The sequence below is a fragment of the Bemisia tabaci genome, chromosome 5 (assembly GCF_918797505.1).
Source record: "Bemisia tabaci chromosome 5, PGI_BMITA_v3".
NCBI classification, from domain to species: domain Eukaryota; kingdom Metazoa; phylum Arthropoda; class Insecta; order Hemiptera; family Aleyrodidae; genus Bemisia; species Bemisia tabaci.
The window spans coordinates 29,431,878-29,720,235 of NC_092797.1; the positions used below are offsets into that span (position 1 = coordinate 29,431,878).

General features: G+C 39.9%; 9 protein-coding genes and 1 long non-coding RNA gene across 24 annotated transcripts in view; 4 read left to right on the plus strand and 6 right to left on the minus strand.

Annotated features, from left to right (window-relative positions):
* Positions 1–5,781: 5,781 nt before the first annotated feature.
* LOC109037881 (fringe glycosyltransferase) lies at positions 5,782–93,767 on the minus strand. 2 transcript variants are annotated; one of them, XM_072300516.1, is made up of 10 exons: positions 93,480–93,767; positions 88,989–89,267; positions 66,076–66,124; positions 57,102–57,204; positions 30,403–30,565; positions 18,618–18,703; positions 14,223–14,293; positions 12,733–12,827; positions 11,972–12,057; positions 5,782–10,875 (listed from the first exon to the last, which is right to left on the minus strand). In XM_072300516.1, the coding sequence occupies exons 1-10, from the start codon at positions 93,594–93,596 to the stop codon at positions 10,821–10,823; spliced, it is 1,104 nt and encodes a 367-aa protein (XP_072156617.1). In that variant the 5' UTR covers positions 93,597–93,767; the 3' UTR covers positions 5,782–10,820. The 2 variants fall into 2 exon arrangements, with proteins under 2 accessions (XP_072156617.1, XP_072156618.1); XM_072300517.1 differs by lacking the exons at positions 66,076–66,124; positions 88,989–89,267; positions 93,480–93,767 and adding an exon at positions 58,105–58,579.
* A 212-nt stretch (positions 93,768–93,979) lies between these two features.
* LOC109037459 (mpv17-like protein) lies at positions 93,980–103,230 on the plus strand. Its single transcript, XM_072300520.1, has 4 exons — positions 93,980–94,538; positions 95,514–95,645; positions 96,855–97,088; positions 98,048–103,230. Exons 1-3 carry the CDS (start codon positions 94,269–94,271, stop codon positions 97,032–97,034), a joined length of 582 nt encoding a protein of 193 aa, XP_072156621.1. The 5' UTR covers positions 93,980–94,268; the 3' UTR covers positions 97,035–97,088; positions 98,048–103,230.
* Positions 103,231–104,387: 1,157 nt separating this feature from the next.
* On the minus strand, positions 104,388–186,290 carry LOC109037416 (tribbles homolog 2). Of its 2 annotated transcripts, none has more exons than XM_019052075.2 (5): positions 185,970–186,290; positions 178,508–178,950; positions 166,535–166,824; positions 110,089–110,280; positions 104,388–109,372 (listed from the first exon to the last, which is right to left on the minus strand). In XM_019052075.2, the coding sequence occupies exons 2-5, from the start codon at positions 178,889–178,891 to the stop codon at positions 109,135–109,137; spliced, it is 1,104 nt and encodes a 367-aa protein (XP_018907620.2). In that variant the 5' UTR covers positions 178,892–178,950; positions 185,970–186,290; the 3' UTR covers positions 104,388–109,134. The 2 variants fall into 2 exon arrangements, with proteins under 2 accessions (XP_018907620.2, XP_072156619.1); XM_072300518.1 differs by lacking the exon at positions 185,970–186,290 and adding an exon at positions 181,376–181,458.
* Positions 186,291–197,152: 10,862 nt separating this feature from the next.
* Ctf4 (Chromosome transmission fidelity 4) lies at positions 197,153–209,726 on the minus strand. The gene is made up of 8 exons (XM_019052023.2): positions 209,304–209,726; positions 207,226–207,337; positions 206,427–206,578; positions 205,355–205,463; positions 204,565–204,810; positions 203,206–203,787; positions 202,133–202,317; positions 197,153–200,761 (listed from the first exon to the last, which is right to left on the minus strand). The coding sequence occupies exons 1-8, from the start codon at positions 209,378–209,380 to the stop codon at positions 199,117–199,119; spliced, it is 3,108 nt and encodes a 1,035-aa protein (XP_018907568.2). The 5' UTR covers positions 209,381–209,726; the 3' UTR covers positions 197,153–199,116.
* A 152-nt stretch (positions 209,727–209,878) lies between these two features.
* mRpL23 (mitochondrial ribosomal protein L23) lies at positions 209,879–210,635 on the plus strand. The gene has a single exon (XM_019052024.2). It carries the CDS (start codon positions 210,062–210,064, stop codon positions 210,521–210,523), a length of 462 nt encoding a protein of 153 aa, XP_018907569.2. The 5' UTR covers positions 209,879–210,061; the 3' UTR covers positions 210,524–210,635.
* Positions 210,636–211,836: 1,201 nt separating this feature from the next.
* LOC109037390 (uncharacterized) lies at positions 211,837–243,110 on the minus strand. 2 transcript variants are annotated; one of them, XM_072300522.1, is made up of 26 exons: positions 242,927–243,110; positions 240,985–241,046; positions 240,372–240,519; positions 239,867–240,086; positions 239,093–239,216; positions 237,996–238,185; positions 236,837–236,978; positions 235,590–235,741; positions 234,680–234,899; positions 233,963–234,092; positions 233,082–233,161; positions 231,681–232,245; positions 230,148–230,302; positions 229,214–229,343; positions 228,681–228,765; positions 227,288–227,618; positions 226,425–226,650; positions 225,199–225,398; positions 222,418–224,121; positions 221,758–221,881; positions 221,157–221,409; positions 220,432–220,621; positions 219,075–219,263; positions 217,699–217,851; positions 216,863–216,958; positions 211,837–214,330 (listed from the first exon to the last, which is right to left on the minus strand). In XM_072300522.1, the coding sequence occupies exons 1-26, from the start codon at positions 242,966–242,968 to the stop codon at positions 214,128–214,130; spliced, it is 6,114 nt and encodes a 2,037-aa protein (XP_072156623.1). In that variant the 5' UTR covers positions 242,969–243,110; the 3' UTR covers positions 211,837–214,127. The 2 variants fall into 2 exon arrangements, with proteins under 2 accessions (XP_072156623.1, XP_018907566.2); XM_019052021.2 differs by having other exon boundaries at positions 227,279–227,618.
* Positions 243,111–244,446: 1,336 nt separating this feature from the next.
* Positions 244,447–281,450, minus strand: LOC109037399 (interferon-inducible double-stranded RNA-dependent protein kinase activator A homolog). 7 transcript variants are annotated; one of them, XM_019052035.2, is made up of 10 exons: positions 281,198–281,450; positions 259,313–259,371; positions 256,638–256,842; positions 253,743–253,919; positions 252,667–252,828; positions 251,460–251,560; positions 248,947–249,079; positions 247,160–247,286; positions 245,776–245,957; positions 244,447–245,084 (listed from the first exon to the last, which is right to left on the minus strand). In XM_019052035.2, exons 2-10 carry the CDS (start codon positions 259,349–259,351, stop codon positions 245,005–245,007), a joined length of 1,206 nt encoding a protein of 401 aa, XP_018907580.2. In that variant the 5' UTR covers positions 259,352–259,371; positions 281,198–281,450; the 3' UTR covers positions 244,447–245,004. The 7 variants fall into 7 exon arrangements, with proteins under 7 accessions (XP_018907580.2, XP_018907584.2, XP_018907582.2 ...); XM_019052039.2 differs by lacking the exon at positions 259,313–259,371 and adding an exon at positions 275,546–276,182; XM_019052037.2 differs by lacking the exon at positions 259,313–259,371.
* LOC109037402 (troponin C, isoallergen Bla g 6.0101) lies at positions 261,119–273,775 on the plus strand. Of its 3 annotated transcripts, XR_002009474.2 has the most exons (7): positions 261,121–261,399; positions 265,162–265,186; positions 267,709–267,852; positions 269,803–269,934; positions 270,877–271,008; positions 272,852–272,936; positions 273,593–273,775. XR_002009474.2 is itself a non-coding variant. In XM_019052050.2 (6 exons), exons 1-6 carry the CDS (start codon positions 261,391–261,393, stop codon positions 273,625–273,627), a joined length of 477 nt encoding a protein of 158 aa, XP_018907595.1. In that variant the 5' UTR covers positions 261,119–261,390; the 3' UTR covers positions 273,628–273,775. The 3 variants fall into 3 exon arrangements, 2 of the variants coding, with proteins under 2 accessions (XP_018907595.1, XP_018907596.1); XM_019052050.2 differs by lacking the exon at positions 272,852–272,936 and having other exon boundaries at positions 261,119–261,399; XM_019052051.2 differs by lacking the exon at positions 273,593–273,775 and having other exon boundaries at positions 261,122–261,399; positions 272,852–273,569.
* LOC140224624 (uncharacterized) lies at positions 262,547–264,044 on the minus strand. The gene is made up of 2 exons (XR_011899898.1): positions 263,882–264,044; positions 262,547–263,263 (listed from the first exon to the last, which is right to left on the minus strand). It is a non-coding gene; the product is annotated as an uncharacterized lncRNA (long non-coding RNA).
* LOC109037400 (troponin C, isoallergen Bla g 6.0101) overlaps positions 280,418–288,358 on the plus strand; it is a 10,999-nt gene continuing 3,058 nt past the window's right edge. Inside the window, exons 1-5 of one of the 4 annotated variants that reach the window (XM_072300524.1) lie at positions 280,615–280,754; positions 283,301–283,489; positions 285,386–285,413; positions 287,047–287,190; positions 288,227–288,355. In XM_072300524.1, coding sequence (XP_072156625.1) covers positions 283,454–283,489; positions 285,386–285,413; positions 287,047–287,190; positions 288,227–288,355 — 337 coding nt within the window. In that variant the 5' untranslated portion in view covers positions 280,615–280,754; positions 283,301–283,453. The other 3 variants (XM_019052047.2, XM_019052048.2, XM_019052046.2) reach the window with 3 other exon arrangements.

Sequence of the window (288,358 nt, forward strand, 5' to 3'; positions counted from 1 at the left end):
AGAGTAACTGAACACTATAATGTGTATTTTCGCTCCAATATATCAGCTCAAAGTTAATTTTTTTCATAGAGACAATTCTTTAACTTTCAATACGTTCTTCTTGCGATCGCAAAAATTTTATTTCAACTCTTCCATACGTGAGGCTCTCAAGTTACACCGGTAAAATTTGAGGGTGGTCATTTCACGAACCGAGCTTAAGTTTGCAAAACAGTGGATGCCCTCTAGTCAACAAAAGTAAGCTATAATTATTTCTCGTCGGTAGTGTTAATGTAGGGAAAGGAGAAATGTGCAGAGTAAGGGTTCGGAGTTACGTGGCATCACACTGAATGCGCTCCTTTTTGAAGCTAAAAAAAACGAAGTGGAGCCTTTAGAGCTGATGGGTGAGAGCCGCTGCAATGGCATTTGCAACTTTTTACAGTTCAACTCGTCGTTTCCCGAATGAAGGAACGTAACTCCATTCCAAGGTTGCAAAATTGACTCAGATAATTCAATTTTTTACGACAATGTACCTGTGCAATTTTTGTCCAAAGTAAGTGATTTTTTCATGACACCAGAAGAAAAATCGGTGAAATTTTTAGTTAAAATATTTAAGTCTCTCCTGGTAAAAGTTCAATTTGCGAGAAAAAATTGAAATGTAGCTGCGCTCTTTCGTGGAGAGAACGACGAACTGACGATTCATTATCTTATTCATTAAAGAGTGCGTATTCTATTCTCAAGAAGAGGAGATTGTTGCTCGATCACGAAGATTACTAAAAATGTTATAGGAAAATGTTTAACAGGTATTAAATAGATATGGCCATCTACAAATCCCCTACCAGGGTGTCTACTAAAACAGGCTGGCCAAAAATCAGTGCTTTTACAGTACTTTTCCAGTCCATTCCTAAGAAATTCAGTAGGTACCTCCTCATAAGATTTCAGTACTTTTTCAGTACCTTCTATTGACGAAATTCGAAAATTTTCAAAAATTTGAATTTCTCGTTCGAATTGCGACAAAAATGACAAAAATTCCGAACCTCCTCGCGAAATTCCACACTTTTTCAGCACTTCGGGACCGCCCTTAAAAAATCAGTACTATATCCGGACTTTCCGGAAATTCTGGACTTGTAGGCACCCTGGACGGTCCAGCAACCCGCGGCTCATCTATTTATTGAATTCCTTGAATTTGAAAGTTGTTGAGCCTTAAAAATTCCAAATTGAGCCCACGCTGCGGTGTTGTATGCGTGGTCGATGAGTCAGAAGATGTTCCGCGTAGCTTGACCAAAACTCATGAATTTGTAATGAAACCGGGTGGTGGTGATTTTTAGTCAGGGCTGAAGCGCGTAGGTAAATTATGCGAGGGGGTCGATGAACGGAGTCCGATGGACAAATATTAACACGTTACCGAGAGATATTAAAAACCCATCAAACTTATCGATTTATCTAACCGGGTGAATGGTCAGTAGTTAAATTGACAAAAAGAGGCACACCCTCCTTCATAATCGAGTCAATGGCCGCAAGACTATCGCCTAAGCCACGCAAGGAACGCATCTGCGTACAGTGACAAGTCTAGATAGTACACTAGAGCTTCCCTTATTTTACACCCCCCCCCACCCCTCCTTCCGTTCTGCCCATACATTTTTGAGCGTCACATTGTTCCTTTATTGAACCGATTATTTTCCAAGCACATAAGCGCCAACCTCTATTTTAGTGGTAGAGGGGCTGTTTTTTCTTCGTTTTCTCTGGTATAATCAATCATGTCTGATTTCAACATAGCAAAAAAACATACATTTTTTGGAATTCGAAGATTGTCGACAAAGCAAATAAAACGGGGCTCCTTGTTTTTCTCGCGATTGAAATTTTGGCGCTTTGGTGATTTGGAAAATAATTGGTACAATTATATTGCCATATAATTCAGGAATTAAGGGATTGCAGGCGAACTACTTAATATTCACGGTGAAATTTCCGCGTTCAATGTTAACCTTTGGATGCCACAGACTTTTTTGTACGCGAAGTCCTATGACGGGTCAAATTGACCCCTACATACATACAAATACATCGGTATGGACAATTTTTGACTGTTGACGATAAGAAATACTTTTTTTTTTTTTTTTTTTTTTTTTTTTTTTTTTTTTTTTTTTTTTTTTGAATTTTCATATTTTTGGTAACACAGCGGCGCTCTTTCACAGGGCCGGATTTACCTACTTGCCACCCATGGGCCGCCTATATTTTGCCGCCCCCTTCTCATTAGTTTTGAAACATCAATAAAAACCATCAAGTGAACGTGCCGGAGGGCAGGGGTGCATACTGCATAAGACGCGTTTACTCGTGTAATACACATTTTTTGCGAAAGCCCTGTCAACATTACCAGCAAAAGTTCACGGAATTTTGCGCGAGAGTTAAGTTCCGTAAACCTATTAGCTCTGTGTGGACAAGGTCTTCTATTTATGATAAATGAACGAAAAAAGAAAGAAAGAACAAACATAAATAGGGTTTAATAAATTTAACTTCCGCTGCCGCGCCGCGCTGACAGCACTGTGTTTGGCGGAATGCGTGAAGTATTCTTACAGTCTTGTAGAGCCGACCGCTGCTGAACGCACTGTGTTTGACGCAATGCGTGAAGTATTCATGCAGTCTCGTAGGCGCCATGAGTTTCACGCCGACCGCTGCTGTTGCCGTTGCTGCTGACCACTGTATTAGACGCAATGCATGAAGTATTCATGCAGTCTTGTAGGCGCTAATATGTGTTCCATGCTGACCGCCGCGCCGAGGGCCATTCCTTTCATCTCAAGTTCTCATCATCATTGCTCTCTGCGTTGCGCCGTTGGAGCAGCCCGATTGTTGAAATTTATGTCGGCACGACAAGAATCGAAAATCGATACATTACACGGCGCAGATAGGGCTACGTCTTTTCTTATCGTGCCGACATAGCCAGTTAAAGTTTCAACAATTCGGCTGCAGGCCAAATTGCGTGTTTGGTTTCTCTTTTAGGTCGACTAATTAAAGGTGCTATCTCTTGTATCACAGAAAGACGACAAAATTAGAAATTACTATACTCTCAGGAAATGAGAGATTTATCTCGTTTTCTCGTTTGTAATTTTTTTTCTGAATCCAAGTTTTTTTAATACCTACCTACATTTAAAGAAAATTTCAAAATTTGCCGCCCCCTAAATTTGCCGCTATGGGCCGCGGCCCATGTGGCCACTCCCTAAATCCGGCCCTGCTCTCTCACCCTCACCGCAAACGCCATGAGTGCGAAACCATGTATCTCTATTGCGGTGTCTCAAATCTCCGTTCCTGGTTTATTTTTGCAGAGAGAAACAAGGCGACTTTGTTGCTTGAAATTGGCGACGTATTTCTACCAAATGGAATTAAGTGCATTAAAACATGAGCCCTGAGACCCATAAGAATATATGCATATCAGGGATTAAGCCATAATGTATGTACATAATTCCGTTTGGCAGAAATACGTCCAATTAATATAGAATATTCTGCTAACAGAGAAAGAAAAATCAAGGAAGTTTTCAAGAAATTACGTTAACTGTTTTCCAAGGGAAAAATAAAGTATGACAGAGAGTCTGCAACGTCGCAAACGGAAGTACGTGGTCCCGCACCATAAGCATCGATATGTAACTCCCTCAAGAGGTAATCGGGTCAATTTGACCCGATGTAAAAATGTAATAGTTGTCAAAAAAAAATTCCCTAACACGACTCACCTCTCGTAAAAGTACCGATTTTTAAAAGATGTGCACCCTATAAGGTGCTTGAAAGACCTCAGGACAGGTTTTTTCCCTTTCCCCCCCCCCCTCCCCTCCAAAATGACTATTAATTTGGACACATCATAGCATATTAAGTATTAACCTTAACTTTTCTTAAATTACAGAGACCAGAGACACCTCAACGCGCGTTGATGACGGCGCAAAGACGCAACTATTCGTGCTTGATGGATGTCCGTGTTGCAACTGCAAAATTGTAGGCGCGATGGCGCGATGGCGCGATGGCGCGAGGCGTGAACTTGCAATGCTCCGCTCTTTGGGCGACACTCTTAAATTGGTGATAGTTTTTGAAGTAGTAACATTAAAATTAAATTCAACCCGAATTAAAATTCATTAACTGTCGAGTAAGATTTTATATTATTATGAATCATGAAGTTTCAAAAATAATTATTTGTCAAGTCAGATCGGTGTAATAATATATGTATTCTTCTCGGGAATGTATGTATGTTTCTTCAGTGGGACATCAGGAGAAGGTATTAAGATTGGTTCTGATCAAGTTTCTACAAATAGTAAATTTCTTCTGATGGCAGATTTTTCATATTAAACAGACAATTCATCCAATTATAAAGATTCACTGTTAACAAAAAAAGGGGCCACACACTCGTTGTACACAGCGATAGAATTTTCAGAGGAGTAATTTTTGTTAAATTTAATCAAAATATCAGATTTTTAATATTTTAATGGTAAGCAATTCCCTGGTGTCTCATATAATAAATTGCTGCAAACCATTTGGTTGCAATTTCACATTGATCGAGGGCATAATGTTGCAATGTAATCTGACGATTTCGTGCCCTGGACATAGCAGGTTAAAATTTGAATGAGTTTTCGTCAAAAATACGATTCTTGACTACAAACCTTACATTGTCACAACTTCCGTTTGTTTGAATATGTTGGTGCTTTTTGTCCCGAAACGTTTGAGAAACCCTCCAATATGCTCTGGTGTCAGTAGGTAACTCAATTTTGAGTTTTTGAGGACTAACGCCGATTTTCTAGATTAGATTCTTATAATCAATAATTTCTATTTTATGTGGCGACAAATGATTTTAATTTCTTGTAAACATTTGTTTTCGAAGTTATGCTGTTGAATTTAATCAGCGGTTTGAGGTTGGAGAAATTTTCCAATTTTTCTAAAAATATAATATTCTTTTTTCAAGATTCTACAGTGATGAAGGCCTTCTTAATTCGCCATAAACAATGATGTAAACCATATGAGGCAAGACCAATCCACACAGGTCAGTCATTGCGCAGCTTTTTTGAAATCCACTCCCCCGCCCGGCCCTAACTCGCAGCACTCAATGCTACGTCACAATGGGTGCTCCCATAAGAAATACATTGCAGGCACTCAATACTATACATCACTGCGCAGTAGAATTCTAAAACTCGTCCTCCGAAATGACTGACCTGAGTGGATTGGTCTTGATACGAGGCCTTAAAAAGTAGGCCTTTAGGAGGCTGTTTAAAGTATTACAATACAGCGGCCCCTAGTCCTGATTGATGCATAGCAAGGATTTTGTTTTGAAGGGAGAGATTCCCTTTAATTGTCATGTAACTGATAAGGGAAGGAAGGGATGAAATTTATGATTATCTCGGTTTACATTCCCTTACTTCTTGTAATGCTGTAGGACTTATCACAATATATTTTGAGAAGTTCAAATAAATGCACACATTTCTTGATGCTCACGCAGCCTTTGTCAGCTAATACCTCAAACCGGAGTGACATAAAAAGTGAAATTGAGGTGCTGGATGCAAGAGGGGCACTTTTTGGTTGTGCTGTTTCGATCTCATGCAGCTATTATCCCATTAACTGTGGGAAAGTGGATGGATGTATTTCATTGACATTTTTATTTGATATTCCTCATGATTTTCCAATGTTTGACAGAAAATTTTTGGAAAAATCACCTGTAAGATAGTCTTCTTAGTCATAAATTAGCTATTAAGATTCTAAAACACCACAACTGAAAAGCATCTGGCACCTCAATTGTGAAAAAATGGAAATTGCGAGTTACGTTGAATAAATAGCCTTCATATATACGAATTCAAATCAACTTTATGATAAAATTGCAACAAAATTGACACAAGAAAATATTAATTACAAAACAATATAAATATAAAAAAACTGACTTACACTTAAAGTAGAAGAGGGCAATAAATGTACAAGAACATAAAACCTGTGACATAGCACTTGGACCAATTAAAATAAAATACTGATGATGTTAAAACAACTGCACCTATGCTAAAAATTGTGAGCAAATTGAAAATAATGACAAACAATGCCTGACTATATCATTTTTTAAAACCATAGATCATTTACTTCCACCATCACTCCTTTATTAAGAGGGAATAATCAATTTTAAGAAAGGGTGTGTAAAGCACTTTGATTTAGACTTCTACAGGAAAACTTGTAAAATCTAGAAAGGTAATTCATACTAATAAAGCGATCTCTCTCAAAAATTTCAAATTTTATCTGCTAGGGAGGTCGTAAGGGAACATGAGGGACTTGACTTTAAGAATTCAGTGGTCAAAGTCGAAAATAAGTGACAGTTTACAAGATGAAAAATGAAAGGGGTAAATGAGGGTAAATATTTCTTTAACTATGTGGGATAAAAGATATTCACTTCAATATTCTAGATGATTCTCTCCTACTATTTTCATTTGTATACATAAATTTCGACGTTGCTAAAAAGTATTGAAATTTTTAAAACTATGAAAATAGAGAATTTTAGTTTGGTAAAGGATAAGTAAAATTGAGAAATTTGTTCATGTTGGCTTTTGTTGTTTTACATTCAATTTGTTTTGTTTGATTTGTAAATTTAAAGAAAAACCAAACAGAATCACTAACACGAAGTGAATTTACCTTTTCCCTCTAGTGGATCACTGGAGAAAGTAAAAGTTTAAAGCATTAGAACACATGTTTCCTTGTCAAAATTTCACACTATAAAGTGTTGAACATGTTTTACATATTTAGTACCAACTTGTAATCGGATAATTGGTGTTAAAAGTTACAGTTTGAATTGATGATTACAGAAGACGCTTATTTCTAATTTATGAATTGAAGGAATTAGAAAAAATTGATGTGATCACTGCAATCCGTTTTAGTGAGCAAACATTCACTGCGATGCTTAACATTTACCCCCATCTGGTTGTCCATTATGAATGATACACACGAGCATGAATGCCCATTGCTTACATGTATATTAGACAGCAAGAATTTGACAAAAGCAATGGATAAGGACAAGTGATCTGGATAAAGAAAAAAAAAAAACAGATGCCACTGTAATAATTTAGGTTTTTTTTCTTTTTTTTACTACCACTTCAAATAACCCACGAGAGCTAATCCTTGCGCTTCATTCCCGCCCCCCCTCGGCCCCTACAACCAGTCTCAGGCAACCATTGTTTGAGACCATCAAACTCGGGTCGCCTGGCCGGGAATCGAACCCAGGACCTCCAGATCATAGAGCTAGCGCTACAACCACTTCACCGTAGGAGGCCGAATAACATACCTAGCGGAAGGATCTCATTGACAGCATTGTTATACTGAACATATTTCTGCATTAACCCATGACTTGATGAACGAAAACCTTAAAATACCTTCACAATAAATTGGGGATGTCCTCAAAATAAAAATTCATTTCTTAGTAATTTCAAGTAAATCAAAAAAATATTAAAATAATTTGAAAAATAACAAATCATAAAAACATCAATTAAAATCTGAATGTAAATAATTTGTAACACATATTCTTAGAAAGCTTTTTTATGATCAACTGCTGAGGACCGAACCTGATACATTAATTAAGGCACTAATGTTTCAGTCATGAGATGATAAGATATATAGTCAAGTATGAATAGTAAAAATATGAAAATACAACGAAAGAGTAGAGGAATGAAAGGTACTACAGACAAATGTAAACAAATGAGATGGCACAGTCAGTCTTAAAGCCCTGAATGCCATAAGAAAACTTTCAGTAGAATTTGTTTCAGGTCCAATTTTACAGTCTATATTAAATAAAGCACTGGATGCGAAAAGTACACTTCTCGGTTGCAGTGTTTCAGAGTCACCTCTAATATTTAATTCATTGTAAGGAAAAGGAATGCATCCATTTCATTAAAAATTTTACTGAATACTCCTTATGATTCTACAATTTTCTAGGAAAAGAATTCTGGAAAAATCGTCCATTCAACTTTTCTCCATGGTATTAATTAGAAACAGAGATTCTGAGAGACCGCCATCAAGAAGTGCCCTTTTCGCAGCCAGTGCCTCAAATTATCTATCTCTGATGTTCCTGGAAAATCTTTGAGGTTAATTTTTTGAAACAGAATGCACCTAATTAAAGTCCATTTTAGTCAATAGAAATACAAATACTTTAAAACTTAAAAAAAGAAAAAGATCGATTTAGAACATTTCAGTGTTTTATACATATAATTTGATAGCAAACTTGAGGGTTTCCTTGATCATTTTGGTTGAGCATGTTTCAGAGAAAACTCTGATGCAAAAAGACTAAAGAAAAATATTCTGATCTCTTGAACAAGCTCACTGTTGCTTGACACAGCTACAACATTTGCACCTTTAATTGGGTGCCTTCGACAGATGTTACTTAGATGCTTGTTTCATTAAATTGAAATGGTTCGATAATACTTACTGTTCTTCTGTTATTACATTGTCACAATTATAGAATCAATAATAATCTTACAATTTTCGTTATTATTTAAGCAGCATGGACTTTGTAAGCATATAAATGTGAGTACAAAGGATATGAGGCGCTGCATTGTTAGCTTTATAACCGCACAAATTTACAGTTAAATTAGTACAACAGGCGGTATCCCAGAACTTTCCCTTCATTAGAACTAATGAAAGCTTAAGAATACAGAGTAATTTCTGGAAAATAAAATAAATCCTAAAAATCTTTGCATCAGAGAATTCTTGAACATGACTTGAGTTTCGCACTTCAGAATAAATTAGAAATTAATTTATTCAACTGCATCCTAAACTAACACTGAGAAAATTGGAAATCATTCCTAAACAGCATAAAATTGACATCAGTTGACAAGAGGAATAGGAAGGTGTTGCTTCCAGAATTACAAAATATACAACTACAAATGATACGAGCAAGAGTTTGGGTTGATCATCAATTATATTAGAGAAAATGATTTACTATGAAGATAATGGGAGTGTAGTCAGCTATTATAAAAGGAGAAATTTTACATGTTAGCCCTCTAAAAACTTACACTATCACAGCCAAAATAATATTAATGAAGAAAAAACAAACATACGAAGTGTCAATAAGGAATTTGGCACCCTTACTAATTTCATAATGATCAAATGCTTCTGAGTCAACACAAAGGCAAATTCGAAGCAAAAGAGTTTCAGGAAGGATATACATGTTTTTTCCTCGAGCTTAACATAAGAAGGAGAACAAGAGAAAAAAGGCCACATATTATGTTGCTGAGCATTAAAATGAAATCTCAATCTAGAGACAAGTAACAAATTAAAGTGAAAGGTTCTTCAACCAAGGAAAATATGGAGGACCAAACAAAGCAAAAGGATAAAAATTCACCTTTCAAAAATACAATTTTTCACTAAATAAAGAATGAGATAGTACCTACATGGATATGTGGCATCATAAATATTTTTATTGCAACTCACTAATCTGATGTATTACCTTATAATTTCATTAATAATTAAACTTGTGCAACATTTTCTTCGATCAAAACAGGATAAATTAAATACTTGACACTTTGAGGATTGTAAGGGTGCAAAATGACGTATAGGACACTTCATATGGTAAATATTTAAAATTTCCTTATAATTACGCATATACATACTACAAATTATTTCATAAAATCCACAATGGATGAAAAACTCAACAAAATTCCTAAAAATTGCAACACAAATTAGAGTATTTCATGGATCCTGAGTCTTTACTAATTTTTGCAATGTTTAAATATTGGAAAAGTTATTCTTGCATAAGTAGTAAGAGATTAAGCAAGATTGATACTAGGGGAAACCCGCCAAAATGAGATAATGAACAGCTAATTAGAAAATGTGAAGGCATTAAAAACCAACTTCTTAATTTGTCCTCGGGAGTCTGTCAAAGAGTATTTCTTTCAAACAAGGATCAATTTCATTCACATTCTCTTTCATAATAATAATATTTACAAAAGTGACTGTCGAGAACAATTTTGATGTAATTATGAGAAAATCAAATCGATTGATAATAAGAAATCAGAAACATAATTACTGTGAGCATTTGAAACAAAGTACATGTATTTTTTTTTTTAACTGTGCTCCAGTTTTTGGACGCTTAATTTTGGCTAAATTTCCCCCAAAAATTACAATCATGATCATTTTAAGTGATATGAATACCACCCATTGGAACAGCATTGCTAGCCTAAGAATACAAAACTAAGAAAATATCAGTTCTTCTGGATTTTTAAACTTTTCTAATTGGTGAGGATTTCCACAAGAGGAGCCCATAAAACATGGACTAGTTTGTTTCAATGATCTGTCTGATCAAGATAAATAAATTGCAAGGGTCTCAGCTACGTTGCCGTTTGTCCAGTTAGTTAGCCACTGCTTGACAATATCAGTACAGACCATTATGGGCCCTCCTTCCGGAACCCTCCTCAATTGAACTTTCCCTAGGCTGCAAAACTGAACTCTTAAAGCAGACAAGTTAAGATGTAGAACATCGGAAATTAGTCCTATCTAAAGGCACCAGTAACTTTGTTTTAACAATTCAATGTTAATGAGCACTGTTGTCAATGCAAATGGAGAAACCTTTGGGCAACTTCAAAGGTTATGTTTAAAAAACAAAATTAACTCTCTACTTCCTCATCAGTTACCTGAGGTTCTGTCATCATGCTAATAAAATAGTTCACACATTATTATTCTTTGACAAGAATGATCAAAAGAAATTATTTGACATCCTACATCTTTTACTTCATCTCGTTGAAGTATGCATATCGATAACATCATGAGAAGGAGGAAAGACTTCATCCATGAATTCTTCTGAATGACTAGAGCTGTATCAACTGACATGTCCTAGGGATAACTCATTTCTTCATCAAAAGTCACCTTGGACAAAATGTGAAATATGGAAATAGATAGCAGTGCAATGACAAGAACCTGAAATTAAAGAAAAAATCACAATTACTCTTAGCTGCAGTACAATGTACAAGTAGAAATGAACTAGCAAAGCAGCAAAAAATAAAACAAAAACCTCCTCTCAGATATTTCTCACTTTTTGAAACAGAATAAAAATCACAGGCTGAATATAAAATGATCATTCAACACACTTCAAGTTTCCAGGAGAGTAAAAAAGTTAGCTGAAAATTAAGAATATATTTGCCGCAAAAATATTTTTCTTTAGGAAAGAGAAAAGTAGAGAATGAAACTCATAAACTAAATAAGTATCAGGAAATATTGATAATTTTTTCGCTTTTACAACAACAACAACTCCTGACTCTTGACTTGATATCTATTGACTAAAACATCTTAGCTATTTAAAAAAAGGAATTTAATCAATATGAGCTGGCCAGCCCCTTGCGTTCTTTTTTCTACTTGATCTTCTCTAGATTAGTTGTCGAGGTCACCTGGCTTTGAGAATCTTAGGCTAAAACCAAACACAACCACCATGAATCAACTCTAAAAACTGTTTTGAATTCGCAAGAGCGTATTCCACTTGCAAACCCAATAACTAGATGAAATCACGGCTTTAGATTGCATTACAAACATGGAGAAAACAAACCAAAACATCAGGTAGGGGCGATCTGTGTAGTTTTTTCACTGAGGACAGGATTCTGTATCTAAATAATCTTTTCTGGCAGCTTTGATATTAAAATTAATAAAGGCTACAAGACAGATATTATTGGGTTTTTTTTTTGTTTTTCTTCTTCTTCTTCTTCTTCTTCTTCTTTTTTTTTTGTGGAAATAATGAGTTTTAAAAATGTTTTAAGTTTGTAAGAAGGAATTTTAAAAAAACTTTGGAAAAATATTTTTACATCAAATGGCTCCCCTGATCACCTAAATTTTTGGCACCATCCATCAACTTTTTTCGAGGAGAAAAAAGTATAACAAAAGTCTACCATACTTTTCTCGATTTTAAACATAGATCATCACACTTTGGTAACAATGTACAGATGGGCTAAGAAGATAGAGCAGGCCAAGCTGAGATATGAAAATACAACAAAACTTAGGTAAACAATAAAAATAGAGACTGTACCTGGTACGGTCTATCCTTGGGGCAAAGCCATCAATTTTAACAACATTCCAATCATCTTTGCCATACTGTGAATAGCTAAAAGTTATCTGGAAAAAAAGATATGTAAAATGTTTAGGATGTCAGTAAAATACACCAAAAATTCAAAATCTCGTTTGGCATATTTTTGGAGAAAGAGAAAATGTATTGAAACAGAAGTAAAGTCCATGTTAGAAAAAAGGCAGGTTACTATGTTCCTTTCAGATTGAACCTTTAGTTTTTCATTTAACTCGTTTCCATAATTTGTGATGCTTTAACAATTTTACATTACTATGATATAATTGATATATTGCTTCCAATGAGTCCTGCTTTTTTCATCAATGCATTCTACTTTACTTGATAGTGTTTTGAAAATGTATTGGCTGCACAGTGCTCATAATATTTGCTGTGCTGACTTTTGTTTTAGCAGCCATGTGATTTGTGATATTCAATCCTTACAGTGAGTCAGCTTTTTGCTCTGACAATGTCTATTAGTCCAAAACAAGTTTCTAAAATGACAATGTCCAAAAGTTCAAAACACATTTCTAAAATCAAAATGAATATGTCAAGGTTTGATTTTATTGTGCTCAATTTCAAATTATTCATAAAGGGATGTTTGAACTCTAAAGTGGCCTGTGATACACTGTGAGTCAACATACCCGGTCCCTGAACCCTGCAAAAATCACTAAGCAAATGAATGCACAAATGCATGAACGAATGACTGAAGGAATGAATAAGATGCTCACCTGGTCTTGGAAGGTGTCTTGTCCTAAAAATTTCATGGGCTCTAGATGTGAATGAAACTCATCAACCATAGTTAACGATTTACCCAACATGTGCTCTGTAACAGAAGGGGTGAAGAATAAAATTGAGATTAAATACATAAAAAGCACAAATGTATTTAATGGAAAAATGGACCTGCATCTTTTCAAAATAATAAGACGAACATTAAAATTGCTATAAGAGTGCTGTTGCTGTTTACCGTCTGACAATGTAGATGTCATTCAAATATAGACACTTTTGGTTAAGTTCATTGAGTTTCATGTTTGCCAGTCTTAGAAAATTGAGCTACAAGAAGCAAAGCAATTGTAGAACATGATCAAATAATATGAATATAGATTTTTAAAGAAATGCAATACAAATGGTACCAAATTGATCAAAATGTTTTTTGAATAGAGTGGTTGGACAAATCTGGATTCTCCTTTGGTTTTTTCTATGACTGTCGAATGAATTTGATGTAAAAAAACAAAAACAAAAAACAGATTTCAATGGCAAAAAATTCTGTGGGTACTATGACTCATTTCACCCACTGCCAAAGAAAGCAGAAGTAATGATAGTATGGATGTGATTTTTACATTTTATTAGTTAATAATTTATTTCATAATCTCTTATATATTTTGAGAAAATCTAATGTTTTCCCAGGTACCAAGTACCTATTTAGGTTTTACTGAACTGCTCACACCCTTCGATACATTAATGAACATGCAGCTTGGATATAGCAATGCTTTCTTTTGTTTTTTCATTTGGTCTAATTTCAGAGCAAGCCATATTTCTTGTCGACTGAAAAAAAAGAAGAAGAAAAAAAACACCAAGAAGTGGCCCAAACTGTATGTGGCGAGGTGGAGAAATTGTGCTGGGTCCACACCATTTCGCGGGGAAAACAAAGCCAAGAAGTTCCAAAAATTATAATTAGAGTCAAATGTGATCTGCTGATGAGGTCTAATAAGGCCCATACCGGTATAGATCTCTCGGCGTGACTCCAACTTGCAAACTGCCTGAGCTGAACACTCTCCCCCCTCAGTTTCGTACTGGTTCGTATTTGAGCTCAAAAAATGTAATTTTGACTCTAATTATAATTTTTGAAACTTCTTGGCTTTGTTTTCCCTGTGAAATGGTGTAGACCCAGCACCATCTCTCCACCTTGTTTCTTGTCAACTATGTGATTAAAATAGGCTAAAAAACACGGAACAAACTGCATTCAACATAAAAAGTTCCAACGAAGTTGAACTCATACAGGTAAGAGTAATTTTTTCAACTATTGCTCATGAGGATTTTTAAAGTTATGATGTTGATAAGAGTTCACAAAAGTGATCTTTCCAATGATGTCTTCATTTTTAAGCATATCAAGGATGAATTGAGCACAAGAACTTATACTATGTAATTTTGCAGGAGGAAAGAAACAAAAACTTTGCTTTTCTCCACTTCATTCGGAATAATTTTTTGATTGAAATATTACCGATAATGTATCCCATTGTCACATCGTCAGGAAGCCGGATCCTCTCGCCAATGCTTATGAATTTGCCACTCCTGAAACACATGTAAATAGTATTGTGTCAATTAAATCAATTAGCTGATGGACACTGACAAAATGAAATGAGATCTTGATGTTGGAGGTGTCCCTCGGAAGTTTACAAATGAGGCTAGGTATGTACCAGCACTAATTTTTAATACTTACCCCATTAATTTTCTCAGTTACTTCTAATTATTTATTTTTCTCCCCCTTTGCGATTGGAATATAAAGGGCAAGGCCGGATTAAGGGGGTGGCCACATGGGCCGCGGCCCATGGCGGCAAATTTTGCGTTTTTTTAAATTTATAGGTATAAAAATAAAATTGCAAACGGGAAAAGGCGACAAAATCTTGCATTTCCTGTGAGTATCGTAATTTCTAATTTTGTCGTTTTGCGGTGATACAAAAGACAGCACCTTTAATTAGTCGAGTTATATGAGAGAAACCAAACGCGCGATTTTGCCAGAACGCTCGTTTATGAACATTCTTGGCCGTTTTGGTCTGACATCAGAATCTGAAATTGTCAGTGACATTTTTGTGTCAGAAGGTTGGCTGCCCTTTCATTAGTCTTAGTTGAGAGAGAAACCAAACACGCAATTTGGCCTGGAGCGGCGCGGCGCGGAGAGCAATGATGACGAGGACTTGAGATGAAAAGGAGAGGCCCTCGGCGCGGCGGTCGGCATGTAACACATATTAGCGCCTACAAGAATGCATGAATACTTCACGCATAGCGTCAACCATAGTGCGGTCAGCAGCGGTGGCCGTGTAACACATAGCGCCTACAAGACTGCATGAATACTTCACGCATTGCGTCAAACACAGTGCGTTCAGCAGTGGTCGGCATGAAAGGCATAGCGCCTACAAGAGTGTAGGAATACTTCACGCATTACGCCAAACAAAGTGCGATCAGCACGGCGCGGCGGTGGAGGTTAAAATTATTGAACCACATTTATGATTGTTCTTTAATGATTTTTTCGTTCATTTCTTATTAATGGAGGGCATTGTCCACACAGAGATAGGTTTACAAAACTTAACTCTCGCGCCAAGTTCCATGAATTTTTGCTAGTAGTGTAGACAGGGCTTCCGCAAAAAATGTATCAAACACGAGTAGACGCGTCTTAAGCATCCCTCTCCTTCCGGCACGTTCACTTGACGGTTTTTATTGACGTTTCAAAACGAATGAGATGGAGGCGGCAAAATACAGACGGCCCATGGGCGGCAATTTGGTAAATCCGGCCCTGATAAAGGGAGGAGCCTTGTCAAACGTTCTTACTTTCAAAGGCAACACGGCTTTTTATCAAATCTTTGAATTGGTATCCAAAAAATTGTTTTCAGAAACAAAATGAGATACTAAATACAATTCAAGATTCTTCATTTTGTACTATCAAAAAACACCTTTAGTGTGAGGATTTGTACCGAGAATACAGCCTTGATTCGAATCATCATATACACTCCTGAAATTCTTTTCTATATGTCTTTTACCACAGACCTTGAAAACTGCGAAAAGTATTTATTGCTTCTAAGATCAGGGAAAGGAATCTGAGGGTTTCAATCATTCTGCCCAGTTCTTCACCGCACCAAAATTAAGAGAAAATGGGGAAACAGAAAGAACGAAAACTTGGAAACCTGCAATCAAGATACGAGTTCTTCTGGTTCCAACATCTATATTCCGATACATTACATTAGTTCGACTTTCAACACTCGGGTCCAGCAGAAGCAGCCGATCGGAATCTGATTTCTCTTATTCAAATCTCGATAGGATTATTCACTCTGATAGAGCCCGTTCTCAACTGGGTATTCAGCGACTTAAAGATAAAAGGCTTATGCGAGAATCTCGTTAAAGATGCGTCTTCGGTCGGTCTCCAGTCTTATGTCTTTCATAGACCCAGTTCCAAGTCACAGTTAATTAATCCCATAAATTTGAAATTGTTAATTAACTGAGACACTGAGAGTGGCCCGAGGGAGAGGGGGAAGGGGACATTAGCCGGCCGCATCTAGAATCAAAACGCATCGACACCACAAGAAACCCAGAGAGGAGTTGTAGATGCTCATGCAGAAATCGCTACTCAATCGCTACTTGATTGGCACGATATTTTTTTTGGTTTTACATTGAATCAAACATCCTTTCTTGTAGAAAAAAGTTGGAAGATATTTACACATGTGCAAATTATAAGGTCGCTTCCAGGTTGCAAACATTGAAAATTGGAAATAATTCCGTTTGATCGTTCCCGATAGTTTCCAACTCAGGGATTGGGTTTCAGAGACGAAGAATCTGATATTCGACGAAAATGCATTTATTTTCCTCATTTTGGCATTTTGCTCCTGTTTATATTGTGAGCCTTCCAATCTACGTTTTCTTTCTATCAAAACAATTATGAGGACTTCTAAAAAATGGTCAGCTCCTTGATTGTTAAATCGTTATCGAATGACCTTGATCGATATATATAGCATTGTTAAGATAGGGATTTATCGATCAGAAGCATTCGATAACGATTCAACAATCGACCCGCTGGACTTGTTAGCTGTTTGAGTTGCTTAACGCAATCGAGTTCCGACTGAAAATAGACCACCTTTGATCAAAGTTCTATGGCTCTGTATTTTCTATCCTTTAAATTTGTTTCAATGGACTAGAAAAAAACTTGGGGGAAATTTCAGTTGAATAGAAACACGTTAATCTGACTGCCTCGGAAGTTTTGGTGGCATAGCAAAAATAATGAGAAAAAATCGATGGAGAAAGTGTATTGACGGAAAAAAATTAAAAATAGAATGAATAATAAAATAACTGAAAATTTTGAAAAATTGAAGTAAGAATGAATTACGAGTAAGACGAACATATTAAATTATTTATCGAATTTTCTTTTCATAAATTTTTAATAGCAATTTAATATATTTTGGAAAAGTTTCAGGAGCGTACGTTTTCTCATAAGTTGTTGTGCGATGCGTCCAGTTTAGATGAAACATTTTTAATTATAGAAATGTTTAAAAGAATACATTTCTTCTCGCCTTCTTTTTCTTTCCTTTTTAACCAGAATTGCAACCAACAATTATCGGCCAATTAGCCAACGATAATCAGCGATAATTCCATCGACCCTCACCCCTAAGAGGACGCCAATTATACGGAGGAACAAAGAGGCCAAAATACACGGAGATGACGACAGCTAGAATTTGAAAGAAAACACAGAAAAAGGAATACCTCCGAGGTGTGTAAGCCTGTAAGCTTGGCTGAAGAGGGGGAAGGGGACTGAATTAACCGGCCTCGACTTGACCAAATTAGGAGGAATAATTAAGGATTTTCCCACGCGGGAGATGGAGTTATAAAATAGTTGAGATTTCGTAAAATTAACAAATCGATCGGAAACTAAGGGGAGGCGAAAATACCTCGAGAGACGAGCAAGGAGCGACGCGACACGCCGCGCTCGGACAGGTGTGGGAGCGAGACACCCTCAGATCGGCAAGTGCTACGATGAGAGGAGGGGGAGCTTCGTTAAAATACCGAAGTAAATTCTTCCCTACAATTGTTTATAAAAGAAAAAAAGGGAGGAGGGAGGGAGGGAGAGAGAGAGACAGAAAGTTAATGATACAATTTGATAGGAACTGTCAATTAGGGCGAGCATTGGACTGCTGAGCAAATCCACCTTGTCGCACTGGGGGCTCAGGTAGTGGATTTCTGGACAACCCGACTAAAAAAAAAATATCTCGATGAAAGGATATAAATATCTCTTCAACTATAATCCTTAAATTAAGTGACGTGCACAAAAAGAGGGTGGATGCCTTAGTCATTGTAGTATAGGGCTAATACCAATTTATGGCTGAAAAAAAAAAGGAAAAAGGCAACCTTCAAGAATCACCGGAGGGAAAAAACTGTGTAGTCTGGGTGTGAATTTCTTTCAATTAGCTGTTGAATAAAAAGTCTCCCTAGTGGAAAATGAAGTCAAGTCAACTTTCCCCTTTCCTCTAAAATAACCTCTTCTTCGGTTCTAAACAATATCCCTCTGAGTTTCAGGATATTTCGCATGTACGGATAAGAAAATTTCAAGTGGAAAAATCAATTCATTCCTCATTAGTGAAAACGCTCTCTTGCAAAACTAATTTCCAAACGCTGAATCTGATTCATCTTTATGTGCTATACAAATAGCAGTAGAAGCGAAAGTAAGCATGACATCACTTTAACCACCCCATCTTAAACCTGCAACATTATTGCACCTAAAATGATCATCGAGTGATGTTTTTCAATTTCAAAAATTCCATTAAAAGATTTAACGAGAAAATTATCTCTCTTGAGAAGTCATAAAAATCATCAACGATGTGAAAATGTAAAAAGAGAGATCTACTGAGGTACTTACCCTGCGATAGGTTTCATTTTCAGGGCTAAAGCTCTACTCAAACAAAATCCAGCACCACCGGTCGCAAACCAGAATGTGACATTTTGCTGCAACAAAAATTGAATTTCTCATATAATAATTTAAAAACGAACCTGAAAGAAAGGGCGCTGTTTCAGGTTGGCAACACTGTTTTTCCCCATTTACATCCAGTAAAAATATCGATATTAGGTGAGGAAATCTACCTCGCCAAGAATCGATTATTTTGCATACATTTACATGAAGGAAAAATAGTGTTGCCAAGAATCGCCACTAGAGAAGTGTGCCTGTGACCTTTGTTAGGGGTTTCTCACTATTAGGTGAGGTTATACGGAGTTAAACAGAAAGGAACCAAGCCACATCAGGATCGAACCGAGAAAAAGAGGTTTAAAAGCTTGGCTCCTACATAAGACTCAATGTAAAAGATAAACTTCAAGTTCAATTTCTGCAAAACTTCCTCCGACAAAAACTTTGAATTTTTGGTGATAGATACTGGAGCAGTGGTTGAGTTCAAAACCACTCATAACTCAATTTTTTCCAAAATGTCGGTTGGTTCCTTTCTGCTTAACTCAGTCCAATATAGGAGTGTATATTATATAGGAGGAGGTTATATAAAAGGTGATGCAAGCTGCCTCACCAAGAATCGATAATTATGTATACATTTAAATGAAGGAAAAACAATGCTGCCAACTTTCGATATTCGCCTTTGGAGAGGTGCGCCCTCTGTTAGGTGTTTCTCAAAAAATAGTGTCGATGAGAAAGGACGAGGATGGGAGTTGAGGCGCTTTCATTAGCGCTCAACTATTTTCCACCTCCCTTTCTATTCTGATGCAGATGAATTCTGGATCCGGGACTTGGGCTGACCTATCCACGGACCAGAGTTAGTGTTGCGGTGAAAAAAGCGGAGCTGCAGTTCGTTAGCGCGGAGCGCTACTCGTCTCATTGTTAGGCAGGACGCGAATGTGAAAACTCCTGCCGCTAATTGACTGATAAGAGTCCGATACAAAACGACGCTAGTGGGTCAAAATGATGCATTCGGAGACGATGGCCGCGGCTGCACCGGTGTCCCATTTTGCATAATGCATCGCTAATCGCAAGCAAACGATCCCAATAATTGGGTGCACCCTAAACTCAATGCACCGCGATGCACCGCTGCCAGGAGAATCGCTTCCGTCCAGAAATCTGCCATGGCAGTGTTCCCGTGAGCCATGCGGTGCGTTAACATCCTCAGCCTTAACCGACCTGTACGTTCAGTATACATTGGAGCAAAACCTCTTTCTCGACAGAGGAGAAAACATCATACAGCTTCTGCATTTGGGCATTTGAGTGTTCCTGATAGATGTTATCCATGCCCCTTGTTTTGGCGATATCAGGGAAAAGCTCCATAGGGGAATGGACGGTTTTCCCGGGAAGATCCCTCCAAGATGGAAAACTGTTGAATCCTCGAGGAACGGGGGCTCTCTCCGTGACTTCAGAAATTGCGTTCAGGCATGTAAGTGTTCCTGGTAAATGTTATCGATGACCCTTGTTTTGGCGATAGCAGGGAAAGACTCCACAGGGGAAATGGGCGAATATCCCGGAAAGATCCCTTCGAGATGGAAAACCGTTGGGTCTTCAAGAAAAATGGAGGCTACCTCCGTGTATTCAGAAATTTACAGTGCTTGAATATCACTCTGTCTCGTTAGTGAGATTAGCGGTCCAAGTTTCCTCCGCGTCGGAAATTTAGTGGCCTGAGAATGAAAATTTTGTCACGAAATTAAGAGCATTTGAAAAAATGTCCCCATGTAAAGTCCGTGAAGCAAAGAGGTTCAGGCTCCTCTACATTGAGGAAGACCATTCACAACCTTTGCAACACCCGATGGCGCGTAGCAAGTTTCGCATTTCCACTCTCGAAATGTCAGACGAGTCGAGCTCCAGCGGGCCGATCATTGAAACTGATAGACAAAACTATAGACAAAGACGACAAAAGGGATGTGGAGGGATTCTATTGGTGAAAGCGGGCGGTGGCAATGGACATAGGAGGTAGGTAATGGACTAACTAACGGCAACCCACCAAAGACCCGACAGTTAGTCCATCATTTTCTTCCTTAGTCTACAGGAAGCAATCAAGTCAACCAATAGGATCGCTCCATACTCCCCATGTCTTCTTTGTCTATCGCTTTGCCTATTAGTTTCAATAATCGGCCCGCTGGAGGCTGCACCGTGGGCGAGGCCGGATCAAAGCTCCGAGACTGAAGAGCGACAGTCCTCGATATGAGCCACCGTCTTTCACGTCGGGAGCGTAACCGAGCCAAGAGCGGCGGGGCGGAGGGGGGGGGGGGGGGGGTTAGACAAAACCCCCGGGAGGTGATAAATTGAGGGGAGACACGTCTGAGCCCCGGGTCGGGTTAATTAAGAGTTGGTCGGTGGGTGCTGTTGCCGCTGTTGTTGAGGTGCGCGGACCATCACGTCTCGGCGGCCGTGGCGCGCGGCACGAGGGTGGGTCGGCCCCGCCGTGACCCGTGACCCGGGGCGTAGCGGGGGCAGTGGGCACCCGACGCCGCGCCGCGCGGCACCCGAGCCGGGCGATCCTGATGAGGTTACGCCCGAGCCTCGACCACTACTGCCGTGCTAAGGAAAAACGCCGTATGAGCCTTCAGGCGTTGCCAAGTTTCATTCATTAAAAACCGAATTTACAGGGAAAATTTTGAAGAAATTTTTTCCAACATTTTCAGACAATTTTGTACGCAATATACTCTAAAATATCTGAAAATTTCAAAGAAAAATGTGCATAAATTTCGTCAAAAATACATGTTTTACCGAAGGAAATTTGGCAACTCTCGAATGTTCATACGGCGCTCTTCCTTAGCACGGCAGACTACCTTCACCACTGCCACTCCCGAGCTAAATGAAAGGTAAATACGCTCTTTCGAGGGCGACTCCGCGTTAATGAAATTGGACCGCGTCGGGCAGAAAGGAACCAAGCCACATCAGCCATTGTCGAATTTAACCGGGAGATTTCATTTTTTACAAGAGAACTTTGTGCGGATTCCTTTGAATATTTTGAGGGATTTGCCTCGCACTATGTTGAAAATTCACTGAAATTTGCACAAAAATCCGCACGACTGTTTTTGTGTAAAAAATTAAATTGCCCGGTTAAATTTGGCAATAGCTGATGTGGCTTGGTTCCTTTCTGCTTAACGCGGTCCAATTGCATGGGACTCGCCGCGCTATTTCAATGTGGACAAAGGCACCCGGGGGAAAACAAACATTGCGCCTTGGACAACATTCAACATTCCTCGCTAGGATCATACCATTCTTGTGAGTTTCGTCCAGGGACCCAGCCAGAAATTTTTTATTGGTGTAGGGAGGGTCAGTAGTCAAATATTTCTAACCTGGGCGGAGAGGGGCGCAGAAATGTTTGGACAGAAAAAGGATGAGTACTTTGCGACCGAGAATGATGCTGATCAATTATATCATCATCGACAAACATTTCGACTAAGGAAGGGCATTTTTCTTCATCCAGATTCATTCAGTCAATCGATTCGATATAATCGGATTTTTGCTTGAATCGAGAACCACGCCTCTTAACTTAACCGGATTTCCTTTCGATGCAAGCAAAAATCCGATCAAATCAAGAGTATTTTATCTTGTCAAATTTTTTAAGAGTCTGGACTCAGGTCCTAGGAGACTTTTTTTCATACGTACACGGAGCACTTGTGAAAATTTTTAAAAATTGGCAACCCTGTTTGTACATAAACTTGAGTGCGCTCGCCATCGATCAAGAGCAGTTTTGGGTGGAAATCAGATGAATTCGACGCGACTAAGCAAAGTTGAGCCGCGAGTCATCCGCAGTTGCGCGTGTGCGCGCGCGCTCCGGTTTAGATTAATTTAAGAAAAATAAGAAACCGGTCGAAGAATTTGAGCCAATTAAAATGAGCTCGTCGCCGGTTGGCTTGGACAGGAAAAGCTGGACCGCCGGTTGTAAAAATTGCTCTCGGGTATAATAGTATTTTTTCCCACTTTTTTCTCTTTGCCCTTTATTCTAATTAGATGGGCCGTGCAGCCATGCCTCGACGCACAGGTTCTAGATTCCGATGTCTCTGCGATTATACGGAGAGCACATTTTGCAATCCTAGTATCGTTAACCTGGTTTATGACTTTGGTTAGGTTCTAAAAATGAATGCTCAAAAATTAATTCCTCCTTAAAATAGAAGCATCTGAAATATTTCTAATGGACGAAAACGACCAAAAAAGTGTCGCGCGGAGGAATAATACCTAATTGCTTTAATGCTCAGAGAAAATCCCAAGTTCAACCTGCTCTTATGATCGTATTCATGATGTTACTTTTTTTGTAACGATGATTTTGATCCCGATTACGATACAATATCGTCCTCGAAGATCAGAAAAGAAAGTTGGACTTGAAATCTACTTTGAGCTTTATGGAAGCGACGGTTCCTTATATTATTCTCCGAATAATTTTTGTAAGCCACTAAAAAGTTTAGAAAGGATGATGGCAATAATAGTAAAAGGCATGCCACATGTATGATAAAGTGCTAACTGTTTTATTTATTTTTTGTAAATTTTCGGGAAATGAATGACACCATTTTTTATCCAGGCTATGAATTGAAAATAAAATCAGATCGACCACTTTAAGTCTTACTTCAGCATGTAATTTTTTTACTACACTTTTTCTTTACACCACATATTTAGTGGAATTTTGCTCCAGATTTTGGATGGCATATAATTGAAAAAAAATTTCGTCAAAAAGGGGGGAAAATGTGCGATTTTCAATCTTATAACTATACGATACTTTCTGTGCGATTTTCAATCTTATAACTATACAATGCTTTCTATGTGCCTCGGCGCTTGATAATGTGTCCGCTTTTACTATTATCCTGCGACACCAATACCCACCACCCGGTGATAGGTCAAAATGTCCAAAACAAAATGTCCAAAAGTCAAAATGTCCAACCCCTGAATGCCCAAAAATTTAAAAAGGCCAAATATTAGTAATGTCCAGCAGACAAATAAGTCCAAAAGTAGGCAAATGTCCAAATGTGAGATTAGGCATAGGTTGAGTTGTCATTGGATTTTTTGGACCAAAAAGTTGCTACTTATGACCGAGGAACATTGCCAAAGTTTCAAACTTCTATCTCAATTAGGAAAAAAGATACAGGGGTGGTAGGTGACTTTTGGATAACCCTGTACATTGACGTTGCTTAGAGCGATCGACTTGTGCTGCTGACACTGATTCTGACGAAGACGTCTGAAATCAGTCAGTATATATTTACTCTTTCCATTAATTTGGACATTCGCCTACTTTTGGACTTATTTATCTGGTGGACATTACTGATATTTGGCCTTTTCAGATTTTTGGGCATTCAGGGTTTGGACATTCTGACTTTTGGACATTTTATTTTGGACATTTTGACCTATTGCCCACCACCCCGGTACTCCCAGCTAGGAACTCAAAGGAATTCCCCTCTCTCTCTCTTTATTTTAAACTCCGAATATTCTGTCTTTCATAAAAATAGAGAATTTGCAGGTGTCTTAAATTTTGTGAATTTCATCTTTAAAATGACCAGGAAAACTGAGTGCGAGAATATCCTTGGTTTCTAAATTGGAAAATTATCTAAGAAAATATGACAAAATAACCTAATCTGCTAAAACACATGTGTTTAAGGGGAAATGCCGCCAGATGACGTCATAAGGCGGCACATTTTCTCACTTTTACATCTATTTTTCTCCAATTTCCAATTTCGAAAAAAAATTATGAAAAATACAGCGAACTCAGCTCACTAAGCACTCTCAGATAAAGCAATAAAAGTTGTGTTTGCAAATTCTCCAATCATAGAGCTAATGGAAATAGGTAAGTCATTCGTTGATTCGCGGTGTTAATGGGTCCACTGTGCGGCGTACGGTACGATTACAAGAAGAGGTCTACCTGCTGGTATCTACACCGTAGTCGGTCAACCCGCGGCAACGGGCATCGTCTTGGTTGTCGTTGCCTGTCGTTGCTGCACTTGCAACGGACTCGGACGAAGCAAGCGGAAAACTTGATCGAGCGCGGGTCTCGACAGAGATAGGGATCGCCTCGCACCGGTCTAGGGATCAACTTGTTAATGAGTGATGAATCATGAGAGGCGAAATATTATTTTTTCTATTTATTCATGCCCGTAATTGGACGCTTTTAAGTCGAAAGGAACTACATCCATTCTAGCATGAGCCCTGAGACCCATAAGAATACATGCATGACAGGGCTTGTATCATAATGGATATATTTCTTTTTGATTTTGATGTGTCCATTTGGTTGGAGAAAGGGGACGAAAGGCTCAGTTGCACTTGTCGACGAGAGTAAGATTTTATACGTTGTGGGCAGTTATCCGCAGCAAAACTCACATTTTTCACGACGAAATTAATTAGGATATTGTCTTTTTAAAAAGCAAGATACATGAATGACGTTATCCAGCGCGGCAGAGGAAATGACACTGGAAAAACACTCTCCTCAGAGTCTGGGTTCTTGAAAAATTTAACAGGAAAAAATACCCTTAAATCAATAGGAGTTTCGCTTAAATCAAAAAGAAAACCGCTTAAGTTAAGAGCCTTAATTGGCTCTTAATTCAAGCAAAAATCCGATTGAATCAAGAGTACTTTTTCCTGTCCAATTTTTCAAGAGTCTGTATTCTGGATCCAAGAGGCTGTTTAAGGATGTTTTCCATATCAATATCTTCAATAACTATCAGGTATCAGCACTCTAGAGCCAAAAGATACCTAACTTACATTTTTACACTTGGCAAAGTTACTTAAGGATACGGTTGGATGTCACTATCATCGGTTTCAATTTCGTCCTACGGGCAATCTAATTGCGAGGAAATGCTACCAACGTCCGGCAAATCAACAAAACGGTCTACAAATTTATCTGCATTTACAAATTGACGGTGGTGGATCCGAGTTGTGCCTCGTGGATCATGTATCCCCGATCACACTGATATCGAAAACCCTCAGGTGTCCCGCGCGGATCCTAGTTTGCATTGCAAAGCAAAGCAGCAGTGCGATCGTGCCGGGGAAAAACGCCAATGAGCCTTCAGGCGTTGTCAAACTTCCTTCGATAAAAACCAAACTTACTCGGAAAATTGAGACTATTTTTCTCCAGATTTTTGAGAGAATTTTCTTCGCACTTCAAACTAAAATATCTAAAAATTTCATGGAAAAATATGCATGACATTCCTTAAAAATAAGCATTTTATCTGTGGATATTTGGCAACATTTGAAGGTTCATACGTCGTTCTTCTTGAGTACGGCGGAGTGCCATTAAAAGTACCTTCCAAGCAGCCACGATTACCTGCTACGGCTATCTATGCTTCGAGCCAGGAACACATGCATTACCGATCGGCGTAACTACCTCGATCTTCGACTTCTAACACATGAATACGGGCACGATTGAAATGATAAAAACATTTCGGATGGGAGAGGTCTCCTAAGGGAGGGAGGGGAGTGAGGCTATTCCAGGGTTGGGCTTGTAAACGGCGGCAGCTACTTCGAGCCAAATCGTTGCCTCCTGAACGAAAGGACGTAACTACGATTCAACGTTGCAAAATTTCCACTCATTACATGTATTTTACAGGGTGTCTACTAAAACAGGCTGGTCAAAAATAAGTACTTTTACAGTACTTTTTCAGTACATTCTCGAGAAATTCAGTATCTCCCCAATAGAAAAAGTCCGTACTTTTTCAATACCTCCATTTGACAAAATTAGAAAAATTTCAAAAATTTGAAATTGCGACAAAAATGACAAAAAATTTACAAAAAAATCCGAACCTTTTATCGGAATTTCCGCACTTTTTCAGTACTTCCGGACCTCTCTTAAAAAACCAGTACTATTTCTGGACTTGTAGACACCCTGATTTTATGAATAAAAACTGTAGGGCATTTAAATGAGAAAATTCTGCTGATTTTCCTTCCAATTGCGCGCGAAAATCATTGAAAGTTTGGACAGAAATCGCACAGTCATGTTCTTGTAAGACAATTACATTGAGTTCCGTTCTCCCGTCAGGGCACTTACGAAAAACACGAGACTCAGACACGTGTTTTTTTCACCTTGCCATCTTCGATTGATCTTTGGATATTTAAAACCGCAAGAAGATAAACAGAGGGAGAGAAAAAGTTCGAACCATTGGAAATGGCGCGGCGCGGTGCGGCGGCACTCCAGAGACTTGAACGCAAGGATAGAAAAGTATTTCATTGATTTCTCAGGCGATCCTGGGAGGATATAGATGCAATTTTGACGGATAGAAGGTTAGGACATTGGAAACGGCGCGGCGCGGTGCGGCGGCACTCCAGAGACTTGAACGCAAGGATAGAAAAGTATTTCATTGATTTCTCAGGCGATTCTGGGAGGATATGGATGCAATTTTGACGGATAGAAGGTTATGACCTAGGATCTTTAGCATTTTCCGGAACTTTCTCGGAACTTTTGAAAACATCTGAAGAGAATCCCGGAACTTCCCGAAATTCCTGGTCATGGAGTGGGAGAAATTGGAAGAGAAAAGTTCCGAATCCCGGAACTCTCGACGGACACGGCATGGAAGCACTGATAAGCTTATTCCACCCATTGAGTTACTGCATGGTGGTTTCAGGAGCGTTTTACGCGACGCGAAAGTTCGAATCGCGAGCAACTTTGGACACAGGAGCGACGACTGCGTAGACCACGCCCAGAAGTTATATCAACATTGAAATTATCGCTCCCACCGCCGCCGCGGCGGCCGTGCGCTCCCTGCCGAGCGGCTACTGAATTAAAGTAATAATGGCGTCTCGTCGCTGTCCAATTTCCCGAGCGCTTTTTCTCGGATTTAGAGAGGGAAGCGGGAGATACGCTTGTAATTAGAATGTAGACGCTCCAGCTCCTGCTCGGTGCTCCCTGCATGTCATGGCCGGAGCCGAGCCTTGCACATACGACCGTGGTCAAGTGCTTCGGCGAGCCCGATCCTCGGTTGCACTGCCTACCGCCATTCATGTCAGAGTTGTTCGTGTACGTAATAAGATGAGATGCCTGTTCCTTTAAAACTCCTCCGACCTCCCTTCCATCATCCCTCTGCCGATTTCTTACGCTCATTGCCGATCGGAGCAACGTCTCTGCAGCGATTTGATGTGCGCCGCACAGCGCATCGAGTTGCTAAGACCTGGGATGCGAAAACTGTACCTTCATTAATCTGTGTATGCAATACGGGCAGTCATCTGGGCTGAATTCGCGCTCAAAGGCCCAGAGAGGTGACCTTTAGGGGCCCCAAATCCTAAAATTTAAGGGCCCTATGACATCCAGAATGGAGATGTTGCATGTGTGAGGAATTTACGATTTGACAATTGATTCTTATGTAAAAGTTCGTGAAAAACACGATGGTGCCACTGGTTTTCTCTAAAATCAACTCCTAAGCTCAAAAAAAGCTCTCAAGTTGAGGGAAAATGGAGGGAATATCCCACGCTATCCTGAGAGTCCACCTCTACATCAAGACAAACTCTCCATCCAAAGATAAGGAGCAAATACATTGACAGGGCTGCCACTTTATTAGGGGACCCTAAAACTGAAAGCCCGGCAGCCCTGCTGATGTATTTGCTCCCTATCTTTGCATGAAGAGTTTGTCTTGATGGAGAGATGGACTGTCAGGATAGCGTGGGATATCCCCTCCATTACGCCCTCAACTTTGAGCGCTTTTTTTGAGTTTGGGAGTTGATTTCTGGGAAAACCAGCGGCACTATCGTGTTTCTCGCGAACTTTTACATAAGAATCAATTGTCAAATCGCAAATTCCTCACACATGCAACATCTCCATTCCAGTCTTAAGGTCTCTGTAAATTCGTTTTAAGACTGCAAAGAGGCCTGGAAGTTCTGAAATAAAAACGAATCGCCCACGGGGGCCCGGAGTGCTACCAGCCACAGAATATATAGGCTGGCGTCAGCCTACAGATTCTGTGATGCTGCAGCACTCCGGCACCCCGGCTAATTCGGCCCTAGCGGTCATTCAATGCAAATATTTGCGCACGGGTACATACAGGACGAAGAGGGTTAAAACTGGAACTCACTATCTATTCAAGGTTTTATCCCTAACCATTATTCAGCTTGAATATTCAGAGGTACAAAATGCAAAGATATTTGCAATCATGGAGGAAAAAGTTCATGGGCTGTGCAAACTTTGAATGAAAAAAGTGTCCGGAGGGGATACTTAGAGGCCGCAAAGTTGTGGATGGACTCTTTTGCGCACTTTCCAAAGGCCTTCCTTCAATTAAGTTTTCCTTTGATTTATTTCAAGTCTCCCTCTTGTTGAATTTCATTTTTGAATGGGTAACTCTACACTGGAAAAAAAAACAAAAAAAACACACTGGATCTCGAGTCCAGACTCTTGAAAACATTGACAAGAAAAAATACTCTTGATTCAAGCAGATTTAAGCTTAAATTAGAAGGAAATCCGCTCAAATTAAAAGGCTGGGTTCTTGATTTAAGCTTAAATCTGATTGAATCAGAGTATTTTTTCTTGTCAATGTTTTCAGGAGTCTGGACTCTAGATCCAATGTGTTTTTTTTTTTCCAGTGTACGCGTGCGTCTTACATAGCATCAACAGAGGAGTTACAGGAACCACAAAATTCGAACTCCTATTGAGTACACCCAGCTTTGCCTTCTCTCCATCCAGTTCATAAATCGCTCTCAGCATGAATTTGTAACTTCATTTTTAAATGAGCGGTATCCTCGCGCTGGTATGACCCCACGTTTCCCATAGTTCTTTTTAAAAAAGGATTTAAAGTTTTATCAACCGCAGCACGACATTTAGCGGCCGCGGGAGAATTTCAGGTGCCATTCAGCAACAATGGGCGCGAGTCACCCAGGTCACCGACAGAGACAGACAACGGAGAGTGAAAAATTTAAGGAGGATTGCTCTTGCTCATGGTCTGCAGCCCACACCTCTGTAGGACGTCCAATAGCCGGCTGCCCGCTGTTCCCAGTCTTCCCCCGCTGCATACATTAAATGAGTCGGAGAATTTGATCACTCGGGAGGTGGCACAAACTGAGCTCATGGTGAGAAGCTATTTGAAATTTAGACGGATTCGAAGGAGGGAAAACGGAATGAATAGTGGGAGCTGAAACTGTATCTGCAGTACGCTAGAGTACCTGTGTAGGGAGAGTATGGACAGATCTGAAACTCCGAAAGTCCATCAGGCCTTCACCGATGTCTCCGCGAATAAAGTTAGGGCCCAAAAGGGCAGCCAACTTATGAATTTCGAAAGTCCAGAGCGATTTACAAATACAATTGTTACGAACCGTCGTTTAGAAAGCATGTATTTGGCTTACTTTTTGCATAAATTTACTTATTTTTGCGAAAGAACGCTCATTTATGTACATTCTTAGCCATCTTGGTTAGAATTGAAATCTGTAGGCTGGCAGTGCAATTTTGTGTGTTAGAAGTTGCTCAGAAGGGTGGCTGCACTTTTGGGCCCTAAGCCCTCCATGAACCGATCTGTCCATACTCTCCCTATACGGTACTCTACAGTACGCATACTCGGATGCATCTCTGAAATTAGACTGCGAGGAAAGTTGTGAGGAGCTCCGATATTTTCATCTCCGTTACCTACTGGACGTGAATGACTTGCAACTCGATGCAAGTTCTATGAAGGCCTGGCGGGCGGGCGCGCAACTGATGGAAAACTAGAACTACGAGAAAATAAATCGACGGTGGAATTCTAGATTTGGACTATTGATGACTATTTGACATGGAATTAGACTATTGATGTTTAGTACTTACCCTGTTCTTGCTGAAATTCTTATCCTCCCGATTTAAAATGACTAAAGGGGCTCGGATGCTCGGTTTTCCGAGATACCAGTCTTCTTGTGGACTATAGTTGGCAAGCAGTGTAGCCAGCCGAGGTACATTCACGTAATTGTCATCGTCGAAGTGACAAAACCATCTGGAACAAAAGAGAGAGAAAAAGTTAATTAAAATGTCTTCAAATAGTGGTCACACGTCTACGAATTTGGTATCTCAATTAAAGAGTGATATAATATTATTGTAGGCGTAACTACAATATTTGCGCTTAAGATACGACAAGTTCCCTCACGAAAAAACGTAAATACATTTACAATGTTGCCACATTTCTTCTAGCAAAATGGCATTTTAATCCGGAGAATCTTAGGAATGTCTAACTAAAAATTTCACTGATTTTTCATCAGATATAACGAAAAAATCAGAAAAAAATTTGCACAGAAACGGCACAGATGCCCTCTTGTAAGAAACTCAGTTCATTCAGTCAATTTTGCAACCTTGGAATGGAGTTACGTTCTTTTGTCCGAGAAACGAAGAAGTGGACGCAGGGTTAGCTTCGCGCTACTCCAAGATGCCTAGCTAATGGCAGGGCCAGAGGACCTAAACTTGCAGCCTCTCCTAAATTAGACTCGGCTCTTCATTGTTGGTTGTTGGTGTTGTTGGACAATAATCAATCGCCTCATGCCTCGAATGAATCGACCGCTGAACGCTGATTAAATAAAAATTCTATGACGCATTGTTGGTTTAGGTAATGGGCGCACACGATTCTCCACGCTCTTTCACAGCGGAGTCATTATCGGTATCATGCCTATTTTGTCGCTTTCGACATGGATGTTTTCATATTTTCATATTTTTTGAGTCGCGCTCGCGCCAAGCCTATACACTGCTCGGGAAGCCTATACCGTCGTGCTAAGGAAGAACGCCGTATGAGCTTTTTGGCATTGCCAAATTTCCTCTGATAAAACACGGATTTTCTGGTAAACTTGTGAATATTTTCTTTCCAATTTTTAAGATGATTTTGTTCGTTATTTCACCCAAAATTCCTGCAAATTTCGAGGAAAAATATTCATAACCTTCCTCAAAAATAAACATTTCATCGAAGGAAATTTGGCAACCCTCGAATGTTCATACGGCGTTCTTCCTTGGAGCAATAGTATAGTAGAATATCGGCACTATGGGGGAAAAATCACGCTCGGCTGCACTGGGTTGGCTACCGATCGTGTTGGTGATAATTGAATTTTCCACGTCGTAAGTTGTGCTGTGCTCTATTGCTCTTCGCTGATGTCTACTTGAATCGGTTCATATTGACACCTGACAAGTCTGTTTTTTGATGAGCCCTAGCATACAGGCATTCTAATGGAGCTCCGGTTGGAGTACATATACATTCTTGTTGATTCCATTATTTGATGGACTCTGGAATATGGGCATTTTTATGGAGCCCGGAGCCCATGAGAAAACGATCTAGTTAGATTGCAACATCGACCGATCCGTATGCACATAGCCTGGAGTTACAGGCTTTGGGCAAGAGATATCTGATGCAAAATTCTAGCAATGCTAAAAGAGCGCACGATTGCGGTTGAAAGCGTAGGAAAGTTTTGACGAAATTGAAAAATTGGACGTATGCATACTAAATGGAACTATTTACAAATTAACTGAGTCTGATGGACCTATGAAAAACGCAAATCTCATGCACAAGGTTTCTATTTATTTAATTGATTCACACAGTTTCATGTTGCAACAAGAAACTGTGTGAATGCACATGTGCATAAAAATATAAAATTCAAGGTTTGAAAACACAATTTTCTGCCTTTAGAAAGTTGAATACAATTGTGAGGCTTTCCCAGATTTCTTCACGAACTTGCCAATTCAAACATTCAATCACGCTGATGAAAATATGAATTTTTTCGGGAAAATCCCTGCATTCCCTTTGATATTTCCAGGTCCCTGAACCGATGCGTATAAACCCCACCGGGAGAAGCAGTCTTGACAACCGAGTTGATGATGATCATTATTAAGAGGAGTCTCTTGGTAGCCTGTAACATCAACTGATTGAGAAGATGCGGGCAAAAGCGGGGGGGGGGGGTCGGGGGGCGGGATGATCGGTGGCCCATCCGCCGTCCGCGCCTGCTGCCGCCGCCGCGGTCTGGGCGCGAAGCGGAGGCCCGCAGTTTGCAGAGTGCTGTAGGCGGCGGGGGGAGGGGGGTCTGGGGGGGGAGCGAAGCGTTAATTAGAGCGAAATGCAGATTACTGCGGGCTCGCGAGACGATTGGTATTCGCGGATTCTCGTTGCTGAGCCCGGCCGGGGCCGGCGGCGAGGCTGTCCTGTCCCGTACTCCCGTATCCCGCATGCCCCGCGCCTGTCGTCTGCGCAGCGACGGGCGCAAGACGCAAGACCGCCGCCAGTGCTGCCATTTTATTTCGTCAAAAGATTCCGAAATGATTCCGATTTCCGGAAACATATTCCGATTTGCGAAACTTTCGCAACTTTCTCGGAACTTTCGCGGCAAAAGTTCCGAGAAAGATTCCGATTTTTTTTTTTAAAAAAAAAATGGGGAAAAATTCCGAAATACGCCCGGATTTAGTTCCGAAGATCGTCAGATTTGATCTTAAAGTCCCTAAATTTCACCACATAAATGCGCAAACTGGCGAAAAACCACAAATTTCCAAGGAATTCCGCAATTAGCTGAAAATTCCGGGGATTCAGAAGATTCCTGGAAAAGTTCCGATTATTCGAAAAGTTCCGAATTTCGGGATTAATTCCGGGAAATGGCAGCACTGACTGCCGCCTCAAAACCCCGGACCGCCGCGTTGCCCGACGACCGCCGAATCGGGGGCTATTTCATGCAGGCGCTTTTTATATTCTTCTTCTTTCGAATAAGTCCTTTGATCCGTGTTTATTAATTAAAAAACGCTTAACGGGACTCATCGGAGGGGAGCCGGGTCCTTCAAATTTAGCGCGAGAGAGATGATGACGAAGAGTAATATGTGGCTAAGCTAGCAGTGCTAGGGATGCAGAAAGTTCTTCGGCCTGCGCGGTTTTGAGGGACCAGGGATTCAGTCTACGAACATGATGTTGTGCGTCCGTAGTAATTTCACCGAAGAATAGCGCGATCGTAGAATTTTTCTAAAAATTAAACGCGGTCGCACTAATTTTTTCGGTTTGTTCGGTTACACGAATTGAAAGTTGGGTTTGACGAACCGAAAAGTTGGGATGCTTTAGAACACCGTGTTCTTCTTCGTTTTGTAGGTGTGCAATTTTATCTTCTTGGAAGTCGACGTATATGTATCACGTGTTTCGCTCCAACTTTATATACGCTGCGTTAAAGTCTCTGAGTCGGCCGAAACGAGTTCACCCTCTCCATCGTTTTGTAAATATGCAATCTTATCTTATATTGGTAGTCAAAGTAGTTGTATCACGTGTCCTTGCCCCCAAGTTGTGTTGATTCATAACAGTGACCGAATCTCTGAGCAAGGACACCATCTTCCGGAGGAAAATATTCAAAACTTTGAACTTTACGCGAAAAACGATCGCGGTGAGCGCCTGCAAACCTGTAAGCATACTTCAAGCATCGCGTCGTTGCCCCAAACCCGCGGCGGAAACCGATCTCTCCAGTCTCGTTCTCCACTTTTAACTCGCGAATCTTGCTGAGCTCCGAGGTGCGTGCGCTATTTAGAAATTCGTAAGGACGTGTTCATAACTTCAGAAGGTGCAGGCAAAAAACTATTGAGCACATTTTTATCAAAATGTAATGAATTAAATATCATCCCTTATTTTAGGTCGTAACCTGCACTTTTCCCATTGCCAACGCATTTCACGAACGACCGATCGGTCATGCGTTGTTCGTGAACATTCTACACCGTGAAGTCCTTCAGGGCAAACTTTAGCCGAAATCTCAGCCCTATTTACTCGATCCGCGATGACGTTAAAATTACGATCTAATTACAATCATGTTCAATTATTACCTTAATTCCGATTAAATACTCGATTTTTCCCAATTTATCTTCCCACATAAACTTGTCGAAAAAGTGTAAAAGCCCCGTCCCTTGGAGACGGTATGTGCGAAAAATCCCCTGAGTACCGTTCCCGAGATTCGACCAGAGTATGGACAACTCGAATTACGTAGCTCTCAGGGCCTAAAAGGGTAGGTAACCTTTGAAAACGAAAAATGTCACTGTCAATCTTTAGACTCTAATATCAAACAGAAATGGACAAGAAAATTCATACGTAAGTAATCTTCCGTAAAAATGAGTAAGTTTCTGCAAGAACCAAGTCAAATGCGTGCTTTACCAACGACAGTTTCCAAATTGTGATTATAAATCACTCTGGATAATTTGAATTCATAGATTGCCTACCCTTTTGGAGTCTAAGAGCTCCATCACCTAACCTCAAAATTTTCGACATGTCCGTACTCTCCCTTCTTGGTACTCTACCCGGAGACAAATCTCATGAAAACGTCCCGTGAGACAAGGTCTAAGACAATTTCTGGACTCTCCTTCAAGATCCCTGCTTTTCCTCGAGAACTTGACCCGTGAAGCGCTATGTAAACTGCAATTTCCTGCACGAGCAGGCGTGGAGGCGCAAGACTCCTGTAGTCCTGATTACTCCGGCGCTTAAAGAGGGGGGCGGGGGTAGAAGATGCATTTCTCCCCGCCGGATGCTGCCGACTCCGATCCTGATCATAGCGCAGTGAATAATTACGCACATCATTTAACGAATACCTACTCCTCGTGCTTCGCTGTTCCGCCGCGCCGCGCCGCCCCGGCGTGGCGTTCGCGAGTCTGACATTTCCACCGCGGCTCGTTGGCATTACTGAAGCGCGCCACACCTGCTCGTCCTTCGCGGCGGATTCAAATGTTCTGGATGCTGGATCTTGATCGGCTCAAGGATGGCGGAAATATCTGGGCACCGCGTATCATAAATTACTCGGATAGCTATTCGAGCTATGCGAATGACGATGGGCGGAGATTTGCTTTTTCTGGAGCGATTACCGCTAACCGAAAAGGATGATGGGCAGGTTTCGGAGGTGGTCCGTTTCGTTGTCACCCGAGCCTGTGTCCTGTGATTGGTGACAACTTTTTTCTAGCTGGGCCTGTCGTCTCGCCCCTCCACAACTTTCTCACGCTGTTTGGTGGGGCGATAGCTACATGTGACTTCTGTGCTCGTCATGGTAGCTTTCCACACCAATCATTGACTTCCTCATCATTTTTTGAACGGTGGGGATATCGGGTAGGACTAGGAAAAGAGAGATATTATATATATATATATATATAACAGTTTGCCGATTGAGATGTATCATTCAATAATCGCGGATGTATTGCCACATGGCAAAGGTAAGTGAAACGCAGATTTGCTCGGCCGCCATTCATTTTGAGGGGGAAGGGGGAGGTCAGGAACGAAAACTAAGGGCTGAGCAAAGGTGAGCAAATGATCCTGCGTCGTTTGACACCAATTTCAGCTCAATCGGACAAAGTGGGGGTGCTGCCTTTGATGTCCCCCAAAATGCCGCCATTCATTTTGAGGGGGAAGGGGGAGGTCAGGAACGAAAACTAAGGGCTGAGCAAAGGTGAGCAAATGATCCTGCGTCGTTTGACACCAATTTCAGCTCAATCGGACAAAGTGGGGGTGCTGCCTTTGATGTCCCCCAAAATGCCGCCTTCCATTTTGGGGGGGATGGAGGGTCGAGCAACGAAAACTAAGGGCTGAGCAAAGGTGAGCAAATGATTCTGCGTCGTTTGAGACCATTTTCAGGTCAATCGGACAAAGTGGGGGTGCTAGGGTCAATGACCTCTCTGAAAGTTCAAGTTCGATTTTTGGGGGGTACATGCCTGAGCAAAAAAAATGAAAGCGATTTTCGAGGTGAGCAAATGATGAGCAATGATGAGCAAAAGAGAAAATTTTAAATTTCAAAAGTCGGGGTGCTAACTTCACAGACATTTCCTGACCCCTTAAGCCGAAACGCAGATTTTCGTTCCCGCCGCTAAAGCCGTGTCGCAAGATTTGAATTTCAACAACTTTGCAGTCTTGGCCGAGAGCAAATATGATCGTCTGCTATTGATCAAAAAGAACAAAGAGCCATCTCTCTAAAAGCACATAAATTATCATTCTTAACGAATATTTTGCACTGCATGTGCTCATTTCTATCAACAGCAGATGGTATATTTGTTATCGGCCTGCAAAGTTGTTGAAATTCAAATTTCGCGCCACGGCTCTGTTGGTGGGAGCAAAAAGCTGCGTTCCGGTCAAAGGAGTCAAGAAGACCATACTTGAGTCCCTTTATACTCAGAGTTAAGACAACCTCCCCCCCCCCCCCCTCATGGAGTTACAAACGGGAATAAAGATTACACAAATTGAAAGTTTTTCGTAATCTTTAATCGGCCCATTCTCAAAGTCGTTTTTCCGTTCCTTCTCTCATTCCGTTTGTTCCTTGCCGAACTCGTAATTCCCTGGTCCATTCCAGATTATAATCTTTGCAATTGGTAAAAATGTAATCTTCATCCCCGTTTGTGACACTGTGGAGGCCTAAAATACGGGAACCAATCAGACATGGATTCACATTGTCTTAACTCTCAGTATAAAGGGACTTTAGACCATACCTACGTTCCACAAACCTTATCCCAAGGCGGTGTCAATGTACACTCAGGTGTCTTAAACTATTAAGATATCAAATTTTACGTGATAAAGTTCTCAAATTGTAAATTTTGTAACCAACTAGGGTGACAAACAAGAAAAAAGATCATTTAATTGTCTAGCTTCCTCTGGCTGTTTCCACTTTTGAACATGGTAATGAGTGGAGGATCACTGGAAAACAGGAGGCTCATTAAGTTGAGAAGGGTTCTTCGGGGGTGCTGACCGAGTCTGGCAAGTGGCAACGACGAAGCGGCAGTGGCGTGGCGTGAATGATCGATTATCGATATTTCCTCATTTGTAGCTATGGTAAAGAATCGATTATTAAGGTGTTCGCTGCGAACATCCTGTTAATCGATCCTTTTCCATAGGTTTAAATGGCGCATCAAGCGATATATCGCAAAGCACGCCACGCCACTGGAAGCGAGTGGAGTATCCTGCTGGGAGCCGAGAATTCTGGGCCAGGCATGCGACTCATCGTCGCCCCCCTTGAATAACCACGTAACTAAACCACGCGATGCACCTTGTCGCCCATTTAACTCAATGCTTCCCCGGGCTCAACAATATAGTTCAGTTACGCCGTTTTGTCAGGCGAGCGACGACATGATGCGGGCGGAGGCCTCATTATTTTCCGTGACACTCAAGATCAAGATCGCATCTGAAAATCAAATCCAAACGAGCACGGAGCCCTGGCTACACACCCCGCCATTACGCGTCCTGCCCCGGCCTGGCCCTGTCAACCATTTAGACGGCTAAACTTTCGGCAACCGCACGTTTCCCGCCTGTCAGCAGACGTCAAACTCCAAAAACGCCCCTCGCCCGGGCTCGTCTCATCATTACAATCAAAACTTAGGGCCAAAAAAAAAACAATAAAGATTCCGACGGGAGAGATAGGGTTGAGCCCGGCTTCATTGAGAAAAATTTCTATGTCAATAGAGCGAAACCAATTGAACGTTCCCCGAAAAGAATTCCGGTGGATTTGAAAGTGAATGGCCGAGTGTCCAGTTGCTTTGAAAGCTGGTTGATTCAAAGAAAATTCTTTTTCAAACGACCAGGGTGATTAGTTCTTTTTTATTTCAAAATTTCCTGACTTTTCTACGAATTCCTATGACAATAATTCTCCGACTTCTCAATGTTATAAATTGGGTATAATTTTTCATGAAAATGCTACCCAAGACAAATTACATTGCTGCGTGTAGAAAGAGCACTTCTCGGTTGCGGCTTGCGGTATCTCAAAATCTCTACTAACGTTTCATCCATTACGATTAAAAGAAATTTATGTATTTAATGTGTGTAACTTGTTAAAAATTTTACTAAATATTCTCTAAAATTTTAAAAAGAAAGCTCTAAACCAAAAATTTAGAAAGAACCACCTGATTAGTCTGTTACTTTGTCTCTAAAATATAAATTAACAGAGAAGATTCTGAAGGGTACTCAATGGCCTCTTAATCCGCTTGGAAAGAAACCAGTAAAATTTGAAATAAATCAATAACCAATCTGAATTTAATACTATGATAATAATAGGTGGGTAGGTTCACCTGTCAGCACTACCCATAATAGCTACCTGGCTTGTTTGAGTTGGATCCCTGGTTTGTTTATTCATTTTTAGTCTCTTAGTCGATTTAGCGATTGAGAACGCCCCGAAACGCCCTGGATACAAAGTTTGCGGTTCACTTTGGTAGGGTGCGGATGGTTAGAGCTGTCGGCAAAAGTATCAGCTCTTTGAGCGGCTGATTCCACTTTCACGACTATGTTTACACGATTTGCGGGCGACTGTTTATCAAATTTGGGCCTGAGACATTTAATTTTACCTGTAGACTTTCTTTTTACATGTATTCTTTCCCTAAGTTGTTGGGGCTCACTAACTTGAATATTATGCAGAGCCACAACGAAGTACGGTTACTATGAAGGGAGGGGGGCGGGGAGTTGTCATATCAACCGAACGCTCAATGGTCTTTACTGCCAACATTAATGGCTTTTATCAAAGCAGATATTTGGATAGTGTAAACATACAGTTTTTCAAAAAAAAGATATGTTTCAGGCCTGTCCAGGCAAATTTTGGGATACATGAATTATTCGGGCACTAAGGAAGAGCTCCCTTTGGTACATGGTAACGTTTTTTCCTCCGTCTGGTTGAGCTACATGATCCTCAGGGACTAATCACAGCCGGATCTTAAAATTTCTGGGATTTTTCTTATCTGAGCGAAGCAAATTCTGAAAAACTTAAAGGAATGATGTTCATTTGTCCTCCTTCAAAAAAGCTAAACAGGAGAAGAATTTTTCAAACACCGCAATTGGGAGTTTCACCGCCGATATTGTATCTCCTTTCAACATTCCATCCATATCTATGCTGTAGATAGACATGTGTTAATTTTTAAAAAGCGACTGAACATTCGGCAACAATGAGCTGGAAGACTACGTTGCTCATGACTGTTTTGCCCCTAATAATTAATGCTCCTACTGCGGACTCGGCATGGCCGCAACTTGACCGCTCTTTGGCATTTTGGTGCTACGTGCTACGTGCGGCTCATTAAAGCCCGCCACTCTTCATACGACAATGTTCCTTAAACCGTAACTCACCGCACGAACAACAGTCGCGCGGCTAAATTGGATTTTATTCGGGTCGGACTCCGAAATATATGTAAATGCTCGCAGCATGGTGCAAGCCCCCCAGCCCCCCTCCCCTCTTCGGGAACGGTTTTAATCATGATCTGAACAAACAAGCCAGTCACTCTGGGAGACTGAGAAACTTAAACGCCGTTTCTGAGCGTGCATCTGCGCGGAGATAATCATTTTTAGCTCGCAGACTTGCGAATATGATGGCTATCCAGGTACAAATGAACCTCTGTCGAGAGACGCCCTTCGAATAAAGTTATGCTGAGACCTTTCAGACAATCGGATTCGTAATAAATTTTCGTGGAAAATTTCGTGACGGGATGGTGATTTCCCGAAATTAAAATTTGATTGAAACAATCATTGGCCTGAAACTGATATTGTGGATGCCATTCAAATTCAACGTCAAGAAGAGAGCACAGGTTCAAGAATCGCGAGATACGGCGGGGATCATGAATTTTTGAGTACGATTAATTGGGATCGTGTCGAAAAAGTTGGTGTAACCTCGGAGACAGGTTTTAGATGTTGGTGTTACACCCTCTTGGCGAAATTTCTGCGGCCGATTTTTTGGCTCGGCCCGGTTCGTGAACTGGGCGACCAGACCGCGGACTGGCTGGTCAAAAGTCTATATCCTACGGGACTTCATTCGTTAATTTTACTTGCAATCCGTACGCTAGTCAACGGAGCTTTAGCTACTAAAGGATTTCCAACTAACATTTCGCGAGATTTTTATCGAATTTTAGACGTATCAAAATAAAAACATAAATAATTAATAAAATTTAAAATTTTGTGCTTACATCAATTTTACAAATTTTTTATTCTTTCCTACTTTTCTCAAAAGTTTTCAATACAAATTTACGAGTTTCTTTTTGGATATTGCTGTTAATTTCAGTAACTTGGATATCGGTGGTGCATCTTCAAAAATTGAAGGCGCTACCGCTTTACAAGGCCTAGACTGCAGATTGTGAGTTGATCATAGGCGCATGATGCAACTATTCGTGTTCCAAGGACGTGCGTGTTGCATATTCAAAAATTAAAGGCGCTTCCGCTTCGCTCACTTCTTCAGAGGACTTGCAAGTTATAGCACCCGAATAAAAGAGCAGGGTGTCTGATAGGCTGGCCAAAAATCAGTACTTTTTCAGTACACTCCTGAGAAATTCAGTACCTTTTTAACAGAAACATTCAGTACTTTTCCAGTAAGTCCAATTGAAGAAATTCGAAGAATTTCATAGATTTGAATGTCTCACTTAAAATGCGACAAAAATGACAAAAAATGAAAAGAATTCCGGACCTTCTTGCGGAATTTCCGCACTTTTTCAGGACCTTCGGACCACCCTTAAAAAATCAGTACTATTTCCGGACTTATAGACACCTTAAGAGCAGATATCGCACTTTCAGAGAGCATTTTCAGTTGGTGACACGAGGTCAGTGTACCACTCTAAAGGCATACACACGGCGATTAATCGCCGCGATTGAAAGACGAAAGCCAATGGAGAGCCTTGATTTCGACCCATTGACGTCGATATATCGAAATCAAGGCTCTCCGTTGGCTTTCGTCTTTCAATCGTGTATCTAGGCCTTAAGGGTGCATAGGCGCTTTTCACGCTCTCATCGACGTCAGAGCATGACGTGCGCTGACAAATGAATCATATGAACGAAGCCCGTCTCTTGCAGCGTCCTTCTTGTGCGGCCCAGCTGTAGGGCGCGCCACTGGGGAAGCTCTGGACGGAGATAAACCACAGCGGCGATGAAATTGACACGGGTCACAAATTGAAATGGATAGACCTGAGTGAAATAAACTCGAGGGTCTTGAGTAAATAAAGGTAATGAGAAAATGATGAGGCGGGGATGGCAGCGACAAGGTGCGCTGATGAAGAAGAGACAGCTTTGAAAACACCGCATCGCGTCGGTGATATTATATCAAGACGGTCGAGCACGACCTTAGATGTTGTGATACCGACGCCTCGGCTTCTCTCAGGGTGATTCGATCGCTCGGGTCGGGATGCTGAGGCCTCACTGGGCTCAGGTGAACAGCACGGGTCCGAGGGGTCAATAAAATGCTTAATCTCATCATCATCCTGGAAATTGTTTCCTAATGACGGAGCTTTTAATCCACGCTCTAATTACCTTATCATTTTATTTATTTATTTTTTTCCCCCCAAAGAAAAACGGTAATTTAGGGGCAGTTCTTTTCCTTGTATGCTTGCGTCACTTCCTTCCGTTGCGGTAGAGGAAAGAAGCCCAATAGTTGAGGGAATTCGCTAAGCAGGACTTTTTCTGAAGGGCAGTAGTTTCTTGTCGGTGACGGCAAAGGCGAATGCGTGGTGGGTGTATAAAGGTCCCACTTCGCCCTAAAAAAATGAGAAAGGAAAAGGGAAGAAAGAAAGACGGGAGGAACGGAGGAAAGGAAAAGGAATTTCCATCTTGGCACAATGAAACAGCCACTAAACTATATGCAAGCCTGCTGCTTCCCTGTCGAAAGTTCGAAACTTACAATCTAAACCCAAATAATTGATAAGCGGAACAAGGGTTAGGCTGATTGATTCGGACTTCAAATCTCTTCTCATTAGTTTCAACTACACGGAGAAAAACACCTCGTGCGTGGGACCCGAAGTTTAGGTCATATGTATAGATCTCTGAAGTTTTCGGATTGAGCATCTGAACACTTTAAGTATAGCTGTCGAGGTTCGGATCACACATCTGAAACTCCAGTTCTTACATCTGAAGTACTTCGGTTTTCAAATCCAAACAACCTCGGTTTTCACATCTGAAGTACTTCAGATGTAAGAACTGAAGTTTCAGATGTGTGATCCAAACTTCAGCAGCTGGACCTAAAGTGTTCAGATGCTCAATCCGAAAACTTCAGAGATCCATATGACCTAAGCTTCGAGTCCCACGCACGAAGTTTTTTTCTCCTCGTAGATAGTACCGTCTGCGGTTCATTAGGACAGGATCCTGTTAGAAAAAAACGCGCTTACGTTTTGCTCGAAACGCCATTCAAAGCCGCAGGAAAGAAAACTGCCCGATGGCACGAAGCCGGTGTTCGGAAGTCCGAGTTTGATGTAAAGTCCGGCGGTTTGAACAACGACCCTTAACGCTAAATTAGAAAAACCGATTTTCTGCGCGGAGTAAACACGGGGGCGGTCCCGGGCAACGATGCCCCCGGGTCCCGGGTCGGGGGGAAAACTAATGGACACCACATGCTCGGCGTAGGCGCGGTCCCTATGCGCGCGCTAATTATTGGAAGTGCATCCCGGCCGACCCACCGACCGAGGCCGCGGCTGAAATTGGCCTGGCCGTCGACCGACGAGTGCGTACTGCAACTCCCGTAACTCAGCAGTCCGGCCCAAATGTCAAGTGCACAGCAGGCGTTCGATAGCTCGATCTTCGATAGTTTCACCCTTGACGATAGGGGCGTTGTCGACTCTCGAACGGGCTGCCGCGGCGGGTTGAGTAGTAATTTTCCCCGCTGCCGCGCTGCCTTGGCGAGCGCTTCTAATCATTGAATTTTTTTTTATTAGTTGGCTCCGGCTGCAAGAAGTATAAAATTATTACTCGTGCGTCTCCATCCCCGCGCATCTCTACGCGCCGCCCGGCATCGCCTGCGTCTCCACTCCAGTTTTAATTCCACGCTGCGCCGCCGCCGCCGCCGCCGCCGCGCCGCGACGCCATGTTGCGCATCGCGGAACCGACTTACGTAGCTTGTGCCGTTTACTACTGGGTGCAAAAAATTCACTGTGTATCACGGGTCAAAAATTAGGTTTCAAAGCTGAAAGAGATCGCGAGACCTCAAAAAAATGAGCACTATCCTTCCAGATTGAAGGACGCATGCACTGAGGAAAAACTATGGTTATAATTACCATATTAGTGGTGTTCAATATACACTCTTAGTTGGATTACATTTTGCAATAAGGAACCACTATTTCTGACCCATTTTAGAAACAAAACATTTGCCATTTGTTTCCTTGTGCAGATATGTGTTTTTATGGGAGGACCAGAGATAGTGGTTCCTTATTGTAAATTGTGATCCAATTAGTAGTGGCCATAACCAATAATAGTGATATTTTTACTGGAGCAATCGTAATTTTACAAGTGTGCGGTTGTAAAATTACCATTTAATGGTAAAATATCTCTATTATTGGTTATGGCAACTACTAATTAAGAGTTCGTATTGAACACTACTAATATGGTAATTACAACCATAATTTTTTCTCAGTGTGAGATTTCATGCTGCTCTCCGAGGGCGGTTAAAAATTAGGAAGTGTTAAAGTTATTACGAAAGAAGGGTGTCTCGGGGGGTTTTTGGATGATAAGTACATTTCCAATTAATCGTGGTACGGTGCCGGGTGCCCCAATTGATTGTGGTAGTGCCTCAATAAAATAGTTCATTGACCCAAATGTTGCGGTACTACCCCCACTTGAGATGCAGTGCTACTACAATTAATTGGAAATGTCCACAATATTAGAGGATAACCCCAAACACTTTTTCCCGTGATTCTCTCAGAGGTGTAACCAAGGGACTATGAGTACGACTCTAAAAAGGTTCAGACATCTCTCTCTCTCCATTTCGATAATTTTCCCGCTAATAATACAAGGATTTTAAGCCTTTGGAATTTCCCTCTTCCCGTGGGTATTTTAGGTATAAACTGGCCAATGAAAAGTCTATGGTGACACTTCCGCTTCCACTACGCTATCAAATTCAAAAAAGGTTAGAAATCGCCCCCTCTCCCTGCCAGTGGATATATTTATATCTGTGACCTAATGTTTCCATCAGAATTTCATGATACGTATCCCTTGAAAAGAATGAGATCATTGAAACAGGAAAATTTAACTTTTTGAGCCCACTCCTTCTCCACCACCCCTTTACTCCCCTCCCCTAGAAATGACAAAGTGGGGAAGGGACGACAAATTTTTTTCCTTGTAATCCTCACATCACAAAAAGGACTTTTCCCATGTTTTGTCCGAAGCCAGTAGATTGAACATGTACAGAAAATGCACCCTGACATGTTCTCTAATATGTTCTGAACCGTGGGTACTCACCCTCAAATCTAGACCTCGGGTAAATATTCACAGTTATTCCTCTAATTCATAAAGGTCTTATAAACAGGGTGTCTACTAAAATAGGCTGGCCAAAAATCAGTACTTTTATAGTACTTTTTCAGTACATTCCCAAGAAATTCAGTACCTCCTCAACAGAAAAATTCAGTACTTTTTCAGTTCCTCTATTTGGCAAAATTCGAAAATTTTCAAAAATTTGAATTTCTCGCTCTAACTGCGACAAAAATGACAACAAAGTGAAAAAAAATCCGGACCTTCTTGCGGAATTTCCGCATTTTTTCAGTACTTCCGGACCGCCCTTGAAAATTCAGTACTATTTCCGGACTTTCCGGAAATTCCGGACTGGTAGACACCCTGTATTAAGCTATACATGAAACTACAGTTAAAGGCGTCTTTAAATAATACAGTTTATGGTAATATGATGTATATGTACTTAGGCGATTTTCGCTAAAAATGACGGAGACCACAACTGCCCTCTCCGACAACACTGGCTACCACCGCCGACCGCCGCGCCTGCAGAAACGTGGCTTTAAATTGAGAGTTATGATATCTGCTTGGACTTCGTAATTAAATCTTTACATTTTAATAGCTCCTTCTTTTTATTGAACCTTTAATACGCACTGCTGCCAACAACTGCCGCCGCTCCAGCGGTGAGTTAAACATTGGTCCCTCGCCCGGTCGGTCCAGTGGCGTGGCGTGCTTTGCGATATATCGATTGCTCTACCATTTAAACCTATGGAAATGAATCGAGAAATAGGGTGTTCGCAGCGAACACCTTGATAATCGATTCTTTACCATATCTTCAAATGGGGAAATATCGATAATCGATCATTCACGCCACGCCACTGGGTCGGTCGCTGATTGTCCCGCTTCCGAGCAGGAGCACTGCCATTCTAAGGAAGAACACCCTATGAGCCTTTAGCTGTTCCCAAATTTCCTCCGTTAAAACACGAATTTTCAGGAAAATCTGTGAGAATCTTTCCTCCAATTTTTCACAGAATTTTACTCACGATCAGCTCTAAATCATCTGCAAATTTCAAGAGAAAATAATCATGACTCGTCTTGAAATTCACTTTTTTCCTGGAGGAAATTTGGCAACTCTGGAATGTTCATACGGCGCTTTTCCTTAGCACGACAGAGCAGGGCTGACCATCGACCAGCTCGCATCCCATCTCGTCAAGACTAAATTAGTCCATGTTTCTCTTCTTCCAGACACACCCTCTCGACTTTCCTGCTTCCCCTCCCCTCACAACTTGCAGAAAATAATCTACTATCATGCACATGTAATAATTTTTTCCATAAACATCATTATCTCTCTCCCGACGCGAAATGCATGCGTAATGAATCGTTTTTCGGGGTCAATGAAAAGGCCTGTAGATACGTGATTTTTCAGTCAAGTTTCCTCGAGCACACGAAGAGGTAGGATTCCTTGCCTTTACGATGCTCATGCTAGATTCCAGATACCTAGATTGCTAGATTCAACCTGCTTTTCTGCAGGTCGTACTAGGTTACTTTTGTGGTAACGGATACATTTGCCTTGTAACGATGCTGCAATGTTACCAAGATCACAATAATAGTAACCCCCACCACAAAAGTAACATTGTAACTTCAACTATAGAAGTAAGATGGGATTTGTAACGATGCTGAAATGTTACCAAAACCAAAGTAATTGTTACAAAACCACAAAAAAAACAATGTAACTACGACTATAGGAGTAAGTTGGGCCTGCAAACTATTCTGATCATTGTTTAAGAGCAACGAGTATGTCTCTCCACGAACAAGATACGTTCGATGCAAGATGCCCGTGTTACAGGTTCTAAATTTGATGGCCGAATATTTTAGGTTAAGCAAAGATAGTTAGGAGTGGCAAAGTTGAAAACGTCTACTTTAAATTGGAATGACGTCTTTCAAAATCACATTGTGAAAACTACATTCGGGTACTCCATAATCACCACCCAGTGATAAAATAGGTTCCACTAGAGAACATAAACACTGATTGTTGGGCACCATTGATTCTTCGGAAAATAGTATGAAAGGTACAAATTAACGAGGAGAAGCAGCCCTGTTTTTAGGACAGCCCTTTAGTCTCGCATTCTCAGCCCTCGTCGTGTGGATGACTATACATGACTATGTATGAGATTTGTCAAGAGTTATTAATAGCATATTTATTTACTACTGACCCTTACGAGTGTTTTGTTGGAACCTGTTTAGACGTTTGGGGTTCCTTGGAGGAGGGGCTATGGGCTGGAAAGGAGGCTGAGAGTTGGGCCGGTATCTGATCTGCGGACATAGAGGTGCGGTAGCGTAACACCTGGCACCTGGCGCGGCACCCAGGGAAAAATGCGGTCAAAATTTGAACTCTTCGGGAAGATTAAAATCCTCACGAGAGGATATTCAAAACCGATTTGAAGAAATACGGCAATTCATTGCCTGTTAGCAAACCTCCTTTCACGGATCATGAAAGTACGAATATGGAACTATTACAGTAGAGACCCTAAGGGCGTTGGTTCTCCGTGGAGGTTTTTATTTTCAGCCCAATTTTGTCCAATTGTGCGGCGGTGGCACCTGCTCCCCTACGGCAGTAATCACTGGGTCTCGAACCAGCGTGCACAGCCACTACCTTCCTTGTCCCGTGTTGTTTCTCCTCCGCCTCAAATACTTGGGATTCGAGATTGGCAATTTGTAAAACTTTCGCCTGCATGGAGCATTGGAGCACGGTGCTCCGCGGAGAACAATGATTCGAAGGATGTAAGAAATACGCGGTATGCAAGCACTTCTCGCCCGATCGATAGTTATCTTCATCGTGCGGAACAAGCTCAGCAGAAATGGACCAGGTGCAGGGGCATGGTGATAAAAAGCACCTATTTGTGTTTAAAAAACCAGTGACAGATACGTTGTTGTTTCAAACGCAGTCTACAAGAGGCCTGACGCATGGGAGGACTTCTGCCTTTAAAAAGAAGTGTAATCGTTAGAGCTTGGTACACTTTCAGCGGTGGAAGGAGTCCCTTCAGTAGACGTACTTGCATTCACAAGCACATCACTTGGTATAAAAATTAAAAATTATTTTTTCTTCTTCTTTTTTTGTTTTTTATGGGTTTTTTTGGTTTTTCTATGTTTTTTTGTGTTTTTTGTTTTTTTTTGTTTTTTGTTTTTTTTTTTGTATTTTTTTTTTTTTTTTTTTTTTTTTTTTTTTTTTTTTTTTTTTTTGGTTTTTCTATGTTTTTTTTGTTTTTTTTTGTTTTTTGTTTTTTTTTTTTTTTGTTTTTTTTTTTTTTTTTTTTTTTTTTTTTTTTTTTTTTTTTTTTTTTTTTTGTTTTTTTTTTTTTTTGTTTTTTTGTTTTTTTTTTGTTTTTTTTTTTGTTTTTGTTGTTGTTGATGATGTTGTTGTTGTTGTTTTCTGTTTTTTTTTGTTTGTTTGTTTTTTTTTTCTTTCTTTCAGATTGAAGGTGGCTAATTAATGCTACTAACGAGGAGAAAAAGTTGTCACGAAAAAGGCACCGTTTTGATTTGCATTGAATACCAAACATCCAAAACTACCGACTGGACGAGTCTTACTCCAAAGTCCCACACGATGGACTTGACCTAATTCTGTAGAAAGTTCAAATGGGACTATCTTCCTAAACCGCCCGTCTTAATTTAAAACTGAGGCAGATCATCTTTGCGGTTGGATACTTGAAACCAACGAGGAGGTTGAAGATGCGGTCAATAGCTGACAGAGCGATCAGGCGGAGCGTTCCCTGAGGAATAAAGAGAAAAGTGCCCTGGAAATTCTGCCCTCGTGGTGCTTTAACATTCTGTGCGTATAAATTACTTTTGAGATCGACACTATTAGCTTTGTCTAATGATGACTAACAAGGGAATGAGCACGTCCAGCAGTCTTTGTAATGATAATGAGTTTCATTGAGGCCTTTTACAGTTGAAAAATCAAGCGCTTTTACAATGATGAAATTTTGAGCAGTCGCTGAGCATTTTCTTCTGTATCTTTTTGAGAAGACAAGGTGAAATGTAACTTGTTGCATAACGTCTGAGCAAGATCGTAAACTTGATGCGATTTTTCGAACGACTAGTACCGTTTAAGGTTGACTGACAAATGTGAATAAAATAAGCTCAAATATTACACAGAAAAATGAGATTGTATTTAGAGTTCTGAAGCACGACTACGCATCGTTAGAAATTGGCGCTTGACGAAAATTCAAGCATCTCCTGGACGTTGAAGAATATTTGGACTGAATTTTGCAATTTGGAACTATTAATTCTGGCTCTTCTGGAAAAAACCACTTTCGTGCATTGGGAAACTAATGGCACATACGTCGTTTTTAAACCGGGCTTGAATGTATGGTTCCAAATTGCAAAATGTAGTCCATTTAAGAATCAAATACCCAGAGGCCGTGGGATTTATTAACCATACGAAGACTTCAACTGAAAACCTGCTCAAAAAGTAACTTCACTAAAAACGAAAGTCGTCGCCAAATGAAAACCAGCGCTCAGTCTGCAGAAAGCAACCATTCCCAACATTCAGTTCTTAAAAGCCAGTGAAGTGAGCCTCAATGCTCGCAGATATTTTGCAGTTACTGCTGAAAGCGCTAGAATTCGTGGAATGACAGAAGCTATTCGACGCAGCAACGATAACTGTACAGTTCATTCCACCGAATTTTCTTCTTATGCAACCTAAAGGTTTTGTCCACACAAGCGCAATTCAAGGAACTTCGGGCGAACTTGTTCCAGGAACATGTTATAACTTAACTATAACTTGATCCTGGAATCCCCAGTTTCTTCGGGCGAACCTGTTTCGGGAACTTATGATAACTTAACTATAACTTGATCCTGGAACCCCCAGTTTGTGGAACTATTTAGCTGCGCTTATGTAGACAAGGCCTAAAGAATGACCATTGAAGTTTCAAGTTTCGAGGTTACAATTGTATTCCCAGCATATGAGGCCAGTCATCGAAACGACACTAGGACGTGGTGCCGACACAATAGGATTTCTAGCGAACAAGCCCTCATGGGAACATAGCCCCCCGGCCAGGAGGGGGTGGGGGATTGAATAGAAACGAGGGGATCAGGGTGCAAGTGCCTCCATGAGCGAGACAGGAAGGAGTTAATAAATACGGAGCAAGCAGGCACATTAGTTTGCCATCATGCCAACATGCCGTCACGCCACCGGATCTCGGCAGTGTACTGCCGCGCTAAGGAAAAACGCCGTATGAGCCTTCAAGCGTCGCAAAATTTCCTCCGATAAAAACGAATTTTCAAGGAGACTGTTGGATATTTTTCTTCAATTTTTTCACAAGATTTTGTACACAATTAAATCTAAAATATCTGAAAATTTTGAGGGAAAAATCCGCATAGCAAAACTCAAAAATACATGTTTTGTTCGGGGAAATTTAGCAACTCTCGAATGTTCATACGGCGTTTTTCCTTAGCGCGGCAGTGTAACACTTTGACGCACTCGGACGAGTTCTTTCGCTGGGAATACTTTAATTAAAGCGCTAGGAAATCTGGGGATCTGGCGGAGCTTGAGGCCTACCCATAAAATGAGTAGGAAAAAGTGCTTTAGTGTCCGAGGCATTGTGCTTACAGCACGTGAGTCCTTCGGACAGCCTTTCATTTTTTTGAAACCGTGGTTCGAAGTTGCTTCTGCGTTCTTGTGATGTTTAAGGGAACATGTGACACAGTTAAAAATCGAGGAATGAAATTCGGTGCCGGAGTCTACATAGCGCCCATAACCCCGAATGATATGCATGCGAAGTGAAATTAGCACCAGAAAAGCGGATGACACTCCATAGAAAGAGTATAGAATCCGCTCCGTAATAGAATAAGTCACTCTGTAGTAGTGTAAGTCACTCTGTAATAGTATAAGTCACTCTGTAATAGTGTAAGTCACTCCGTAATAGTGTTAGTCACTCTATAAGGATGACAGATTCCGCTTCGCGTTCAGATCACTCGGGGTTCTTGGGCGCTATGATAGACTCTGGCACAAAATTTGACAGCAAAATTTTTAACACAGTAGAAGTGGCTGAAGTCATCGACGATTTTCTCTGGATTAAAATATTTTAAAACGTCACGCAAAAAACGGGAGCCACACTTCTTTGCCTAGTAAATATGCAATACACTCTTTTTTGGCTAGGTAAGCCATTCTCCTGGCAACTAACAATAAGCCATTCTTCCTCTGCCGAGAGTACTGCTGACTTGACCTTTCAATTGTCAGAACTAGCTGAGTTGCGAATCAGCATTTGATGCTCTAGAGAATCAGTGTTCCGTTCGAAACTCACAGGCGCCATTGCGCCTAAAAAATTGGCCATGGCGCCTAATAGATGAAGGCTCTGCGCCAACGTGGCCGCTAAAAAGTGCCCCCCCCCCCCAAAAAAAAAAAAAATCCTAATTTTTTTGTCTGATGATATTTCGAAAGTTACAAGTTACAGCTGCCAGTTCTGTGACTGAAACATCTTGCGTCTGACTTTTCACAAAATGCGCCGTGATATATAAACAAAAAGTCAATTTGGCCCCCAAAAAATATTCAATGGCCCCTAAAAATTGAGCTTTAATGGGCCGCATGGCTCCTGAAACTCTAAAGTGAGTTTCGAATACTGCTAGAGATGGACTTTTTTAACTCCATTTCGTTCCTAACTTCCAGATATATTTGCCAAAAAGCTGCCAAATGCGGAAGAAGGAAAGGAAGAAAGCGCAAATATATTGAGCACAGAACAACATTCCGATTATTTTCGTGTTTCCCACTGCCTATGGTCGTATTATGGCAAAAATTGAGCACTTATAAGACCAAACGACTCAATTCATCATTATCAAAATTCGTCGTTAAGAGAAGGATTTCGTTTCACTACATTCGTGTAAGTCTTGAACACCAAATCGAACACTTCATTATGATGAGGCTTAGAGAGAAGTAAGATAGTCTCCAGACAAAACAGTCGTCAATAAGAGCTGAGACTATTGCCATGTCATCCAGAGAACGGGATAAGGAGTATGGGAAGAGAAAAAACGCGCCAGACAGCCCTTACAATGTTGTCATTCGGTAAAATCAGTTCTCGCGTGCTGGTTCTGCAACAGTACTGCCTGCCATTCATAATTGGGCCCTGATTGGCCTTCAAAACGAGTATTGAGTAGCATTTCATTAAGTCGCCCATTGATTCTACGAAGAAGCTACTTCTATGTGATGAGGGATCCGCGGGGAGGGGGAAGATTTGTTTTGGAATGAGTGAAAACATTGAAAAAATCCAAAATAAACCTGGGGTCATTTTTAGAGAAAAACCTGTTTTGACCTATAAAATGGACTGCTGAGAAGAAAGGAACCGAGATACATCAGCTATTGCAAATGTTAATGGGCAATTTAGTTTTTTCCATGAAACGATTGTACGGATTTTAGTGCAAATTTCAGTGAATTTTCTGCAAAGTGCGAAGCAAATTCTTCAAAATTTTCAAAGGAATCCGCACAGGCGTTCTCTTGTAAAAAATTAAAATGCCCGGTTAAATTCGGCAATAGGTGATGTGGCTTAGTTCCTTTCTGCTAAACGTGGTCCACATACGCTCCTGCAGTCCGACGGTTCAACCCTGGTACACCTCTATATGTAAAGAGAGGGGAAAAAAACTACTGAACTGGTTAAACTGAGCCACATGCAGTGGATCTTGTCTCCAAGACCGGGACTCCTAAAAACGAGGTTTTATTGTAGCGTGAATATCTTGCCGGGACCAAGTGGGCAGGGTCACTTGTCATGCGCCAGGATGGCCAGGGGCCAGGGTGTTCTGTTTTTTGAACGATGGTCATATTTTGGTCTGATTAGGAGTTTGCTGCCCGGTTCCGTGGGTCCTGGGTCACGCCCTCGATCCAATTAGCTTCCTACTTACTCCAACCGGGCCCGACCAGGCCCAGCCCCCCAATAATCCCCAACCGGTTGCGCCCCGCGTCTCCAAATGAAGCTATTAATAAACGTATCGCTTTTGCCACCGGTGCTCCAAATACGATTGATACTCCGAGCTATCGTGAGCGCCACACTGGAGTAATGTCCATTAACAACGCACCAAACAGGCCACTCGTACGTGGGTATTAAGTATGTTTTTATACGGTGCCATTGACTGAGCTAACATTGCATTTATTTAAAATTCTTCATTGAAATTGAGTTTAAAAAAAAAAAAAAAAAAAAAAAAAAAAAAAAAAGAATTCTCTTGACTTAATTTATTAAATAATTGTAAAAAAACTGAATTTTATAAAATTTACCAAACTTTAATATTTCATTTAAAATAGTGATAATTTTCAATTTAGTAAATTTTACTTCAAGATAATGTGGTGCAAGATGATGTACTTAATTCAGTCCACAAAACTGAATTTCCATGGCAAACTTGAATATATAGATGGCTAAAAAGCAAAGTCACGAATCTCCGTTGCAGCGTTTCAAAATCTCTGCTCATAATTTACATTTCCAAGGAGAAAACAAGCAGGAAGCTCCAACGCATTCGCGTCGGAAAGCGGCTCTGGCGACGGTAGGTAGTTGTTACGCGTTTACGGTTTCCTTGGTAACCTTTGTTTGATATCAGCTGATGTCGAGTAGTATGACTAGGAAGCTCCAACCACGGCATTCTTCGAAAAAAGCGCGAAAACTTATAGATTTGAATTTTCAAATTTTAAACGTAAAGTACATTTTTTCCAGTGCGAGATTAAAGCACAGACCCGTTTTGAATTATTGACAGTATCACCATGATTCCAAAAATACACTACACAACATAGCATTCGCTCACAGGAAAAAGATATCAATTAAAATAAAATCAGTCCCCCCTAAACAGCAGAAAATGGCGCCGATTCCCATCAACCAACACGCGGTCTCTCCAATGTAACATGGTCCGTTGATACTCCCCAGCTGGGACCGTCCGGAATAGCAGCTCTAGTGCAAGCACCAGAGCCGCTAAAAGTCCGTCAGAGTAGCTTGAAATTTATACAAAATATGCTGCTAACAGAGATGAAAAATCAATCAAGTTTTCGATGGATCAGGTTTAATATTTTTCCAAAGAAAAAATTAAGTATGACCGGAAGTTCGTAACGTCGCAAATGGAGATACGTGGTTTCGCACTATAGCCATCGAGCATCGACATATTTTTGAAATCTCAAAACCCTGGTAAAAATTGGCAGTAGAATGTGTGTTCCAAAATACTATAGACCTAAAGCCGGCTGTACAATTTCTTATAGCCTTTTATAGCCGATGGCGCGACTAAGCAACAGCCAGACGATAAAGTTTATGCTAAACGTTACTAAATACGGATACTAGGACTTAGTTAGTTTTTGGACTACCGCTCTCTTTTTGTGCCGTAGTATCTTGATTTATTTTGCGAGGAAAGCTCCGTACTTTTGAAGGATGCCTGTCATTCTTAATATGTTGGAGCGCCTTCAATTTCTTATGATACTGTGCAATACCTCTGGTGTGAAATCGTTGCTTCAGACGACGTGGCACGCCGCCCGCTGGCGCCTACAAACCTAACAGGGATACTTCACGCATTGCGCAATGCGTGAAGTATCCCTGTTAGGTTTGTAGGCGCCAATGCATCGCCGCTCCGCTTTGTGTTGGGCTCTAATATTTAGTCTCGCGGAGTCAGCGTTTTTCAACTCATGATTTTGAAATGTTTGCACACTCTGTATGGACCATCTCATTTTAATTGATGAAAAAAAAATATGTTTTAAACGAAAAAAAATATGTTTTAAACGAAAATATAATGTATGTTTTGTAAATATTAAGGTAGTTCCGTATCAAACTTAACGATTTCCAAAGCACACGAATTTCTACACAATTTCTAATAGCCTTTTATAGCCAATGGCGATAAAGTGTAAAGCCCGGCGATAGGAACTATAGCCCGACTGTATACTTTTTCATAGCTTCGTAAAGCCCGGCTATATGATTTGCTCCGCTTTCTACAGCCAGCTATATGATTTTCAATAGCCTTCTTTAGTCGGCTATAAGAACTCCTATGGTATTTTGAAACGAAGCTCGTATCGCCAATTTTTACCAGGGAACTGATTGCGAAAAAGGATAAAAAGTAAAAATATTTGTACGGTGTCAACATCATGCGTGATTTCACTATTTCAACACCAATTAATCTCCACAGTTTTCTATGCTCTCTAACGCGGAAGTAACTGCATTTGCCCATTACACTTATGAGCAAACAGTGTGCACAATTGGACACAGCGTGGAGCAGGTGCCTTGGAGGTGGATCTAAGAAAAAGATTGTGAAAACGGCTAGCATATCACTGAGAATACTGGAAAGCACGGGTCTAAAGGGCATGTGCCTCTCGTTTTCTAGAGCCACTCCTTGTTAACGAGCAACGGTTTTTAAACGACTTCGGTGCATCCATTTTTCACACGAACCTCATCATCGGCTACACGTTACACTTAACCAGTTATGAATTAACCATGGTTTCTCCATTCGCATCGTGTTCGGACTTCACTTTTAAAATGTAAATTACTTTAAGATTAAAACACCGCTGCCCATTACGGACGGCATAAAAGGCAAGGCTCTCGGGAAGTATTCATATACAATTGGAGATGCTTATAATAATTGCTTTTAAGAATTGAAAAAAAAAGTGTTAGTTTTTAAAATTCAATGTAAAAGAGGACTAGTTCTTAGGAAAAATCGACGGAATCAAGAAACCGTCAATGAATGTACAATTAATTTAGGCTACAAGAAAAGGATACAAACATATTGAGTAGATGGGAGCATTTTAAATTTCAAGTCAACTTTCGTGAATGGTACGCGGAAGGATTCTAGTGACAATTCAGCGAGTGCTTACGAAAACTAAATCTTAATTATTTTGTAACAAAACTTTGTAAAAATGTTAAGTCTGAGCGCCCAGACGAAACCCGTCGAAAGAGGGGTAAAAGACTTTTAAATTTTTCCGATTGTGGGAAGCCTTGAAACGACGTTCGGCATTCAATATAGTTAAAAACAGCCAGCGATTTGTTTCGTCTTCATCCAATACTTCTTTCAAAAGAGTTTGAATTTTAAATGTTAAAGACATGTACAGCCTCTTTACAATGTAATCTATTTTTTTATTTTTAAAGAGATATGGAAAAGTTTGAGAAATGTTTTGTCAGAGTTTTACCTTTTGTTCGGGGAGACAGAGTTTCAAAATGATTCCCCGTTGAGAACAAATTTTTTGAATACGAAAAAATGTGAGAAATTTTTGCCATTTTTCAGAATGACTGTGCGTTTAAGCCAAAATTATTTATTTTATTTTTATATTATATTAATTATTATTTATTATTTTTATACATTGTTTTATATTTTTTATTATTTATTTATTTTTATTTTTTTTCTGCAGAAGAGAGGTTCCGATTTGAACAAATGGACGAAAAAAGTCGCTTCGTCTTGCCAGCCGTTCGGTTAAGTCAATGACAGATTTCAACTTTCAACATGCAGCTGGAGGATTCTCAGATTTCTCGGTGGAAATTCAGGGGTCCTGGGACCTTTGGGTCACCCTGTAGGTATTAAATGTGCGCGACTATGCTGGAAACACCCAGTCCGATTGCAAGTGAGGATTTAATTACAGTCGTCTGAGCATTTGCAGTGCGTGAGTGATACTTTTAAATGACCGAGCAAGAATGCGCACTGCGCTGGGTGGACACCGGACAAAGACGCGGGTGATTGGATTCCTTGTGCATGTACTCCTTCATGCGTCGGGAATTTCGTTCGGCGCAATGTTCTACTCGCCGCTCGACGAAAATATTTGCCACCTTGAAATGCCTGTTCAGCATAACGAAGAGCGAAAATAAAGAGATTCCCCGGATGCGCGAGAATAAGGGCAAAAATTTCACTCGCTTTGTACGCTGATGCTACGTGGACGTAAATATTGTCCCCGTCGAAAATTTGAAATATTGCTGTTTCTGAATTTCGGAGGATTGGCTGACTGACGCAAAATGTATTTCTGGGAAACGCTTTCGCCAGTCGCCAGGAGGAATTTCCCTGAATGTGCGTGATTTGTAGGAAAATAATGATCGGAACTCACGTATAGTAAATATTTCCCTGGATGTGCATGCTTTGCAGGAAAATAATGATCGGAACTCACAAAATATGAGGAGAGTTTGCGGAGGTCTCTAAAAATTAACCTCTCCATATGATCTAAAGTACACTTTTATACTTTTCTTTTCCGGTGGCCCTTTCACACTGATTGCGTGTACAATTCTGCAAAAGTATATTTGAAAAAAAAGAAAAAAAGAAAAAAAAACTTCTCGCGTTGAACAATATAAACACGGGGAAAAATTGGATGGTTGTGACGAATCCTAATTTTTTCCGCGAAAAGAGAGAAGAGAGAATGCAATACTGCGATTTGTTATCGAAAGGAAATATAAATATAAAATATAATTAAAAAGGTATAAACGGATGCACAACTTACTTTTCGTTGCTCTCCAGAAACACGTCGAACTCGACTGACATTTTGCAACAAAGCGCTTTCCGGCCGTGAGAAGAAGAGCAATTTGTGTTGATCATGTGGTTATCTGCGAATCAGAACATAAAATTGCGGTTACAAGCAATTTATTTTACTGCGTTTCCCAAAAAAACAGAAAGGATACGAATACCTCTGTCTTGACGAGGAGAAAATTCTTGCCCTCCCCGACAAGCGCTTCCGTCAATGACATGTAGGTGTTTCAACTCGCTCCCTCGCTACTACAAGGAAATTCGTGCTGTTACCAAAACCAGTGCCAGGAAATGTAAGAATGAGTTGAAATTCTGTTCCACGGAGTCCATTCACTGCTAAACATTCCTTGAATTATTCCACAATCATGTCCGTAAAAAACTGTTTCACTCCCACAATTGCTGACTATGAGAGTCAGTCGTTTCCGAGGCAAAAGAGCATGACTAAATTTGAACGTCACAAAATTTTTGGCCGTGGAAGCCATACTTACGGCCTGTACACAGGGTTGCCACAGAATTTAGAAAGTGGAATTATCTTATTTATCTGACACTTTTTGGTAAAATTCCCTGACAATTGAAGATAAAAGACATAGTTTGAAATACATTTCAGGCAAAATTTGATGTGTGAAACGTCAAACTTATTTCAGACAGCAAATTAAGGTTACTTATTGATTTTCCGAGACACTTTCGTCATTTTCTCTAACATTTTCAGGTATTCTCTGACATTTCCCGGTTTCCCTGATATGGAAACCCTGTATATGTATAGGCATTCCAACCTCGTTCCAGGCTCAGAGGCTGAAAATTCCGGACATGGCACCTAGAGCAGTCGAGGCCACAGCTCCAGCATCCGGAACTTTTGGCCTCGGAGCCCGGAACGGACGGAACGTGTCTATACAGACGGTAAAGTTTTTCCAGTGAACTCAATCCAATTCCGGTATGGAGTAAGCAAGCACCGAGTTAGATTTTATGCTCATTTAACGTACCTACTCCCGAGTTCATTTTTCGGTGCCCGCGATGTACTCGGATTAAGAATTCGACTCGAAAACTCGTGACCGGTCGTGAATTTAAATTCAGTTTTTCACAGTTGAGGCTCCGACTCGGACACCCCGAACCGAGGAGGGAGTACCGGGAGCTCCCCTCCCGCAGCGAGATCCACCGATAGGAGCGGGTTGATGGGAAATCCAGGGTAACCACGATCAAAGAGCAAAGACTCGAGATCATTAAAACGAGATTTGGACGGGGACGGGGAGTAGAGCGGGAAGGCGCGACAGGGGCCGAGGTGTCGGTCGGTGCCGGACTCGCCGAGCGGAAGGGTAAATAAAATGAAAATACACTCGATTCGGAGCGTATTATTACCGAATGAGCCAATTAAATCGCTCTTTAAAATCATTTCGAGCCGGAGGAAGTCCGATCGCCGCACTCCTGTCCGTCCGGGCCGACACGGACCGAAAGCTCCGGACTTGCCGGGCGCTCCACGTAAAACTGTTGAGTGTTGATGAGCCGCAGACACGGCCGATCGCCGGACGAGCGCGCCCTTGCCACGTCTAGTTTCGTCGCTTTCGTCACCGTCCATCGGAAAATGGACCCCCGAGCCGGAAAATTGAAAATTGGGGTACTGGTACCACTTTTTACATGAGTTTTCCTTCTGGGAATTTGAAATGAAAGAATGGTCCGAGCTGGATTGAGGTGTGCGGTTCAAAGTCGTTGAGACTTTAAATTCTGCTATACCGTGTTCGGAGCTAAATATTGACGTATATTTAATTAAACTTCATGCTCTACATGAAACTGAAAATGAGGGGTAGTGAAGACAAAGAGCTCTCGTAACAAACTTTTTCAAGTTTTCTTTGACCGATGTCGTGATTTCCTGGCCTTTGAGACAATACAGGATGGAATAGAACAATTTAAAAAGGCTCGTAGAAAAGCAGCTTTGAAATACGTCAGAATTTACCTTTTCCTTGATGAAATTTTTTTCCTCGCTTTTGGGTTCTTTTTTTATACTTTACTGTAAGTTTTGTGGTATCCGGGCTTTTCCAGACCGTGATCACTCTTTAAACAGCATTTTACGTCAAGGGCTCAAGTCTGAATTTAACGACCCAATTAAACAGAAAGCGGTATCCCGAAACATTGCATTAAGCAATCTTCATTAATCAAGCAATGGGTTACATTTTCCGGCGGATAGTCAAATCGGCAAGCGGCATTATAGAATTTCTGTTTTTTGAATTGAGAAAAAGAAAAGTTTTGAAGAAAAACCAAATTATCCAACATCAAAATAAGTCTCTTTTTAGTCATCATGCCTCCCTAATTGGAAAAAACTTTATTTTGCTATTAGCTCACTCTTACTTACTGCTACATGATTTGCCTTCACTTGGAAAGGTATAGGCAAAAAGCGATCCTAAGCGTCGAAAGTATTCGCCAAAAACTTGCTTTGCAATTTCAGAATTCAAAAAATCCTTGGAATACAGGAAGAAAAAGCGAGAGACTAGGAAAATGGGAAAAATTATGATGAAATAGCAAAATTCTCGGGCATTACTAGTATGCAGCGCACAGGATTATTTTCAGAGCTGAAACTGCAGAAAGTTACGCTTAGTGCAGTGGATTGTTGCAGAATGTTTATGCGCATTGCACTCCATGGGTGTGCAAATGAAATTGGAGCGTTAAACTTCCGAGCTCATAGTCAGCTTGAATCCGATACCGCAACTCGCAAATATGATATTTTTCTGAATTCTTCATCAACTGCTGAAAAATTTAATCGGAAATGATGAATAAACAAAAAGGAGGAAATCCATAGAGGCTGTTGCCCTCTCAATTCGAGGAAAACGATAAAATCTAGAAAACGGAATTTTATACGCCCAAAACTTCGAGTCACTCATAGCGTTCGAGGTGTCTACATCCGCGGTGCCGGTGGGATGCTTTCGCGGCAAGTGTGGGAACCACGAAATTAAGCAATGCACTTACATTGGCAGTCGATAATTTATTGCGAACCGAAATTCGCGCAGACAGGTTCCGATGGTATCCTGATTGCGGCTGACCAAAGTGTTTGGACGTTAGTTTCTCCTCGATATTTCCTTACCAGTGCCATCAGTAAAAGGATTTCATTGTATGGTTTCATTAGGAGGTTTTGGGCCATCGCAGGGAAGTATCGAGCGAGAATGATTTTAAAATTTTGCCTCGGCGAAACGCACCATACATGAATCAGTTAATGTTAAAACCTGTTCAAGCCCAAAAAGTTAAATTTCAAAAACGAAGGAAAAAAAATTTACTATTTTTTAGTGAACAGAGTATGAGAAGAACGTTGACTAGGATGTACGAACTTCATTTAGCAATTAGAAACTATTGTTTCTGGATTATTTTAGAAACGACTTATGAGCCATACGTCTCCCTATGCAGATAGGATGCTTTCATGGATGGGCCAAAATTGGAATAGTGGTTTCTTGTGTCAGGTAATGTTTTTAATACTTCGAAGGCATGACAAAATTTGAAAACCCTATTTGATTTGCGTTGAATATCTAACCAATTTCATTTTGGAGCGTGTAAAGTTTTTGCGTGAAGTGATCTAAAAGGGAAACTTTTTTTCGAAAAGCACATGCAAATTTCGGAGTTCTTGTGAAATTTTCTCACTGATGATGAGACTTCTTTCAAAGAGAGTTCCCCGCCAAAAACCCGATTTTTCACTTCTTGTGCGTGTGAAGTTTTGACATCGACTGTTTCAAATGATAAGGACCAGTTGAAATTAGTACAACCCATAAATCGATTTGGGGATTGAAAAATGTACCATAGTACACACATTCGAAGATCAAATATTTTTTATGTTGCGCAGGCCTTGAGAATGTACAAGATCTCGACGAGGAACTCGAGGAAGGGATTTTCCGGTCAAATGTGGCGGCGCGCGCAGCACCGACGAGAGGCAGCGAACGGAAAACAAACAGTGCGAGCCATCGAGCCAATCGGAGGGGGGGGGAGAAGGGGGAGGCTCAGGACAGGGGGGGGTTATGCGGATGGCAGGTACAACATTTCCCACGATTCCGGTCATTTCTTCGACTCGAGTAATTTAATCCGATTGATGCGGCCGCTAACCGCCGCACAAGCGGCACGCCGAGACCGTCATAGGGCCTTTGGACGAAAATGGGTCATTCCAGAGAAAGTCCTCAGCTCAGCCCGGAGAAAACTTTAAAAGTAAGTGCATGCCTTCCATAAAGGGGGGGGGGGTCGAAAAGGAGCATCTGAGTTTTCTGAGAAAGGATTTTTTCCAAGAATGTCCTGCATGGAAGAGGACTCCGAGATCGGAGACAAGGGCCAAGGGATCTGAGTCAGAACCATCCCGTCTCGAGGAAAGTGAGCTTTTAAGGGAAATCGCAGTGAAAATCTTCTTTCCCGGGTAATTTGTCAGGAAAACACACGCACATGCCTATACAGGGATAGGCAAAAGATAAAAGATGTTTTAGTCGCAGAACTAGTAGCCGTACTTGGGGGAAATTTCGAAAAAGAAATATTAGGGTTTTTTTAGGGGGAAGGGGGTAATTTTTTAGGGGCCACGTTGGCGCAGAGCCTTCATTTTTTAGGCGCATTTGGCGCGTTGAGCCGTTGACGCCTGTGAGTTTCGAACACTGCGACGAAATGAACGAAACTTGCTGCCGGGTATTCTGACTTTTTCGCTTACAACTCGAGTCTGGTCACGAAGACCTCGATTTTGGCTCTGCGTGCGGTTGGCGGTCGACCGGTGCTGATATGATGCGCCGCGATGCCCGACGCAATCGCAACGGGACGCCCCTGATGATGAAGCGGACTCGGCGAGAAACGCGAAGAGCGTCGCGTGGTGTTCAATGAAGCTGGCAAATTCACTTAACCCACCGACCGCACCGAACCGACCAATCCGCGACCAGATCGTTCACCGTCCGTCCGCGATTTTTCCACCACGCATCTCGGCTAAATTATTCGCATTCATGGTGCATCGTACGGGCTCGACGATTCGCAATCAAGACAGGATAAATGATCGACGGAAGCTGGGAAATCTCCGATGGAAATCTATCTAGATAGCCTTACTAAACAGGCTCCTGACCTATAGCGCTGGGTCGATATACTCCGCTGAAAGATAGTATGAGAAATGTCAGGATATCTATACATGGCCGGATTTACCTACTTGCCGCCCATGGGCCGCCTGTATTTTGCCGCCCTCTTCTCGTTCATTTTGAAACATCAATAAAAACTATCAAGTGAACGTGCCGTAGGGAGAAGGGTGCATAAGACGCGTTCACTCGTGTTGGACACATTTTTTGCGTGAGCCCTGTCAACACTACTAGCAAAAGTTCACGGAACTTCGCGCGAAAGTTCAGTTCCGTAAACCTATCTCTGTTTGGACAATGCCCTCCATGGGGACAAGGCCTTTCATTTGTAAGAAATGAACTAAAAAATTAAAAAAGAACAAACATAAATGTGGTTCGATAATTTTAACTTCCGCCGCCGTGCCGCGTCGACCACACTGTGTTCGGCGCAATGCGTGAAGTATTCATGTAGTCTTGTAGGCACTGTGCGTTTCACGCCGCGCCGACCGCTGTTGACCGTACTGTGTTTGACGCAATGCGTGAAGTATTCATGCAGTCTCGTAGGCGCTAATATTTGTTACATGCCGACCGCCGCGTCGAGGGCTTCTCCTTTTCATCTTAAGTCCTCGTCGTCATTTCTCTTTGCTCCGCGCCGCTCCAGGCCACATTACTTGTTTGGTTTCTCTCTTAACTCAACTAATTAAAGGTGCGCAGTATTTTGTATCACCGAAATACGACAAAATTAGAAATTAATGAACTCTCAGGAAATGAGATATTTTGTCACCTTTTCTTGTTTTTAATTTTTTTCTGAATCCGATTTTTTTGCACCTGCATTAAAAAAAATTGCAAAATTTGCCGCCATGTGGCCACCCCCTTAATCCGGCCTTGTATCTATACGTCACATTTCCTAGCCGATGGATTTTTTGCTCTGTCACCGCACGTGAGCTTTGGACTTTTACAGGATCGAAGATATATTTGAATAAGTTCATTGTTACTTCATCAGGTACTTGATCATTGCTTTATCATTGAAGATATATTCTTTTACAAATTCGTTTGATACCTTGCTAAGCTACCATCGTTTTTGAAACTTGACGGTTAGTACGAACTTTTCCAGGTATCCTTTGCCCAATCGTAAAAAAAATCTCTGACTCCCTAGACGACGTGGAATGAAGAAAAAAACTTGAGGATTTACCGATCAAGTCAGGAGACAAACTGCGGCTATCGGATGCGACACGTAAAAATTCCCTACTTTCTTCGTACACATGAATTTTCCCTAACTTTACGGATCTTTTTTCATTCTCTTCCCTCACTTCTCCCGGTTTTCCCAAATTGCATTCAGCAAATCGGACTGATTTCCCAATTTCAATGGACGAACTTGGATTTAGTGCTTACTGTTGCGGTGCCTGAGGAGCTTTGAAGAAGTGAGTTTCCACGGTTCGACTGTATAGTAAATCAGTTGATGATAAACCTAAAACAGTCTATTCCCAGATGAGCTCTGAGCTCAATTAACTAATTGACCAATAAAAGTGTTCGGTTTTAACATCGACTGATTCACTTAAGATGGTTCAACTGCACTTTCCGAAAATCGATGTTTAACCCGAGTCTGACTCGATCGATTGATATTTTCTAGATTTTGGGGAATTTCAGAAGAAAATTCCGAGCATCACAACACGCCGGAGAATGCCATACATTTGTAAACAAAAGTCCAAGAGACAATTTGAAATAGCTTTAAAAGTACGTCCCTGGTATGTATCACAAATCGAAAGGCAGAACGATTTGCGATATTCACTTGGAACGTAACTTCGGAGTTCTTTCAAAGTGTTTCTAACTCAAATTGTGCACAAATTCCTGACATGCTATACATTTCCTAAGACCCAGAAAACATCAATGGATCTATCGACTATCAAATGGACCGAGTTCACCATTCATTGGTTCAAGGAACCAACCCATCACATGAAGCCGAACCTGAGAAAAAGAGGTTACAAGTTTTAAATCTGAATTAAGCAATGTAGAAAATAAACTTTAACCCTTCTCTTCACAAGAAAATGTCTTTTTTTCGACTCTCACTTTTTGGCGGGAGAAAATATATGGATAGTGGAACTCAAAACCATTCTTAACTAAATTTTTTCGAAAAGAGGGTTGGTTCCATTCTGATGAACTCGGTCAAAGTCGTTCACAAAAAGACGTCTAGTCTAACCATGAAGACACACTTCTCCAAAGCACTTCATCGATGCTGAAAGTAAGCGGATGATGAAACCCAACAAGTCTGTTGCCTCATGAACCGTGAAATCCATAAGGATATTTACATTCTGTGGCTCACCGGGTATGTGAGGTTTGAACATAGACCGATTCAAGTTCTCGAGAGGAGAGCGGCGATCAGGGCGAGGCCGAGGGCTGAGGGACCACCTGCCACCACACGTAAATACACACACGCACCGTGCAACCGCGCAGTAAGTGTGCTCGCTATTTATTTCCCAGCTCCCGAATGATTTCAATTTTAAATGAATTTCCAGAAAAAGGCAGTCCGGAGCGATGGGAAAGCGGTCGCTGGGATAGTGCGCCGGTCGCGGCCGTGAAGGCATTTTTTGGATCGACTCGTCCAATTGAGACAAGATGAGAGCGAAAAACCAGTCTGCCATCGACCACCAAGCCTCCCAGTGTTGTCTCGTTGCCATTAAAAAACACGATTCATCCACTCCAAGCTTCGATTCCCGCTGATCGTCACCAAAAAAAACCCCACAACAATTAATTATCCCATTTGGGATTACCATCCCACTCGGCAAAATACGAAAAAATTCGGTAAAATGCGGGTGAGTATTCGTAAATAAAATTCTGGTAGTCAGGCAACCATGTTGAGTTAGTAATCGGATGCGAGGAGACGATTGAAAATGAGACATTCGACGATTGACAGTCTTCAACTACGGACATGTTTCATGACGTGGTCGGCAAGGTTGCCGAATCGGGAGGGTATCAATGCAATTATTTCAAATGGGATTAAAAGCTTGGGAATCGGTGATTTTAAAAAGATCCATTCGAGGAGAATCATTTGAAATTGAAATCAATCGGGGGTTGGGACGTAAAGAGCAAGTTCGAGTTAGGAAAGGAGAATAGCTTTGAAGAGCTGGGGGCTTGATTTTCATTCTGCGTATCAAAGTATTCCGCCCCGGGGGAATACGTCACGTAACTATTTACATTTGAGAAATTTTGTAAAATATTTTTATTTACTTATTTATTTATTCATTTGGATAGGAGTGGCGAAGGGAGGGGATTCTTAGGTCACGTTCGTTAAAAAAAGAGGAGGGGTACAAGGATAGTATACATTAGCCCCTGGTATCACTTGAGATTCAATGATAGACATTTTTTAACAGGCTTATATGGGTTGATTTTAATGGCAAAAATGTTAATACATTTTTAAAAATTGGTAATAGTGCTTAAGTTCTGAAACTACCAAAAGGTTCTGTACGGCAGCACGTTGAAATGTATATCCTTTTTTTAAAAGGCACTGCCCTTGAATTATATAATAAGTCCCATGCAGGGTGTCTACTAAAACAGGCTGGTCAAAAATAAGTACTTTTACAGTACTTTTTCAGTACATTCTCGAAAAATTCAGTACCTCCTCGCAACAGAAAAATTCCGTCCTCTTTTAGTGCAATTATTTGATGAAATTAGAAAAATTTCAAAAATTTGAAATTGCGACAAAAATGACAACAAATTTAAAAAAAAAAATCCGTATCTTCTGGCGGAATTTCCGCACTTTTTCAGTACTTTCGGACCGCCCTTAAAAAATCACTGCTTTCCGTAAATTTCGGACTTGTAGACACCCTGCCCGTGAGATACATTTCATTAAGGAGAGGAGATGGGGCTGGGGGCATTATGAATGAAAAAGAAAAGAAAAGCGTGTGAAAGGTTGCTTACTTGTTTCTTTTTGAAAATGTTCGTCATCAGCGTCGGTGAAGAACCAAGTCTGAAATCAGAGAAAAAATAAAAAATTAGCATTCAGTTACCGAGAGGATCAAACAAATGAAGGATATAGTAGATGAGAGATTCATAAACGAGCTGGACCTCAGCCAAAACGGTAGACGCTAACGGCGGGAACTACGTTGATCTTTTTTATCGGAAAGTGACGAAGTGAGCAAAAGATCGAGATTATATTACACTTCTTTCTTCGGCAATCGGCCAGAAAGCATCACACAGAGAAAGTCGGGAGATTGATGAGTCATTTTCGTGATCTGGGGAAACATTTGTCACCGGACAAGGTTCATGGCTAAAAAAACAGGTTCAGCATTTTTCAGGAAAACCAGGCGTAATGAATGCGAAAAACGTAAAAATATCGGCGAGCGGTGAACGAAAAAAAAATAACGCTTTCAAAATGGAATAAGATAGGGTAATGAGTGGATAAAATTTGCGATTACTCATAAATTCGGTTCACTGGAACCTGACTCATTTGAAAGACGATTTTCGAGGATAGTGTACGTGGAGTATTAACAAGCCAAAGTAGAAGGATTGTTGTTCATTCAATGTAAGCTCATTTGATTTAGGAGTGTTTTCCTGCACCTGCAAGTTCTTAATTGTGTAAATTTGAACTAATTGGATATTATTTGCTTCGGAACAGGTGATATTAGGTGGCACGTCGCACATCTGCTCTTCAAATCTGAGCTAAAAAAATTGGCCTCCGGCCAATTTATGCGCGGCGCTTCGCGCCGCGTACCGGCGCTACGCGCCGGCATTTGGGGGGCTTCGCCCCCCCATCCGCTTAGCGGATTGGTGCGGGGACCGCACGGGACTTTCTCGCTCGAGCCGGCGCTTCGCGCCGGCATAGACACTTTTACTGGAATATTTAGAAAAATACTGCCAATTTTACAAAATCATAAAGTTTGATTGGAATTTTGATCACAGGATAATAGTTATGAAATTTTTATTCAAACCATTGAACTTCATTGTAAATGTCTTCGCGATATGTGGTGAATTCATATATTCGGACTCGACTTGTTGATTTTATGAGGCATCTTCAATTAAATATGTAATTGATTAACTAAGTCTCCTGTCAAAGATGGCGATCCGTAAAAATCTTAGCTTTTCTACGATTCATTAGGATCCATTAGATTCATTGACATCATACTTCAGATACGATTTTATATTATAATCTCTCCTTAAGCACGGTCAAAAGCCATCAAATATCTACTTGAATGGGTAGAATGACTATTCGATGTTCAAATAGTCTTAAAACTAAACGGTTTTCGCTTAGCATCTCCCAAATTTTAAATTTGGCGGGCGAATCTACCTGCTGGAAGGTTCACGACACGCCCGCCAGGAGCGCCATCTCCTTACCGCGTATCCCCGTAACTCAAAGCGAAAACAATAGAGAGCGCCATCGACAAACGTCAACCAGAGACAAGTCAACAAACGTCACGTTATAACAATTATAACCTCCTTCATTAACAAGCATTAAATCAGTCATATTTGTGCCGAATTATTACATTATATTTGTGCTTAGTACCTCGTAAAAAGGAACCGCAAAAGATGGAATCTGCCGGGATTCTAAATTCATTAACAACAAACATATTAGTTTTTAATAAAGATCTAAGTGTCAGTTCTTGGCGTTAGCTTGATGATTCATAGTACCTTTGTAATGTGAGTATGTATCTAATTAGTTGTCTAATTTTGCTTTGTGATTACCTACGGAGTAATTTTGGAAATAGTATATGATGCATTATATAATGCATTTGAATTCCTAGGTTTCACCTGACTCAAAGCGTTTGCTGCTATTATCTAGAAGCGCTCCGACTCATTTATCAGAGAATTGAGCGTTTCCTATCGGCCCCTCTGCAATTATGAGATTAGTCCATGAATCCTTTAGGAACTTAAATTAATGACTCAGATGGTGCTTTTGAGCCAACTTTCAAAGAATTAAAGGCATTTTTTCAAAATCTACAGTCCATGAGCTCTCCGTGTGACCGAAGTGCTCTCCTCGCTATATGACGCGTAACCCTTCAATTTTTAGTTTAGTCCAAAGACCTCGTAGGAACTTAAATTAATGAACCAGGTGGTGCTCTTATGCCAACTTTCGAAGAATTGAAGGCATTTTTTTTATTTTTTTATTTTTTCAAATTTACAGTCCTTGAAAATGAGCTGTTTCGCGGAGCAAAGTGCCTACTTTTGGGCCTCGTAATCTCTTGAATTTTGAGTTTAGTCCAAAGATCTTTTTGGAACTTAAATTAATGACCCAGGTGATGTGCTTGATGCCCATTGTTAAAGAATTAAAGACATTTTTCAAAATTTACAGTCTTTCAAAATGAGCTTTCCGTGTGATTTTGCTAAAAATGGACAATTGAGCGTAGCCCCCCCAAATTTTAGCGTACCTCAAAATCGTTGGACGTGCATAAGGAGACCATAGATATGGTGTCCTGTGCCAATTTTGAATGAAATCGAACAGATAGATTCTGAGATATCGCTGTAGACAGATTTGGGGGACGCCACACGGACGGACACACATTTTTTCAAGTATGGTTATTTTTACTCCTGGGACCTTAAAACGTCTAGAAATGATGAAATTTCAACTTTTTTTTTTTTTTTTTTTTTGGAGGATGACAATACTTCCTCTCTACCCTATGGGAGCGAGAAAGTAAAAAAATTCAGGAGATCCTGGAGGGCATGAAAATTATCCACGTGGGATCAGGCGTCCAAAAAGCTTCTTGAAACAATTTCGTACTTTTTGTTGGCCGTTAAAAGTTCGGCTAAATTTCATAGAATCAGACAAAATAACATGTCACAGAAATTACAAGACTTTGCTCATAAAGCTGAAAGATTTTCTGAAAAAGGAAGAAAATCGAGCCCTTCTACGGCAAAGCACCCGTGATCAGGGGCAAGTTCTGTCCTCTCACTACAGCCCAATGGCTGTTTTAGTGGCTACGTCATTCGATATATCGCCTTTAAATAATGCCGGAATTAAAAAGCGCGGGAAAACAATCGATATCAAAACAGTCCATTTGTTCAGGACAGAACTATCGAATGTATTGAATATCGAATGACGTATGGACACAGATAATCACACTGGGAAAAAAAAAACACATTGGATCTAGAGTCCAGACTCTTGAAAACATTGACAAGAAAAAGGAATCTTGATTTAATCAGATTTAAGCTTAAATCAAAAGGAAATCCGCTCGCATTAAGGAGCTTGGTTCTTGATTTAAGCTTAAATCTGATCGAATCAAAAGTATTTTTTCTTGTCGATGTTTTTAAGAGTCTTGACTCATAGATCCAATGTTTTTTTTTTTTTTTTCTCAGTGCAGTTTATTGACATCATGTTCTTGTCTTTCTATCCTAGACTGAAATTTCTTGTTATGTCTAGACGCAATTTGTTTTCCTTCACGTTTCTCACGCGATTGGTTCTATCGAGCGGAGAGGAAAAATATTGAAGTATCGTCGTTGGAGAACGAGAGCAGGAGACGGAGGATTTGTAAGAGAGGGAGCACCCGTTATTAAAAGAGGTAACGCAATTATTACCGTTCCATTATGTTTGATGGATGTGCACCCTAAATCTGATGCGATCACGGCATCAAACACGAACTGTTACAGAGTTGTGATTTATTCCCTCATAAAGTAAAATTAGAAGATGAACCGAACGCTCACTTCACTGGATGACCACGAATTGGCCCCGAAATTCGGGGAAATTACAAAATGTTGTCAGATTGGAGAGTCAATGAGACCGCAAAAATGCACGGATGGGAGACTTTATGAATACCTTTTTTCCACATAGAGGAGAGTGGCTAACGTCCTGCAATCTCTATTCTCATTTCACTTTGCGATTATATTTATTCTATTTTCTGCTCAGAATTTCTTTCTCAAAAATGAGGATTCATGCGAAGAAGAGAGTACCTAAATAGAGGAACAAATAAGAAGAAACGAATACACGATTTCGTCACCGCCTTACCTAGGATTTTACACTAGAAACTTTAGGCAGGCTTTTTTTAAATATTTGTCATCGATGCGTCTTTCATGAACCCGGTGTACTGATGCTCCAATTCAAGGAGTCTGAAGCGATGAGTCACGGAAAACACTTTTCCTAAAAGCTGTATACCTCATTCGCAAAAACAAATGTTGACGATTTCGTCGCGATGAAAATCAGTAATAGATTACTTTATTGAAACAATAAGCAACGCTAAATAAATACGAATACATATTACACACGAATACATAACCAATACTCAGCGAATTGTATGATAACGCCTGGATGCAACTATTCGGGCTCTGAGGATGTCCGTGATGCATACGCGAGGAAGTCCAGGCGTTTTTGACTCCTAGGCAGTCACCGCTCTTTTCGCGGACGGCACGGCGATGCAACAGCAGCGCTGAGTTGATGTAATGAGTGCGCATTGCGTCAAAACGCCTTCACTTTTGTGTGTATACAACACGAACATCCGCAGAGTTCGAATGGTTGCATCCAGGCGTTATAATAAAATTTGTTCGGTATTTGTCGCATGTAATACTATCTCGAAGGCCGCTTCATTTGCGCTTTTAGGGTTTGCACTTTTGGACATTCGTGCATATGGAATTTTACCTTGATGGATTATGATTGCCTACACTTAGATGCACCTTACTGCAAGGCGACGTTAAAGAACATTTTTAAGGCTTTAAAAAAGATGTTGAACATCAGTCTTACCCCGACCGGTAACGATCGAATAATACGGTTTTCCTCGTTTTTCTCAAGGTTGTGTTTGCGGCGCTCGGAAAATGATCGTTTCAATTTCGAGCTACACTCGTCGGAACGATATGATTGGTCTGCCACCGTCGATTAGGCAACAAACTATCTTTTTTCGGTCGATCAATTTTTCTTTTCTTTCCTTTTCGTGATAATTTATTGATCTGCTGTCAATCGGAGTCGGAGCACGGCCACCGGCCTGCGAGTGACGCGTCGGTGCCGCCGAGGGCCGCGGTGCTTGGCACGTCGGTTAATGCCAACTAATAGCTGATCATCAACAATTACCAAGCGAGCGGTGCGCGATGAGCCATGAGGCCATGGGCCCAGGTAGAACCGCAAGGGCCCCGAGCCATGCAGCCTGCGCCGCTAACAGGTCCCATCGCCCCGATTCCAAATCCTCCGCTTTCCAACTTCTAGTGGACCTAATAGGAAAATCAGGAGCTGCTCTAGAATACTAGTTGACTGTTTGGGGCGTTGAAGTATTGTGGAACGCACTTTTTCACTTTGTTGACCCTGTCTCCCCACTGGAAAAAAAAGCACATTGGATCTAGAGTCCAGACTCTTGAAAACATTGACAAGAAAAAGGACTCTTGACTCAATCAGATTTAAGCTTAAATCAAAAGGAAATCCGCTCAAATTAAGAGGCTTGGGCCTTGATTTAAGCTTAAATCTGATTGAATCAAGAGTATTTTTTCTTGTCTATGTTTTTAAGAGTCTGCACTCTAGATCCAATGTGTTTTTTTTTTTTTCTTCAGTGCCCCTTACACTTAGGGTGTCTACTAAAACAGGCTGATCAAAAATCGATATTTTTACAGTACTTTTTCAGTACCCCCAATTGACTCAATTCGAAAAATTTAAAAAATTTGAATTTCTCGCTCAAACTGCGACAAAAATGAAAAATAAATCCGGATCTTCTTCCGGAAATCCAACACTTTTTCAGTCCTTCCGGACCGCCCTTAAAAAATCAGTAATTCCAGACTTTCCGAAAATTCCGAACCTGTAGACACCCTGTACACGACACTCTGACACAGCCTCAGGCCCTTCTAAAAGTTGCGATACCAGAGCTACGGTTACGATAGTTGGTTACGATGCCGAAGTTACGACATTACGTACCTTGGGCTGGATAGAATTCCCCCACTCCTATCTATCTCCCTGGCACTGTGTAAATAAGCCCAAAAAATTGTTCTCTCTTAAAGAAATTGTGCGAATCGACGCGGGGGAAAAAGTCTCTTGGATCCGGAGTCCGGATCGAAGCTTAAAAAATTGGACAAGAAAAAATACTGATAATTCAATCGGATTTTTGCCTGGATCGAGAGCCAAGCATCTTTATTCAAGCGGATTACTTTTTGATTCAAGCAATATTCCGATTGATTCAAGGGGATTTTTTCTTGTCAAATTTTTTAAGAGTCTGGACTTAGAATCTGAGCTAATTTTTTTCCAGCGAATGCGTTAATCTGTTTTATTTTTTTCTTTCCTTCTTATGTATTATTTTACTATTTTATTTTATGGTGTATGTTGGAAAAGTGCGCATAAAATCTAGTATTCCTCGTGAGTTTTTCTGTATTGGGTGGTTTTGATAACCATATTGATAAAACATTTCTAATGAGAAGAGAATTTTTTGAGATTATGTACTGAAATAAAATTACATAAGAATTCCGAAAAAATCGCGGTTTAAAATCAGCAGAAATCTACGTTGGTGGATGAAAATGCCTACTTAGCGACAATTTGACTCATGGCTATCCGTTCCAGTCATTTTTCGGGCAATTTTCGAGTCGAAGCGCTTTTGAGCGATGGCAAAGAGCTGGAGGGTGGTAAAGCCCACGTTCACCTCATGCACTAACTAATCCGTTGGAGCTAAATTGTCGGCGTTTAACATGTCCAGCGCCGTCCGAAAAAAGGCAATAAATCTATGTTTCGGGAGCAGTTTATTCAAAACCGCGGCTCACCGCAGTCGCCGCGCCGCGGCCGTTGAAGATTTAAACGCGGACTCGAGGAGTAATTTCATTTCTCTTCAAATTGACCCTAAATTGGTTTTGGAGCCAGACAAAAAAAAATGAATAACTAAAAGGAAACAAGTATTCAACATATACTATGCATACGATGCTGCTTCACTCATTTGCTTTATTTTGCCCCGAGCCAGATTCATGACTATAATAGAGTGTATGCGGAACAGGTCTAAATTAGAGAAATTTTTTCGCCAATGATTTTAAAAATAAGATCCTAATAACGGCTATTAAGAAAGAAGAAAAAAAGCATTTGAAGAGATTCTATACAAAGTGAAATCACGGTCTGGTTACTATCTTTTGATGAACAGTTTCAGAACGATTCCCGGTACAAGTGCATGAGCGTGTAGAAATCTTGCGCGTACGTCGTATCAAGTTTTATCAGCGCAATCATCGGATTTTTTCCCCTTTTATTCTTTCCGCCTCATCATAAAAGGGAAGAAGTGTCATCTCGAGTATGAATCGAGTCTTCCTTTTTTGTAGATTTAGCTGCAAATCAACCCCTCTCCTGGCCAGGAGGATTTTAAGATAGAATGAAGAAAAAGTAAGGAAAGACGAAGGAGGAGAGTTGCCGGACGGAGGTCAAAGTATACAAAATATACAGAGAACCATGAAACTTGCAAAATTATCATCATTTAAAAAGATGATAATTTTCCAAGTTTCATGGTTCCCTGTACATTTTGTATACTGTGACCTCCGACAACTCTCTTCCTTCGTCGACTTTCCTTACTTTTTCTTCATTCTACTTCATTCTCATTCAGACTTAAAACACCGATTGTGAGCTGCAAGGAACTCAACCCCAGTACCGCTCAGCGACGATGACGACACGTTTCGTCGTCCCTCTGACGTATGTGGTATGTGCGTACCTCGATTTCCACATGAGCCCCAGAGGGCATGGATTTACATGTGAAACAAAGCTCACGTGGAAATAGATGTCATGGTTTTTGTCTATTGGTCGTGTATGTGTGAACTAATCGGCTCTTCAACGGCGATGTGGGATGTGGCCGGAGCAGTGCAGCATACTGCCGTGCTAAGGAAAAACGCCGTATGAACCGTCAGGCGTCGCCAAACTTCCTTGGATAAAACACGAATTTCCCGGTAAACTTATGAATATTTTCCTTCTAGTTTCTCAGTTAATTTCGTTGGCAATTTCACCCAAAGTTTCTGAGAATTTCAGGGGAAAATATTCATAAATTTCCTTCAAAATGAACATTTTATCGAAGGAAATTTCGCAACTCTCGAATGTTGACAAGGCGTTTCTCCTTAGCACGCGGCAGCATCGCACACATGCAAATCTGCGAGCGGAGCGTATGCAAAAGCCCGCGAGGAGGAAAAGCAGAAACGTGCTCTGGATAAAATGCGCGATCGTAATCGATGAAAAAAATTAGACTGCCACACGTTTAACTCGCAGAAGGGCGCCTCGGCCCTCGGCGCCTGCTCGCATCTTAGACTCCGTGGTCCGCATCTAAATCCAGGACCCATGTCTTAAACGCGACCCTTAATTTTGGGTAAGCCTTGCCGGATGAGATGATTTTACGTATCTCTTTCGAAAATTGTGCATTAGAAAAATAAGGCTCTTGATTCAGAGTCCAGACTCTTAAAAAGTTTGTGAAAATACTCATAAAAAAATCGAGGGTCAAGCCTCTTCATGTGAGCGGATTTTCTCTTTTGATTCAAGCAGGAATCCGACTGAATCAAGGGTATTTTTTCTTGTCAAATTTTTTCGGAACTTGGACTCTGGATCCAAGAGACTTTTTTTCCTCCAGTGAATAACTTATTCTGCTTCTTTGTCAGTCTTTGTGTTTCAGTTACTTTCAATCATGAAACTGCCGAAAACGTTGAATATCGATGGTCAGAACTCCAATCTCAAGCAGGGTGGCATGAAATAAAAAAAATATACTGTGAAAGATAAGAGATTTCCGTGAAATATTTCATGAGATTTCTTGAAGCGTTTTGGTTTGATAATGAAATTTGGTTACCTATAAAAAATATGAGCTTTTCGTTCCTTGAGCAGGGTGTAAAACCCTCACTCAAAAACACCGAAATCTTTTGCATTGAACTCTCGAATTTTGCTTTTGTTTCTTACCCATTAAATATTGGTAAAATATGATACTTTTCCAAGTTTCATAGTTCTCTGTATATTTTGTATACTTTGACCTCCGGCAACTCCCTTCCTTCGTCTTTCTTTACTTTTTCTTCATTCTATCTTAAAATTTCGGAGATCAGCTCATGAAATTAATCTTGCAGGAGTCAAAAGTTTCGCGGAAGATGGAACCGCCGAAGTTATTTTAAAAACCCACGCTTAAATCGATCAAACTTATCCACGAAAATAGCCCTGTTATTAGGGGCTCCTTCTCTTAAGTTAGTATTTCAAAAAGACGAGTGCGAATTTATTGACGATCAAGGATAAAAATCCACGAACAAAGTGAACATTGCAAATCCTGAAGGAAATAAACCGCGTCCTTGCGATTGCGAAAGGACCAAAGGGTGGGTGGCGGGGGCGGGGGGGGGGGGGGGAGCAAAGTGCTGTCAATACATAAAAAAATATACGCGGCTCCGCCTGTTGCATAGGTTCAGGACTCGAGGGGGAGATCCATAACTATACGGACATCCATCGGAAAGAGTGCGCAAGTGCACATTCAACAGCTGCGAGCCATCCGAGTTCTGATCGCGTTCAATGTGCAATGTGCGCGGCATTGGCATTGGCACTATTGCGATATTGCATGGGGCATCGGAGCAGTAGCGAGGTGTGGACGATCGATTATCGATATTTCCCCGTTTGAAGCTATGGTAAAAGATCGATTATTAAGGCGCTCGTTGCGAACACCCTGTTTATCGATCCTTTTCCCTTGGTTTGAATGGTGGATCAATCGATATATCGCGAAGCGCGCCACGCCGCTGCATCGGAGCAGGAATCACGAGCAACCCCTTCGGCAGTCGGCTGCGATACGACCGCATGAGCGCTCCAGCCCTGGGGCTCCGCGGGCTGTTGCTCTTCCACGGTCCGGCCCTGCCTTGATCACTGATCACTGATCAGGCACCATAGACTGATCACACCCTCACGGCGGCACACGGCTATCCGAATTGTTGCCGCTTCGTGCATGTCTCTCGCAAAGGGTTGGAATCATTGTTACAATCCGTCGGATAAACCTTTGTTGCCTGTGCGTGGTGAACGATTCATTGGATGAAGTCCTCTTTTTGCAAAATTCAAGTACGTTAAAAGCGGTCAATTTTTGGTAAGCGCTTTCTTTGACCCTTTTCGCGAAGATCGCGAAGAATTATCTTCGGCCAAATTCCTCGGCAATGAAAAGTTATTTAGGAGATCGATATTCTTTCCTTGGATCCCTCGCGAGTTGGGAAGAAAAAAATTATTCCTAGGTAGAGTGCCTATGGAGACAGTATAAAATATGGAGTTTTTGAGCAGCCATTCGTCTAACACAAAAAAACAAAGGTGGAAATTGTTCTCGTCAGCGCGACCAAATTGCGGACATGTCCTCAAAATTGCGGAGGCTAAGAGGTTTTCTTTTTAGGGATTTCAGGTTAGATCAGCGCGTTGTGTTGACCCGCTTTTTGCGCGTTCCAAAGATTTAACAAACGCAACAGCGCGTTTTGATCAGCGCGCTGTGCTGACATTTTTGCGAAAACCTTGCGCGTTGCAGAAAATTGCGAGGCCTAGAACAATTTGCACCCCTGCAAAAACACAATAGCGATGGAATTTGAATCTTCAGATTCAAATTTCAGACCAAGATCGTCATAATGAGCGTAATGAGCGCAAAAATGAGTGAATTAATACAAAAGCTAGATCAAATACGCGCTTAACGCGCTTATTGAAGGGTCGTAACAATTATAATAAGAAATCATTCTGGATAAATGATGGATCTCACAGGTTGGCTGCCCTTTTGAACCCTAAAATAAGCTCCATGACCTAAAATCCAAATCAACAACATGGTATTATTACGCGTACGCACTTTTTCCGATTTTTGACCCCCCCTTCCCCCTCGTAACGCACCTCTACACCCCCTTTTGTCTACTAAAACAGGCTGGCCAAAAATCAGTACTTTTCCGGTACTTTTTCAGTACATTCCCAAGAAATGCAGTACCTCTTCAACAGAAAAATTCAGTACTTTTTCAGTCCCTCCATACGACAAAATTCGAAAAATTTCAAAAATTTGAATTCCTCGCTCAAATTTCGACAAAAATGACGAAGAAACGAAAAAATTCCGGTCCCTCTTGTAGAATTTCAGCACTTAATCAGTACTTCCGAACCGCCCTTAAAAAATCAGCACTATTTCCGGACTTCCTGGAAATTCCGAACTTATAGACACCCCCCTCCTCTTCCAAAAAGGGCAGGCTTTCAAATTTTTTGAAGGTTTTTTTTCCGAAGTTTTTTTCCCCCGGCTTGGATTTGTTAGGTAACGCTGGCTCACACCCCCTCCCTCTGAGTGCGTTACGTAATACTCGAGTATCCACATATCTATGCTTTCCCCACATAGAGGCTCTATAGCTGGGGTTCGTTGACTGAATTTAAATTTTTTTGAAGGTTGTTTTTCGAAGTTTTTTCCCCCGGCTTGGATTTGTCAGGTAACGCTGGCTCACACCCCCTCCTTCTAAGTGCGTTACGTAATACTCGAGTATCCCCATACCTATGCTCTCCCCACATAGAGACTCTATAGCTGGGGTTCGTTGACTGATTTTAAATATTTTGAAGGTTTTTTTTCGAAGTTTTTTCCCCCGGCTGGATTCGTTAGGTAACGCTGGCTCACACCCCCTCCCTCTTGGTACGTTGCGTAATACTCGAGTATCCCCATGTCTATGCTCTCCCCACATAGAGGCTCTATAGCTGGGGTTCGTTGACTTTGAGGTAGGCTAGCTCGGGCTAAGCGGTCGATTTGGCGGCGGAGGACGCGGCTCGATAGAGGAGGCGCACGGTTGCAGAAATGCAGGCTGCAGTAAACGCATGACTGCATCCGCGGATCCGCGCGGCGGGCAGGAGGCCGCGCGGCCCGCGCCCGCGCCGGGCATGCGGCCCCGCACGGCAGTGCCGGTGCCCATGCCCATGCCCTGCGCCCGCGCCGCCGCCGGCGCAACTCCTAAGATTGCAATCTAATAATATTAATCACGCTCCTACGTATCGCATGTGGGGCTCCACACTTTTCCCGTGGCCACGAGGAAATTATATTATTAAAAGGCGAGCGCCTTCATAACTTAAACCACCCCCCGCCTCCCCTCCGAGGTTGCCATTTTGCCCGGCTCTAGGCTAGGAATCCCATCGGAAATTGAAAAATATCAAGGGTAAACCAATCATTTCCGGTTACCTTTTTCTCGACGCAATAGTTGTAGTGCTTTAGGAAAATTTACAATTATAAGAGAGTTCAAAAATAATTGAAAGTCTTGTGCTTCGAAAATCTCCTCCCCCCCCTCACTGGAAAAAAAAAAAAAAAAAAAAAAAAAAAAAAAAAAAAAAAAAAAAAAAAAAAAAAAAACACATTGGATCTAGAGTCCAGACTCTTGAAAACATTGACAAGAAAAAGGACTCTCGATTTTATCAGATTTAAGCTTAAATCAAAAGGAAATCCCCTTAAATTAAGAGGCTTGGTTCTTAATTTAAGCTTAAATCTAATTGAATCAAGAGTATTTTATCTTGTCGATGTTTTTAAGAGTCTGGACTCTAGATCCAATGTGTTTTTTTCCAGTACTTTCCTCCCAAATTACCCATAGCCCGGACTTATGCATATTCACTGATCCAAAGGCAAAAGGAAAAATCAAAATAAGCTGGTATGGTTGGAGGATCACTTGACATTTGTGCCACCCTATCAGCTACCCTAATAAACGCCAAAAAACAACCCCAACTCCCAGCCTCAAATTTTGGTAAAAATTTTCTCCAGCACATTTCATAATTTTCTAGACCAAACGCAATGTCGGTCTGACGACCGTGTTAGACTTTTCCGTATTCCGCCAGACCTTGAATACTTGGGGAGGGCATTGATGACTCGGCACTATTGTTTTGGGCAGTCATTATTTGGCCACTCAAGAGGTCCACCAAATAAACACTCCAATAGTCAAAGATTAATAGATGTTGTGATTGGGCGTATTTTGAAAATAACTTTTCGGGGTATCAATTATCAGAAAATAATATTTTAAAAAAGAGAAGTATCGTGCTCTGTAATAGTAAAGGGTGACCTTTGACGAAGCGAACGCAATATGTATATGTTGAGGTGAACTGAGGTTGACTTTGGGCGGCGGTTTGCCAGTATCTCGAGACGGGACCGTGCCCATAATGAAATGATTTGCCAGGTAATTAAGGTAAGTAATATCGTGCACGACGTCATATCCAGGCAGTTAGTTTGCTATGGACATATACAAAGAATGTCGGAGGAATGGTTGCCCAAACAAATTTTGGATCGATTACCCCTTGAAAGAAGGTGACGGGAACGTCGACGGCAGGACATCTTAGAAAAGATATCGTCATCTTTCGGCCAAAGTATCTCACACTGGGGAAAAAAAACACATTGGATCTAGAGTCCAGACTCTTAAAAACATCGACAAGAAAAAGTACTCTTGATTCAATCTGAATCTAGCTTAAATCAAGAACCAAGCCTCTTACTTTAAGCGGATTTCGTTTTGATTCACGCAGAAATCCGATTGAATCAAGAGTATTTTTTCTTGTCAATGTTTTCAAGAGTCTGGACTCTAGATCCAATGTGTTTTTTATTTCCAGTGCAAGCGCCATGCGACGTCTAAAACATTTCCACCGCTATTTTATTTTTATACAGAGAAATTGCTCAACGAAGCTGTCCGAAAATCTCACTGAATTTTTTTTGCGCTGCCGATAAAATTCAGCGAAATTTTCAAACAGATTCAGCTAACAATGTCTCTGTAAAAAAAGGAAATGGCGGCGCAGATTTTGAAACGTCGCATGGCGCTTGTGATACTTCGGCCGGAAGGTGACGATGTTACGTTGTCACTTGCCCGATAACCTTTAGCCTGTGTCACACCACCAAAGCTAGCCATCAGAATATCAAGGTCAGGTGTTGTGATTGGCTAATTCGATGACTTGGACCCACACTGAAAAAAAAAAAAAAAACACATTGGATCTAAATTCCAGACTCTTGAAAACATCGCCAAGAAAAAATACTCTTGATACAATCAGATTTAAGCTTAAATCAAGAACCAAGCCTCTAAATTTTAGCGGATTTCCTTTTGATTTGAGCTTAAATCTGATCGAATCAAGAGTCCTTTTTTTGTCAATGTTTTCAAGAGTCTGGACTCAAGATCCAGTGTGTTTTTTGTTTTTTTTCCAGTGAGGATTGGTCCAACAAGGCTGTAACGCGTCTGCAGTTGCCTTCCTAAATGGTCGTAACTCGTGCTCCAAAGAGTGTATCTCTTTGAGAGAAAACTGTGCTTGTGTGTGAGCTTTTTCTCTTTGTAATGAGATATCAGCTTTAGGCTGAAATTTTTACGCACGTTGGCTAAAAAACTCATGTTTCAAGAGAGAGAATGTTTTCAAGAGTCTGGACTCTAGATCCAATGTGTTTCTTTTTTTCAGTGCATCACAGCACTTGACCTTAACATTTTGATGGAGTATTTTGGTCGTGTGACACAGGCATTTGGGAAGATAGGCACATGTAGCGTTCGGAGTCGCAGAGCGACAGAATGCGCTGGGCGAGCGCCGTAAATTTACGCAATATTTTACGCGTTTCTTACGGATCCATTACTTTACTATGTAAAATACTTGGATTTTTTTTTTTTTTTTTTTTTTTTTTTTTTTTTTTTTTTTTTAATATACATTAATCTTGTATATTAAAATCGGCCCCTGAAATGGCAGCGCCGCCCTGTGTGGTCATTATTGGGGCACTCGATCGATCCGGTGCCGGTCTTGAGATAGACGACACCCGCGGCGAAATCGGTAACTCGTCCGAATGCCCCCTCCTCCCCGCCCCCGCCCCTCCCCGCGAGCTATCTCGCTATGCTGATCCTTTTTCCGCCGTCGCCCTGCCCCCCTGCGCAGTCCCCCCCTGGGGCGCACTTTCAGTTGTGTTGATTAAAATGAGTCGCCGGGATGAGAGGGATTGTCTCAGCGCCGCGCCGGAGCGCTCGGTAGGCCCCGTGTCCAGCTCCAAGGCCGAAAATGAAAAATTGCTAATTCCTGCGCGGGGAAACTACTTAAATCAATTTCTCGTATTAGCTGAGAAATTTAACGAATACCAAGCCTACTCGATAAAAAAGAATGAAAGGAATGAAAAGAAGGACCGACGAGTTTATTTTTTTCCCCCACGACACGCGAGATCCGGCTCGGATCGCTTTCGGTTGAACCTACAGTGGACTGCATTTTGCAATTTGGAACTATAACTACGTTAAAATAAAATGTTCACTTATCACAATATATGGTTGCTGAATGCTGGCCCTAGAATGTCGGTTCTCAAAATCGAGGTTGTTTTTCCTAACCTTTCGTTAAAGTCTCCAAAGTAGTGAGCGGCCCAATAAAAGAGGAAATCCCCCCTTTGTGCGCAATTCTGACTCTTTGGGAAAAACACGTATCTGCATAGGGAGACTAATGGCACATACGTTGTTTTTAAACCGGGCTAGAATTTATAGTTCCAAATTGCAAAATGTAGTCCAAGTGTGAAAGGTTTCGTAACGTCGCTTTTCGGTCGGAATGACGCAACTACGTGGCAACGTCGCACAATTTTAACTCGCAGATTGTATTTTTACTAGGTCATTGTTGAAATGTCTGAACTGAAACTTTCATCGATTTGTCTTCCTACTAGCTACACGCAAAATTTGGCAAAAGTTTGGATAGAACTTGCAGTCACGTCCGGAAAAAATATTGATTTATGTTTGAGTCAATTTGGCAACGTTGGAATGGAAATTTGGTGAGGATTAATATGTATAACTATAAAATAATAACTACGTTACAATAAAATGTTCGCTTATCACAGTGAATGGTTGTTGGCCCTAACAAGTCGGTTCTCAAAATCGAGGTTGTTTTTCCTAACCTTTCGTTAAAGTCTCCGAAGTAGTGAGCGGCCCGATAAAAGAGAAAATTCTCCCTTTGTGCGCAAGCGGCAATGCACGCTTTGTTCTTCGTACACAGACATGGTGCCTCTCCTGAATTAGAGCTGAAATAAATCTAGATCCCCCTCCCCAGAGTCCAGGCCCTGCGGACGAGGGCCCCCGGAACCCCGCGCAGGCCCCACCCATCCGTCCATTGATGAGCTTTTCCAGATGGCTATTCATGGCATTAGAGGTCATCCCTAAAATGAGAGATACACTTCTATGTGTGCGTCTTAGCGATTGTTACGTAGCGTATGTATCAATTTATAATTGAGTTGTCCTTTTCTCTTTCTCCCCCCCCCCCCTTTTTTTTCTGTCTAAGAGCACAATCAGCACGATAAATAACTTTTTTTGTCGACTGTAATTTTCCATTATTCGTTTATTTGTGGGGGACAAGAAATTTTCATCAAATCAAAAGTGTATTTATACTGGAAAAAATTCTCTTGGATCCCGAGTATAGACTCTTAAACAATTTGACGAAAAAAAACACTCTTGATTCTATCGGATTTTCGCTTCGATCAAATAAAGAAATCCGCTTAAATTGAGAGGCTTATTGGCTCTCAATTCAAGCAAGAATCCGATTGAACCAAGAGTATTTTTTTGGTTAAATTTTTCAAGAGTCTGGACTGTGGATCCAAGAGACTGTTTTTCCGGTGTAGTGAAATTTGGAGGTTGGTTAAGACAAACAAATTACGGTCAGCCGCACCGAGAGGATTCCGTACGCGTTTTTATGGATACTTAATTGAAAGATTTCTTTTTTATAGGGGACAATTATTTTTTCATTCTTCGAAATTTGATATTTGTCTCCACCCCTGACTAGTTGCTGGTGTTTAACACACCGTGAGGGGTTTAAGAAAGTACCCTAGCATTCATTTCAACGCCTCCATCGAGCCATTGAACCCTTTGATCCAAGCTAAGTTGGGAGGTATTAAGGGTTCCTTGCTCTGTCCAGCGGACTCAGTCGCTACCCACCTGACATAAAGGCGTTACTACATTCTACAATGAACCTTGTCGACCATACAACTCAATGATTTCCCGGGCTCATCCCCATGTGCAGTTACGCCCTTATGTCCGCCGTGGGACACTGTAACAGGAAGAACTGCAAATGAGGCGGAGCGAGGGGCTTTAGGGGTAGGCGCATATCATAGGAACCAAATCTCTCACACGATGAAATAGAACACTTGTTAAAAATGAGGGTGGCTTCGTCCATATGGATGAGTTCGACGCCTTGCCTTGCGCGCCTCCGTCACGGCGAGCGAGGAGAGGTTAGGATATTTACGACTCGGGGTCTTTCGTTGAGCCTCTTCCGAATAAAATACGACGTTGTTACTTCGGTTCGGAAGAGATGAACATGTTTTTCGACAGGGCTATGCTTCTTATCTCAAGGTTCCTCTCTTAAAAATTCTGATCAGGTCGTTCGGGTATGGGATAATTAATTGGGAATCTTTTTTTTTTTTCTTGGTTTTCTATTGAGGCTGCCTTCGACTTTATCTTTGGGATCGGCGGAAGTTTGTAGCGATGATGCGAGGAGAACGAAACGGGAAAAACGAATCGGTGAAAGCCTTTATTTTCGTCCTGATTTCTAGAAACTGATTGCCGTACGGTGACATTTTCTGGAATCAGGAAAAGGAAGCAGAGCTCCCTGAAAGTTATTTCGAAAGGCGAATGGAAGTTTATTACTACAGTAAACTAAGTTGATGATTGTCAACTCTTACTTAGAACTCATGTCTGGACTTCAAATTAGGAAGCAGAGAAAACCTCAACACCGTCAGAGCTAAATCAGCTGCTTAAAGTATAGGACGTAGTTTACAATATATGCCATACTTAATATGAACATTTGAGATGACACAAAACTCACTTTTTTTAATAAACAATCATTACGACATGCAAGATGTCTTGTGTTTTATTTCGCACAATTAGACTAAACTTTCCTATTCGGAGCTATAATTTCTAGCTGAATTTAGAAACATCGTAGATACCATTAGTTTCCCTATGTACATAAGTGTTTTCACGGGTGAGCCAAAAATTGTAGTTCGTATTGCAAAATGAAGTCCAATTGCAGCATATTTAAGGGAAGGGATAAAGAATGCAACTTTTACACATTTGAAAGTTTCAAATTTAGCTTCCTCGGAAATCTTAGATTATAGAAAATACCACTTCGTAATGGAATCGGAAATTAATCAATCTTTCTTCAAAAATAACGCGCCAATCCACCAAATTCTCAAATTTTCCATTTTCAATACTCCCCATCTCTGCTTTCTTCCAACGTGTCCAATCACCTGACAAAAACGTCTGAGTATTCCAAAGATAATGTCACCTCAGGCCTTTTCTTTGTATCAATGAAATGAAATGCCGAAGATAAGCCTTGATTTTTGCGATTCATCACGCACTGCAGGAATATTTTTTCCACTCAGTGCAGCTGAGTCAGAATTCGTTCCCCACCCCTTGGAACGAGGCAAAATGTATGAAAAGATGTGCGTACTACGAGGGGACGAGATCAGGATTTAAGCCTCTTTTTCCAGAGAAGTGCTAACCAAGTCTTATAAGAATTAAAATCTATAGTAATCGAATCTCTCAGTTCAAAAACGATTCAACTCGGATTTTTAAAGATGTTCATTTTCAGTGGCGTAACGGACTTCCGCTGGGCCCACCGCAAAAATGTTTTTGAGCCCCCCCCCCCCATATGTCGATAAAATTCCAAAATTAACCCTCCCCTCCCACCCCTCTCCCTCTCTCGCCCCTTTCCATTTTTTGGCCCGATACATCTCAAATCACGGACTTGCGGACTTGGAATGCCTCACCCCTCACCGTCCCGGATCCCGTACCCGATTAAATGGGGCCCCTAAAGGATCAAGGATCTAAAGGGTGGCGGGGGCCCAGCCCAGGCCCAAGAATCAAAGGGCTCCCAGGGCCCTTCAGATTCTTGGACCTCCCAAACCCGAAATACAAAAAGTGACAAGAAAGAGACAATTTTTAGTAATCACTGAGTGGACATTGGAAGGCAGGGGCCCTCCAGCAAACAAAAAGTTTGGAACAGTCCGAAAGAAGTATGAAAAACCCCGAGCTAACAATTAAAATCAGGGGAAGAAGTCCCATCTCGGTAAGTGAAGGCCCAAAGTTTGAAACCAAAGCTAAGCATCAAAAAGAAAGAGAGAAAAAAAAAATTCGGCGGCCGAGGGCCCCCTTAGCGCCTGGGCCTCCTTGCATAGCAGGGTCTGCGGGGGCGCCCGTTACGCCACTGTTCATTTTTCTCCGTGGAAACGCTCATTTTCTGGCTACTATGCAGTACGTATTATCTCTTGAAAAATTTTATTTTACCGAGATGGGTCGTTTTTGAACTAAGAAATTCAATTTACGTAATGTGTCGCTTGTAGTATCGCAGAAAACGAAAAAAATAATCGGTTAGCAGGGTGTCTACTGAAACAGGCTGACCAAAAATCAGTACTTTTACAGTAATGTTTCAGTACATTCTCAAGAAATTCCGTACATCCTCAACAGAAAAATTCAGTACTTTTTCAGTACTTCTTATTTTTCACGAAATTTAAAAAAATTGAATTTCGCTCAAATTGAGACAAAAATGACAAAAAAAAAAATAAAAAAAATAGGAAAATTCCGGACCTTCTTGCGGAATTTCCGCACTTTTTCAGTACTTCCGGACCGCCCTTAAAAAATCAGTACTATTTCCAGACTTTCCGGAAATTCCGGACTTGTAGACACCTTGGTGTAGAAAAAGGATAGATGGGATTCGGATAGGAGGGAACGTGGTCTACGAGTTAGCCATGGATATGTTTGTGATCCTTTGGGATGGGTTAAAAAGTCGGTGTCAGCAAATCCTCGAAAAGGAGGATTTATTAACACTGCAAACACATTCTTCGTGAGAGGAGAACTTTTTTCGAAAATTTCGACGGGTTAAAGAATAAGCAGTTCTCAGGAGGGCGGGTTCTATTTATCAAATACCTGAGAGAGTCAACATGGAGGTAAGAAAATAACTAAAAAAGGTGACTGGGCAGAGAGTGATTTGACAACTATTTCACGGGGAAATCCGTGCGCCACACCTGTTGGCGGGGATATTCGGGCCCTTGCAACCCTCGTATCGGTGCGTAAAAAAAATACCTTGCGGAGTGGCTTGGTGCTCGAACAGGTTGAAAGGGAGCGAGTAGGGGAGGGTGGGGATCGAGGGAGTAGCTCGCCGGCTTGGCGGTGGCGGAAGAGCAGGCGGCGACGACGGCCGCCGCGCGGGAAGATGCTGCGCCGTCAATGGACCACTCGCCAGGGTTGCATATTAGCCACCGCACAGTAGTGCAAATTACTACATCAACATTTTTACGGACATGGGGCAAAATTAAAATATCCGATTACAAATCCAACGAAACCAACATTTTTCCCGTCTCCCGATGGGTCCATTGTGATGGTCACAGAATCGTGTTTTGATGCTTGATTCTTGTAGCTCTGTCGTATTTGTTCGGAGGCGACACTCGCAGCATGTTGGGAAAACAAGCAACAATCGCATTTTGTTCGAAGTTGTTTTATGTTGTGGGGGCGGGGCGTATTTCCACCTTGCTTTTATAAGTCGGAGTAACGCACTTTTGCACTAGTTGTTCAACGTGAAACTTAGAAAGCAGAGTGGAGGAAACCAAGGGTGTAGTGACACCCTGATAATAATCAGTTTTCCAGATCTGGAGACCAAGACCGGATTAGCCAAAGCACCCCCCGTTCTCCCGAGGATTTTTTCTTTTTTAAAATTCCAGATCCTTTAGGGGTCCTTAGAGTCCAAAAGACAGATTTCTGGAATTTCGGTTGTAATGGGGAGCTGAAGTCGATAAAGTTCCCTGCCTTCCACCATTTCGCGCGAGCCTAAAAATTGCTTCCACGAAAAGTTAGTCAGGGTTTCCGGTCAACCGGTGGAAGAAAATTTCAAAATAGTAGTAATAAGAAGGGGTAAGTCAATCCTTCTATCATTTCTATGCCGAAACTTACAAAAAAAAAAAAAAAGAAAAAAAAATCACAGGGCTTTCCACAATTTTCCGCATGATCAGGAATATTACCAGCCCTTAAATTTTAGGATTTAGGGCCTCTAAGAACCAGCACCCCGGGCCCATAACCGCTTATTATGCCCATCTGCAGACCTCCTGGAGAAAAGAGTGAAGGAAGCTAGCGACGAAGGAAAATCACCTCTCTTTGTTTCTTCCCTAATGAGACCAAACAAGCGTAGGAAAGAAATCTGATTTGAAGGGACCAGGGGCAACACTGCGGAACCTGGCTCCCGCTCCCACAATTGCATCACTTAGGCGGAGGGAAGGGAGGCTGGTGTGTGGCGGCGGCCCCACGAAGGGAGGGAGGGGGTGTTTAAGGAGGGCGATGCATCCACCATGCGGATCCCCGTCTTCATCTCATTTCTTTTTCGAGTTCTCAATCATTTGGGCCCTCCCCTCTTCCCTTCGGCCCCCGCCTTGGAGGTAGAATCGGCTTGTTGTTACTGGGATCGCGGGATACGTTTTTCGCTCCAAAACTCACACGTGCGTCGCGTATAGCGTCGTCCGCCTCCATCGCCGCACAATGGATCGAGTCAATAGGAGAGGTCGGACAAAATTCAGAAACTTTAAAAGCTTGTAACTCCGTTTATACAAAACATTCAGGTTCTAAAGATGGTTCCATTGATTTCCTCGAGAAATTTCCTTCTGGGAGCACCCCTTACAATTTAAAATGTGACGAGATAAACATCAAAATTTGCAGTTTTAGTCAAAAACACCATGTCCGACCTCTCTAATCGACTCGATCCACCGTGCGCCGCCACCGCATAAAGTTCACTCCAGACAGACAAACGTCATCGCCATAAAACTGGCTGCGGCTTCAGTCTGTCACACGGTCAAACTGAAGCTCGGGTCGTTCCATGTCAAATCAGACCAGAAATTGGCAATTTTTGACCTGACCCCTTCAGAATTTAATGAAATTTGGCACACTCCTTCTGTTCACTGAACTGAGTTGAAAAACATAAATTTTAATTTTTTTAAATGCCTCGTTCAACTTTTGTTGTCAACCATCAAAACAGCGAGGGATCATCCAGCAGAGGATTTTCGCGCGTCAATCGGAGAGCAGGGCGCTATCGAATTCTCCTGCAGTAATTAGATGGTATAGAAGTCTTTGATTGGTATTCGCAGAACCGATCAGAAACCAGACCTCGCCAAATTGATAGCTCAGTTCGACCGTGTGACCTAGGTTTTCGGAGTGACGTATACTCTGGGCTCATGCATTACAATAAGGCATGTTTTTTCATTGCATCGTGGAACATTTTTAAATTTTCAGTCTTATATACCTTCACTTTTGGTTGAAAGTCAAGGGGTCTTCGGCGGAGCAGTTACATTTCAACCAGAGAATAAATTTTCGATGAAAATGATGGAACCTAACCTTAGTCAGATGCCGAAAGGTTCACTTGTCAGTTGTGAAACTGTATTTGTTTCAATGTGCACTGAGAAAGGGCAATCAAATTCTTTTGTGTGGAAAGATAACACGTCGTATATCGATGCCCAAAGTGCAAAACCACGTAACTCCATTTGTGACGTTGCAGACTTCTCGTCATACTTCGCTGTTTCTTCACAAAACTAGTAAACAAGAATTCTTGAAAACTTCCTTGATTTTTCTTCTTCTTTAGCAGAATATCATGTAAAAATTGCAAACTATGAAGCTGGCTTGTTCTTCTCCGAAAAAATAAAATAGGAACGCAAAATTTTGAGACACTAAAATGCAGTGCTGCCATTTTCCCGGAATTAATTGCGAAATTCGGAACTTTTCCCGGAATCTTCTGAATCCCCAGAATTTTCAGCTAATTTCGGAATTACCTAAAAATTTGCGGTTTTTCGCCAGTTTGACCATTTAATTGATCAAATGTGACGTGACGATCCTCGGAACCAAATCCGGGCGTATTTCAGAATTTTTCACCGGAATTTTTGGAAAAATCAGAACATGTTTCCGGCAAGCGGAATTATTTCGGAATCTTCTGATAAAATAAAATTGCAGCAGGTGGTTTCGCACTGCGGACATCGATATGTAATGAAACTGAACGATTGCAAACGTACCTGTTGTTTGGCGAGCTGAAACCAGGTTTTCAGTATGACGGGGAGCCGAGACTTGTGGAAGCTTGAGGTGGTTTTGACACTGATGAAGACGGACTTGAGGTCGACGGATTTTCCGGGGTCCGAGGATTTTCCCGTGTGCGAGGCGGAGACGCCCTGGCTGTAGTTCTTAGCGGGCGTCCCAACGCCCGGCCCCGAGGCCATCGTCATGACCAAGTTGTTGCTCTCATTCTCGTCGTAGTCTTTCGATTTCGTTCCCCGATCTTGCCACCGAGGCGATAGCTGGAAACAGACAAGGGGAAAAAGGAATTAGACGAAAATTCTAAACTCAGATCTCACAAACATATTTTTCAAAAATCAAATAGAGAAAGAGGAAGAAAGGAAAGGCAAGTTGAGCCAATGACTATTAATTTAAGCATTCTGATAAAATCCTATACAAAATTTCTCGAAGAACACGATTAGCCGGACGAAAATCACTGAGGAATTAGACGAAAATTCTAAACTTAGATCTCGCAAAAATATTTTTCAAACATCAAAGAGAGAAAGAGGAAGAAAAAGGAGGCAAGTTTAGCCAATGACTATTAATTTAAGCATTCTGATAAATTTGTCCTATACCAAATTTCTCGAAGAACACGATTAGCCGGTCGAAAATCACTGAAATCTACGCCAATACGAGATACTAAGTAAGTTTTTATTAGGAATTGGTGACAAAAAATTTAAATTTCCCGCTTACATTAAAAAACTAAAGTCTACTTGAATCAAATCGCGCACTACAACAACACGGTTTTGGCGAGCCTTTCAATAGGCAGTGTTCCCACCCTGTCTGTACTCTATGGTCTTCTCGTAAGATCATAGGAAAAACAACGTGAAATAGCTGGACAGAAGCGCCTATAATAAGTTTGTCGTATTTTCATACTACGAAGACTGTCATAGTAACGTTTAATATGCGATTAATATGTGGCACAATATCAGAGATTAAGTTGAGGTGTACGAGTAACTAGCAAGCGCCTTCAGTTGGTTTCACATGCGACTGACACTGAAAGACTGAAGACGCTGTAATGACGCTTGGATGCAACTATTCGAACTCCACGGATGTCCGGGTTGTATACTCACAGAATGGAAGGCGTTTGGACTTTTCAAACACTAATCGCCTCACCAGCGGTGCTCAGTGAAGGGAGTCTATGAAAGGAGTCATACGATAAGTGCACAAATTTAATGCCCATATAATACGGAGCGTGGGGGTTTTAGGAAGGATTTCATTGATTCTCGTAAAATGTCCTTCAAATAGCATCCCATAAAATTTGTTATGTGAAGAAATTGACATCAACTGTCGCAGTTTCAGTCGGACATTTCAAGCCTCTCTGAAAAGCTCGTTTCATTGTGTAGCGTGCTTTATTACGAGGATCTAAAAAGACAGAGTGGCTTCAATTCTTCATTGATATTCAAAGACATCTCTTTGGCATGAATGATTGCTCTAAACTTCACGCTCACCACATCGCGATATCAAAACTGAAGCACGAAAATTATGCCCTGCTCCTGTTTTCAACTATTTGTTCCAAGAAGATATCTTCGCAGTATAGACGAAGAATTGAAAGCGCTGTACCATTTGGGACCCACGCAAAAAATCCCGCCATTTGCGCCCTGGTGAAGCAATGAGTTGGATAGTCAAAACGCCTTCACTTTCGTGCGTATGCAACATGGACATCCACGGAGCCCGAATAGTTGCACCAGGAGTTATACTGACTCTTGTATAGTGTTTGCCGCATTTGACGCTAACTTAACTAAGCGGGGTTTTGCTTGTTTCTCTTACACCATAACTTAATGCCGTTGTTGCCTGATTATGTGCTGCAGCGTGTCACCGTTATATGTCGCGACATCGTCAATTTTACTGTGGACTGCGGATCTTGTCATCTCTGATCTAAGAACAACGAATGCGTCGAAGTCATTTGGACTTCATTTTGCGATAAGGGACTATAAATTCTGGCTTATCCGAAAAAACACGTATGTGCATAAGGAAACTAATGGTTCATACGTTGTTTTTACACTGAGTCAGAACTTATAGTTCCTAATTACAAAATGTAGTCCATTTCATGGTCAGTTCAGGGAAAATTCGAGCGCGCATTTCAACATATTTATAATTTGTTTTTCGCTGCGGAGTTAGAAAATGAGTCCAGTCAGAAGTGTAAATCAACTTACGGTTAATTGGACTGCATTTTGCAATTTAAAACTATAAATTCCGGCTCTTCTGGAAAAATGTTGTGTGCATAGGGAAACTAATGGCACATACGTTGTTTTTGAGATCGGGCTAGAATTTTCAGTTCCAAATTGCAAAATGTAGTCCAATTCAGAGCCCAGTGAGGTAGGACTCACAGCTTGTAGAAAATATGTCTCACGTTGCTGATTCTCAGCAGCATCGAATTGGAGCACCAGCGGACTGAATTTATGAAAAAATGATTGAACCATAAAGTATTTGAAGGAAGTCGGCCTAAAGTTCTCGCATAAAATCTTAGGTAAGGCATTCACGAAATTCAAGTAAATGTTTACCCCGAGTTTTTCTTCATTTAGGTATTTGCGATTTCAAACAACCCTCACAAACATATTCACTGAAATTTTTTACAGCCAAATCGAGGGATCCCTTCCTAAAGGATAGGATCGGTCGAAAATACGAAACCATCAGTGAGGCCGCAAGTGGATTTCATGAGGCCTCAAACATTTCGGGAGGCGACCCGTGAAATACTTACGGCCATGACGGAAAAGGAGGTCGGAGCTGGTACTGAATGACCCCGCAAAGCAACAAAAAGAGACCGGACAGCGCCTAAACTTTAAAGAAATCCTCCTTTGTTTTTAAAAAATTGAATGATTTTAAAGGCTTGAATGTGATGAAATTTGGTAAATCCTCAGGTGCATTGCTACAATCGGAAAAAATTTCGTGGGAATCGTCCTGATAGATCTCCAGATCTCACTGATAAAGGAAATTGCTTCTTTTTTTAAATACATCGATATGTATAAAAAGAAAAAAATTCTGAGACCTCCCATGTATACTAACTTAAATAAGTCTGATCAAAAAGTACAGTCCTACATTTGATTGTGAAGGGTATTTCCTCTATTATTAGTACATCTAATTATCGACAAATTTTACCTGAAGTCTCAATTGAATGCGGAAGAATTTTCCACAATCCTTTTAATTTTAGTTACTTACTCACAATCAGCAACTCATTCATATGCTTAGGTAAGTAAGTAATGTGTCCATTGACTTCAAAATTTTAGGATTGAGGCAATTTTGAGGGATGATGAAGGATGATGAACTTTTTTTCTAGTTGTCGGTTTCATTGAGATAAACTTAATGTAAATTTTATTTTTCAGCACAGTCAGAACTTGAAGGGGTATCTCTATCAATATTAACTTGCAGATTTCTTTCACGTCCCTACCAACGCAAATAAATTCCTTATCATTAAGTAAATATGATTTCATTTTTTTTCTACCTTTGTCCGATAAAAAGTTGGGCCCGATGTGTGATACAGACAAGAAAACACAGCAAATGGATGAGAAGAAGATTTGAAACGTGAATTTTCCACTTTGCTGACAGCGCCAATCTGATGGAAAGTTGGAACGAAATAATCCAACTGACATATCACAGCTGTATCTTTGCAAACCAGAAGCTGACAGAGATACCTGAATTCCGATGTTATTACGATGGCACACAGCAACAGTAATTGAATCAAAATTTTTGGCCACCAACTTTCCATTCAACTTTTCGTCCCCTTAGTCCGAACTAGAAGTTTGATCGGCCCAATTGGAACACAGCAAATAAAAACCAGCATCCTGGTGCTTAATTATCTCAAGATGAGGGCGCATTGTAATCTGACCTTCTGCTTCGTCTACCTTTCGAAGTTAGATGCACATCGAAGATGCAACTGCCAGAGCACGTATCTTGTTGGTGATGTTAAAAAATCTACGCTCTCATTTTATTTTTTGGAAGGAGAACAAATTATTACCATTCCATGAAGTTTTCACAGTTTGTTTTGCAGTGAGGAGAATTATTGGAAGTTTTCAAGAATTGGCGTTGAGTAATTTCCAGTTTAAAAATGAAGTGTGATAGGAATTCTGCATGAACGCAAACCAAGATACATGGTCTGGTAGTTTTACCGGCGATCTGTAGACCTTGACGTTTTACAGAGAATATAGGGCTCGATAATATGAGACCCACCACTCTGACTGAAACCATTCAATGAAAATTACTTTCTACATTCTTCATAATTATTGTGACTTCAAGATGCGAGAGATCAGGAAAGTGCATGTTTTCTAGGTCAGTTACGGTGCAGTATGGATCAACAAATCCGCTGTTGAATTAATTAGATCGTGGGTAAATAACGTAGAAAGTAGTGTGGAATTTAGCATTTCAATCAGTGGAAAAGTGGAAGAATATCTCTGATCTAACGAATTGCATCATTAAAGAGGGAAATAAGATGGAGCAATGAGAAGGGAGGATCTCACCTGTTGCGTGCCGATTTCACTATTGCTGGGAATGTGTCGTTGGTACACCACTAAAAACGCGGACCCTAACACTAACACCAAACAGGTTGTTTGTAATAGTTTCTTAAATTTAAACATTTTGGAAGGATCGAGTTGAAACTCTCATTTTTTAACATCACTTCACCACGCGATAGCACGCATTGCACCGTACATGCTTGATTACTTCATCCGAACGTAAACAAAACTACTGATAAAGAATCCAACGTTTTCAAAAGTTTCGTTGTTTGGGGACTGCGAGTCGACTGAGAACGCCTAGAGAGCGCTAGTTCCAGGACTCTCCCACCACTTGCCCTCTTTTCGTTGAAAAAACATGGAATGCAGGTTTAGCCGCTCTCTATCGAGCAGATCTGAAACTAATACAAATTTTTAGTGTTTAAATTGCCCGCAAGATGTCAGTGTCGCTGAATCAGTCATCTAATCAATTGCTTTTATAACTCTTAAGTCCGAAAAAAAAGATAATAAATCAATGGAGTTGCTGCACAACCGCCGCTGATGATTTAGGCAGTGAGTAATCTCAACTGCACTCGTCTAAAATTTTGGCCAGCTCCCATCAAAATTCAAGGCCCCAATCCGGATCTGACCTACATCTCACCTCGCAAGGTCATTGGCTGCTTACTACGAAGTGATAAGAATGTTGTGTAAATAGAGTTATAGGTTAGGTTTGGCAGTTAGTAGTACGGTTTTGTTGTGTAGTGATAAGAAGTAACTTCCTTTTAATAATTATTTTATTGTTTTAATTTTTGTTCCAAAATGACTGTGAGTCAGGGTGTCATCAGCAACTTCAAAAGAATTATGAATACTTATCCTTTAGCAAGAGGGATGTTATCCTATTCAATAATCTGGCCCTCAGGATGTGCAGTACAACAAGTTTTGATAGCGGAGGAGGAGAAGATAGATTTTGCTCGGGTAGCAAGGTTTAGTCTTTATGGTGCTCTTTACGTTGCTCCCACCCTCAATATATGGCTAACAATTGCCCGACGAATATGGCCCGCCAACAATCTACGCTCAGCTATAACGAAGGTCAGTAATACTTCCTCATTCATAGAAGGTCAGCCAGTTCTCACAACAAAAGAGACAATGGCTCTCCTAGACTGAAACCCTTCTGATTCCTCTAAAGTATTTAGCCTTTGTGTGTGACAATATGTATAAATGAAACACTGGTCTAGGTACCATGGAATGCTCTATTCATATCACAATTATGATTAAAAAAAATCAAGCAAATCAATTGCATGAGAAAACCAAGCTGATTTCACTTGCCTCACATCAGTTCAAATCTTCGGTATTGGGCAACAGTATTATTGTACAGTATGCGTTATCTAAATTTGCCTAATTCAAACTCATTCATCTTATCTTATCAAGCTGAACTGTAAAAATCAAACTCATTATGCAACATAAGCTGGCGGAATAAATTTTTTGAGAACAGCACTCTAATTAAACTATCAATAGGTTCTCCAGGCTCTGATGAAAACTACACCTTTTTTTATTATAAGAGAAACTATTAACTTTTTACATTCAATGTTACTGGCATAGATCATGATGGAAAAATGAATGCCCCAAAGTCTAATCTTGCCCGATTAATTTATCAATTCAAAAATTTGAAACTCATTTCTTCAACACGAATACCATTGTTCTTAGAAATTTTTTTTAAAACTATTCTCATGTAAAATGAAATAAGAAAAATAAACCATTCTAAATTCAGTCTCTTTACCAACGCAGTAGTAATGTCTTTTGCACATAGTTGTTCATGGAGTCAGGAATTATGAAGATGGCATGTCTTGAAATGTTTTGGCCATCTTTGCGCAGCATCATGTTATTTTCAAATACCTTGCACAATCTCTTTCTTGTACCTATTTAATAAAACTCCCTTCTCATATTTCCATGGTCTGTTTACTTACTTATTTTAGTAAATCTATCATATTTTTCTATGTTTTAAACAAATTCTTTAATCCATGTAATCTTAATGTAAAAGACTGAATACATTCACATTTCTTACAGTCAATTGTAGAGCAAATAACATACACGCCCATCGCCATGACCAGTTTCTACTTCGGCATGACTTTACTGGAAGGACGAACGATCGAACACGCTAAGAATGAAGTGAAAGAGAAGTTCTGGCCTACTTATAAGGTAAGTATCTTGTAGGAGCACACATATATGATGATTATATATTTATAGCATTTTATAGCATGATTACATATTTCTCAGCAACAATTGAAGTCAATAGAAATGTCAGATGCACTTGATAGCAAATATCCTAGTACTTTCTAGGAAACAGAAATATTCGGGAAAATCTACCAAACATAATTTTTATGTTTGCTTCATAATCTGAACACCCTCCCAGTTTTTTGTTGGGCTAAGGTTTTATTTTGCTAGCAGTTTTTTCATACTAAACCCTTTACTTAACCAAGGTCAGATTTATGAAACTGGAGTTCAACTGATTGCACCGAGGTCTATTTGAGTTTGATTTCTTAAGGAAGAACACAGATGTCACATGTAAGAAAGAGACAGCTCCTAAGACCCAGATTTGACTCATAAACCAAGGTAAGTATAACCAGACTCGGTGTTTAAGTGTGGGAAGTTTAATAATATCAGATCTTTCGAAGCCCCCTCAAGAACTGAAAATTCAAGAGATGGACAAAAAAGTATTGGAAAAACCAGCCAATAAGGAATAATCATATTTTTGAACAGAAGCTCATGCTCATTGGTGTGATGAAATTCATCGGCAAGTTTTGATCATCTAGTCAGAAAGAAGAATGCCTGAAGCACAATTGTGTGAGGAATCTTTCAAGTACAGTAATTGGTTAATTATTCCACTTACTTAACGATGTTTAATTTTAACCACAGCTCGACAATAGAAAGCTTTGTAATTCATGTTTCCTATTTGAATAAATCAACTAAATCAAAACAGTTCATGTGTGTGGGTCATTAGAAACAATCTGTATCAAGTCAACGAACATAGACTTAAAGGAGTGTTATAAAAGAGAATGAATTCCGTACTCATTTAATTTGTCAAATACATTATATAATTTTACTACCCTGAGTATCCTAGGCCAATTTTTTTCGCTTTTTATATTAGATTTTTCAATTTTTTATATACATATTTATATAATTTTTTATCTATTATTTTTTTATTTTTCATTTTAGGATTTTTGTCCCTATTTCCTGAGGTAGAAAAACAGTTTTTTAACGAATTAGAAACCCTGAGAGTGAAAGGAAACTCCTTTATAACCCTCTATTTTCTACTTTACATGCTTCTACCCTTCTCAGTTGTCTTCACATTCTTCTTACAAAATGAAGTCACATGAAAACACAATCGGCTTTATATCTCTTTTACAGGTTGGGGCTTGCATATGGCCAGCAATACAAACCTTCAACTGGACTTACGTCTCTGACAAAAATCGCATTGCGTTTGTCAGCATGTGCAGTTTTATTTGGACAACTTTCCTGGCTTACATGAAGCATCACTACAATGTACCTGTTGAAAAGAGCCAAGCTTTAGTTCCATTAGATAGATAACGAAATCTCCTCCATGTTGAGCATTTTGCATTTTTTTTCTTCTCGCTTTGGAAGGTAAGTGCTTACATTTTTAGGAAAAGTCTACCATGCTCTTCCTACCTGGTTCCAAGTACTTACTACAGATATTACTCTAAACATGATTTTCTCACTAAATACCATGGAGCCTCGCTCCTAGCAAATCCTTGCTGTAGTTCCACAGAATAATTTTCTGTGGAAGGAAATAATACTTCTTCTAAACGATCATTTGCTAATTTTACTTTTTAGTGAATGGCTTGTGTTTTTATTTGCACCTTGTTTTCTCATTGCTTTTATTTTGTAGGCATTTTTTGTTCTTCGCTAGTATTGCACCTATTCATCACCATGTGATCGATTAATCGATTGATGCGTAAGATGCCATGAAATATTAGTGTGGCTATTGAAACCTCAGAGAAAAAACATTGCTCATTATATGTTCAAACTTGCGAATGCCGGTTTTTGGGAAAAATCTCTGAACTCATCAGGAATTATATTCGTTTTCTTCATTGTATTTACAAGGTGTCCATAAACATTAACATCAGGAACTCCACATATCTCAGGGAAAACTATGGAACGATTTCAATTACCTTGAAAGGAATTTGTCTGGAAAAGCAAGTGTTGTCCATGTGCATGCAGAGTTGAAATGTTCCGCATTCAAATTCATTCCTTTGTAAGACTTCCTGAAAATAATGCGAGTTGGTTTACAGAATTAATCGAAGCGGCCCTAGTGAGCTCAGTAGAAAATGTTGCCTGCAACTCTTGACTCACTTATCTCTTATTTTTTCACCCTTGACTCGATCTAAAAAAGTTATCCTTTTAAATTTTTTACGAGGAAAGCTCGCTCGTATCGGAAAAGGAGGGCACCCCTAGATTCGCATTTTGGAAGGGGTCCCCTCTCAAACCATTAAGTTGCTTCCAGCCCCCCTTAATCCTATGCAATTTTGTTGTTCAAAGGTTTAAGAAAATCCACTAATGTTGTCCCCTTTTTTCGGTTTCAGGTATAAACAACATGGTTCTATTCTTTGCATTCGAAAGAAGAAGGTAATCACATAAGATTTCGTGATTTTAAAGTTCCTATTCTCAACGTCCTTTAAAGGAAGATGTTGGAGTTTGTGGGATGTGTGTCATCAATCTTGTTCGGTTTGCGTATACTTTGAATCTAGTCACTAGGCTTAGATGGAGCTTATTAGCTAGGCTTTTGTTCAATTTTGAGTTTTTTTTAAACTCATAAGTACTTTACATATACAAACGCAAAGCGTTGTATGGAAGCAAGTAGTGGACGGGTATGTCTTTTCATCTTTTTTAGTTCTGTTTAAATTGAGGACCTATTCAAGATGATTTGAAGGTCTCCCATCTTCAATTTAAATCAACTTAGATTGAAAGGAAAACTGCCAGAAAGAAAAAAAGTTTCTCATTTCCCAGAGGTATATTTTGTTATTTTCTTTCAGACTTATTCAAAGTTTGAAATCAGGGGTGCAGAATCTTCCAATTTTCCATGCTTTCACGTGCCTACCCAATGGCTCTCCATAGTTTTCTCTTCACCTCTCCACAAAATTTCCCTCCAATTCTACAGTGATGACCTTTTTCTTCTTGTTTCCTTGATTTCTAACTTTTGACCTCTAAAAATTGTCCCCACATCCACATTTAAAGGAGCTTTTCATATTTTTACAAGCCTGGGTGAGCATGTAATCAAGCATTTTCTGCACCCTTGGTTGAAGTTGCTTAAATAACTGTGGAAAGCGTTTCAGTTTTGGCAAGCACCAATGTTAAGCATTTTTGGCGCAAATGAAGGAGAATATCACAAAGTTATTTTTCCAACCTCAGTATTTTACGCAATGCACGTTACTTTTTTAGAATTCATTCATTGTTTTACAACTTTTCTTTGGTTGTACTTCATTCAGAGGTAGATTTTCTTAAAGGTTAAGTAAGCACCCAAGTGTTCTCAATGATAATTTCTACATGAGTCGTCTTAAAAGGGAATGGACTGATGCTGCCATCTTAAAATTAATAATGCTAAAAACTTGATCTAATGACAGTCAATTTTTGACCAATGAATGATATGTTTAATGAATGGTTCTGGTCTTTGTTGATAGCTCAGGGTCCGAAACATTTAATGAGGCCAAGCTGACTTCTCTGGCATTATTAGTTTTGAAATAGTAGCACCAGTCTACTTTATTTTAGAGCGACCTATGTATTTGTATTCGACACCCCATTGAAATTGAGCATACGTTTTTTCTTTCTCAGAAAACCTTTCTAATTTTTAAAATTCTGTTTTAATTATTCACATTCCAGCCCCATTGATATCCTTTTGTACATAACCTACATATTTTATTGAAATTTAAAGGACCACACTCAGGGGTTGGAAAATTCTCCAATCGTCCCAGCAATTTTGGATTATTTATCAATACTTTCTTCTAATCTCCGCAAGGAAATTTAGAGAGATATTTTTGTTTTGTATTCAGAATCTGCAAATATTGTATATTAATCTTTAAGAAAAATTAACGTTTAACGTTAGGCTTGACCGTATCATTAGAATCTTAAAATATTGGCTGTGACTGCATTTTGTCAGTGAAATTGCAGGTAAAGCATATCTCAGTTTGCGATATTGCTGACTTCATGTCATATTTTATTTTCTAAATAGAAAATGACACAACACCATTTTTTGAAACTTCAGTGGTTTCTCTTCTCTCTATCAGTACTCCAGGATCAAAAGGTACCGTACTCCATTTTAGTCATTTTGAGATATCGGGGGAAAATTGTGTCGGCCTCTTTGATTCCGATGTAAATCGCAATTCTTGAAACTCCATATCTGATAACTGGCATAAGATAGGGCCACCAAATTTCCCACACATACGAAGCTGTTAGTAGAAATTTCCATAATGCCATTAACTCGATTTTTCTAATAATTTGCGTTAGGTACTTTATGGCTCTGGAATATGGATAGAAAGAGAAATCTAAAGAGTTCAATGTCAGTCTGGTCTCATTTGGTACATTAAAAGATGTGCGAGAATTTTGAAACACCGCAATCAAGATGCTCAGTCTTGCCGTTTTACTGTCAAAATGCGTAAAAGCAAGAGAAGCCCTGAAGGGATGTTTTAGTATGGCTTAGAGGTGATGAGGATAAACCAAATTATTCAAATTTATGAGAGTTGGACGATCTTCTTCTGGTTTGAATTAATAAATACCCTAAGTTTCTTTTAAGCAAACAGATATGAACTATCTGATATTGTCTAGCCTTAAAGTATTCACTGTTTTGTCCTGATTCTCAGTCAAGGAGGGCATCAAAAGAGATAATAGATTTATTTTTTGACAATGCTGGTGCCCAACGGCCTACCTCTTACCCATCTACTTAATGTCCCTTAATCTCCTTTGACATTTTTAGGTGTACCCCTGTGCTATGCTACATAGTTAAGTAGGTAATTACTGTTAGATTGTTAAGTGGTTACGAATATTGGGTACTTGAAGGTTTTTATGTTCAGTATTAGAACCATAGAATAATTTGAATTTAAAGAACGATCAGAACTGCACAGAGTTAGTGATTTTGCCAAATCAGTAAAATTCAGTATTATACTGAAATTCTGATTAGAGAAAAAAATCTCATCTGAGCACACATTTTTCTGCAAAGAGATAAGTGTACTGTTTGGTGTGCCAATGGTTACGACCGATCAGGAAGGCAATTGTAAAAAATCACCAACTCAGTCCAATCAACTTGTGCCTTGGACAGCAACCTACTCGTCATGAGAACGTAAAGCATACTTATCTTTAGTTGTTAGCGCTGCGTTGTTAGCCACATCCGTGACACATTCAATCTCTCAGCAGTTAAGGATGACCGTACGGAAGTATTTACCATATCGTGCACAGTGTTAGAATACGGTATACGTACAGGTTTGATTCCCACCATATTTACTCCTCCATCATACTCATATAGAAGATTCTGAGCAAAGTAAACTTAATGAAACAAAGGCAGCTATCATTGTTTTCTGTCATCATTTTCTGCTGTTTCTTTCAATGGACACAAAGCATTAAGTACATTATTTTGTCTCTTTTTTTACACTTTTTTTTAATATCAATTTTGACAATAGGTATAAACGCCGAAGGCAGCAATAATTTGGTTGTGAATTCAGTTTAGAGTGATTATCATGTGAGATGTGTATTTAAAAATCTCACTATAGAGACGAGCATAGGTTGGATTACGGACACAAGGAGTTTCATTACTCAAACAAGATGTCCCAGGAAGATAGCCCCTGAGAGATAAGTTACATTTCCTCAGAAATTAAGGGCGTTTTAGAGAAATGTTACCGCAGATCAACAAGGGAATATTTTGAGCTGTGCACAAGAGCTTAACGTAAAACCCAGTGAAATGATCGTAACTTCATTCTTAACAATGAGTCTGTTCCATCAAGATGAAACATTATTTTAATGTCAGATTAGAATAAATTGACGGTTAAAATAGAATAAAATTTTCTATGAATATCCAACGTTACTCCCACCACTAGACGACTAAGCCCTACTTTTCCTCAAAGATGGTTTGATGATGTGTTGATTTAATGCTACTGCCTCATTCGAACAGTTGAAGTATCAAACCGTGAGTACCAGAAAAATAATAACTTCCGAAGATGTATTATTATCCTTTCTATGTTGTAAGCATGGAATATACTCGAGTCTTTGATAGCAGAATTGATCAAAACCCACTGTTCAAATTACAGTTGTCAAAGCAAATATGTCATTGAACCAGACAGTTTTATTTTTTAGAGGGAGCTTTGCAGAGTGCATGGCATGTACCTGTGTTTAAATTTGTAAATTATACACCAAATTAATCATACCAAAAATTTGTTTTAACATTTACTGTAACATTTTCAAATATGTGTGAATCCCTCGGTAACTATTATAGAATTTTTGTAAAATAATCGCCTGAATAGGTGGCAAAATGTAAGAAAGAAGACTGATGACAGCCGAATTTCACTAGAAATGAGAGCTTTCATTATTAACTCTAAGAAAAATTCTCTAATTTAATATTGTGAAAACTGAACTGATGTTTATGAAACTCTCGAACAATTATTTTTTTTGGATTAATAGTCAAGTCTACAAGACTGGCTGTGAACTGTGATATTTGTCATTTATTTTAAAATACTGAGTAAGTATCCACAATCTTTAAGTGGCTTATCAGTAGCAGATTAATGTGAGTCACATCAAACCATAAATCCTAAGATATTTTGGCCGATTGTACAATAATCATTCAAGACTCATGAGACAATTTGTCCTGGGTAAAAAAAAATTGATCTTCAAAACTTATGCGAAACTCATTAGGAATGTTTCAGCCTCAATATAAAATGAAGAGAGCTCTGAGGGGTTTAGTTCAAGGAAAAGTTTAGAACCAACTGAAATAGCAATAATATTCTAAGCATTCAGAGCTAGTAATTTTCTCTTCTTTAACAAATAGTTTGGAAGCGTCAAGGGTTCTTTTCTACCTGCCTTATATTTAAAAATATGTCCAAAAACTTCGTCAGGTAATTTTTATAAATTTTTGCTACCTTTCATTTTTGGCTCAATAATAGAGTCAAGGAAGAAATGACCATCACATTGTGTATGGTCTCAGACTGCAATCAAAAATTTTGTCATAGCCTTTCCATGTCAATTCAAGGACAGTTCTGGCAGAGACCTAGGTAAGACATCCAGTCTTTGCTTTTCAGCAAAGCTCAAGATTCTACTTTAAGTTCTGTCTGTTGTTCGATTTAAGGTGACTTTCACCATTGGAAACACACCTTTTTTTTAGCTCAGAAGTCCTTGCAATCCCCCTTCCTCCTCTCAATAACATTAAGGTCTCAAATGGATAGACCTTTTAACAGATTCCTTTCATTAACTCAATGTAAGATCATACCTATACTAGAAGTAATTTTGGTGAGCCAAAGGTTCGATGTTCAGTAGAACTAATTCTTGTCGTTTAGCTCCCTATACGGAGCATTCTTGTTGTTTTCAGGATTTCTGTTTTTCAAGGATCTTCTGATTTTGTTTCTTACTGTCTTATAATTTTAGATCATTTTCTTTTCAACTGATCTGCATCTGTTAAAAATTCTTTAATAGAATTATTGTTAACTCTCTTTGTTACTTTGCTTGTCCTTTGGCGATAAGTCTCAAGTAATTTGACAAATATTTATTTCGGAATAAATCATGTTACCAAAAATATCATGTTATTCTTTCATCTTGTTTTCTTTTCTTGGTACAGTCTCTCGAGGGCGGTTTTTAATACTCCAGAATATCATATGGAAAGCACACCATGAACATAACTGAGTAATAATACTCTAGTAGCAACAGCTTCTAAAAATTGCATTAAAACTTCACGCGAAAGGAAGCTTTTCTTCAAAATACTTTTAATTAAAATTTGCAAGAGGTAAAATTTCAGTGAGAGTTCTGTAAAACTCATCAAAGATCTACGGTGGGTTATTGACACCCATTTAAAACGTTTAAGAGAAGAGTTCAGAAACTTTTTTTACAAGATTCTACAACAGTTTTTGTGAGACTTCTGTGTAAATTTACTTGCAAACCTACTGGAAAAGCGTTTCCGTCTACATAACTTCTAGGTCTTTTAAATAATTTTGGAAGAAAGGTTTTCCATCAGTTGTTGCAACTAGGGAATGCACTCAGCACTATGAATCAGACAGCTTAAATGTCCTTTCATAGAATAGAATTTGAGAAACAAAATGTATTTTTAAAAGGGCTTACTTTCAATTGTATTTAATGGGTTGAGAGAAAATTAAATGTTGAAGAATTTTTTCCCTCTGAAATGAGCATTTCTATTTTACAAAATGGTCATGTGACACATTATCAACATCGTCTTTAAGTAGAGGTGAATACACCTCCCTACCTAATATAGCTCTCTCACTCATCGATATAAATGGAGCATACATGTTGCAAGTCATAGAATAACTCTCTCCTCTGCACTAGTTATTTTGCAATTGAAAAACATCAGATACTTATTCATCGGTGATCAAATTGAATTTCCTGGATGTCACTTTCCATTGGGGTAAAGAATACTTTTCAAACCCAAGCTTTGAGATCATAAGTTTTATTAGAGCACTTTATCTTTTAATTAATTAAGTGGCATCTAATAATGTCAGATTGCAGAAAAACAATTTCAAATTGGTTGCATGGGATTGCATTTCTGTAGAATTGAGAAAATTTAGCTGAATTAAAGTGTTCTTTCAATGAACTTTATGCAACTTTGAGTTCTGCCTAAACATCACAATGAAGAAAAAATTGGAAAAAAAAGAAGACAAATTGTAAAAGGAAGCTGAACAAAAAATTAAAAAGGAATTTTTCGATCTCAAGAATCAGCAAGACTTCAAGACTGAAACATTTATTAGTTAGAATATATGTACACAAATATTTACAATTACAAATATTAAATGAGTTGAAAACAAAAACATATCACGCTTTTTACAGTTGCAAAGAAATTTTTTAGCTTTCAGAATCATTACAAAATCACAATCAAGAGATTAGAGGAAATAAAAACAACCTAACATTAAAAAAAGAAAGAAAAAAAAATAATTATCTAGGTACAAGGTTGAAAAACCTAAAAAGCTAGAGATGCTTTTACAACATAACCTCGGTTTCGATTTCTAAACTTTCCAAGGTTATCTAAAATTTTTAACAAATTCAGTTCACATAGCCTTGTTTTTTTCTATTTTCTGTTTTCTCTTGATGACATCTACGAATCTGCAGACAGCACAGTAACGAGACCAAGATTAATCTAATTTATTCATAAATATGTCTCATGAATATAATTTTGACTCGCCTTGATAATTGTAGAGATGGGATAGTTCGTCAAAGTAGGTCGTGCTAATGCATCAATGGAACAGAGAAGGGATTTAAAAAAATTCTGTATTTTTTCGGGTTTAAAAATAAGGAGTTTGGAGAATTTTAGTAAGTATAAAATGGTGATCCAACTTTCACTTTCTTTTCAAAAGTTCTTGATTTCAAGTCTTGTCATGGTTCTTCCTCTGATCATTTTTCCAGATACGGAGAGAGAGAAAAAAAATTGTACTTAGCTTTTCAGAATGAAAGATTAGCAGAAAACATAGAAAAAAAAAAACTTTTAACGAAACGAAATTATGTACCAACTCTTGGGTATCCCTAGGTTTTTCCAAAAATCAAAATGTCTGAATAACTTGCTAAGAATTGATTCCTGACAAAATATCTATGTTAGATACATTTCAATATGAGATGCACCTTAGAGATTCGCCATTCTTTGGAGCGGGACTAATGCATCTGTGAAATGAGGTCTCAATGAACTGCATCAGACAAGCAGATGGATGTTGCAAAACTATTGCTTCGATACATATTGCTTGAAACAAAATAGCAACTTCTCCTATTGAGTCAAACTGGAAACAAATATACTTTAATTGAGGCAATCATTTCTAGAACATGCCTGTTCTCCTTGGCAATGCTAATAAAAAAAGTAAAAATATTTTTGGGACATTTAAGATTCTGCAATGATCAAAATTTTTAGTAAATGATTTTTCAGATTCTTCCCTTCTTCTTTACAGAAGAATCCGAGAGGGCTTGTATTCAAACATTTGTACTTTAAAAAGGAGAAAACCTTACAAACTTGGTACACTGCGGGGATGGATCATATTTTAAAAGACTCCTTTGATTAAAAAAATGAAAATCAGCACTAAAATATCCTCTGGTCAGTGGTCACTAACAAAATTGTTTTCTTAGAAAAGAAAAAATAAATAAACAAAATCAATTACTGTCCGTTCAAGAATGAACGGGGAGCCAAGTTGATATAAAACTAAAATTCTTCCAAGAATAAAGGGAGGGAAAGGAGATTTAAGTAATTCAACAATCTTCTTAACATCAAACAATTAACAATGACAAGAGTTACAGAAGATTAAGCAGGGTGCATGACTTAGTTCCTAATCATATTAATTAAAAAGAAATAACACTGATTGGTGGGGCTAAATCAATAGAACTAACAGAAAAAGGGGCTCCTTAGTCTTTCCCTCCCTCTATTTTTTTTCTAATACACGGGATGAACAAGAATGAATACAGTAAAAATGAACAAATCACCCAGAAGAAAAAACGAGAAATCAAAATAACAATATTTACTGCTGGTTTGGTATTTCTGGTTTTTTCTTAATATATCAACTTGCTTCTTTACCTGCGATTTTCATCACGGTCACTTCTCAAAAAAAAAAAAAAAAAAAAAAAAAAAAAACTTGAGGAATTTTGATGGTGTAGCTGGTATTGAATGAGGCAAAAGATCATAATAGGTAATATGAGATGAGACAATGTGAAACACAATGTCATTTGCTATTATGCTAGTTATAACTTAATAAAATGTTGGTTTTGATATTTAGACTTGGTGTGCATAACCGAGAGCATAAAATTTCCATGGATTATGACAGAGCCAATTTCGAAGTCTTACACCATGTCCAATAATTTTGTATTTTCCAAAAATTAAAATGATTACATTAACTGATCATAGATTATTTTTGGTGGTAAAAGTTCTAACATTTCCCGAAACAACTACGAAAACAGACCTGGGTTACAACAGCACAAGGTTGCTTCTTCCTATTCATTAATATAATGAGTTACTCTTCCTACACACCGATATAGTGTACTTCAGGTCTAAAGGTGCCCAAAAAGAAACCAAAAAAGGAGGTAAGTGGAGCATAAACCAAAAATTTATTTTTTCTGTAAAGTTTGTATCGATATGCAGTTACTTTAGAGATACTCACGTACACTTTGAAGATTTTTACTTTTCTCCCCTAAAAAGAAAGAAATCCTAATTTGCCTCTACTTTACTGTACACGCTAAACACTAGGAGAGAGGGGAATATTTCAGCTTTTTCAGTCTTTCAGCTCTGATTGCACAAACAAATCAGTCAGGTAACCTAAATGTGCCAAATATTCGGAATCTTTTCTTTCTAAAAGGAAAAATCAAGAAACTGTCTGTATTACAATCTGGTGGAATTTTAGATAGAATGATCTCAGATTGAAAAGTAAGACTTTTAGATGGTATAAGATCTTTGCTAAAGTCTGTACGTGAAACCCTTCAGAACACTTCAATTAATTCATTTTTTCTTTTTTGACTCACAATTCAGAATGACATTCAATAGAGGATGAAGCAAAATAAGCCCATGAAATAACTTTTGATCATAACATGCATTATAACAAGAAAAATAACAAACTTTAGTTAAATAGTTTCTCCAGGTGGCTGTTCTCACACACCAAGAAATAGTTATGGTCCTTAAGATCATTACCTACAAGAATTATGACACTTATTCCGAGGAAAAGGAGATCATTAAAAAGGATATGATTTGAAAATATAAAATTGCTAAACAATTTTTCTTCGGCTGCTTTTTTTAAGAATCAAAAAAAGCATTAAGCCATTAAAATTAGGAGACCTCTGATTCAGATTCTCATCTCAAAACAATATATAGGCATTACTACCTGTGATGAAAGGACATCTACATAGGTTTTACCTATGTTACAGCAAAGGAGTGGCTAATAAAAAATCTCACCACATTTAGAAAAAATTATCTCTGCCTGGATGACAATAAAATATTACTTATTGCTTCTTTCAGCTAAAAATCAGTAACACAAAATACTCTCATCAAAACTTCACCAACCATTAGTAAAAGCGAGATAATTGGATTGGGTTTAACTTTAAGGAGCAGAGCAGATAATTCTATCAAAAGATGTGTAATTTGACAGAGTTGGAGCAAATATTTGAAGAAAAGAAAATTGCGAGCCACACAGGGAGGTAGAAATGATGACCTTGTGTACCCCTTAAACTTCTTCTTTTCAGTGCTTAACTGATAAGACCTGTTCACTTATCTCAGTTTAGTTCAAAGACTCATTGATGAGTAAAAAACTAACTGTAACTACCTTCAATTTTGGTTTTTTATAATACACTCTTTGAATTTACATTGAATTGCTCTAGCAAGGTTAGATTATGAGTAGAGAGATTTATAAATTTGATTATTGAAACTCAATGGCTTCAGGACATTTTTTCTCCCTCCTTTGCTGAGAGTCAATGTTTCATAAATCAAACATTTAAATTCTCACGACAAAATTTGGAAGTGAAGGAGATTGATGAGAAATTTGAGGTGAGATAAGACTTCTTGAAACAGAGTAAAATTACAATACTATTAAATATGTTTTAAATGACAAGCCTGGAGAAAGTCATAACATTTATATGCTTATGAGGGCAGTTGTGATTGATGGTTTTTGCCAAAGATTGATCAGATAAAAAACAAACTTTCAAAGAATCAATGTCTCATCAATCTTGCTGAGTGGAACAATTTAATTTCATACTCTTTCGAATCCCATGAAACTCATTTAAAATCAGGACATAAAAAATAAAAAAATCTCAAAACCCTAAATTTCTTTACATCGGTGAGTATATCTGCATATCAACACATTATGACTCTTTTGCATTAGTTTAGGATAAATAAATTGACTAAATTTTAAATACATGGTTGTTGTACCTACTTGTTTGTACACTGATTAAAATTTCATAGTAAATTACTAAAAAAAAAATCAGGTCTGAAAATGAATGAAGGGGAAAAGATATCACTTCGGTGCACTGTTATCTATTTTCTATACAGCATTACTCACCAAGACATTCAAAAAGTAAATTTCCGAAAATAAGCTACAGGGCTAAATTCTTAAAAACATCACTGTCTGAGATTTCAACATTTTAAAAATCATTTCCAAAGATTTTAAAATAAGTTAACAATCCGTTTGGCTACCTTAAAAAAAGACAAAATTAAAAGGCCAGGCATACGAAAACGAAACTTTTTAGTAAAAAAGCTTCAAGCCGACGCCTCCCTCAATCTCATTCGGCGAGATGGGAAAAATTACAATTAAGTAACAATCATAATTAAAAATAAATTACACGCAACGGTTAATTAAATTTTATGAGATCAATTGCAGTGAATCACTGTGAAAAAGATTTTTATCCCATACTTTTGCGCACTAAAAATTGTGTCTACATCTGTCAGAGTAGGTCTGTAAGACACAACATCACATTATACCCAAGGGAATTTCAAATAAATACAATAAATTAATTAATGTGATCAGCTCATGTCGGGTACGACCTGGTCGAAATTACTGCTTGTGCGAGACTGATCATTGCCTGAGGAAAACCATGGATGTAGTAGGACATCGGAGGCTGTGAGCCTTTCATTCGGGTTCAGCCGCAGAAGGCTGGTGATGAGACATCTTGCCCGACAGGATAGAAATTCTGGGATAACAAAATGCCCGCGACTGATCTTGAAGAAAAGGCTTGCGTGCTGACTATCTGAGAATGGATACCTGCAAAAAGGAAAGGTGTGTATTAGCTCCTGCTTGATGTACAGAGAATATGATAAAACGTTTGAAACTTGGTGCGTGCTATGAGTGAACCACTTGACTCATTAAGAATTATGAACTGCTACAATCGTGTTTTTAATACAGAGTTCACGCACAACACATTGAGCATTTTTTAGGTTCCACAGAACAGATAGGAAATTTTTTCTGATTTTTCTACCGACGGTAATTAAAGGATTTTTTTAAACTGCGACTTCAAGTGCTTTCATGTGTATTGTTTTTTTTAAAAAAAAATCTTTAAATGAGTTATTTGATCGTATAAATCAAAGACAATTCTTCATGAATATCTTACTCTAGGTATATAATACATAAAATCATGGGGGTAACACGTAACGCATGACGTCTGTAAGGCGCGAAGCGATCAGACGGCATACGCCCCAGTCTCACAGAAATTTACAGAAAAAGTCGTTACTCGAGTATACTTTAAAGTAAGATTTTCAAGTAAGAAACAACGTTATTTCTAAAAGTACGGGTTCATGTGTGAAATTTTTAAGACTCGATTAAAAAGAAGATCAGATCACTCTCTTCATAAAAAATCTTCAGTTTTATTTTTGAGGTCGACGAGCTAGAGATTTTTTCGTCTGATCCCTTGCTCATGTGGCATACGATGACTGATTTCGAAGTCCGAGAGCAGACGAAACGAAAAAGTAAGAATGACTCACCTGCCAACTAGCATTGTGTAGAGGATAACGCCTAAGGACCACATGTCTGCGGCTCTTCCTGAATATTTTGCATGAGTCCGTAGAATCTCAGGACTAACGTAGGCGGGACATCCTCTCTTATCTCGGAGTACGTCATCGCTTGATTTTTCTAACACTACGGCATCTTCAAAGGTTTCTAACTTCAACTCCGTCCTGAAACAAACAAATCCAGCGATTTAGACTTTATGTATGGCAAAGCAATCAATTTTAAGGCATATCAATTGAAAATGTACACTACTACGGAAGATTTCACTTGGTACAGGAAGTAATGAGGATAAATTTTGCGGCTGTGATCGGGTTTGGGATCTAAGAGTCTGGTTTTCATGCAGGAATAATAAAAAAAATGTTTTCGGGAAACTTATGAGAGGTAAAAACACCGTAAAAATGCAGCAACGGAGCTGGATAATGAAAGCATGTCTCCGTACATCGGTGTACAATCGAAGACGATTTTTTTTTCGGGCAACTTTGGCCCCCTTCTCCTTCTAGCATTTCAAAGTTGACCTTCTTATCAAGAGATAAGCAATTTCCTGTACAACTTTGGCCCCCCCTCCTCTCATTCTCAGTTTTTATTTAGAAAACTGACCCCGTGTAAACTTTAGACTATTTTCATCAATTTTACGGCTTCAATAATGATATTTGCCCCCCCCCCCCAAAAAAAAAAAAAAAAAATTATTAAAGTTGACTATTTCTGCGAAAAATGTTACGCGACTTTAATGAATTTTAGTGCATTACAGGGGGATCTCGTAGGTTTTGTCCCCCTGCCACAATCCAGCAGATGTTACCTTGAAGTGGGAGAAACTTTCGAAAATGTTGATCACTTTCAGTGTTTCCAGAAAAATTGTTGCATCTTCCTTCCCCAAAATTTTAAAGTTGACCGCTTCTACGAGAAATTGTGAACGATTCTAAGGAATTTAAGTGCATTTGAGACGAATCTTGAACAACCCCCCCCCCCCCCCCCCGCCCAATCCAGTAGATATTGCCCCCCCCCCCATCCCCCTGGTAAAAATCGGCGATAAGAGCTGCGTTTCAAAATACCATAGGAATTTTTATAACTGGCTAAAGAAGGCTACAGAAAATCATATAGCTGGCTGTAGAATGCGAAGAAAATCATACGGCCGGGCTATACGAAGCGATGAAAAATTATGCAGTCGGGCTATAGTTCCTATCGCCGGGCTTTACACTTTATCGCCTGGTTGTTGCTTTTTCGCCATCGATTATAAAAGGCTATGAGAAATTGTGTAGAAATTCGTGTGCTTTGGAAATCATTAAGTTTGATACGGAACCACCTTAATATTTACAAAACACACATTATATTTTCCTTTAATACATATTTATTTTCATCAATTACAATGAGAATAATCCATACAGGATGTGCAAACATTTCAAAATCATGAGTTGAATAACGCTGACTCCGCCAGATTAAATATTAGAGCCTAACACAAAGCGGAGCGGCGACGCACTGGCGCCTACAAACCTAACAGGGATACTTCACGCATTGCGCAACGCGTGAAGTATCCCTGTTAGGTTTGTAGGCGCCAATGCGTGTTTCGCGCTGGCTGCCCGCCTGACCCGGGGCTTGAAGCAACTATTTCACACCAGAGGTATTGCACAGTATCATACGAAACTGAAGGCGCTCTAATATATTAGTAATGGCAGGCATCCATCAAAAGTACGGAGCTTTCCTCGCAAAATAAATCAAGATACTACGGCCCAAAAAGAGAGCAGTATTCCAAAAACTCACTATGTCCTAGCATCCGTAATTAGTAACGTTTAGCATACACTTTATCGCCTGGCTGTTGCTTAATCGCCATCGGCTATAAAAGGCTATAAGAAATTGTGTAGCCGGCTATAGAAGCTATTGGAAATCTTGCAGCCGGCTGTAGGTCTATGGTATTTTGGAACACAGATTCTACTGCCAATTTTTACCAGGGCCAGTAGACGTTGCCCTTTCTTCCTCTGGTCTCTAGAATTTGGATGAAACGCCGCCTTGCCAGAAACGCGGAAACGATGCTCCTCATCTCCTCGCAGGTTCTAGCCGTGCTCACAACGAGGCGGTTCCGAAATTGACCAATACACGAGCTCGCCATGGCGGGAGACTCCGAGCCGGGCCGCAGGGTGGCATTGAGCCGGGAACCTCACGGAGAAGCCTCGAAAAAGCCATAAGCACGAGGCAGAGGCAGAGGCCGCGCGGGAGTAGCGCGTCGCGGCGGGAAAGGGGGGGGGGCGCTGACATCATCCGGCTGGCGCAACTCTATTTGGCAACGCCGTTGAAACATCTTTGTAGTGCGATTGCGTCAACAATTGGTCAACATGCGCGCGAGGTTATTGACGAGATTTAATGGCGATAGACCTGGCGGCGCGGCGGCAACCCATTACGAATACTCGTCCACCCGAAACCCGGCTCCCATTTCAAAAAAAAAAAAACCAAAAGCGTCCACAAAAAATAGATACAAAATTTAAAAACAGAAACATGTGCCTCTGTCCGACGGAAAAGACGCGCAACTTGATCCCCTCGAGGGACTGTCCCGTTGGTCCAGAGCGATGGCCATCAGGGTTGTCTGCTAAAGTAGGCTGGCCAAAAATCAGTACTTTTACAGTTCTTTTTCAGTGCATTCCCAAGAAATTCAGTACCACCTCAACAGAAAATTCAGTACTTTTTCAGTACCTCCATTAGGCGAAATTCGGCAAATTTAAAAAATTTGAATTTCCCGCTCAAATTGCGACAAAAATGACAAAAAATTAAAAAATTCCGGACCTTCTTGCGGAATTCCGCACTTTTCCAGCACTTCCGGACCGCCCTTAAAAATTCAGTACTATTTCCGGACTTGCACACACCCTGGCTATCTAAGGTTGTGGCCCCCTGGCATGCGGGGCCCTTATACCCCAAATTATTTTTTAATAAAATGGTTAATTTTTCGAGGTCGATTTTTGAGCACTTGTCATATTCTGCTATTTGTACGATTATAAAAAAAAAAATCAATGAATCTAATCGCTCCGAATGAAAATCTCTTTCCTAAAAAAAGCTTCAGTTGAGCTATTATTGCGGGCTGGATACGGGTACACAAACTGTCAGCTCAGAGTTCGAACGTTTCGGATCATCTCTCTCTCGGTGACGTCACGACTGTGATTCCATCATTGGACTGCATTTGGCAATTAGGAACTACAATTTCAGGTTAATCCATAAAAGCAACTATCTGCCCAGGAAACTTACGGAACTTATGCCGTTTCTAAAATGAGCCAGAAATTGTAATTCCTAGTTGCAAAATGCAGTCCATTTTAAAGGGATCTGCCACCCGCAGCAATGCCACCATTGCAGAGGCGCATGTGTCAAAATTATTGCCACGGATTAACATCCGAGCCTTGTCGAGTACAGATGAACTATATCTCTTCTGTCCATGCCCAAGCTCAGTGCGCTACATGCGCGCCCCATGAGAAATGCAGGCTCACAGAACCAGTGACGTAACAAGAGCATCGATAACGCATTGAACACCCGATAAAAGTCAGAAAAGGCAAAGAAAAAACACCAAAGGAAACGGGGGAGGGAGGGGGGGATCGCCGTTTCATCACTTGACAGTTGCGTCGCAACATAAAGCAGTGTTGCCGGTTGACTTTCGTGGAAAATCTCCATCCTAAAATACCCTCTCTCGAAAAAATGAACCGATTGTCCAGCGTTATACGAACTCGTGAAATGGACCCACCCGAACTTTCGGGGGTCGAGGACGGATTGAGGGGGGGCGCTCTGCGAGGGGCACGGGTGGTCTTAACTGGCAGCGCCGCGGCTGGAGCTCGACACGGCGCTCATGAACTGAATAAATATTAAATAAACTCCGAATCAAGGTTTCAGAGAATCCAGGGTGGGAGACTGTGTGTTAATCTTAATATCCAGTGTGTGCTGCTCTAAGTGAAGGGAAGTCGGCTGCAAAATCTTCCCCGAGGCGCGGTCCTTGCACTCGTCGCCGCGTAGACAAATCGTGCGGAAATTCCCCCTGGAGGGGGGCGCCGTCCCCCGTTCGCGGAAAAGCGGGCGGAGGGCGACAGAGGCAGCGCAACAATTTGAAATCGGCAGTTTTCCGTCTCGGACAGCTGCGGGCTGATTTTTGAAATTGATAGACAAAACTATGGACAAAAACAGGGTGTCTAGTTTTTTTTTCATTTTGGGAAATCCTGATTTTCCTGATTTTTGACTGCTAAATCCTGCTTTCATAATTTTTCCAGATCCTGATCAAATCCTGATTATTTGCGGAGAAAAATTAATATCGCAAAAATAGCTCGATAAAAAAATCTGATCGGACGGCCGACTTTACTCAAATCCTGATTTTCCGACCAATTTTTCCTCAAATCCTGATGAAATCGGGATTAAATCCTGATGAAATCCTGAGAATCGGGAAAATCCTGATGCTAGACACCCTGAAAAAGGATATGGAGGGCTTCTATTGGTGGAAGCGAGTGGTTGCGATGGAAAAAGGAGGTGGGTAGGTAATAGACCAACTAACGGCAACTCACGAGAGACCCTTTGGTTATAGACCATCATTTTCTCCCTTTGTCTTTAAGAACCATCCAAATTAACCAATAAGATCGCTCCGCACGCATTATGTCCTCTTTGTCTATCGCTTTGTCTATACATTTCAACGATCAGCTCGCAGCATCTGTCTTGGAAAATAACATCAGTAAAGCGTTAGGAAGAGAGCCCTTCCTATACTACTATACACTGGAAAAAAAATCTCTTGGATTCATAGTCCGAAATTTGCTAAAAGAAGTGCCTTTGCTTGCTAGGGAACCATTTGGACGATTGGTCCGATGTATTTACGACTTTAATGTCTCATTAAATAAAAATGAATCTTTCCGCTCCGATAAGATAGAAATAAGTCGGTACAAAATGGCAAAAAATGCGTTGCGGCGTCAATGAAGCTGATGTAAACACGTGATCAACTTTCATCACCCGAAACGATTCCTCTTGCTCTTGCAAGGTGCCACTTTTGAATCGAGTACGAATGTGTGCAAGTATTGTGATCACTTAGTTTAATTTTCAACAAGACAACTGCCAACTGACCCAATTGCACCGCCTTCTCCGGCTCCCAAGCCCCGTGATCCGCGCGCCCCTCGCAGCGGCGTGATTAATGGAAGCATGCCTATTTGCCCCCCTGTTCCTATCTCTGATTCCATCTCTCAATCGTTCGATTTTAAAATGATTATGACGTCCGCTCTGGATACGTAATGCGCGGCTTATCATAGGTGGCGAGGAAGGAATGAGGGAGGGTGGAGGAAGGTCCGGTTGTTGCAAGTTGTCAAGCTTGAAGTGAGTAGAGGGGGGTGGCTATAACGGATAAAACATAACAGGGTGATACGTTTTCTTGGATTTCGAAACTAAAAAAAAAAATGCAATATTTTTCTAGGCATGATTTTTCAAGAAAATAATTTACAAGGCCAATTTTAAGCGAGTTTCTTGAAATTGGAAAAACTCGATGTTGCAGCTATACAGAAGAAAAAATGTCAAAGCTCCACGGCAAAATTTCCTCGCTTTTCCCTGACTTCCAAGAGCTTACCCCCTTTTGAGAGGAAAAAATCCCTGTGGAAAAGGAAAACCGGTGGATTAAAAGAGCGGCGGTGTGAAATTAGCAGTGATTTCCTTGAACCAAACGAAAATTTACGAAATGGATGAGAGATGTGGTTTCGGGCGAAGGAAGGGCCTCTTTGTTAGATATAGTCGACAAATTCCAATAAATATTCTTTTGGGTTGTTGAAGGGGTCGAAAAACACCAATACTAAGAAGAATCCCACATAAATCGACAAATCCGTAGACAAGGTGTCTACTTAAACAGGCTGGCCAAAAATCAGTACTTTTACAGTACTTTTTCAGTACTATCCCGAGAAATTCAGTACCTCCTCATTAGAAAAATTCAGTACTTTTTCAGTACCTCCATTTGACGAAATTCGAAAAATTTCAAAAATTTGAATTTCCTCGTTCAGAAATGAAAGAAATTTCGGACCTCCTTGCGGAATTTCCGCACTTTTCTAGTACTTTCGGACTGCCCTTAAAAAATCAGTAAGTACTATTACCGGAATTTCCAGAAATTCCGGACTTGGAGACACCTAGGTAGAGGGCGACTTTTCCTCATTTTAATTGCGTGATTCCTAATATTCGTTAGGGAACGCCAAAGCTTCTTTGGGTGGTTTTCTAGGGTAAAAACGGGTGCAAAAAGGGGGAAAAAAGACTGAATGACGAGCGAACCCCCGAGGTTTTTCCCCTTGTTGATGCGGAGCCGCCATCAAACGGATCCAAAACCTATGTTAAGCCCCTTATCAGAGCAATCTTGTAGGCAGGAGCCAAGATGTGATAAGTTATGGCTCTTTACGCAATAACCTTGTTACTGCATTCAATAAAGGATAGAGGTTGAATTGTGTCAAGACTGAGCGCCGTTTACCATTAGGCATAGTAGATCGGTTCAGAAGGTTGGGTCAGACTTGCTCCTTGTTGCCAACACGGCGGCGGCGCTCACTCTTGTGACACCGCCGACGGATAAGTAATGAGTCCATGTGAACCCTTTACGCCCTCACAGTTGATAGCTTTGCTCAGGAATGAGTAACGTAAGAACGTAAGTAACGTAAAAAGTGACTGAGTTTTGACGAATTTCGCGTTCATTCATTGGATTGCATTTTAAAAAGAAACCAAGAGCATTCCAATCGCTGAGATTGTACAACTTTTTTTTACCCGCAAATATAAAACTGATCATCGAAACAAGTTCTAGCTTTCCTCCCGATAAACTATGAATTCAAGACGAAAATTGCCTTTATTAGAACGCATAATTTCATTAATTTTTTGCAAAGAATGTAAGTTGCACAATCCTAGCAACATTGGAATGCTTTTGGTTTCTTTTTGCGAAATTCAATCCAATTGAGAGTATACTTAACAAGTTGAGACCAGAGATACCTGCGGTTTTTTGTCAATGATTCATAAAAGAAAAGGCAAAAACAGAATATAATACTCCACTGCATAGGAGAAAAGTTCCAATTTTCACCTTTTTTTCTCATATACTCACATTAGAGGCGAAACACACTGCTTAAATAATTGAATTTAGTAGTAGAGGGCTAAAAAATTGTTTAATAGTAGTTAAGTACGCTGCGTGCTCCTAAGGCAAGTGCAACGAAGGTTGCACCTTACTCTTCCCTTATTCAACAACCCAAAATTGACATAACGCTCAGTAGCGGTCGGTTTTGTTTTAGTTTTAGCAAAAAATTTGCCCATGAGGAAAAGAGGACCAATCAGAATCGAATATTGTAGAATTGGAACACTCCTAGGGGCAAATCGGAAATCGGAACCCTGCTTTAAACTTCCCACCAAGAATCCACAAACCCACTTTTTGGGGGAAAAAACCCACATGACAGTGCGTTTTTTACGATTTGGGGCGGTCTACAAGTATCGGAGGAACACACCTCCGTTTCACTAACTTTGGTGTGCTCCAACATACTCCAGTTCGAGTGCAACCTGTGCAACATGGACCGCGACACCTGCTGGGGCCCAGGGTCCACCCGTCCGCACCCGCGCAGTGCACCGTTGCCAGACTGCCCGCAGAAATTAGTCCGCTCGACGACCAGGAATGGAAAAAGACGTACGTCTATCTTCTCGTTGGCAACATGACGCCAGGGTCTCTGTTTCAGCGCGACCAAGTGCGCGCGCCGAGAAGTGAAGCATTTAATATTCTGTGCGTGCCAAGTTTCATAATAAAACTATGCCGAAATAAACACCATATGTTGTCAGCGTTTGCATACATCGACTGAGCACACACTGTGCCTGCAACCCGCCTTGCCGCCAATTCCCCGAGAAATCCAGAATTTTATGGTCGCCTGTTTCGCCTGGTCTCGTTTTGATTTTTTTCTCTCCTGATTGTGTATCTGAATGTTACTTCGGTTTCAAATAATGGAGAATTTGCACGCAATTTTTTTATTGCTTCATCTGAAAGTGCCTAATGAGCTGAGTTCGTAATATTTTTCATAATTTTTTTCTGACATGGGAAATTGGAGAAAAATTGATTTGAAAGTGAGAAAATGCACCGCCTAGTGACGTCATCTGGCGGCATTTCCCATTTAAACACATGTATTTTCGCAGAATCGGTTATTTTGTCATATCTCCTCTAATAATTGCTCAATTTATGAATCAAGGGTATCTTCGTGTTCAGTTCACTCAGAGGATTCCACTTAAACAGGAAATTCGTCAAATTTCAGACCCTTGCAAATTCTCCATTTCGCACAGAAAAATTTCTCTCGACCAGCCGGACTAACGAGGGGGAAAATAATGACGAACACTTCGAAAATTTTTAGTAGTGATAACTAGAAGGAAAAAAAAGAAGGAGAGGTTAATATTGATACCGGTACAAGTCTCATTTATGTTCGTAAAGTTGTTGTTTTCGTTCTCTTTTCAACTAGAGAAGAATCGTTCTAGGTACCACAAGAAAGTACTTACTGTCTATTTCAAATTCTGAATTCAGTGTTTTCCTAATCTTCCTTTCCGTTTCCGTGAAAGAATCTCTTCCCTAAAAAGATGTAATAAGTGACGTGCGTTGCTGGAGTTTAAACTTCAAACAATTCACGCTTCTCTACTTTTAAGCATATTTTTGAAGGGAACGAACAACTTTGGGCTGGATGCAGTTTCTGAAATGGATTCCAGTCTAATAGTATCACCATTTAAAACTGAGCTACGCACTTGGAAATGGAAGGGAAGCAAGCGCGCCTTCAATGATTTGCATATGCAACCCGGGCAGTTTTCGAGCAGGAATAGTCGCATGCAGGCGCCTTGATGTATTCCCGCATTTCCTGTCTTCGCGTGCATAAAAGGAGACCATCCTTTCTCATTATTGTGACGTGTAAAGAGACCACGGTCGGAAATAAAATCTCCGCTTGGATTTTAATAAAAATAGAAGACAGAGGAATAAAGTAGAGTGCAAGTATTTTTGGAGAACACAGGTGGCGGAGAAAAAATACGAGATTTTAGTAATTGATACGTCCTCACGGAGATTCGGTTTTGTCTCTGGTATTGATAACTTCCGGGGAAAACACACGAGAACTGCTTCAAAATCCACAATTTTGAAACACCATTTCCGTCTGATACCATAATTTGTGGACGAAAAACATAGGTTTCGTTCAATGACGGATTTTCATTTCTGCTTCTATTGCTCTGACTTTTTCCATCGACGAAGCGATCGATTTTTGGAGGCCGTGGAGTGGGTAGTGTATTAAAAAGGCCGATCGGCGTCTCGTGGGGGCAAAATTTCATGAAAAATAGAATCTTGAAATTTCAGAAATGTAGGTATGAAAGATATTGAAAAATACAGGTTCCTTTTCATGTTTCGCCAAATGTAAAAATTGCGATTTTCATCTATTTTTGGGTGTTTGAATGCGAGTTGCGTACTCTATCTCCTAAAAAATATGAAATATTTCATAGCCTTGTGAAATTTGATTAAATATTTCGCTGAAATTTCCAATCTTTCTTTCTTTCTTAAGTTTCATGCCATCAAGGTCGGAGCTCATCCAGTAGTATTTCTATAATAGTATCTTCGGACGCGTCTTTAAGTCCGCGCAAGGCCCGAATTCCGCGTCGAGCCGGCAAGGCGGGATCGTGCGGCTATTGTCAGCTGGGCCTCCTTGTTACATCCACTGACTTAACATTATGACATCACCGAGCCAGCCGCCACCTCCACCGCTTGCATAATTATCGTTTCATCATGTGATTTTTTTCTCTCTTTATTTTTCGAACCCAATATACTTTATATGGAGAAAATGATTATTGACCTCCGCGCGGAGCGCCGCGGTGTGCCAAACACCAGATCCGATCCAAAACCCGACTCCTCTTGCTCTAGCTCTGTCTGTGTCTGTGTCCGCGGTTGCTAGATCGTTCCCCTCGCTCGGCCGTGCTCGCGCGTCTGGCCGGGGATGATGGGTAATGCCTCGACCTCACTCTTCTGGCAGCCTCGGGACGTTTTTTCTGCTGGTAGCGATAGGCTCCTGTATGAGAAAGAAGGAAATGACCGGTCTGTTAAAGGTCGCAAATGAATGATGCCCCAGTGAAAATGGGACTCTTCAGACAGGGCATTTCTAATAAATCCGCAAGAACCATGGGTATTTGGTCAGGGTGTCTACTAAAACAGGCTTGTCAAAAAAAAGTACTTTAACGGTACTTTTTCAGTGCATTCTCGAGAAATTCAGTACCTCCTCCAACAGAAAAATTCCGTACTTTTTCAGTACCTCCATTTGCGAATGAAATTAGAAAAATTTCAAAATTGAAATTGCGATAAAAATGAGAAAAAATTCCGGGCCTTTTTGCGGAATTTCCGAACTTTTTCAGTACTTCCGGACCGCCCTTGAAAAATCAGTACTATTTCCGGACTTGTAGACACCCTGAATAGGCTCCTGTATGAAAGAGAAGGAAATGGTTGATCTGTTAAAGGTCGCAAATGAATGATACCCTAGTAAAAATAGGACTCTTCAGACAGTACATCTCTAATAAACCCGCAATTAAATGTGTTTTGGACACCTTTAGTCACCTGTAGACTCTCATGAGAAATTGTTGACCTTGAGCCCCGTTCGCAAAATTTCTGGCTGAGCCAATGGCTACAGTTTATCATCTTCTTTTCCACGCCGACGGACCGAACGATGAAACAGAAAAGGGGGAAAAGCGGGGAAGATGACCAACTGCAAGCAAGAAGAAAGTAATCAACATGAGATCTGCGATCACAATTCGCAGGAGTTCGAAATTAGGACTTACGAGCAAGTAGCGAATAGAGACTCGAAGTTCGGTCGGAACAAAATTAAAGACAACTTTGTTTCTATCCTGGTGCCGATTTTCTCTCTCTCCCCCCCCCCCCCCCCCCGGAGGAAATTTAAATTCAACTTGACGAGGGATGATATTAATTTTTCCTCGAATAAATATGACATCACGCTTGCAAAAGATGAGCGATTCCCTATGAGTAACTCTGTGAAATTTTGAGGTTATGATGGAGATCGGAAACAGCGCGAGTCCATGATGCGGGTGTGGATTTCCATGTGAGGGGCCGCGAGCACGAGCCCCACTGCCGTGCTAAGGAAGAACGCCGTATGAACATTCAGGCGTTGCCAAATTTCCTTCGATAAAACACGAATTTTTTGGTACGCTTGTGCATATTTTCCCTCTAATTTTTCAGATAATTTTGTTCGCAATTTTACCTTCAGTTCCTGAAAATTTCGAGGAAAAATATTCATAACTTTCCTCCAAAAGGAACATTTTATCGAAGGAAATTTGGCAACGCCTGAAGGCTCATACGGCGTTCTTCCTTAGCACGGCAGCTCTGCTCACTTTTCATCCAGGCCCCGAGCCCGGTGCCGTGATGGTGTGTCGAATGGGGGCACGGGCACCTGGACCCGGCGAATGGGAGCTGGCGACCTGCCCGAAAAGATCTCCAATCGCGGCGCGTGACTCCCGAGCCGGCCTTTGAGATAAAGCCACAGGGGAAACGGCAAACGGCCGGGCGGGCGCCGCCGCACAGCGGATCGAGTCTGTCAGAAAGGTCGGACATGAAATTTTTTACTAAAACTGCAAATTTTGATGTTTAATTTGAGCACATTTGAAATTTCAAGGGGTGCTTCCTGAAAAAAATTTCACGAGAAAACCATGAGACCCACTTTCAGAACCTCAAAATTGTGTATAAACTGAGTTGTAAGCCTTTAAAATTTCCAAATTTCGACCGACCTCTCCTACGGGCTCGAACCTTTGTGCGGCGGAGTGACGCACAGAGGGTGGGTGTGCGAGTGCGATATAGAGTAATCAGGTTAGGCAACCTTATGCAATTTGCGCGGCGGCGGCGCGCGGCGCGACGCGGCGAGCTAAGGTCTACCACTCAGTTGGATAATCAAGAGTTTAACGAATGTGAGCTCATTCCTGCGCAACCATATTACTGTAACATATTAGGCCTGTCTTTGTCTTACATCACTCCAACATGTTGAGTCTCTCTTTGTCTTGCACCACGAGCCGGCTCTTTCAACATGTTGACGATTAGTTTGCGTCGGGCTCCTCCAAACGTCCGTCCGTCTTTGACCACCTATGCTCGGCTCATCGCTATTCGTTGCGCTGCCACCCGCCGCGCCGCGCTTCTGCCGTCGCGTTGTTAGAGTGGGAGTAGCTAGAACTCCTGCAGATCCTCCATAAGTCCAGAAATAACTTCTTGCTACTGTAAATTTTATGTGCGTAGATGTCAGTCGATTCTACAGCGCGCTAGGGCGCTCTGCGACACCTGACCGCCGCTGGAATCTGCCACGGTAGAGATTTTCCCGTACCTGGCATCTCAGCACCGCCGATTTTATGCGAGGTCGAATCCCTCCCGATGCACCGGGGGCAGTGTTCTATGATCGTGGGTACAAGAGAAATAAGGAGTTGATGAGACAGAACTATACCACCGAAGATGCCTTGCAAAATGACGTGTACAGGGGCATCATTTAAGCCGAATTTTAGGGGCTCGGGCAAGAGTTGTTTCTAGGAGACACAATTGGCTAAGGTGGGGGCAAAATTTAAAATATCGAAAATGCCCCAAAATTGACAAATCATTCCCCCCAAAAATATTATATGGACGCATTTGTGCTGAAAGGGACTGCGTAGAGATGAACTAAATCGATAAAAGAGAACGGTGAATCTAGCAATCCTACATTATGGTTCCATTTGATTTAATTCATTCGGTAGGTAACAATTTCTTTCAGCATTAATAGCTAAAGCTCTATTGTAAGGGGATGGGGGGGGGGGAGCCGGAAGATCCTCTTGTCAGCCTCTATCAGTTCTCGTAGTAGACTGTGATGGAGCTATACTTACTAGGTTACGTTTATGGAAACTTTTCAATTTAATTTTCGGCTATTTTCCATTAATGCTTGCGTCATTAATGGGATGGAAACGTGGTACACCCACAGATCCCGCAGTCTAAAAAAGTCTAATCAAGCGCCTTCTCTTCATGCTTTCTCATCCGGATCACACTGTATGCGATCCCATTTGCAGGATGACCACCCGTCCCTACGCTAAGTCGAGTTCTGACTAATATGCAAAGCGGCCGGGGGACCCACCCTCTATTCATACAAGCTGAACGGTGCTGATTCGCTCAAGAATTGCACAACGTTTCCCCCGTCGGCAAACGGAAATTCGTCATGAAACTGATCGGGACGGAGGAGTCATCGACTGCGGATTCGGTGAAAAGTGCACGGACGCCCGCGGCCGTTCACCCGCGGAGTGCATTCACCTACGCGTCGGAGCCGGAACCCGTGTTTGGACTAGTTTCAAGGAAATCCAACGGAAACAGATGCTGACGCACGCAGCTAAAAACAAACCGCACCAAACAAAAGGGAAAACGTGCAGTAGTCGAGAGTTTCCCATGACCGGCCGAGCACGCGATGGCAACACCCGCTGAAAACAAGGAACAACTTCAGCTTCACTGAAAAAAAAATCTCGGTGTATTTACTAAGAAAATGGTAAAATTACCAAGAATTCAGGGTTCTATTTGATCCCAGTTTTTTTTTGGTAAAATTACCATTTATGGAATAGGTAATTTTGCCGAGAAATCCCGGTAAAATTTTTTAACTTTCTCGGTAATTTTACTGGACCTTGGTAAAAACGCCAATATTTTTTATCAACTGTGGTAGAATTACCGAGATAAAATGGCAAAGTTACCGGGCATTGATTACCAATAAAAGTGGTATTCTTACCTGAAAAAAAAAAAAAAAAAACAGTAAAAATACCGGTTTTTAGGTAAGCTTACCAGTCTGTCTTGGTAAAATTACCAATAATTGGTAAAAAAAGTGAGATGGTAAAGGTACCAACGGACCTTGGTAAAAACGCTGAGAATTTTTTTTCAGTGTTGCTCTTTAAAATGGTCTTCATTAAGTTTTTCCTTACACAGTAGAACGGCGAATTTCCACCATTGATTCCTTTAATGAGTACTTCAGAGTCTTATAATAGCTTACTTTGGACTGTCATTAAAAATTTATGACGATGGTTCAGCCGGTGCGACGTCACGTTAAATCCAACTATGGAATGTTTTAGACCAGCGTTAAAATAACGTCTCATGGATAGAGTCCTATTCTGCCTTGCTGCGGAAAAACGCCGTATAAACCTTCCGGCATTGCCAAATTTCCTCCAGCAAATCACTAATTTTCAGGAAAATTTTTAAATATTCGTCTGCCAATTTCTAAGATAATTTTGCTTGTAATTTGATCTAAATAGTCTGCAAATTTCTAGGAAAAATATTCACAATTTTCCTGAAAAATAAACATTTTATCGTAGGACATTTGGCAACTCTCGAATGTTCATACGGCGTTCTTCCTTAACACGGCAGTATTAGAAGAACCGGACGAGGTTAGTATGTCATTAGCTGAAGCGAAGTGGATGTGATAGATTCCTGTTTCGACGGGGAATCTTTTCAGTAGCATTGCGTCACTTGCGTTCATTGGGAAAGCTTCCGGGTAAGTCCGTGACGAGAGATCTACGTAGGAAATAGGTGAGAATTTGAGCCGGGAATGCCCGGCTAAGATGTTCTTACCCAGGACAACACACGTGCGATCATCATTCACACTTTGAAGAGGCCGCGGGATATATTACTAGGAACTTTACCTCCTCCGTTTCTATTACTTGACTTTCCGGAGAAACTTTGATTCCTAATGAGTAACGACTCGACGAAATCCAACGCAGGTCAATACATTTCAACAATTTGCGTAAACCACATGACGTCATGAGAAAGCCTTAGTAAAAAAGTGAGTGAGATAGCTGAACTCAGACCCAAACAAAACATTTACAAAGAATAATATGACTCCTAGATTGCGAAACCAGTTTTGTTGATAAATTTTCCAACAATCCTTCCAATTTCGAATCATCAATGCGGAGGTCATGCTGAAATCTTGTAATCGGCCACGGATGAACTCCGCGGATGACGTTATGGAAAAAGGAGCCCACCTCTGCTGCCATGCTAAGGAAGAACGCCGCATGAGCCTTCAGGCTATGTCAAATTTCCATTGATAAATCGCCAATTTATAGGAAAATTTCTGAATATTTTTCTGTCAATTTCTCTGATTATTTTTTGTGTAATTTTATGTAAAACGTCTGAAAATTTCAAGGAAAATCTTTACAACTTTTCTCAAAAGTAAACAATTTATCGGAGAAACTTCGGCAACTCTTGAATGTTCATATAAGGCGTTCTTCCTTAGCACGGCAGTACTATACTGCCGTGCTAAGGAAGAACGCCGTATGAACATTTGAGAGTTGCCACATTTCCCATGATAAAACAAGTACATTTGACGGCAGTTATGCATATTTTCCCTTGAAATTTTCAGATACTTTAGATTAAATTGCGTTCAAAATTGTCTGAAAATGATGGGAAAAAATATTCACAATTTTCCCAGTAAATTCGGTTTTAAACGAAGGAAACTTTGCGACGTCTAAAGGCTCATACGGCGCTTTTCCTTAGCACGGCATGGTGCGCGAGGGTCTAGGACAGTGGCGTGGCGCGAATTGCGATATATCGATTGATATGTAATTTAAACCTATGTTAACGAATCGATTATGAAGGTGTTCACTGCGAACACCCTGTTTTTCAATCCTTTTCCATAGGTTTAAATGGCAGATCATTCGATATATCGCAAAGCACGCCACGCCACTGGTCTAGGAAGCGGCCGCGCACGGAAGTCAGAAACTAGGCGGCGGCGAGGAAGCGCTGCGGCACCCCACTCCAGAGCCCAAGTCGCGTCGCGCCGCTTTGCAAATTGCACTGCCCCCATACGTCACGCGGAGCGCATTGACGCCGCGCCGCGACGCCCAGCGCGCCGAGCCCGTCCGGGCGTCCGCTTTGGCCCGCCGCCGCCGCCGCCGCCGTGCATCGTGCCGCCGGACCCGGGTTGAGTGACCTGGGCGCCGCGCCGCCAAGTTCAAACCTCGCTGCCGTCGACCCTCACCCGGAACACCCGGCCAAAGAACTTCCTCACGTCGGCTCCGCCACTGAGGAAATCCTCGGCATCTACTGTGATTCCGACTTGGCCTTCGGGTTTCGAAGAGCGTCCAGGAAACGACCTTCCCAGACTCAAAATGCAAAATCCGCGTGGATACGAACATGAGTAGTCGAAACGATGATGAGCTTGTTCAGTAATTCTTACATTTTTGAAAATAAAAATTGATCATGAAAGGGTTTTAGGTAACTTCTAGATTGGTTGGACTGATTTTGGTCAATCAGCAGCCTGATTGTTGAAATTTTTTGTTTCTTGGGTAGACAATGATGACATGGGTTAAAAACGGAGAGTGATTGGTTGGCTATGTCTTATCGCTGCTTTGTCGTGCCTTTGTCAGGTGGAATGGACGACATACTGTCGGAAACTTAAAAGGTGCCTTAAGCTTGTCGTGAGTTCCACCCGACATACTGTCGGAAACTTAAAAGGTGCCTTAAGCTTGTCGTGAGTTCCACCCGACATACTGTCGGAAACTTAAAAGGTGCCTTAAGCTTGTCGTGAGTTCCACCCGACATAGGCACGACAAAGCAGCGATAAGACATAGCCGACCAATCACGCTCCGCCCTTTTAAGCCTATGTTATCTATGTCGTCCCGACAAACAAAGAATTTCAAAAATTAGGCTGCAGGGCGATATGAGAGTGATATTTGGATATCAGGGTGATTCCTGGAAATTCCCAGGGTGTCTACAAGTCCGGAATTTCCGGAAAGTCCGGAAATAGTACTGATTTTCAAGGGCGGTCCGGAAGTACTACTAAAGTGCGGAAATTTTGCAAGAAAGTCCGGAATTTTTTCACTTTTGTCGCAGTTGGAGCGGGAAATTCAAATTTTTCGAATTTCGTCAGTTGAAGGTATTGAAAAAGTACTGAATTTTTCTGTTGAGGAGGTACTGAATTTCTTGGGAATGTACTGAAAAAGTACTGTAAAAGTACTGATTTTTGGCCTGCCTGTTTTAGTTGACACCCTGGCCACCCCGTCACCTGGGCCAGTCCGGCTCTGCTCCGTGTCGGAATTGAAAACCCGGCTCATGACGAATGGATCGGCGCTGCGGGCACCTCTCTCCTGATCGAAGATTCAGTTTTGGGATTCCGGGAAATTAATTATGGAGTGCTCGCCGTGGGTCGGCGTCGGTCGAATATGATCGGGGGACTGTTGCAACTCGGCGCTTTACATAATTGGCCACATAACATTTGCAAGCGATCCCGGGCGGCCGGGGTCTTTCAACTCTTGCGTCACGCCGGCGTCACCCGTAGATCGGGGATCGGGGGTTGCCCGGCCCGGGATCCGCGATGCTGGCGCAGCGCCCCGCGCCGCACAATGGGTCGCGTCAATTAGAGTGGCCGGACATGACATTTATTACTCAAACTGCAATTTTCGATGTTTATTTCGTCACATTTTGAACTTCGAGGGGTCCTTTCTGAGGAAAATTTTACGAGGAAACCAACGGAACCACTTTCAGAATCTCATAGTCGTGTATATTTGGAGTTATAAGCGTTTAAAGTTTCAGAATTTTGTCCGAGCTCTCTGATTGACTGGATCCACTGTGCGCCGCGACGCCGATGCCGGTGCCGCTCTCTTTGCGGAGAAATGCGGAACCGAGGAGGCGGAGGCTGCGGCTCCGGTCTTTCTCAATTACGGTTATGTGACAGGCTCCTGCACCGTTGTTTCCCGCCCGCTCCCGCTCAGAGCCCCCCCTCTCCCCGCGCTCGACCACGTAAGCTCCGATTGATATTCCGCTGCACCGTTGCACCGGGCTGAGACCGTGTTGCCGACTCAAAATTTTTAAGCCGCTGCTTGCACTGGGAACAAAGTCTCTTAGATTCATAGTCGAGACCCTTAAAAAAGTTGACAGGAAAAAATATTCCGGATTTTCAATCTAGTTTATGCTGAAATCGAGAGTCAAACCGCTTGATTTAAGCGAATTTGCTTTTGATTCAAGCCAGAATCTGATAAAATTGAGGGTACTTTTTCTTGTCCAAATTTGTAAGAGTCTGGCCTCTGCATCAAATGGACCTTTTTTCGCAGGCAGTGTGCTTGTCGCATTTGTTTTCTCGGTTGACTCGTGTGGCTAGTCATAGTCGGGGAAAGCCAGGGAAAGTCAGGCAAAAGAGCAACAGACCGAAATGCCGTTTTGGATGCACTTACGGAATGTCACATCGCACAGTTCGTGTCCCAGCAGGATCTAAAATCGTCTTAAAATCGGACGTTTTTATCACGAGAGGAACTTTTTTGCGTGCAACCACATATGCACACAGTTCTTTCAAGCATGGATGCGTACAATTGGTCCAATAGTACCCGAAAAAGTCAGTGAATTTCTTTTACCGCCCCGTATGATAACGGTATGCGATCCATCTGATCGCCAAGTTTTTGGGCCCGTTACTAACGAAGTATCATACCTCGTTAAACGCTGTGAAAATTGTAATCTTATGCCTTCCACGACTCGCCCACACCCCTGGTCTCATCGGTCAGTTAAGGGGTTTTCAATTTTCGTCAACCTGGTTATAGCTTCATAACCTTGTGGTACCCCAATCCGGAACGTTCATTTTTTTTTTGCTACCATGACAATGGAGATGTTGCATGTGTGAGGGATTTGCGATTTGACTGTTGTTTCTTTTGTAATAGTTCGCGAGAAACACGATGGTGCCACTGGTTTTCTCTGAAATCAACTCCCAAGCTCAAAAAAAGCTCTCAAAGTGAGGCCAAAATGGAGGGGATATCCCACCCTACACCACCTCTCCACCTCTACAACAAAACAAACTCTCCATGCAAAGTTGATAAGGAGCAAATACATTGACAGGGCTGCCATTTCATTTGGGGACTCCAAAACTGAAAACACGGCAACCCTGCTAATGTATTCGCTCCCCATCTTTGCATGGAAAGTTTGTTTTGATGTAGAGGTGGACTCTCAGGGTAGGGCGGGATATCCCCTCCATTTTGGCCTCACTTTGAGAGCTTTTTATGAGCTTGGGAGATGATTTCAGAGAAAACCAGTGGCACCATCGTGTTTCTCGCGAACTTTTACATAAGAATTAACAGTCAAATCGCAAATCCCTCACACATGCAACATCTCCATTTCCGTCAGACAGACAACCACTATTTTAGTTCATTTTCCAAAAGGAATACACCATTTATTTTCACAGTATCGTTCATTGTATTAGTGCACGAACGTGGCAATGATGCATGAGCATTGCAGCGAGCAGCGCCGCGGTTTCGGTAGTAAATGCATGGAGCATTCAGGCGCATGCGCATCGGATCGGATCGGCGAGGCATTGGTCTTCCCTGTTTCAGTTCGGGGGACCCGGGCCCGACCGCCCCCGCCATTTCTTCGCCACCAACGTTCGGCACTTTCTCCGCGCCGCAGCCGCTCCAATTTGTGGGTGCGCGACGCGATGCTCTCATAAATCCGAGCAGCCGCTCGTTCGACTGCAACCGTAACCGGCCCCAGCGCGGCGTCATTGTTGATAGGTAACCATAGGTTATCGACCCGCGAGCTTGCACAATGCACCCCGATTTCGGATCTGCTCTGGATTTTTCTCTTTTCCGCCAGGGAGGCATCGTGCAACTATTCGAGCTCTGCGGTTGTCCAGGGTGTCTACAAGTCCGGAATTTCCAGAAAGTCCGGAAATAGTACTGATTATTCAAGGGCGGTTCGGAAGTACTGAAAAAGTGCGGAAATTTTGTTCTTTAGTTCTTTAAGTTAAAAAGTTCTTTAGTGTTTTGCGTTAGTTTTCCCTCGTGCAAGTAGTAATTTTTACTCAGAAAGAGTTCACAGGAATTCCATCGCTTTTCCTACCTACCTATTAGTGGAAAAATAGAGAAGAAAAGCGATGGGATTCCTGTGAAACTCTTCCTGAGTAAAAATTACTACTTGCACGAGGGAAACCGAGGGAAAATTAACGCAAACCTCCAAAGAACTACGTTTATGAGAATCAATTTTAATTATTTGTTTAAATTTATTATTTGCATTAATTTATTCATGTATTAATTTATGTATCAGGTGTTTTTTAGTCATACGAATACCTCGAATCAATCAGCAATTTACAGCATCGTATTTATTGTCAAATAATGCGTCTTACAGTTGAAAACTTTGATTATGATTTACGCTTTTAAGGCACTTGCCAAGAAACTCCTGTAGATCATCGTGAACTTCTTGCAGTTTTAACATTTTTCAAGCTGTGTGGAGCAATTTCAAAATGATAAAGAGGGAAATAACTGGCAAAATATGAGAGATACGAGGTAAAGTCGCCGCTTGGTACATTATTCTGCTTCCTGCTTCCTCGAGCAGTCGTGACATCTGAGAGTGATACCACTATTCGACCACGCAGGAGCTCGGGTTGCCTACACTGAAACTGAAAGGCAAACTGGCAAAGAGCGAAAATCAGATCCACGACGTTTTTCAAGGTTTTCTTCGGTGCTGAAAAATTCCCTGATAATTACCGATCTTAGGTTGCTAGACGCCCTGGTATTTCTCGTATTTTTTGACAAAAAGTACATCTTACGGTTTAAAATTAAGATTTAACATTTTAAGGCACTTGCCTAAAAACTCCTACAGACCAAACGTAAAATTCTCATAATTAAAACATTTTTCGTGTCCACTTTTCAATGATATTCCTTCTTCATTCCGACAGGAAGGGCGGGGGTTAAATGAGTTCAACTTATTTCACTTCAAGCCTGAGGGAATCGGTAAAGTACAAAGTAACCGTCATTCCAATGACGTAGATTACAGCGAAAACTAGAGCCCTAGGGGTCACCGTTCTGTCAACAAGACGCATACGCCCTGATTGAATAAACCCGAGTGTTTTCACGATCTGACGAAAGAACCGGCGTTTCTACGCGGAAATCAGGCGCGATCAGAAACGAGCTCCCCGCGAATGACATAAGCCCGAGCCTCACGGTGGCGGTACCGATCGGGAGCTCCAACATTTTGACCTCTAGTACTTGCTTTGTGCCGCGCTGCGGTCGATCACGCGACGCACAACCGAATCGACTCGTGCGTTGTATCGCTCCTCTCGAGTCTCGGAGATCATTGACATTCGCCTAGGACAAATGCACGTATTTCTGCCAAACGGGACTATGTGCATAATGTCGTGAGCCCTGTTTCGCATATATCATTATGGGTCTCAGGGCTCATGTCTCAATGCACATAGTTCCGTTCGGCAGAAATACGTCCAAATGACGATGGCGGGCTCCTTGATAAGGTGCTAATGAGTGTCGGCCCTCCACTCGCTCAGGAATTAATGGCCAGGTTGATAGGGTTTGAGGAAACGATCTCGAACGTTCGAGGCCGTTTCCCGGCTGCGCTGCATTCTCGAACCGGGAAACTCGCCCGAAACCCTTCACAGAATTTTCAGGCGGGCACGTGTCACGTGAGGCACAAGTTACTGCGACGATAGGGCTTGTGGCTAACGTCAAGGGCGTTCAAGGACTTTCAACAGGGTGCCTACTAAAACAGGCTGGCCAAAAATCAGTACTTTTACAGCACTTTTCCGGTACATTCCCAAGAAATCCAGTACTTCCTCAATAGAAAATTTCTGTACTTTTTCAGTACCTCCAATCGACAAAAAACGAAAAATTTCAAAAATTTGAATATCTCGCTCAAATTGCGGCAAAAATGACGGGGAAAAAATGAAAAAAATTACGGACCTTCTTGCGGAATTTCCGCACTTTTTCAGTACTACCGCGCTTGAAAAATCAGTGCTATTTCCGGACTTTCTGAAAATTTCGGAATTGTAGACACCCTGTTCAAGGAGCTCTGATCCGCAAAATCAAGGATTTTCAAGGGTTGTCCAAGTGCTTCGGACAAAAATGTTCCAGGACTTTCAGAGATGTGAAAGAACAATTTGAAGCAGGGGTGTGTCGTGCTTTGATATAGATCGATTGATCCGTCATCTAAATTTATTGTAAAGGATAGATTATGGCGTGCACGTGAGGCGAGGCACAAGTTACTGCGACAATCAGGCTCATGACTAAGGGTATTCAAGGACTTTTCAAAGAGCTTTGATTCGCAAAATCAAGGATTTTCAAGGATTATCCAAGACCTCGGAAAAAATGTTCCAGGACTTTTAGGGATGCACAATAACAATTTGAAGCGGCCGCGAGTCGTGCTTTGCGATACATCGATTTATCTGTCATCTAACTCTATTGAAAATGATCGAGAGCAACGAAACAGCCTATTTGAGGAACAGCTCCATGTTTGATTGCGTCCATCTATATTTAATCGTGACGGAAGTTCATTAATGATGCGGTGAAAGGAGAAAGGTGAGATTGAAGAGGACCACCAGAAAAAGGAAGAGAAAGGTGAATTGTTACTTACAGCGGAGACAGAATCAGCTAAGAGTTTAAATTTCGTACGTGAACTCACCTGAAAAAGAGAAAAAAAATCTGAGTTAGAAATTTGTATCCAGAACATTAAATACAATAATGGAAACACATCTATGTACAACATCGTAGAACAGCTAAATATAGGAGACAAATGTACATTCCGTCGCAGTTGAATATCCTGTGATCACTGATCATGATCGATAGCGGTGACATCACAGGAAATGATACTTATAGATATCAGTATAAATAGTTATCAAGTAAGTATGAAGTTCATTAAATTCATGTTTTCAGAGGTTAATTCAGTGCACGTTAAAAATTCATATTGTTCATTGGTTTGAAAGCATAAAGATTAGAGAACAGGGTGTCTACTAGAACAGGCTGGCCAAATATCAGTACTTTTACAGCACTTTTTTCAGTATGTTCCCAAGAAATGCAGTACCTCCCCAAGAGAAAATTTCAGTACTCTTTCAGCACCTCCATCCTCCAATCACCGAAATTCGCAAAATTTCAAAAATTTGAATTTTTCGCTCAAATTGCGACAGAAATGACGAAAAAATAAAAAAAATACGGACCTTCTTCCGGAATTCCCGCACTCTTTCAGTACTTCCGGACCGCCCCTTAAAAATCAGTACTATTTCCGGACTTTCCGAAAATTCTGACCTTGTAGACACCCTGGAAAAGCTAAATAATATTTTCCGGACTGGTTCTTGTGTCACTATTACTTCTTTTAAGATGAATTATGAATTAGGATATGAAGCAAGAGAATAGGAAATCATAGTTGCATATTTCTGCGAAAATGATAAATTGCGAGCTAGAAGAACAGCTCCGGTGATTAATCCGGGTAACTCATTGCGACTGCGTGTTTCACCCATAGATTCTTGCTTCTTCTTCCGTCTCTCTCAACTCGGTCGCTCTTCCTCTTCCTTGGTTCGCAGCCAACGACACCGTTTCCAAAGCTTACGCGACTCGCCACGGCGCGGTTGCCAGTTCAGCCCAGAGAAACATCAAAGTGCTAAGATTATGAGCCATTAAGAGCCACATTTCTCGCACACAAAGCTATCCATGATGGTGGTGGAAGGAAGGCAAGAAATTTAAATTAGAGCGAGAGAAGAAACAGATCGAACGAGAGACACTAAATTGAGGGGGCAGTTAGTCTCAACTCAATCGACAGCGATAATTCAGAGTTTCAAACCATTACAAATCCCACTATTACGATCTCATTTAAACTGCATTGCATCGTACCCAATTTTTTTATGAGTGAAAAAGCCAAAAAAAAAAAAAAAAAAAAAAAAAAATAGATAGATAAATAAATAAATAAATAATAAATAAATAAATAAATAAAATATACTCAGGATCAAATTTTTATAGGATGCGCAATATGAACGCGAATTAACATATCTGCATTATTCCACATGCCAGGGGCCTGGATCAACAACTAAGGGAGAAAAAACCGCGTCTCCAAGTCGAGGTCTACGATGAAACAAACATGTTTTCATTTTTCTGTATCGCTCGTCGTCATCTCGACTTTTTCATAATTCTCTCTTGGATCAGAATGTTTCATGGTTTTTATTTTTTCTCTCTTTCTTCCCAATACTGTTGATTTTTGACCCGAAAAAATGTTAGTTGCGAGTTTTTAAGTATGGACTAAAATTTGATTTAAACTAGTGTCTAGGGGTGGAAAAAGTGATCAAGCGCGTGAGCCAAGTCCGCGTGTGGCGTAAGGAAATTTCAAAAAATTAAATTGAAACAATAAAAAAACAAAAAAGCGCGCAAAATTTTTAAATTTTCTGGCTCAACGCGCGCTAGTGACAGTTTTGCGAAGTATGAACATTTTCCGGCCGATATTGCAACTAATGGCCCTAAGGAACCATCTGAACTCCCGACATCGAGATGAAAAAACGGAATCATTCACAGCAATACTGCCGTGCTAAGAAAGAACGCCGTATGAACCTTCAGGCGTTGCCAAATTGCATTTGATAAAACACGAATTTGCTGGTAAACATATGAGTATTTTCTTTCCAATTTTTCAGATCCTTTTGCTCTCAATTTCACCTGAAGTTCCTGAAAATTTCAAGGAAAAATATTCATAACTTTCCTAAAAAATGAAGATTTTATTGAAGGAAATTTGGCAACTCTCGAATGTTCATACGGCGTTTTTCCTTAGCGTGGCAGAATACAGGAGAGGCCCAAACAGGAGACAAAACACGCCGAGTACTGATACCGCAAAAGCTACGGGGGAAAAGCGGCGATTGGGAAATCTGTCTGGGTCGCTCCCCGCGGGCTGCAATTCGAAGGGTTGATATCAGAGGGTGGGTGTCTGAGAGTAGGCTGACAAGTGCAGACTTCAAAGCTTTGCACCCTCTTTCGCTCACGGTGATAACATGCCTTACGTTGAGGGTACGTGAAGCTTTGTTCGTGTTACGCAGGCAACGTTTGCCAAAATAGAACTGTAAAAAAGAAAAAAAAGAAAGTAACGTAATATAATTAAGATTAATCATTATTGAATCCCTGAAGGGCGGGAGGGGTGTCTATGGGAAGGTCAATCCTCAATATCACAGTTTCCATTTTCATAAAGACAAAAAAGGAGATGGTCGCATTTTGACGATTTTTTTACCCCGTGGCGTAGGTGGGTACAATAATGACGTCGATATTCCAGCAAAATTTGAAATTCAAAAACGGACCATAACGTCTATTTTTTTTTGCTCCCTTCGACTCAAGATATAATTTCGAACTCTTCATACAGAATAATTTTTTCCCCATAAAATACACCACTTGGAAGAAAATCGATGATAAAAAGCGTCTGTTCCTACTACGTCATCGACGATCTCCAAAATGCCCGCAATACGACCTCCTTTTTTCCTGTATGTTCCATTTGATTCTAAAAATGACGCACTAAAAGACGAAATAATGACCGGCGTAAAAAAGAAATATTTATTGCGTTGTATTTGCAGGATTCGACATAACGTCGTCATAAAAAAAACGTAGGTTAAAAGCTTAAAAGTAACGGAGAGAAAATACTGATATTTTCCTCCTTTGATTTGGTTGCTTCCTTTCCGAAAATAGCCCTTTCGTGACGTGGTGAATTGGAGTTGGATAATGTATTGAATGATGCAATCCGCGCCTCAAAAAAACCAGCGAATCGGAGATCGAAACCGACGGTTATGGCGCGAATCAGCTTATCATCGAAAACCTTGAGAATCCGAATTACAACCGATAAAAGTTCATTTACTGTCTGCGAATCCGATTTCGTAACGACCGCTAAGTTTGCATCAGCTGGAGGAAAAAGTGATCGGTGATTCGGTGCGGAAAATGATCTTTAGTTGGTTGAATGAAAGGGTCGGTTGAAAAAATATTTGTAGAGAAAGAGGGGCTTAAAATGGACATCTAGATATATAAAAACAAAGAAAGAAAATTAAAAAACAATCTTTTTTTTTAATTTTTATTTTTTTATTTTTATATCGAACCGAGGGAACGGGAACAGAAATTACATAAAATTTGGAGAATTTTGAAAATCATATTGAGAAAAATCTTCTTAATCGTTTCACGAGAAATAGTCATGAAAATGTGGTATTAAAACTGTTTAATTTTAAATTAATTTACACGTAACTTTGTCGAAGTTTAGATATTTTCCATGAGGTCACAATTTCAAGAAAAAAATAAGGGTACTTTGACATTTTTTGGGAAAAATTCAGTACTTTGTTAATGTTTAAAGAGTAACTTTCCTGGCTAAAAGAATGAATCAGAGACGTCATGAAACCGCGTCTTTTTTGGTGAGTACTTTATCACGTCATTCTGCTACCGATAAATTTCCAGCAATATCCGGACCATTCGCCAAAGCAAGGGAATTCTCAGATCACTTAGTACTTGTAAGTTGACCTTTACTTACATAAAAGCCGCTTTTACAACGCTCTCTGGCGCTCTGCGACACCGAGCCACCAATTCTTTCCAAATCCCTTCAGAGAGTTGGCACTCCTAATTTCCTCTAAAATCCCCTGTCGCCACCCTTAAATGAGAATAGACCTATACAATCGCGGATCAGGAGGCTGTAAGATTGTAAGGGACTGTGGCACGGTGTCTAGTTTTCTTGGCAACGCTCATTCCCTGATTTTCCCCTGATTTTCCTTGATTTTCAGGAGCTCATTCCCTGATGAGAAACCAAAGTTTTCTCCCACTTTCCCGGGATTTTCTTAGGGAAAAGAATATAATTTTCCAGAGTTTATCAGATATGAATATCGATTTTAATTAATCTTACAGCCACTTCTTTGGCGCACGTCAGATTAGACCGCCAAATTTGAAAACGGAATAATCCTTTGATGGTTGAAGAAGAGACTACCGATTTCTGGAACAGTTTCCTGATTTTGCCCTGATTTTCCCGGTAAATTTTCATCCCCTGATGAATCCCGGTTTTTAAAAAACTAGACACCATGGACTATGGAGACTCTCCCGTGATATTCAACGTTTTCGGAGGTTTCATAATTGGATTGCATTTTGCAAAAAGGAACCACTAGCATTGCAATGATGCTAAGATTGTGCAACTTTATCCTTTGCAATAAATTTGTGGAAATTGTGAAATACTATGAAATTTATATGGTAATTTTTGTTTTAAATTCACAGTTTTTAGCGAGTAAGATGGAAACTATTAATGGATAATCAGGTTTTTCCTCCAAGACAAAAGAAGTTGCACAATCTTAGCAACATTGCAATGCTAGTGGTTCCTTTTTGCAAAATGCAATCCAATTAAAAGTGTGTAAAACACGACTGACAAGATCGCAAAATTTGCCTTCATCGTCGATGTTCACCCGGACCCCGGACCGATTTCCAAGGCGGCTACTCGAAAAACCGGGTCCCGAAGCGGAACTTGGGAGCCGCGATGACGTTGCGCCGGGAAGAGGAAAGAGGAGTCGAACGCGGCGGAGGAGGCGCGAGGGCCCGAACACGGATGTTTATGGTTCATGCTGTGCCACTCTCCGTCTCCACGATGAATAGGAATAGGAACTGGACGGACTTGGGGCACGCTCGGGCTCGGCTCGCACTCAGGCCTGCTCGACGCCGCTCGTCGCTCGGGCCGAAACCCGGATGCGGCGCTGCAGCCGGAGCCGCGCGCCACCGCGAGGAAGCTGAAATTCGGCCTTCAACACGCGTCGGCGCACATTGGATCGAGTCAGTAGGAGAGGTCGAACAAAATGCGGGAACTTTAAACGCTCATAACTCCGTTTATACGAAACCTTTAGGTTCTTTAAGTGGTTTCATCGGTTTTTTCGTTAAATTTTCTTCAAGAAGCACCCCTTAACATTTAAAATATGACAAAATAAACATCAAAGATTGTAGTTTTAGTCAAAGATTTCATGTCCGACCGCTCTGATTGACTCCGTCCACTGTGCGGCGTCGCGTTAAGCACCACGCGTCTTCCATCGCGGATGCGGACTCCGGGTACCGAGTTACTGACTCCTTAAACACTTGCTCATCCTGGGTCCGCTCCGGAGTTCATACCCAGAGTTCCGCCATCTCGGCTCTTGGATTTCGTAAACGAGCAGTAAGATTATACAGTTGGGAACGTTTTTCGGAATCTTTGGTGAACTTATCACTGGACTTATTTTCTTGTTCAACGTCTCTTTCACCGACTAGGGCTCCACAGACGAGAGTGAAGAGGGGTAAATTAAAGAGAGCAAACGAATATCTATGCCCCTCCACAATGCCAGGGTGTCAACTAAAACAGGCTGGCCAATAATCGGTAGTTTTACAGTACTTTTTCAGTACATTCCCGAGAAATTCAGTACTTCCTCAACAGAAAAATTAAGTACTTTTTCAGTACCTCCGATTAACGAATTTCGATTTTTTTTAAAAAAAGCGGGCTTTTTTCAAAAAGGGCTTTCAGAAGTACATATTTTACACTGTTTAAAGTCTCGAGGTGCAATTTTATGTAGGTAATTGATACGTAATTGAGACTTTTAAATAATTGACTCACAATGATCTGTAAAACTGGAATGATCGCAGACGTGAGGTCGAAAGAAGCGGCAACGATCGACGTGTGATAAATGCAACCAGAAAACCTATTATGAAAAAAATTCTCAGCGCACTTCAGGAATCAGTTTCTGGAGGAAGGGATGGGTTCTCGGATGGAATCCGCGTGGCGGGTGCCCCCGGATGAGGCTGGGACGGAGTCGAAGGAGCGGAGAGTTCAAACAGGTCAGCGCCTCGCCTCCCGACTCGACTCCGGAGCAGACGGTCGTTCAACTCGCCGCGGCCGGCGAAGAGCGGAGCGGCACGCCGCGCAGCGACGAGGCGTCACGGTCAGGGCCTGGGCCGCGCACTGCGCAGGCGCACTCCTCGCATCGTCTTAATACGCCTGCGCAGTCCGCCACGCTACTCCGATTTGGAGTTCGAGCCGAGAAGCGGCCGGAGCCGAGTAAAGCCGGCCACCCAACGATCCCCCAACACTCATTCACAAGTAAGAAAGAGAAGAGGCGAAGGAAAGTTGGTAGCGAGCCGCGATTTGCGTCTCGGTGCGCTACAATGGTGTAACTGGTCTGATTATGCGAGTAGGACGATTTTAAAATTGGACCGCGTTAAACAGAAAGGAACCAAGCCACATCAGCTATAGCCAAATTTAACTGGGCGATTGAATTTTTGACATGAAAACGATTGTGCGGATTTTTGTGCAAATTTCAGTGAATTTTCTCCATGATACAGAGCAAATTCCTTATAAGTTTCAAAGGAATCCGCACAAACGTTTGCTCGTAAAAAATAAAATGCAGTTGTTAAATTTGGCAATAGCTGATGTGGCTTGGTTCCTTTCTGTTTAACGCGGTTCAAATAACGACATAGAAAAGTAGTCCGGAACCTGATGGCCGCGTTTGAGTTGGGACACTTCCTGGACGGTAGCGATATCAACAAGCCGATTGAGGACTCCTCTTCCTAATTATTCACGTTCGACCTGTCTAAAAGCTTTTTACAAAACTTCTTTATTTGGTAGGTGTACATACATTCATAAAAAGGATTGCAGGCTATGAAGCGACTCAATTATTATAGATATACAAACGTGATACCTATCAACGGACCGTCCTTACAGTCACTTCAGAGAGCGTACTTCCAATCACTGTAAGTCGTAAAGGGGCAAATGTTTCAAGATAAGTCCCGCCTGGCAAAAATTTACGTGATTGAGCCCCCTTACACGGTTGTTGAGGTGTTCTTTCTACGTTCTCCGTTCTCCTCCTCCCCTCCAAAGTTCTTTCTACGGTTGACCCCAGAGACCAAAGAGTACTCGTACTGGTAGTTACTGAGAATGGAGATTGATGGTGATCTAACTGAGAGATGGTATGGACGTGGTTTCTTTCGGACCGTCCGGTCTTGCGAACTTCAATGATTGACTTAAAATAATAATTTGCATACGTCCAAATAATTAAAAAAAGAAGTTTTCTATGGTACAGAATTCCAGTCGACGACATTAGAAGCCTAAAAAGGAGCATTCGAATAGATCCCATTCCACGCGAATAATGTATGTAATAAAAAAAATGAGATAATATGATTGGAAACGATGATGTCAGTTTCGCGGCGGTGTCCTTTGCGACTGGCTGGACCGTGCCTTGCTTCGTACCGAACTAAAGTACGATTTTTACTATGCCATAACGAAGCGCTTTGCACGGGTCCCCATCTCATTCCGCCACAAACGATTCGGCGAGAATTTCAAAGAATGCAGACGATCTTGCTATCCCCAGCTGTTAACCTCTCGAACAAATCAGTTTCATCCTCACGAGTGTTCGTGAGAAACAACCTTACCTGGGCTCCTACGGAAACTTGGATATGGAATTCCCTGACTTTTTCACGGGCGATTTCGGTAATTCCCACGCTATTAGAGGAGTCGTAACACAATACCCGTTGAGGCACCTCCGGGCCAGGTAAACGAGAAGTTTTCTCCTTGATTTACATCAATTCATATACACGAACGGTATTGATGATTCCTTCATCCAAATTCAGACCGTAACTGTGAATAATTTCAAAGATAGAATAAGTCAACAAATCCAATACGCTTTATCGACATATACAGCGCGTAATAAATACTAGAGCTCTCTCAGACAAATTTTCCGGTTTCGCTGAATTCGCGGGACTCCTTATCGCGCGCATACAGCGAAACGCTGTTTTCCCCGCATTTCGGCATTTGAATCCACTATAAATATCGATTCTAGGCAAGATAGACTGTCTCGCCTTGTATCGATAGTTTTGCATACATTTAAATGGAGGAATCACAGTTTTGCCAACTAGAGAGAATTACCACGAAAATGTATGCATACCGTTAAAATTGAGCTCAAATTTTTCGACGATATAAACAATTGGACTACATCATGGAATAAGGAACTACAATTTCTGGCTCATTGTAAAAACAACGTATGTTCTATTAGTTTCTTACGCGGATAGGTGATTTTATGGATGAATCAGAAGTTGTAGTTCCTTATTCAGAGTTTCCACAGAATTTGGAAAATGAAATTCCCTGACATTTTCCTGATACATTTTTGTGAAATTTCCTGACAATTAAAAAAATGCCAGATGTTCAAAAAGACATAATTAGAAACAGTTTTTAGGCAAAAGTTGTCGAAACCATTCAAAAAGCAAATAAAGGTGACTTGATACTTATTCCCTGACATATTCGTCAATTCCCTTGACAATTCCCGGTTTTCCCTGACTTCTGAAAATTCCCTGGCGTGTCCCGGTTTCCCAAGACTGTAGCAACCCTGTTTATTGCAAAATATGGTACAATTATGCTTTTCAAGTAAATTTTTCGATGATAACTTATTTTTCGTCTTGCCCTCATTCCAGGCAGCCGAGATCGATCACGGGAAGATGGGGTGCCAAGGATGCTGCACGAGCCGAGGGTTCTCGTTTGAACTAAGTAGGGGTGCGGTGGGGGGAGGGGGGCACAAGGAGAGGTTAGGGAGCGTCTTGGACCAGGACTCCTTGGGCTGCTGAGCTGAGGGAACAAAGGAATCTTCGGCTGCGCCCACGATTTCGGATCACCTGCCCCTGGAATCCAGCCGATCACCTGCGCAGCGTCTGCCGTCGCGGTGTTTCGGATGCCAGATCGTCGGGGTTTTTCTCAGCAGTTCGGTGCAAATCCAATGGATTTAACAGGAACTTGGCAACAGTACGTTCTTGCAGCTGGTGTTGGGATAAGGTTGTCATACCTGAAGGATCCTCAGGACCTCAGATTGATTTCTCAGATTAAAATCTAAAGGAGAGCACGAGATTTGGGTTGTGGCTCTGGGACGAGATTGATTCGCGGATGCCATTTGTTGGTATCCGATGCAACAGGGTGTTTAATAAAATTTTCTATCTGTTGCCAATTTCAAGTATGACAAGTTGCTGGGAGGTAGCTTTGATAAGGTTTGATTGATGACGTAAAATTGTTACGGACTAGACGAGGTGGATGCGTGTCTTGACGCGACCTTTAACTTCACCTGCATTCAATGTGTTTTTTTTCCAGTGTGATTTTACGACCAATTTTTGCTCAAATCCTGATGGAATCGGGAAAATCCTGATGCTAGACACCCTGTTTTACTTAAAAGCCCAAACTTTTCCGAATCCTCCCTCCCTCTCTTCTGAACAAGGTGACACATGGACAACAGCCAAATTTAGAGAAAAAGTAAACAAAGAAAAAACCGAAAAAAGAGATAAACTTAAATCCGACAGCGATGTGGTAAAAATACGCCGTGAAAACAACCGCGCACGTTCGTCGTGCTAATCGTCTGGTCGAATGACATTGAAATTCTGTGTTGCGCAAAACCACTTCCAGCCTCTAAAAAAAGAAATCGAGAAAAAACCGTTTTCTAATTTCTATCCATTCTCTCATCGGTCTCGCCACCGCTGCCCAGGAAGATTGCCCGGATAGGCGTTCATCGTCATCGTATTGTCCGCTATTCACTTCACTCGTTTTCTGGAACGACCCGCTCTCGAATCGATCAAAAAATTATTCTAATAGAAACCGCTTAGCATACGCAGACAGCGCATAATAGGAAATATAGAGCATGATCTATCAGATTCAAAGGCTGCGCGTCATGTACTGCCGTGCTAAGGAAGAACGCTGTATGAACATTCGAGAGTTGCCAAATTTCCTCCGATAAAATGTTTATTTTCGAGGAAAGTTATTGATATTTTTCCTTTAAATTTTCAGAATCTTTAGGTGAAACTGCGAACAAAATAATTTTAAAAATTGAGAGGAAAATATTCATAAGTTTACCAAGGAATTTGCGTTTTATCAAAGGAAATTTGGCAATGCCTACAGGTTCATACGGCGTTTTTCCTTGGCACGGCAGTGTAGGAAAAAGAGCCGGCAAGGCGGCCCCCGCAAATTTTCCGGAGGCCCCCCGAACTGCTTAATCAGGGACCTCGAATCCACTCCTCGTTCTTCGGGGCCCCTGCTTTTCGTCCATTCATCGTCACTGATCAAACTGCTACTTGCTGAGTGATTGCCGATTGGAATTAATTACTCGCGAGCGAGATTACAAATCAGTCTAATATTAGCTTCACGTCGAGTTGTGCTTCCAATCAATCGTGTTCGCTGATCAGGAAGGAATTATTCAACACATCTCGACTCTTTTTACAAAGAGACTCAAAAACTTTTCAAGATTTCTCTTCCATTTTCCGCACGTGATCACGACTTCATAGTTGCTTCAAACAAAATAAAATTTTCATTTTGCTGATATTAAATATTACCAAATAATAAAAATTTAGAGGAGTTTTGCGTGCACACAATAATAGTCCGATCGAATGCACAGGCGAAACTAGTTTTAGCCGAAGAATTCCATTTCCATCCTGCGTTGAGTAATTCAATTTTTATTCAATAGCATGTCTGCGAGTTGCAAAAATTTCTGCACGTTAGGTCAATGGATTTGAAAATCAATTTCCCCCCCCCCCCTTAACGTGAAGTTTGGAACGTGCTTGGATCAGCTGGCGTGACTCGCTTGACAGTACCACCTCGTTCAGGAAGAACGCTGTATGTTCATTCAAAATGTTGCACAATTTCTCCGGGTAAACAATTATTTTAAGGAAAAGTTATGAATATTTTCAATTGAAATTCTCAGAAACGTTGGGCAGGGTGTATATTTTTTTTAATTTTGAAAAATCCTGATATTTTCATAAAAAATTCCTGATTTTTCAATTTTGAAAATTCCTGATTTTTCTCGTAAAAACGACTTATAGCGACGACTTCTGGCACGGTAGGCAAAAACAGTAAGACATCTCCGCTGAGGAGATTCGCGTATGAAAAATTCCTGATAAAACGTCCGATTTTCCTGATTTTTTCCAAATTTTTCCTGATGCTAGCTGACACCCTGTTGAATTAGATCGCGAATGAAATCCTGGGCAAAATATTCCCAAGTTTCCCATAAGATTCGTACCTCATCAGAGAATATTCAAAATTGTCTGAAGACTCGAACGTCGTTTTTCTTTGGCTGACTGGACTGACCGACTCAGTCTGACGAGGCGTCGCGACGCAGCGGCTAAGGCTGAACCTGCTCGGCCCGCCCTCCTTGTCACCAATGACGGTCGTGTCGTAAAAAATTGTCCAACGTCCCTGACACTATCGTCGCTTCGCGTTGCGTCCGAACGCGTAACAGCCACCTACATTCGTCTAGTTTAGTCTCACCGTGAGGAATTGTGCTATATATTAAATTAAGCCCGAATCCAGCTTCAGAGACTTGAAAAACGGAAGCTAAGGTTACAGAAGGTGCGAGAGAGAGGAACGAGCATTTGGGGGCGGTCGGGTAGAATTTTTTTTCCTAAAACGACAATTCGTGTATTATTTACCTCGTTACATTATTCATTTTAAGGGGTGTCTCTCGGAGAAAATTTTACGAGAAAACCAATAGAGCCAATTTTGAAGATCCAAGTGCGTTTCGTATTACCAAAAATATATACTTTTAAAGCTCTCACATAATGTGACGTCCGACCTCTCCCACTGGCCCGCCCCCCTGTGGGGTGGAGCTCCAAATATAAGTACCACGGTTTCGACAAGTGCGCCACAATCTTTCAAATTAAAATTTTAGATAAGCATGAATAATGCGCAAATTTTCTTAAGAATCTAGTACGCCCTAAACTGAAGGACTAACCTTTGTCTGGTGTGAAATTTTTTAGTCTTCTTTCTTTCGTTTTTCAGTTGATTATTCTGTATATTATGGCTGGTTGGTGACGCATCTTACTCGCTGGAAGCTTTTCCTCGGAATAAATTGTTTTTCAGTACCTGCTCCGATGTTTTTATGCCCACCCGTACGTGCTTGTTTTAGTCCTAATTAAATCCTAATTAGTTGTTTTGATTATCCTTGTACCTAATCGTTCTTTTTCAATCCTTTCGGAATTCTAGAAATGTTATGAATTATTCTAACAAGTGCTAAAAGAGAACTTATAATTGGTATAATTTACGCAATAGGCAAATGAAGTCTATTAGAAATGCACTCCCAAAGTAGACAAACTTCTTTTGGGCGAGGGTCATGACATGAACCCAAAAACTCAAAGGAAAACAGCTATGTACCATAATTGGACGTATTTATGCTAAAAGGAACTATGTCCCACGCAAACCCTATGCACATAGTCCCTTTTAGCATAAATACGTCTAATTATTAGTAGCGTTAAATCAATCAATGACCTCAAACATATTCAAATCTTAGATGAAGAGGGATTTGGAGGGATTTTAGGGGGTAAAACTTCGATTTTTTTTTATTGAACTTGAAATTTTAAGAGCCGTGATTTTAACTAGGAATGTTTTTGAAAGACATTTGAGAGGGGGGGGGGGGGTATTATTTTGACCTATGCAACCACGCTCTTGCAGTACGACCGTAACATCCTTGGACACCCTGTATATGATGTATCGTAACTATGTAAACAGTTCAAAGTGCCCAAGAAACGACAACAGTGAGAGTTGCATTGCGATGCAGCTGCAAGGCCATGCCTTGGGACCAAGTGAAAACTGATGAAAAAACCTTCGATTACGCTCATCAGCACCATGAATTTAAATAGTTTCACGACGCCTCTTTTTCACCTGCCCGCGCGCGATCACGCAGTCTGTTCGCCGCACCAGCGCTCCGTTGCCAACTTCGGAGGAGAACAATGACGTCATGCAAAATTTTGCGCGAATTTATTGACCAACCGCATGGAATTGAAGGGTAATATATGGCTGGTGATGGTGAAGAGCTCTTATCTACACGGCCTATTTACGCATTGTTTTCAGCATGAATCTGAACTAGTGCTTCTTTATTGCAAAATATAGTTCAAATGGAGGTAGGTAAACAGGCTGCTTTCATCGCATCATAAAAGCGGTTTTATCTCAACGCAAAGATTCTGAATTTTCATACTTGGCGAACAACTGTTTTTAGCTCATTTCAGAGGCAAAATGTAAACATTAGCTTCCCTATGCAAGTAGGGTTCTCGATGTAACGGATGAGTCCGAAGGAGTTATTTATTATTGTAAAATGAAGCAGCGACCATCAACATTGCATATAGGTACATTTTTTACTATTTGATGATAACCAAAATCAATCCGACCCAGGGTGTGTAGGTACTAAAACAGACTGGCGAAAAATCAGTACTTTTACAGTACATTTCCAAGAAATTTAGCACCTCCGCAACAGAAAAATTCAGTACTTTTTCAGTACCTCCAATTGACGAAATTCGAAAAATTTCAAAAATTTGAATTTCTCGCGCAAATTGCGACAAAAATGAAAAAAATCCAGGCCTCACAGCAGATTTTCCGCACTTTCTCAGTACTTCCGGACAGTCGTTAAAAAATCAGTACTATTTCGGGACCTGTAGATACCCTGCGACCCTTGCTCCGAGCGAAATTGCTAACATTAGCTTGTCCACCCAACACCCAAATGTTCACGGAAAAAAAGCATCGCAGATTCAGCAATTTAATTGCTAAAAACAGTGAGTGCAATGTTTCAACGCAGATTTTACAACAAAAAAATGCTACTTTAACCACTCCCGTGGTTAAATTAGTTTAAAATGTGTAGTACATTATACATGCTACTTTAACCACATTGTAAACTAATTTAACCACGGGGGTGGTTAAAGTAGCATTTTTTTGTTGTAAAATCTGCGTTGAAACATTGCACTCACTGTTTTTAGCAATTGAATTGCTGAATCAGCAATTCTTTTTTTTCCGTGTTGACTAAAAAGAGCAAAATTGAAACAACGAGACAACAATGCGAAACACTTCTTTCTGACTTGTGATATCCCGCTCCGGCTGGGCTGCTTATTTTGGTCCTCGTTTTTGCCTCGGCTCACGAAATCGCTGCTCGGCCATCATTTTCGTGCAGGTTTCCCTCCATCTCGACGAACCGAGTTTTCAGTCTGAGACACGAGCGGTTGACCTTGAATTCGGATTGTGCAATAAATTGGATTTATGACGGTGAATAATAGACTATGCGTGTCTCGGTGCTCGGTATCATCACCGTCGCCATTATGTCCGTCGGGGTTCAGCGCACTTCCTCCCCGGGGCCGACGGGGGAGGCGAGGGCCCAGACGCTCGGATGGGGGCGGGAGGGCCCCTCGATTATTGTAGCGTCGCCGGCCCGTTACGAAAAACAGGTACAGAGCAGTTGCTCTGAACTAACATTTTTGTGACGCAATACATAGTTTAGTGCTGAATATTTTCAAAAACGCGACATTCAACCCAGGGTTGCCAAAAAATTTAGGAAATTAAATTCCCTGAAACATTTGAGAAAACTCCCCTGACAATTGAAGATGTGCTATACATACAGCCGAATAGACATAATGTGAGATAGTTTCCGAGCAAAATTTGTTGTTCTAAACGTCAAATCTATTCTAGAAAACTAATAAAGGTAAATTAACAATTTTAACCTGACCTGGGTGTCTATTAAGACAGGCTGGCCGTAAGTCAGTACTTTTACAGTACTTTTTCAGTACATTCCCGTGAAATTTAGTACCTCCTCAGCGGAAAATTTCAGTACTTTTTACGTACCTCCAATTGACGAAATTCGAAACAAACCAACAATTTGAATTTCTTGCTCAAATTGCGACAAAAATGAAAAAATGAACAAAAATTCCGGACCTCCATGCGGAATTTCCACACTTTTTCAGTGCTTTCGGACCGCCTTTAAAAAATCAGGACTGTTTCCGGATTTGTAGACACCCTGCTGACACTTTCATCATTTCCCGGCTTTCCCTGACTTTTTAAAATTCCCTGACATTTCTCGGTTTCCCCGGTACTTCCTGACTGCGGCAACCCTGCACAGAGCAGTTGCTCTTTACGAAAATTTTTGTGACGCAATAAATAAATAAATAACTAAATAAATAGTTTAATACTGAATACTTTCAAAAACGCGACATCCAACCTCCAAGGTCTCAAAAAATCGAGACCGAGACAGTTTGCCCTACATGGATAAATGGTAGGGGCTAAATAATCAAAAATAGACTTAAACCAATTTGGAAGTTCTGGCTCGACTTGCGCAATCTTCCGATTGAGAAACGATAAACGAAGACTGAAAATTGTTCGAGGAGGCGCGGGGGCGAGAGGTTGAAAAAAAAAAAACAAAAAGTCACCGCGTGTGGCATTGCATCACCCGAACCCATCCACACGAAACTACGAGTAGAAAAAAAGAGAAAAAAGAATGACGCAAAATGTGAACACCTATTTGCATCGCTTATTGACACATAAATTGATAAGGGGGAAAAATTTGAACATGCGAGCACGTCGACACGCACCCCATCGAAGGTTCGATGAAGCAATGCGATTCCTAAAATTTGAATGAGTTTGGCCAATAGGGCAACGCACTGATGGGGCCTACAATCGAGTTCTTTCAACGCTGAAAAATTAAGTTCGTTTGGTAATCAGCCGTGCTAAGGAAAAACGCAGTATGAGCCTTCAAACGTTGCCATATTTCCTTCATTAAGAATGTACGTAATTTTCTGGGAAAATTTCGAAAATTTGTCCTCAACATTTTCAGACAGCATTGCTCGCAATTTAGTCTAAAATATGTGAAAATTCCGAGGAAAAATACGCAAAAATTTCCTAAAAACACAGACTTTATTCGGGGAAATTTTGCAACTCTCGAATGTTCATACGGCGTTCTTCCTTGGAACGGCAGTAATGCAGTCGACACATTGACTTCTATCATTGATACGTCATTTCACAGGAAAGTGTCAACGTTCCTGGTAACATGTGAGGAGAATAGGTGTCTAATCAAATTAATAAAAAAATTTACTCGATTATGGAAATTCTCCATGGCACTTACGATGGTGAAACCTCGTTGTCATTCGACTTATCTCCACTGAAAAGATGACAGGTAAAAACTTACGTCGCTCGGCTGGATTCGCTGTATTAAGGGAGCAGAAAAAAATTTCCTTTTAACTCATACGTGATCCAAGGAATTGATTTGCTAACTTGATTCATTTTCAAGGAATTTCATAAAAAATGAAATGTGTGTGCTAACTGACAGAATAGTTAAAGTCCGCAGAAAAGGACAAGGCATGCGCTGACTAAAAACCAAATTTTCCGATTCTATGAACTTTGAAAAAGGGTACAAGTCTGCATCGAATAAGTTTTTTCCCTACGCGGAACGTACATACCGCGGTTCCACAATTTCTGCGCACCTCACTGACATCGTGTTACAATCCCTTCGAGATTTTGATTACTGGTTGGTTTTATGTAGAAGCTTCAACAGGGTGTCTAGTTTTTTTTTCATTTGGGGAAGTCCTGATGAAATCCTGATTTTTCCTGATGTTCGACTGCTAAATCCTAATTTCATAATTTTTCCAAATCTTGATTTTTGGCGGAGAAACTTTAACTTCACAAAAATAGCTCGATAAAAAAATTCGATTGGACGGCCGACTTCTCTCAAATTTACGACCGATTTTTCCACAAATCCTGGTCAACTCGGATGACCTCAAATCCTGATAGAATCGGGAAAATCCTGATCACTCTGTTCAAAGAGCACGCATTTATAAAAATTTCTAAGATTTTCAAATCATATTGCGGAAAAGATACGACGAACCAACTTATATTCACCTCCATTTTGTGTTCGAATGATCTCAGCTCTATTCTCAGCCACTTAGCTGTCCGGCTCGAGAGAAAATTCGAGCAATAGCTTCAAAAACGGAGGGCTTTTTCGAATAGATGACGTCACGGACGGATCGTGGAGTGGAGGCCAACGGTTTGTTGACACGTGCTGGCGTCAGCAACTTTTCAAGTTCACAGCGTCACGCAGCGCGCGCGGAGCGGCTGGCTGCGACACGACGACGCGACGCATCTCCGCGAACGGGCGCGTGTCGAAACACTGCACGCGTCGCGCGCTCCTCGCTGTGCGTAGAGGCGCTCCTCTTCAACTCGCTTTCCAGCTGCCGAACTGGGCTCCGGCCCTCGAGAAAACCACCGTGTAAACAATCGAACATTGCCAAATGTCTGCTCACACAACGCCAATGTTCTGGGAGACCAATAATTATTTTCTGTGAAAAATTGTCAACAGCTTTTAGTCCATGGTGTCTAGTTTTCTTGGCAAAGCTCATTCCCTGATTTTTCCTGATTTTCAGGAGCTCATTCGCGGATGAGAAACCGAAGCTTTCTCCCACTTTCCCGGGGTTTTCTTGGGGAAAGGAAAATAATTTTCCAGAGTATCAGATATGAATATAGATTTTAATTAATCTTACAGCCATTCCTTTAGCGCACATTCAAAATTTTAATTCAAAAAATGTTCCTGATGTTGATATTATCTGGTCAAACATTATTCCCGGTTTCTGAAACAAATTCCTTGATTTTCCCCTGATTTTTCCGGTTTCTGGAACAAATTCCTTGATTTTCCCATGATTTTCTCGGTACATTTTCATTCCCTGACGAATCCCGGGTTTTCCCGGTTTTTAAAGAACTGGAAACCATGTTTTAGTCACGCTTCTCTCGAGTGCGCCTTAAAATGTCGAGGAAAAATTAACGAAAATTTTCTTGAAAATAAACATTTTATTGGAGGAATTCGGGAAGGTTCGGATGATCATACGGCGTTTTTCCTCGATAAGTCACCGTGCTCGGCAGTAGCGAAGCGTGAATGATCGATTAAACGACATTGTCCCATTTGAAGCTATGGTACAGAATCGATTATTAACACCCCGTCTATCAACCCTTTTTCATAGGTTTAAATGGCAGATCAATCGATAAATCGCAGAGCACGCTACGCCACAGGTGTTCGGTCCGATCCCGATCGTAACTTCATGAGATGAGCCTCATTCAATCTCATCGATTCAAAAAAAATTACTCCACGTTTCTGACACGTTAAGTTGGGTAAGAATGATTCAGATACTCACGTCATAATGAATGGCTTGTTTTGAGGGTTCAGTGGAACATAATATGTAACGCGTCTAGTTAATCAACACCGCAGCAACAGCAACCTACGCAGTGGCGTAACGGACTTCCGCTGGGCCCCCCTGCAAAATTTTTTCTAGGGCCCCCCCCATGTCGATAAAATTCCAAAATCATCCCCCCTCCCGCCCCTCTACTATTCCCTCACCCCTTCCCGTTTTTTGGCCCGAGAAATTTCAAATCACGGACTTGGACTTGGAATGCCTCTCCCCTCACTGTCCCGGATCCCGTACCCGATTAGATGGGGCCCCTAAAAGATCAAGGATCTAAAGGGTGGCGGGGGCCCAGCCCAGGCCCAAGGATCTACAAAAGGGCCCATGCAGACCCAAGAATCGAAGGGCCTCCAAGGGCCTTGTGGGCCCTTTAGATTCATGGGTCACCCAAAGCCCGAAATACCTACGAAAAGTGACAAAAAAGAGAAAAATTTTAGTAATCACTGAGTGGACATTGGAAGGCAGGGGCCCTTCAGCAAAAAAAAAAAGTTAGGAACAGTCCAAAAGAAGTATGAAAAACCCTGAGCTAACAATAAAAATCAGCGGAAGAAGCCCCATCTCGGTAAGTAAAGGCCCAAAGTTTGAAACCAAAGCTAAGCATCAAAGAGACAGAGAAAAACAAAATTTCGGCGGCCGAAGGCCCGGAGGGCCCCTTAGGCGCTTGGGCCCCCCTGCATAGCAGGGTCTGCGGGGGCGCCCGTTACGCCACTGAACCTACGTTTTTTGACGTGCGATATTGCCAAAGACATCTCCCATGGAAAAACACCGTTGATGTTGTCATCCCATGCGCCATCCTACAATGTTATTGTTCCCGGCATTTTGGTGTCATCGTTTGTGCACGAGGAGTAGTCAGTGCAGAAAAGGATAAACTATCAAGGCTATGAACGCCTCGGGTCGTCTTGAGTCATGACAACCAAATGAAAAACCATCCAAAGCTCGAAAATCTCGATTTTTTTGTACCACGAAAAATCATAAGCTTCAGTATCTGGGATGTCAAAAACGTGTCTGATAATCCAGAGATGCAAGCTTGACAGATCCCACAGTTCAGTTTTATCTGTGAGGGCAGTCAAGATAGAGTCTGGGGATCATCAGACATATTTTTGACACTCAGGATGCCACCTAGGCATTTTATTTTTCTATAAACCATGTTTTGTTTCTTTTAAATTTTTTTTTAAAACGATCGAGTATTTTAAGTCTAGGTTTGGACAAATCGCTATATTTCAAAATTTTTGACCCCGCTCCTACTTGGAGACCAAAGTCCCTATCTTCTGACACGAGAAAACAAAATGACGTAACTTTTTCTTCGACCCTCCCCCTCCTCATGGAGCTGGAGCGTTAGGTGTTTTATGAACCCCCTGTTGCGCGCCCCGTAATCCCAAGCTTCCTGCATCCCCGAGTTAGCGGTGACCAGAAACCATGCGCACATGGGATCACCGGTGCTGGTCTCGCCTTTGGTTGCCAAGTCTACGAGGTTTTTCGCCGCCCGACCGCGAAGGATTACGAAACTCCCGCCTTGCGCATGCGCGGTCCCGACCGAGGCGCTCGCTCACTTGCGGACGCCGCGACGCAGCGCCGCTCCGCACGGTGCTACGGAGGTCAAGGCCAACTGACGGGAGTCATTTGCCAAGACCGACTACCCCCCCCCCCCCCCCCCGACTTTGGACTTGCGGGCGCGCATTGCCGTGCCCGCGCCTTGCCGGTTGCCGGTAAGACGTGGTGGCCATTGTGTTCCGAAATTCAAGACTATTTCAAAGAGGACTCATCTAGTCATCTATCTCAGACGATCAGCATCACACACGGAGAAAAAAACCTCGTGCGTGGGACCCGAAGTTTCGGTCATATGGATCTCTGAAGTTTACAGATTGAGCGTCAGAACATTTTAGATCTAGCTATCGAGGATCACACATCTGAAACTTCAGTTCTTGCATCTGAAGTGATTCAGATGTGAGAACCGAAGCTTTCCGGATGTGAAAACCGAAGTCCTTCAGATGTAAGAATAAAGTTTCAGATGTGTGATCCGAACCTCGACAGCTAGATCTTAAGTGTTCAGATGCTCAATCCGAAAACTTCCGAGATCCATACGACCTAAACTTCGGGTCCCACGCACGAAGTTTTTTTTCTCCGTGCAGTCTCTCACAAGTGATGCCACGGAGGAGGGAAGGAGAAGGGGGGCTGCTGGGATTCTTGGAACTCGACAACACCGGTTCCCCTACATTTAAATGTAAGTAACAATTGATTGTGGGGGTATATACTGCCGTGCTAAGGAAAAACGCCGTATGAATTTTCAGGCGTTGCCAAATTTCCGTTGGTGAATCAGGCAATACAGCACAGATACAGACAAAAGAAACAGACTATATAGGTTTGCATCCAAAATTTCACGAAATAAATTGCAAAAAAATGACTCGATGAATTTTCGGTCGTTCTTGGGAATCGTTAAAAAGATTCTCACGGCAAAGCCACAGCTCCGTTGATGAAACTTGTCTGGGGACGAAGGGCGAGAGGACAGATGTGCGGCATTGCAGTCTCATTCAAGCATTGCGCAAAACCCGAATCTTGCGAGGCGAACGCGAGAAACATGGAAGCCGCCTCATTCATAAGCGCAATAAATAAAGCGCGGCGCGTGCGAACGAGTAAAAAATTGAGGATTTTAAAAAAGAAAAAGAGAGAGAAAAAATTGTCCGGGGTCAGGATCGGGTGTCGCAATTGCAGCATTTTCGGGCGCTGTTTTCCAGCGAGGAGCGAGGAGCCAAAGGAGAGCCTTGACCAAGATTCGCCGCTATTATGCTCGGGAGAGACGTGCTTCGAGGCGGCTTAGCGATCACCTTGTCCGAAAATCCTGATTGTGAACTTGAAGCTCTTCGTCCGAGATTGATGCCTGCGAATCGTCCTATTAGACTTGCTCTACTTTCGGACCTGCATGCGGCACATCCACCCGACGCGACGGTCGACGGGTGAGTTTTTGTGTCACTCATTGCCAGCCACAAACTGGAGCTGAACTGGAGCTTCATCTATTTGCAATTGCGACTCTATGTGGGCAGAGTTCCAGTCGAGAAAATGATTATGTCGCATGGCCAGAATCCTTCCTAAAGGAGAGGCACCCAAAGGGTAAGAAATAGTGTCCTTTGGGAAATACATAAACAAGATCAATCACATTTGAAAATTACGGAGAGTGCAGGGTGTCTACCAATACAGGCTGACCAAAAATCAGTACTTTTACAGTACTTTTCAGTACATTTCCGAGAAATTCGGCTTCTCTTCAACGGAAAAATGCAGTCCTTTTTCAAGTACACTCAGTTGACGAAATTCGAAAAATTTCAAAAATTTGAATTTCTCGCTCAAATTGTGACAAAAATGATAAAAAAATTCCGGACCTTCTTGCAGAATTTCCGCACTTTTTCAGTACTTCCCGACCGCCCTTAAAAAATCAGTGCTATTTCCAGACTTTCCGGAAATTCCGACTTGCAAACACCCTGGAAGAACATTTCTATGAATGAAAAGCAGTCACGAGGAAGAGGGGAGGCCCTTAATTTAAGAATTACTGGCCTTTTTGGCAGCGCCTACGGGGTGATCGTCAGGGAAAGCAGACGCCATAACCTGAATGTATACTTTTTACTTTCTGATTTCATCATGATCCATTTCGAAAAATTTCCGCGGCTCCTTTGTATTTCTTAATGAAACAAATCAGTTTCTCGAGAGAGAAATTGTGCGATGTCTCGCGAAAACATTCATTCCTAGATTAATTTGAAAACTCGTTCTTCTACTGCGTGCTCGGCTAATAATGATGTACTTTCATCACAACTAAGGTCATGCTAATTGGATTTTATGATACTTACATACTCAAAGTGTAAGGATAAATGAGGATGATAGCAAAATTTACCTGCAACAGAAATAATTAAATTCTCATTAATATTTACAAAAGAAACAGACAAGAAATATGCGCATGCGGTTCATACAAAATGAAGTAACGTATACTTAAAGAGTGGAACAGAAGATCCACACGCCGCCGTTTTGATTCGTGCAATTTATTATTTTTGACGCTACAATGAACATACTTGGCCTGAACTCTAATCTGAAGAGATCAATCGTGGGTTCCTCTGGATTTTAGGGATTTACTAAGGATCGTGCTGTAATTTCATGTTACTTAAACCCTGAAAAATTATTCGCAGCATTCACTAGAGCAGCATATAAAATTAATAAAATTAATGAACGTAACGATCACGTTACTTTTGTTGATACATTGTGTGATACAATTAGGAAATTGAAGGGTTACGAACCATCCTCCCGACTCCTCTGCCCTCTCCACCTGCCGTTTGTTCAAATATAATTATCAAGAGTGAGTTTGTTAAGGTCACCGTTTTGCATATTTATTCAGGCCAATTGGCATTCTAAGTTGGTGAAATATCACGACATGATCATGATAAATTATTGCAACATCTACCTCGCATGCGCAATATTGACATCAGCGCGGACGATTGACTTTTTATCTTGCATACGAGTAGTACTTTCTAACGAAACGTAGATGGCAGACAGAACACCCATATTAAGAAACCAAGGCCCGAATTTCGTCAGCGGTCCGCAATTAGGCTTTAGGATGTGTCGATAATGTGGTTCATCCCATGGGATGCTTGATTTCGATGCAGATAATCTGACTAAAAGTTGATCCTTGGTTTGAAAAAAATATCGACAAGAGATTTTTTTAAGAATCTATCCTTGCCGAAAGACACCCGTTACGTGGAGCAGCGGTTTCGGCACTATCGGCGCAGCCCACATTTCAGAGTAACCGCAAAAATTATTCGCAAAAGGTATCTTCCGCCTACCTGGTCCAGCACTTTGATACCTACTGTAACTTATGTTACCACTTTGTCTAATTCACTGAGCGGCATGATTTATTAAACGATAAGAGTGAGTAAGAGAATTCGATAAAAGCGAGGAATCGAAATTAGAAGTTTCAGGACCATGCTGCAGGTCAGTCCCAAGAGAACTCTTGATTTCAACTGTTCCATTGCAGAGGTCACAGTTCACGAAATATATTCGATTCGTGTACGTGGCAACGTGACATTTTCCCCTCGATTCTGAGCAGGCTTCTATTGACTTTAATTCCCAGTTATATCCCCAACTTTGTGGCGTCTTTACTCTGGCTTCCGCTCTGATCGAGGCAATCCTGTCATCAAAAAAATAAAAAAAAAACCCAGGCACATAGAATCTCGTCCACTGCTTACGATTCTATAGAAAACAGGAGGATTCCACAGACAGGATAGTGGGGAGCCCATTCACCTTCAAAAACGCGTGCGTCTTCTCCCAGCCTAGACTCCTTTTCATGTGCGAGTTGAGACGTGCGGAATCCATTTCTGATTGGCTCCTGTACTATAAGTAGGTTCCCACGGTGTTACAAACTGGTAGAGGGATTAAACTTCCACGGAATGGGGTGTATGGATCATGAACTGGAGTCGGCCAGAGGACCGAAGGCACGACAAGAAACAAGCGCAAGAAGAGAGAAAATGCAGAAATACGAGCGTGAGTTAACCGAAGAATACGGAAAACGTTACTAACTGTACTTATTATCTTTCTGCCCGTTTGTGAAACCTAGGACCCACTGGAAAAAAACACACTGGATCTACAGTCCAGACTCTTGAAAACATTGACAAGAAAAGTACTCTTGATTCAATCAGATTTAAGCTTAAATCAAAGGCAATCCGCTCAATTAAGAGGCTTGGTTCTTGATTTAAGCAAAATCCGATTGAATCAAGAGTATTTTTCTTGTCGATGTTTTAAGAGTCTGGACTCTACACTGAGAAAAAACTATGGCTTATAAACCTATTAGAGGTAAATATGGAACACCACTAATAGTAGTACCTCTACGTATAATAATAGCACATATACCTTAGTTATGGTACGGGGTACCGTAATTAGGTACAGAGACCTTAGTATGGTTCACAGACCGAGAATCATTAGTTTATTTACGACTATTATAGGTGTTCCATATTTACATCTAATAGGTTTATAAACCATAGTTTTTTCTCAGTGTAGATCCAATGTGTTTTTTTTTTTTCCAGTGCCTGATATGTCTCATATTTTCCTGGAGAGGAATCGCTGCGAGGGTTGAAATTTTTATGGAAACGGATTCGTGCGAAGTAAGTTGAGCACCAAAGTAAATTAGCGAGGAGAGGACTGGAAAGCGGGGTTAACGGTGACAATTCTCTCACCCCCTCCGGTAACCAGAAAAGTGGGTCACGTCATGTGGAGGGAGTAGGGGGAGAGTTTAAGAAAAAATAAATTGGGGGGGAGAGGGGGGACCCCCGTGCTCAACCCCGGGTCGGGAAGCGACTGGGTTCACTTCCAGGGGCAGAGGGGGAGGGCGGCGATCGCTTTTCCTCCGCAACAAACGAAGGGAAGGAGGTCAGCAGCGTTTCCCAATAACCGCGATCAGGACGAACGGAAGAGGGAAGGGGTGTTACTCGAGCATCTGTCGGAGGCCTCCGGCGGCTCGAATTTGGAAGGAAATGAAGATGACCCCGCGGTTACGCGGAGGGAGGGGCGGGGGGCGGCGGATTGGCGGCTCGCGGCGCGGGTCACAGGTTGACAGTTGCGGATTAGACCGATACGCTAAATGTGAAAGGAAGGACAGGTGAAGACTGAAAAGGTAGTTTAATTGGTCAAGGTTGGGCTCGGCGAGGTCGCGGCTGCCGAGTGGGGCGCCCGACCCGGTCCCGACGCCTCTTCCACCGGCGAAACTTGGCAACGCCGCGCGCGGTGCGGGTTGCGTCACCCGCGCTCATTTCTGCAGCGTGCCAATCAAACCAAGGTTCTCCCGCCGCGAGCGGCGTTGCCAAGCGGCAACGTCGTCGCTGGTTGGCTCGTTCGTCTCCGCTGGACGCGGCTCCAGAAACGTCAACGCAGGGCACGACGAGTCACCCAGACCCACGTGTTGTCGAACTTCCTCCGGCTATTTTCGCTGAAGGTTAGCTTAGGGGTTAGGTTACCATTGGTCATTGGCGACACCCCCCTCCCTCCCGCGTCTCCGGGGAGGAAGGGGGCAACCACTTACCTACCTCTAGAGTACCTTTATGGGGAGAGTATGGACAACTCGAAAATTTGGAGGTTTGATCAGGTCTGTTTTTAATGCGCTGTCGGCCATGTTAAGTAATCTTTCAAATGCATAGGTTGGCAGCGGCACTTTTCTGGTGATTTTCGTTTTTCACGTTGTCGCCCTTTTGGGCCCTAAAGAGCTACATAAATCGAATAGTCCATACTCCTCCTATAAAGGTACTCTACCTACCTCTGCTAAAGATTTATACGAGGAAGGGGGTGGGGAAAAAAGTGTGGAGATTGTCCCTTTAAGGGGCAAAAAACAGGACCTCTCATAGGTTCTAGCCGGGTACTAAATCTGTCTCTTCTGAAGACTTGGGTTCCGTTTCTTGTCTAGACATCAAGGCAAGAGTAATAGGGCCAAGACAGGATATAACGGAAAGGAAGCAACTTTTCTACTTTACCTGAGATTTGTACTTACATCAATGCCACCCTTCCCTAAGCAATCAATAAATAAGTATGTCAAGGAAGTAGGTTTGTGGGAACCACCGAGGTAAGAGGCTAGGATAGCTCTTTCCATATCCAGACCGTCGGATATATTCAGGCATTGAGTACATTGATTGGGATGTGAAAAAGACGGAAGACACATTATCTCTCGAATCCTGACTGCCTTTGAGTTGCTCAATTCTATATTTCAGCACAATTAACATTGAGAGTGATCTTAACTTCACATTTTATCACGATACTAATTATAAACACTTCTCTAAACCAATAATAATGGTGTGATCAATTAGAACAAAAGGGAGGCAGAAATTGGCAATAAGAACCAACCGCTCCTACGATAAGAAGAAACCGTTTGGTTCAACATACTTCACTGAAATTCGCGCTATTTCGGCGGGATAGGGATACGACTCGGATCAACAATACAGAATGATCTGTCAAACTAAAGTTGTATAAAAAACCTAAAGTTTTGGCTAAAGCTCAGTATAAATGGCGGCTCGGCAGTGTCGCAAAAGCGCGCTTCGCACGCCATGGCGACAAGCTAGACCAAAACATCCATGTTTAGTCGCTCACCTCTCGAGGCGCTCGAATGCTCGAGTCGGCGCGCGAGTACACCAACTTCGGGCGCCTGATGTCTGCTGTACTCGCTTGGATTGATCAGAGCCTGCTTCAAAGCTTGTGCAATTCGCTCGTATCAACTACAACTCGTCACTTTACTGCCCTAGACCACCGTCAACAGAGTCGATAGCGAATAGAAACGGATCCCCGTTCATTCGATCCATTAAACTTTCGTTTTCTTCTTCTTCGCACATCTCACAGCCAAAGTTTCGCGTAAGTAGGCATCATTGATGAACTAATGCGCCTTAACTAAAATAGAAGAAGTGAAGGAAAAAATGGATGTTGTACGTGAAAAGACTGCTTTCAAAACCAAACAATAACTCAATTAGCTCTGTGCATGGACCACAAATCGGTGTAGCACACGCACATAACGTCGTTTCCCTCATGAAAGAACGTAACTATATTTCAATGTTGCCAGATTTTTGCACGCAAATTGCATTTTCGCTTCGTACCGACTACAATCATAATGCAGATAGAAGTCGTATGTAGCATAATTTAGTTGATATACAATACTAATTTCGTTTTGCACAACACTAAATTGAATCACCCTGGTAAAAATTGGCGATAAGAGCTGCGTTTCAAAATACCATAGGAATTTTTATAACTGGCTAAAGAAGGCTACAGAAAATCATATAGCTGGCTGTAGAATGCGAAGAAAATCATACGGCCGGGCTATACGAAGCGATGAAAAATTATGCAGTCGGGCTATAGTTCCTATAGCCGAGCTTTACACTTTATCGCCATCGGTTATAAAAGGCTATGAGAAATTGTGTAGAAATTCGTGTGCTTTGGAAATCATTAAGTTTGATACGGAACCACCTTAATATTTACAAAACACACATTATATTTTCCTTTAATACATATTTATTTTCATCAATTACAATGAGAATAATCCATACAGGATGTGCAAACATTTCAAAATCATGAGTTGAATAACGCTGACTCCGCCAGATTAAATATTAGAGCCTAACACAAAGCGGAGCGGCGACGCATTGGGGCCTACAAACCTAACAGGGATACTTCACGCATTGCGCAACGCGTGAAGTATCCCTGTTAGGTTTGTAGGCGCCAATGCGCGTTTCGCGCTGGCTGCCCGCCTGCCGCACCGCAGCGTGCCACGGCGCTTGAAGCAACTATTTCACACCAGAGGTATTGCACAGTATCATACGAAACTGAAGGCGCTCCAATATATTAGGAATGGCAGGCATCCATCAAAAGTACGGAGCTTTCCTCGCAAAATAAATCAAGATACTACGGCCCAAAAAGAGAGCAGTGGTCCAAAAACTCACTAAGTCCTAGCATCCGTAATTAGTGACGTTTAGCATACACTTTATCGCCTAGCTGTGAGTTGCTCAATCGCCATCGGCTATAAAAGGCTGTAAGAAATTGTGTAGCCGGCTATTGGAAATCTTACAGCCGGCTTTAGGTCGGTGGTATTTTGGAACATAGATTCTACTGCCAATTTTTACCAGGGCAGTGAGAACGAAAACACACCAACTCGAAAAAATAAAAATAATCAAGACACATACAAAACTGCACAATGGTTCAAAAAGTTAGGGCAAGGAAAAGATTTTCGGTGCCGAAAGACAAGCACTTAAGGTCACTTTAAAGGTCCAAGTTGGAACAGATGCGTTAACTTCACTTACCTTTATGAAAACTGACCCTCTTTAATAGAAAATTTAGCATTTTTTAGTTACCGAGTTGGTGTGTTTCCGTTGTCACTGATTCAATCGGTCTACAGGCTCAAAATCAGCGGTCTCATTGTTTACAATCGCATTTATTATTTGAACAGGATCCTGGACTACATAATCTGAAATGCATATTGTGTTTCCCTAAAGCAAGTGGCTGCTGCTGGTACTGATCAAATAGAGAAAGGGGCTCCTGTCAGACTAAATTTTTTACTTACACCCTCAGAACCACGTGCAGTTTTGTAAAATACCTTCTACCAAGCTCAATTAAAGCTTTAAGTTGAGGATATCAGCTCCTGGTTGTGATACGAGAGAATCCTCCGAGGTAGACAATTAATTACACATCAATCATTCTAAGTGTGTGTGCAGAGTTGCCACTCTGGGGGTCTACGATCTATTTGAAGTGGGTAATTAGTTGCTGACTGCAATGATACCCCTCCCTGCTCATGCATTTAACAATGTATCTGTACTTTCAAAGAGTTTGACTGACTACAGAGGGAGACTCTCCCACAACAAACCAATCTATGGCTAGTATTGCCTTAACTGCGAGAGATTCCGACGAGATTCGGCGTGAATATTGCGCAACACCAGAGGCCTCAAAGTTTTTTCTCGTGAAATTTTTCGCAGTGTGAAAGGTTCATCTAAGGATTCCCTGACTTTTCCGGAGTTTTAAACGCGAATTCTCTGCCTTTTCCATGATTTATGTGTTTTTGGGCGTAATTCCAATGCTTTTCACGTGAAGATCTGGCGCAAAATCTCTTGATTCCGAGCAAATTTAAATTTTGAAAAACTAAAGACGGCAGTTCTAGTTTTGGCAATGTATAGCGTGAAAACGCGGTATAAATAATTGCGTTTTTTGGCCGCACTGGAAAAAAGTCTATTTAATCCAGAGTACAGCCTCTTAAAAATTTGACAAGAAAAAACTCTTGATTCAATAGGATATTTGCTCGAATCGAGAGCCTCTTAATTTACTGGTGCGGATTTTCTTTTGACCCAAGCAAAAATTCGATGGAATCGATAGAATTTTTTCTTGTCAATTTTTTTCAGACTCTGGACTCCGAATCCAAAGAGACTTTTCTCCAATCCAGCGCGCAGAAAATAATTTTAAGGCTCTTCAGCGAAATTGCCTGACTTTTCAAGGGTGGGCATTTTCCGGGGCTTTTCCGGGTTTTCGATTACTTATCAAGTGCAATTCTGCCATGCTACGGAAAGACGTCGTGTGAACCTCGTCAGTTGCCAAATTTCCGTTGATCAAATTCGAATTTTCCGGACAAATAGTGAATATTTCTCGTCCAATTTTTCAGAGAATTTTCTTCGTAATTTAATCTTTATCATCTGAAAATTTCAAGAGAAAATATTCATAACTGTCCTCAAAAACGAACATCTTATTGGAGGAAATTAGGCAACTCTCGAATGTTCATGCGGCGTTCTTCCTTAGCACGTCAAAATTAGAGTCCCTTTATACTGAGAGTCATGAGACAACGCCCCCTCATGGAGTCACAAACGGGAATAAAGATTACAGAAATTGAACATTTTTCGTAATCTTTGATCGGCCCATTCTCAAATTCCTTTCTCCGTTCCTTCTCTCATCCCGTTTGTTCCTTGCCGAACCCGTAATTCCCTGGTCCATTCCAGATTATAATCTTTGCAATCGGTGAAAATGTAATCTTTATTCCCGTTTGTGACACTGCGAAGGCCTAAAATACGGGAACCAATCAGAGATGAATTCACATTGTCTTGACTCTCAGTATAAAGGGACTGAAGTCAAAATTCATTCTGTTACGCAGGAGGAGTCGGATGGTTACCAAGCCGAGGACCTTGAAGGAGCTTCACTCGGACTCGGAACGCGCTCCTCAAAGTGACAACACCGAGAAACGATGACGAGAGATGGGAATTATAAGGTTGCAGCAGCACTATTGCTCGTCAGCGACACATCTGTGCGATGCAACGAGCACCCATCAATCATCTGTGCGAATGCATCCGCCTGCAAGTATCCTTTCCCAACTTGTCCACGGGGCAAGGCTCCAGCTCCTTCTTCGAGCGCCACCGCCGAAATCCATTTCTACGGCCTCGGCTCCGAACGACGTGCAACTTTCTTGCAGGATTGTTTTTTATCGGGGTGACCTCGAATTCTTGCGGTGCACTACAACTTTACGTAAGAGCTTACTTCATAGCGAGCGAGCGCCCCGGCCTGCGGGGCGTCGGGGCCCGTTGGAAACAAGGCTCCGCTTTGCAAAATCCGCGACCTTTTCGCGCCGCCGCGCCACGCGCCGTCCAAGTGTCGAGCCTACACTTTCCGACGAAATTTATCAACCGAGCTGATCCAATAAGGTTAGGTCTCCGGAGAGTTTAATTCTCCACGGTTGTATTGCTTCAAGGCTCCACGCGGGCGCTAAAACTGCACCCAAAGAAAAACGAGCTCTCGGAACATTTTGATCATTAAATACGCGGCTGACGTCGACCAATTAGTCGCTCAAATCATCTAGAAAGTTGAGTAATCTTCATACAAAATCATAAAATAAAGGTATCAAAAGAGTTTCTTTTGACTACATCGATCGGAAACCAAAGAAAAAAAAACTTCGTGCGTGGGACCCGCAGTTTAGGTCATGTGGATCTCTGAAGTTTTCGGATTGAGCATCTGAACTCTTTAGGTCCAGCTGCAAAGGTTTGGATCACACATCTGAAACTTCAGTTCTTACATCTGGAGTACTTCGGTCTTTACATCCGAAAAACTTCGGTTCTCACACCCGAAAAACTTCGGTTCTCACGTCTGAAGTACTTCAAATGCAAGAACTGAAGTTTCAGATGTGTGATTCGAACCTCGACAGCTAGACCCAAAGTGTTCAGATGCTCAATCCGAAAACTTCAGAGATCCATATAACCTCAACTTCGGGTCCCACGCACGAGGTTTTTTTCTCCGCGTAAGAATACATGTAAAAGAAAATAAAAAATAAATAAATAAAAAAAATCGGAAAATCCTAGGTATTTTAAAATCCGATCAAGAAAGAGGCGCCAGCAAGTACCGAGCAGACAGAGCGATCGACGGCCGAATATTCGTCTGGATGCAAATTTCGAGGCTCCGTCAGTCATGGCCGCACTCCTTCACACACAACGACTCGAGACGAGAGGACAGAAACGGACTCGAGGGCTGATTGCATCAGCGCGCGGATCGTTGCCGCCTGGACGTCACTCCGTCGGACGTCACGACGAGAAATCCGATTTTTTCAGAGCCTTCCGACAACGCGGCCGAGTGTTGCGTTTTTCGTTGTTTGATGAGGTGCGACCGTGCAGCTTGGCCGCTGATGATGATGATGCCCGAAGACCGGTACCGTGCCATCCGACGCTGACGCTTCGCTGCTTCTCCTGGCTTCGCGGTCGTCGTTTCGACACCCCGCGCCGAGCGCTTGTGTAACTTCCTCGTAACCAAAGTCAAGGGCGCCATCGCCCCCCCCCCCCCCTTTAGCGGTGCTGCGCGGGCTCCAGGTATCTTTCCCGCGTGGAAAATCGGAGTACCTCCCGACTGAGCCACGGGTTTCTGGTCCCGTGCGCGAGACTTCCTAGCCGTGAAACCCACCCGTGAAAAGTACAACAGACCATATTCGATAACGGTTCGATGTATCGTTTGGTTCAAAACAATAGAACATAACCTCAAATCAAACTGTAAGGATTTAAGTTGGAAAAGCCGAAAATGAGACATTTCCTGACAATTTCACTTTGCATTGGCATTTGGTACTCAAAAGGAAAAAAAAAAACTGTTACAAAAAACCCGTTCTCTCAGATTTCTGAATTTACTTTTGAGGCTATGTTTATGTTTTGAACCAATCGATATCGATACAATCTCACCCGTTTGATGTATCGAATACGATCTACTGAAGGAATTCGATCGAATTTAGGGTTCCCTCCTTACACAAATGCACAACTAATACCCGCTCAATCCAAATCGTACCCTAAACTTCAATAATTTGTCTTTAGACGGCTGAAGGCTCCTCAACGGGAAGAAGATCCAATAATCTACTAAAGAAGAATAATAAGAAGAGAAGGAGGAGTTCACTGTTAAGGTGGTTCTTCAACACATGGGAAAACGATTTGATAGTAAACCGAACCGATAATTATTTCTGGATTTCAGGACATTTCCTCGAATATCTGCGAGCATCATGCCACACTGTTGTCCGTCAAGAATTTTTACACAAAATGTGACCTTAAAAAAGTTTACAACAGCTTTGAGACCGCCTTATCGCAAATCGGAAGGCAAAACTATTTGCGACGTACACTCGGAGCGTATTTTTGGAGTTATTTCGAGGTGACTTTTAGCAACATTTTTTTTTGGTGGGAATGCCTGATTGATGCTAAGCAGAGTGTTGGACATTCCGAGACAATGTCCTAAAATCCAGAAATTATCTATTAATAATTGACCGATTATCAAATCCTTCTCCAAACGGCTGAAGAACCATTTTAAGCCCGTGCAATCAATCTAAAGGCGACTTGAAAGACCTTAAACTACACGAACCAGTGATCAGGCTCGAGTCTGTTGTCACTCATCGAATTCAAATCGACCTTCAATACTTCAGGGAATTTCAATAAATCTTCATACATTTTTTTTTACTTTAAATAATGCCGAAGGTTCCTCGTTATGCTCTATGAGAGAGTCCTCGACGAACAAGCCACAGATGTCGGTGGAACCGCTGGCTGCGCGCGACCGTGAGGCGGATGGAGATGAGAGGGTGAAAGTTTCTCCGTTACGGTGCCCGATAACACTGTGCTGATGCTGATAATGAACTTGACTCAATTGCACCTTCTGCATCGTGACGCCCCCCCCCCCTTCTCCGTAACTTCGGGGTTCGGCCAAGCCCAGTAATTAGGTTTTTCGTTAGTCTCCTCTACTCACTTGAAAGTTCTACTCGTGGCACCGCGCCGGAGCGCTGATTACATTAGAAAAGGAACTGCTGCTTCGGTGTTGGTCGAATACCTTGATTGTCATTGTTACTTTGCGAGGGGTCAATTTAATATTTAAAGTAATTTTTTGGAATTTTCATTTTCTCCTTTCCTTTCATACCATCCCTCAAAGACATCTACCCCTAGAGCCTCCTGGGCTTTAAGCAGGGCTTATAATTTTTTTAAAATTTTTAAATTCCCTGTAATTTTCTTTGGTGTTTCCTGTGTTCGCGAGGAGAAGGGGGGATGAGGCAGAAGTCAGCGACAGAATCGTTCATGCGATCAGAACTTAAAATCTAAATTCGAATCTATTCTCTCACATTAATTTTCTGCAAAATCCTTCACAGGTCCTATTACAAATGAAGCGATTCCTGCTTTTTCCAGTCCTCTCATTGGCCACCGGTGCGATCTCTGGTCATCGATGATCATATTTCAGCTTTGACTATTACGGCACTTTTAATGAAAAGTTAGACGCAAGATGTTTTCGTAACAGAGCTAGTAAGTAGCTGTAAATTGAGGAGGACAAAAGCACTAAGAATGAATCGTGAAGAATAGAAAAAGCAAGCTCTCACTTGTAGTGCTGAAAATTCCGAGTTTGTTCAATTCAAATAGAGTTGTTTTTCTTTCTTTACGTGACTTCCTGTGAAAATGCAGATTTTTAGGGGGCAATTTTTGGGGGCCACGTTGGCGCAGAGCCTTCATTTTTTAGGCGCATTTGGCGCGTTGGTGCCGGTGAGTTTCGAACACAGGCCATGACGATTCTTCCCTGACGTTTTCTTCATTTTCCCTGGCTTATTAAAATTCCCTGACTTTTCCTGATTTTCCCGACATTCCCCAACTGTAGCAACCCTGCTTTGCGCTTCTTTCGGGGGCAAACCAGAGACAAGGGCAAACTGGGGTGGGCGTAGGGGGCTACGTCCCCCTGGATCCGCCTATAATCTGTGAAGGAGAGAAACATCTTGGCATGAGGGCATGGAGTGGAGCTTACCTTTCTTGGTCGGCGAAGACAAATTTCCTAAGTTTGAGATCTCGGAGAACGATGCCTCTGTCGTGGCAAACGCGGACGGTCTCGGCGATCTGCCGGAAGAGGCGGCGGGCCTCGGGCTCGCGGAGCCGTTTCCGGTGCCGCACATGCGAGTGGAGGTCGCCGTGCGAGGGCGGGAAAATCAGGTAAAGGAACTTGTCGCCCACCACCACCTCGTGCAGCGAGTTGACGTGAGGGTACGAATCCAGCCGGTAGTGGGCGCGCACCAGGCTGTTCGCCTCTTTCCCCACCACCTGAAACAGAAAAACACCATTTTCATCAGTTCGCAGCTCCAACTTGCAGACTGGAATCTGCAGACTGGCAGTGAAATTTTGTGCGTTAAAAGTTACTCTCGCTATACAGGTACTCTACGTTTGACGCGTTTTCAACCACCTCCATTCCAAATGTATGAGGTATAATTCTCAGCAAGCTTTAGACCTTTCTTCTTTTACAGGAGGCAATGCGTAATACACATAACAATCTGTAGGGGAGGAAGGTCTGAGCCTACACTGGAAAAAAAGTCTCTAGTATCCAGGACCTAGACTCTTAACAAGTTTCTCAAGACAAAGAACTTACTCTAGATTCAATCCGATTTTTGCTTGAATCGAGAGTCAAGCCTCTTAATTAAAGCGTATTTCCTTTTAATTCAAGCAAAAATACGACTGAATCAAAAGTATTTTATCTTGTCAAATATTTTTAGAGTCTGGACTCTGGATCCAAGAGACGTTTGTTCCAGTGTACGTTTTGGGTGCGTCGTGTGGGACAGGGAGTCCAGGGCTGCGGTACATAATTTATGGATAGATATTTTCATTTACTTTCCGTAAACATAGGTATAACCACACTTTAAATCGAAAGATAAATGAAAAAACAAAAATGATAAATTTTCTTGAAACTTTAAGGGGTCGTGACTCTAAATGTGAGCAATTCATGGGGAAAAATTAAAAAAACCAAAAAAATCTCATCCAGGCGAGAATCAAGAACGGAGAATCTCTGTATCCCGTCTATGATCCCGACTCACCCCGAGCAAGAATAAAGAAAGTGCTGCTGATAACATGTGCTCTGTGTCTCGCATCATTCCATCATGTCATCAGCATCATGATGATTCAATTGAAATATGACCAATCTTGATTCTTGGAACAGAGACGCGCTCTTGAAACGAGCCGAATACCTCAGTCATCAATAACGCGACGTACATCGAACGAGCTAAAATTTCCGCTCATTTTAACTACTAAGTACGGGAACGGGATAAGTCTAAGGTCAATGGCCGAGGAAAAGTCAAACGAAATCAACAATAATTATTTGTTCACAGTTTCATCATTGTCGATCAGCATTGTGTCGAACTACTAATTGGACTTGTTAAGAAATCCCGTATGCGCGTGGCCATTTTTATTTCGTCCAGAGAGATACCCACATAGATGCCGATTTCGTACTGGTTATCCTCGAGTTTCTGCAGCTTATTGTTGAATAATTAAGATAAAACCGTCAATCTGGCAACCGTGAACCCGCAACCCGCTCGTGGCGGGTGGTGGACCCCTCTTCCGTTGCAACATGCTACGTCTGATTGAGCAATTTTCATAATCTCATTGATAAAATTGTTGTTGAACTTTGAGACAAGTTCAAATAAACGGTGGAGCCAGCGGCACATACAGCTCATTTGAGTGCCGATGGCGATTGTCATTTCCCGAGTCACCAACTCGCGACCTTTGTAAAATGGCCACAGACGAAGGGATGTTCTGCGAATTCCAAATACCTCATTCAAACAATAGTGTATTTCTTTCGGAAAATACGCTAAGAGACGTAAGAAATTCCAATTTTTAAAGATTGTGATGAAAACAGATACCTACTTTAGCAACGGCCACTGCTAAGCGGAGAAAGTAAAACAGCGAAGCTGAAGGTGAATAATTTTGAACATTGGACTGATGCAAATTTATTTCTGATAGGGGCGCGGTCAAAATTATAATTTCACATTTTAAGGGTATAAACGGGCAGGAGGCGACGGTTAAAACTATCAAAACGTCTAAAGTACGCGTAAAATGGAAGTCTTAAAAACTTTTTGTATTAATATATTTATTTCTTTTTTTTTGCGAGAGAGAGAGAGATAAGACCCCCTTTTCACGGAAAAAAAATTTTCACGCGACAAATGACAATTTCCTAAACCTCAGCAATATGTTTTTTTTTTTTTTTTTTTTTTTTTTTTTTTTTTTTTTTAATTATTATTATTTATTCAGCAACAGTATGATTTTACAAGATGCCATATTGGCTTACAAAATATGGACATTAAATAACGGCAGAAATTACGGACAAAATGTTCACCTACTTAACTAATACATAGAATTCGAGTCCTCGCGGCTATTGGCTGAGCTCCCACTCCCATCAAATCTCGATCTAAATTTTTAGTCAAAGGAGGAATTGGGGGCGAAATAAAATCATCACTGCAAGCTCTATATAAAACTAAGCATGAGAAAACCGACGCGATACGCATTGCGCCAAATTTTGCAAGGGTCGACGCACTACGCAAGGCGGTTGCCGAGAAAAGGCTTGTTCTTTTCAGGGCGCCGATAAGTCCTATCTGAAATATTGCGAAATTCGCCGAGCAAATTAGTAGTGACGAGTCGGTGACCTATTTCAACCGAGCCTTGTTGCAAATAACTCCTCGAAACAGAGTTGCCTCTTTGAGAGATTCCCATTTGATTTTCCCCGCCCCGTGCACTTTCATTTTGTGGAATTTTACCTTGAAAATGCAACACCGCACTGCTCTCGAGTAGGCGTGCGTTTGCCATACTTGAGAGTACTGAGCGTTATCTTTAGCTAATTGCGTCACCCGATATTTCAGGGTTGCCTCGATGGAGAGCTGTCGTGCGAATTCGCGAATCTCTCTCGATACTAAGTAATTAAATTTACAAATTTTTATTGCTCGAAAATTATGGGATGGAAAGCACTGACAATGACAGTATTAGAAATAATTTTGAGTGAGGGAAATCTGTAGAAATATTGTGAGATAATTCTGAAATTAAATCATTCCGCGACGTAGTTCTTGATTTACAGGAACCTATACGGAAGCTCTGCCGAAAGTATTTCCTTGAATCTGCTCTACTTTATTCCTCGCCGAGTATTGTGAAAAAGTGAGGCGACTGTGAATGCAACTCATTTACTGCAAATGGTATGAAAAATTGCACGATCTCAGTAGCAGGACAAGCCTCCTGCGTCTGTTTACCAAATAATTCCTCAATTATGATAGAGATTGTTGAACAAAGAAGGATTTTTTTTTTTTTTTTTTTTTTTTTTTTTTTTTTTTTTTTAAGCTAGGTAGGTACGATCAACGCCACAAGGTGTCAAATCGATAATCTCGCCTTTTGTCTAAAGGCATTGGGGATTCTGTTCCAAGTGCAAAATTAAAATAATGAGATTCCAGGGTGTCTACTAACAGAGGCTGGTCAAAAATAAGTACTTTTACGATACTTTTTCAGTACATTCTCGAGACATTCAGTACCTCCTCCAACAGAAACATTCCGTACTTTTTCAGTACCTCCATTTGACGAAATTAGAGAAATTTCAAAAATTTGAAATTGCGACAAAAATGACAAAAAATTAAAAAAAAATTCCAGACCTTTCTGCGGATTTTCCGCACTTTTTCAGTACTTCCGGACCGCCCTTAAAAATCAGAACTATTTCCGGACTTTCCGAAAATTCCGGACTTGTAGACACCCTGGTTCACTCCGGCGTTTAATTTCCACAGGTTAGGCGAATAAATTTTGCAACATGGGAATGAGCGTCGCGACGCGACGGCGGCGACGTATCCGAGCGCGCCGACGACGGATTGTCTGCGTCCGTCCGGTGACCAGTCGAACACATCCGCTGCCTTGCCAAAATTTAGGGCTCAACTCAAAAGACCTCTACTTACTCTTCCTCGAAACTTAACGTCAGCTCGCGTTAGACAGCAGGGCTTTAGAAAAGATAAAGTCCAATTCGTTGACGTCACGATTATTGAGGCTTACCGATGATCTACAGTCGACGCATCGATTTAAAGCGCTCTTAGAGTACTTTTCCGTGAAAAAATGTTGCAACTTTTCTCCGAGAAAATACGTTAAAAAAATCCTTTCAGAAACCCATCGAAACTAGCGGGGCTCAATTAAAATTTACTTGAATGAGCTCTTCCGCAGGGTGTCTACTAAAATAGGTAGGCCAAAAAATCAGTCCTTTTTCGGTAAATTCCCAAAACATTCAGTACCTCCTCAACAGAAAAATTCAGTACTTTTTCAGTACCTTTATTCGATGAAATTCGAATAATTTTAAAAATTTGAATTTCTCACTCAAATTGAGACAAAAATGACAAAAAAATGAAAAAAATTCCGGATCTCTTACGAAATTTCCGCACTTTTGCAGTACTCCCCGATCCCCCTTAAGAAATCCGTACTTTTTCCGGACTTGTAGACACCCTGTTCAGAAAAATTGATCCAGATCCGTCGCGAAGGTGGGAAGCTGCCACTGAAGACTCGAGTTAGGTTAGATTGGGTCACGCAACTAAATCAACTCCGCGGCAATGCGAGAGGTGTCACACGGAAATGAAGGCGCGTCACTGCAAAGTCGCGCGCACTCCTTATGTAGCTAAAATTCACGGAGGGTTTTACGTTTCTCTCCGATTCTTTTTCGTAGGTACACTGTGTATGTGTACGAGTAGCATGTGTACTGGAAAAGCATTGAATTGTATGGAGCCCAGGGTTCACTGCAGATCGTAGTTACGCCATTATGTCAGGCAGGCGACGTTTAAAACTGTGAGAAAAGGCAAGGATGTGGAGGTTGAGACGGAAATTTCGTTCGGTTTTAGATGAGATTTCAGCACCACCGTTTTGTCAGAGAGGAAGATTCCTGGATTCCGTGTTGAGCAACTCGGGTTTGTATCAACTACGCAAGCGGTGGCGAGCGCATCATGGCGTTGACGCGCGCTCTTGCCGGAGACGACACAGGATGGGTTGAGAAGAGGGCAGCGTAGCGCGCAGGGGGGCTCAGTCGAAAAAATTGCCACGCGCATCGAGCGGTTTGCTCAATCGCGCGGATTTCTCCACAGGCGCTGACTTTGTGACTCGGTCCGGTTATCAGTTATCAGTCACCCGGCGCTCTACAGGCTCTGCTCCCTCCACGAGGCAGCTCAAAATCGCTAGAACCGCGCCGAGCGCCGACGCCATAGAATAAAAATCGCCATGCGCGTATGAGCGCCGTGGATTGCCCAACGGAGAGCCTGCAACAACGCCACAGTTCCGAAGAGAGGTTAGGTCGAATCCGCCCAACACAACAAGGTGTTTACTAATAAAGGATCGAAAATATGCGTTTAAAAGGCACGAATGGGAATGAGTCCCTTAACTTGAGTAACAACAAATCATTGAGAAATTGCCACCTGTTAATAACCTTCTCAAACTGGGCATAGAAAATATAGATGGATAATCGAACGGATTAAACTAAAATCCGATCGGACGGCCGACTTTTCTTAAATCCTAATTTAACGACCGATTTTCCCTCAAATCCTGATGAAATCGGGATAAAATCTTGATTGACCTCAAATCCTGATAGAATCAGGAAAATCCTGATGCTAGACACCCTGATATTTCTCTTAAGGGCGCTAGGACCGGAACTCGTTCCAGATTCCGAGTCATCTCCACATCAAAATCGAATACATCCCCATAGGTGCATAAGCAAATAGCCGACTACCTGTGAGGAGCGATCGATCATCGGGCCTGACACAAAGTTAAAAGCAACTTCCAGGTCAACCGCCACCGTGCCGACAGAATCCGTGGCAACGGAGGGATGACAGCTCGCGAGGGGGAGGATGTGTCTGGCGGGAGGAAGCGGGGACAACCCGACTTCCGGCGAGACAATGAGTGCGCATGCGCGGTGGTGGCGCAGTGAATGGCCGGACGAGCGAAATAGTCGAAACTCGAAATCCAGCGCATTTTGCCCCGGAAGTCCCGGATCTGGCCAATTCAAAAGAGGCAGAGGCAGAGCGGGTGCGGACCCGGACCGCGACCGAAACGCGGAAAGGAAAGCACCGACGACCGACGAGCAACGACGCGCTGAGGAAGTGAGCCAGCACAACAGGTTAGCCACACCGTTGCCGTATTAACATTCGTCGCCATGTCCTTCCGTCGAAAAATCATTCAAGATCGGGAATTCAAAATCCGGTACGCTGCATCAGGTGTTGCTAAGATGATAAAAATGTACCACGAACTTCGCGACTCGAAGTTCAGGTCACATCACTGTCCGAAGTTTTCACATTGTAGATCCGAAAGCTTGAGGATCGCCTGCCAACATTTGGGATTTTTCCTGGAAATTTCTCTGATCCCCTCGCCAGGGTGTCTACTAAAACAGGCTGGCCAAAAATCAGTACTTTTACAGTGCTTTTTTAGGACACTCCCGAGAAATTCAGTGCCTCCTCAACAAAAAAAGTCAGTACTTTTTCGGTACCTTCATTTGATGAAATTCGAAAAATTTTAATTTCTCACTCAAAATTGCGACAAAAATTCGCGAAAAATTCTCGCGAAATGTCCGCACTTGTTTAGTACTTCCGGACCGCCTTTAAAAATTACAACTATTTCCGGACCTGTAGACACCCTGCTCTCTGTGGGGTGGGTTTCAGACTCTGATGGATTGGAGTATAAATTAGCGAACCGATTTTTGACACCAGCATGGGTAAGGCACGACCCAAAAATAAAAAAATTGCAATTTGTACATAGTTACGCCTTTTGGTCAGACGGACGACGACGGTTTTTATCCGTGGTCCGTGTTAAATCCGGCAACGGTGAGGATGGTCGCACACAATATCCGCCTGCGCCAGAATAACGCACGGAACTGACTCGGCATTTCTCCTGACGCGCGGCGCACAGTGGATCGAGTCAAGTAGAGAGGTCGGACATGAAATTTTTAACTAAAACTACGAATTTTGATGGTTATTTCGTCACATTTCCAAGTTCAAGGGGTGCTTCTGGAAGGAAATTTAACGATGAAACCAATGAAAGCACTGTCAGAACCTTAAAGTTTTGTATAAACGGAGTTATAAGCGTTTAAAGTTCCCAAATTTTGTCCGACCTTTCCTATTGACTCGACCCACCGTGCGGCGGCGGCATCTCGGCTACCTTCATCCGGCTCTCCCCGGTCTCCCTGCCCCAGCGGGGGGCAACGAGGTTCACATTCTCGCCAGAGACGTAGGTTAGGGATTTCAACCGGTTCAAATCTCCACCTGGGCTTCATCCCAGGAACCGGGTAAAGGATTTCACCACTCTCAAATCTACATCTTTCTCACAGTCTCAAATATACATTTCAAGAAAAGGCGAGGTACCGAGGACAAAGGTCCAGAATAGAGGTCACCGAGTACGCATCCGAAGTCATGGAAACCCGTGAATATTGGCCGAATAGTAATTGGCGACGAATCAACGAGCTCTCAAATCGAGACATTGCTTACCTATGCAAAGTACGGGCGAAAATGTACTGAAGACGCTGGCCCAACAGTGAAATTTAGTGGCGCAAAACGTCCACCGGTGGAAGCTGGAGGGTGCGTGTTACTGCGCTGCCCTTAAATTGCACCCCTTAACAGGGCCGGATTCGCATACTTGCCGCCCATGGGCCGCCTATATTTTGCCGCCCCCTTCTCATTCGTTTTGAAACTCGATAAAAACTATCAAATGAACGTGCCAGCGGGGGAGGGGTGTTTTAGACGCATTTACTCGTGTTAAACACATTTTTTGGGAAAGCTCTGTCAACACTACTAGCAAAAGTTCACGAAACTTTGCGCGAAAGTTAAGTTCCGTAAACCTATCTCTGTGTGGACAAGGCCTTCCATTCATAAGAAATGAACGAGAAAATTATGAAAGAATAAACATAAATGTGGTTCAATGATTTTAACTTCCGCCGCCGCGCCGCGCAGACCGCACTGTGTTGAACACAATGCGTGAAGTATTCACGCAGTCTTGTAGGCGCTATGCGTTTCACGCTGACCGCACTGTGTTTGGCGAAATGCGTGAAGTATTCATGCGTTCTTGTAGGCGCTATCCGTTTCATCACGCTGAGCGTAATTACCGCACTGTGTTTGATGCAATGCGTGAAGTATTCGTGCTGTCTTGCAGGCGCTAATATGTGTTACATGCCAATTGCCGATCGCCGCGCCGAGGGCTTCTCCTTTTCATCTCAAGTCCTCGTTATCATTTCTCTTTAAGTCGCACCGTTCCAGGCCAAATTGCATGTTTGATCTCTCTCTTAACTCGACTTATTGAAGGCGCTGTCTCTTCTATCACTAATAAGAGACGACAAAATCAAAAATTACTATACTCTCAGGAAATGAGAGATTTTGTCGCCTTTTCTCGTTTGTAATTTAGTTCTTGTAAATCCGATTTTTTTTTCTTTTTATTACCTACATTTTAAAAAATTGCAAATTTTTGCCGCCCCTTAGATCTGCCGCCATGGGCCACGGCCCATGTGGCCACCCCCGTAATCCGGCCCTGCCCCTTAAAAACGGATCCTTTTGACATCGCATAAGAATGGTAATGGGTACGAATAAATGTACGATTTCAAAGAAAAATGATCGATTGATGCTACGTTATTCCACTTTTTTGACGCAGATAGCAGATCGAAACCACTCCAGAAACTTGCTGCAACCCTCGGATCGCCAGATTGGGTGTTTTCCGCACCACGAAAAAGAGGTAAGTAGGGGTTGTTCGCTATTGCCAATTAATTGTGGTAGTACACCCCCCCCCCCCCAATAAATTAGGTTACTAACCCAAATATTGAGTACTACCACAATCAATTGGAAAACCCCACCTTCTCGGATGAATCAGAGTCGTGCTACAATAAATTATAGGGGATAACCCCTGACACTTTTTTCCCAGTGACCCCTGCTTGATTCCAAGGATCCCTCCCTAGAGCCTATCAAGTGTGACCAGGGTGTCTACTAAAACAAGCTGGCCAAAAATCAGTACCTTTACAGTGCTTTTTCAGTACATGCCTAAGAAATTCAGTACCTCCTCCACAGGAAAATTCAGTACTTTTTCAGTGCCTACTTCCAATTGACGAAAATCGAAAAATTCCAAAAATTTTAATTTCTCGCCAAAGTTGCGACAAAAATGACGAAAAATGAAACAAAAATTCCGGACCTCCTGCGGAATTTCTGCATTTTTCCAGTACTTTCAGACCGCCCTTAAAAAATCAGTACTATTTCCGGACTTGTTGACACCCTGGTGACCCATCGAGACACGTAAATGGAAGAATTTTACGGAATCTCATCGGGAAAAAGCGATAATGGAGGCAAGATCGGGCTCGGGTTTATTTTTAACGCGAGCCAAGATCGTGCGTAGCGGCACTTGGCGCTTCCTGTTTGCAGCCGCATTGCACACGGGATCAAGTGGTCTCGTCGGGGTTATTTATAAGCCACTTCCGCCACGGTCGCCGCCGACAGAGACGGAGGCTCCTCCAGCAGGAAATCCGAGGGACACCGAAGCGTATTTCGGGAGAAATTCGATCAACCGACCCACGGCCCACGCGGCTAAATAAGCCCAAGTCTTTCACCCTCCGCTCCGATCCGATCGAGTCCACAAAAATAATCCACCCCGGGCGGATGTCAGACCGCAAATTGACGAGAGGTTGATGAAAAAAATACACTCCAAAGGAGCCTGACTAGGTGGGCGATAAGCGTTTCGGATGCTGCGGGGAGTAAAGCGCTTGGAGTTGAGACATGTCAAGCGGATTTCAGCCCATCCGCCGACCAAGCTCCGATTTTAACGCTGGCTCTGTAAATTCAGAAAGAAGCTACCTCATGTGAAGGACGGGATTATGGAGGGGTGCAAATAGTTCTTGAGTGCCACTTCCATTTTCAAAGCGATTTTCCTCCAAAATATAAAGAAAATGCCTGTTTTATAGCTCTGTGCTAGCAGGGTGTTTACTAAAACAGGGTGGTCAAAAATAAGTACTTTTACAGTATATTTTCAGCACATTCTCAAGAAATTCAGTACCTCCTCCAACAGAGAAATTCTGTACTTTTTCAGTACCTCCGTTTGACGAAATTCGAAAAAGTTTGAAATGGCGACAAAAATGACAAAAAATTAAAACAATTCCGGACCTTTTTGCGGAATTTCCGCACTTTATCAGTGCTTCCGGACCGCCCTTAAAAAATAAGTACTATTTCCGGACTTGTAGACACCCTGGGAGCCTCATTCCCTATTTCCTTATTTTCCAAAACTGCTCGTTTTGTTGAGCATCATCGGGTTTTGGGAGAAATACAAGAGGGGAAAAACCGAGCTTAGTTCGAAAACAGAGAGTTGCGTCATTCGTCGAATACTTTTTCTGGCGATATCTTGAACATAAAATGTGATGTAATAACTCATGTTCTCGCTGATAAGATGTGATCAGCACACGTGGAAATAAAAACACGTGTGACGGATACATTTTAATACAATTCTACTGTGCCCTTTCTAAGCTACCGCGTGTTTTCGGAAAAGCGTGAAAAAACAGGGCACGGGGCTTTTAGGCGAAGTTCTCTAAATCTCTCCGGGAAAAGTTCCATTCATTTTCAGTGACGAAAAAGAAGTAAAGCGATTGATGCGAAGTTTTCAAACATCACTCGATTAGGACATCACGGCAATGGCATTCTTACGGATACATCACAAAAAACAGCTAAAAGTATGTGTCGACAGGATACCGCATTTTTTTCATTTCTTTCTCAGAGGATTCAATTTTTCCATACGAACTACAAAACATAAAAAATAATCATTGGAAGTACGTCATATTAGCAGCTTAGACTTAGAGCAAGAGAGTCGTAACCGAGATGTTCTGCAAAATCGGTTAAATTGCATTTAAGATGTCCATAGAATAGGCTTTTGATCTGAGAAAAATTCGGTACCTGGTGATAATTATCGCAAGACAAGAAAGGCAGATTTTTAATTTTAAGGGTTTCATTAAAAATTGTCCTCCCTCCCACACTTTTAAGATTCTTTCCACATTTTCAAGCGCAATCCCGAGCGCGAAAAACTGCGTATGGTTTGGGTCAACCTTTAACCACCCTCGAAGAACCAAAAGATCGCTCATCATCAGAACGATCATTTCGATTATCATTTTCGATTGGGATCTCCTTGAAAAGAGGAGCTTCGCAACCGATTTCGGCCTGACGTCAGGCTTGTCTTGAACTCCCCACAGCCCCCTCCCCCTCCATCGTAATGTGTGAGACATGCAGGGTGTCTACTAAAACAGGCTGGTCAAAAATCAGTACTTTTACAGTACTTTTTAGTTCATTCCCGAGAAATTCAGTACCTCCTCAACGGAAAGACTCAGTACTTTTTCAGTGCCTCCGCACGGAGAAAAGAACCTCGTGCGTAGGACCTGAAGTTTAGGTCATATGGATCTCCGAAGTTTTCAGATAGAGCATCTGAACACTTTAGGTCTAGCTGTCGAGGTTCGGATCCCACATCTGAAACTTCAGTTCTTACATCTGAAGTACTTCAGATGTGAGAACCGAAGTTTTTCGGATGTGAGAACCGAAGTTTTCAGATGTGAAGACCGAACTACTGCAGATGTAAGAACTGACGTTTCAGATGTGTGATCCGAACCTCGACAGTTAGACCTAAAGTGTTCAGATGCTCAATCTGAAAACTTCAGAGATCCATATGACCTAAACTTCGGGTCCCACGCACGAAGTTTTTTTCTCCGTACATTTAACGAAATTCGAAAAATTTCAAAAATTTGAATTTCTCTCCTAAATTGCGACAAAAATGAAAAATTCCGGACCTCCTGACGGAATTTCCGTTCTTTCTCAGTACTTCCGAACCGCCCTGAAAAAATCAGTACTATTTCCAGACTTTCCGGACCTGCAGACACCCTGAATACCCGTTAGCTCCCTAGGTGCCTGGCGTGACTATAAGAGTGACGTTGACTTAATTTGATAAGAGGTGCTGGAGGAAAACTCACCTTGCAGACAAACGACTGCTGGGTCCGGATGTTATAGCACGTATGAAGGGAGCTGCCGACTCTTTGCTCGAGGATCATGTACTTCTCGCCGACGACGTAGGGCTGGGGCGTGGGGCTGGCCGCCGGGTCCGAGCAGACGGAGGAGGGGCGCGGGCCGAGGGCGCACTTGTGCTGGGCGTCGCAGGCCTTGGCGCAGTCCTCGGCGTCGCGGTCGCGGTCGTCGCAAGGGGCCACCGCCGACGCCGCCATCGACGCCACCGGCTCCCCCCCTCCCACCGCCGAGCCGCCTTCCTTCTCCCAGTCCGCCACCGTCTGCTGGATGTCCTGCACGAGCGTCAGCCACTTGACGCTCCCCCCTTGCCCGCCCGATTCCGACACTTCCATTGCACTTATTCCAACCACTAACACACACTAACACATCCGCACACGAAGCCGCCGGAGACCTGAAACACAAAAAAAGCAAACCGAATTACTTTCACGAGTCTTGTCGTCAATCAACAGCCGGGCCATTTTTGAAATCGATAGACAAAGCTATAGACAAAGAAGACAAAAGGTATAAACGGAGGGACCCGATTGGTGGAAGCGGGTGGTTGCAATGGACAAGAGGTAAGTAATAGACTAACTAACGGCAACCGACAAGAGATCCTTTAGTTAGTCCATCATTTTCCCCCTCAGTCTGTAAGAACCACCAGTTTCGACCGACGGGATCGCTCCCGTACTTCCTCTGTCTTCTTTGTCTATAGCTGTGTCTGTAAATTTCAATAATCAGCCCGCAGGTGCAATAATTACGTGAAGGAAAAGATTTGAATGCAAGCTATCCGGGCATGACGTCTTGACGTCATCTCCCGCGTATTTTTTTGGTAATGTTATTCACGAAATCTTCTCCCTGTATTCAATTCGACCAATGAGAAAAACCGATGAGCAAAACTGACCCGTTGAGATTCAGATTACAAAAAGAAAAGAGCAAAACTGACCCGTTAAGATTAAGATTGCAAAAAGAAACAACAAGTAGTAGTAAAATAATTTTATTTTAAAGCGGTGCTTTAGCATCTAAGGCCATTTACACCTCTAAAGAAGGCAGTAACAGTAATAAATTTACATGGAAATATCAGTAAAAATACAAAAGGGTTGAGGGGAAGGTTAAATTTTGAGATTAGTGGAGCGCATAAATTCAAAAAGTTTTACAGGATGAGTATTCAGAAGTAAATTTTTAAGAGAGGGTAAGAGGCAGGGAAAAAAACGTTTTCGGATATCTTCATAAAGTGGGCAACTTATAAGAACGCGATCTACCGTTAAGGGGGAATTTGGACAAGAAGTGCAAGCAGGACGGTTTGATTGAGCGTAAAATAAAAATAAGAACGCTGGAATAAAGATCATGCTCGGAGATCGACATCCATGTGATTGCCTCAGAGCCTGGAGCTAGCGTTACGATAGATTCATAGAACATGGCCTACTCATCCGCAGTGGTAAGCTGATGACAGACTTGTTTGAAAAGTGAAAGAAGATGTTACAAGAAATGTTTACACGCTGTGGCGAATGGCTATTGTGCTTTTCAAAAGATCTCACCCATGACGCATGGCAATGATGCCGACGCGAGAACCGTGACCAAGTCAAAAACAAAAGGGAGGCAGCAAGAGGGAATCATTGGCATTGATTTTTTTTCCATCTTCCTACGGATTAAAGAGGGATTTCGAACTGCGAGAATTTTGTTGTGGTACACACCACACTGGTTTTTTAACGTGTGTGAAGATTTCCTGAAGAAATTAATTCCTTCAGGAAATCTTCACCGAAAAAAAAGAGGTGCTGTAGTAACATCCTGGATGTTAAAAACATGAGCGAAAACTCTTGGATATTGTTATTACCACTCTGGCTGTTAAAGTAACATCCTAGGATGTTACTTTACTACATCCTAGGATATAAAGTAACATCCTAGGATGTAAAGTAACATCCTAGGATGTTACTTTTACATCCTATCATGCTACGTTAACTGCTAGAGTGTTAATAGGAACATCCAAGAGTTGTCGCACGGGTTTTAACAACCGTAACATCCGGGATGTTACTACGGCATCTTTTTTTTCGGTGTTGATATTTATCAAGAGAGGGTGAGTCGAAATGACAGACTGAAAGCCACACCCTCAGGAGAACATTCAAATTCAACGTGCATGGGTACAAAATTTTATGAAAGCTCTGCCAGTCGTTCAGCAATTGATAATTTCAGAGACAGCACGGCCTTTTACAGCGAGCAATGTACTTAGGAGGCAAAAGTAACATTTCACCGATCAAAATCGTTTCCTGCCTGCTGTTTCAGATCTGACGAACGATCCCTTCACTAAGGAGTCCTTTCAGTGGATCAAATCGTCAAAATTTTCCCAAACGCAATGTGTTTGTAATTTTTTTTATTTAAAAAAAAGAAGAAAAAACCGAAAGTCTCAAAAGTCGATACCCAGTTTTAACGCTTCGCTCACACAACGCGTATCTCGAAAGTTACGGGGTAAAAGCATCGGGAAAGGGAATAGCTGGAGAGGCGTAAAGTCCCTTTATACTGATGAGAGTCAAGACATCACCCCTTCATGGAGTCACAAACGGGAATAAAGATTACACAAATTAAACGTTTTTCGTAATCTTTGATCGACCCATTCTCAAATTCCTTTCTCCGTTCCTTCTCTCATTCCGTTTGTTTCTTATCGAACCCGTAATTCCTCGGTCCATTCCAGATTATAATCTTTGCAATCGGAAAAATGTAATCTTTATTCCCGTTTGTGACACCGTGGAGGCCTAAAATACAGGAACCAATCAGAAATGGATTCACATTGTCTTGACTCTCAGTATAAAGGGACTCTAGAGAGGCGACTGAAGCGCTGAACTTACTTCAAATCAAAATCGTCCGATCCAAGATGTGAATGCGCGTTACAGCGACGGACGCGGAAGCAACAATGAAACAGATCAAAGAGGACCAACACGCAACACCCCGGAAAATTCAGAAACTCTGCCTTATTCCCAAAATCGATCCGACGGAACCGATCCGATGATTCGAACCAAAGATAAACGTTGCACTATCGATGGTCAGAAAAACCAGGCAGATAATAGTTCAAACGATAGGCGCGCGATACGATTGCGGGAAGAAAAAAGGAAAAGAAAATCAAGAGCGATTCACTTTTTGTGAGTCGAACGATTATCTAACATGAGACCATGTCCGAGGGAAACTTCCAACAGCGGAGTGTTCACTGCGCGGCTTTGTCTATCGAAGATATCACACGGTCGCGGTTGGAGAGGAGATATAAAGCCCTTTCCACACGTTGCAAGTTTTGCTGCAAGTGAGCCGAAAGTGGGAGTCATCACTCATCGATGATCGTGAAATTTGCGGGCGGGACGCAAATTTCACGATCATCGATGAGTGATGACTCCCACTTTCGGCTCACTTGCAGCAAAACTTGCAACGTGTGGAAAGGGCTTGAGACTGGTGGTTTTGATACCGTGTCGACAATGCGATGATGCTCGAGCGGCTGGTCAGGCTCCGTGCACGTAAGCGCGCTGATAATGGCCACCGCACCGAGTGATAACTTCGGAATTCGGGAAGTCGCAGGTCACTTGCTTCCGCTTCCAATTTTGTAACTGAACAATGATTCGGGTGAGTAAATGGAGAGGGAAAATTTTGAACGTGGGAACGTGCATGGTCAGTATTTTGCGGGAAGCGCCGATACAGATAGGGCATGAGTCAAAAATGAGAAACTGTTCAATGGCGTTGCCCAATATTTGCTAATATTTTCCCATTTCATTGTATGATTCAGATGTTTTCGTTTGGATGAATCAGAGGATCAGAACCACCAATGTACCAGAATACGCTATTTAAACTTCACGCAAAAAAAGGGCGTGGAATTAGTACGAGGGCAGATATTCTTTTCTTTTAAAGACCATAAATATTCTTAACTATTCGCAAGGTGACATTGATTATCACATAAGGTAGATAACAATAGTCTTAGTTTTATCCTTTGAACAAGCTCTCACAGGCTGGCAGTTTAACTTGGGACAGTGGCCATGGCTGGATTTACCTACTTGCCGCCAATGGGCCGCCTGTATTTTGCCGCCCTCTTCTCATTCATTTTGAAACATCAATAAAAACCATAAAGTGAACATGCCGGAGGGAGAAGGGTGCATAAGACGCGTTCACTCGTGTTGGACACATTTTTTGCGTGAGCCCTGTCAACACTACAAGCAAAAGTTCACGGAACTTCGCGCGAAAGTTCAGTTCCGTAAACCTATCTCTGTGGGGACAAGGTCTTTCATTTGTAAGATATGAACTAAAAAATTAAGAAAGAACAAACATAAATGTGGTTTATTAATTTTAACTTCCGCAGCCGTGCCGCGCTGACCACACTGTGTTTGGCGCAATGCGTGAAGTATTCATGTAGTCTTGTAGGCACTGTGCGTTTCATGCCGCGCCGCGCCGACCGCTGTTGACCGTGCTGTGTTTGACGCAATGCGTGAAGTATTCATGCAGTCTCGTAGGCGCTAATATGTGTTACATGCCGACCGCCGCGCCGAGGGCTTCTCCTTTTCATCTCAAGTCCTCGTCATCATCTCTCTTTGCGCCGCGCCGCTCCGGGCAAAATTACGTTTTTGGTTTCTCTTTTAACTCGACTAATTAAATGTGCGCAGTCTTTTGTAGGTATCACCGAAATATGACAGAATTAGAAGTTAATGAACTCTCAGGAAATGAGAGATTTTGTCACCTTTTCTTGTTTGTAATTTTTTTATGAATCCGATTTTTGGTTCCTGCATTAGAAAAATTGCAAAATTTGCAGCCATGGGCCGCGGCCCATGTGGCCACCCCTTAATCCGGCCCTGACAGTGGCGATCCACCCCCTTAATCCGGCCCTGACAGTGGCGATCCTTTCAAATTGGCAACACTGTTTTTTTCATTTAAATGTATGCATGTTAAACAATCGATTCTCGTGGAGCCAGCCTGTCTCACCCAGAATCGACATATTCAATGGATGTAAATGGAGAATAAACAGTGTTGCCAACTTGCAAGAATCGCCACTGGGTTTAACCTTGGAACACCCTGTATCATTGGCAAAGAGCCTCCGTTTACAGAATCGACTGAATGGATTTCGCACGAGCGTTACAAAGAGCGAAGCGGCGAGTGTACCTCGAAACTGATCTCGTAAGTGCGGACGCCCCGGCCCGGAGCGCGACATGCTTGGAACTTATGATGCCGGTGAGGGATGGACGAAACAATAGTTAGCCAACGGCCAATTATTGCTGGATACAGACGGCAGAGCTCGGGCCCGGTGAACACATTTTTTTACGCAACTCGCCCGGGATTGCCGCGGGTGACTTGGCAATCGCTGGGTATTGATCTCGCACCGATTGGGCGCCGACGCAATTCCAGATCTGCCTCCTGTCCAAACCGCGACGCAACGTCGCGTCCGTCGTTCGAATTCACCATTCCGCCAACGTTTTCGCACCATATCATTAGCGAAATCGAGCCACTACTAACAGACGCATGAAGACGACTCCCTCTCGTTTCCAACAACGTAAGGATTTACTCGGGGCCCGAATTTCGTTGGCAGGTTCGTTCGTTACGGTCGGCCACAAGTTCGATGATTTCTGTCGGCAAACCCCCAACTCAAAGGAAAAGGCCGGCCCCGAGTCAAAATACCAAGAGGCTCGTCCCCTGGTCACAATTATTAGAGGTTTACAGTGGCGTGGCGTGCTTTGCGATACATCGATTGATCTGCCATTCAAGCCTATGGAAAAGGATCGATAAACAGGGCGTTCGCAACGATCGCCTTAATAATCGATTCTTTGCCATAGCTTCAAATGGAGAAATATCGATAATCGATCATTCACGCCACGCCACGGGTTATGACCCCTCCTCCCTTCCCAGGTTACGCACCTCCAATGTAATCTTCGGCGCGCGTCGAGCAACACTGGACAGACGCCCCCTGCTCCCCCCCCCCCCCCCAACCCCCACAATACCTGGTGTTTGGAGAAGACTCAATGAAAACTTAATGACAATCCACATACATAGTGAGCCTCACATAATAAGAAACGCCGATGACCTTTGAGTGGGGGGGGGGGGGTGGTAAGAGTGTTAGAAGGGTTTGAAGGTTGTGGCAGGTGTATGACTATCTGTGACTGTGAGAATAGATATCAATGGTTCAGTGGTGGGGAGGATGATTCAGTACTCCATTCCCCTAGGAAAATTTGAAAAGAAGATCATATTTGGCTCAAGATAAAGGATTCACATGTGCCTGTTGTCATCTGCGTTTGGCACTTGCACTCCTCAAGTGACAGCAGAGAATGAAACATAGAAACACAGACGGACAACCAATCATATGTTGCGACTATTGTGAAAAGTGCTGTTTTAAGCTGATTTATTGTATTTATGTTGACTCTTTTCATGGTTCTTTTCACTTATTCTTTAAAAAAAAAGGGCAGTCAATGACAATACCACACAGTCATTGGCAAGAAGGATGAAGATCAATGACAGTTAGATTCTTAAATTTTCTCTGACACATTACCGATGTGTGCAAGAGGTTTTTTGCACAGTCAGTTGCGGATCTCATTCATTGTTTTGTCTTATACATTCAAAAACATTCCTTGAAACTATCGCTGGAGGACTCTCTCTGCTTCTGCAATTGTAAAAGGCATTCACAAGGAAAATTGACTGCCTCTCTGCTACCCTAGATAATGGTGCTTTCAAATCATCCTGCAGTTCAGCTAGAGTCCACACCAAATAACTATCCGCATTCATGAGGTGCGACAGCGGACCAGCTATCCTTTGTCTATGATTGAAAGTAGACACAATAATCAAGATAACAAATCCTCAGTTCAATCTTTTAAGTGCCTTAACTAACTAGGCATACATGGACTGGCGTTTAGACCATCGATGCCAATTTAAGCATTTATATTGCTAAACGGAGCAAGCTTTGGTCATCGATGACCCTACGTCAATGTCCCGTTGGTTGCATGTAACAACAGCTGAGCTGATGTTATGCTGGGTGGATCGTAAGCCACTTCACTTCATGGCAGTTTCAGGTTTGGAGGATATGGTACCTGCTAAGAGCTTCTCCAGAAGGAGGACACCAAACAAATGGTAAGAACAAGTTTAACCTCTAACATTAGAAGGAGCCATTCACATCCCAGATCATACTGACTAAACCAAAAGAGAGGTCCCATGCCAGGGGCCTCTCACAATTTCCTACCAAACTAAACTTATTGAGTTATTGACTCCAGTCATTTTCGGAAGAGAACAACCCATACAAAGGGATAGGCGGTTTCAGCAATAGGGAGCACGATGTGAACTGCAAAAAGTCAATACTTAGAGGCCTCCATTCATAAAAAGACCATCAAACACCGTTCTACATGGTAAGTTTACGTCTGAATTCGGCTCAAAATGCCGTCGGAAGCTAACTTTTAAGTAGGTAGCCGTAAAAGTAATGGCAGATATAAGTACCTTTTAGTTGAGGATCTTGAGTGGATATCGTCCAAGCTTTGGCCAGTTTTTGGACGTTGAGCGAAGTAATCCAACGCCTGGGACGATGAAAAGAACACAAGCACAATCAAACGACCGCGAACAACGAAACAAAAGAATTGAGTTAAATAAAAACAAGTATTGATAACAGATAATAAAGCACTGAATGTAAGGATGAAAGGCCAAAAATTGGTCCGGCGTCCACTCAAAAATCACTCCGCGCGCACGGCAACACACTACAGGGACATCGTCGCGGTCGAAACTCCCGTGAGTTCAAAACTAAACTGAACTCAAGCAGAAGCACGCAATCGATTCGGGCAAACGACGGTTACGGAGTTCGGTTACAAGGCTCGCTCAGAGCGCTACTAACGGCTGCGCTACACAACTATTGAACGGCGCTGTTGCCGCGGCTACAATACAAAACGTTACTTATTTTGGGGGTAGTGATAAGAGGGGAGAGGATTACTGCAGTGCTAAGGAAAAACGCCGTATGAACCTTCAGGCGTTTGCGAAATTTCCGCTTATAAAACATAAAAGTTCCTGGTAAACTTAAGAATATTTTTCTTCTAATTTTTTCAGATATTGTTGTTTGCAATTTCACCCCAAGTTCCTGAAAATTTCAAAGAAAAATATTCATAGCTTTCCTAAAAAATAAAAATTTCATAGAAGGACATTGGGCAACCCTCGAATGTTCATACGGCGTTCTTCCTTAGCACGGCAGATTAGCAGTAATCATGAAATATCTCCTATTCACCCTAGAGAGGTCGATTTTCAATTGTCATTGTGAATTTGAAACATTGCATTTTTCATTTTATTTTATGAGATCCATTTTCATGACATTTTGTTTTTATAAAACGATTTTTTATGGCATTTTCTTTTTTTCAGAATTTTTTCATGGTATTTTATTTATTTTTAAAATATATCCTAATGAGAATTACATGAGATTTTTAAATGGATGGTTTTACAAAATGTAAGAACTCCCAAAATTTATCATTTAAGAGAAAGTATAAAAAGAGGAGGCGGGCAGGCAAGGGGAGGGGGTTGAACATTCTGCCAGTCCATCAGCTAAATCCGATTTGAGACTAGATTTGGTAATCTTCGCCCGTTCTCGAACTACAAACTGCAACCCTGGGAGTGTCGTTCTAATTTTCTAAATCTTGAGTTGTGTGGAATTAGACCGCCGTAAATAACATGCACTCGCTAGAGGCAGGGGGGTCTGTGTTCGTGTTACGGGTGTGTTTCGAGAGGGAGGGGGGGTGTGCAAGGCTGCGATACATAACGCTAGGATAAGCGAGTTCCGGAAACATGTGAAAAATCGAAGAGAGGGGTCGATTGCTTATGCGATGTTTCAAAATGTCCATCGCCATTTTATTTTTTTACGTGAAATTGTTGGTATAATCTGTTTCAAAATTTTACAGAATTTTATCGGCAGCACGGAGAAAATTCAGTGAAATTTTCGGACAGCATCGTTGAACAATTTCTCTGTGAGAAAATAAAATAGCGGCGCAAATTTTTCACCATCGCACACTTCGGCCGGAAGGTGACTCCATGTCAAGAAAACAGCAAGTGTGCAGGTTTTTCAAAAAAGAAAAAAGGTATGAGTTGGCAACGTCGAATCAGAGATTTTAATCTGAACGGCCCCTCAATGTCTAGCGCCGGTGAAAAGCTCAAGCATACGACGGCAGTAATAAAATAGGTATTAATTGGCTCAATTTGGCAAAGGTGGCGCTGCCCCACGCCCGAACTCCGAACTATTGGTGTAACCGAGTTTGCCAATGAATGAAAATGAATTGCATTGTGATATTTTATTATTAGTCGCCTTTGCCAAACCTAATGATGAAACTTCATCATACCACGTCGGTCAAACCGGGTATTACACTTGGGTTTTTATCGAAAACTGGCAATCTCCAACCAGTGCAGTCGATACCAAGAGGGTATTCGTCTCGAACATGGGTATTTACAGGTAAATGCTGAGCATTACCTGTGCGACTTGGCAAACATGCTTGCCTTGTAACGTGCGACAACCGTTTTGTGTTTTGAAATGCCTCTTAAATGTCAAGTTGCCCTGACCGTTATTTTTCACTGTTAATAATATTTTTTGTCGGCTTGAGCGATTACGTCACCAATCGGTATTCCTTCAACTTACATACCGACCCCTTTTCAGAAGCTCGCCCTTTTCGACTATTTCAGAACTTCTATTTCTCCTTCATTTTCTCGCGCAGTGAGGACCATGATTAGGTGTTGATCCCGATGTCCATACAAACTAAAATAAAAAGAATCAATTATTATTATTATTATTTATTATTATTTTTTTTTCCACCAAACCGCGAGATGACCCTGTCCCTCATTTTCAAGGAGATGTATTCTCCTCCTCGTTACAAAATGTCAACAATGAGAATATTCTGATGATATTTCCTAGCAATTGTCTAGCATGGAACCCTCCGACTATTGTAAGATTCTCACTACCTGATAAATTTTAAAATATTTCCTTGGAATATTCATAGTGGGTATGAAATCATTAGAATATTTTAATAAGTAATAGGCAAATGCGCGGAATTTTTAGAAATCTTCCAGGTTTAAATTAAAAAAGGTACCAGAAATTGTGAAAATCCTTGCTAAAAGAGAGCTTCGCACCTTTTATTCTAAATTTTCGCAATATTGGTCTACCGAATGTAAATTTTTCCCAAAATATAGTTTTTGAGCCCCTCTTTTCGATTTCGTATAGAAATTGATTTAAGTGACACGATTTTTGATTCGTCATATTTGAAAGAGTAAAGTATTATCCCAGTCATTTTCTCCGTTAAAAAATTAATTCAAGTAACACGATTTTTAGTTTAAGATTCATATCGTCATCTTCAGTTACCTCCTCCGTTATTTCGTATCCCATCTCGTTATTTTGTTTGTAATGTCGTTTCTCAGATTGAGAAACGACATTACAAACAAAATAACGAGATCAAAACCAACCGAGATGCCGTTTCGATAGATTAACGTGAATAATGCGCGGCACGTAAAACGATGGAAAAATATCCGAAGTTGGGTTCGAACCTAACATGCAACTATTTTAACTCTGAAGGGGGCCGGGTTGCATACGCTCGATTTTGCGGGCGAAATCTGAGATCTGCCGACGGTTTCCGTAATAAAGCACGGGTGCAATTGGTGTTTCCCAGAAACGTGTATTTTGATAAACTTTTTGGACTCTCGCGTCAGACAGATGACTTGTTACAAACAAAATGACGCTATATTTACAAATTGAGATGCTTTTCAAGAGGTCAATTCGGCATTCGAATGATGAACTAACATTAAGCGTTTAACTGTGGAGGAATATACTTTTGGTTTGGACACAACATGGAGCTATTTTAACTCCGAGGTGGACCGGGTTACATACATGGAGGAAAACACGTATCGCACCCAGTGGCGTGGCGTGAATTGCGATGAATCGATTGTTATGCCATTTAAACTTATGGTAAAGAATCGATTAATAAGGTGTTCGCTGCGAACACCCTGTGTATCGATCCTTTTCTATAGGTTTAAATGGCATAACAATCGATTCATCGCAATGCACGCCACGCCACTGATCGCACCTGTACCTTATCGCGACTCGCGAGAGCCGTATATCGCGATCGCGCGCCAGGTTCACGTTTCGCCCGCAAAATCGAGCGTATGCAACCCGGCCCACCGCGGAGTTAAAATAGTTGTATGTTGGGTCAGAACCCAACTTCTTTCTCTCCGCACGGCACGGGGAACAAACTAAAAATGTCCTGCCTTTTTCTCTCAATTGCCTTGATCCTTATGCGTTATTATTACTATCTCACTTAAATTCTAAAAATCGTGAAAAAGTTTTTTTTTTCCTTATCTTGAACTTCCTGTCGACAAATGAAAACCGGCCACTTTTCAGGAGAACAAAAACACACTCAATGAACCTAGCTCTTACAAAATTAAAGCTAGGCTGCTACGAAGTTGATTTAATGGCTGAGTAGGATAAAAAAAAGGGCCTGAAAATAATTTCAAAGGCATCTCTGTTTTTATGCATCCTAGGGTGGACAAAATTTTCCGTTGAATTCTGAATTTTTGTTCTCTGTATTTGTTTCTTCGGAGTTAGGCACTTTTCGAAACAAGCCGTACATATCAAATCTAACGCCAAAGAAGTGTGTTTATCACGAGAGAGTGAGATGAAAACCGTTATCAGGACCTGAAGACCCGCGCTGCTACCTGAGAGGCCGCGGGAAAATAGTCGGTGGATCGTCGGCTACGTATGCGGGGCTGGGGCATTTCGACCCTTGGGGCTGTCCCGTCGTTTCCCACGGTGAAGCTCTTCGTCCCGAGGTGCTGACTTCTGGCGCGTCATATAAGCACCTTACGTCTGGCGGCCTACTTCCTGGCTCACTGAGCAGTGAGCAATCGCCATCACACCTTGAGGTGAATAAGGGTAGTAGGTAATAGTATTCATAGCCTTTTCTTAGCAGCTTTTTCCCTTAGGATGCCACATTCGATTTCCATTCAGATCAAAATGAGGTTTAAGGATCTCCTTAGCATAGCATCATATGAATGACAATTTTAACCTATTTTGAGTTAAATTCAACAGTACAGCTTTAGAAATACACCCTTGCAAGGCCTTGCAATGATTTGCCATTTAAGAAATATAAAAAGGAGAAACAAAATTCATGATTGTTAGATGTTAACTTTAAGGCATAAGTACAATTTTTGCTATTTCAAGAAAAATGTGTTTGAAGTTTCGAAAGTACATTGAACTGATGAACTCTCATGGCAGAGAGAAAGTTCAAACTGACCTTTTGATGCTTAAAAATTGGAATCTGGGACTTCTGGGAGTGAATTTTTTACAGAATATGCATTGAGACTAGTTTTAATTGAAACCATTGATATCTCAACTTTTTCAAACACTGCATTTATGCGCCTTGCCCTCCAAGCCCCTTAAGTGAAGTACATCAAAATCACTTTTTTCTCCGTTTCCCAGAGGAGAGATCAAAATATAGCACAGAATTTAAAAATTTAAAAAGTAGGGGTCACAAAAATGTATGTATGTATGTATGTATTTCAGCCAGCGTGAGAATTTTTCAGTTTCAGAGCTTTGAGCGGCAATTAATTTTTCTTCTCTCTGTCTCACTTGTACCTATCTGCCCATCTCTATTTAACTCTTCCCCTTCGTCCGTTTCCCTCTCCCATCTTTCTATCTTACGTCTCTCCCTCTCGTCTTAAAGGCTGCCCCCTGCCCCCTCTCCCCGTTACTTTGTGACTGTAAGTAGCTGCTCAACATCATTTTGGACCCATGTAAAGGAAAGGGTAACTGGGTCCTCAACCCACCCTCCCCCTATCACAATATTTTTATCTACAGCTACGCTTACGATGGTAGCATTATGTTTGGAAACCTGATGATTAATATAACCAGCAAGACGGGCGGTTGGTTAGACTGGACAAGAGGAGTCGCGAGTCGTGTGCCGTTGTGCCATTGAAGATTGCGGCGAGGAAGATTAGGAGATGTCAGGAGACGTCTGTGCAGCGGTAGCGGCTGTCATTGGTGGCGCGGCAGTAGCGCCAAGGTTGGATGAGTGTTGCAAATCGCGTTTAAATAGGTCGCACACTTCACTTGAGTGAGTGCGCTCATGGCCAGGCCGGAAGTGTGGAAATCAGTAAATATGTTGTACTTACGGGTCGCAATCAGGTGAGGGCTAACGCATCCATTTTCATTGTTCCGAGCTCATGTAATCTGCCCAATTCCACGGCCATGTTGCCGAACGCAGCGCTCGTTCCTCATGGCTTTCCTTCCTTTTGATCAAAATCTTCCATTCTCAAAGGAAACTTGGCGAGAATTTCTAAAAATAAATAAATAAATAAATAAATAAATAAATAAATAAATAAATAGATAAATAAATAGATAGATAAATAAAATAAAATAAATAGATAAATAAAAGTTAGAAAAATTATAAAAAATAAATTAAATAAAAATATTTTTTTAAAAAAACAATAAATAGGAAGTAAAATAAATAAAATAAACAATAAAAAATAAAAATTAAATAAATACAAATGTAAAAAAATAAACGTATAAATTAAATCATCACAATATTGTAAACCTGGCCAATCCAGGGCCGGATTAAGGGGGTGGCCACATGGGCCGCGGCCCATGGCGGCAAAATTAGGGGGCGGCAAATTTTGCAATTTTTTTAAATGCAGGTACAAAAAAATCGGATTCAGAAAAAAATTACAAACAAGAAAAGGTGACCAAATCTCTCATGTCCTGAAAGCTCATTAATTTATAATTTTGTCGTATTTCGGTGATACAAAAGACTGCGCACCTTTAATTAGTCGAGTTAAGAGAGAAACCAAACACTTGTTTTGGCCTGGAGCGGCGCGGCGCAAAGAGAAATGATGACGAGGACTTGAGATGAAAAGGAGAAGCCCTCGACGCGGCGGTCGGCATGTAACACATATTAGCGCCTACAAGACTGCATGAATACTTCAAGCATTGCGTCAAAAACAGTACGGTCAACAGCGGTCGGCGTGGCGCGGCGTGAAACGCACAGTGCCTACAAGACTACATGAATACTTCACGCAATGCGCCAAACTCAGTGTGGTCAGCGCGGCACGGCGGCGGAAGTTAAAATTAATGAACCACATTTATGTTTGTTCTTCCTTAATTTTTTAGTTCATTTCTTACAAATGAAAGGCCTTGTCCCCACAGAGATAGGTTTACGGAACTGAACTTTCGCGCGAAGTTCCGTGAACTTTTGCTAATAGTGTTGACAGGGCTTACGCAAAAAAGGTGTCCAACACGAGTGAACGCGTCTAATGCACCCCTCTCCCTCCGGCACGTTCACGTGATGGTTTTTATTGATGTTTCAAAATAAATGAGAAGAGGGCGGCAAAATACAGGCGGCCCATCGGCGGCAAGTAGGTAAATCCGGCCATGAGCCAATCACGATATTGATGGCTAAAGGCGGGAAGTACGTACGGCGTACCTACCTCTCCATTAAGGCAATTATAAATCTTTGATTATTTTTTACTATTTTGAAAGGAAACTAGCCAAAGCATCTAATTGGAACTTTTTATATATAGTATTGAACAAATGGAGGAAACTAGAAAGTTTCAAGAAAATCCGTTGAATACTTTGTTTCGAGATAAACAAGAGGAAGAAGGAAAACGGGACTTAAAGACTCCCGAAGTCGATGTAGAGATGCACTTTTTTCGATTCTCGCCAGCGATTTGTACCTTTGAGCCATTGTTGCAATTAGGTAGGTGGGCAATTCTGTAGTAAATCATTCTTGGGAGACCCTTGTTAAAAATGATGTGCTCTCTCAAAGTTAGGTATCTCATTTTTCGACGTGACTTGGCAACGAAGTTCTGCAAGTCCTTGCATTTATGTGCTTGGAAGCCGTGCTTGCGTATCAGTGCAGCATAGCGGCGGGAAGATTCAGTAAATTTCATTTACATATAGGTAATACTTTCTGAAGACGTATTTCCAGGTAAAAGTATCTTATAGTATACTGCCGTGCTAAGGAAAAACGCCGCATGAACCTTTAGGCGTTACTGAATATCCTTGGATAAAAAACAAATTTCCTAGTAAACATATGAATATTTTTCTTCCAGTTTTTCATATAATTTTTTTTTACAATTTTACCGAAAGTTCCTGAAAATTTAAAGGACACATGTTCACAACTTATTGCCTCAAACATAATCATTTTATCGAAGGAAATTTGGCACCTCTCGGATGTTTATACGGCGTTTTTCCTTAGCACGGCAGTAGACGCATAGTAGCATCAACATATCTTTTAACGGGCCGGCGGGACTGATTATTGAAATTGATGGACAAAGCTATAGCCAATTAAATTAAAGAAGACATAGGGAGTATGGAGCGATCCTATTGGTTGAAATGGGTGGTTCCTACCGACAAAGGGAGAAAATGGTAGACGAACTGTCGGGTCTCTCGTGAGTTGCCGTTAGTTATAGTCTGTTACCTCCCTCTTTTGTCCATTGCAACCACCCGCTTTCGCCAATAGGATCTCGCTCCATATCTCTTTTGTCTCCTTTGTCTAGGTATAGCTTTGTCGATCAATTCCAATAATCGGCCCGCTGACGATTTAACATTTCTAGAATATTAACCCCCGGACTGTCGTTCCTTCCGGTCACAATGCTGCATCAGTATTTAGTAGTCCCATAAACGACGGGTGGACCTTTACCTAAAATAAAGATCTCTTGGCCCTAAGTGACCCCTCAACTCCTCTTAACCACTTGATTATACTGCACTCCAAAAACCATTGAAAAACTCAAATGCACATTTTATTCAAAAATATGAAATCAGGTGGTTGAAATAAAATTGTGTTGAAGGATTTCGACCAATCAGAAGCGCTCCTCCCTCTCTATCGACGGGCCTGCGAGCTTATTAGTCGCGCCATCAGAAAAAAATCGGATGTGATGTGGATTTCATTTTGCGAAAAGGAACCAGAAGTATTGTAATGATGCTAAGATTGTGCATTTTCATCGTTTGCAATACAATTACTGAAATTATAAAAAAATTTGAAATTTTAGATGGTAATTTTTGTCTTCAATTTACAGTTTTTAGCGAGTAAAATAGAAACTGTCAATGGATAGTGAGGAATTATTCCAAGAAGTTGCACAATCTTAGCAACATTGCAATGCATGGTTTCTCTTTGCAAAATGCAATCCATGTGTAAGTACGTATGCTCCAAGCTGCAGTCTCGATGGAAGCAACTCGATTCGCCTTCAAGTGATAAGATAGGCAATTGTGGTTTCTCAGGAGCTGCAATAGTTGTATCGTTATCGTTGTATTTCACGAATGAGAAGACTTACCTAATTAGACGGAGAGCTGAAGGTCGGCCGGCGGCGCACCGTGGATCGAGACAGTTGGAGAGGTCGGACACAAAATTTGTGACCAAAACTGCAAATTTCGATTTTAATTCCATAAAATTTTGAATATTAAGGGGTGCTTCTAGAGGAAAATTTTACGGGAAAACCAATGAAACCAATTTTGGAACCTTCCAGTTTGTATAAACGGAGTTATAAACTTTTAAAGTTTCCAAATTTTGTCCGACCTCTCCTATTGACTCGATCCACTGTGCGGCGTGGCGCGGCGACGCTGTGTATGATCCAGGATCAATCTATCACCTACTGTGATGGCGGAATTAGTGGATGAATTTGTAAACAAGACAGAAAAATTAATTTTATGTGATGATATTGATTTTGATTGTAAGCAGGTGATTAAAGAGAGCAAGGGACTGTCAGAACTAATTGCAACTAACAATCTGGAAATTTTAGTTGAGGAGGTGACGAGGATAAAATCGAATGTTTGTTTGGATAACATCATTACTAACATAGAAGAGACTAGAGTTAGAGTGATGGAACCTGCTCTTTTTGACCACAAAGCACAAGTATTAACACTCAAAGGAGTAAAATTTAACAAATCAGGAGAAATGTGTAAAGTAAGGAATTTTAGTACCTAATGAAAACTTAGAAAACTTTCTATAAACCTCTTGGCGTTTGAGGTTCTAGGCGGAAAATAGGAAAAAAGGAAACTGGGTTGAGACCAAGGATGTCAGCAAAGTTGTCATTTCTGGGCTCCCGATTATGGTTCGTTCCGTCAACAGACGGATCTTGGAAAAAAGAAAGAAACATTAGCTATGTCTCTCGGTTTTACCTCCTCAAATAGTAATTTTATTTTAAAGACAGCTGCTTCATGTATTTAAAGCCTGTATGCTTCTTATTAATTTTTAACATTATTCCATTGAGAAAGCACCATTTCTCTTTCCTTAGGTATCCCTAATTCATAATTTCTAAAAATCCCTGGTAAAAATTGGCGATAGGAGCTGCGTTTCAAAATACCATAGGAGTTCTTATGGCCGACTAAAGAAGGCTATTGAAAATCATATAGCTGGCTGTAGAAAGCGGAGCAAATCATATAGCCGGGCTATCCGAATCTATAAAAAAGTATACAGTCGGGCTATAGTTCCTATCGCTGGGCTTTACACTTTATCGCCATTGGCTATAAAAGGCTATAAGAAGTTGTGTAGAAATTCATGTGCTTTGGAAATCATTAAGTTTCATACGGAACTACCTTAATATTTACAAAACACACATTATATTTTTCTTTAAAACATATTTTTTCCATCAATTAAAATAAGAATAATCCATACAGAGTGTGCAAACATTTCAAAATCATGAGTTGAAAAACGCTGACTCCGCGAGATTAAGAATTAGAGCCTAACACAAAGCGGAGCGGCGACGCACTGGCGCCTACAAACCTAACAGGGATACTTCACGCATTGCGCAGTGCGTGAAGTATCCCTGTTAGGTTTGTAGGCGCCAATGCGCGTTTCGCGCTCTCTGCCCGCCCACCGCGCCGCAGCATGCTACGGTATCTGAAGCAACTATTTCACACCAGATGTATTGCACAGTATCATAAGAAATTGAAGGCGCTCCAACATTTTAAGAATGACAGGCATCCTTCAAAAGTACGGAGCTTTCCTCGCAAAATAAATCAAGATAGGTACTATATGGCACAAAAAGAGAGCGGTAGTCCAAAAACTAACTAAGTCCTTGTATCCGTATTTAGTAACGTTTAGCATAAAATTTATCGTCTGGCTGTTGCTTGATCGCCATCGGCTATAAAAGGCTATAAGAAATTATACAGCCCGCTACAGAAACTATTGGAAATCTTACAGCCAGCTTTAAGTCTATGGTATTTTAGAACACACATTCTACTGCCAATTTTTACCAGGGATGTAATTTTTATCCATTGTTACTGGGGGAAAAATTTCAAACCTTCACTCAAAATTTCTCTTTCAACCTCTTTTGATGTGAAAATAAGAAGAATGAATGGCCTTGATACCTTGCCTCTTTGATTTGATTGCCTTCTTAATTTTGCCCTCTTTTGATGTGCATCGAACAGAGATCAACTAAGCTTAACTGTCTTATATTTAGAAAACATTTGACTCTGGAATTTTTTTTTTGTTGTAACAAAAAAAAATGGTAGAACTATGTACTTAAACATGGTCCTACCAATAACTATCAACCAACTATTTTACGCATGAGCACTATTCTATTCCTCTGTACCTTGATGTTACAAAACAGTAACAGGGTTTTCTTCCTTCAAACTAATGCTGAAGTTTAAATTTTGAAGAGAAAATAATAACAATTACTTGTTTACTTCCACAAAATCTATGGTGTATATTTTTTGTGAAGAAACCAACTTTTGAAATTAATTAAGATACTTCAAGAATTAAAAATTGATGGCGAAATTAAAAAAACTTACATCTCTTTTTGCAACGTTAGAAAAATTGTTTTCAATGACAATCATATTTGGACCTACTTATCCAAAACAAATCTAAATACAATGATTTATTCTCTTGAAACAGCTCCTTTCATAAGCAAATTCCATCAAATAAGAGCAGTTCCAAAGAGAGTTTTTCCTCTCAGATGGACCTCCTTTACTTCAATGGGCCCATCTAATTCACAAAATTTTTACTGATATGTCTTATAAAAATTATGACAAGCGCTAGTTACAATGTGTTTTCCTCTACAAAATTGTATTAATTCTCACTTATTTATTTTCTAGACCAATACCATTTTTTAAGTTGGTCGGACATTCAATATCTGAGGAAATTACAACATTTGAAGATTATTTGCCAAAATGAATCTGCGGTAAACTCTCTTTACGTTTAGTTTGAAAGAGCATTCTGACAGTGAACTATGTAACGTCCAGGGGTGCAGAAAGTTCCTAGCCTTCCCCATAATTCATAATTTGCCTTCCCCAAACTTTATTATTTTGCTATAATTGCACCTCTACATAAAACAATTCACTTAACACCCTCCTTCCCCAAAAGAAGCGCGCTTGAAAGACTTCCAGCATATAAAACAGTGCGCTTAAAAGTTTCCTTCCCCAAAAGCAACGTTCTAAAAAGTTTCTTACATAAAAAAATAAACTATCTTTATAATTAAAATAGGAGATACTTATGAAGGCGATTTTACTTTCGATTTTTTGCATATTTATTGTTGGGTATTGTGATGTGGTGTGTAATTTGATGCCCAAATTGATGCTTGAAATTCTGATCAGCTAATGTATCAGCCAAATCCAAAATATGTTGACAGCAAGCTTAGACACTCCACTTTCTTCTCATGCAAGTTTAGAAATTGAGACAAATCTACTGAATGAGTTTTCCAAGTATCTACAACCTGTTGAAAAGTCTGACTTCTGTAACAGGAATGTTGTAAAAGTTAAAACATGTGCTATCATTTCACGAAGTGATACTTTTTTCAAACATGGTGGAGGTGAGATCATGCTTGAGTTTCATTCACTTACTGAGCCATTCATGGAATCTTCTGCTGGAACTGATAAATATATTTTGGTGACATTCGTAACAAAACGGTCGCCTCACACCCATTAGCTTATACACCTTAATTTTGTTTTTTACCTAGAAATCTCTTTTGCAATAGTTTTTTCCTTGCAAACCGTCATGGAAATCTTTATGGGAATATTTATATTTCTGCTTTCCACTTCAGTCCCTATTTCTTGACCAAACATATTACCAGTGTACCAGTCATTCAAATGGATGGTTCATTTACATTTGGGACTAACATCTACATGTATGTTCTCTTTTGTTTAAAGTTTAATTGCATCAATTTTTCTTTCCAAACAATTCTTTGATTTCCTTTAATCCAAGGGTATACAAAGCAGATAGTGTCAAAATTGATAGTAGTCTGGGCAGAAATGAAGAGAATGAAGTAAAATGCAGACGAAAACCTGTCTTTGAACATTAAACCTGCTTTATTTGTGGCTTGGCTACGATTTAGCAACTTAAAATCCCAAAATTGACTGCATTAATTACCTACATTTTTCTGACTTGGTGATGTTCGTAAGGTTTGCCAGTGACGTCTGTAACCATAAAAAAAATGGCTAATAATTTAAAAAAGTATAATTAAAAAGAACTGAGATAACAAGCTTTTTCTAATCTAATCAATCTAGTTCTGCAATCAGCAATTAAAAAAAGAAGAAAAAGAAATTGAACAATTTAAAGATAAAAAAAAGGGAAGGCGTAGTACATAATTTACAGAATGTTTGATATTTACACGATTCCTAATTAAATTACACGTTGAATAAATAACTCTATTCTACACTGACAACTTCTGATAGTGGAGTCTCATACATTGTTGCATCAGACATGGGTGCTTCACTCATCTCTGTATCATTGATTGTTCCCTGAGACTCTTCAGGCTGAATAGTACTTTGAGAGGAGGCGAAAGAGAAAAACGATTTCAAGTCTCGTTCTTTCGTAGAATTTTGACTAGCTTTTTCTAATTGCGTTGAGGACTTCAAGGCTTTGAATCGTTTCATTGCAGTCTTTGATAACTCTGATAGGTCAAGCTCTGGAAATTCTTCTTGTAAATTCGATTTTTCACTTTCAAACCATTCCAGAAATGTGATTTTTTTGTTTGGTTTTGCTGCATCAGCGTCTTTTTTCGTTTTGCGCATTGACATTTTTTTGTCAAGGCTGAAGCTATTTTTGGAGACAGGTTCTTTTTTCTTGACGACATCCAGGGCATCTAGACCTTCATTTCCTCCGCTTACATTCTTCTTTTTAAATGGATTGATAATTTGTGGTGATGGAGATATGCTTGATGAAAGGCTCTCCGCAGCTTTCCTCTTTTTATACGCAACGATTAAATTGTCTTCCCGATTTTCATCGTTTTCCTCACCAAAAACATCCTGAGATAGTTCATTGTTTGCTATATTTACAGATGGTGGCTCCCTTAGAGAGTTACGATGGACTGAGTTTGTAGATCGATTCTGCCTTTGAAAGTCTGGAGATGGGGATCTCTCTCGCTTCAAATTCCTATAATCTAGTTCAGATAACCGACTGATCAAACTAGTTTTTCCTCTATTTTCAACGTACTTAATCGCTAAATTATTGAACACTGGGTCTCCAATCATTTCAACAACTTCTAATGCTCGCATGTCGGAATCATTTTTACATGCCAAGGCAAAAAGCTTGAGGCCACTTGTCAAGATGTCTTTGCTGATCATTTTCTTTGCATCTAGGTATGAGCCACCTAAGGTTCCAAGAGCCTCTAAATTACGTTTGACTAGGATTAATTGCCATAATTTATCTTCCAACTGTCCTTTCTCACAATCAACTTCGCATAAAGGAATTTGCCAGGAAATTTCAGTGACAATTGGTTTGGGCGTTGTGCGAGGGTATATAGCTCCTTTACAAAGTAGGCATCTAATCTTCCTACTAGTCTCACTTACACCTAAAACAAAATAATGATCAAGTTTGTTTTTTGTCTGTGCATCAACATTACAAATCGGCTGCCAGGTCGTACGGTTAACCAAAATTCTCAGCATGCCGGAGGAATCTGTTATGCAAACTGAGCCTTCATCTGTGAAGCCTAACCACCGCAGTTCAGACTTGGGAGCTATTGGTAGAGGTTGCGATAAGGAGCTTGAATAAAGCCTGTCTGTGTCATAAACTATGTAGCTCAAGGCTTGGTCATCTGGAATTGGTGTTCCACCATGATAGACGACCACAAGTTTTCTGCCATGACCGGCCATGCAAATGGTCGGTCCTGGTATGGAGATGATTTGCTTTTGACAACCGGAAAGACTGAAGATCCTCAGAATCCTGGCATCAGTTGCAACAGCTACCCAACTGTCTCCTGCTGCCACGCTGACCGCTTGCTCTTCACCCGGTAACTCTACACTCCACTCTTTGCTGCCATCCCACGCTTTCAGCAGCACACATACAAGTTTGCTAGAAAAGACAAGTTAATTAATTTTTAATTAATTAAGTTATAAAAATGTATTGTTAGATTTTCAATTACTTATTACTTTCAAAGTTTTATAGTATAAGCTATTAAGAATGGATAGCGTTTTGATTGAATACGCTTGACTATTAGATATTTTCAGATTGACTTAAAACACTTACTCTACTCATTGAGCTGATTCCAAAAATTAGATTTCTCAATGTTTTTGTCAACTAGTTGAGCTTTTATTGAATTTTAAAGTTCCAGTAAAATTCCAGAGGTTAACCTCTTCAACTGCCTATATTTCCAAAACCGTTTATTTGATCTGAACCGTTCTGGTGCCGATTAAAAACTCTTGAAACAGTCTTTCTTGTGAGAACATCAAATTTGAATTAAACTTCATAGGACCCCGCACACCTCTTATGGGAAGCTCCACCATGAAGAAACATTAATTGTTTTTAACCATTCGATTCTCCTCAAGATGCTGATCAAAAGTGATCATTGCGCCAACTTTCTACGATACAACCTTTTCACAAAAAATGGCAGAGAAGATTCAATTATTTGGCGATGAAAAGCCAGAAAGATTCCTCATTTCAGCACTCCAGTGAGGGAAATCAGGGGAACTCCCACACCAACCGGCAGTCTTACCTGGGATTCCGCACGCCGTTTTGCTTGACCATCCAAATCAGATTCTTGAGGAGCAAAAGAACAGGAAAGTTGCAGAAAAATAGTGAACGTCAACCGGACAAGTGCGGGAGGGAGATAGCCCCAGAGTCGGCAGGTACAGATAAGAAGACGGACATGCGCTACGTTTTTTCCCTATTTACATCGGGTCTGTTCTTGAATGCTTTGTTCTTTTTTATTCATTGTTGCCAAGTAATTTAATCTTCTCGGCCGTTTTTTGCGAAAACGGTGCATCGTAGAAAGTTAGCCTGTGATAACTTTTGATCAGCATCTTGAGGAGAATCGAATGGTTAAAAACAATTAAGGTTTCTTTATGGTGCAACTTCTCATAAGAGGTGTGCGGTGTCCTTCCTTTGTGAAAGAAATTTGAAAGTCTAAAAATTAAAGTATCTCAAAAGGAGACGCATAGGGTCCTACGAATTTTTTTCCGGAGGTCGGTCATACTTGTATCTAGATGCTTGCCAAAAATCAAAGTGGAGACTTAGCAGAGTCAAGAGATATGACCGAAAAAGCTGCATTTTTTTGTGGTGCGCTAGCGCAACATATGACGAAATCGACTCTGAGCAACTGCATTCTGAGAATCTTCCCAGCCCCTCGATGGATCTTATCTCTTGAGGGGCTGGGAAGATTCTTGGAAGAAGAATTTATTTTGCTATGGATTAGTTAAAATCGTTGAGAAAAAATAATATTCTTACCTAGCGGTATCATTCTGACTTTCACAAGCCAGGGCTAAAGCATGCTCACTCAGTGCAGCTATATGATGACCAAGAATATTGTCAATTCGAAAGTGATGATGAAATTCTGCATCATGAAATTCAACTTGAATGGCATTTTCTTCTTCAGTATTGTAATGATAGAGGGTACCAACATTGTTCCACAGCTGAAAAAAATAAAATAAGACTTCAACTGGAGTGAAAAAATCAGAACGGAAGAGAATCAACTTCCATTTCTAGTGAAATTGTGTTCGTTCACATTCTTTTCGTGAATCTTATGATAATGCTTGTGAGTAGTAAGTAGTAGTTTTTTTGTAGTGAAAGAATGGTGAGAATAATATTCTGATAGATTTATCACATAAATATTTGCAGGGGTGCAGAATCTCCCAAGCTCCCTTGTTTTTATGCGCCCGCCCTTCTGCCAGCTTTCCACAAAATTTCCCTTAAAGTTAAAAAATGAGCGCCATTTCCTTCTTACTTTCTTTGATTCTCGACTTTGGACCCTTGAAGATTGTCCCTTACTAGTGTCTATTGATACTGTTTTTTACCAAGATAATAAGTTTAGAGAATCATAATGTTTTATATTTTATAATTTTTTTAAGTACAGAAAGCGTTCTTGGACTATTTTAATCAGCAGGTCAGAGCTTTTCAGTTAGACTAGAAAATTCAAGATTATCATTAAAAAGCTTAAAGTAAGTGCTGATCTTATAAATCAATTATGGTGACAGGCGTCTTTCTTTAGTGAGAATTACTATAAATTTAATACCACAAATTCCCTCCCTTCAGGATTTTAACTGCTTTTCCACATTTTCACATGCGAGCATTTTCTGTACCTATGAGTATTTGTTCATCTACACTTATATTTTCTTTTGAGGAGGCCTCACACAGGATTTTGAAGACCTTTACACCACCATCTTGTTGGGGAAAAGTGAGGAATTTCCAAATTCTGACTGCAATTTTCTGGTGTACATCAACCTCAAGAAATCCCCCACGCTTTTATTCTCTACTATTTTCTTCTATGCAAATTCAAGGATTCAGAGGAAGGTAAATCGTACCATGAAGCGGTGGTTCAGGTGAAGCGGGGTGGATGACGGCTGGAAAGGTGCCTGCAGGTACAGCTGAGGAAGAATAGGCTTTTCAACAGCGCTGATGTTTGATAGCCTGCTTTCGCTTCCCTCCCGAACAGAGGGTGCATCTTTGGTGCTCAATGCATCTTCTTCAAGTGGGTACTGTGACTTGATCTTATCAAGGGATATATCATTCTCGTCTTCTTCATCATCATCAAATTCAAGGGGCTCAGAGAAAAGATCTTCGACACCACTTTCCTTGAGTTTATTTTTCTCCCTACCAGCAGCTTTCATGTTCAGCTCTTCTTCCATCTCAAAATCAGATGCTAGAATTTCCTCTGAGCAACAGTTCTCGACAACTCCAAAATGACCTTCTGTGTCACTGTAGGCTAACTCTTTCTTTTCGATATCTGGATTCCAGGTCAACCCACAAACAGAGGAGCCTTTCTTCTTCTGGGAACTAATTTCAGTCACTTTCCCTTTTTTCAGACTCCAAAATAAAATATCACCATTTGTTGTTCCAGCAGCCAAAAACTGTTCGTCTGGAGACCAGGCGCAAATCGAAAATAACTAGGGAAAAAAATAAAAATAAACTGCGTTAAGCACAGTAGTAATTGTAATTAATATTCAGAGCCAAAAGGGTCATGAAAAAAGCTTGATCATACGACTGTTCAGGGAAAATAAAACCGAACTTTACATGGTCTGCATGAAAATTTAAGTATTAATTTATTTCTGACAAATTATTTCAAAAACGGATTCCCTAATCTTCAAGAAGCAAAATGAGCAGATTTCATTTATCATTCTCCTGATTCTTTCAGGTTGTAATTTAGCTAGTGGACTATCATTAGTTGGAAACACTGAAAATTTTAAAAGATAAAACAACAGATGATACTTGAGCAATTTACATGTGACTGCTTATGAAAACAGGAACCTTTGATGGCAAAAATTCACCGATATTTTCGAAGCATAATTCAGGACGAATACGCCCTAAGATGTCAAATCATACCTGAGTTACTGATTTTTAAATTTTTTAGTTAAGAAAAGTCACATTCAAGAAAAGGTTAAACTTAGATTAGGTAAGCAGAAATTACTTTTTCAGTTGTCGAAGAGTTGTTTAAAAATCCATCTCAAGCCAATACAGTCTTAATCTTTTGCAGCATTTAGCCTTCTTGTATTTAATTCGAAAATGAAGGTTTTCATAGAACCAATGATACAGTAGTTGTCATTTACAGATATGGTTCTGTCATTTTTCATCCGCACAACTTAAGAAACATCAATAATTTATACAGGAATGGGCATGTTCAATTGTTCAAGTTATATAATTATCGCTTTATTCAAAAAATTTACCTGGGATGACATGATCGAACTGGTCACGGTGAATTTTTTTTCCCATACTTTCCGATCAAAAATATGAATTTCCTCTCCAAATGGAACAGCCAAATAGTATCCTTTGACTGGTTGCCATGACATTCGACAGAGCGTCCTGGATAGCGTGAAAGATTTGCTCGCCGGAAGAACATCCTCCCATTTTTTTACAACAGTCTGATCTGCTATGTTCCAAACTCTGACACTCCCATCACAACTCGATGATACCTAAGTGGAAAAAAAAAGTTGGAAATGATTTAGTCTTTTCAGTTTAATTTTCTTTTCATCTTTGCTAAAAAATTGGATACTTCAGCATTTTGTCCTTTAGTTTCTTCAAGCATGCTCAGAATGGGTAATTGTGAGTTTAGATGATCATCTGATACGGTCTAGAGGGATTATTGGAGGAAAGTGTATCAAAGAGATATGACAATGTAACTCAGTTTTCATTGCAAGTTTTATATTTGATTTCAATTAAAAATTATATTTTGATGCTTAAAAGTTTGTTTACTTTTGATCAATGTTAACTTTTATCTTCAGTACCTTCTTGTTTTCTTCAATTAAACTCAAGTTACTAATGAATATGAGTTTATCTTTTTTACAGAGACTTGGAAAGAGGCACACAATTTAATTGAGACGACTTTGTAGAAAGACATTCTACTAGTCAAGTATGCTATCTGGTTCAGTACGTTAGCTAGACAAGCGTTTTGAAATAAACTTTTATTGAAATAACTGGAGGGGGCGCAAATTGATTGTAGATTTATTCCAAACTTACGACATATTCATGGCGAGGATCCATAGCCACACTCAAAACTGGAGCAACATGACCGGTAAATGTTGTCACTGTGCCTGTAGTTGTGTTACAAACATGAACCTGCATATCACTAGAGAATAAACAAATTGAGATCAAAGGATTGAAATGTAAGCTTTGTTAAAAAAAGAAGTGCAAAGAAGAAGAAATGTGAATTTCAAAAAAAGCCTCAGAAAAAGAGAAATGAGCGTCTACTTTACATTAAAATGATGAGAATAGGTAAATTCAAATTGTCAAAAAATTAAAGCATTTTGATGGTTCATTTTTGAACATGATTAAGACAAGAGAATATCATGAGAATATCATGAAAATACGCATGAAAAACAGAGAAAAAATAAGATGAAAAAAAATAGTGATTTAAATGTTCTCAAGAACTATCTGAGCAAATCTTTAGGTATGAATGCACTAGCAGTGAATTTTTTTTGTTCTTATTACAGTGTCAAGTATTTTTATTTAGGTGAGTATATTCTTTGAAAAAATCGAAAATGTTGTAATATTTTTTACAAATTTTCTGAAAACAACGAATAGCACCTTTCGGCATTTCAGCAGAGTCCCCTATGCTTTATATCCTTAATCTAAGCTGATTACTAAAAACTCAACGAACTCAGATGCTTTGCCCTCATGTACTTTCTTCACAAGTTTGATATCTTCAATGTTCAAGGGTAGATTCTGTCCTTTCTTTGAAGAATTTTTGACGAAGTTATGTATATTTTGACCATTTTTCAGAATTAAAGTATTGAGAAAACATCAAATTAATTCCAGTACTTTCAAGTGCCTGTAAATATCATATGAATAACCAATATGCTAGGGTGCAGTTGGTATACTTGAAAACAAAAATGGAGAGAAAAAGAAAAGGAAGTTGTTTCATAGGGATTACTACACATCCAAACATGAAAAAAGGAGTATGCAATCTAAATATGTTTTGAAGGTAGGATGTAATCTACTTCATATTGTCAGATTTCACTTTGATATCTGTGAAATTTGTGGAGATACATATTTATTGTTTGTAATTTTGAATTGAAACAATCCATAATACCGTGAGGATGCAGCGACAAATTTTCCATCAGGAGTAACACTAATGTCAGTGACAGGAGCGGTGAAACGGGTGAGCATACCATCCAGTTCTGCAGCAGGATAAGTAAAAATCTGGACACTGTTGTTATCAGCACCAACATAAATCTTCCCACACTGGAGAAAAAACAGGAAATTAGGTAGGAAATTGATAAAACAACAGGTAATGAATAACTTGATACATCCTAGGGAGGGCAAAACAGAAAATCAGCTCTCTTTCATAATGAAAACAATAACTATTTCTGTTAAAGTAATTATCACTTTTATCTTTGTTTTGAAAGGAATCTATAATTCGCCGTAGAAAATTTGGCAATTGTTTACTTCCATCTGTCACACCTGGAAGACAAATTTAGCAATATCTCCTCAGCTATCAATTAGTTATCAGTACCTGCACACAATGGCAGCATGGCGCTGTTGTTGCACTCGGTCGATCCTTGATTGCTACTGGAGAACAGCAGCACTGTTGCCTGCAAATGAGAAGTAAACAACTGCAAACTCATCTGATGCGAGTAGTAGAGGGAGTGCTTTCTGATGATATTTTCCTTCTACTTTCCTATAATTGGTAGGAAAAAAAAGATTTTTTTTTTTTTTTTTCACTCATGTGTTCAAAATTCTACAGACTGAAAAGGTACAGAAACTCTTACATATACTGCAGCTTTAGTCACAGGGTAATCAACAGAAAATTAAAGGTTCAAGAGGACTTCTGGCCAATGGATAAATAGTGCCCTGGAGTTAGCAGACCTGGAAATATGAATATTTATTACCTTCTGAGCAACTGCAAAGACGACATCCCCTATGCATTTATCAAACTGGTTGTCATCAGTTGGACTTGTCCATATTCTGATATCACCCTCTGATCCACTTGTGAGAATATGCCTGGAAAATGAATTAAGACATGTACAATGTAGACAAACAAATTTTAACTCCTAATTAAAATTAGATACCAAGTCTGTGCGAAAGCTTCAAATGACTCTAAGCGTTTAGGTGCAAATGTCTGCGGTTAATTGCATTAGACGTGCAGTTACATTGGATGTAAAAAATGTTTACTCTTGCACAATAGATAAAAAGCTCTACTGCCCAGTCTTTATGATCAGGGGGAAAAGATGCAAAACTTTCTCTTAAATTTAAATATAGTGATGAGAAATCATTAAATAATCGAACGTATTTAAACCAAAAGAAACTATATCCATCATTACATGGGCCCTGTCTCGCATGTATCCGTGAGTCTCAAGGTCCAGGTCACAATGGAGACAATTCCATGAATTTTATTACATCCAATTGTTTATTCACTCTGTGATGTCACTTTTAATGTAATACAGGCAAAAGTTGGTTAATTTTAGGGAGGGCATTAGTCAACACTTTCCCATATTTTTGCCTTAAATTCTCAATTTTCATTTTCATTTCGGACTAGTCATTGGGGATGGCTGGATTCTGCTCATTTTTCGTATTTTTACTCCTATCATCCAGCCATCACCTATAAAATTAATGACTAGACTTGCAACTGATAGCTTTACTGATTATGGCAAGCCAATTGCGTAGACTTGAAGTCTCACCGCCCGTGGCGCCATCAAGTATAAGCATGAGCTGCCTAATTTTCTTGGTCCATTCCATCCCTGACCTGTATGTACATACGTTACCCTCTCAAGCCCTTCTGGCGTATCCTAGCTATAAATTTGACTCTCTTGTAATTTTAACTTTTCCAAATTTCAATATAAAACTTTCTTTCGGCCTCTCAAAATTCTAATTTTTTATTCAGCTCTCCCACATTCTCATCCAATAGTTAGTTCAGTCTTCACTTTGACAGCATTGAGTTTATATTCTGGTAAAAGGCTGGTGCAATTACGTAACAGAGGTAAATATTTTAGACATTGATCAACTGTAAATTATTGTACTTAAACATCAAACAACACCATCTCACATGTATGATCTTAGAAATATAGAGATCCTGCATCGTATGTTGAGAAAAACATCAATCTCTGATTAGCTCTGAATTAGCACCACTCAACAGGTTAAGACATGCGGTCAGATGGCACCACTGACGAGTGGTGACATAAACAATACTTTGACGTTTGTCTCAACATACAATGAGCGGGCTTCATCATACCTGAAACAAAACTTTCTATTTCCCTTAAACTGAACAAGGTACTTAATTCTTGGAAAAATATGAGCACCTAGAAAATGGCACCACATGCGTTGTCGTTTTTTCCTAAAAGAATAGTTCTGAGTAAATTTAACGGTGGTCAATCTGATAAAATCCTGCCGATTGGACAAGATAAGATACGGTAGGGTGATATGATTGATTAGCTGCAGCACTCAGGCTCAAGGATTGTCTTTTCTCATTTCTTCGTCCTGCAATATGATCATCTAATAATTAGTCATCAAGGAATCTAATTCAGTGGAGAGATGAGAGAGGGGGATCCTCAAGCGCAATCACTACAATCGACTGGTCACATAACTCCATCACATCTTGGTTATCCCTGGTCATGGACAAATATGAAGTTTTAATCATCAGGTGATAATTATGTCCCTATAAACGTTTAGAATAACATCTATTGGTGGAAACCATTGACGTATAATACAATTTGTACCGCACATTAGGAAATTTCGGCGAGACGATAGGCAACCCAGATTGCAATAACTACCGAGACAATGGAAATGCCAGTCTTGGCTGTGCCATTGCCTGGTACCCTTCGTATATCCAGCTATATCAACTAAACTGAAGGCACGTCTTTACCCTGATTTACCCCTGGCTATCTTACCTCCCCCGCCTAAAGCCGGGCCTAGTGCGCGGTCTAGATTGAGTTATAAGTCAATGGTGGAAACAGAAAAGGAAAATACTTACTGTCCATCATCAGAGTAACAAAGGTCCGTGTGACCATTGGTGTGGGCAAATCTTGTGGGAGGCCGGGAGACAGGCATTGTTGATGGAAAAACTTGGGGTGAAGATGATATATTATAGTTTTTTAGGAAATTAGTTTACGCTATCGAAGAAAGAGCGCGTAAAATTCTAGTGTTAGGTTTGAAAAATGACGTGGAAAAGAGGCATGCTAGGGAGTGACATGGAGACCACAGGAGAAACTCACTGGGATGTGAATGATAGAATGATACTTTAATGTCCGTTTCAGATCTGCAATACAATCAGAAATATAATGAGATCCATTCAATCCACGATTCACGTATAACTTCTAAACGTATAAATTTACACTTTCCATTCCAACAGCAATAAGTAGCTAAAAGTATTTTCTGCCGTCTCTCGTTATCACACCACCATTTCATATTTCTGATATCAACAAAAGAAACAAGGTTAGGTTTTTGGCGCCAAAACAAGCGAACCGTAGAGCCATCAATCATCAATGCAAACCACCAACCAACGCAAACAATATCGTCCTACAACAACAACAATAAAATTTTTTAGGTTAAGTAACAGTACATACTTTATGCTTGCGTCTGATTTTAGATTTACAGAAACTTGACATTCACAATAATTCTAAATTTGTTCTAAACCATTGTGTACTAGTGTATCGTTATTATTAAATCAATTGATAGTGCTTTAAAGGAATCATTAGTTGTCGAAGTGTCGTAGGTGAACTTTGATCCATCATGTCGACACGATGGTATCCAGTATACCAAAAAGGCAATCCTCAGCTGCGCGTCTTTCTTCCCAACTACTGGATGAAACTTGTCAAGCCTGATGACAAGCAACCTCCAGATGTGGTGCAGTTTCAGGTACCTACTGGTATGTCCAATCATGATATCAAGAACTATTTAGAAAAGATTTACAAAGTACCTGTAGCAGAAGTACGATCTGCAATTGTTGCCGGCAAATGTCGCCCGTGGCGTAAAAATGCTTACATCATCAAAGAGGATGACTTTCGCAGAGCATACGTGAAACTTCAGCGAGGAACTACTTTTCAATTTCCTGACATTGATGAGGTGGATTCACAGTCTGAAGCAAAGCGGAAATTAGAAGCATCTTCAGAGGAGGCGGCGCAGAACACTACTAGTTTTACAAACAAACAAGATGGGGAAAGATCTGGCATTCCTTCCTGGTTCAGTATCTAAGTATGTCAAAAATTTTATGTATATATTTCCAAGGCATTCAGTTTTATGAGTTACTTGAAGAATGTATGAGTCTTGTTAGTTTTCTATGAATAAATGGTTATTGTGTTTCTAATTATGGCAGTTCAGTTTATTTCTCATCAATTATTTGAAATACTTAGGGGACTAACTCTTGCAGGGAACTTCCTTTTTTTTTGGAAGAGGTGCATGAGGTGAGTGGCAGCTCCCCTGTTAGCATCCTAGAAGAGTTAAGGTTTTCCTTGGAGGAAGCTGTGACTGCAGTAGCATGAGCCAAGCAACCTCTCTTTGCAGGTCCACATAAGCTTTGAAGCAGGATCCAGGGTTTAATTTTCATATGCGTTAACTAGGCGCACCGGCTTGCCTCATCCCCAGCTACTTACCTTCAAGTATACTGTTGGCAAGATTTCTCGACCCAACATGACAAAAATAGCTTCATGGAAAATTTTGTTTCCATGGACTCAAATTCCTCCTTGTAAGCAGTCACATATTGATATTGTAAGTCAGCAATCACATATCTTGATTGTGGTGTCTGAAAATCTCCACTTCTAAGTCATCTCTTCAAAGGAGAACAAATTGACATCATTCCTTGAAGTTTTTGCAGAATTTTCTTTGCCTAGGGAAGAAAAATCATGGCAGTTTTAAAGAGTTGCCACTGAGCAGTTTTCTGTTTTAAAAATTAAGTATAACAAGAAGTCTGTGATGTCGCAAACTGAGTTATGTGATTGCTGATTTACACCGTGGATATGTTCTGAGTTAAACAGAATGAAACCAACTATTCCAAGATTAGGTAAATCTAGAAGAGCAGATTTGAAGTTTCATTCTTCCATAAAACTTAATGTCTCAGATAAAGTTCAAGTCCTTTTATGCATTTAAAATGTTTTTCTTTGCTTCAAATTTTTAAGGGAGAACATACGATAATTGTGTTCAAAACTACTCTGACAACCCCTTTTGACCAAAATTTGATTGACATTGGGTACCTTTTTTTTTGATGATGAACATTTTAATTAGTCTAGAACTACACAAAAGAAAACATTCTAACCAGTAAAAAATGGTTGCGAAAACGTTTTAACAACATTATTGCAAACATTAATGCTGCAGTGATGTTTTCTTTACGTTCAGTCAATCAATGCAATGTTTCACATCAGTCCATATCCGTGAATGTTTGGCAAGCCACTAAATATTGATGGACTAATAGATGCCTGTTCTGTCATTTCTGATGTACACTGACAGTATGATTCAACATAGTTACAACCTTTGTTCTGGAGTCAAGCAGGTGGCGATGAGAAAAGGAAGGCTTTTATATTTTTTTTAAAGAAATATTTGTAATATCATCTTTCCATTTCAATTTGTAACAAAAAATAAACAGCAAAACAATGTAACAGAGATTTATCTTCAAACCGAATGGCTCATAATAAATATTTACATTATAAACAGACATCATACATTTTTACATTCCATGACAAGCAATTGTTGAAATCAAATTTTGCTTCGAACAAAAATGCAGCATAAGACTCGAGAAACTAAAACTAGACAACTGGCTAGGTGAAAGTGAAATAAAATGATAAACTTATTTTAGATGGAAAATACCAGTTACTTCGAAAGTTGCAAATACAAGGGTTATGCTCACGAGGGAAATAATTATTTCTCTTTTCTTTTTGGAATTCTCTACACCAAACTGGAGTAAAGTTTGGAAAAAAGCCGTAAAGCACTACTGAACACCGGATGAAAAAATTGCTGCATATTCTCAACATAAATGTAGAGAGTAAGCAAATTGTAAAAAGGTTGACCCAAGTAAAACAAAATGAACAAAGAAAACTTTGTACTGCTGCTGCTGTTAGCCGGGATAAAGTCCAGGAAAATATAATGCCTTTCTTGTTACTTTGAACTTTTTCACTCACAATGTAATGATAGACACGTAACAGCCAGTGCCAAAGCAGAAAATATACTATGAATTACAACGAAATGTAGCAGCTAAGGGGCTGAGTAAGGTGAGCAGCTCGATCTATTGTATAAAAATTGATCGACGTCGGCAAGACTGGATTCTTTGACTATGCCGATATACCTGCGTTTCAACTCTTAAACATTACCCCAAACCAGTCACTAGCTCTCCCCTGTTGTTACTTATAAAAATTGAGACCAGCAGGTTCAGACATTGCTTTCCAATTTTTTTAACATAAAATTGTGCAACTTTGACATACAGACCTGCAATTGCTGATATTCAGAGTTTTCATTGAAAAATCTTTCACTAGAAAATCAAAATCAACTAAATTCACATAACTTCCTTGAGAAAGAAATAACTGCAGGTTGTACTAGCACTGGGTAGGAAGCTCTCACTTAAACTTTTTGAGTAGGCTATCAAGGAATAAACATAAAGATGCGATAGTCCCTGAAAAAGTTAGCACTTCGCAAAAAGGCATAGTCAGTAATTGGTGCGGACCTTTTTCAGTTATATTCCGCGATGTAGTAAAAATATTTACTTATTGAAATTATTATATTCAAATATTTACGGACTTACTACTGTATCCATTACAATTAAACATAAAAAAAGGATAAGGAACATACAAATTGTTTACAGATAATGAATTAATGGAGAACTATAATCCTGAGTTTTCTGAAAAAGGCATTAAACTTAAATTGACTAAAAGAGCTTCATATACCATTTCAGCAGACACAGAAGGGGTTACATATAAGGGTTTGGTGGCTGCGTCATAGATTTATACCTCACAATCAGTCTTGATGTTTCAAATACAAACAGACACATTCGCTTGTCATATTTGCCGAATGGTGGTAAAATGTGTTTATAAGTTTTTTGCAAACAAAACTTCTGGTGATAATGTATCATTTACTGACTTATGACTCAATAGAGAACAAGTTGTAAATGACTAACACAGTTAACTCACACAGAATTTTGACATAAAGTCATGATCTACTGATTTGGTTTTAACCATCGCAAATCAACAAATTGGATATCGCGAGGATAACGTTGCTACATTATCAATCTACTGGAGAAATCTAGACTTGAACTCATGTCTGATGATTGATAAAAAGAGGTGCCGAAGTAAATATATCTAGCAGGAAAGGATCTAGAGTAAAAGTGATCACGAACTAAAAATAATACCATCACAAAGGTAGTTTGGGTTTATCCAATGGGATATTATAAAAAAATAAAAAAAAGGGACCAAGCATTGAGAATAGCTAAAAAAAATAAGAAAAAATGATAGTAGAAATTATATTCTTACTCTATTTTTGACAAGGTAGTCAAAAACTAAAAATAATTCCATCCCAAGGGTGGATTGGGTTTATCCAATCCGATTTTAAAAAATAATTAAAAAGGGACCAAGCGATGAAAATAGTCCAAATCAAATAATATTCATACTCTAAGACATAAAAATATATGATTTGCATATTTTCTTGCAGATGTACAGGGATGGAAAAGTATTGAACAAAATTTAAGTATTTTCTTAGTTCGAGGAAAAAGGAATTGGCAAAATTTAAGTTAAAGATACGAAGTAATTAAATGCTAGGACTACTCTCACATCCAGATCCATTTAAGGCAACTTCAGGTACTTGAACTTATTATCAAACATTATAAACATATTTTAGATAAATTCTGATACCAATCTGGAAGTGCTTTGCCATAAAACAAGGATTTCACATTTTCTAAAAATTCTATTGATAATTTTTTGTCAGGCGGATTCCATTTAGACAAAATGGAGAAAGTAATATCTGGATCCGATCTATGCAGCTGAGCAACACTAACTGCAATTGCCTCCTTGAAGCATGCTCCACCTGAGGAGATAGAAAAAAAAGTTTATTAATCAAGAATTAAATGAGAAAAAAACACTAAGAAGTGGCCCGAATACCTTAAGTAACAAGGTGGAGAAATGGTGCTGGGTCCACACCATTTCGCAGGGAAATCAAAGCCAAGAAGTTCCAAAAATTATAATTAGAGTCAAAAATACATCTTTTTAACTCTAATGAGTACCAGTACAAAACTGAGGGGAGGGGGGGGGGGGGGGAGTGTTCAGCTCAGGCAGTTTGCATTGGAATATTAAGTTGGAGTCACGGCGAGAGATCTATACCGGTTTGGATCTTTTTACACTCGCCAGTCAAGAATTAAATGAATAGAATATTGATGGAAAAATGCATACCTGCAATTGAAGTGGTCAATCTCAAAAAGACTCCAATGCCAAAAATAAAAATACCAAAAAAAAAAAAAAAAGTTTCCCCTTCCAAATCTTTTGGTTCCAAAACATTTGAGCATTTAATTGATGAATGGCATTATTATTACTTAATCGAAAAATTAAACGGGACGATTATTACAGTTTTCACAGTTTTTCTTGTATTTTCATTTCTAGTGAGTCTTTTTGAGGATGCCCCACTTAATTGGGACGCTTCAAATCTTTGCGTACGTTTTTATTTTTCTCAATGAAAATTAACCATTTGAAGCTCTTTTCAGGACTTCCTGTAAATATTTTCCTTTCATTTAAGACGAGTGTTGAGGAAAATTTCCAAGAGATATTTTGATTAGCTTCTGTTTAAAAAAACACTTCCTCTACCCGCGAAGGGACGAGAAAGCAAAAATAAAACACAGTTCAAGATTGTGAAACATTGCAATCGAGATATGTACTCTCTTTCCAACTTTAGTCATTGATATGGGAGATGAATTGAATTGGGTCATGAGGAAACCACTGAAGTCCATTTTTCCGATAAAAACCCAGAAACTGTGCGATGTTGCAGAATTAAAACCTTAAGTACCAGAGGATTTCCTAGATTTTTATTGCAAGTTGCTGAACTGGCAAACAGTCAAGGTAACTCCTCCAGCAGTGGTAAAGCAAGTGTGTCAGGATGTTCAGAATAAGCTGTCAAACCTATTTTACTTTAATTAGTGCTGCTTTGACAGGTATTAAAGTTCCTTCTTTTAAACATAATACCAGGTCTGTTAGATCAGAAACCGGATTTTGGTCATAACCAGCCCACAATGCGTCTGAATTAGGTTTTCTTGAGCTTTCCTGATAGCTGAAAATATACTTAGGAACGCTACGTTCACAGATTTTGTTTATTTTGATCAGTGTGTATTCTGTGTCATCTTGAATACGAGTAAGTCAGGTGCGTTTTGCGATTTTAGCATGCGATCACTGACAGAACAAAGATTCAACATTAAATTTTGTTTTAAACTCGGTATACCTTGTACCGAAACTTTTGGTATATGCCAAGAAAAGTTTACCATGATCATTGTATGAGATGCGCCCACTGTTTTGAATGGGTTAAACGATTCAAAACTGGTCAGGAGTTCGTCAAAAATGAGGAGCATGGGAATCGACCTTCAACGGCGACTGACATTTGTCACGTGGAAGAAATGCGGGCAAAAGTGCTCGAAAATGGTCGTTTCGAGATTGTTGAACAGAGTAATATTTCTAAAGGCTCTGTACATACAATTTTGATAGAATATGTAGACTTGCATCGAGTTTCAGGTACACTTGCCCCTTGATTGTTGTCCGTTGAACGAAAATCCAACCAAATGTCATATTTCCTTTAGCTGCTTGAACGTTCTAACAATGATCCTACATTTTTGGATAGGATAATTTTCGGTGACAATACTTTAGTTTATGGCTACGATATGGAGACGAAACTCCAATCGTCCTTGTGGGTTGAAAAATGTTGTGCAAGACCAAAAAAAGAGAGACAAGTTCAGTCAAACATAAAAATCGCAAAACACCCTTGAGGTTGCCTTACATCAAGCCATATACCAACGAAGCTAATTAATATTTTTCAAATTTGTGAACGTAGCGTTCTTAAATATATTTTCAGCTATCAAAAAAGCTCAAGAAAACGTAATTTGGACGCATTGTAGGCTAGTTATGACCAAAATCCGGTTTCTAATCTAACAGACCTCGTAATAAGTAAAGAAAAGAAAGTTGAACAAAAGAACTCATGATGGAGGAAATAACTGAACAGGGGAGCAGAGAGTTCTTTGCCTTCACATTCTTTGAGGGTACCTTCACAATGCTGTTCACATTAGACTAGGGTGCTTCAATTTTTCCTTTGCATAAATGAGTGTGTTCAACTATTTTCTTCGCATAAAGGAGCGTGCTTAACTATTCCTTGCATTAGAGAGTGCATTACACAGTTTCCTTCGCAAGAAGTTATGCACTTAGCTGGTTCATGGCTTCTGCCTTCCCCTTTTTTTACCCTTTTCAGGTGCCTTCACATTTACTCCGCTATCAGTCTGCGATCAGCCGATCGAGCACTTTCTGCATCCCTGAAATTAAATGCTAATAAATTCAAAGAGCTGCTTATTAAAATAGGTAGGTCTCTTACCAAGTGTGCTGTCCAGCAGCAAATGTTCCAAGTACTCTAATATTTTCTTTGTTTCTAGCCACGCTTCACCTGGAGGAAAAGCTCTTGCAACAAGGCCTGAAAACATAATATGAAATTCAGATGGACGAATAAAAGACAGAATTTTTTTTATCGAAAATTAAAGGTGAAATTTTTCAGGTGCTGAAATATGAAATGAGAATCTTTCGCGAAATATTCATTTGTTAAATGATGAATGTCCATGCATTATTTAGGCATTAATACTGAAATATGATAAATACATAGAACACATTTCTAACCTGGATTTAGAATGGGTCAAAGGCACCTCTTTTTTTAAAATAATTTTCCAAAAGTAAAGGTTACAGCAACTAAGCTTCTAAAATTTTTTTCGATTTTTTAATCATAGATAGCAAGGAATTTCTGTTTTGAAAATTCTAAAAATACAATAATACGAATAATAAATTATGTAAAAAAAATTTTGGCGGGCTCTGGTGAAGTAATCAGGCTGAGGAAATGACGTTGACAGCTTGGCTGAGTTCTGCCATAAGCACCTTGCTTTGTCAAGTTGACTGATGGCTTTTGATAAGCTTCTTTTCCCCTCGGAAAAGCTTTTATGTGCTTTTTGGTTTTTTTTTCACCAAATTTTGCATAGGAAAATCTGCACTACAACTCGCAAAAATTCCTTGCCACAACCTCATTTAGTTTTTTATTGCGTATTTGAAGAATTTTGATTCACAAAATGTCAAGAGCTGGAGTGAGAATCTCATTTAGAAAAAAAAAATGCAAGAATAATACAGTATGCACTAAAATGCCACAAATATGGGGACAAAAAAACTCACCAATGATTTTAATAGCAGTTTTGGCCTTGGTTTCTCCAATTTTTTTGTTTCTAAAGTCTTCTAATATTGGGAAGAGGAATCCAAAAACCAGTTTCGAAGCAGTCCACCTCCACTGCCCTCGTTTGGCAAGAAGAACAAATGCTTCAACACAGCCTGAAAAAAAAAAAAACGAATTAGTTCATCCTTATGAATCGATATTTTCTTAATACTGCAATCCATTAATTTCATTCACCTATTGTTATTTGTTCCACAAATACATTTGAGTCACATATGTGATAAAGAAACAAAGAAGAAGAAAATAAAATTAATGGCGTTAAGCAAACCAGTCATATTTACATTGAGAGTTTTGAAAAAAAGACGTACGTGCAATAGTATGGGACTGGTAACACATGCTAGATAGGAAAACAAATCGATTTGAGAGGGGGCAATGACTATGTGAAGCTCAGGAAATGAGACGTACTCGCCAAGAACACCCTGCACAGTCCTGTAAATTATTGGGAATTTCTTGCTGTCACCGTAATTTGAATGATCTTAAACTAGTCCGTGGCACTGAGAGAGGAACAATTCCTAGAAATAAATCTCACCACACCAGGATTTATATGCAAATTCAGAACTTTGGTCTTGTGGAGGAAAAGAGAAATGTTTTACTTAATTTTATTACCTTCAAAAGCTTAATAACCTTGCTTAAATAGCTACAAAGATAAACGTAGCCATAGGTCCATAAAAGAAGCTATTCGAAGGAGAATATTCCATTTTTTTTTTTTTGAAGTTTCCTTACTAAGAGGTGATTTTTACCTAAACAAACATTTCTGAAAGAATTTCCTGAGAAATGTTCTCTCTCCAGACTCCTTTTCAAGCATCTACAGTTTACCTTGGATAGTAAAAGAAATTCCTGAGAAACAAGAAGGGGAAGGAGAAGGTTGGCATTGAGCGCCAGGCACCTTGTGGCGTTTACATAGTGACTTTATATGTTAATAAACAAATCCTAAAATTTGAAAGCTAAGCACAATGCATTACCTGGAAATATACAATAGTGAAGCAATAATTCACATGGCAACTTACGATTTTTAGAGAATTTCAGATAGCTTTCAAATAATATTCTTGAATGAAACTATAAGAGAAAGTCTACTGTTTTTGAAAATAAATGCCTTGCTCTCTTGTGGCTGCTGTGTAAAGTGACCAATGGTCTCTGAGGTGGTTTGCGAGGAATACAGTCTGACTTTAAGATGAGGACAATAATCAAGTGCTGTATAGTAAGTGGCATAGCCTCTGTGACTTTGGCAAGCCAAGAAAAGAAAATTTAGGTGATAGTGCTTGATACTGCAAATGAACCACACTTGGACGGATATTTATTAAAAAAAAGAGAAAAAAAGTACCTGGGCGATCCAACATTGAGAACAGAGTTGCAATGATACTTTCTCGAGTTATTTGGGCAAATATAGGATCAGAATATCCGTAACGGAGTCGGAGGAGATTTTTCAATTCTGTAACTTTGAAAGTATCATCTTGGCTGCACGATTTGTGACTAAAAATTTCGTAGACCATGACCATGGTAACAGGACATTCTGCAAAAAAGAAAAATAATATCAATGAGAGGAGCCTGGAAAAAGAGACTTCAAGGAAAATATTTATCATTCTGAACTAGTTACGTCCCGAGGAAACAATAATTACAGTGAAATATGGCTGATTCAAATTGCCTGGGGAAAGAGAGGAATTTCGACCTAAGTGACTTTCTGTCTTATCCGCTTCCTGTGAGATAAGCTCGAAATTCAAGTTCAGTGGCAACGTCTTGGCTCTCAAATTTCAAAAAGAGGACCATTTAGGATTTTCGAAGTATCTTTTTCGAATTGTACAATAACTGATTTAACATTTTAAATTTTTTAAACAAATTTTTAAATTTAATCTCTTTACTTTACTTCCCTCTAGTTTCTAGTGCTCAATTTAAAAATCTTTTGACTTTGAATCTTTAATCATCAAGTTTTTCAAATTTCATGATTGATTTTAAATATAAGATAATGTAAAAATTGCCTGATCTCACAATCTGTGGACTGCTGTTAATGTAAGACAAATCCTAAGCTACAAGGCGATTTTTACAAGTGATGACCTCTTTCATGTTTTTTTCCATCTTTTTCACTCTTCACAGTATAATATTAGGCAGTTCACAAGTATTGCAGTGGAATTGGGCAGTTTGCCATTACATCGCAAAATTTTTCTTGAGGCAAATCAAAGAACTGCCACCCAGCAAAAGTGTGGGATTGCAAGAAATGGTCTAGGTTTTGGAGATGTTTGCAACCTCCGAAAAAGGAGCTTTATGAATGATAAAATAAGAAAAAATATTCATTAAAAGAGAGGATGGGTAAATCTATCTTTGTAAAATTTTGTATATATTGAAAAAAATTACTTTAAGTTGAGGCCGTGTCGTCTTTCCTCACAATAGGAGGACAGACCTTAATATATTTATAAATGACATGGCATATTTTAATGATCTTTGCGATGCAAAAATTTTGGCTTTAGAATAGAATAAGAAACCTCTAGTCCAACTAATCCAATATTTCAATTTGATCTGGTTGGAATTTTAAATTTTTTTAAACGTCACTTTATCCCTTTCAGAGAAAATTGAGGTTTTTTTTTATTATTTTTGTTCATTTTTTATTTTTTAAAAACAAAAAAAGCCCTACAAAAATCACTTTACCCTATCCTGCTAAAGGATGATTCTTAATTAAATGAACATACCTGATGAATTCTTCGCTAGAGGAAGCACACGGGGCCAAAATGATAAAACTGAGATGATAATCAGATGTGCTCTGTTGACCGACATGTACAAAGCATCATAAATAAAAGCTCGACAACGGCGTAGATTATTTGAAGACTTACAAATCAGTACAAAAAATGCCGACAGATTTGCAACTTTTTGAACCTGCAACTGAAGGAAGACTCAAATTAAAATTAACAATTTTTAAAACTATCTTACTTTTTCAGGTAATTGGTGGAAATGAGTGGGGCCAGATAAAGTTGACCGAAGATGTGCACTTTCTCTTGCCTTAAAAAGGTGATAATATGGCCAGGACGTTTTCATATGCAGTTTTCTACAAAAAATAAAATGACAAAAATTGAGGATAATTGTCTAAGCGCCAGGACTGTAAAACTCTTTAGTGGTAACTTTTGGAAAATTCGACACAAATCTAAAAGACATTTATTTACAAAGTAAATAGAAAGATAATCTACTGACTCAATAAAAGTTTAAAATGCCATGTAAAGATCATGATATTTGCATATTTTCACCTTGATCGTCATACATCAACTAACTTTAATTATTTAATAATCAATTACTCAATTGGTAAATGAAAAAAAAAGAACCACGCAAAGGAAAATGATTGAGCTTACACTTGCTCTTCTAGAAATGATTACAGGTAGATATGTAAGCTTTATTTAAATACATGCAGTCAAAATAATCGTACCTGTAATTCTGCTTGGAGTCTAGCTTTTTGAGCTTTTGTTTTTTTCCCCGTCGAGCCAACTTCTTTTGTGCGATCCTCGCAAATGAAGAGATTCCATTCAATGGTTTTAAGCAGAGTTTCTATCAAGGTAGGGTGATGTGAAGATGTAAGCCTATGACAAAATAACACTAGTAATTGCTGCATTGAAGTCAACTGTGGCTCTAGAGCCTCATTGAAATCCGTTTCATCCGTTGCAATGCAGTTGACAATTGAGCTGAAAGTCAAAACAACTTTATGAATTAAGGACTAACAAGACACACACTAAACTGCCACTGAAGTTAAAGGAATAGGTATCAAATATAAAACTGTTTGATATATCGAACGACCCCTAAACATGTGAAAAACTAGCTGATAAAAAAAAAATTGACTCTACGATCTAAATCAGAAGTATTTAAAAGGGGAGTTGAGTGGGGTTCAATATTTGCACCAATATGCATGCAGATTTATTTAAACCTCAACTATCTATTTTAAACATAGGTAAATCTTGTACCCTGCTGAGCTTTTTCTAGAAAGAAACCTTTGCTTGTAAAAATTAGGAATAAGATGGCAGATTGAAACTAACTTGACAATTAATTTTTCATGGAAATTCTTCATTTGAGTAGCGCATGTTGAAGCCAATGTCGACCAATTTTCCGATGGCTCTGCTAATTTCCATAACATCGCTTCCACTTTTTCTTGCGTTGCGTCTGAAATGAAAAATATCTATTAAACAATATGAACTTCAAGACAGAAAATACATGATGAGAGCTGTAGATATTTACTGCAAGCCACTTTAATTCTAGCATTTAATTTCAATGCAAAAATGAACATGGCAGATTTTTGGATCATAATTTATGTCAACCAACTAACTTTAGGTTAGCTTAATCTTTTAACAGCATTATTCTCTGTGGATACTGACTTTAGGTTTTGATTAATTTCAAGGATAACAATTCATATTTGAATTATTCTTAAAGTTGATAATCCCGAACTTAGCTTTAGGAAAAACACTCCAGATTTGGTCGTGAGCATTTCATTTGAGAACACAAACAAATTGAATCCCAGAAGATTTTGCATAGACATTTTTCAGAGCTAGATTTTGAATGTAAAGAAAAAATTTGCATTATCTTTTCCAGTTCACAACAGTAAGTAAAGACAGGGAGCAGAAATGAAAGAAAGAAAAAAAAAAAAAAAAAAAAAAAAAAACCTTATACATATGTATGAAAAATTGTGGTGATAAACTTACATCTATTTGGATAAGGTAGAGGTTTCTCTACTTTCTTGATATCTTCAACCTCCACAGCTTTTTGGCAATGATCCTCTTTGTAGAATTTAAACATTGTCCACAAACAATTACGTTCGGATTTATAAGACTCCGATGAAGCTTCTGAATCTGATATTATTCGCTCTTTTAGATTTTCAAGCACAGAAGATGCCGAAACTTTGGGTCTTTCGGGAATTTTGTCTGTAGCTACAAAATCAGTCACGTTTTTAGAATATTCTGAGTTCAACCGATTGTTTTCTGAAATGAATACTGGTGGAATTTCAAAATTCGTTGAGGTTGCTTGGGTGATTTCATTGAGAGAGTCCAACTTATTACAGTAATTATTGCTTATACTATTATCAGTCTTAACATGAGATGGATTACTCTGATCCACTTGATTCGAATAATTCAAACCGACAGAACTTCCTTTTGAAACTTCTCCTGTTGAGGTAAGTTGTTCAAACTCGTGATTTTGTTCTCTACCTTGACAATTTTCGACGGACGTAGACCCAATACTTTTGGCTATTCGGGGGGAAGATCTACTTATTCTGACTTTCCCTTCATTTGGATTTGAAGTTTCAAAATCAGTTTTTGGACATGCATGTTCCAAGTTCATGAATTTGGTGTCTGAAATCAAACTACACGCATCCTTGTCATTCAATGTGCTGATGTTCTTAGTTTTACATGAAGATTTTGACTCGGGATGATCAATTTCTATGCTACTTTTTGACTTCATAATAGCATTACTTATTTGATCAACTTGATTACTGCTAGTTCCACAGACTGAGCTGTGTTTTGATATTTGCTCTTGAGAGATACTTTGCTGAACATTACTTCCTTTTTCCTGTTGATGATTATCCATGAAAGCAGACTCTACAATTTGGATGTTGCGGAGAGAAGGTTTCATTTCCTTCCTTCTTTCATTATTTTGATCCGTAATTTCAGAATTAGAGACCTCACTGGAATATTCTGTATTAGAGCACTCCATAATAGAAATTGTAGGGACTGCTGGTTTTACATTTGTTGTACTGGCTGCTATTACCTCCTTTTGAGTTTTCAACTTCGAGGAGTTATTCATTATACAATTATTTAACTTACTGCTAGCATTACTACTCAGATCAGCTTTACTCCTGCCATTTTTCTTAATTTTATGTTCTTTTGATACTTTTTCCAATGATACACAATTTTGAATGTCATTATTGTCTGAAACATCTTCACATTTGGCATCATTGGCAAGCTCAATAGTTTCAGTTTTACGAGGAGATGATCTGGTTTTCCTCCTTTTGTGCATCGGTTCTTCAGATATGTGTTTTTGGACTAGATTATTTGGTTTACTTCCCGGAGTTGATTGAAAGCTTTGTGATGAGCGTTTCAGTAACAGGTTACTGTTAGAGATACGATGCAGATTTCTCAACCTAGAAGCTAGCCGCTGTTTAACAGTTGTTCGGGAAGTTTTTGGTTTTTTCTCCACAGGTTTATTGCTTCTATTATCTAAATGAACATCAGTTGCTTCACATTTTTTGCTTTTGTTAACCAAATTTACTTCCAGAGCTTCATCAGCTTCAGACGTTTTCTTGGTCGGCCTAACAGGACTAGTTTTGTATGGTGGCTCTTTTAAAGGTAGGGGTGATAGTAATTTACGACAGATGAATTCCTCATGGACAAGGTTCAAGATATCATCTTCATCTGAAACAAAACAAGAAACTGGGTTGAAACAAAGCTAATGGTCAAATATAGAAAATAAGTGGCTCAGAATGTTCGAATACATCCATTCAGAGGTCAGTACTGGGTGGTAAATAAAATACACAAGTATGAATGTAGCCAATTGATACATGATATAATTTTATATCTCTTCAGTATTTAAGGTCCTCATGTTATTCGTGAAAAAAAGTCGAGTAATTTTGCCATTTGTCTTGAAACTTGATCGTTGCAAAGGCTAGCATGCAGGTTGGGATGACAGACTTCTGCTTTAAGCTCATTGTCAAAATCTTCTTCACATAACTTTTTTTTAACTGAACGAAGATACAGAGAATGCTAATGTGCACAGATTTTGGCTTGGTTGGGGCAAGAAAACTCATGAGGAAATTTTGTGATGAGAAGATACAAAAGTGAATACAAATTCATATTTTTCTCTTTTTTTGGAAAAAAAATGAGAGAGAAAAACAGAGAAGCATGCTTCGCTTGACTTAAATTTTGATGTTTTTTGTGAAGTGAGGGAATTTATGAAATTAAGATAGCAACTAATTTTTGCTTCAAAGAATTAACTAACTAACAGGACTTGCAAAAACGTTACATGGCCCTCACACCCCCTTCCCCTCCCATTTCACATTTTCTTTTCTGAAAGTTTTAGTTTCTACCATGTGAAAAATCATTATAGTAGAATCAAAACAAGGGCAAAGAAAAAAGAAAGAAAAAATCAGCTGAAAGAAATGACAATTGATCAAATTTCTCTAATTTCTGCTCTTATTTTTAAAATTAAATGGATTTTTTTTTTTAAAAAAAAAGAATCCGACTTTAAATTTTGCATTTTTGCCACAAAAAAACTGACCTTCTGAATTAGAAAATGTTTTGGTAGTTCCCACCAAATAACTTAAAGTTTACCTCAGTGTAAGACTAAGATGTTTGAGAAAATGCATTTTAGACTTGTCTGAGGAGACGTCAAGCTTTAAACATTGCTTTGAGTCAGCGTATTGGATTAGATAGTTTCGTAGCTACAGACCTTTTTCTGTCTTCTGATAACCATTAATAAACAGCAAAGTTTACCTGAATTTATATCATCCATGAGTTCATCTGCTTCCCGAATTTCTGTGCCAGCATCCACTTGTACAGAACTTGCCTCAACTAAATCTTCATTATTGATATCTAAATCCATGATGAGCATATCTTCACAGTCACTCATATCATCTGGACGTGGAGAAAACATATGTATCCGTTTCACATTGAAAGGTTTTTGTGTGGAATTTCTGGAACAATCACACGGAGAAAAGGTATATTTAAAATCAATATACTTGCTATTGTGTACTTTTTTCTTTTCATTTTCGGAAAGTATGTAAAAAATAAAAATACCTGCATTTTTCATGCAATCGAATTAAATCTGAAGAGAGGACTAACCCCGTACCCAAAAATTCAGTTCTGTATTAAACGGAAAAATAAGGCACCAACAGATTTTGTGACGTTACAAGAAGAACTGGGGGTCATGTATCTTTTCATCCGTGTATGTTAATTTACTTTCAGGTCACAATTTTAACGAGATGATATGTACTTTGACTGTGCTAGCATGAATGAATTTTAGATTATCTTCTATCTAGATTTTTATTTCAGACGCATTGCAACAATTAGTAGAAATACCTATTCTAACAAATGTAATTTAGCAAGAATGAAAAAAAAATTAAGTGAAAACCAACAAGTAACTAGGCTGGAAAACAAAAAGACCAGCATTATTTTCTTCCCAAGAGTAAGTGTCTTTAGAAATTATAAAGTTGAAACTAACTGAATATAATTTAAAAATTAAAGATATGCTTTCACTACTGAGCAAGCCAAATTCCATAAAAGCGGACACATTTTGCTCGTACAGGACAGACATCATCACTGAGTACTGACAAAATGCAACTGCTTTGATCATAAAATCTGACGTGCACGTAAATGGAAACGTGTTTCTTAATATTTTAACCAAGTTCTCGTGTGAGATCTTGCTATTTTATTTTATTTAAATGAAAATGATTATTGATGTGGGTGAGAAAATGTAAAATTGTAACTAATTATTTGTTGACTGCATTGTTTCGATTGTTCTAAAGATTGATTTTACTCTGAATACGTGTCTGTTGTGGTGGCTTCAAAGATGGCTACCAGACTGAAAAGCTTTAGAATATAATAAAGTTTTAAATATTATCATAAAACCCTTGGTTCAGTTTTAATACCATTTTAAATGATGTCGTTGTCTGACTTTGATGATTTAAAAATGCATAATGTTTAGCAACAACCCAACTCACTTTTTTGTCTGCGATGGAGTAGAGGCAGCAACGAGAGGACTGTCTCCAGTTATGGGTGACAGAGGTGGTGACATTTGTACAGTATAGTTGCGTAAGGGGGACACAGGTGGAGTAACAATATCAGGAGAGCCGATAAAACTCAATTCAGTGTCATCTGGTGGCGTAGGTGCGGCACTCATACCTTGCGCTCCAAAATGGATGTCTCCCAAGAATGGTCGGGGGAAGTCTGAACAAAAGGGAAACATGATATAGAGTTAGTGAATCGCCAATGTATTGTGTAAACGTCAAAATATTTCACGAAAGTGATGGAGTTTGAAATAAAGTCGAACTTCGGTAAATTAGAATTAATTGGGATCGAGGATTCATTCTGTCTTGGAAGAGTTTTCGAGTTAACCAGACTTATCATTAATCTGTGTTGCAATTTTGAATTTCCCATCCAAAATGTCATAACTGTATCTCTGTAACTCACGGTTGCTGCTACTGACATACAAAAAAAAACACAACACATCTCTTTCAATGTTGAGGCCTCCTCAAAGCATAAGAAATACATTGGCTGAAGAAACTCTTGAGGCAATGACTGTGAATAAGGCTCCGGAGTGCCACCTCATCATAGAGTGATGGCGAAGAGCAAAGTGAAGCGCATAAAAGATGCGTCACCTCTAAAACCTGTCAAATTGATGTTAAAATTCAGTCAGCCCCATTTCACATGCACAGGAAGCACAGAGTTATAACAAAAGAGCTCCTCTCAAAGTATAATTACATCAACAGTGCAACTTAGGCAGTTAGGCAATATTATTTCTTTAGCAAAATTAGAGGATGTTGGAGGTTAAAACTAATCTTGTCAAATATCTAACCATTCTTACAAGAGTTAGTAGCATCAATAACCCCATCAAAGACAGGCTCTGGTGACTTAGCTTGTTCCAAAGGTTCATCGGATGCTTCGTTTATGATGGCATTTCCATTTGAGCTTTCGCAAGTCTCTGTAATTTCTTCTTTTTCTGATTTCTCCAATTGGAGTTCAGATGTAAAATTCTCAACGGCTACTGGTGGAGGGTGAGCCTCCACTACGCTGTCTTTACAGTGCTGTTTTTCAAGATTCACTTGTTCAGATTCCGTTGACTTAGTTTCATCAGTGCTTTGGATTGGTGTTTCACTATTTTCACAACTGGATTCAGGTGTTATGACATTTCCTTCCTGCAATAAGATATACAAAATACAGAAATAAAAATTATTCACAAAAAAAAATTATAACAATTAGGCCATTGAAAACTTTTATGCCCTTTGCATACGTTGTAAGTTTGAAGTTGAAAGTGGGGATCATCGATGAGGATTTTTGCAACACATTTCACGATCATCGATGAGTCATGCACCGATGACCCCCACTTTCAGCAAAACACTTGCAACGTGTGCAAAGGGCAAAAGAGCCAGTCCATGTTTACTATCTGGAACAATAGCAAATTGAATCCTGCATTTCAACTTTGAAGATGGAAAAAGTCGTTCACTACCCTCATCGTCCCACTCATTATGAATGGAGTACATCAATGATTTTTCACATGGACTTACTTTCATGACCAAAAAACATCATCCACAAAAGATGAAATTACGTTCAATGGTGATTGCTGCATATAAGGACCTTCCCGACCAAACAGCGTATACCCAAGTCAACGTTGCTAAGATTGTACAACTGTTCCTTTTTTTAAGAGAATCCAAAAATACCCACTTTGTGCATTTCTCTGTCAATATAATCAGAATAGAAAGAAAATTTGAGGCAAATTTACAGCTCTCTGCCAACTAAGCAGTTGTACAATCTCAGCAACGTTGACATGGGTATATGCTGTTTGATCGGAAAGGTCCTAACATGTGTGAATTTTAAAAAACATTCCAAAGCATGAATTCACATCTGATGCCTTGTAATGGCAAATTAATTGAAACTGAAAAGTTTTTTGAGCAAAAAATACTTTACTTTCGCAGCTGACTCTTGTGGGCAAAGGTGGTTGCAATTTCAACCAATACTTCCGAATTTTAACCAATACTTTGAAAAAGTTTGAGACCTAGATGCTGCAGAGTTTAGGATAAATTGGCTTCCAGTAAAAATTTTCCGTATTCTAAAAAAAGAACTACATATAATAAAAGTCCTGAAGATTATTCTACCAATGATTGGATTAATTTCAAGTTCATAGCAGAAAATTTAATAGTTTATTTACAGCTCAGGTATGTGAGACTCAGTTATGAGGAAACACTGTTAACTTTCCATACCTTCAACATGGACTCATGACCAAAGTGTAAAATTTCTTCTATGTTTTTCTCAACTTCATGATCATTTCCAGTTTGATTTTCATCACTGTAAAAAACGATTTGAAAATAAATTAATACTTCATACAGATTATTCAAAATAATTACTAAAAGTATTTGTGTTGCCAAACATATCATTTGTTCAATTTAATGAATGCTCATTTAAATATTATGAAGCTTTCCTAGAGCAGCTTTATTTTTGACAGAGGGAGGCAACAATGAAAAATCAGTTTAAGTTGCTGAGCAGAAATTTGCAATCTGAAAGGATATTTAGGGTTGAACCAAAGATACAGTTAATTAAAACCTGGATGATGATATCACACGACGTCCAGGTCTAACTTCGACACTGGTTAAATTCTATTATTTTCAGATACGTGTTAAATTTTTCAAAATTTCTGCATGTTATTTTCAAGAGAGATTATTTTGAACAGTAAACAGAAGTGTAAAGAAGTATTGGAGGACTAATGATGATTACAAAAGACTAATTTAAGAATCACCTTTCTGGGGTAGAGACGCCTTCGGTTACGGCTCGGTTATTTTCAGCGGAGTCCGAATCACTGATGCTTGATACTTCTGGAGGATCAAACATTGATTTTGATTCTATCAACTCACTAACACTTTCTGGAGCTGGAAACAAAACAAAAAGAAATAAATATATAATGAATAAATAATACCGTTGAAGAACAGTTAATTTGGAACGGTTACAAGAGACATTTGAGCAAAAAAAATTGTAATAACTTAGGTACTAAAACTTGGAAGTATTGATAGAAAAAACCGGACATGTTGAGCTATATATACTTTGTGCTACAATTAAAAAAAGTTTTAGACCAATGGCCGATGCATCAACGATTCTGAAAAAAAGGTTTTAAAAGATATTGAAAAAATACTAAGACAGTCTTGACAGGCGTGCAAAAATAATCTACACTATTTCCACCAAGGTTGTTCATTGATCCAAATATATATAAGCAACTTGTGCTTAATTAAAGGGTGGGGGGGGGGGAGGGTTAATTTCATTTTTTTAAATCTTACTGCATTAGAATTTCTCTTAAATCAATCAAGACATTAGCCCATAAAATATATTTGCTCATGAACATTTAAAGAAATTAGTGTCTTTAATTTCTTTATTTCAGAATTGAATTATCTGCATTTATTTCTAATTGAAAGCGGAATTTTTGAAAATGGGTCAAAATTGTTAACTTTTAGGGGATAAAATTGGACAACTGTAGAGGATGAGACTTAAGGGTGAAAATATCCTTTATTAGTGAAAACGACTAAAGCTCAGTCCAGCATTTTTTTTCAATTTTTACTTATAAAGTGCTGTACTGTTAGAAGGACTTTGCATTCTCTTTCTGAAGTCAAGTTGATAAAGAGTGAGTTCATGAAAAGAAAAAAAATGAGAAAACTATGTAGAACAGGCTGAAAGATCCTTACTTGTTGACAGATTGACAGGAACTTCTAATGGTGGCAATTTTTCAGATTTGTCTGTTGAGGGACTTACTGGCTCATCTTTTTCTTGCGTATCTTTTTTGGTTGTTACCTTCCGGCATTTTCTTACTTTTCTATGAACAGCAATTTTGGTTTTCAATCTGGAACAAAAATTGATATTATTACTCAACAAAAACAGCAACTGTCTCGGATGCATTGACAGGTTAAAATAACATGGAAGTGATTTCTTCCGTAATTGTATTTAAACAGACAGTATTAGTAACATCAGGTAATGATTTTGCTCAGTTTCTCAAGGTTTTTTTCACTCAAAATGTTGACAAAAGAGCAGAAGTGATAAAGGCTGAAATAGTCCTGTTTAATATTTGGTCATTATTATTACAATAAACATGTTACGGAGTGAGTGCTTCTTGGAGAGAGGCTGTGACTGATTCACTAGGCTTCGAGGGCCGATCTTCAGGCACCACAGATCGTGAGCCACTGTTGTGAATCAAATTCTGTTTCCAACCTTGACTCTTACATTCCGACATGTTTTGATGTTACAGGACTTTTATTTTTATCCATGGAATGCATGGAACGCAATGGATTGGGCTATCTGTGCATCCCAAGCGGTTCTGCTTGAGGTGAGGATTGCTAGGAACCCAACTCAGAAGAGTGATGCTAGCGTTCCACTGGAATGCGGGCTGGACTGCAGCAATGAACCAGGATAAAAACGTATTCGAGGGCTGATGAACAATACCGCCTAAATGACAATTGAAGCAAAAATGTGTTGGCGACTTTGCCGTATTCTTAAGTCTAAAATACGCAAGTCAAAGTTTTTCCCGATTTTGCATAGAAGCGCAGTTGTGACACTGTAATGTATAAAAAAATGGCAAATCTAATTTTAAAATTACAAAAATAGTGAAGTTTCTGATCAACCTGAAAAATGATCAGTTCGCTGCTAGGCGGAATTGTTCCTTAGCCATTGTAATACAGGTCATTGCAATTTCACTGTGGTTTGAATAAAATAACAAGCCCTTATATCAGATAATAACATTTAAATAGATATATAGATTGAACAGCCGGGAGACAAAACCCAACACACAGAAACTCTCAAGTGTTCATTGTGACAAGGTGTCTATAAGAACTGGCTGGCAAAAAATCAGGTCTTTCTCGGCTCTTTTGCAGTACTTTTATAAAAAAAAAAAAAAAAAACCAGTACTTTTAAGTGCTAACGTGACAAAAATGGTATAAGTAGTCACAAAGGCTAAAGCTCATTGGTGGCCTGAGGATTAACTGGCAGTACAATCGCAATCTAAAGGATGCTGCACTATGAATCAATACACGAGGAATTACACACTTTCCAGGCTGTCATAAGAACACGCATGGCATGAAGCAAACATTTCCAGGTCTTTCTGCAGAATCTCCATACTTTTCCAGTGCTTCCAGGCCACTCTCAAAAAAATAGTACCGTTAGACACCTTATGTGACCTGATAACATTCGAAAATTGAATAAAAGGAAAACCGGTGCTAGTGACTCACTTGTTATTTGAATCATCTGTTTCGCAACTGGATTCACTGAGAGTTCGGCTACTGCTGGGTGGGCGCATCAGAGCAAAGCTGACTTCTGTACAGGATGAAGGATGCGCCAGGGTACTAGGGTCTGAACTATTGACAGGATTCAGCATCATCTTCTCAGATTGAATCTGGTCCGTTTCACAACTGGATTCACTGAGTGTTCTACTTTTGCTGAATGGGTGTGTTGGAGCTGGAGTGACTTCTGTGGGTAATACAGGATGCTTCAGGACTTCATTGCTAGAAGTTGAACTATTGGTGGCATTTGACAATAACTTCTCAGAAGAATCCATTAAGTCAGAGGAGTCACTTAAGGTACTAGAATGAGTGGTAGGACATATTTCTTCACTTGATTTTACCCTCGTCTCAAGCGTTCTCACCAAATTTACATCAAGAGACGATGAATTTGGAGACTCAAAACTCTTGGGCGCAGTTGAGACATCATTTTCAAGGGAAATGTCATCATCATTTTCTGAATCACTTGAATTTATGATGTCAGATGAATCACAGCAGTCTGACATTCTACTGGTGCCTGAAAAAGAAGAATAAAACTTAACATACAGTAACATTACAAGAAAAACGAAAGAAGGGAAATGACATGCTGTTAAAGAAAATTGGCGCATGGGTCAACCAAACAATGGGTCACTAAACTATGAACGCCTTTTGACTTGCAAGTGCATTTTTCCAAAGGTAAATGACACATAGAGCACAATGCGCACGTTAAAAACGTGAAATAGAAACTCCAAAACCAAGAGATATGCAGTTCAATAAACGTAACTTTCCCGCCAATTTATAATGCCTCGATTTCGTGCCGAACAGAACGATGTCATCTGGCATCAATCAGAACCGAGGACGGGTTTCTATGACTTCCTTCAAACGTCTTTCTTTTTCTTGTGCATGAAAACAATTGTAAAGTCGAAACTTTATCTTCGGAATCAAAGAATCGGATCTCATGAATGAAATCTGTATAGTAAACAAGCACAATTTCACATTGAAATATGTTTTATGTAAAAAGAATCAATGGAAAATGAGAGGAGATAGCCGCCATTTGACTGCCGTAGTACATCACGTCATATCATTTTTTGCCATTCTGGCGCGTTTGAAATTCCTTTGAGTCGCTGGACTTTTTTAAAGCAAGCTTATCTGAGATTTTGGCTCCAAAAATACGCGATACATCAACATGTTATCAACTCACCTGGTGCTTTCAGAATATTATATAAAAAACACAAGGTTAAGTGACCGGCAAACTTGGGCCTTGTTTAAATTATTCTTCACGAGAGGGAGAAAAAGGATTTCAAAAACATACAAAAGGGGAGATTATATCATAGAGTTAGGCTGAATAGTTATTGTGGTAATTTTAAAACTTACTTGTAAGCAATAGACATACAGAACTTCTCTCAACATCTCTTGGTTTGTCTACAGCAACTACATTAGATTCCTTGGTAGACCTAGAGAAATGATAAGATTGTATGAGTTCACTTTAATAATAACAAAGATGTATGCTAAAACACTAATCACAAAAAAAAAGAAAAGAAAAGAAAAAAAATCTGCAAGGACTAGTTTTACTTGAAATGGGATGAACTAGCCAATGGAACAATGTAACAAGTATATGTGTGATACAGTAGATTAGAGGCAGGTAATATTAAAACAGATGAGCCAAAAGATAATTTTCCAAGAGACATGTACAGAGACAGGCAACCAATTTTTAGTTCAACAGAGCAGTTTACTCAATATTTCTGACACACTTTAAATACACCCAAGATCAGTGAGGTGGGCAGAAACTAAGTTGTTTATCAGTAATTAGTATTCTATTTTTGCCCCAAATTTTTTCTACACCATAAAAAGGGAAATGAGAGTAAATAATAGGGAAAAGAGTAAACAAAGATTGGGTTTTTCATAACTTTGTGGAGAAAAATGCTATGTACAGACAAAGGTGGATTCCATTTGATCAGTTCCAGGGAAGTGTCCATCCTATATGTCATAGTTCGGTCTGAAGAAAAAAATGTTGCAATTTTGAAAGCACTGAGAAGAGAACGAAAGAAACATGACCTTAATTGAAAGATACCTGATGAGTTGCTCTTAAAATGTTAATAATTAAATTCAAACTATTCCTACCTTGGGTCACTCACTACCTTCAATTTAAAGTTACCTACATCAAAAAATGTACAGTTTTCAGCACAGTTTATGTAAGAAGACTGGAGATCAAAATAAAGACAACAAACAAGAGATATGATGAAATTTTAACTTACATTGTGGGTGAGTCTGAAGGTTCCTGACACAAAGCCACAGAATTATGTATGACTGATGAATCTGAATCTGAGACATACAGGTCATCGAAAATCGTTTCATACTCAGGGTAAACTTTCGATTTGGAAGTTTCTGAAAATATTGAGAGGAAAAATAAAAATATCAGCTGGCTGGTGAAATTCAGAATTTGAATTTGAAGAGGAGGAGGACAAGTAGGTTTAAGGTTTTGCACTCAAAGAGTACAGGGGTGTTCCTTCAAAGAGGAAATGGAAAATTCGTTTTAGTTCTTGAGACAATACAGCCACTGCTAATATAAAGTAAGCAATTATCATACTATCAAGACGGATCTATTAGTTAATCATTTTATGATTCTCTAGATTAAAAGTCTGTGTAATCTTTTACTGTCATTCATTCATTAAATAATTTTGTAATTAACCGTTCCATGAGCAAAACAAACAAAGTCGAAAAAAAGGACAACATGCTTCTTTCACAGATACTGTGAACAGATTGGAAAAAATGAAATATGTAACCATTGTAGGATTGACTGCGAGGTTTGATCAGTCTTGTTTAATACTGTTCTAAATTTTTAGTCTTATTTCACAAATTTGTTCAAAGGTTCTCTTCTGCAATCTTATTTTCAGGCTAAGTAATCTGTGTACCTTTTTTCACTGGTAACTAGAGGGGGCTATTGATTTAAAATAGTTATATACATAACTTACTTTTGGCAACTTCTGATGATAACTTTGTGCCAATGACTTTGTTTTCCACTTTTTCTGGAGAAGTGCTGTTCTTGGTTGTGACTCTAGACTTTCTGGGTCGTAGATTTCGTTGAACTGGGGGTGGTGAGGATACTTTCCTTGTTGATAACGTTTTTTCCTTCATTTGTTTAGAAGGGCTTGGATTAGGTAGTTTAAATGGTAACTTAATTTCAGGGCTTGGCTGCAAAAAAGAAATGGATTATAAGTATTCAAACACAAAACGGAACAGGTTACGTGAATCATAGATGGGGATGAATTTTCGAAACTGAGGGAATTCTGAAATTCTTTCAGGAACTTTTACTTCAGAGGGTTGCAAGAGAATTAAATTTACAAATATCCCTATAGCATTGGAATTGAGAAAAGGGCATGGAAGTTAGAAGTTCCCCTAAAAATTCCTAGCCAAAGTAAACAGGTGAGAGGGTTTCCCTATATGATAAGAAAATTAGACATCTGAACGTACTTCTGTCAAGCGGAACTATGAGCATTAAGACATGAGCCCTGAGATCCATAAGACTATATGCATAATTGGGCTCAAGTCATGATGCACATAGTTACCTTCAGCAGAAATACGTTCATTTGAGTTAATTGGTAGGGGTAGAAGACATTGAGTAGAAAAACTCTTTTCATCTTTTTACTCTCTTCTATCTTCTTCATTTTTTCCAGCTGTTTGTCTATTGAATGTGGATGAATAATATTTTTTTTATACCAGACACTTTAGTCTCCAGATGCTACGTTAAAGAACATTAGACTCTCCTGACTTGATTTACATTAAAATAAAACTTGAAAACCTTAAACTCACAGAACAGCCAGCACTTAGTACAATTTTATAGTTTTGAGGATTCGAGAGAAAATTATTCATTTATTTTAATACCTCAGGTGAAATTGCGGATGTGATGAAAGGTGTAGTGAATTTGCTTTTGGGTGAATCAGTTTTTGTTGGTGACAGTTCTGGACTTGCAATACTAAAATCACAATTTAAATCCATATCCGCCTCAAAATTCACATCTTCTGCACATAGAGAGCCTGTTAACAAATATGTGTTAGTATAATAAAACGAAGATTTTGAGAGGAATATCTGATAAAAATGCATCTAGGAATTTGCCCTGAGTAACTAATGATAAGTCATAAACTTTAATAATTTAAATTTCATTGTCAATTCTTATCGATAATGTTGAAAATTTTAAAGACAAAAGTCCTAATTTGAAGACCAGGTTAAAAGCGAAAACAGCAACGGAACTGTGCTGGCGTTTTCTGACAAGGATTGAGGGCAAAACTGTTGCCATGGGCAGATACAATCTAGTTTGAAACTGCACTACCCAACTTGAAATTTTTCACTGATCAACAACCCTGCGTCGTCGCCCTGTGTTCTTTCATTATAGATTCCTCTGTCATATTGACTGCGACATAGATGTTTCACACTTTAAATCCCTTTGATGGCCATCTTAATTTTGGGCACTTTTTAACAAACGTTTCCAATCAGTTGCCAACATAGAGAAAACAAAATTGAAAAATTAGGGATGTAATTGTGGGCCTAGATCACCTTGTACCTTCAATTCATGTCATAAAAAAGAAAGAAAGAAGCCTGTAATATCTTACTATGCAATAGCTTTTCTTAAAAAGAAGCTTGGCTGAAAAACTTTACTCTGGCATTTAACTCAAGATTTTTAGAACAGATCAGAAAAATCCCATTCATCATCTAATGATTAAATTGATGCAGGGCCCTCTTGGAGAAATTCTAATAGTGAGAATACAAACATGCAAAAATTATATTTTAAGGGACCATTCATAAAATATAAATGTAATGCTGAATTTTGGATTATTTGAACCCCCCTTCATAATACTTTGGAGATTCAGTATCGTTGAAAATGTAGAAAAAAAATGGCGCACCACTCTCCTCTCTCTTCAGCGTTACATACTGTTTGAACAGCCCTATTTAAGTTTTCTTGGCATCTTGAAGCAAAAATGCCCAAGTTTTTCCACACTATAAGGCAAATAGAAAAGAAAAACTATTTGAGAAATGCTTTTAAAGCTTTCAACTTTATACAGGACCCAGGATCTTTCAATTTCTGTACTTCTCTTAGAATAGAACATATACATTATAAGTTCTGCAAAACTAACCATCACAGGAGTTGGATTTTTCATTACAATCTAATGGTAGATTTGGCTCTGGCAGTGACTCCTCCTCTTTAACAGATGAGATCTTTTTCCTTCTGGTTTTTTTCATTTTTTTGATCGCTTGATTTTTTCCAAGTGTTGGTGGCTGGAAAAAATGATAAAAAGTTCACATTGAAGAAGCACACAGACTGAAATTTCATTTCTTTCTTGACTTAAGAATAGACTTAACTTGAATTTAAATAATATTAAACCTTAAAGGAACATGAGAATTTATACATTTAAAAAAGTCCGTCCTTCCACAAGCATTTGTTTGGTTCTTTCATTTTAGTTGGCAGAATATGGGGTAGATTTCTCTTGATGGAGCCCTTCCATTTGAAAAACTCCGTCCAGAGCTGTCAATAAGTTAAGTACAAAACTGTAGACTTGAAATTTGTTCATGCTTATCCACCCCTATGGTTGATTGCCATTTTGAAATGTCCAAGACCTCCAAATTTGCTTTAAAAACCTTGTCCAAATCTCCAAACTTGCTTTAAAAGTATGTTTAGATACTCAGATTAGCTTTTGAGAGAAAGTGCACAAAAGTTTTGGATCAAGCACTGAGAGCAAGGGCAAAGAAAGGTCTTCCATACAAAAATTAGTTGTAATCTCAGCGTAAAAATATCCTCAATCTGAAAAAAGATCCACAGTATGTGTTTAACCAAGAATTAGATATTTCAGCCAGTTTCCTAATTTTTTTATTTTTCACCGAAAAAATTTAAAACTAAAAAACTAGCTGCCTTCATCAAAGAAATTCCACACGCCAGGCTCAAGCTGGCTATGACGCTCAAGCATTATCTGCATCACTAGTTGAGAAGAAAAAGGTAGAACAGGATACTTATAGATTTCGCAATTATTTTTGTTTTGAATATTACACTTGGAATTCCATGGGATAATTTGTTACACATTACTATGCTTGACATCTCATCAATCATTTACTTGCAGCAGCATGACAAAGGAGATGCCCTGCTCCTATGCCTATGCCTACTCCTGGATTTTAAAGTGACTATGCAGCTCTATGGAAACAGATTTAGAGGGTGACTTTCCGTACTCATAAAACTTAACGTAACAAAAAAGGTATTACATGAAGTTACATTTAAATAATTGAAGCAGCAGGGTAACTTACACCTAATGCAGAGGAGTTGGAGGTTACTGATTTCTTTTCACAGCTGGAGGGTTTCTTACTAGGACTGGAGATTGGAACCGTAGGCATGGCCTCATCCGGTTTTTTAATATTCCAGGCACTTATGACTTCACACAAATCCAGCTCTTCATCCGAAGTGGCATCATTGTCACTCGATTCAGCATACCCAATCCTGAAATAAAGAGACCACACAGTTGGAGAATTAAAATTGATAGGCGTTGTTTCAGTGATTCCATGAGAGTCATTTTTTAGAATCATGTTGCACAAGTTTCGGTTGGAGACTTTTTTCATTGGCAACACTGATCAAACATGGCCCCATCCCAGTTTGCAAATTAATATCAAAACTGAGAACAAGTGCATATTAGAGAACAACAAGTTTTCTTAATTTCAAAATCTGATCAGGGGTTTCTATCCAAAACTGAGGAAAGAAAGGATTGGACATGTGTTGCATCAGCCTAAGATGCATCAATCAAAAGTTGGCCCATAGTGTTCTTTTCCAACGAGACTTTCGTCCGATATTTTTCCCCTCAGTTCTGATTGGTATTTGTGGAGACAGTAGCAAAATTTTGAAGACAGGAAGAGAAAGTATATTAAAAACCGAGATCACTTTTCAAAACTCATTACATGTCAATAGACCGTCAATTATTGGTAATTGAATTCTATCCAAACAGGGTTTTTTTTTACAATTTTTCTTCCCCTTTCTGACTGAAAGAAGACTTCAAGAAAAGCTTAATTAAAATGGCTCTGTGTCTTGAAAGGCTACTGATGAGCTGTAAGAAATACATTTTTCTAAACATTTCCTTTTTGTTTGATGTGATCACTGGTTTGATAGCTGTGTGTATTTGAATATTAATAATCTCATTGAACTTAAACAAAAGAAAACCCACCTTTCAAAGGAAACCTGTATTTTTAGTGTTTGTATCTTATAACGGATAGCATTTGAAAGATGAACAAACCTTGAAAGGGTAAAACATGACAGCTAAATTTTTTAATTTATTGTGTCATTTGAACTCTTGACTAACATACTGAAAGTTGAAGATTTTTTTTTTGGGGGGGGGGGGGGGGGGGGCATTTCTTACCGTTTAGAGTTATTGCGTAATGTTCTAGGCTCATGTTCTGATAGATCTGACTTAGATTCTGGCTGAGGATTAGAGTCCTTATTTGGAAAATCATCGGAGGAACCTTCATTTGTTTTCGTTGATTCTGGAAAGATAAACACATTTATCATGGAATCGAGTCAATATTATATACTCTACATCAGAGGGAGATCATCAGCAGAATATCACAAAAAAGCGGGCTGGCTACAGCAATGGGAGATTATAAGTAGAATAACAGAAAAAATGGGCTGATAAGAGCAATAATTCATCATTAAGTCTGTGAAATTTTGAGTTATCGTGAACCAAGCTCACACCAAAGAAACAAAAGGAGTTTTCTGTTTGCACGAGTCAGGGCTTATTGATCAAAGAAGAATGATTAAAAATGCAATTTATCGACTAAAGATTTTGCTGTGTTATACCTATGCTAAGGCACTGACTTTCTAGGGGATTAGGTGGAAGATGAAAATCTTGGAATTCTTTGATCCATTAACAGGTTGGATTAATTTTCCAGAATTTCAATTAGTCTCCTTATTTTGAAAAACCTCCCATCTTCTCAAGTTTGTTTTAAGTTGAAAAAGATGACTAATCATAGACAAATCATCCACAATTTTGTGGATATCAAGATATTTTTACACTAATTTGAGCCAGCATTCTCATTTTTACATTTCCCAAGCATATGCATGTAGTTGACAGGTTCCTACACCCCTGCAAACTAGTAAGTCAATGGATAGTAGCACATATATATAAGGAGCTTACTTGTTTTCACGCTTTTCCTGCGTCCCTTCAATCTTTTCAACTGAGATAAGCTTTTTTCAACCAGATCCAACTTCTGCGACTTTTCTGCCAACTCTTTTTGAGTGTCCTTGTAAAGGAGATACATCTGATCTTTCGCATGCTGCCATGCTGTACACATTTGATTCGCGTTTTCGCACTGCCTCTTCAAGTCTTGTAGTTGTTTTGAATACTCCATATTTTGCTGTTAACAATCAGAATTTGAAAACATTAACAATAAGGCCAATGTGTCAATTTAGAAAATTTATTTATTGAATCACTTTTATGTACTAGTATGATTCATACAACATAGTGACTCATTCAGTTCACGGTGACTTACTTAATTTGTTTTCTTCATCTTAGCAAAACATTAAAACATTTATTTAAAAATTCATGGCTAGAAAAACAAAAAAAGTCAATTTTTTCAAATATGTGCCAAGGTTCAACGAGCCTTAAGAAGATTTAGAGTAAGATATTGGCAGATAACTACCTGGGCAAGAGGTCTGCAAATTTCCAGCAGCTTTTCTCTGGACTTCCTTAGATGATCATTGTCCGTTAGAATCTGTTGTATGAAATCATTCCCATATCTTTTGATTTCCAAATTGAAAGCTTTCTCATGAATTTTGCGGTACTTTTCACTGGAAGGAAAGAGGAGTAAGTTAATACATGAAGAAATACTTGAAAAAGTACGTACCTTTAAGGTACCTACTGACTTAGAAAAGTTGTGTTGATTTAAAACAACAATGAGCTAACTTACTGTATGATTATTTCTTATAGTTGTATCTGACAGTCAGTTATTCATGGATATCCTATACACAGATTTTCAGTACTATTTATCAAACTATGTGCTTTTGTTTGACACTCTTTGATTCATGCTTTTTGCTTTTACTTTAGATTTTTATCCACATTCCACATTGTTGTGCGTAATCATGAGATGTCACAAATATATACATATATTTTTTTCCTGTTTTCAGTTATTTTTAATTTCATTTGGCTCTCTGAAATTCGATCTAAAAAAAGGCCATATTAGTAGATTTAGCAACAGTTCACAAATGATCAAGTACATTAAAATTCGGTGATAAATATAATAGCGTAACACTTACTCAGAGGTGGTGAGGAATGAAGCATACTGTTCAATTATTTGCATATTCTTGTGTTCTACAGTCTGAAAAAAGAAAAAAAAAACAGGGCAGGTTTGAAAAGACTTTCGTTGATGAACTTAACAAACACAATATATTTGCCAGGCACGAAAGAGTGCCCTGTTGGCTTTCAGTATTTGGCTATCAAGAGGGTTCTATTGTGAAGTCCAATAACTGTCAAGAATCTGTAAATCTGATGAAAAGAGACGATTGTCAGTAGAGGACTTTTTTTTATCTGCGGAACGCGATGGATTGGGATATCTATGATTTGAACCAGTTCTGCTTGAGGCTAGATTGCACGTACCTACAATTCTACTGGAGCACATGGATCGGGCTGGACCGAAGCGGTGGACTGGAATAAAAAAGCAGCGCGGTTCATACCAATCCTTTGTAGTTTGGATGAAAAAAAAAAGCCCTGATGTATATTAGTTCTAAAACTACAAACCAAAGATAGAAATAAATCAGTATAATGCGTAGGCTTATAGCTCAAGTAGTTTGGAGGCAGCCAGCTGAACAAACAAATAAGGAAGCCTAATGCCACAGATGCCCAGTGAAAACATTGAAAATGTAAGAACAAGCGCTTCCGACAAAGGATGTTGATGATTCCCACGTTTATTCCTTTTTTTAAAAACACTTGTACAATCATCGGGAAATATAATCAGGCATCAATGATACAAAAGTCTGACTCACCTTTGTCCTATTACAAGTATCTGATTCACCTTGGATTCCTATCCTAATCCTAAGATTCTTTTAACTTTGTAATTGAAATTTTCATTTTTCAAAATGCCACTAGAGATTAATGTCTTGGTAGACTTTGTTGCAAAGCTGTCAGTGTATTAAATATCGACGGTGTAAGTCGGCAATCACATAACTCATTTGCGGTGTCTGAAAATCTCCGCCTCTGTGTTATTTTTTTAAAAGAAATCAAATTGACATCATTCCATGAAGCTTAAGCAGAATTTTCTTCGAACAGAGAAGAAAAATCACGGCAGTTTGAAAGAATTGCCATTGAGTAGTTTTCCGTTTAAAAGATAAAGTATGACAGGAAGTCTGCGACGTCGCAAACCGAGTTATGCAATTACCGACTTACACCGTCGATATGCGATTTTAATTTGACCAAGCATAGAAATGGACTGATATAATGAATAGGTGCGTCATTTGTAGCACTTTGCGGTTGGATGGTTTCAGTGTAAACAGACGCATAACCCTGTCATCTTCATGGCAGGGCGGAGGAATACTTCTGAGTTTTCCTCACTATCAATTGTGTTAGGATTCCCTGATGACAAAATCTTGATGAACTGGCACAAGTAAGTAACCAAGCATACACTGAATCCAACTAAAGATTGATGTTGCAATTGAGTCTCAATTATAAGAAAATAATACATCGACTATCGCAAGAATCCCATGACCACTGCATCAGTCCAGGGAAGCAGTTCCTTCAAGGTTGTGGCTGAGATGTGCAACAGCGCAGTCTATGGAAGAAGTTCCTTTAAGGTTGCGATTGAAGTGTACGAAGGGGCTTACGTTATAGAGTAATGCAATTTAGCTGCTAGGATAAAACAGTGGATATTCTGCTTAGGGCAAAGAATTAAGAGTGGCCTTGACCTGACAAAGAGGTCGCAAATTTAGGAGAGAGCCAGTGTCCAAGGGATGAGACGATCCATTGCCATTACTCTTGTCACTTGGCAGGAGATACATTAGGTTTATTGTGGCGATTCGGGAAGGATGGATACAAGATAGAATTTCTCAGATGAGAATGCTGCTTATAATTCTAATGGTATCCTCAATATTTTAAGGCAGTAATTTAAATATAAGCTCCGGACATGTGCATGTTTACCTCGCCATCGCCGGTAGCGTTTGAGGTTAGAAAATGCATGTTCACTGAAGATAGACTACAAGTACTTACCTCTTGGCCTAGGCCACTATAGGATTCGACTTCTTTATCCATTATAGACGTGCACGCCACCACATTTTTCAAAAATAGAGGGGAACGTTTAAAAACGCTCGAGGATGAAAACCAACTCCATGCCCAACGAAAACACAAGCAAAGCAAACGAACTTGAACGTAAACGAAGTTTCATCAATCATCATCATCTAGCATCAGACTGATCAGACGCAAAGCGCATGCGCAGAAGTTCCCGCGGTTTTAGTAGCGGTCTTTTCAAATTGACGGGCTTTCGTAGCGGGCTTTTTCAAATTGACGCGCTTGCACCGGTTGTTCCGCAAGCTTTTGTTAGAGAGCATTCTCTTCAGAATAAGAATTTTGAAGTTATCGCTAGAGTTTGACAACAATCCAGTAAAATTCAGTACACTAACACCTTGTCAAAAAAATTGAATTTTACTAGACGTCTCCGAAACACGCCTAGGAAATTTTGAAAATATTAACGAGAAACGTGTAACGAGATAAGTACGATACATTTTGACCAAATTCTACTAATTTTAGCTCGTTGTTTATTTGTTCAGCATTTAATATTTTTAGAGAGTAGTCCTTTTTTTTGTTGGTTCATTTTATGAAGTACACGTTAAAAAGGGGGACTTTCATTTGGAGTGGACCTCCACACAGTTTTGAGATTTGATTACCTATAGGGCCACCTAATAGATTCTAAAGTTCATCAATGCCACTGTTGTGGTTCATTTTGGCTACTGGGTGAAACAGAAAGCGGTGACCGGGTTTTCATTTTTTATCTTCTTACATCAATTGACAATTGACAATACAGTCAAGTGACCGTCAAAATCCAATTGGCTGTCACCTTCATTTTGTCTCCATTTCCGCCAGCAGATTTCAACGGTTTGATTAAAGTGTGGAACGATCAAGTACCTATAGATCGAGAAATAAATTTTAGAAATCAGAAACTGTTTTTCTAAGGATTGGCAGCAGTGACCAATAATATGTTCTTTGAGGACGCAGTAAAAATTAATGATCTGCTTATTAAATACACTTCGGTGATTAACAGTGGCGTAACGAGAAGTTTCCTACAAAGGGATCCAGTTCGGTGCAAAACTGAAAATTTTCTTAAGGGAGAGGGAAATAGCGGGTTCTTTATAGATGAAAACAGTCCATAATAATTTTTAAAAAAAGTCTAGCAAAATTTTAGGGATAATATGTTTAGATCCTCTGGCAACCCCCCCCCCCCCCCAACCCTTGACACGCCTAACTTATTATAGGGTGTCAAATCACTCAGATCCATCAATACTCATTTAGATAGTTAGAATTATCCATATTGTTACATGTGTGAGAAAAATATTGGTCCAGTTAAGTTTTTTAATCCCGCATATTTTATTACTTAATTAAAGTCAGCAGTTTATTTTTGAGACAGAGAATTATTTTGCAAAGCGAAGAACTAATTTTACTACAATATCTAAGCAATATGCACTAGGCAACTATTGAAGACGTATTATAATAATAATGAACGCAACGTATGTTGGTTTGATTGTAAAAACCAGGTTTATTATGATAATTAATTACAAACAGAAATGTTATCTTCATTTATTACTATTCAACACAAACTGTAACGAGATCAACACAATTCTGTAGCCACAGCAAGAACTTAAAGATCCCGCCGTTGTTAATTATTAGCGGGATGCGATTCAGTGGCGTGGCGAATCGCATATTGTGGCATATCGATTGTTATGCCATTTAAACCTGTAGTAAAGAATCGATTTTTAGGGTGTTCGCTGCGAACACCCTGTTTATCGATCCTTTTCCATAGGTTTAAATGGCCGATCAATCGATGTATCGCAAAGCACGCCACGCCACTGATGCGATTAAAATTTGACAGGAGGTATGAGTAAGTAGTAAACACAATTCCAGCCACTGTTGATAGAAATTCTTCTGCAATTTGATCGCATGTAACGAGAGCCTTGAATGGAAGATCGCGAGCCAAACTACCGCGTGCTGCAATTTGGTCGAGGCGGCCTTTCATTTTGAATATTCATCGTCTTTTTTTCATCCTCTTATTAGCTTCAGGTGGATATTTATAATACCTACCTTTCTTTCCTTACCAATGAATCAAGGATTGTCTTAGAGGCTAACTGGCGAGCCACCTCAAGCTTCGATCCGTGACCTGAAAATGAACCAAAAAAGATTGGAAATGAAACGTTGAAATCACGCAAAAAAAAGTCTTATTTAAATTACTATCTATCTGAAGTTGACAAATGCCCATTGTCCGTTTCGGTGTAACATATAAATCCGCTAATTTGTTTTATTTTTTTAAAGCCACAAAAATTGCGAGGATATATCTTGAATAGTTTGTGACGTTTACATGGCATTCTACATAATCGTGGAAAATGTATTTTTGTACAAATAATAAATTTATTTTCCTAGAAGCGTTGAAAGAACTAGTGTAATGTTTTTAACCGAATATTTTGAGAAAACTACACCATTTTCGTCGATAAATTTTATATATATAAAAAAAACAGGTTCATTGCAGAATTGAGGGGCTTGGAGGACAAGGCGCATAAGTGCAGTTTTTGCCACTTCGAGGAGGACGTGTTTGAAGTTTTGAAATTACACGGGTCCTTATGGCGAAAAGAAAGTTCAAACTGATTTTTTGACGCTTAAAACTTGGAATTTGGGAGTGAATTTCTTACGAAATACGTAGTAGAGAGATGAGGAGTAGTTTTACTTGAAATCATCAATACCCTAATTTTTTCAAAAACTGCTTGCAACATCCAATTAGAACTCAGTTATGACCGAATTTAAGCGTTGCAGAAAGACGGAGGAAGAGATTAATCCACAAATCGTTAGTGCCTCACCTACTCCAACGCTGTTTAAGGCCTCACACCTAACCGAGAAGAACGGCTCATTTGTCGGGCCAGTTTCGGATAAAACCGTGTAGATGGGTTCGCGCTCCTCGCCCGAATTCACGCACAGCTCATGAAGTTTCTGAACGTAGTCAAATATTTTAGTATCCAAAAGAGATCCCATTTTATTTATCCTGTAGAGAGGAAAATTGAAAGTTCTAGAATTATAAAGGATGGAAACTTAAAATTAAGTATTTTTCTCGGAATGGAGATGTTGCATGTGTGAGGAATTTGCGATTTGACTATTGCTTCTTATGTAAAAGTTCGCGAGAAACACGATGGTGTCACTGATTTTCTCTGAAATCAACTCCCAAGCTCAATAAAAAGCTCTCAAGTTGAGGCCAAAATGGAGGGGATATCCCATGCTATCATAAGAGTTCATCTCTACATCAAGACAAACTCTCTAGGCAAAGATAGGGAGCAAATACATATTAGCAGGGTTGCCGTGTTTCCAGTTTTAGAGTCCCCAAATAAAGTGGCAGCCCTGTCAATGTATTTGCTCCCTACCTTTGCATGGATAGTTGGTCTTGATGTAGAGGTGGACTCTCAGGATAGCGTGGGATATCCCCTCCATTTTGGCCTCAACTTGAGAGCTTTTTTTGAGCTTGGAAGTTGATTTCAGAGATAACCAGTGGCATCATCGTGTTTCTCGCAAACTTTTACATAAGAATCAATAGTCAAATCGCAAATTCCTCACACATGCAACATCTCCATTCTGAAATAAGTATACATGTCTGCACAAAGAGAGAAAAGTTTAATTAAAGTTTTAAAATATCAGTGTCCGAGTTCCCTCTTCAGATTTGTTTGAAAGTTGACTTTAAATTTCATACATCGATATGTACGTTACAATGATGTGGGGAAAAAAATGCCTAAATTGATTTTCTATCGTTTTTTACCACTTTTCATTCAATTTTTTTCTTATGCAAAAATCTTATGATAAAACAATGTTTAAATACTTCTATTTTCAGGACACTCTAAACCAAATACCTGAACAGTTCTAGGCACAATCGTTCGCATTTTGCGAAAAATCTTTCCACACAAATAATTATTCTTGCAGTACCTATTTTATCATATTTTTTTCTTGATTCTCTTAATGTCTAAAGATAGATATGGAACTCAAGATTGACATTGCCGTGATGCTTTTTTGCTATCGCAGTTACCCGTCCGCCGCGGCGCGGTGCCGCATACCGCGCCGCACGAAACGAAACGCGCCTTCAAACCCAACAGTGATACTTCACGCATTGCGCAATGCGTGAAGTATCACAGTTAGGTTTGTAGGCGCCGCGCCGATGCAATTGGTTAAAATTTTGTGTCTGGGTGCAAAAACATTACTTACTCTTCAACAGAGAACGGTGCTATTTGCTTTGTAAAATGATTATTTTTCTGTTTTTTCAAAATTAGCTTGATCATCTGTAATGCTGCCTCTTCCTTGGCGGTAGACTTTTTAGATCCTTTACCCTCGACTACGGACAAAAAATTGCACAATTTACTCTGATACATAAAAAAATGAGACATTTAAAGGAAAGCAATCAAAGTCCATGGAGTTTTGAAAAAATGATATTAGGAAAGTATCATATTATGTAATAACTTTAAGGAGAGTTGTTTATTAGGTAATATGCAATTCTATGCGTAAGAACAGTTACAAAAAAAAAATCAATATATACATACATACGAGTCGCTGTTATAGCGCTCTTTGGCGCTTTGCGACACCTAATCGCCACAAAGCTCGGAGAAAAATCAATATATTTCTCTTTTTAATGTACTGGAACTGAAACCTGCGCATTGGGTGTTCTAAACGGTAGAGTAATAATAACACTTATTGATTTTCTTCATCTCCACTTTCATCAACTTAACTTTCTTTCAAAATTAAAAGACACCTCAAGACACGATGATGACGGCGCAGAGATACAGCTATTCGCACTTGATGGATGTACGTGTTGCATACGCAAAAATGAAGTCCCGATGACACGAGGGGTCACTTTGCTTCTCTCCACTCTAGTCTGCTAAAATGAGGTGTCGTTCAGATTTGAGAGAAAATACAAAAAGCTAGGCTCAGGCCCAATTATTGTGCGTATCTCCTAACTGCGGCTGTGCACCTCACGTAGCCCTTGAAGCATCACAACAAATATAACAAACAACGGAACCAACACAATATGGAAGTAGAGCAAAGAAAAGGAAGTGCGTGAGTGACGGCGCAGAGATACAACTATTCGTGCTTGATGGACGACCATGTTGCATCTGTAAAATTGAAGGCGCGATGATGCGAGGCGTGAACTCGCAATTGATGTTTCGATCTATGGTGCCTACCTAAAGTTCGTGCGCACCGGTCCACAGTCGTGGATCGAGTCAATTGGAGAGGTCGGACGGAATTCGGAAACTTTAAAAGCTTCTAACTCCGTTCCTACAAAACTTTGAGGTCTCACAAGTGGTCCCATTGGTTTCCTCGTGAAATTTTCCTATTGATAGGTTTTCACATCCGAAAAACTTCGGTTCCTATATCTGAAGTACTTCAGATGTAAGAACTGAAGTTTCAGATGTGTGATCCGAACCTCGACAGCTAGACCCTGAAAACTTCAGAGATCCATATGACCTAAACTTCGGGTCCCACGCACGAAGTTTTTTTCTCCGTGCAGGTTATTTCTTCTTTATTTTACAATTTTTAATTTATTTTCCGTTTAAGGATGACTCAGTTTCGAGTCAAAACAACTCGGCTTTTAGTGTTGTGTTTTAGGTTTGTCTCTTTCCCTTGTTTTTCTCCTGTTAAACTACATTTCGAGTCTTTTCTCAGTCAGAGTCGGCAAAAAATATGTTCAACACAGTAATTCTCAAACGACGTATCTCGAAATCGAGATTGACCTTCATCTTCAAGAACACGTGTCTCGGTTTTTCGGTCTTACACTGATCCACAGGAATATCATTCAAAATGCTGATTGAGCCTTAAAAAGCATCTTATCCTTATTGTCTTCAAGATTTATTTCCCCTCTACCCTCAAAGATGAGGAATAGGTATGAACAGATGTTTTGCTTTCCTGAGAAATCTGAGGTACGTTGTTGCGAACTTTCACCGTCGAAGTACATTTTTAGTCGGTATATCTTCATTTATTAGAATGTTTCATTTACCCACCTGAAAGATTCAACACGGTGCACGAGAACGTGTGTTCCAGGGCATGACCGGTACCCTCAATATTAATATGCTTGTACGTAGGCTCCAAGTCTGTTTTTTCAAGGTGCTCTGCCAGAACCTCAACTGCCGTTTTCTATAAGAAGCAATAAAAGATACAAAAAACAAAAATTTAAGTATGCATTTGATGTGCATTATCAAGCGAAAGAATTGTATCATGAAGTGTTCCTTGAGCCCTTTTTACTATTTTTCAGTATTAAGTGATTCAGTGATTCTGAAAAAAAAACGAAGAAAGGAGAACATTTATAGAAGTTAAAACATCCGCACATTTCAGGTCAAGATATCCTTAGGGAGTTTAATTTTGTTGGTGAAATTTTTCAGCGGAAGAAAAATTAATGAAACTAATGCTAAGGGTATGATCCAGCCTATTTTATGTATTCCGCAATCTCACTTTTTGAGAAGTTATATTGAAATTTCAAAGTCCAAAACGCAATTTCAATGTCCCGCGAGTAATTTAGTGTGAGAGCCATTTTAATGAAAATTATAACAGAATATCGATCAATAATTGAGATCTTTGAAAAAGTTTTACTCTCCTCTCCCACCTCCCAATATTTTTAGTACTATATTGCATGGCTATATCGATGGCTACAGTAACAAATGCGTAACTCCATTCAACGCCTCCAAATCTCCGATTCCGTTTAATTATTTTTTCAAAGAAAACTAAAAATACAATTTCCTAGCAATTCTCTATGAGTATTTATTTTGAGTGAGAGATAAACAATTACAGAATAAGTGAGGAAAAACTACCGATTATTTTGATTTATAAAAAAATAAAACATTGATAGCAGAATAGGCTAAAATAAACACAGAATTGTAACGCTTCAGTTGGGAATAAACACTTTTTGACCTAAGCCATCGTCGGTACATAATACTTAAAATCGTGAGTATAGGTATGAACTGATTTCCAGGTTGTGGAATAATGCAAGCGCGGGGTGGCTAGACTTTCTTTGGCCACCAAAATATTTTACTTTCACTGCTGAAATAAGGGGATCAGGGCCGGATCAAGGGAGTGGCCGCATGGACCGCGGCCCATGGCGGCAAAATTAGGGGGCGGCAAATTTTGCAATTTTTTTAAATGCAGGTAAAAAAAAAATCGGATTCAGAAAAAAATTACAAACAAGAAAAGGTGACAAAATCTCTCATTTCCTGAGAGTTCATTAATTTCTAATTGTGTCGTATTTCGGTGATACAAAAGACTGCGCACCTTTAATTAGTTGAGTTAAGAGAGAAACCAAACATGTAATTTGGCCTGGATGGCGCGGCGCAAAGAGAAATTATGACGAGGACTTGAGATGAAAAGGAGAAGCCCTCGACGCGGCGGTCGGCATGTAACACATATTAGCGCCTACGAGACTGCATGAATACTTCACGCATTGCGTCAAACACAGTACGGTCAACAGCGGTCGGCGCGGCGTGAAACGCACGGTGCCTGCAAGACTCCATGAATACTTCACGCATTGCGCCAAACACAGCGTGGTCAGCGCGGCACGGCGGCGGAAGTTAAAATTATTAAACCACATTAAAATTTATGTTTATTCTTTCCCAATTTTTTGGTTCATTTCTTACAAATGAAAGGCCTTGTCACCACAGAGATAAGTTTACGGTACTGAACTTTCGCGCGAAGTTCCGTGAACTTTTGCTAGTAGTGTTGACAGGGCTTACGCAAAAAATGTGTCCAACACGAGTGAACGCGTCTTATACACCCTTCTCCCTCCGGCACGTTCACTTGATGGTTTTTATTGATGTTTCAAAATGAATGAGAGGGCGGCAAAACACAGGCGGCCCATGGGCGGCAAGTAGGTAAATCTGGCCATGAAGGGGATAAGTAGTAATATATTGATACGTATGAATGTGGTCGAATGTTTTACAGGGAATGAGAAATAACAACCTAGAAAACGGCTGGTGAATGAAAAACATTTCGAAGGCCAAAGTGCAAAATGACTTATCTCCAATCTAGTGTTTCGAAACTTCCGCTTTGATTTTATTTTTTCGAAGAAAAATAAGTCAACTATACTGCTGTTGTAAGCAAGACCGCCGTAAATCCATCAAGATTTCCCCGCGTTTTTTGGAACTTAACCTTTATAAAATAAAAACTATTTTACCCATGCACCTCAAATTTTCAGGTTAAGTTCTTGATAGTATTTTCGAAAGGATTCTGTAAAAAAATGTCCGCAGGTACACAATTTTTTTTGCTATGATACATTGTTTCCAAAAAAATTAAAATGGCGCTTACGGCGTTTTTGCATTGTACGGCAGTATAAGCTAGGCAGTATAGCGGCAGTATAGCTTGAACTCAATACAGAATATTCTGCGAATAAAGAAGACGAATCAAGAAGGTTTTAAATAAATTACGTTGACTACAGTTTTCCGAGGAAAAAATAAAGAATGACAGAAAGTTTGCATCGTCTTGAGCGAGGATACGAGGTTTCGCACTTTGGACATCGACTTGTACTTACTTCAACGTACTCGACATTGTTATTATTGACTTGTCCCGTTTCCGTTGCCTCCAATTCATTATCTACTGGAAATAAGAACTGCGACGCCGTGACTGGCACCACTGAAACAAGGTTTGATTTTTTTTCTCATAGGATTAAGTAAATGCCATTTCATTCTCAAAAGACGATGAAAAAGGATGTTCATAATATGGGGATTTTGGAATTATACACAGATGTGGTAGCTTACCCTCGATCACCACTCGAATTGTGGAATTATCTCATTCATCTCATTTTGAAATTGTTGCCTTTTGTATGTTGTAAACTGTGTTCCACTGGTTTTTCGCCATCGAAAGATTAATCACATTTAAAATAACTCTTCTTACAATGGAAAATTTCAATGCAAATTTCATCTTGTATTTTATTTTATATGATTTTTTTTAAGAAGCACCACTCGGTAGTGGAAAAACTGATCCTGAGAACCAATTTCATGTAATTCATCAACACGAAACTTTTTATTCTCACACTTTTATTCATCAAAAAAGTCATTCTACTCCTTCATCCGAATAGTAGCGCTCAAATACCTAATCCTGATAAAGGGTTGCACAAATTGCGTATTGAGAGAATTGGACCGCGTTCAACAGAAAGGAACCAAGCCACATCAGCTATTGCCAAATTTAATTGGGCAATTTAATTTTTTACATGAAAACGGTTGTGTGGATTTCCGTGCAAATTTCAGTGAAAATTCTCCATGGTACAGAGCAAATTCCCTTACATTTTCAAAGAAATCCGAACAAACGCTCTCTCGTAAAAAATTTAATTGCCCAGTTAAACTTGGCAATAGCTGAGGTTCCTTTCTGCTAAACTCGGTCCAATGGAAGGCGCTCTAGATCATTTAATTTACAGTAGTATCTTTCGTGGCGTAAAATCAGGTATTTGACCTAAGAACTGCTTAATGAACCAAGTTTGGTGGAATGAACTAGGTACCTATTTACATTGCACTGTTGTTAAAATTGTGTTTCTCATTCTCTGCTCTTAATTAAACCCAGAGCCTGGGAGAAAAAAGAACTTCCAGTTTCCTTTTATTTTTTTAAATTTTTTTTTAATCGCTTTCTTGTGGTGAAATAAAAATATTTGACATTGGAAATTTCTTGCAGAATAAAATCACAATCTGAATAATATTCTCAGTTCATCTCTCCTCAAATGAATAGATGAATTGTAATAAATGTACCTTTTTTGACGGTTTTTTCTTGACGTTTGTCTATTATTCGTTCAAATCGGTTCACCAGATCTTCAATATCTAAGTAAAAACGCCTCACCCAAGAAAACTTCCTACTTTTCCGCGTAGGTGACAGTGTACTTACGAGTGTTGTGACGTCATCTGAGTCCTCAGCTATTCGCAAAGAAAAATGTTAACATTTTTTTAGTAGATCGATTATCTGAGTTATTGAGCGATTAGCTTTCATGTTGTATCAAGTCAAGTCTAGCTGTAATGTTGCCACATCATGAAAATAGTATCTGAGATTTAAAATTGGACATATTTTCCACATAGAGGCCGTGGAATCACGCTTATCAGCAAAATCGGCAGGACAAGTCTTCGCACTTTCAGAGTATGACTGCGTGTTTTGGGACACTGAAGTTTCGGGGTGGTGAAAATTAAGGACCCAATTTTTTTTGATCGTACATTTTTTTTTACTTAACTATTTTAGACATTATTGCCACTGCTAAGATAGTCAAGAAAAGCACTGGTAATTTTAGTGCGAGGAATAGGTGGACCAGAGTAAGATAAATAGAGGTACATTTTCTTGTACGTAACAAGGTGGAGAAATGGTGCTGGGTCCACACAATTTTGCGGGGAAATCAAAGCCGAGAAATTTCAAAAATTACAATTAGAGTCAAAAATTTTTAACTTTAATGAGCATCAGTACAAAACTAAGAGGGGAGAGTGTTCAGCTCAGGCAGTTCGCATTAGAATATTAAGTTGAGGCCACGCCGAGAGATCTATAAACACACTCTCATTCCCTCTCACTAATACACTCTCCCCCTCAGTTTTGTACTGGTACTCATTAGAGTCAACATTTTTTTATTCTAATTGTAATTTTTGAAATTTCTCGGCTTTGATTTCCCCGCGAAACGGCGAGGACCCAGCACCATTTCTCCACCTTGTTACATACAGTTTCGGGCCATTTTTTAGTGTTTTTCTCGTTTTGTCGTAAGTATTCTATGCATCGGTTCTCACCCTCTTGAAACTTAAACTTATAGGCACTTAACTAAGTAACGAATGACAATTCCAATTTTAAAATTTACGGTTTTTTTCGAAATTAAAGTTGAATGGCCTATACAGCTCTTGAGCCTCTAGATTCGTGGCTTTCTCTAGCGTAAGCAGTTTTTTTATTTTGCTCATAACTTCACATCCCAACATCAGCTGCTCATCAAGGTCTTGCTCTGCTTTCAGTAACTCTGAATTGCTTTTTGATTGGCCTCCTAAAAAGAGAGGATGAAAAGTTATTTTCCTCCGTCTTCGAAAGGCGGGAAAATCTCTTTGGCAATTAAAAATGTGATTTATCCACCGTGTTTCCACTGAGTACACGATTAGGACACATTTTCAAAGCTTACTTTAATCCATATAATCATTTAGAAAATATTAAAATATAATAATGAGGAAATGTGAAACACAGACACGGACAAACAGTGGCATGGCCCAAGTAGCAGCGATCGCGATAAGCTGCAATTTGATCGGAGAATGTATCGCAATTTTATCGACGCTCACTTATTGCAATATTATCGGATAAAAAATTGCGTTTTCATCTCGTTAATTCGCAGTAAAATTTAGATTTTATCGACGGCGCATAGTGGATCGAGTTTATGGAAGAGGTCAGACAAAATTGGAAACTTTAAAAGCTTATAACTCTGTTCATACAAAACTTTGAGGTTTTAAAAGTGGTTCCATTGGTTTCCTCGTAAAATTTTCTTCCAGAAACAACCCTTAAAATTTATTATGTGACGAATTAGACATCAAAATTTGCAGTTTTAGTCAAAAATATCATGTCCGACCTCTCTGATTGACTCCATCTACTGTGCGGCGATTCATCACAATATTATCGAACGAAAAATCGTGATAAATTATCGATTTTATCGAACGTGATTCTATAGAGACATCGCGATTTTTCCGTTGAAAAGCGCGAATCGGGGAGGTCCAAACAGTGGCTTCGTCGTGGTAAAATAAGTTCCGAGTGCACCTCTTTTCCACACATCAGATCACTTCGGGGTGGTTCTTTTAAACTATGAAATCGTGGCTAAACGGTCGGTTGAAAGAATAAACAGAAGGAATTATGAGAGAGACTAACAAAAGACGACTTCGGGAGGGTTGCGTGCATCACGCAGTGCATAAGAACACGGCGCGGCTCGGGTCAGAGTTCAGGAGCGGCATTTTTTGAGGCTCGCTTTTCCCGCATTTTGAACCGCGTAATAAACTCATTTCGTCTGTCAGCGACTCTCATATTTTCACTACGATTTCTCCTAATATATAGACATCAAAACCTGTAGGTCCTCACGGCACGAATGAGAATCGGACTCGACGTGACAACTGCGACGGCCAATGCTCTGTATCCTTAAATAATCTCCTTATAAACTCAAAACAATATGCTGACATGACACCAACATCACTGTGGGCTGATTATTGAAATTAGTAGACAAAGCTACACTGAAAAAAAACTCCGGCCGTGGGAGCCGCAATTACGGGCTATACATATAGACATACCGTCCGTTCCGGGCTCAAAGGCCGAAAATTCCGGCTGCTGGAGGCATAGCTTCGATTGCTCCAGGTTCAGAGGCCGAAGCTACGGCTCCAGCAGCCGGGATTTTCGGCCTTTGAGCCCAGAACGGACGGAATGTCTATATAGCCCGTAATTGCGGCTCCCACGGCCGGAGTTTTTTTTTTCAGTGTATAGACAAAGAAGACATAGGGGGTATGAAGCGATCCTATTGGTTGAAATGTATAGTTCTTATAGACTAAGGGAGAAAATGATGGACTAGCTGTCGGATTTCTCGTGGGTTGCCGTAAGTTAGTCTATTACCTACTGCCTTTGTCCATTGCAACCACCAGCTTCCACCAATAGACTCCCTCCATATTCCTTTTGTCATCTTTGTCTATAGCTTTGTCTATCAATTTCAATAATCGACCCTCTGTGTGATATATGTCAGTTATTTATCGGTCCTTACCGTTGTAGCGGTCAGAGAATAATGGGACCGAGTTTATCAGAAAGGAACCAACCCACATCAAGTTGAAACGGAGAAAAAGAGGGTTGAAGTTATATTCCTCCATAAGACTCGATGCAGAAAGTGAACTTTAACCCCTCTTATCACAAATTAATATTTTTCTTCGAGTTGGAGTTTTTGGCAGAAGAAAATATACAACTAGAGGAACTCGAAAACAATCTTAACTCAATTTTTTCGAAAATGGGGGTTGGTTCCTTTCTGATGAACTCGGTCCAATGTGTGTAACTGAAAATCAAGCGGGCAAGCTCTGATACGTTTGCATTAGAGAAGCGCTCAGTTGTTTTCTATGTAGGCGCGTTTTTTTAAGTTTCCGTAGAAGATAAGTGAGCACCGTTGGGATGAAAGAACTCGCTCACCAAACTTCAAATGGATTGCATTTTGCAAAAAGGAACCACTAGCATTGCAATGATGCTAAGATTGTGCAACTTCATCCTTTGCAATAAAATTGCCGAAATTGTGAAAAACTATGAAATTTAGATGGTAATTTTTGTCTTAAATTTACAGTTTTTAGCGAATAAAATAGAAACTATTAAGGGATAATCGGGGTTTTCCTCCAAGACAAAAGAAGTTGCACAATCTTAGCAACATTTCAATGCTAGTGGTCCCTTTTTGCAAAATGCAATCCAGTTGTTTTCTATGTAGGCGCATTTGTTTAAGTTTCCGCAGAAGATGAGTGGGCACCGTTAGGATGAAAGAACCAACTCCAAATTATCATACACCACATTACTTCAGGTTCCGAATGTGAATTTTTTAGGAGCGGACTGCAAAAGAGCACTTTCTTAATCGTAGCTTTTCGGTGCTAAATACGATGACGTCTGTCTTAAATCCGAGTACATTCTGCAATTTTGTTTCTAGGCAGATCAAAATAAAACTACCGATTTCTCTATTGAGAATTGAGTCTACGCGTAAAATAATAGAATTTACCTGAATTGTAATTTTCGAGTCTATAAGCTTCTTGTTCAATTTTTGAAACGAAATCGTGTACTAGACGAAATGTTTGAAGCATTTCTTGCATTAACATGGCGTGGTTATCAGTGTCCAGGTGCGAAACTCGCTCTAAGCTTTTTAGCAATATATGTTCAACTTTTGGTCGAGTGTGTGTTTTATTACTTGCGTCGTCATCCAACTCCTAAAACATCACATGTATGCTTCCGTAAATTTTCCTCTCAAATCCATAAAGGAAAAAAATGATCAAAAAATGGCCATTTGAAACAGATAGCACGAGAAGTCAGTAAAATTGGACTGAGTTAAGCAGAAAGGAACCGACCCACATTTTGGAAAAAATTGAGTTATGAGTGGTTTTGAACTCAACCACTGTTCTACTATCCATCACCAAAAATTCAAAGTTTTTGTTGGAGCAAATTTTGCAGAAATTGAACTTGAAGTTTATCTTTTACATTGAGTCTTAAATGCAGGAGCCAAACGTTAAACCTCTTTTTCTCGGTTCGATCCCGATGTGGCTTGGTTCCTTTCTGTTTAACTCCGTCCAATTAATGTAGGTTTTTTATTTATATGTTTAAGACCTCTTGAGAATCACAAAAAAAAAAAAAAAAAAAAAAAAAAAAAAAAACATTTTTAGTTAAGTCGATTGCTGAATTTCAGAACTCTGTCCATGTAAAGAGACACAAGGATTTGTCATTATTTCGATTTTGTATATAATTTTGATAATGCAAAAACTTGCAAAATTGCCAATCCATTCGAGTGTTCCTTAATACAGCACACAGATACAGAACATGATAATAATTTTGCTGATAGCCGAATTTTCAAGTATGACCATAAAATAAGGTAGATAATGGGTAAATGCATGGTAGGTAAAGGCCTGTTTGTTATTTACAGTGAAAGCATCAATACTATATTACTATATTGACAAGACACGACAAAAAACGAAACAGATTAATTAAACAAGAAATGTCACTAGCGTTTAAAGATATCAACTTTTTTTTTTTTTCAATGGCACAGGAGACTAATGCATCTTAAAATATTAGAAGGGTAAGGTATATAGGATAGCAGTTTTCTGAGGCGGGCTTGTGCATGGAACTTAATAAAATAAAAAAATGGAAAAAAGGGGGAAAGTTTCGTACCTTTTCTAGTAAAAAATCCCTCCAACGGTTAAAACGCGAATGCGAAAACAGAAACTACACTCCTGTAGCTTTGATATTTGAATCTTGACTAGCTTAGGCTAAGTTAGTAACTCGCAGCACAACTAACGCAAAAAGTAGAAAGACATGCAAGCGAGTATCTCAGCATTAAACTTAGTTCATCACAATCACGATCGACGAGCATAAGATGACAAAGTTGGACTGGCTGCGAAAGTTGGTCTCAGGGGGTTGGCACGGAAGTTCATTCCACCCTTTGCGGGACACATGCACAATGATTCCCATTTGTAACATCTTGTCCTTTCACCAATACATTGAACCCGCTAGCTCTCTGAAAGTTACCCTCTAATGCCGGTCAATCCTGCCCATAATTTTCCCAGGTTTAAGTTTTCACGCAGGGAAGCTGGCATGTCTTTCCTCCCCACAGCTTGTTAATTCAGAGCGCGTGCAGGTCACGAGTGGTTTCCGGAACTATTCCTCCATTAACTCCACTCCCTTACATTTAAAAAACCCCTATCACTTTGTAGAGCACACTTCAAACTATCCAAACAAATTCGGTTGATGAGATGCGGGTAAAAGTAAAAGGTTGAAGAGACAAAATTGCACGACCTGAGGGACATTTTCCCATTCTCTGTCACGAATCATGAAACATGATTGAAAATTCACTCAGAACTTCTATGAAAATTCCTCCCTTAAAAAATCTCGGCAAAAAGAAGCTGATCGGTACAGACAACGGAGGTAGAGTTAAACGAAGTTGCATCAAATCTTTGCAGCAAAGAGTGAAGATTATATCGACGGTGTAAGTCCGCAATCACATGTCTTGCTTGCGGTGTCTGAAAATCTCCGCCTCTATGTTATTTTTTAAAGGAGAACAAATTGACATTATTCGGTTAAGCTTTTGCAGAATTTTCTTCGCACAGAGAAGAAAAATCACGGCGGTTTGAAAGAATTGCCGTTGAGTAGTTTCCCGTTTACAAAATAAAGTACGGAAAGTCTGCGAGGCCGCAAACCGCGTTGAACTACATTTTTCAATTAGGAACTATAAATTGTGCCTCAGTTTAAAACCATCGTAGGTACCATGGTACCATTAGTTTCTCTATACAGATAAGTGTTTTTACAGATGGGTCGGGAGTTATAGTTCCGAATTGCAAAATGAAGTCCAGTTATGTGATATCCGACTTACATTGCGATGTATAACATGCATCGGATCGAATGAATTCACATGATCGTAGGGACATTGAGTTTTTTAAAAAAAAAGAAAAAGAAAAATGATGCAGAAAACATCGAATTTGTCATGTAGTTAATCATAACGTACTTTGTATGAATGATAGGGAAACATTGCTCACTCTGATGAATCAGAGGAAAGAATTGTCTTTATGCGGAGAAAAGAAACTTCGGTAAGGTTCAGTCTAGGTGACTGAAGATTTCAGTTACGGGAACCGAGCGTTAGTCCACAAGGCGTATTTTAAAAATACTGATAATAAAAAAATCAAAATCAATTACGTGAGCAACAGACGCAGAACTCTCCATCGAGACGTCCATGATCCGGGTTAACTGGCGGGCTAGAAAAATGCACACCCTCGTCAGAAAATTATTTCGCACCGATATGTCTGAATTAAAAAAATGAACTGAGACCTCCGCAAGAAAATCTTTCCCCGTTTACGAATAAAGGGGGGGGGGGTGGTGGTAGAGTAGCGGTGAACGAAATAATGTGCGAGTCGTTTGACCTTCAAAAAATGATTGATGGAACAATCCATGAATGAAAGGGATGTAAGATTACGTTTGTGTGAGCGTATTCCATTCACCAAAAGCATAAATCGGCATGTAGATTAAACGGCGGGGGCCTTTCACGTAGTTAACCTTGATGCAGCGAACTTGAAGCTCTGAACTTGACCGTAAATTACAGGTGGATCAATGTGAACCCAAAAGGTTGATTTTCACCTGAAATATTTAACATTCGATGAGGAGATAAGTCTCTCAGATCCATCGAGTGAAACGAGTTCTCTAACATCGTATAAGCAAGTGCTTGCATTCATTTAGACGGTGTAAGTCGGTAATCACATAACTCGGTTTGCGACGTCGCAGACTTCCTGTCATACTTTATTTTTTAAACGAGCACTATTCAACAGCAATTCTTTGAAACTGCCGTGATTTTTCTTCTCGGTGCGAAGAAAATTCTGCAAAAATTTCAAGGGTTGATGTCAATTTGTTCTCCTTTAAAAAAATAACATAGAGGTGGAGATTTTCAGACACCGCAAATGAGATATGTGATCGCGGACTTACGCCGTCGATTTGTACCTATATAATGATAATTAAAGCAGTGGCGTGGCGTGGATTGCGATGTATCGATTGTTATGCCATTTAAACCCATGGTAAAGAATCGATTATTTAGGTGTTCGTTGCGAACACCTTGTTTATCGATCCTTCTCCATAGGTTTAAATGGCATAACAATCGATATATCGCAATTCACGTCACGCCACTGAATTAAAGAGGTCCACTCTCAGAAGGCCTCATGAGTCATGAGCCTGGATAAGTGGATATTGCGATGCCTGTTTCAACTTTGTTCCGCACTATAATTTGAAAATAAAGGTTTGACCGTTTTGAAGTTTGAATTTATCAAATTGTTTCATGTTGTTACCAAACCGAAGGTAAAACAGAGAAAAAATAAGAAAAAAACCTGACATAAGTTCAATGATGATTGATGATTCCTCCGTTTCATGTTTCTAACTTGAGTTAATAATTGGATAAATAAATGAAAATGGGACCATCTTTTATTATAACTTAGCCTCGCTTATTTCACATGATTGTGCAAAATCGAAAAAATTCTCTGTTAAGGAAATAATTCTTATCATTGTTTTTTTGTTTTTGTTTTAAGCAAATTATCATTAGGAAAATGTTTACCCTAGAAATTTTGAAAGAGAAATCCCCATTATCTCAAACGTGGCATGCCCGTAACTCCTGTTAATTTACAATGGTCCCAACGTTTTGAGTTTCCAATAACCATAATTAAAGCTCAGATGTGGGCGAGAAGATGTTTTTGAGACATTCAAACTCATTCGGAGCGAGTTGATATGATTGAATGCCTTTTAATTATTTTTAGCTACGTGTATCTGTGATTTATCATATACATATTGAGCAATTACTAGCATTCTGTATGTGCCGTTATGTACCATGTGTAAACACCGATGGCATTTATGTACCTTGTCGTTTAAAGTCTCATAACTCAACATGCTTTTTTTGACGCATGACCCGTTACGTCACCTTGAAAAGGGCTAGAGCGTAATTAGCAATGAATCTTTCAGCGTACATGACTGCAAGACACATTTCAATTTGGGATTGGCGCTGTGCTAAATTGTCAACTACATCGTATCCAACGTCGTGAACGGTTACATTGTTTGTCTCTCAAGCGTAACATTTTGGATAGTTTTAAGTTGCGCGTTGGATTTTGAACAATTTGCACGGTTAAAAATTTGTACCACGCGAGTGAAGGATTACTAGATCGTTACATATAAACCTAAAATTTTTAATTACCTTGCTAGTTTGTTACATTGACTGTGTCTGATTTGAGTTTTGATTGAAAATGGCTCAGGTAAGTTCTTTCAATTTCAATCGTGGAATTTCAAATCATTTAATCATTTGATCCTGATAGATAATTCCTGAGATTAAAATTGATTCTCAAATAGATATTACTTTAAATTCAGAAACTAAGCTGACCTATGAAGAGAAGGCCTCTACACCTAAGAAAAATACATACTTTGATTGCGCTGTTCCATGGGTTCGTCATTTAAAAAAAAAAAAAAAAAAAAAAAAAAAAAAAAACATCGACTATATTCCCTTCTCAAACTTTCTCTATACGCGTTCTTTTCAGGGAAAGGAAAAATTGCTAATTGTATTTATGTGGGGAAATAATTAAAATTTTGCTCTCTTTTTAAATAATTACATTCTAAAAAAGAAGTCAAGTGAAAATATTGAAAGAAAAAAAAGACACAAGCAAAAGTCGCTCGCATCAAGCAGAAACTTGTTAAATTGAAGCGATTTTATTCTTGATTCAAGAGTTAAGCTCCTTTAGTGGAAAATTCATGTGACTTTTTTCCAGTATCGATAAAGCAAACACTGTAGTATTAATAGTGAGTTATCATAATAGGTATGATTTAAAGCAACAGCTCATATGGAAAAGTGTAAAAAAATAATTCGTCATAATTACAGAGGAACAAGAGAACGAACAAATGAATAACTAAATAAATAAATTGTAATAATTTCCACGTGCATACGCGATCCCACGTGTATATCAACGAGGGCTATCAAAGCTCAATTGTAAAAAAAAATAAGAAATTTAATATCGATTTAAAGGTCAAAAGAAAGAACTTGATCGGATCAAAACCACTAATAAACTTTTCAGATTTAGATACCTACTTAAAGTGGAAGACGTAAAATAATTTTATTTTCGAGTATCTCTGACTTACAGAGAATACTACAGGAAGAAAGAAACTAAAAAACACAAGAAAAACGCTAAAAAACGACAAAATATAAAGAATGGGACGATTCGGGGTGGTTTTAACCTACTCCTCGACCAGGGAACCACCCCGAAACGTCCCACGCTTCACGTTTTGTTGCTTTTTAGCCTTGGATATACGCGTTTTTCTTCGTTTTTCTTGGTTTTTTTTTTTTTTTTTTTTTTTTTTTTTAGGTAAATTATTTGGGGTATTTTTGTGTATTTGTGTAAGAAAGAAACCAAGTAGAGGTGGTAGAATGCATTTATTTTAGGAGCAATGCGTTGGCAATTATGATGAAAAGAAAGGAAAGATAAAAACAACAGGAAATGAAAAAGAGTCAAAACTACTCAATTAAACAAAAGTTGAAATAGGTTTTATACAGCTGTAATTAAAAAGCTACATAATATCTCTCTCCCCCCCTCTCTCTCTCACACGATGCATATCTAACTACCAAACCACGTATCTTGGCTTGCGACGTTGCAGACTTCCTGACATACTTTATTTCTGAGGTGGGCTCAATGCCAATTTTTACAAACTCCCGTGATTTCTCTTCTCAGTGCGAAGCAAATTTTGAAAAAAACCCTTTAAGAAATGAAGGTGATTTGCTCTACTTTAAAAAATTAAATCCGAGTGGAGATTTTAATTTTGAACACTGCAAACGAGATACGTGGTTTGGGAGTCTCACCGTCGATATGTAAGATAGTTGGACGTATTTATGTCAAAAGGAACTATGTGCATATGCTTTGCGTGACACATAGTTCCTTTTAGCAAAAATGCGTCCAGTTGAAAGGTCTGATCCCTTGAACCGTTGTATGTAGGTATGCGTGGTGATTTTGAGAAAATCGAGACTGAGATAAAATGACCTAACACCTGCGTCTTCTAACAAGTTCAAGCTCAGGACTCTTTAATAGCCAAGTCTCAATGAGCAAGCTTCGTTGCCCTGAACGATCAGAGAGTATTCTGCGAACAAAAGAAAAAAAATCAAGGAAATTTTCAACGAAATTAGTTATCTAAATGAAAAAAAAAAGGATCGCTAGAAGTTTACAACTGTGAAGACCAACATGAGCCGAGGCATTGATGAGTGGCTATTGTCATTGATGAAACCTCGCTACTCATACATGCAACCTTTGAAAAATTTGGGGGTCAGTAATAAAATTACACTATTCATACTGAAAATGTCGTTATGTCGCCATGTCGCCCTAGGAATGAATCTTTTTATGTTTGCTAGGTATTTTGAAATTTTTCATTCGTCTTTGGAATGGATATTCACTTAGCTTAGATTTTAATATTCTGTTGTATTAACTTCTTAGATTTCTATTTTCAATGATCCTCAATCGGGTTGAAGGCACATGATTTAAATTGTCTTGAAAATCTATGACAAATAAAACTATGGGTTCATACGCGGAGCCAAAAGGGAAAAGTAGAAAGCGTCCCCCTTTCCCCCCGTTCGCTTGAAGAAAGAGGGGGAAAAGGGAAGAAAAAAAGAAAGAAGGAAAGAACGGAGGAAAGAAGAAGGAAGGCTGCAGGTATTTGGTGATGCCGAAATTGACTCAAACTGCATAATAGATGCTAGAATACCTCGAAAATTTTCTTGAGGAAGCTCTTCGGACCCTCCTTGTACCTCCCGCATGGGTTTGGATCCGCCTATGAATGGGATAGAGCCTCATTTATATAAAATCATCACACAGACAAAAAAATAAAGTAAATCATAAATATGTACATCCATTTTGACAGTGGGACTACGTACTTTATCTGTGCGTGAGAACTAGATTAGAACCAAGATCTGCGAGCTCTTTCCTAATGCTACGTGCCTCTGAAAGGGCACATGTGTCTGAAATAAAATCAATTAAATAATATGATATGCAATTCTCATCAACCTCTTGGCATAACGCCATAGTCATTCTTATGCAGTTAATAGGGTTTGCACACATGACCATGGTCAACATTTTCTATTATTCAATAACGACTTCTATTAATAGGAGCCTACTTTCTTCACACATTAACACTATCTACATTTTACTCCAAGATCGGAACATGCTTTCCATTGCTGACAGTTAATACTGAATCTATGAGGATATTCATCATCACTAAGACGCTCCTGCATGTCAATGCCGTGAATGCACTCAAAAAGGCTTTAAACCACAATAGTTGAAAGTTTCTATTAAAAGTAAAGTGAAGCTATTGAAATTAGCTGAATGTAATATATTATTAAATATATAATAAAAAATAAAATAATAGAAATAAAGTTATTGAATTAAAAGTAAAGCTATTGAAAGTTTCCTCTGATAATCGGACGAGGAAAAAAGTTTACAATTCATCGATGACAATGGAAAGGGGAGGAGTAAGCGGCCTTGACGGATAAACATCCAGATAATCAAAATGAGTTTACCCAGTTTTGACTCGAAAATGCACACTTTAAAGCGATATCAAATCAGCATTTATTTTATGCAAAACACTTAATTGATCAATTTTACGCACACATGGAATAGATTTCAGTGCGTTGGAAATTTTAAGTTTTGATTTTAGAAAGACATTGATTTCTACCTGTTACTTTGCAGGGACTTTTCTTATGAGGGCTTTCACCCGACAACTTATCGTTGTTGTTATTATGGTCGATATAGTGTCTTATATTAAAAAAAATTCGGAAATTCTCATAGAATTCCAATGAAAGTTAAACAAATTTCAAAGGAAAATATGCAACTTTTCTTGGGTAATGAATACATTTTCAAATAAAATGTTGCCACGTTGTAATGCATTTAAGTCCTTCTGGCACTTACTTCCGTAGTTCTTTGTTTTTTCTTTTTCTTTTTGTTTTTAATTTTCATCAAAAAGTAAAATATTTGCTTTTCATTTTCCAGGATTTGAGCAAGGACCAGTTAGCACGTAAGTATTCTACTATCTCAATACATAATTCCGTAAGCCCTATCCTTTGCGTCAAAATTCAGCGCGAACCGGCGGGCCGATCTGGGCGCGGGTGGTGGCACCCGAGGCAACCAATGGGCAACGAGGATATCCTAACCCTACATTAACTCTTAACCGTGGTATTAACGTCTTTCATGGATAAATTCAACCTTTCCGCTCAAGGGTGAAAGAATAATTTACCAGGGTTAAATTTTACAAACGTCACTATGACAGTCTCAGTAATATGAAAATATGGCAACATCAATCTTGACGCTAAGCTCAAGCTGTACACACTGTGAATTCAGTTCCCGTAACCAGTGGACAATAAAAACGTTAATAACTTAGCTAGAATTTGACTTCAGTAGTTTTCCTTGCGCAAATAGTGTTCTGCATGAAATTCTGTTGAAGAATCATGTATCTGAGTGCTTAAATTCTTGACCTGTTTAATGGTCCATTCAATCTAAAAAAGCGAACATAGAGAACTTTTCTAACACTTCTTAGGAAAAATGTTTTATCGAAAGAAACGAGGCAACGTTGGACTGCTCATACGGCGTCGAAACATAACATGGGCCTTTAAAGCCCCATTTTTCGATGCCGCGATTAGTCTAACGCGAGTTCGAATAATCGCGCCGGAAAACACGGTGCGGTCGGTGTCCAACTTATATCAGCGCCTGCAAGCCTGTCGGAATACTTCACGCATTGCGCCAAACTGTGCGGTCGGCGTCAGACACATATTAGCGCCTACAAGACTGCATGAATACTTCTCGCATTGCACAAAATGCACTGTGAAGATGACTAGACACTCGACCGCGCTCCCTTCCCTGGCTTGCGCGACGCTAAAATCACCGCAAAACTAGGACCACGCGTAATTTCTTTTGACGGTCCCTGCCGGTTTCTCGGAAATTTCTCGGAAACTTCTAAAAAAAACTGCGATTTTTTAAAATAAAATTAATTAAATATAAATTATGAGTAGAGATTTGCAACGTTACAATCGAAGATAAGATCCCATTTTTTCCGCGTGCTGGTGTCGATTTTTGATTTCATTTTCGGCAAGCGTATCAAGATAACTATTCGACCATGGGTGTAGGCCTGTAGGCATATTGCCGCTAGCTGAATGGTGCGTGTCACATTGCAAAGATGACTCCACCGTGTTCCCACTGTTCCCTTCCCTGGCTCGCGCGACGCTAAAACCACCGTTAAACTAGGATTACGTGTCATCCTCTTGCCTCTCTGCTACTGTTTTTACCATAAGTAAAGGTAAAATAAGTGTCCTCATTGTAAAAATTCAAAAACTCGGAGGATGTTTAATTTTTTTGTTTTGTTACATAAAAAGCAAATAGAATGAACGAAATTATCGCGTCGAAATTTTCCATGCTTACATTTGAGATTATTTAGGAAAATCCGTGGAAAAACTGTGCGTAGCTTTTAAAAACGGTGTACAAAAATAAAACATAAAAATTGGTACACAACGGTGCAATCCGAGACGAATATGCTTTCTTCCGCATGCACCCGTAAGCTTTTGAATCCATTCATCTCTTAAATAACTTGAACGTGATTGTTCTATTATTCTTTACGTGTATAGCTTTTCTCAGTGGTTGGCGGCCGCGTAGCGGCCTCAGGCCTCTAGTACTACTTCAATCACGTTTTCACGACTGTGTTCGAATTTTCAGCTTTAATTTCCTATCCCTGCTTTTAGACATGTGGATCATTGAGTACGTAGAGTCGTAATGTGAGTGGGAGAGCTGGCGCCACTTTTAAGCATTTTCCAGGTCCCGAATTCCGAGACTCCTGTGTGACGCCGGGTCACTTTTTCGATACATAATTGATTGTCTTCGATACACGGAGACCCGGCCATCGGGTGTAAACAAAGAAGATAGGAATTACTACGTATTCCACACCGCCATTTGGGATCGAACATGTATCGAAAAAGTAACCCGAGCTCGGCGCACACCGGGCTCGGAACTCGTCGACCAGAACATGTTCTGCTAAAAATGACCATGTTGGTAACATGTTGAGACGTCATGTTGTTACCAACAAGGTCTAAAACGCCCATGTTGGTATCAAAATGATGTCAACATGGTATCAACGTGATATCAACTTGGGATAAAAGACCAACTTGTTACCAACATGGTCATTTTTAGCAGGGTGGCGCCAGCTCTCCCATTTACATTACAACTATATGTACTCTATGATGTGGATAGATAGTGGATATGATAGAAATATTTTATATCTTTTAGAAGTGGATTTTCTGAAGTTTCAATGTGGTCAAAATCGGTTTTAAGTAAAATTCCCCATTAAAATCTTATAAGTATGCAATTATTGTATGTATTTTTGATAACTCCCCGTTAATGAGAAAAAGTCAGCAAACTTTAAAGAGAAAGATTTCCATGTTTTTGCCCGGTACTTACCGTTTATTGAAATATCAATTTTGGTTGTTTTTTTTTTTTAAATTTTAATTCAAAACAAATTAATCTGACACGATCACCTGCACTTTAACATTGCAGTGCTGAAACAAGCCTTTCAAGCGTTCGATCAACAGCAGAGAGGATGCATTCCTTGCGAAACAGTTGGAACAATCCTGGACATGATGGGCCATCCACAGGATGACGCTGCGTTGAAGGAAATCATCGAAGAAGTTGATGCCGACGGTGAGTTAACTACATCAATGTCCTTGGTCTTGCAAGAGTGTTGATGTGTGTTATGGCATCGACAAGCAGAAATTAAAAGCTTAAAAAAGGCAGTTATTATTAAAATTATTTCGAAAAGCTCAAAAAATTAAAATTGCGACAACGAAACCTATGTAAAATTTGCCTTGCACTGCTAGAGACAGGGAAGAGCTTTGGTTCAAAACCGATGATTTCTGCAGTTTCAATGGTGTCTGATACAATATAAACATATGGTATATTACAAGGTGGAGAAATGTTGCTGGGTCCACACCATTTTGCGGGGGACACAAAGCCAAGAAGTTCCAAAAATTAAAATTAGAGTCAAAATTAAATTTTTTGAGCTCTAATGCGTAGCAGTACGAAACTGCGATTGGATTTTGCGGCATGTTAAGTTGGGTTTAATGCCGAATGTGATCTGCTGGTGAGGCCTAAAAAAGCCCAAACCGGTATAGATCTCTCGACGTGACTCCAACTTAATATTCCAATGCAAACTGCCTGAGCTGAACACTCCCCCCCCCCCCCCCCCCAGTTTCGTACTGGTACGTATTAGAGTTCAAAAAATTTAATTTTGACTCTAATCATAATTTTTGGAACTTTTTGGCTTTGTTTTCCCCACGAAATGGTATGGACCCAGTACCATTTCTCCACCTTGTTACATACAGTTCGGGGCACTTCTTAGTGTTTTTTTTCATATTGTATATTGATACAAATTAAATTACTTCTGCTATTACTAGGGTTCGATTTTTATGAAATTTTTCGGGAGAGGTGCTCCGGCTAGGGACGCTTTTCTTGTGTGATTGTTGGGGGCTGTTTCCCTAACTCCCCATCTTCTCCTCCACTTGCATTTGGCACCCATAGGGTACAAAACGTCTAGATTGTCTATGCAAATACTTAAAATTAAAATGATTTTGAAACTCCTAAACCACGTAACCTCGGATTGCGACGTTGCAGATCCCCTGCCATATTTTTATCTTTTAAAAAGAAAACTAATCAAAGTCAATTCTTCAGAACGTCTACGATTTTTCTCTCTGTGCGAAGCAAATTCTGTGAAAACTTCAAGGAAAGACGTTGATTTGTTTTCCTCAAAAATAATAAAACGGGATTCGTAAACGAGATAAGTGGTTTGGGAATTTCATCGGTGCCACGGAGAATACTGCCGTGCTAAGGAAAAACGCCGTATGAGCCTTCAGCTGTTGCCAAATTTCTCCCGGAAAATCACTAATTTTTAGGAACATTTTTAAATATTTGTTTACCAATTTCTCAGATGATTTTGTCTGTAACTTGATCTAAAACTTCTGAAGATTTCAAGGAAAAATATTCATAATTTTCCTCAAAAATGAAAATTGTATCGAAGGAAATTTAGCAACTCTCGAATGCTCTTACGGCTTTCTTCCCTAGCACGGCAGAGTAGTGTAAAACATTTGCTAAAAACCGAACTCTCTTCGAATTCACGAAATGATATAAGAATAGATAACTAAAAAAAAAATAAATTTGGCCAGTGCCAACAACAGAAGAATTGCTTAGTTTTTAAAAACCTTAGACAAAGAGTCTTGTGTTGTTTTAATGTCTTTTTTTTTATTAGTGATAAGTGAGCTTCTTTACAGAAATATACACTTTGGTTCTAAATTATATAAACGGAAAACCAGACAACCGAGTAATCTAGTTGGTTTCTAAAATATTGTTAAAAACACAAAGTTATAAAAATAATAAGAGAGAGAGATGGTTTGGGAATGCACCCCCCAGGAGGGGACAAGGGCCCTGCCTTTACGGAACTAGGTGCCCAAGTCTTACATCCAAGGCCGCTCGGGCCCCCCGGGCCCCCCGCCTCCCCCCCAGCGAGCATCACCCCAAAACCAGAGCCCATGTTTCTAAAATTATTTTAATGTCTAAGCTCAGTTTTAATTTTTTATCATTTGTTTATGGGTTCGCTAGGATCCGGAGAGCTTGAATTCGATGAGTTCTGCGATTTGGCGGCCAGATTCATCGGAGACGAGGAAGAGGCGGAGGACGCTGGTGCAATGCAGGAGGACTTAAGAGAAGCCTTCAGGCTATACGACTATGAAGGTGAAGTTATATTTTGTAATCGGGTCGGGTAAAAGGAGGGATCCTGCACCGAAGCTTAGAGGCTTAAATTTTACACTAGGAGGCTACGCTTCTTGACCTTTTTAAAGTGTGGCAGAATCAACGAATTCAATGTTGTTTATTTTTTGTGGCGGTGCGTGCCTAGTGTCAGTGTTACACATGGGCGTAGCTAGGGGGGTCCTGGGGGGGACTGGGCCCCCCCAGAAAGCTCGTGCCCCCCCTCCCCAGAAAAACGGGACCCTCCATTCCTCACCCTCCCCGCTCTCTTCACCACGAGAGGTGGTCCCACGGCCCCCTCCAGAGAAATTTCCTAGCTACGCCCCTGGTTGGTGTTACAAATCTTTGAAATTTTCATTTTGACACATTTGAAGATGGATGTATTAGTCTAAAAGGATAATTATCGATGCTGAGGCTACAAAAATGTGTGCTTGAATGGCGGTATTTCAAAATGTTTGCCTCTCCCTTCTTTCTTTAATTTAGATATTGTTAGACTTTTCCAAGAAACTAGAAAAAAATTGTGGGAGGAGAAAAGTAGAATTGCATGACCTTTTTTCAACCAACGATGATTATCATCCCCTCAAAGAGATAAAATGTTAACAAAATTTAGTAAGATCGCAAACTGAGGTACGCAGTTTCGTAATCTTGCCAGAGATACAAAAAACCATCTCATCAAAATTTTAGTGAACATTACTATAGAGGGCTCCACCCCCGCCCCGGGGCGCTGCACACCCCCTAAGGCCGCTCCTTACTCTGCTTATTTCCCTTCCTCACCCCGTCCATCAAGCGTCTTAAAAATGATTTTCTTAGAGTAGAGAGGATTTTCAGACAATCGTTATGGCGTTATGTGAAACTGATTCTTTTTCAAAAGTCAAGATTTTTTAAAGGAACCGGAATTTAAAGGATTCATCGTTTATGTTTTATCAGGTAATGGATATATCACAACAGACGTTCTCAGAGAAATTCTAAGTGAATTGGATGAGAGGATGAGTGAAGAGGAACTGGATGAAATGATTGCCGACATTGACTCAGATGGATCAGGCACCGTTGATTTTGAAGGTCAGTACGTGATAATTCTACGATTAGTTAATGTATAAAGTTAAAGCAAATATCTGCTCTATAGGATCACTTCCAGGAATTTGGAATGCTCTTTCATATAGATTTGTATATTGTCTCTCCAACATTTCTCTTTTTAATTCCTGAATCTTTTAAGAAAGGGTGAATTTCCAATTTTATATTTTTTTGAAACGGCAACAAGAGATCGTTCAAGTATTTTTTATTTTATTTTGAAACCCTCTGCCCCCTTTTTTCCTTGCATCTTTTACCTCAATGCATTGTTTACATAAGCAAAACCCTTTCAGCTACCGAGTGCATTACACTTAGTACAGAGCACGGGGCAGACCCCCCCCCCCCCTCAATTTGTATAATTTTTACGCATATCCAACTAGGTCAAGTCTACACCTATATTCTGTGACTCAAAAATACACCAATTAAATATGTTGATCGTAGTGTAGGGTCGACGTCAAACTCCTCCTTCCTCCTCATTATGACGTTCTGCGACGTTGACTCGTTCATAGCCACGTGAGTACGTGAGTGCACATCAACGTAAAGAGAAATACCTTTTTTGAAAAAATCGAGCCTTTTATATACCTACATCGACTCTCATTCAGAACTTGAGGAGGTTCTCTTCCGTTTTAAAGGGGGCTGAACACCTCTGATGACATTTCCGAATTTAGTCATCACAAATGAATCGTTGATATTACCTCCTTCTAATTCGAACGGAGCTTGGCAGTGCATTTTTTTATGATAAAAACGAGCCCAACATAACATATGTGAATTGTAAATAATTATTCTCCCAAAACTGAATTTTCTGCTGTAAATTGCATGACATCGTAACGCAAATTTGCTTCGACATTTCTCAGATTTTGTAAGTCGGAAATATCCATAAAACACGCTCTAAAAAATAGCATCATGAATTAAAATTAAAATGTTTCATCTCTACGCTATGGACCTTGTACTTGTGGCCGGCTTCTTGTGTTTTACATTTTATTCGATAAAGATATGTACCCACAAGTAAAAAAACCAATTTGAAATATTGATGGTGTAAGTCGGCAATCATATAATCCGTTTTGCGACGTCGCAGACTTACTGTCATACTTTATTTTTTGAACGGAGAACTACTCAACGGCAACTCTTTAAAACTGCGGTGATTTTTCTGCTCTTCTGCTGAAGAAAATTCTGCAAAAACTTCAAGGAATTATGTCAATTTGTTCTCCGTTAAAAAAATAACATAGAGGCGGAGATTTTGAGACACCGTATATGAGTTATGTGATTGCCAACTTACACCGTCGATATGCAATAAAGCCCTTAACGAGTAATGTCCCCATTCTGCGTTGTGCATGATGTTTGTACGTATATGCTTTGATTTTTTTTTCTTTTTTTTCTATAATTCTTTTTTCTTTATCGGGTCGCATCATGGTATTTACATTTTCTTTTTTGCCCGATTTTAATATTCACATCGGGCGAAAAAGGAAATGTGAGTTCCATTTTTTTTAAAATTGTATTAGATTTATTCGATTTGTTTTTATTTATTTTTATTACGCGACCCATTTTTGAGGGGAGGGGGCGCTGATAAGTTAGCTGATGTCACACGTGATATTTAAAGCACTAAACGGAATAGCAATGAAGACACCTGGTCTTTTTCCTTTAATGGAGAATAAAAATTGAATTTGGATGTTGATTGGTTGATTGAAGCAAATTTTATCATATTGATTCTGATGCTGTGAATAATTTTGATTCTAGCACATGGATAATTTTGCATGTTCATTTTTTCATTGTATAAAATCAAAGGAATGGACTTAGGTTTTGTATATTGTTAATAATATTTGTTATTTTGTGCCAGAATTTTGTGCTGCTCTCCGGTAGATGTGCTGGACAAGGATGACACACTTCACAGACAGACACATAACAGAGCTTTCCATTATTATGTAAGCTCATCACGCACACCAAATCAATTTACATCACTAAACCAATGTTAAATGGAATTCCACGGAAACACAGTTTTTCCAACACTGGAAAAATACATGTACATTGAAAACTGTGAATAATTTCCTTATTATGTTTAATTATCAATTAATATATTCATCAGGATAAATTTCATGAGTCGGATGTTTTCCAGACAAACCTATTAAACTGTTAAAACACCGGGTTTTCAACCCATCAATGTTTTCTCTTACTCGATCTCTAAACAGAAAATTATGAATAAACAAAAAAAAAAAAACAAAAAAAAAAAAAAAAAAATCAAAATATTCAGAAAACAATTGAGTGTTAAAAATGGAATTTTGCTTTACGCACCTATTAAATCACAAGAATAATGCCCCAAGTCAACTGACGTTGAGAGTTTTGATAGAGAGCCAAGAGTGCATTTCATTCCCGTAAAATTCATTCTGAGAGGAAATTAGGGCGAATGCTAAAACAACTTATGACATATGTTCCCCACCCACAACATATAGTTTGTCTCACCTATACATGCAATAAACAAAAACACTTCAAACAAAGCCCGTGTATATGTGCGCAATGAAATTTTATTATACTGAAATATATTTCTTTTTTCAAATTTTTGCATTGTTGTTGTTTTTTTCAGAGTTTATGGAGATGATGGCGGGGGGTGATAAGTGAAGAAGCTAAGCGATGTTAATACATGTCATTTTTAAAGTGGAGAAAGCCAATCTAACTAATAAAAATTACATGGTATGTTTGAAAGAACTGTGTGAAATGATTTTATGAATGAATCTGTCAAGTAAAAACAAAGAAAATAAGAAGAAAACATGGTGATTCTTCTCATTCTCTCCCTCTACTGAGCAAGTTCTTTATTTATTCAAAAATATCGAAATGAATTAATTTAAATAGTCCTCTAAAATATTTAGATGAGTTTAGATGATGGCTGGACAAACAGGGCTCATGCACTCGTCAGGAAAAGGAGAAAAAGTGTTTTAAAAATACAAGGGGACGTTCATAAATTACGTCAGGTATTTAAACAGGAGTGCAGATTAAATTATGAGTGAGTGAAAAAAAGGGGAAAAAAACATATCGTAATATATTGTAATATGAGGCTGGAAATGCCCGTAGTTTGGATTTAGGACACTTATAACAGAGAGGACGGATAGATATGTAAAAAGTCCAACTCCTTATTATTTTTGAATAATTAAAATTTCTCTCATTGATAGAGGTGCTTTGGAGTATCTTATTTAATTGCTAGTAATCTAAAAGCACAATATGTCTAAGGGAACATTATTTGAGTTAGATAAAGAACAACGCCAGCGTTTGCTGGAGAAGAACATTTGGGGCTCATTTTCTTCTGAGTGACTCTTCAGAACCATGCAAAGTTTGTTTTTTTAGTGTTACAGAGGCGCGAAAGTAAAATTTTTTTTCCGATAAATATAGTGAAAACCTCTCAACACGCATAAATGTGGTTAAAAAAGGTAACTGACCAATTCAGGTGATGGAATGGCGTAAAGTGTGCTTGTATATGAATGTAATCAAGTGCAGTTAATTATTGAGAGGTTTGGAGGACAAGGCGCATAAGTGCAGTTTTTGCTATGTCGAGAAATGCGTGTTTGAAGTTTCGAAATGTCATGGATTCTAATGGCGGCAACAAGTTCAAACTGACTTTTTGATGCTTAAAAATTGGAACTTTGGAGCGAATGTTTCACATAATTTGCATTAAGACTCGATTTACTTGAAATCATCAATATCTCCATTTTTTCAAAAACTGCATTCATGCGCCTCGCTCTCCAAGCTCCTCAATTAGTTTTCGATAATGCCCTAATTTAATTATATTTCTTCAAGGTATTTTAACATCATTACCTTGCAGACTCACTTAAAAATTTATCTCCTCTTTCGCGTAATTTTCGCGGGAAGAGAGGGAATGGAAAGGAAATGCCTACTATGAGGGAGACAGTGCGGTTTCTTAATCAATCACAAAAAGTATCTGACGTAATTCATGAACGACCTAAAGTGCATACGAAATGAGCACCGATTTTACAAGTTAGGTACACACTTCATTTTATCAGTGTATCAGGTGTTCGAAGAGTGTATAATTCAACGGTCGTAAAATTGTGCTTGGAACAATTTAAAGAGAAAAACATGGAAATTATGGAGCCTTGTAGTAATTATGGCTCATTCTCTTCAGTAGCCAGGATTTTCATGATTGTTATTAATTACTTTTTTGACTTGAAAAGCTTGTTTATCATAAACTTGGTGCGAAAAGCAGTGGCCGTGTTCAAATTTGTTTTATTTACTTTATTTTTTATCTTCATTATTTTTAATTTTTATAAAGTGAGGCTACTATCAAGCTAGAACACAGCACCTTAAACTCATTCATATTTGACATAACTTATGTAAAATACGATCCGCAAGTTAAAAGAACAGTACTGAAAATAATCATAGCATAACCTATCTGAAAGAACCACAGTACTGCGAATTTTAAAAGCAGCTCATTGAATGCTATACAGGAAAGAAAATGTTTGGCCATTAGTGCTACTTACTACAGGTTAAAAGCAGATCTTACTACGTCAGAATCTTTAGTAGTACTTACTAAAACTCCTTATTTATACGATACTGTGAACAGAAAATCACCTTTCAATGTCTTTTTCTATCACTGGGTATGTAACTGAGTAACTGAGTAAATGTTTATAGGGATGATGAACAAATGGTAGTATGTAGCACCATTGGTCAAACATTTTCCTATTGAAAAAAAGGAAAAAGAACGGAGAAAAAAATAAAAAGAAAATGCCTGTGAAACAAAGGTCAGATTTCCGCACTGTCATCAAGCAAATAAGTTCGAGGATGCGCAATGAGGAGCCAGAGCGACGCCATGGAGCATGCGAGTCACGAGAGGGAGAACTGTAATGTATAAATACACTTGAGTAAAGAATCAGCTACAGCTTGGACAAGTGCCTCCCGAAAAAAAAAAAACGTAGTGGTTTACAAAAGGGACTATAGTATTTAAAGGTCATTTTGCACTTGCCTCGAAGGGCCCTCACGGTAAGCCGCCACCGAATTCTGCACGCCGTTGGAATGTCAGACATTTTGAATCCAAGCCATGAGCGGTGCCCCTCGTAAATCAAAGTTCGAATCTTTCTGTCTCTCTTCACCTCCCTCTTTGTCGTCACATACCCGGAATGATTTAGCAAGTTGCGTTGAAATTCCTTTGCCATTGAACTTTTGCGCACCTTCAATCATGAATGACAAATAGATTGGTTCTTAATCATTTTTCTCACTTAGAAACAGACGAAAAGCAGAAAAAGTCTTTCGGTGAACTACTACTGGTAGTGAACTACTGGTACTGATGGCCTATATTTGCAGTATAACTCAAAAGCGCTCGTCTGGTTGACGTCATTCGAAAAAGTGACAGCCAGAGAGGTTTAATTGCAATGGAGGGTCACAAAGTTTCATTTCTCAATTTAATTTTTCGCCTATTAACAGGGGCGTGTTTTACATTAGAAAAAATTACGTAACTGTAATTAAGTTACGACAAAATTTACAAAAAAAAGATAATATCTTTTCATCTAGGAAAATATTGTTTAGTAAAAGCGCAAACAGGAATTTTCCGTAAGGAGGCAGAAGGACACCTCATCATCAAGAGGGGTCTGGATGGCACCAGAAGACACCCCACTGGTCCATCTGTTTGATTTCCCCAGTTCCAAAGGTGGGCTCAGGGAATTTTCTTAGCCTCAGGGAGGGGGGGGGGAGGGCTATCCCGGGAAAATTTTGAACTATTAAGTCGCCTCAGGAGCAACTTTGAGCTATTCTGATAAAAAATGTATTCGGATTATAATTTCAAAGATGAAAGTTATAAACAACGCACTTATCCAGCAAAATCCCTCACATTTCTCGTGATGAGCCAAGTTTTTTTTTTTTGGGGGGGGGGGTGGGGGAGGGTCAAGTTCCCTGCCGCCCTCCCTTGTTTTGCCCACGCCGGTAATATCAATCTGTCAGCCTCCTGTGGTGTAGTGGTTGTAGCATTTGCTCCATGATAGAGAGGTCCCTGGTTCAATTTTCGGCCAGATGAACCGAGTTTGATGGTCTTGAACAACGGGTACCTGGGGCTGGCTTGATTAGGGACTAATAGGGAATAGGACTTTCGGGACTGAAAGCGTAAGATTATCCCCTCGAGGATATTTTAAGTAAAAAAAAGAAGAAAAAATTGGGCCTAAGAGTTGAATAAGGCGCTCGAAGATTAATTGGTGTAAAATTCGCCGAAGGCTCCTTGCACTTCCATATGTACAGTCTGTTGCCTACAAGCCAAAAATGGCAGAAACCCTGCACTTTTTGCTTGGAATATGCCGCTTTCAGTGCTCATTGGTGGTACCTTCAGGAGCAATTCTGGAAGGGGCAACACTGCAACACGCTGACCCGCGACTGGAGCAAGATGGCGGCCGTTAAAGTCCGCCATTTTTTTTTCAAAGTGTCCCTCAGTTGCTATCGATCCGATTTTGATAAACTTTTTTTTAAATTGTGTGCACAAACATGGGATTGTACAATCCATTATTCATGACACATACTTCATTATGATCAATTCTCGAGCATGACTGATTGCGCTTTTGAGGGAAACGGAGTCTATCTGTTGATTTTCGACGGAGCACTGGAGTGAAGAGAACAGTGAAAAAACAGGAGAATGGCTAATGGAGTCCTGCACCATGAAAAAGGAATCATTGGTCAAAGGGGCCCTCAAGTAAGTGGATTAAACTGTTTTTTAATGATCTTAAAGTTTGCTGTAAATCAAGTCCATTCAAACGAGAAATTGATTTGACGAGAACTGATTCGAGGCAATTTTACTGAAATCGTTCGAAAAACTACAATTGTAAGCCACGTGTTTGTACACCTACACCACCACTGCTTACATATTTATTACATGAATAATAACAAGTACTATTTCCTCTCTGAAAATAGTAATAACCTAAATCTAAGTACTTACATTATGAAAATAAAGAGAGGGAGAGAGAGAGAGAGAGAGAGAGAGAGAGAGAGAGGAAAATCCAGAAGGAAAGGAAGAAAATTGAATTTATTCCATCAGTATTATTTGGTAACAAAACATTTTGAATCGGGAACATAAACGGGAAGATTTTGAATGTATCAATTGAGGACCCCGCACTAATAGCGGCCTATACGCGTATACTGCCGTGCTGAGGAAAAACGCCGTATGAGCATTCGAGAGTTGCCAAATTTCCTCCGATAAAGTTTTAATTTTTGAGGTTAGCTATGAATGTTTTTCCTTGAAATTTTCAGGAATTTTAGATCAAAATACAAACAATATGCTCTGAAAAATTGGAGAATATTCATTTATAAATTTCCCCAAAAGTTGGTGATTTACCAAAGGAAATTTTGGCAACGCCTGAAGGTTCATACGGCGCTTTTTCCTTAGCACGGCAGTATTCGTGCGTGGTCTTCAGTAGATAAAATGAGGGGCTCGGAGGACAAGGCGCATACTTAAGTGCAGTTTTTGCTATTCGAGAAATACATGTTTGAAGTTCCGAAATTACATGGAGCCATACGGTGGGAAGAAAGTTCAAAGTGTCTTTTTAGTGCTTAACAAGTAGAATTTGGGAGCAAATTTTTCACAGAATATGCATCGAGACTAGTTTTACTTGAAATCAATGATACCTCAATTTTCTCAAAAACTGCACTCATGTGCCTTGCCCTCCAAGCCCCACAAATACCCTTAACCTGTGCCACTGCGCGCGGCACAGTGCAGCACTGCCGTGCTAAGGAAATACGCCGTATGAACTTTCTGGCGTTGTCAAATTTCCTTTCAAAAAACGCGAATTTCCAAGTAAACTTATGAATGACTACTTTCCTCTCAATTTATCCGATAATACTCGCAATTTCAACTGAAGATTTTGAAAATTTAAAGGACAAATATTCATAACTTTCCTAAAAAATAATCATTTTATCGAAGTAAATTTGGCAACTCTCGAATGTTCATACGGCGTTCTTCCTTAGCACGGCAGGGCGTGGCGTGCTTCGCGATAAATCGATTGATCTGCCGTTTAAACCTATGGAAAAGGATCGACGAACAAGATCTTCGCAACGAACACCTTTATAATCGATCTTTAGTAGGGAACTATCGATAATCGATCATTCACGCCTTGCCTCTGCAGTATAGCAGTTTCAGGATGCCAATGAAGCAGCAAATTTCTATGCACGGGGTAAGAACAGAGGTGGATCAAGCAATTTGGCAGCACCAGATTCCTCCATTTAAACCTATGCTAAATAATCGATTCTTGTCGGAGCACCTGGCCCCTCCAAGAATCGATACATTTTCATAGGTTTAAATGGAGGAAATTCAGTGTTGCCAAATTGCTGGATCCGCCAATAGGTAAAAAATAGGAGGATCGGGCGTCTCCGCGACTTCTTTCAGAATTTATGAGCGCCCCACATGTTGTTATTTTTTTTCGTTCGAAATTGATGTATCGATATCAGGATGTTCAGGGACCTCCCCTAGAAAATTTTGAAATGTTGGAAGGCTTTTGTACACAGTTTCAGTCAATTTCGTCCTAAATAATAACCAAATGTAAGGGTTTTTCTTATTTATCCCTCTGCCCCTTCCTTCTATTTTTCTTCCTCCTTTCTTCCAGGCGAAGGGGGGGGGGGGCGTACGCCATCCACGCCCCCCCCCCATTTTGGATTAGCCTATGGATATTAGAGTACCTGTATAGGGAGAGTAGCGACAGATCTGAAACTCCGAAAGTCCATCAGGCCTTCACCGATGCCTCCGCGAATAAAGTTAGGGCCCAAAAGGGCAGCCAACCTATGAATTTCGAATGTCCAGAGCGATTTACAAATACAATTGTTACGAACCGTCGTTTAGAAAGCATGTATTTGGTTTACTTTTTGCATAAATTTACTTATTTTTGCGAAAGAACGCTCATTTATGTACATTCTTAGCCATCTTGGTTAGAATTGAAATCTGTAGGCTGGCAGTGAAATTTTGTGTGTTAGAAGTTGCTCAGAAGGGTGGCTGCACTTTTGGGCCCTAAGCCCTCCATGAACCGATCTGTCGCTACTCTCCCTATACAGGTACTCTAATGGATATGATCCTCACTATACCATTTGAAAATGGAGTACCTAAAAGGATATTTATGTTAATTTCAGTTCGTGTGAAATAATTCAGGCACAGCTAGTGAATATGCACTGAAATCTGTGGCAATTCTTATAATTTTGCAAGAATGTTTTCCTCTGTATACATAAAGTTAAAACAATCGATTTTAGGAAAGGCCGCACCAAGAATCGATATTTATAATGGATTGAGATGGAGGAAATTCGGTGTTGCCAGCTTTCTATAATTTTGATTGACTGGAATGGCGAATTCTTGTGATTGAGATCGGCTACAAAGTCCAAGAGCACTTTGAGAAGCCCTGCATAGTTCGACTGAGATGACTTATGGGGTCTTGATTGACGGGAGAGGGGAGATGACACCGAATTCTTTTAAATGCTGTGCGTACTTATGCAGATTACGCGCTCAGTCCTGTGAAGATTAGCTGCTCAGCTTGCTAGATCCAAGCATTGAGAATTTAAGTCTTATAGTATCTAAGTATCAGAATATATAAAAATGCTTGTGGTGAGTCAATTATTTTTCGATCATTTAGTTTTAGTTTGCATCTCATCTCTAGGTGGCTGTATTGGTCTGTATTTTCCACGTTCATCTCTGTGTTATTGTTTGATCGGAAATTTTATTCACCAACAAAAACATTTGTTTTATTGCCGTTGTAATTTCCAATATTTTTTATTTAATTTTTGAGGCTGTGAGTTTAAAATTTAAATGCAATTTTTTCTAAAAATTCCAGTTTTAAAATATCAATGACGTAATTAGATGTATGAAAAGAAATTCAATCATCTTGGTCATAATGATCATTGTCATATTTATCTGAACCCAAAAATAAGCTTTTTGCTCGGTGTAACTTGTGTGATTGGACGAGGGAAGAAAAAAAGAGAGAGAAATTAATATTGGAGGAGGACACGTGGTACCTAATGTGTCAATTGGAACTCCTCCTTATATTAAAGGAACTGTGATAACATTAACATTTTCTTTTGAGTTTTTCAGTGTTTTAAGAAATCTCGTGTATATTTTTATATTTCTATTAATGTGTACCCCCCTAAGATCAATCATATTTTGCTATCTTGCCCAAAAACCTTCGCTGCACGCATCGAAATTCAAAATTACCCAGTTAAAATGTGCATAACTTACCTCAGGCTCAGGCATTTTTTGAGTTCAATGATATTTGAAAATTTAAAGTCCGACATTATTTCATTCAGCCGGCTGAGTGGCACTTTTCCACTGATTCAACGAATTATTTGATCTCTTAAATTTACCGCACAAAATAACAAAATAGTAACCAGATATTCTCTACTTTGACCGATTCATGAATGAAATGGTTGATGTTCTGTCAATGTGCCTCGGATGGTGATGCGCTGATTGAATGAAATTTTTACGCGATGAAAAGGTAGGTAGGCGGATGTTACGTAGTCGAAAACTATCATAAACTGTTGTGTCAAAGAGAAGGAGCCACGTGGAAAGTGAAATGTTGTCAAAGTTCCCCGTTAAAAAATATATTTTAGAGAAAACTTTCTTGAATCTCTTTAAAATGCACGGACATGTAATTTTATGTTGATAAAAATTGTCCAAATAAAATTAAAACTTAAAGCGAACGAAATTTCTCAAACGCGTTTCAAAAACAGGTTTCTAAACGGGAACAAAAATGCCACGGAAAGATATTTGCACTTTTTTTCTTCCTTTTACTTTTTTATCGAGGAGATTTGACAACATTTGATGGCTCATACGGTGCTTTTCCTGAGCATAGTAGTACGTATAACAACAGATTGAAATTCCAAATTTCAGACGCGTGATTTTATGATGTGCGGAACGGATATAAAAATTCCTTTGCGCGCAATTAAATATCAACAAAGGGGTTTGAGCTGAAGTTCAGAAAGGAGAGAAGTGTGGAGGAGGGGAATGGCTGACAGTGAGACTGGCAGTGGATTCTAAATGGTTTTGAACTTTGAACTCGAGAGAATTGAAAACTAATTTCAACGAAAGGGAGCGAGCAACCAAAGAACAAATTGATTTTATGACAGTCTTCCGAGTCTCAGCCGCGGAAAGGTGACGATTGTTTTATTGGTTCTGATTACCAACTATAGTTCAAATCTCTTGATTAAACATGTCGGTATGTTTTACTATTCCTATTAACCTATTTCAATTTGTGAATAAATGCTGTTTGTCTTGAGAGGAAATGTGATGTTTGTATTGTGAGAGTTACTGGTGATTGTGGCTCGTCTTGAGTGATCCTTCCGCCTCGGCTGTAAATCTAAGTTCGAGATTTGTGTCGATCATAAACTTCGTTTCAATGTCTGAATCTAAGGTGAAATTTCATCTGTTGTTTTAAATCTCCTTTTAAAAATACTGATGCCACAAGCATGGTTTATTTGTGCGCAATTAATAAAGTCAAGATATGATTCGAGTTAAAAAGAGGGGCACTCATTTTAGGAATGCAGAGTCCGCAGAAAAGGGAGCGAAAGTGCCCCTAATTATGGCCAGGTTAAACTTAAATGAGAAAATGACTATTTGTCACTAAAAAAGTGATTTGACAGTACAAGACAATTATTACTTCCGACTCTTGAGAATTAAGTGGCATTGTCTCGATCCCACCACATCTCATTAAACAACCAGTTTTGATCATCTACGTTCTGATTTCGCTAAAAATCGTGAATTATGAGTGCACCTAAAAATAATAAAACAATTCAAAAGTGCGAAAGGATCCAACTTGATTCCTTTTTGACAAATTTCCCCGCGGAAAAACGCGTGAAAATGAATACAAGCGGGGCATATACGTGGATTTCGAAAACTAACTGTTGGTCGTTCCGGAGTCCTTAGAATCCCCTCTTCTAAGCTTTTCCCAAATATTGATGGTCTGGACTCTCCATGACGCCTAAACAGAAATTACCGTACAATTGAGGACTAGGTAGGCGCAATTAATTTTATAAATCTACTCATTATCGATATCATGCCACGGGATATCTAGAAATCAGTCTGCTTTGAAAGAGGTTTACAACTCTTAAGCTTTAGTTGATTTAATCAGTTCGCTGTTTTTTAGTTTCATTTTTATTGTTTAATCTAAAGCTTAGAGTTTGAAGGGGCACTAGGTACTATAACTATGCAAAAAAAGGCGTTGAAAAACCCTCTGATTGCTACTGAATCGTAATAACCGATAGTTAAGTTTATAATTTATTGATCACATGACGTGTAAGACTCAGGGATGAAAAAATTTAATATTTCTCTCCGAAAATTTTTCAGGAGAGCCAAAAATTGGGACAAAATACATACTATAGAATTTTGGATTTCTCCGCAATAAATCAAGTATTTATTTCTCTGAGGGAAGTACGGATCCCTCTGTGGATCAAACTTTCCAGATTCGAAAGGCAGTCGAATTTTAACCCGAGTTGAAAAATGTCCCTGGCATCCTTACCGAAAAAAATACCGAAGGTAAGGTATTGAGATGGCTAACCTAAATGATTTTTTATTTCGTTGAGAACTTGGCAATTTCATTACGATTGTGTCAAAAATGTTTACGCCCCTGCACATTTCTCAGCATGGCTTACCTACTCTCCGTTTCTGGTACTCTTTATAATTTTAAACATGTTCAGTTCGACAATTATTATAACTATTATACTTAAATCGTTACGAGATAAACGACGTTTTAGTTTTTGCCCTACCCAGTTACCAAAAATAAAAAAATTATCCCTTGTTTTTAGTTATCCCGCCTTGATTCACGCCTGATTCATTCATTCGGACAAAATACAATGTACCTTGATTCGCCTTGATGTGTGCACTGTGCAGCCCTGCATTCGACTTCGTGGATGCGATTGCATAGATCTTAAATCGCGGCAAATAAGTTGCGCGGTCGGAATTGTATCCCTCGCGGAACGAATATTTTCGGGCGCCATCTTGGCTTTTTCGGCAATACTCGTTTGAGTATGAGTTTAAAATGCGCAACTTTGTATTGTTTTTCATTTCCTAATATTGTTCGAATAAAGCAAGGCAAATCTCTGTGAACGATGTGCTTTTTCTATTTTTAAAAAATCCAAAAATTAAAAATTACTGTACAAGTTCAGAATATAATAAAGTAGAATCACGGAGTTTTTGTGTGTTTATTATTGACCGAAATGACTGAATTTGATTGATGAATTAAACGTTTGTACTGCATATTCTGTGTTGATTGGAAATTAATGCATACTCTAAAACATAGATAAGAACCAAGTAATATGTACTTGTTCGTTCTTTAGATCGATTTCTTTAAATTAATGCATTCATAAATATATATGGAACTCAACAAAAAGTAGAATGATTATAGCATTGACTCATCCCGCCAAAAAAAGCTGTTTGAGAAATCTTACGAAAACTGCGAGGGATCTGGATGCCTGAAACACTATTACGTACTTATTGTTTGATGAGTCTGATGTTTGATGAGCCTGAACTTGCATTTATGGTTAAATTGAGTGTATTTACGTAACGAAACAATTATGGATTGAGTTCAACGGAATCGCACCAAGTCATATCGGGTTTTGAATTGAGAGAAAGAAATTCGAATTTTTATTCCGCCATTAAGGCTATTATGAGGAAATCCTGAAGAGAAGTTTTTTTTTTTTTATTTCAATAAGAAAAATAACAATACAAAAGGAGGTTAGTAAAAAGAAAATTACAGTGGAGATCAAGAAATTTTGAGAAAGAATTGAGATGAAAAATGTTAATTTCAAGAGGGAGAATAAACTTGAAAAATAGAAAAAAATTAGAACACAGGGGGAACAGACATGTCGCGCAGAAGACAAAGTTTAAAAACTACTTTGGTGATCAGACTATTTTTAATTGACTTCGAATTTTTAATAGGAGAACATCATTTTATGACTATTTCAATTCAAAACTCCAGTAATGCCCCGATTATCCGACCACCGATTGCCCGTCGCTTCTTTATCCGACGTAGTCAAAATTGAATTTTTCATCAAAAACAAGTTAGCCAGCACGACCAAGATCGTAGGCTTTTCGGGCAAGAAAAGAATACTGTGTGAGTGGTTTTTGTGATTTTTTTTTATGAACATGATCATGTCTTACAAATACGATCGAAAACTGGCCCGGTTTGTGATTTTCGGTTTCAAACAGAGCCTGAAATGACATTTTTGCGGCCACTTTTGGAGGTTTCGATTATCCGATTTTTTCAACATCCGGCGCGGCTTCCTCTGCATATTGTCGGAAAACCGGAGTATTATTGCCTTCCTTATTAATTTTTCTAAAATATGAGTTGGTGCATTTCCGCTGAACTCTTCAGTACAAATACCAGAAAATTAGTCTCCTCATGACTAACCGAGCTTTGAACTTTTGTTCCAGGAGGAGCTCAGCAAAGACCAAGTAAAATGTAAGTAAAATTGCACGAATAGTTTAATAATGGAGATATCCTTCGCCTCTATAGTAGCCAATCATTTTCCCTCATATCATATTCGTCTCAAAATTCATTTTTGGAATTTTGAGTTTCAACTCCAAGTGAAATACTGTTTATGTTTTAAGATTCATATTTCCTGATGCTTAAATGTTTGAATTTACTTAAATGATCTCAAATAAAACTATCGACAGTTTCGCCGCGATATTTTCGTTCGTTCTATTTTCTTTTATCGTAACCAAAAAAAATTGAATATCATTCGAGTTTCTACATCGTTACAATAAAGATACATATTTTCCCTTTAATTATGGTAAAAACTGGAGCAGAAAGTCAAGAATGATGACACGCAGTCCTATAGCATTCCTACAGTCTTGTAGGCGTTAATATGCTTTTCACGCCTGCTGATCGACTGCACTGCGTTTGGCGCAATGCGAGAAGTATTCATGCATTCTTGTAGGCGCTAACATGGGCTTGACGCTGACCGCACTGTTTGGTGCAATACGTGAGGTATTCCTAAAGTCTTTCAGGCGCTAATGTACGTTTAACACATGTCCCTTTTCGTTTTTCGCCACTATTCGAACTCGCGTTATTTGAATCATCGCGGCATCGAATAATAGAGCTTAAAAGGCCAATGTTATGTCTACGGCGTATGAGCATTCCAACGTTGCCTCGTTTCTCCCGATTAAATATTTTTTCCGAGAAAAGTTAGGATAGTTCTTTATACCCACAACCATTATTAAATCTTTTCACTTCATTTATCATCAGAAGGTAAGACATCGATGACCTGTCAAATTGCGTTTATTTTCCAAATGTTTTTTGTTTTGCCAGACTTCTACGTTAAATTAACTTCATTTTAAATTCGCGCATTCCTCTGGCAGATGTTCAGGTTTCTATTCGCGCAATTCTGATGCCTTTTTCGCGCAATCCTGATGCCTTTTTCACGCAATCCTCGTATACTTGCTTAGACCTTTTGCGCAATCCTGGATTACCGCGAAAAGATGGTTGCCATTTGCCCCGTCCTATTTTCTGCGTCTCTCCTCTGTTACTCTCATTTCCCCCCATAATCATTGGCGGAGCCAGCAAATTGGCAATGTTGTTTTTCACCATTTAAACCCATGGAAATTTATCGATTCTTAGAGGGGCCAGGTGCTCCATCGAGAATCGATTATTTAACATAGGTTTAAGCGGAGGGAATCCGGTGTTGCCAAGTTGCTGGATCCGCCTCTGTATTGATATTTCGAGGGATTATCGGTCGGAAAAAGATGTCTAGCCTGGTAAAGTCGATCACCATGATATCAAGATGTGAAACGACTAATTTCCCGACACGACGTCAGTGAGATATCAGCGTATCAGTATGATATCAGCATATCTTTATGACATCGGCATATCAGTACAGTGCTAGTTTCCCCCGCAATCCAATAGTTGAATTATATCAATATTATGTTGAGCCAGCATGATATTCAATCGATTCAGCATGAGAAACGCGGAATGATATCAGTCAGTTTAGACCTTCAATACTGACTGATCGTCCATGTCTTTCCATTTTATTCGATGAATTTTATGTATACTTGTTTCAATTTCTTGTGTGCATTATATTGATGGGATTTTACAGTGCTGAAAAACGCGTTTGACGCATTTGATCATGAGAAAAAAGGATGCATTCCTACGGATACAATTGGAACAATTCTGGAGATGATGGGTCATCCCCAAGACGCACCAACACTCAGACAAATTATTGCCGAAGTCGACGCAGATGGTATGATACCCATGTTGAGATATTTTCTCCGTATGCTGTTTCTCAGACAATAAAAATAACCTTTCTAAAGTTGTCATCATAGATCGATGGTTGTCGAGTAAGGGTATTTGGGTACGGATTTTTTTTTTTTTTTTTTTTTTTTTTTTTAATTTTTTGAAAACTTGGGAACGCATCGATACGTTGGGAAGCATCTTATAACGATTGATCGGTCAGCAACTGTCGCGCAATTGTCAGATCCCACATTGGCAGTTAGAGATAAATGCAAAATTGACTAACAGTTGAATTATACCCCAACGGTTAAATAATCCTCTTTGTCGAGGAAAGTGAGGGGAAATATGTCCAAGCAAAACTTTGATCTTAGATTTTGCGGTATGGGTTTTGTAAGAGAATAATGGATGACGTTATCCGAAACATTAATATGCATGCACATGTTATCTGCATATATCTAAAGCATATACTAGCTTCCTCCTAGTTTTGTCTCATTAATCCATGATTAGAGAACTCCCGGTTCATAAAAATGCGGTGGAAGACACCATTAACTGAGTTTCCCAAAATATGGCATACCCATTACAATTACGGAGATAAAAAACTCTGAAATTAGACGATTATGTCTTGTACTTTTTCGTTTTTGTCAATTTGTAAAAAATGTAGAATCTAGAATAACGTTAGGGGGCTTTCTTTTCAGCGCATTATGAATGAACAAGTCAAATGTATAGTTCTGCCGTGCTGAGGGAAAACGCCGAATGAACCTTCAGGCGTTGCCAAAGTCCCTCTGGCAAATCACTGGTTTTCAGGAAATTTTTTGAATATTTGTCTGCCGATTTCTCAGATAATTTTCTTTGTAATTTGATCTGAAACTTCTGAAAATTTCAAGGAAATATGCTCATAATTTTCCTCAAAACTAAACATCTTATCGAAGGAAATTAGGCAATTCTCGAATGTTCATACGGCGTTCTTTCTTAGCACGGCAGAGTTAATGAAGGCATTTCTATTAAAGATTTTGAAAAATTGAATTCATGATTTTCTCTCTTTCAAGGGTCCGGAGAGCTGGAATTTGACGAATTTTGTGAATTGGCCTCCCGGTTTCTATCCGAAGACCAGGAGGAAGACCCTGTTGCCATGCGTGCCGAGCTTCGTGAGGCATTCCGTTTATATGATAAAGAAGGTA

Bases quoted from the DNA above. Each gene is read 5' to 3' on its own strand.
- LOC109037881 (XM_072300516.1), bottom strand. From the start codon at position 93,596: ATGTTTAAATTTAAGAAACTATTACAAACAACCTGTTTGGTGTTAGTG. The intron at 89,268-93,479 runs GTGAGATCCTCC...GTCTGTTTCCAG, and splicing joins GTGAAATCGGCACGCAACAG to CTATCGCCTCGGTGGCAAGA. The intron at 66,125-88,988 runs GTACGTTTGCAA...CTCTGATTTCAG, and splicing joins TTCAGCTCGCCAAACAACAG to ACTTGGTTCTTCACCGACGC.
- LOC109037459 (XM_072300520.1), top strand. From the start codon at position 94,269: ATGACTGTGAGTCAGGGTGTCATCAGCAACTTCAAAAGAATTATGAAT. The intron at 94,539-95,513 runs GTCAGTAATACT...CATTTCTTACAG, and splicing joins TACGCTCAGCTATAACGAAG to TCAATTGTAGAGCAAATAAC. The intron at 95,646-96,854 runs GTAAGTATCTTG...TCTCTTTTACAG, and splicing joins AGTTCTGGCCTACTTATAAG to GTTGGGGCTTGCATATGGCC.
- LOC109037416 (XM_019052075.2), bottom strand. From the start codon at position 178,891: ATGGAAGTGTCGGAATCGGGCGGGCAAGGGGGGAGCGTCAAGTGGCTG. The intron at 166,825-178,507 runs GTGAGTTTTCCT...TTTCTGTTTCAG, and splicing joins AGCAGTCGTTTGTCTGCAAG to GTGGTGGGGAAAGAGGCGAA. The intron at 110,281-166,534 runs GTAAGCTCCACT...TGTTTGTTTCAG, and splicing joins GTCTTCGCCGACCAAGAAAG to GACGGAGTTGAAGTTAGAAA.
- Ctf4 (XM_019052023.2), bottom strand. From the start codon at position 209,380: ATGCCTGTCTCCCGGCCTCCCACAAGATTTGCCCACACCAATGGTCAC. The intron at 205,464-206,426 runs GTATTATGGATT...TTTATTCTCTAG, and splicing joins TTTGTCGCTGCATCCTCACG to TGATATGCAGGTTCATGTTT. The intron at 202,318-203,205 runs GTACGATTTACC...TATTTTTTTCAG, and splicing joins ACCTGAACCACCGCTTCATG to CTGTGGAACAATGTTGGTAC.
- mRpL23 (XM_019052024.2), top strand. From the start codon at position 210,062: ATGTCGACACGATGGTATCCAGTATACCAAAAAGGCAATCCTCAGCTG.
- LOC109037390 (XM_019052021.2), bottom strand. From the start codon at position 242,968: ATGGATAAAGAAGTCGAATCCTATAGTGGCCTAGGCCAAGAG. The intron at 230,303-231,680 runs GTGAGTCACTAG...TTTTTGTTCCAG, and splicing joins ACAGATGATTCAAATAACAA to ATTGAAAACCAAAATTGCTG. The intron at 221,410-221,757 runs GTTAGTTTCAAT...TTTGACTTTCAG, and splicing joins CATGAAAAATTAATTGTCAA to CTCAATTGTCAACTGCATTG.
- LOC109037399 (XM_019052035.2), bottom strand. From the start codon at position 259,351: ATGGACGTCTCGATGGAGAGTTCTGCGTCTGTTGCTCAC. The intron at 251,561-252,666 runs GTACATTTATTA...ACCTTGTTTCAG, and splicing joins AGAAAAAACCGTCAAAAAAG to TGGTGCCAGTCACGGCGTCG. The intron at 247,287-248,946 runs GTGGGTAAATGA...TTTTGTCCGTAG, and splicing joins CACCGTGTTGAATCTTTCAG to TCGAGGGTAAAGGATCTAAA.
- LOC109037402 (XM_019052050.2), top strand. The intron at 269,935-270,876 runs GTGAAGTTATAT...ATGTTTTATCAG, and splicing joins CAGGCTATACGACTATGAAG to GTAATGGATATATCACAACA. The intron at 271,009-273,592 runs GTCAGTACGTGA...TGTTTTTTTCAG, and splicing joins AGGCACCGTTGATTTTGAAG to AGTTTATGGAGATGATGGCG.